We start from the raw sequence: 253,504 nt of genomic DNA, 5'->3' as shown, positions 1-253,504 counted from the left end.
TAGATATGCATGTGCAGATATTTGCTTAGGAAGTCAAATGCCCCACTTAGTTTGCACACAAAATATTTAATTTACTGTCATGTCACCTACTTAAACTGCACCTTCTGGAATTTCAACAGAAAGATTACTGCATTGTACCAAAGCAATGACAGCAGCATCCAGTCCTGGTTTTACATTAAGCCATGCACAGGCACAGGTCTGTCTGCATCATCTTCTCATCCATGGAACTGGCTGTGGCAGTAATTACCTGCAGGGTTATTCAGCACCCTGCAGCTCTGCATGCTTCAGCTAAGGCTATCCACACAGCTTTTTCCTGTCTGTCCTAGGAAGATGGTAGACCATATTTCTGTTACTTACTGAATGGGGATCCTCGTGCTACCTAGATGGGATTACCTATAGCTAACTATTCTCTGTCCCCTCAGGAAAGAAATAAAAAAAAAAAAAAAAAAAAAAGACTGTGATCAGGTTTTTCAGATATGTTATGGATGGTCTGAAAAAGCCCTAAGGTTTTCAGGCCTACAAGAAAATGCTAACAACTAACTTTGAATAAATAATAACTATGAGAAGTTGATCATAGAATTATAGAATATCCTGAGTTGGAAGGGACCCACAAGGATCAGTGAGTGCAACTGTTGACTCCACACAGGACTAACTAAAAATCAGACCATATGACTGAGAGCGTTGTCCAAACACTCCTTGAACTCCGGCAGGCTCGGTGCCATGACCACTGCCCTGGGGAGCCTGTCCCAGTACCAGGCCACCCTCTGGGTGCAGAACCTTTCCCTCACACCCAGCCTGACCCTCCCCTGTCCCAGCTCCATGCCGTTCCCTCGGGTCCTGTCGCTGTCCCCAGAGAGCAGAGCTCAGCGCCTGCCCCTCCGCTCCCCTCGTGAGGGAGCTGCAGGCCGCCATGAGGCCTCCCCTCAGCCTGCTCTGCTCTGGGCTGAACAAACCAAGGGACCTCAGACGCTCCTCATACATCTTCCCCTCCAGACCCTTCACCATCTTTGTGGCCGTCCTTTGGACACTCTCTAATAGTTTTATGTCCTTCTCACACTGTGGCACCCAAAACTGCACACAGCACTCAAGGTTGCACCAGCACAGAGCAGAGCAGGACAATCCCTTCCCTCAACCAGCCATCAATGCTGTGCTTGATGCACATACCCCAGGGTATGGTTGGCCCTGTTGGCTGCCAGGGCACACTGTTCACTGATATCCAACTTGCTGTCAACCAGAACTCTCAGATCTCTTTCTGTGGGGCTGCTCTTCAGCCCCTTGTCCCAGAGGCTGGATGTACAGCCAGGATTGCCTTGTCCCAGGTGGATATGCTTAACACAGTAGAGAACTACTTAGTCACTGCTTTAAATATATGCATTAGATGGTATTTTATTGAACAGGTGAGGAAAAGTGTTTCCAGTTTTTCTTACTAGAAATAAGCCATCAAATTAGCAGAAATCAAAGGCATCCGGGAATTCCTATGCTCACTTTCCCATTTGTATGCCAGAAATAAGAAAAAAAACATGACATTTTTTTTCATACATACTCCTTCCCTGCCTACAACTCTCAACCAAATGATAAGGCATCTTTGTAGCTATATTTTTCTGGGAATGACGACTTAGATATGTCATCCCATCCTTTTTACACATACAGAAATACAAAAACACCGAAATAAATTTAAGAATTTTTCAGGAGTTATAGAATCACAGAATGGCTTGGGTTAGAAGGGACCTTACAGACCATCTCACTCCAACTCCCCCACCATGGCCAGGGGCACCTTCCACTAGACCGGGTTTCTCAAATCCCCATCCAACCTGGTATTGAACACCTTGAGGTATGGGGGGCATCCACAACTTCTCTGGACAAACTATTCCAGTGTCTCACTCCCCTAGAAGAATTTCTTCCTAACATCTAATCTAAATCTCCCCTCTTTTAGTTTAAAACCATTCCCCCTTGTCCTGTCATTATCAGACTGAGCAAAAAGTTGCTCTCCATCTTTTTTGTACGTCCCCTTTAAGTACTGAAAGGCTGCAGTGAGGTCTTCGTCGAGCCTTCTCTTCTTTAGGCTGAACATCCCATGCTCTCTCAGCCTTTCTTCATAAGAGTGATGCTCCAGCCTTCTGATCATCTTCATGGTTCTCCTCTGGACCCGCTCTAACAGGTCCACATCTTTCTTGTGTTGGGAGCCCCAAACCTGGATGCAGTACTCCAGGTGGGACCTCATGAAGACAGAGTAGAAGGGGACAATGACCTCCCTTGACCTGCTTGCCACTTCTCTTTTGATGCAGCCTGGGATGCAGTTGGCCTTCTGGGTTGCAAGTGCACGCTGCTGGCTCATGTCGAGCTTTTCATCCACCAGAACCTCCAAATCCTTCTCCAAGGGCTGCTCTCAATGTGTTCTTCTCCCCGTCTGTACTCGTGTCGAGGACTCCCCGACCCAGGTTCAGCACCTTGTACTTGGACTTATTGAACCTCATTAGGTTCTCATGGTTCCACTTATCTAGCCTGTCCAGATCCCTTTGGATGGCTTCCCTTCTTTCTGTTGTTTCAACTGCACTGCTCATCTTGGTGTCATCTGCAAACTTGCTGAGTGTGCACTCAATTTCATTGCCTATGTTGTTGATAAAGATACTAAACAGCAGCAATCCCAAGACAGACCCCTGAGGGACACCACTCATCACTGGCCTCCACATGGACATAGAGCCATTGACCATCACTCTCTGGGTGCGGCCTTCAAGCCAATTCCTTATACACTATACGGTCCAACCAATCAAATCCATTTGCCTTCAATTTGGAGACCAGGATGTCATGTGGGACTGTGCTGAAGGCCTTACAGAAGTCCAGGTAGATGACATTGGTTGTTCATCCCTTGTCATCTGATGCAGTCATTCCACCATAGAAGGCCACCAGATTGGTCAGGCATGCTTTGCCCTTGGTGAAGCCATGATGGCTGTCTCAGATCACCTCCTTGTCCTGCATGTACCTTGACATTGCATAGTTGTGGCCACGGAATTATGCCATCTTTGTGCGTACATCATCCAATTTACTACAGGACCACTCAGACCTGGTGGTGTATCCTTCCTTCCATACAGGAGTCACTGACTCCACAAGCCACCGAAATGCAGATATCTCAGGTGGGATAAAATAATATAAAAGGCAATAAACATATCAAAAGGCTGCATAAACCTAATATGAATAGCTCAGCTTGGGCCAGCTCCAAAGTACCTCCTTCCAGGAACAGACACCAATTCCCATAGGGCACGACATAGGACACAAAACTAGATCTCTATAACTTTGGGATGAAAGTAAAGGCACAGATGAAGACAAAAAAAAAATTGACCATGACAAAACAGAGTTCATTATGTGAAGCCCTTATAATTCAAGGGTTAGTTAGCAACCTACGTAAGTCAGTTAGCAACCTACGGGTCACAGTCATTGATAGGGAAACTCCAGCTTCCGCCAGTGATTCCCTATCGTAGCAAGAAGAGACGAGGACACAGCTGAGGGAGTCATGGGTTAGGCTTCGTGATTTTGTGCACTGTAGCCTTTAATGGCTAGGGAAAAAAACATGAGGAAACATCCCTCTCTGTTTTGGGGAAATGAAGTGAGGCGTGACAAGGTGGATTTTGGTTCACCCATACTGTAGAGTAGCCCACAGAAATTAGTGGGAGGTAGTGATAAGATTTCCCATATTGTTTTTTTCCAGAACATTAACTAAATAATTAATCTGTTAGCTAATTAAGAATTGCCTCCAGCACAACATGCGTAAAAAAAGCACGCAGTCATGAGAATCAATCCTACCCTGCAGTACTAGGAGAACAGGAGGGTGAGGTAAGAACCTGTTTGTTGCAGTATTTGTTAGCAAATGTCTTCTGCTAACCCTCTTCCCCTTCTGTCTGAATCTCATTTTGCTAAATAATTTTGCTTTATTTTAGCTTCAGAGTCTTGCATTTCAGGGAAAGGCACATTGCTGTAGAACTGCCAGTATAACTTCCCTAATAAAAATATTACTTTGGAAGCATCTATTCTCAAGAGAATGTGGTTTAATTTATACATCAATTACCAGTGTAAATTAATGCTTTACTGTTCATCCTATCTCCAAAGATTTTAAGCGCCAGTGGAGGTTTTCATTCTGAACAAAGATGAAAGACTTCAGAGCAAAGCAGATGAGACAACTTTAAAAAAAAAAAAAAAAAGGCATATCTAATGCCTTGAGTGAAACTTGGTGTAGCTGGTTTGGATTCTCTCATGAATTGTCTCAGTCCACATAGCTGGCAGACCAGGTCAGATAGATAGAAAACAGGGTTTTCTTGTAAAAAAAAAAAAAAGCTTCAGATTTTGAAATCTTGAATTCCAAATCATGATGAAAAGCCAAATAGCTTTTACAAGTGTGAAGTATCATTTTGAATATATTAAACCATTCTGCCTGTTTTTTTGGATCCAGAATATGAAATCTAAGGATGTATCCACATGAATGACTTAGTTCAGGTAGGAAGTGATTTTGAAGCAAACCTCCCAGTCATCTCCACTTACCGTGCTTTCATTCATACCAAAGAGCTGTGAGACAGAGCACACAAATTGCATTGCTTTTGGAAATCAATCTTTTTATTAAATTAAACCAAAAAGTGCGCTCTTAACATGCTCCAACCAGTAGTGAGCACTTAGATCAGACTAGTGCTCATCTGAAGTAAATGTTGGACTATTAAATTTATTATTATTTCATTTTACGTTTGCTACTGCATTGCCACATGACTTGCTACTATTTACTTAGCCTAATAACAGCCACTGACTTTGTTTTTCCAAGCATTTCTAGATTGCTAAAACATGAAAAAGCATATGCATTCATTTTCTGACTAAGTCCCCTACAGACAAGGCCTCACAAACTTCTTAAAATGAAAGATGTGGATAATGCAAGGAAGAAACGGAACAAAAACTGCAAATGCTGCAGGTATTTCTTTGTAGTTATTCAGGAAGAAAATATAAATAAACCTTATTCTTTCTTTAGTCATAGTGCTACCTCATATTGCTTTAAAACGCTAACTAAACCATAGTAAATATGGCAATCTGCTATGCTACTTTATCTAGTTGCTTGCCTTTAGAGTGCATATATAGATTTATAGCAGCAGCTGAAGGAATCTAGTCTTTGAAATAAATCACTGTGTGTGTTTTTTTTTGTTAATGTGAGGTTTAGATAAAGTTGTTCTATGATATTTGTGTTAATTTAATAAAGCTTATCTCATATATTGACAGCTAAAGAGTTTGAAAGCTATTATGATACTTTGCATCAGTATATAGACTTCCTTTTGCGTCAGTATATAGACTTCCTTCCTGTGATTCAGCAACAAGTTGCTAATGTTGTTTTATCAGCACGTTTTGATCTGCACAAGGTGATTTAGCTTTGTGTCACAGATAGCTCTGTGATAACATACCTCCTTGCTTTGCCTTTCACAATCCATCTTGATAGAGACAGGTGGCAGAAGCTGCAAACCAAATTTCTAGTAACAATATGCCAGAATTACATGAAAAAATTTACATACCCGATTGTCTTTGCAAAAGTTCTGTGTATAATTACCATTAACCTGAAATTATTTTGCAAAACAAACTTTTCATATATCAATGTGAAAAGGAGTGAAACGTATTATGTGATATGTGCAACAGTAAACCACAAAATGGTGTTTTATAACCTAACTATAAGAGCTGGTATATATTTCTTGAACCTTGTAGGATGATTAAAACAAAATTTTTACCAATTTCCTAGCATCCATACCCAACACACTGTTTATCAGAATCTTCTAAATTTCCATATACAAGTTAGAGCTAAAATCGAAGTCATATCCATTATGCAGAAGCAGTATCTACAATCAGTGTCCTCTTTTGTATATTTCAAGTTTTTCTTTCAATCGTTTCTTCTTCTCTTGCCCTTACTATATCCTTTCTTCCCTGGTTATGTGTTGATCTTTAGAATCAGAGGTTTGATCTTAAGAAACAGAGGTTTTGAAATGTGCTCACTGTTTGCTTCTTTACTATGTCCACAGCCTGATTTTGTCTCCAATGTTTTTTGCAGGCAAGCCATTGACAAAGGGATTCCAAGCCCGTTCAGGGACAATCTTTTTTCTTTTTTTAAATGTGAATCTTTCAGAACATTTCTGCATTCTGTGGTGGATTTCTCAAGCATTTACTAATAAAATTAATTTCTATCAAAGAAGCCTTATCCTCATATGAACTATGTTTTCTTCTCAGAACAGAACTTACAAGGTACTGTGTACACTTACAATACTGCAGTTATCAAAAAGCATTTTCCAGAGTCTACTGAACAAAGAAACACCGGCATTTGCCATTACAAAAGACAATACCCAAATATATATATGCTTTTAAATTATGATCTTCAGAGAAATAAAGGAAGACTGTTTCATTTTATAGTCTGATTGCTTGAAGTGAAAACTGCCTCAGACACTGTCATGAAGTTCTGAAAATAAAAATGAAATGTATCAGCAAATAATTGCACGGATCATTGGTCACTATTCCACAGAACTCCACCCTTTCTGTGGTGGAAAATTAAAGATTATTCCTTTAAACAGGAAATATTTCAAATGATTTTTTTCTACTTATGTTAACATACCTTGAAATTCAAAATTACACTCAGCTCTAACATCCCTACTTGCCTTCAGCTATTAGCTTCTCCATTTGACAAGGTGACATTTATACTATAGGTATTAAGATTGAGGTTTGAGCTGAGTGCACTTATGAATATATATGCTGTGATGATTCACTTTTCACTCCTGAAAAGCGTAAATTTTTTCCTCTTCAAATGTATTGTCATGGTTTAGTAAATTTTTTGACATATGAATCTACATTTAAAAAAAAAAAGAAAAAGAAAAAAAGAAAGAAAGAAAGAAAGAAAAGTTCTTCACTGGTTTGTTCCATTGGGTTAAAAATGTGGATATCAGCTATAGCATCGTGCTTGATTTAGGAAGCCATACTTATTCTTTGCTATTCATGAAAGTGCCACAGTGGCCATATTAGACCAGTCTCCACTACAATCCTGCATTTAAAACTAGTTCTATACTATTTTGTTCAAAAATAGACTTTTTATATCCATTCTAAGATCTCCAAGGGTTTCAGAAATAAAGAAATGTCACACCTACATTAATATTTCCTAATCAATGGCACAGCCTGAAGTCTGCATAAGAATCTCATTATAAATGAAATATTTGTAAGTATTTTCTAGAAAACAACTAATATAGCAAAGTAGTTAATTTTGCTTTGCAACACACACTGGAGGCAGGCATTCCTTGATTAGAAATCTTTTCAGGTATGCTAACTGAGGTTAGAGACAAGACTTTATTTAATCTAACAGATAGAACGTACAGTCCATAATTATTTGTTCAAGGAATTTTAGTCTATTTCAGTCAATATGAATTTATCTTTATTCATCTAACTTAATTGAAACTGTCAAAGATTTGTATTCTATAGTGTATTAAGAAAGATATAGCTAGACTCAATTTAATTTACCTGGAGACAAATTTTGAGTTTAGTGGAAATTCCTTTTAAGGGATGGAAAAAGCATGGAATTCCTGCCTCTGCCAGCATTTCTTTGTGGACACTCTCAAGCCTCTTGTTTAGTTGCTCTTGTCATGCCTCTGAAAAAATGTGGTGGGGAAAAGGTTTTCAAATGGACCTCAAAGATATTGTACTTCCTAGATTATCCAGAGGGTTTCAAGGAACTGACAACCCATAAATGCACAAGATATAGGCTAACACATAGCACACAACATCATTTAACAACACAAGTCTCCCACTCCACTGAGAAATTCAAGAGATCATGGGTCCTCGTTTGTTCTCAGACTGATCATCTGAGGTGTTTAGCACTGGTTAACAGAAAGCCCCATTTCCTTTACAGACAAATGAGACAGAATCAGAAAAGTGCCTGTTGTTAAGGCTTCAGAATATAAACGTACCTTTACAATTTTGGTGTGCCCATCTAACACCTTCCTTCTTCCTGCTTTATTCATATTTCTCACGCTTTGTTCTCTGTAGCTCAAGATAATCAGCGATCTGTCCCTGTTAGTATTCTTGTTGTATGTAACAACTAGTATTCTGGTTGTTACATAGAAATTATACATAGAAATGGTGATTGAAACTTTGGCTTGAAAATACGTTAACTGGAATGAGGAAAAAAAAAAAGTCTCTATTTTTCCATTGCTAAATTCTCCTAATCTTTGGAATAGGTAAAATACATAGCTCTTGTCACCAGGGGAGAGATTTTTCCTGTTCTTGAAAAGGGGGATCATTTCTTATAATAGCAGGTCTACAGAGCTGGGGCTGGTGGCAAAGGTCCAGTTTCTCTGTCTCTGTTTAGCACTGGTTTTGCAAAAGTCTTACATAGTTAATGGTGGTTTTGTAATAGCAGAGTAAGGCTGGTTTGAGATTTATTGACCAACCCTTTGGGAAGAATTGTTGAAGAAATGCTGGAAAATAAAATCAGTTGTTTGATTTCATTTTTTTTTAAGTTGTCGCAACTCTTCTTAAAGACTTAAGAAACTGTCCACACTATTATTCTTCTAAATGCAAGAATATTTTTCTGCAAGATTAAACTATACGTGGGAACCTCCAGTATCATACACAAACCATGCAATTCCTTGTACCAGTTTCTAAGAATAATTGTATCTGTTATACTTAAGAATACACAGAATAGTACACGCTTGTACTTTCTTCCTTTTTGTGTGCAGAATTGGCAAATACTTGTGGGTCTCCCCTCAGGAAAGAGTTGCTTAAGTGTTTCCATATTTTTAATCCAAAGGGTATAATTTATTTCTGCAATATGATTCCTCTGGAAGAAATGGAAAGCTTAAAGTGAGTGAGAGCTATTCCACAGCTCTTTGACTGGCTGTTAATGCATCCAACTGGGAAAAGAAAAAGAATTTCTCCATCAGGCTGGAGCACAGGAGTTAGCTGGGTCCAGCACATACTCCTGGCTGCCTCGTAGCATTGCAGCAGTGCTCCAGCACCCTGCACCAGGAACAGAAAGCTGCAAGTTCTTACAGTAGCAGGTGAATCTCCAGCACCTCCAAGGGCAACAGGAGATAAAATGAAAGCTTCTTTAAGCCTCCTCCAGTCTGTTTTTATAGCATTACACATTAAGGAAAGTTCAATCTTCCAGTAGCTGCCTGGACCTAGGACAAAGAGAAGAAAAGTTTTAAAATGTCTTGTATTTAACTGAAGTTAATGATAATAACTCACCATGCCACCTGAAAGGCCAATAAAGAACCTTCTGCAACAGTGTGTGTAAGCCTACATAGGCAACTAGAAACTGAGTTAGGATGCCATATGAAATCAGACAGATTTACTAGACTCAAATACTACTTAAGGCAACAAATTTTGAAGAAAATTAAACTAGAGATAGTCTGGGATTTTTCAATAAAACTTTTTCCCAAACAGCATTTTCCAATGAAAAGCTAAAGCTTTTGTAGAATTAATTTGCTCTTAAATAAAATTGACAGTAATGTCTATTGAGGGCCACAACTGAGACACCTGACCTTACCTGCCTCTCCCAGGGCGATGTGAGGGCCTTAAGTGCTGCGCTGGTGTGCTCACATCCTGGCTGAGCAACACAGAAAGCTTTCGGGTTCTGATTCAGGTTCCTGAAGAGCAGAAATGAACGTGAAAGCACAAATGGTTTGTGAGGATGGCAAAAACACAGAAATAAGAAAATGAATGAAAGATGTTCCACAGAATACACTGAATTATCACAGGTTTCAAAGATTTACTGTTGTGAGTACATCACAAAAGCAGCTACAGAGTTTTAGGAAATGTAAAGTAGTGACAGTGGTAAATCTACCAAGAAAAAATCAGTAATTTATTATGAGGTACTGTTAGTATTTTTTTATATCTTCAGTGAACTGTTTATACATTTTGATCTCCTTTCTCTTACGAATGATTTGAAATATATAATACTGAAATGGAGGGAGCCAGCTCCTCATACTACAGGATGTGACTGAGAGTGAACTGCTGAGCTAAGACAGCTTGCAAGGGTGTTATCTGACCCATTCTTGATATCAATTATTCTAAATGTGAAGTTTCAAGTGATTCTGAGCTTTGCAACCAGAATATAAGTTCCATTCTTTCCCGTATTTATGCTGCATACACATTTTCTGTGAATATTGGTACTGTAACTAATGAAGCATGGCAGAGTAGAGCTGGAATTGCTTTTCTTGATGACTTTGATTTACTGTGGAGTTATGTTGGAACTAGGCTGACACACAGTTTGGCTGGTAAGTTTTAATTGTACAAGAGAAAAAGCAACAATCTCTTGCTGATGATGCAAAAATAAGCCGTTACATTTGAATATTTTTAAAGACCTCAAGGATTATGCTGATTAATTACTTGTGAGATTCTGCAGAACAAAATCTGTAAATGCTGGTCTAATAGAAAACAACAACAAACCATTTCCTGTTCTCATTCTAGGAAGGCTTGTATAATGCCTTATATATGCTGAACTTCTTTAATTATAGGGTCACAGATTTTTTTTTTTTGTTGTATACATCAAACAGAATATTCAATTTACATCAGACATGATTCTACCAAAAAGGAGGAAACAAAGTACATCTAACAGAGCTGCTTTTCCACCTGAATTAATATTAGAAGGAAAACTACAAAATATAATTGCAGAAAATAGCAGAGGTAGAAACAAGTAAAGCTGTCAGCCCACCTAGGAACAGTCCCAGAACTAAGTGAGGTCAAGCAGGAGGACTTCAATGGGTTTCACTGCTTTTTGGATCAAGGTTCCTAATTTACTCCTCTTAGCAGTGCGTTTTCACATTTTCTGCTTGACTAGCCATCTTACATTCAGCTGTCTATACTTTGCTTCTCCGTAGATAAAAATTCCAAATGAGGTGACAGCTCAACAATAGCATCTGTTGAAATATTTACTGCCAGATGTGAGAAAAGGTGTTTTTACTTCATTGAAAATTTACGATCCGAAAAAGTCATCTAGTCTAATCTAATCAGTAATCTTTTAGATTTTGAGGCAGGCCACATTGCCTGAAATTCTGCTAATAATCTCTAACCTGATAGGAGATAGGTTTCCCTTTTTCTGGTTTGTGGTTTGAAAGCATTTCATTTACATACACAGGCAGCAAATTCAAAGTCCATTGTAAAACCCCACAGATTCTGGAGGACTTTGTGTAAGGTCTGCTGTAAACTTCCCAACTGTGGCTTCTTTGACATTGTCAGCTGCATTGCAGGGAAGAGAGAAAATGCTTGCTAAAATAGCTACTTCCACCTACTGGCACGTGAAGAATGCTTTTATACAAACTATTTGTGTGTTTTACCTCTCACCCTTTTAGCAAGAATATTTGAAAGACTAAAGCACCTTACTGCAGCATAAAGCTTCCTTTGCATCTTGTCATTGCTTCTACATTCAAGCAGTGCTCTAGATTGTTAATTTCACTCAGAAGCCTTGATTTTAATGTGGCTCACCATTACGTACTTTACGATTTTCTCCTTTAATTTCTCACTACCTTTACTTCAGACTTTCTTTCTATTAAGCAGTCAGTCATTCGCTTTGATTTACCCTACATTCAATATTATAGACTGCAATTTCGGAAGTAAGGTTTTTATGCCAGATGTTCTTCTGGAAAGTGCAGGATGTGATCTGTACATAGTTTGAGAAAGAGTCAGCATTTGGCTAGCTTTCTTAATTTACACTGATTCTTTATTCTGAAAGTGACAATGTAGAAATAACTTCTGAGTAGATCTATTAAAGGATCGTATTGCAAATGGGGAGACAGGAAAACAACCAGAAGCATTGGTGGAAAGGCTAAGTGAAGAAATGTTAAAGTCAGAGTCCTCCAGCCCAGACAAAAATGGGTTCAGAGATGTGCATTCAAGGTGGGAACAGAAGTGCAACATCCCTGGACTCCCAAGCTTTGAGGAATTTGAGTCTCATTCATTCATAGATTTTCCTAATACAAGTTTGTAAGGAGTTTCAAGGCCATTCAAGGTCATGAAATGCATATGTTCAAATACGGCTTTGTATGAGATTTTAAATCTGAAGGAATGGGATGAGGGTAGCCAGACTGCATGTTTTTGAATATTTTTTATTTTCAGTCATACCAGAGCAAGAGAACATCATCGAATAAAAGATTATTGTGATTAACTTCTCACGTGGAGGGAGGAATTACAAAAATAGTCATCTATTTTCTATGACTGGGGGGAGGCTTGCAGGTATATTTTCTGAAATTGCTTTGCATTGATTCAAGGCCACTGTGGAATGAGATGATAACCACTGAGAAATTTAAAACTACTTAAGAGACATAAAGGTATGAATAAAATAAAAGGCCAGTTTCTACAGAGAGATGTTAATACGTTAACTCCTACTCTGATTATCCTCAGTATCTTAATGATGAAAATAAATGAGCTTGGCAAAATATGTTGAAAAAGCTACCTCTGTTCAAGACAAAAAAGTATTGTGGGAAATGACAGAGAATAAGGTAGTTAGGCAAAATGATCACATGTAAAATGCATTATAAACAAGAACAAAATGAAGCATTGCAGACAAAAGGCCCAGTTAGTTGTAACATGTCATGGAAAGAGTTAGGAGTAACTTTTGTGGAATGACGAAAAGGCCGCCTTAATATAAAATTACATTAAAATAAAATGATGTCCATAGATTAGAAATAGATACAAAAAAGCAGGACAAGTGAACTAGTGATGTATTCTAAACTCTGCAGACAGTTCTTAATAATAATTCAGGCAAAAATAAGCAACAAGAAAGTAAGTGAACATTAGGCAGAAAAGGTTGAGGTTGTGCATATCGTCAAAGAAAACATTGAAAGAAGAGGCATCATTTTTCTGGGACAAATGGTTAGTTATAAAGAATGGAAGGGACATCAATTTTTATCTCTAAGAGATAGTCTTTGTTTGTTTGTTTGTTTGTTTTTCCAGGGGACAGCAGTAGTATACCTTGAACAGCTACAACAGGAGCATTGTCATCAGGAAGGAAAAGCTATTTCTCTAGTGAGACTTCCTATCTGTCTCTACAGAAGGCTACTTCTGATTTCATGAGCAGGATACATAGACTTGATTTCCCTGTACAACCCCAGGAATGCAATGAAGTAGGCATAGGCTTCATGGCTTACTGTTGAATTGCTCTTTTTTTATTTTCCAGTCAATTTGCATATTTGCTTTCAAAAGCAGCAACCAATCCATTAATGTTAGACTCTTGCAATGTGTAGCTTTATACATACTTTGACATATAAACATATATGTATTTTTTTTTACATTTGTACATTTACCTATACTTACATGATAATAAGTAATCTCTTGTGTCAGTGAATCTCAATTTATTGTAACTGAAGATGGTACTATGAAATCTTTTTTTGTAAACTTACCAAAAGTCATCTCAAATTCTCTCCTTCAGATAAATGCTACCCAGAACTTCTCACTCGGTCTCTTCCCAACTCCTTAATGAAAGTGGTTCTGGATTTTCATTTCTGTGATGTTTAGAAGCCTTCTAAATTTCAGCTAAGTTCATCAAGGTCTGATTTCTCAATTTACCTAACATTTGCCATTAATATGATATTTCTTCCCCTTCTGCTAGCAGCATGAGCTAATTGAAAGAAAAGTACACAAATCATCATAAACAGCAAGACGAATCTCCACCCCTCTTTTCCTTCTTTTGGTTTTGTTTGGTTTTGTTTTTAACTTTGAAGTGTCTCTTCTCCTGGCAGTTACAATAACCTGGAATTCCAAATGGCTCAATAGAAACACTACTATAGGTGTCATATAGCATAATATTAGACTAACACCTAAGTTAAGATATCAAGGAAGGCCAAACATGTGATGTATTTATGGTTTAGCCATGAAGCCCTTGCCTTGCAGATCAATTTTTATGTGTGGCATCACTAAAATTAATGAGACTGCTAAGAAATACATGTTTAATTTCTGCTTACAAAGACGTGAATTCACTTGGGAATTTTCAGTACCTGTTGGGTACGTAAACAAAACGTATGACTGGAAGATTGATTTATTCTGATAGACTTTGCAAGTACCTTAAAGCTTTCTTAATATGCATGAGTGCTTTCATCTGCAGGATGTGGGTGCATGAGCAAGTGAATCTGCAGACTTTAAGTGTTTATGCTTCATCATCAAGACATGTTGTGTGAAATGATGCTTGCTGCTAGTTCCATCTGTGCTTGTTATTTTACATTGCTGTGCTGTGGCCATTTCTGAATGCAGATTCATATCTGTAAAACATCTGATTGTGTACTTTAACTTAGCAAACATGCTTATTTCTACTGAACAGTATAAAACTGAAGTGAATGAAAAACTAACAGAAAGATTAAAGATTAGTTATAATTACAATCTGCCTTTTATAACAAGCTTTATTTTGACCTGTAAGTCAAGAAATGATGTCCTTTTGTACATGCAAGATCTTCTGTTGTTGCCTAGCAGATATTACAAAACTACACTGTATACTGCCTTTCAAAATATGTAAGGTAAGAAATACACAGAAGGACTAGTGCAACGCTAATAGTGTGATAGGCACAAAACCAGTTTACATTATTTTTAAAGTGCAGTCAAAATAGCAAGAAGTAGTCATTACCACATGCTTGTATCATTTATGCACATTGAATAGCTTTGGAAGTTCAAAGATTCATATGCCAATAACTGCAATCAAATCTTTCTTTGTAAGGCTTGCCACTATAGCATTACCAGAATTACACTAGGCAGCTTATTATCCTCTGGTTTCTTTATAGAAACTGTACTGTTAACAGAAAGGATGATATTGAAGATTTGACTTGTCAAAGGAAAATTGCAGGATGAGAATACTACTTAGCAGAACATCAATAGCATTATGGGAAGACGACTACATTGATCACGTACAGGAAATACACCAGAGTGAATCAGGCAATCTTCAGCACAAACAAGCTGTCTTTATTTTGTATATATCCTCTCATTGTGTGTGAAGTTGGCAAAGTTTCTAATCATATCGGATAAAAATACACCCTTATACTATAAATGCTCTGGAAATAAAGGGGAACACTTATCTGCTCTTCATCAAAGATACTTTGGGATACAACAGCTATTAGGCGATGAGCTGATTAAATACCACAGGTGGAAACATTCTACACATCACCTCAGGATGTACTTTCAAGAGAGAAGGATTTTGTATGTAAGAAAGTACTTTTTCCCTTGTTGCAGCATTCATTTCCTATTTCAAAAGGTATTCTGTTGGGCTAGCTATACCTCTACCTGAATATTTTGGAAAAGACATGCATTGAACCATTTCAAAATTTGATACAACAGTAAAATTTTTATATGGAAAGGATTATTTCAGATTCACCATTGGTAACATCTAATAGATTGCAATAGGTTAATCATAAGCTGGCATTCATAATGATTTGGTGTATTTTTATCCCACTAGTTATATTTCCTATTATAATAAAATCTTTTAAATGGAAGACCCTTGCGGATACACAGTCATCCAATTTAAGTGCTTGCCCTGATTAAGATCATTTCAAAGAGCATACAGATGTATATTAATACAGTATTATTCACTACTTTCCATCCATTTTTTTGTGGTGATTTTAATGTAAAGATTATGAAAGGCTGAATCTTTAAAATCTATACTATCGTAAAAAGTAGTTCAATATCACTTCACCCCTTCATTGGTACACAAATAGAGCTCTACAGAATCTCTATTATGTTTTCCTTGTTGTTCAGGTTATTTTAGTTTACTGTTAATAGTGATTGCATTGTTACTGGGAAATAATGGGAGACTCACTGAAACAAAGGGGTGAGCAGGGGATGGAAACAGCTGAGAAACAAAGAAAGAAAGGAGTATAACAGAAAACCTAAATTCTTCTTCTCTTTTAATAACAGAATAGGATTTCAGCTTGGCAAGTAACGTAGCTCAAGGGAAGTCCCACCACCTGGGACTAAACAGGCCATCTAGAGGTCTGCATACACCTTTGTGCCCCCAGTTCAGTGAAGACATCAGCAACTAGGAGCAAGTTCAGCAGAGGCCATCAGGATGGCCACGGCTTGAGCATGGATGGCCCTGTAAGCAGAGGCTGGGCCTGTGGCGCTTGTCCAGCTGGGGCACCTCACAGCCAGCCCAGGGCCTACAGGCAGCCGGGCCCTTCACAGCCATGCGTAGCAGGGGGTGATGGATAACAGGGATAAGCTGAAATAGGAATGGTTCAGACTACATATGAGGAGAAATGTTTTCAAGACAGGCAGGCAGTGGGAGAGGCTGACGGGGAGGTCATGCAGTCTCCACATTTGAAAGTTTTTCAGTATCTGGCTGGGTAAAGCCCTGAGCAACCTGGTCTGATCTCACAGCTGGCCCTGGGGTGACGAGAGACATAATGACCTCAACAGGGTGCTCTGAGGACTTTCTGTAATGAGGGCAACCTCTAATTATGCTCCAATCATACAGGAGTAAGCTCCTTTAATGGCCCTCAAAAAAAAGAGATGCACAGACTTCACCACACACATAAGATGACCAGACAGTCTTGAGTTATGTCAGCAGGGGCCAGATCCAAAAGATAATTTCTTTACAATTTAAGTACAATGGTGGAACCCCAAAATCTCTTGCTCAGCAGTCATTCAGTGCTGAAACGGCTTTAAATTTGCGTTTTGATTTTGAAGCTAGGCAGAGCAGTGCCTCAGTCCCATGCAAGGGCCACACTAAGAAGAATCAGCACTCAGCTCTTGGTTATCGCAACATCTCTTCCGAATTGAGTCATTTAAAACACGCTAACAAGATCAGGCCATTCACAGTATCTATGGGTTGTGGCTATTTTCCTGTAAAAACATAGCAGCTGTAATAGCACCCACCTTTTTCAACATATGCTGACAAAATTGGAAAACATTTCTCTTGGAAATTTGCCTTAAGTATGAAGTAAGGCTAAAGGCTTTAGACTAGACTTGTTGGGGCAGGGGTAAGAAGAAAAGGAGGAAGAGGAAAGTCTTCAATGTAAAATTAAGAATTCAAGATATTTATTTAATTTAATTGTATTTATTTATTTATTAATCGTTAAGGTTGGAAAAGACCTCCAAGACCATCTGATCCAACCATCCCCCTACCACCAATGTCACCCGCTAAACTATGTCCCTAAGCACCACGTCCAACCTTTCCTTGAACACCCTCAGGGACGGTGACTCCACCACCTCCCTGGGCAACCCGTTCCAATGCCTGACTGCTCTTTCTGAGAAGAAATGTCTCCTCATTTCCAACCTGAACCTCCCCTGGTGCAACTTGAGGCTATTCCCTCCAGTCCTATCACTAGTTACCTGTTGAGAAGAGGCTGACCCCCAGCTCCCCACACCTTCCTTTCAGGTAGTTGCAGAGAGCAATAAGGTCTCCCATTAGCCTCCTCTTCTCCAGACTAAACAACCCCAGCTCCCTCAGCCGCTCCTCACAGGACTCGTGTGCCAGGCCCTTCACCAGCTTTGTAGCCCTTCTCTGGACACGTTCCAGGGCCTCCATGTCCTTCTTGTAGCAAGGGGCCCCAAACTGAACACAGTACTCGAGGTGCGGCCTCACCAGAGCCAAGTACAGGGGGATGATCACCTCCCTGGCCCTGCTGGCCACACTATTCCTGATACAAGCCAAGATGCCGTTGGCCTTCTTGGCTACTTGGGCACACTTCCAGCTCATGTTCAGGCAAGCATTGACCAACACCCCTAGATCTTTTTCCTCTGCACAGTTTTCCAGCCACCTAGTAAATGTAAAATGAATAAACAGCTCTAGGCCACCTCCAGATCAACATCCAAGTGTTACTGGGAATTGCCCAGACTTTGAGTTTGGCTTCCACTGTTGAGCTAGAGCTTGCAAAGAGCAACATTGTGCCATGTGCCCCATCTTTTTCACAGTTTGCATTTTGCAACCAGAATTTTAAAGCTTTTGGGGTCAGCTCAGTATTATAAGGCCTGAGAGACTAAGATGGCCTATTTTCAGGTGTATAAATTAAAATACATCCCCAAAATACTACTTCAAGATAACTTTATAGTTACAAAGTCAAGGAGTTAAAAAATTAGGATGTCTTAGACATTAAGGTTATGTAACCTTAATCAGCCCACTTGTGAACACACTTTAGGATGCTGTCCTTAATTGCATCTGTCCCAGCTGTCTCCATCCCTATTCTCTGATTGTTTTTTTAGTTCCCTTAGGCTTTCCTGTGCTGATTTTTTTGACTTCACTTGTCCAAAAATGCTGTGCCCCCCACATAGCAAAGTGAGTCTCTTCCCTGCTACTCTTCCCCACTCACAGTCCTCTCGTGGGTTGCTTATCCAGTTTTAGGCTCCTATTTTCCTCATGATGGGGAAGCAAAGCATCCATCCCACTTTGCTTGGAGTCAGGGTGGGCAGTAGGAGTTTTCAAAAATGTTTCTCACCACCTAGATTTTCAACATTCTTTCCCGAAGGAAAGAGCTTGTGGACTCTTGTGCACATTAGGTAGTCCTCTGCTCAGATATAGCTGCCTCTCTTTACTTATTTTGACCAAATTCCACAAAGTGGTAGAAGCCTCAAGTGTATCAAGCTTCTACAAGTTTCATAAAAACCCTGACACAGGAGAGAGATCTTCTTAGTGCAGATAAGGTAAAAAGGCTCAGTGCTCATTCAACACTTAGCAGAGGTCAAAGAACCCATCCACAGTAAAAATCCATCACACACAATTTCAACGGCTCTCCGGCTCACAGAGCAGTGTATTAAAACTTGGTCAAAACAACTTATTTTTCTCTTCTCTCATTCTTGGAAGCAAATCCCAGCCTGGAGCAGCCAGTAACTATGGAAAATTTCAGCCCAGATAGCTAAGACTTGGCAAATTCTAAACTCAGAACAGGGACTTAATAATAGGCAGCACTAGTGTTCCACCTCTAATTATCCATTATGTCCCAAGTGAGAAACCACAGAATGTTTCCTTGAGCCATAGGAAAAGTAGTTGCATCCAGACATTCCTAAATGGTTTTGAGCTGAATCCAGTCTAAGGTAGTGTTTACAGATGAGCACTGATTGGAGGAGGATCTGAAAACCATCCACGGTATAGGGATGGAATGTGCTAGCCATAAAGCTGCCAGCAGAAGTCTCTCATCTCCAGCCTAGCAATGACACAAGCACTATTTCTGCTTTAATTGCATATGTTCCTAGGTTGGTTTAGTGCAATAATTATATACGATTGCAACCAAGATTGCAACCAGTAATACTTTACAAAAATAGAGGAGGGACCAATTCCTTTTTCATGGAACGCTGAACTCCCAGTGTTTTTAGTAAAAGCAAGATGACATTGTGGATTTTCCAGAGTCTTATTTGACTGCCCACAACTACAGATAGATCACGGATAGATCTCAAAACCATGGCTTCTCGTATAGTCTGAAAGGTATTACAAGAGTGCAGCTTGATCTGCTTCAGATTTCTGGGTATCACTAAGGCACCAACCTTTTAAAATTTTGTAGGTTGTCTTTTTCCTCCTTTTCATTAAAAGTATTTTCAGAGTTCTTGATGCAAGATTTGTTTGTGCCATACTCTACTAATCTTCTGCACATGTTCTACTAACCAGTGCAATTACATTTCAGTCAGCATCATTTTTGTCCTGGATTGCTGCTGTAACCCGCTTGCTGGAAGACACGTCCTCTTCCTTACAAGACAGGTTGAAATGCTTGTGAGCAGAAGCTATTAATGAGGATAAAAGCAATGTATTCGCACCAGGTCAGTCAGGGGCAAGGAGAGGGGGATGTAAAGGAGACAAGAAGGTGACAGTGAGTAGTAAGAATGGCTGAGCCCTGATGGTAGTTGCTGCAGGGGCAAAGGGCCTATTAAGGAGGGGTGGCTGTGATGCAAGTCTGAGGGAGGTAGAGTGTTCTTCAAGTGAATGGAGAAAAGCTGAAGTACTTCCAGTCGCAGGACACAGGAATGACTGCATTCATCCCCGATCACACAGGTGTCTTAAAAAGATGTTTTCAGTATCAGTGCTTGACCAAGTCCTATAAATTCACAAAAAAGAAGTGCCAGCAGGAGCTAGTGGTTCAACTCCTTGCACCACGGTAGTTTCTAGCATCCCTGGTTCATCCTAACTAGGTGTTTGTTTTTACCTTTTTCAGCAAATCAAAGACCCTCCAGAACTACTTTAGGAGACTAGTTCCATGGTGTCACTGTCATTAAAGTTAATAAATGTTCTCCTGTGCACAACCAAAGCTCCTTTCTTGCCAGTTACACCAGATTTCATTGAATAGGAGGCAAAAAACTGACCACAAATCCTCCTTATAGCAACTTTCTATAAAGCTATTTCCTGAAACTATTGGCTTCTTTTTTCAAGTTCAATTGAATTTAATTCCTTCAAATTTACTTCATGGATTGCTTCTTCAAAGCTATTTATCATTGCCAGTGATCTCCTCAATGCTTCTCCCGATGTCTCTGTGGCTTCCTCCTAGAGGAATAGCCAAAATCTCGCACAGTTCCTTGCAAGCAGACACAATCCACTTTGACTGACATCATGGCCACATGATGGGGACATAGCATATACTCTTTGAGCCCAGATTTGGTTGGGACAGCACTACCTGGGTTCTAGTCTACAGCGGGGTTTCTCTATCAGTACTGGATTGATCCCAGAGTTGAGGAGCTTGTATTCTTACTGGTTGTAAATTATTTTAAAGGATTCTTATGTTTACCTCTAAGGGACAGCTGAGGAAAGAAGAAAATCTATATCCTGTGGCTGTCAGTGAAATCTATCTTCCAGGCTACATCAGGGTGTTTAACTTTGCAAATCCCATTCTTGCTGAGTAGTACATGCCACACCAAGTGATGCTAGCAGGATGGAGATCCTCCTTTTGACCACGTGCAGAACACCTGCTGCTAATGATGTCTCTCTTACAAAACATTGCTGTTTTGTAAAATCTGACTGTGGATTATGTTTGAGACATAAGAGCTCTCATTTTTACATGCATCTAAGAATTTAAAACTGGGTCTAATTAATTAGTTGGATGAGTTTTTAATGCATTCCCGTAGTTCCAAGTGAGACTGGCACACTCTTCATGAGGGATAGCATATCTTGTGCTAATGATTGCTTCATTCCTGCTGTTAAGAACACACTGACTTTAAAACTGGACACAGGCTTAGGAATCAAATTAAATATCTATATCCCCTCATCCACCAGAATACCATAGCTGGAGAGCTGAGCTATCCTATTGCTGAGGGTATGTTTGAATAAAACAGGAGTCCCCACCTCTCTGGTACAGACAGATAACTTTCTGCTTTGTGTTAAACAAAGAAACTTTTCCAAAATGCTAATTAACTATGCATCCATCTTGCTTTTTGCAGACAGTTCAGACTTTGTTCTGGCCATTATGAAAAATATAAACCAAGAGGGCTTTCAAAGAGAATCCTCTAAAGAGGGCTTATTGGTTTGGGCAAAGCAACACGCGTGAACATGTGTTTTGTTTAGAAGAGACTCAGATTCAGCCAGCCCAGGGCACTGCAGTGTGAAATGAGCCTTGTTGGAAAAGACAGAGTGGATCCATCTGTATGTATTAAACCTTTTCCAGATTGAACATATACTTGCTTTCTGTATTTTTCCTGTAGTAGTACCTACTCTGCCAATAATATACTGCAGTGGTTTTCAGACATCAGTCAGTGATCTGCCTCTAAATGCATACCTAGAAAAGTAAACTTCAGCAAATTTCCATTTGCTGTGGAAAGGACCATGTATTATTGCTACAGGCTGGGAAACTGTAAAAGATTTAAATCGCTGTGGTACTGATGAAGATTTAAAGCTGGTTTTGTCAGATTTCCCATTCTTTTCAATTTTCAAAGGGTTCTTTAAATTTTCTCTCCCTTTGACAACCTAAGTTTATTATTCTGTTTCATGTCTCTGACATTCAAAACATGACACACACTTTCATTGTCCCACTCTGCAGTTGGCTTCGAATATTTGTGTATAAACACTGCTTTTTGTCACTGTAGTTCCTATCCTTGAAATAAATAGGGTGCTGTATGAGTATTCAATTTCCTTCATTGGCTTCCTTTGTGCCATCCCAGACACAAGACCTGTAACAGCTTCTTCTGCTGACAGACACCACTGAATTCCAATGGCAAAAGCTGGAATGGTATCAAGTTGGTCTTGCAACATCAGCACTATCGGTTCTCCAATGAACTTCAGGGCTGTCGGGGTTTGGCTGTACAGCAGTCTTGATAATCCTTCCCAGTGAAGACAAAGTGTTTTTAAACCCAGTATTGAAAAATCTGTAGCAAAAAATGTCTATATTTTAACTTAGTCTAAATGAAGAATTATTTTGCTTTAGTCTCAGCCTCTGCAGCCAATGGAAAACTTTATCCCGTTCTTCATTTTAAGATTAGCAAACATCTGATAATCAAAATAAACACACACAACCCCTTTTCTTCACAGCCTATAGAGCTAGACAGGTCTGTAGCTTTTTGTAGTACATCAATGTCCTGTGCTTCTCTGCTCAGCATACATGCCCCAGCAACCCTGACATTACCTCCAAGAAAAACTGATAAACAACCATGCTGGGCAACCAAATCGGCTTTTTACAGAGGACAAAGCATACGTTTCCAACAAAGCGTGTTCTTTGTTGATGCTGCATCACCCATACGCTCTTTGTGCTTGGAGTTTCCAGTGAGTAGAAGCCATGAAATGGTACTGCTTGTTCTGTTGTTTTCTCCTTCTAAATGCATAAATGTGAGATCTATGTTATAAAATCCCTAAATCCAAGGAAGAGATCTACTTCAACCACTTACTTACATCCAAAAGTAATAGCCCTCATGATGCCATCTGCTACACTGCACTTCACCAGCTCAACAGCCAAAGAATAAGATAAGCCTTATAAATTAGGCCTGTTATTAAGAGTGCTTTAACCACTTTTTAAAATGTCATCAGAAAGGCCTAAAAATTAGTTTTTTTTATCCCTTGTCAGTCTGTGCATGACCTCCCATGGATAGAGGAAGGAAGGAAGGAAGGAAGGAAGGAAGGAAGGAAGGAAGGAAGGAAGGAAGGAAGGAAGGAAGGAAGGAGATACCATTCAGATGAGTATACTGTAAAGGTGTAGCTCTGCTAGGTTTGAAAACTGTTTCTTTTTTAAGACTGCAGCATTTATTAATAGCCAGAACAGTTTGGATGAAAACTTTTCGTTTTTTTTTTTTTTTTACTGCTTTTGCACAGAAAGCAAATATTTGCACATTTTATAGAATAAATAGTTTCACACCTAAGACAGCTTTAATATCAAACTTTCAACAAAGTCTACATAAAGGAAAAGGAAACTAAGTAAATGATACTTAGGTACAAACCTATACTAATTTAGTATATATTTTAATAATATTATTTTATGAACATCTTTTGATAAAATGACTCTATAAACAAGTTCATTGAAATCAGATGCAGAATTTGCCTGACAATAGATAAAGGCATGCACACATTCACAAATAGGTATGAACTGAGGTTTTTGAGTGGTTTTTGTTTTATTTTTAACCACAAACTCCTTCTGGTTTCACATTAACTGATTTCATCTTAATTATTGCTTATGTTATCAGGAGAGCCCGTACTATACTGCAAACGGAATCCCTTCCTCATCCTGGCTGCAGCATGATGTGGTAGAAGCACACCATCTTCTGGCAATACAAGATTACTTTTCAAAAGCTTGTAAAATAAAGTCTTTATGACTCACTCAAGAGTCAAAAACACCTCTCAGATAGATCAGGGAAATAATATATCATTTTTTTTTTCCTTATTGAAATATTCTAAATTATTTATTTATTTTTCCATGGTTGACACAGCCCCTACTGAATTCGGCCAGAAGCGGTCCCTCACAAACCCTACGACCCTTTCACTTAGCTCATCAGAGCCTGATGCTGACACTTTCTGCTTTCTGCAACAACAGTGTGAGGCTTTTGGTGACCCCACTAACCTTCCAAAGGAAACCAGCAGGAGATATTTTTAGCTAATCTAAGCTGCCTGTTAGAGAATTAACATTTCTGGTGCCTTAACTACCTTGTGTGTGTGTGTGTGCATTTCTGACATTTTTAACTGTTTTCATCCCCCTAAGAAAATGTACTGATGGAGGGCTACACCACACAAGACTATGCAGAGCTAATCAGAATGATGGAGATACGTTTTCCCTCTAATGTCTTTTAAACGCTCAGGTTGACTTCTAGAGAGAATGAACTCCTTCTCAATTCAGACTCATGCTGCACGTTCCAGTTCACTATAACAACTCGGCTCCCCAATTTACATTTCCAAGGCACGTGCAGGCCTTCACTTCTCTCAACTTTAAATACTTTGTGAGGACTTGTGAGGCACTGCTAGTTCCTTACAGTCTGCTTTTTCAAACTAATGAGTACTAATCAATATACCAAGAAACATACTAGCAACTCTTATTGAGAGATTTGAACAACAATCTCTTCCTCATATTAAATACCTCACATGAAATAATATTTAAGGCCACCACCTTGATATAGGACTTCATTTTTTCTTCCTTTTATGCCATTCTGACAAGTGTATAAATCAGATCCCACCTCAGGATCTTCTAATGCATCTCAAAGCATTTACAGGAACACTCCCATTTCTATCCTCCTTTCTACCATGGGCACACGTTGTATATCCACCATTTCCATTATATAGAAATGACTGACACAACAGGTACACTGGCACATATAATACCTCAGACACTAAATAAAGAATCTGGGGAGAATTCAATTCCAAGCAAGTTTTCAGTATGCTGCAGTCTTGCACACTTCTTCAATAACTGAACAGACTCTGGTCCCACTTACTGCTATTTTTTGGTGGTGGTGTATTTATTTATTTATTTATTTAATGCTTTTTCTTGAATTGAAAAGCATGATAGCAGGAAATGGATACTGCCCCATTTTGCTGATTTTGTGGTCCCTCTCTATCACCTCGTGTGGGAAAGGAATTTGCAGGTGGCTTTGCGCTCTTTCACACATCCCTGAGTTAGAGATAATGAGGAAAACAGCGGCAGAACCAAAAACTTGAGCAAGGTGGAGATAAAGTAAATTGGCTACAGTGTTAAAGATGAGCTTTGGGCAGTGGCCAATTGCTGGCTGGCTCGCGGCGCGTGTCTGAGGGTCTCTAACCAATTGTAAGACAGATTCGGGCGCGTGGACAGCGCGTGGGGCTACGGGGAGAGTATATGTAGTGGTGAACAATGGCAATAAAGGTTCTCCTGTTCACGAGCCATCAGGAGTCCGTGTCGTGCATCCCTTCAACCTCACCCCTTTGCCCTTTTGTTCAGCAACCCCGTCTGTCGCTCCCTCTCAGGGCTGCTGGCTACTCTCTCTCTCCCTGCTCATTCCTAGTTTAAGGCCCTCCTTAGGAGGTCAGCCACCCCATCCTATGGGCAAAAAGGACTTTGCCCCATGTAGTGAGGTGGATCCTATCTCTGCCAAGCAGATGCTGATCCTCAGACTTCACCGTCAACAATTCTGCAGCAAGTTATTGACCTGTCCTATCACTGCCCTCCTCACATCCTATTCCCTCCCCAGCAGGACTGAGGAGAACACCACCTGGCCCCCCCTATGCCCTTGACTACGGCCCCCAGAGCTCTGTAGTCCCTTTTGATACCTCCAGGCTTCTCCTGGCAGTATCATTTGTGCCCACATGCAGTAAGAGCGGGGGAAAATGCGAGCATGTGCAAGACGGTGAGGGTGAGGTTGCAAATAAGTGGGTTTGTGTAACTGTGCGTGTGAGAGCGCACACTCCTGGTTCCTGGATGTGCCAGCAGTTCTGTTTTGCTTGGGTTAGCCACAGGAGCACTTTCCTGCATTGACCCAGTGGCCTTGGCACATTTACTTTATTCTCCTTCGTGGTGGTACAGCACAAGCCTGGCTGTGTATAGGTAAGAACAAGAAGCATATCTGCTGTGTAGGAGTCTCTGCTGTGTAGGAGACATTTCAGCTGGAAATATCTGTAATACCTCATTATCTTTCTATCTATGTTTGTTTTATTTTCTGATACAAGAACACTGCGAAGAGAAATTTGTGCCCCATAGGACAGCAGGGCCTTCAGCTACGCAGCAGTGTATGCAACGTAGAGGGAAAGAGGTTGGTGATGACTAGAGATGGGGCATGGGCTCAGCACTGGAGTCAGACTCACAGAATGGCTGAGGTTGGCAGGGACCTCCATTGGCCACCAGGACCAAGCCCTGCTCAAGCAGGGCCACCCAGAGCCACTTGCCCAGGACCACATCCAGGCGGCTTTTGAAGAACTCCAAGGAGGAGACCCCACAGCCTCTCTGGGCAGCCTGTGCCAGGGCTCCTCACCCGCACAGCACAGAAGTGCTCCTGGTGCTCAGAGGGAGCCTCCTGGGGACCAGTTTGTGCCCAGGGCCTCTGGTCCTGGCACTGGGCACCTCTGACAAGAGCCTGGCTCTGTCCTCTCCGCAGCCTCCCCTCAGGTATTTACAGACCTGGATGAGATCCCCCTGAGCCTCTTCCCCATGCTTTCTGGCATGTAAGCCCCCAGCATTGTTGTTGCTCCCCAAATGCTAGACATTGTATTTCTCTCCATGAAGTGCATAAGGCCATTGAACTACATCAGCCCATTTCTACAGCTGGTCCAGGTCTCCCTGTGTGGCAGTAGGACCCTGGCACATCAGACACTCCTTGGGGATTCCATAATACAGAAGGACACAGGGACTTGGTTTGCTAAAGATTTCTATTTATTACAGATCACCACAAACCACCACCAGCAAGTAGACTGATTAATAAAACAAACATAGATAGAAAGATAATGAGGTATTACGGATATTACCAGAAAGCATTTACATATGTAACACATACTAAAGATATAGCACTAATTAATAGGAGCAGCAATTAGACATAGTTGAAAGGCAATTCTAGGTAGCAAAATCAGTAATAAATTAGCAAAGACACTGGTATTATAGGTTCAACAAACCTATCAATAATAAGCGAATATACTTATTATGGATAGTAAACGTATTAATAACAGCAAGTATACTTATCAAATATACTTATCAAGTAAAATCATACTAAGTATAGTTTTATCATAACTATACTGATTAAGACAATACATAAGTATACTTATATATGCCTATAACCATAAAATGACTAGTACCAAGCCCATCAAAGCGATCTCAGAAGGGGGCCAGTCAACGTCATACTGACTTCAAAGGCTCTCATTTAGAAACTGAACTCAGAGAGACTGATTCCCCCCAGAATTGGACCCAGAAAGGGGACGAAAGTAACAGAGTCTCATTGAAGCTGATCCATGTCACGGGGCTTGGACCATTGCAGAGTTTAGGAGTCAACACTGAAATGTCATAACCTGACATTCCAGCACAGCTTCAGCCTGCTTAAAAAAGTAAACAGGAGGAACATGTGCAGCACATGGAAGTTTCTCAGAGAGAGAACCTCCATTTGGGTGAAAATAAGGCCCTTTTTGCATCATGAAACATAAGAGTGTAGTATACCACCATTTCAGGTAATGAATAGATGGTGGTATTCTTTTTCTTACTCCTGAGACAGCCAATAGATGATGATGATTCTTATTTTCTTTCATTTTCCTTAAACAAAATTTTATTTCTTATGTTGATTTCCACTTTCTCAGGTGGATTCCACCTTTTCTCAGACTAGTTTTCATCTTCTCAGATCATAAGTTGCTCCTCAGTTTCTTGTCTTTACCGATGATATCTTCAGGATGTCTCCAGTTTTCAGGTGTCCAGCTGCACCTCAGGGATGCCACCCACACCCTTCAAAGGTACCTCTGGTTCTCAGCCAAGCTCCCAGGCTGGCAGACATTTTCTCCGGTCAGCGCTCAGCAGCCATTTTGTCAGAACTTTCTCGTGAGAGTCAGGTTACTTCTAAAGCTGCTCCCAACAGGTGTCCTGGCAAGATGGCAGCAGCACAAACCTGCCCCGTGAGGACACTGGGTGGCCGAAGACACTTTCCATGCCAAGCGCCCCTGACTGAACGCAGAAGGGTGGCCCTGGTGTGAAGAGAGTTCAAACCAGTGGGTAAGGCAAGGGGTTAGCACAAATCGGTCCCTTCATGGGGCCGTGCTGCAAACCTGCCCCACAGGAGGCACCCTGTGAAGGCTCCATGAAGTCATGCTCTGCACTCGTGGCCTCGATGGTACAAGATGGGTGCTGGCCGCTGGCAAGAGGCAGCATGGGGAGAGCAGACAGCGCTTCCACCTCCACCTGACGTCTCCATCTCCTCCTCCTCCTCCTCCTGGTGGCCCCATGTGCCAGAAACACCCAGGCTATGCCTTGGACAGCACTGCACCCAGGTAGGGTGGGCAGCAAGAGAGGCTCTGGCACCATGGCTGCAGGGCGAGTGGGAGGCAGAAGCCCTGTGGGGATGCCCGGCAGGGCTGCCACAGGGCCAGGGCAGTGGCTCTATGGCTTCTCCCTGGATCCCAGCTTAGGGCCACAAGGACGTGTTCCCCGTAAGCAAGCACAGCGTGTCTGCCCAACCAGCTGGTCCTTGCAGGGCTGGTGCCTGTGGCCTCGAGGCAACATTTGGGGAGCTGCCAGGTCCCAGGCCATAGCTCACCCAGGCTCCTCCATAGGCTGAAGGAATCTGGACTTGTGTGTGGATCCCACCATCCTCCTCCAGTCACTGCAGATCCCTTGTGATGGGATATACTGCAACACAGCATGAAAGCCTTTCTCCTTTGTATTCCGACCCAGGTGCTCATGTTGGCAGTGTTTATTCCGCTTCTCCACTGGATGCTGGTCCTGAGCCTCCAGAGAATCCAAAGAGTGAGCTGCTAATGTCCTTGGAGATCTGTCTGGACCCTGGCCACAGCTCACGCAGGCCCCTCTGCACCTGGCAGAAGCTGAACTGATATGTAGCTCCCACAGCACTACATGATCCTTGGCCAGTCTCTGCTGTCCCCTTACGTAGAAGCCTCACACTACATGGAAAGAAAAACTCCCTTCTGTATTTGCTTACAGCTCTGACTGCAGCCTCTGCATCTTGGCACTACCGTTTTCCTGAGCTTCTGATCTATCCCCGAGGTAAACAGTCAGTCTTTCCTCACTTTGTAGAGTAAGCCCTGATGTTTGGTCTTGCCTTCATGTGGAATGTACTTTAATAAGTTCTCAGCTCATGCTCAGAGGTGCCAAAACGCCATGCGTGAAAAAGGAGAGTTCAGATGCACCAGTCGCTCCAACCTCGTGTACTGGCTGGCTGCGTTGGCAGTGAGTGGCTGGTTGGGGCTGAGCTTACAGCTTGTGTGAGTTTCTGGGAATCCTCTCCCCCAGCGGCTCCACACATAGATGGTTCTGTGCCGATACATGGAAACCCTCTGCCAGATGCTCATGAGTGGCGAGGCAAAACAAGTGTTGGGCATTAACTGTGTGTTTGAACTGGGTTCCCTGCTATGCAGAGCTGAGGTTCACTGGAGTATTCCACAAGAGTCGTTCTCTTCTGCCTTTGGTTGCAGATGTTGCTGCTGCTGCTGGTCCTAATTCTTCTCAGTGGGATCCAGATTTTGAAGCCTGGAGTGATCACAAGGGTAATTCATGAAACAGTCCCTTCCTTTGAGAGCTGCCAGGTCACACCCAGGAGGTCACCTGGCCCCTGTGCAGCTGCTGCTGCTGAAGTCTACCAAAAGAGGTATTGACAACTTTTTCCAGCAGTTGGATACTGCTCTTCAGCTTTCTGAGCATCCCAGGGGCAAGTTGTCAATTTCCTGAAAGCCTTAAATATTTGTTTTTTGATATTTTCTTCTTCTCAAAAGCTAACTGTTGCCCCTCTACTGCTGTGGGTATCTCCACCTATGCATGAATCCCATATCCTTCCATCACCCCCTTCCACTGCCAGCAGTTCCTCTCTCATGCAGCCTATCACAGCACGGAAGGGAATTTTTCTGCTCAAGATATTGCACTAGGAAGCTGTGCATATCTTGCATTTTGGCAGAAGCCTGCTTACCCTGCCTCTCAGCTTGCTCCCCTCCCTGAGCCTCAGTGGGACTGCAGGGCAAGTAGTTACTCTTCATTCACTTCACAGAATACACATTTAAAGTCCATCTTTTGTTCATGTGGGATAGAAAAGACTGCTTTCTGCTGATGCTCTGCCGTGCATGAGAGCAGTAGGACCTGCTGATGGCTATATGCATGGCTAGTTTTGTACCAGTGTGTGCCCCTAGGAAGCATTTGCAAGAACTCACAAATACACGAGACTGCCTCATTTCCTTCAGGTACTGGTGCTGAGAAAACCTCAGAGCTGCAGATCATAAAGATCCAGAAGAGCACTGTGCAGCTGTGGTGCTGGCTGTCCCAGGGTCCCTGCTCGTTCTGGCAGCTTTGGGCTACCTGGTGAAATGGCTGCTGAAGAAGAGACAAGAGTGCTGTTCCACTCACTCCCTGCCAGGTGTTCAGAAGGGTCCTCTCCATCTGCCAGCCAGATGCACTCAGAGCATGGTGAGGACTTTTCCCCAGGTACATGTAATGCCAATGCAGACTTAGGAGAAGAGGATGCTATTGCCCAAGAAATTGAAGCTCTCAGTAACTGCTTCCATCTACTTCCGAGTATTTCCCTGCAGAGCTGGCTGGGTTATTCCATAGCCCAGCTTTTAATTATAAATGCATCAGGTCTCAATTGGAATTGCCTGGAAAAGCAGAGGCTGAGGGGAGACCTCATCACAGTGTATAGCTTCCTCGCGAGGGGGAGTGGAGGGACAGGTGCTGATCTATTCTCTTTAGGTAGCAAGCGATAGGACTCACAGGAACGGTGTCAAGCTGCGACAGGGGAGGTTCAGGCTGGATATCAGGAAGGGGTTCTTCACCGAGAGGATTGTCGTGCATTGGAACAGGCTCCCCAGGGACGTAGTCACGGCACCAAGCCTGTTGGAGTTCAAGAAGCGTTTGGACTGTGCACTTGGTCACATGGTCTGAATTTTTGTGTAGATCTGTGTGGTGCCAGGAGTTGGACTCGATCCTTATGGGTCCCTTCCAGCTCAGGATATTCTATGATTCAATTTTCTACTCCACTTTGAAGTCTTTGCTCTTTATGTAGTTTATTATCACACTATTAACTCGATTACTGAAAATATGCCACCAAAGAATAGCCATAATTTCATAGCCTCTCATTCATTGAATTGAAATCTTGCCTATATAGTAGTAAGTCCTCTGGAAAAAGTGTGCTCCAAGGAAGATCAGTTACAGGAAAATAAGAAAGATTAAATAGTTTCTGAGTCCTGTTACACGAATAATCCTGTTAATATAGTTCTTTCCAAGTCCAAAGGAGGACTGGAAGTAGGTACTGTTCAACTTCTGCTCCATTCTCTTGATAAGAATCTAGCCATAACAGTAGAGGGCCAAAATGATTAGAAGGTTCACATATCTTGTTGTCCGTAAGTTGTCCATCTTGTTGTCATTGCTCCGTTTTACTCAACAAGGGGACTACTGACTTCCTCAAGGTGTGGTTATTACTCCATCATTGATGAGTTTCAACTGTAGGATCTGAAACGAACCGTAGATTGAAAGAAATGTTAATGCTGCTGGGTTATGGGGCAAAATACTTGACTCCACCCACAAAGAAGCAGGGAGGACAAAGGCAGGTAGGGGAAGCCCGATCACACCCTGCCCCTGCTGTCCCATGTATTCTGTGCCTTGTGTTCAAAGTGTTCCTTCCCCTCAGTGTGGCTGGCAGAGAGGGCAACGCCAGCAGTGCTGATGATGACGACTCTTCCCAATCAATGGATTTCTCTGGAATCACCCCAAAATGATTGCTCCCAGCTTGATAGCTACCATAGGGTTTCCTGGGTCCTGCTGGAATAATTTTAGCAGCAAAGAGGACTAAACCTTCCCCTAGAACTTGTCCTCTAGTTTTGACATTTATGCTGCATCTCTGGCCTGTGGATTGTCTAATGGCATACAGGGTTATGTAACATGTCCCTCAAGGAAATGGGGAAAAGAGTGTCAATGCAGGTAAATTTTTGAGTGGTTTTTGGTGGAAGAAAGGTATTGGTCAAAACACAGTCCCATAAGCTTCTTAGTTCTTTCAGACACTGTAAGAATACTACACTCCCACCACACACGCACCAAGACGGAGTATTCCTACCTGTAAAGCAACTCATGACATGATGCCGAGCTCTGAATCCTCCAGCTTTCCTCCGGCACACTGATTATCGCTTGCTTCAGGGTCTGTACTTTCTTACGGCTGAAATGCTGCCTGCAAATACTCCCATGAATCTAGGTGCATTGACAGGTTCTTTAAGGGGCACAGGGTTATATGTTTCATTTAACAAAAGCCAAGAACCCCAAGGCCTGCATTGTACCATTCTGGGGAGCACTGCTTCCACCAGCACCAGAATCCTGGAAGGCAAACCTGACAGTTCAGGGCTGCCAGTTTTATGCATCATTCCCACAGGAGTTCACCTCCCTCATCACCATATCCTGCCTTGCCTGAGTGTCCTGGCTGTTGCCTCTGCTTACCAGGGATTTGAACAAAGTAAGGACAAAAAAAGGCCACAGACTTGTTTCACCTGAGGGGAAGGATTCGTTAACAAATTGCATACAACTGTAAGTATAGATAATATTAGTACCAAGAGACTGTAGTGGGTAGGAATCCGCAGGCGAATGCACTCCTAACTGGAAGCTGCTCCTTTCTTGCCCTGTCAAACAATCATAATCTGTCAATTACAAAAAGCGAAACAAATGTTTGAAAGATAGTTGTGTTTTTATTTTTCTAAGCTTGTACTTGTGAAACATAATAAATGACCTGATAGAATGACAACTTTGCAAAAGAACAACCCCTCCTCTCCCCAGCATCTGGACAGCAATATATAAATATTTACAATGAAAAAATAGGCGAGGGAAGAGAACGAAGTCAACATTACCCAATTCAGTTTGCTTCTACACATCAGATTTTGAACATCAATTATTTCAATCCCTTCAATCTTAACTGACACTTTCCTTTTATTGTACTGAGGCTTTAACTTCTGTTCTGTGTTAGATCTTCTCTGCAATAGATTTACTCCTGGCTCTGCTTCTATAGCTTTCTGCTGTACAGGAACCACATAATTTACCTATTAGATTTTTTTATTTCAAATTGTAAACCTTGAAAACAAAGAAAAAATTAAATATAAGTCTATGTCTCCAGATACAAAGTTTCTTACACAGTCAAACACATCACAAAACTGAAAATCAGCATAATGAAATGCTGGATAGCTTCTTAACGAGGACATTAGGTCTGTGTCCTGATCTGTTGGCTTTAACAAAAGCTCTTTTCAAATAGAACAATTACATATAGAAAAAATAACCTTCTTATTTTCTTGTTAAAAAAGGAAATGATGCCTTCTAAAACAAAAGAAGTGATTTCCTCAACACAAATATAAGTTAGTGGAGAGAGCTTACAAAGCCTCAAATAAAATTGGCATTTGTTTAAAAGGATGACCTAAGGATGATTCAAAGAGGTTTAATAAGCCCATTTACTCTGATAATTCTATAAACGTTAGTGTAAAAAAAACAACTACTTTTTTGCTCTCTGCTATATAGTGTCACACGATCACATGACTGAAAACATGTTGTCTGCAGAAATGGTGGACACCTATCACGCACGATTTGGTTTTATTATGTCAACACTGATTGCCTTGTCCAACAAGAGGTTCAACATCCTTCGGATACCGAGGTGCAGTCCTTAGCAGTTGTTTCACATGTGTGAGCTCCGTCTGCCTCTAGTGCCCAAAGACATACGAAGCCTTGGTTCTCTTGCTTTATAATGTTCATTGAAGTCCAGTCTAAAGCTAAGAAATCGAAGGCTTTCATCAGAACTGGTTGTCAGCAAGACCAAGAACTGCTGGACGATTCCCTGAATGAGAAAGAAAAATCACAGAATCACAGAATTGTAGAGGTTGGAAGGGACCTCAAGAGATCATCGGGTCCAACCCCCCTGCCAAAGCAGGCTCCTTAGAGCAGGCTGCCCAGGTAGGCGTCCAGACGGGCCTTGAATATCTCCAGAGAAGGAGACTCCACAACCTCCCCGGGCAGCCTGTTCCCGTGCTCCGTCACCCTCACCGTGAAGAAGTTCTTTCCCATGTTGGTGCCGAACTTCCTGTGCTCCATTTTGTGGCCATTGCCCCTTGTCCCGTCCCCACTAACCACTGAAAAGAGGTTGGCCAAATCCCTCTGTCTCCCACACCTCAGGTATTTATACACATTGATGAGATCCCCTCTCAGTCTTCTTTTCTCCAGGCTGAACAGACCCAGGTCTCTCAGCCTTTCTTCATAGGGAAGATGCTCCAGGCCCCGTATCATCTTTGTGGCCCTCTGCTGGGCTCTTTCCAGGAGATCCCTGTCTTTTTTGTACCGGGGAGCCCAGAACCGGACACAGGACTCCAGGTGAGGCCTGACCAGGGCAGAGTAGAGGGGGAGGATCACCTCCCTTGACCTGCTGGCCATGCTCCTTTTAATGCACGCCAGGATCCCATTGGCGCTCTTGGCCACCAGGGCACACTGCTGGCTCATGGAAAAAATAAAAGAGAGAGCTAAGGAAAAAATAGGAAAAAACAGGAGAAAATAAAAGAAGGAAAAAAATAGGAAAAAAACAAGAAAAAAATAAAAGAGACAGCTAAGATGACATCAGTGGTGTGTTTTGCACAGGCATGCCAGGTGGTGTCCAAGCCTGGCAAGGAGGTATGAGGGATGCCAGGAAATGGCAAGCGCAAGAACTTGTACTCAAATTTTAGCAATCAAGTTATGCGGGACTCACTCTTTCTACGAAAAGCCTGTAACTTCACTTTATCTTCAAACTTCTGCCATACACACTTCATACTTTCAAACAGACCACCCTGCTTGCCCAGCTGGGACTCTCCAGTCTGTCCTAAGGCTCCTGGGCTGCAGGGGAGCACCTCTGTGCCCCTGCCCTCAGGGCAGGCCCGTCATTTTTGGGAGACATTCAGGACCCAACCTGTCCAAACAGGCAACCTTATTGTTTTTGTGTTGCAGGTACAATGCGGGCCAGACCAGCATTAAACCACTGCTTGTTTAAAAATACACATCTGATGTATGCTGTGCCTATCAAGTAGCACCCCAGAACAGCAAAGCACCTGCAGAGTAGGGCTAGGCCAGGTATTTGAAGCAGCTTTTACTTGGGACTTACACTCGGGAAGCTGGAGGCACACTTCTAGCCAAGGGGCTGCAGGAGTTCCACAGCACGCAGGAGAGCACACAACTCTGGGGGGACTGGGACAACTCACTTCAAAATCTTATTCCTGATCTCCACTAAATACTAGTGCGAACATGCCTAGAATTAGGCACATCCCATTTACTACCTGATTACTTCCAAAGATGACCAAGGCTGGCCAGGAAGGTCCTGCATGAAAAATCCATGGTAGGGCTGTAGTTCAAGTCTGCTGCAGTCCAAGCTGACAAAAGGTACGTTGCCAACTTGTAGCAGTCCCACTGAGCACATAATCTACCCTCAGCCTACACCTCTTCAGGTATTCGGTTCCATTTCTGCTGGGAGGGAGAACTGCAATATTTGGACATAGGAAGCAAATTCTTCAGATCTGAAGTCCTCATATCAAAGCTCAGGATCTCTACAGCTGTCAACAAAAGCCATCAGTATTTTTAACCAGGGTGTACTGTTCTGTTTTCCTTCAAAATTCCATGTGAACTAACTCTTTTGACAATGCAGCACTTTGTTCAGGACAGCTCTAGCTTGGCAAAGCTATAGTCAATACAGAAATGAATTTGGTGGAAACCATCAGATAGAAGGGCTGGAAAATGCCGTGCACATGCATGTACAGGTGCTAAGCCATGACTACAACTGCTATTAAGAACCTAACTTACTCTTACAAGCTAAAAATGAAAATTTGGGTAACAACCCAGCAAAACTGCTTCAACGTCATTTATTTACCTAGGGAAACAATGCATACTTACATGTTTATTACATTTAAATGTGTGTTTACAGATATTAATTAATAAAGAAGATATAGGAAATATTGACAACAAGAAGACCCTACAGCTTTCAGTCGAACTCAGAATCAACATCATAAAAAAAGGCCTAACTTCAGGTTTGCCAAAGGTGATAAATAATAGTAGTTAATAGTCATATTACACCACATCAAGAATTTCTCATGTGTGAAAGCCAAGAAAAGGGTTAGGGGGAAGGTTCTGGGTTTCAGTTGACCTGGGCTCTAACCCTGAAGGGCTGCTGTGGCACACAGTGCTGTGTCCCCTCTTTCACTGCTTTCTGCAATGCTTTCCCCAAAATCTAACAGCTTATTTTCCTAAGGACACTGCCCATCTCAGTGCCCTTATAATCAAATGATGGGCCCTTAATAAGGGCCCTTTCCACAGTCTTTAACAGCAATGAATTGCAAAGATTGTGAGAGGAAATGGAATGCAGAAGGGATTTTATTTTTTTCAGATTACACCAAAACATTTATTTCCATTACTGGAAGAAGGAGGTACATCATGGGGACTTCATGCAAGCCTCCTCTTTAACAAGAGAATATACACAATCACAAAGCTTGCTGTCTACTGTGGAACAGTGAATGCAGGCATCTAAGTACAAGAGCAAAGAAACGAAAACCTAGATCCACAAACAGCACACATGAGTACAGAAATTACACCTAGTCTGTATTTGAGATTGAGTTCTACCTAACTCATTGTCCATATTAAAAAAAAGAATAGCTAAGGGGTACCTGGTAAAAGTGAGTGAGTATTCGCAGCTGTGAGCACATTTTGGGTATCGAGTCTTGAAATTCTTTCATCCTCTTGTTCTCTTCTTCTTCTTCTGATGCAGTTACACCCCATTTGCCCTACATAAATCAAATGAATAAGAAGTCAAGTGTCACATGACAGCTAACTGGACCCACCTTCTGCCTGGCTGAGCCATCGTGCTCACAAACCAAACACTGCCAAAGAGAGCTAAACGTGGAGCTTCCAATACTGAAACCATCCATCCCCTTGGTGGTTGTACAGCACATGAAAATATTCAAGGTGTGTTACTAACATTCCTCCTTTGGAATGGCAAGGTATAGAAGCTGTGAAGCTGTTCTCATGTTCTTCACAGAAAGACTGCCATTACTACAGAAAACTGAGACGACCAAAGCGAGTGAGTCTCCCACCAGCACTGCACATCCCACGGACTGGCAGTATGGAGGCAGGCATGCAGCTACGGCTTTCTTTGCAAGAATGTTCAGAATATTCAAGATTATACCATTTCCTTCACAGTCCTAAACTTCTTGTCTTCCAAAGACCACTGCAAAAATCTATTTACCTAGAGGTTTTGGGCAAGACAGAAATTAAAAGTGACAGTCAGGGATTACGTTTGAATACACTAGCTACTGATGACGACTTTTATGTTTGTATCGATACATTTTTCACTTCTGTCATAGCTGTAGATGACATCAAAAAACTCCATATTAGATATAAAAGGAGAAATATATCTGCCTCAATTCGTTTTCATGTTTTAGTAATCTCCTTACTGTACCTCAAGCTCACGCTGTTTCTTCCTCTCTTCAAACTGTAACCTCAGCTGCAACTCCTCCAAAGCAGCTCTGTACATTGCATCTTGGGCATTCTGGAGCTCAATGATCTGATCAAAAACAGCTCGAAGCTGGTTGAGAAGTACCTGTGAGGCAATTCAGCAACAAAACAATGAAAGAGCTCTACAGCAAAAGAGTTTTAAGTTACTACCACTCTTGAGAAATATAAATGTAAATTAAAATGTAAATTTTAATTTATTTAAATTAATTTTAAATTTAAATGTAAAATAAATGTTTCTACAGCCAGCTGGAAAGACTGTTTTGCGAAGTTCCAAGTCAGTTGTTGCAGGACAATGCAGCTTCTCAGAACCAAAAGAAACTCACCAATATTGCAACAAGTTTTAAGATCAACATCTATCAGTATGTGCAAGGAATAAGTACACAGGCTACCATAACAAAGTCTAATATGACAGGGAGAAAACCGACTTTTCCCCTTGCTCCTGTACCAAAAGAGAAGAAGGTACTAACCCTAACCCATACGCCAAGATCACAAAGATTACAATTTAATAATGCAAAGGAGAAGACTTACCCTAGAATCACTATCCAGCAAACACCGAGCTATGATCGTGTCCAGGAAAACTTCATGAGCTGCAATGATATGATCTAAGTCCTGAGCTTGCTGGACCTTGTTCCAGAGTTCATCCCACGAACATTCAAGCACCTGGAGCACAATGATTCAGGATTGGGCTGTTTTGATTTGCTAGATGACAAGCTCTTTGAAAGTTAAGACACACAACACATACAGGATATTAAAAGTATTTCATTTTTAAGCAACCAATTGTGTGGATAGAGTATACCTCAAACGTAATGTAATACTGCATTTGATGAATGAAATGGACCATTTCTGATGCCAGAACGTGACACTGATGCAGCACCCCAGAAAGCTCTGTAAAAAATCCAAAGAGATGGCATGTTAAAGACTGCAAGGACAGGCACAGCCATCAAACCAGCCTCGTACTTTTTTCTACCAAATTGAGTACCTCATAAAACAGCCACTAGTCTTGGATTGTAGCAGCAATACTGGCGGGCAACAGATGAGCAAAGAACACTGTACAATTAACTCCTAAAAAACATTAGCCAAAGACGACACCAACTGTACGTTCAGACTGCTGGAAACTTGCAGAGTATCATAAAGTGAAAAAAAACCTTTTCAGTCCCAAGGGACCAAAATACAGTAAATGTTCCATGCTGTCTTTTGGTTGAAAATCTAAGGCCACAGATCTGCAGTTGCTTCTGAGGTCTCTCATACCCCTTGCCATTAGCCTCGTAAGACAGACAGTGTATTTTGTATTACCACACTGAGAACAAAAGAGAGGGTGGTTACAACAAGGGTAGGGAATTTGTGACTCAGGTTGTCCAGGCTCAATTTCCTGATCCACCAGAGACCCACAGATAAGTCACTGCTGGCCTCAGCTGTTAACCTGTAAGACAGAGCACCTCACTCATCCTTCCAGAATCAGGCAGATGTCCAAACAGAGGCATTCACTTCTAAAAAGCTGCCAAAGTAATTTGCCAAGTTACGTGACTGCTACAAAAGGAATTTTACATTTTCATATCTAGGATGTTACAGAACCATCCAATGATCTGAATGACAGCACAACAAGGTACTCCGTTCTTTGTTTCTTATGCCTTTGCAGGAAAACTATCCCTAACATATTTTATTGCATCTGCTTTAAATTGGGTCAATTAAAAGAAGTTCAGAACTGGCTACATAACAGAAATTCTTCAGCGTATCCAAGCTGTAATTTCTTATTCAAATTCCTGATAGGAAAAGTCCAAGCTTGACACTATGGTCTAGAAGAACTCCTTTAAAACATTAAAATCCCTAGCTGTTAAGGTGTTTTGGAAATGGTGAATAAAGCTACCCTAGAAAGTCAATGTTACCTCTTGGTGGCTGAAAAAAAAAAACAACAACACCCTGCAGCTGCTTCTCCTATCACTTACGGTTTTCCATTTACTGCGCTGTGACCAGAAGCACAAGGTACAGTTCTGAAGGAAGAAAGAGAAAATAAAGCAAGTTCTGCTTTTTTTCAAATCGGTGCTGGGGTGGACTCTCCATGTATTGCAGGAAAAAGAAAATAAATCTATCCACAGCTTCCAACTTAGACATGCCAGAGAGTGAGAAAGACTCCTGTCCCTCCAGGCAGAAGGCAGGTCTTTGTTAAACACACTCTCCTTTGTCAGAGGCACATACCCTGAAATAGAATGAAAGGCTTTTTCTGCCAACAATAGCTATAAGATCTTGACTAGCATTTTAAATGCTTGTGTTAATTAAAAGTAGCCAAAACTGAAGGTGACAAGCAACTGAGATGTCATCTCAGAAAGACTAGAGAAGACTGCTCTGTATCAAAGTATACAAAAAGCCTCCCAAAGAGGTCATCTGAGAATTTAGCAAAACTCTAGCAGTAGGAAACAGTTCCTGCCTGAAGACCCTCAAGTGATGAGAATAAAATTTGTTAACTGCACCCTAGTCTCAAAGGGAACAGAAGGAGCGAAAACAATAGACCACTGGCTTTGAGTCAAACAAGCACTTGTTTGGGACAGGGAAATGACAGTAAAGTAATCCTATCTCACAGAAGCAGAAAGGAAACAGAAAGTCATCCCATACAGTCCTAGAGATCAGCCTTTCACACTGGAGCATCTTTATAAGAGCTTATTTACCAGTGACTTCCTGAGGCCAAGGTGTCCACTCCCACCCACCCAGTTTCCAATTATAAAAGCAAATATATTTTTGTAAACACTACTACACCACAAAGAATTGTAAGCCTCAATAGCTACTTATTACCAAAAAAATATGTAACTAGGTCAGAAAAGTCAAGATTGAGCCAGTACAGATGCTCAAAAATAATACTGTATTCTCAGCTGAGAAGGGGGATCAAAAAGTCCTGATCCGTTAAGCATATGCCAAAGTCACTATACACTCAAGAGCTTTTGTGTTTCTGCTCAAACACCTATTTGTCTTATCTTAGCCTCTTCTATTCTTAGCTAAATAAAAGTAAAACAAACAAGTGAAGGTAAAACTGGTAAATTTGGAAGCGTGTATCTATGAAACTCAGTACTTCCAACACAAGGAAAAGGGAGGCACAGGGTACGGATGGAAAGTCATCAAGGAACATGGAGAAAAGGGGATGAAAGAGTAACAACCTTTCCAGAGACATGGGATGTTTCATTTGCCCATCGCTACGAAAACTCATAACCCAGGATTAAGTAAAACAAACAGGAAACCTCCATATCCAATAATGCTATTTCACCATCATCATCATCTGTCATTAAACAGTCAATAACAGCAACAAAATATAAAATTCATCTGTAATAACAGACTTTTCTTTAAATAGTTTTAAAATAACCTACAGCAATCTAAATCCAGTTTACAAGTATGTCATCCACTTAGGCCTCCTACCTGGTATACTTTTCAAAGCTTTGCGTTGCACATGTGTCCTTTCCATATATCAGTAAGAATATACTCCATTCGCTTTGCTCTCCAAAGGAAATTAAATACTCTCAGATAGTGGCTCATGCACTCACGTGTAAACACCTATAAAATGAACAAAAGATGACCATCAGTTTAACAGAGACACCATGTGTTTTGATGGACAAAGAAGATTTTCGCAGTCTTGTCTATTCTGACCCATGCAGTTTATTGGTAAATACTGGTGGAACAAATCCTTGGAAAGTTCAGAGCTCTTCGGAAGACCCTCCTTCAAGATCTGAACCGAGTTACCTAACGTTCAAGTAGGCACAGAGCACTGCTCTGGTCCAGAGCGCCCTTCAACTGTGCCTGCTTACAGCACTGCCATTTTATTTTTTCCATTTTAACACTAAAAGGATTCCCACATTGTCAGTATTTTCACATTACATTCCTAAGAAGACTGAAGAAAAATGAAGTAGAAATGCATTACAGCATATTTGCTTCTCTATAAATTACTCTTCCACATAGGCATCTTTTCTATACTGAAATAAAAGTTGAAGTTTAAAAAAAAAAAAATCCTCAGTACTGCTCTGATGCTTTTGTCAGTTCCATTTCATTGTAGGCTGAGAAAGTACCAATGTATTTACCGTTCTACCAGCATGCCAACTTAAAAAGGCATGAAGAAAATTAGAAGTCCGCATACTAGGAGGCAAACACTTCGTAGGAGGTTTTGAGCACTTCCAATCCCATATGGGAGGAAATGTGATAAAGACAAAACATTTCACTCTTTTCAAACTACACATATACGTGAAAATTCCTTTTGCTGGTCAGACTCACATTTTGATATTAGAATGTCTTTACAGAAGCTAAATACGTTCTGATCAACTGTGTTATTGATTCTATGAACGTATTTGTTTTCTCAGTTGTTCCTATGAACAATACTTATAAAATTTTATTTAGGTAATACAAATAGGTTCTCTCCAAATACATTTTCCAGTTCCCTTCAAATTATCTCGAAGCAGCTGCTACAGCCTAGTGATAATGGAAGAAGAGGAGCACTCCATTTATTAAGTACTTGCTAAAATCTCTGCTGGAACAAATTCATTACTGATTTTCAGTAATTAATGTTTTAAATGTAGCTTTTCAGCACTCAATTTTAGTTTATAAGAACTGAGATTCTGGCTTACTGTTTACATAGTGAGTGCATCCTCGATGACAAAAAAGGGGTCTGTCTATCTGATCTTACACTCCAGAATAAAAAGGATATTTCAACAACAAAATATTTAGCAATCCAGTTCAGTATCTCAGACATGTTCACAACCAGCAGTACACAACATTACCGTTGCTATTGGTCCGTCAACATGATAGTCTAAGCTGAAGACATCCCATCCAGTGTCCCCAGGAGATACCTGTATTAAAAAGATACACTACTTTTAGTGAATAACCAGAGCATGCTAGTGCTCAAGAGGTGCTTATTCTTCTGTTCCCCACAGACCATGAAAAAGCAAACATCCACATTAATATGGGATACAGGAGTTTGTTGCCAAAAGCAGCAGATTAAGCCAAAATAAACCTTGACACAAGGGTGGGATACATCTCACCTAACTGTTGATGTTTGTAAGACAGGAAGAGAAGACTTATTAAGTGAGGTTTACATAATTCAGAGTAAACTTCTATGGAAAAAGAGGGGATGAAATAGTATTTACTACATGCACATATCAAAATTTTGTTTCACGTAGGTGTCTGTGTACACACACACACGCACATACACACTATGTAATTTTACTCAGTAATGTTTCAGGTGAGAGTCACCACGATGCAACTGACCTCCAGAAGTCGAACATCCAATCGTTTGAGAATCTCAGGATTATCAAACTGCGCATTAGTTGCCCTCACTGCTGTTTCAAGAATTCCAGTCAGGTTATGCTGGTATAAGGTTGTAGCTGGTCGTGCAAGCTCAGGCCTGGAAGTTATGAAACAAAAAGTCATAGAAGCATGGAATATTCTGAGTTGGAAGGGACTCACAAGGATCAAGTCCAACTCCTGGGTCTGCACAGGACCACCCAAAAAATCAGACCATGTGTCTGAGAGCATTGTCCAAATACTTCTTGAACTCCGTCAGGCTCGGTGCCATGACCCCTGTCCTGGGGAGCCTGTCCCAGTGCCCAACCACCCTCTGGGTGCAGAACCTTTCCCTAACACCCAGCCTGACCCTCCCCTGTCCCAGCTCCATGCCGTTCCCTCGGGTCCTGTCGCTGTCCCCAGAGAGCAGAGCTCAGCGCCTGCCCCTCCGCTCCCCTGGTGAGGGAGCTGCAGGCCGCCATGAGGCCTCCCCTCAGCCTGCTCTGCTCTGGGCTGAACAAACCAAATTAACCTCATCTGCTCCTCATATATCTTGCTCTCTAGACCCTTCACTGTCTTTATCTTTGTAGCCCTCCTTTGGACACTCTCTAATAGTTTTATGACCTTTTTATATTGTGGTGCCCCAAACTGCACATGCTACTTGAGATGACGCCACATCGGTGCAGAGTAGAGCAGGAAAAAAAAAATGCACTTCCCTCAACTGCCTAGCAGTGCCATGCTGGCACATTACTGAGATACTCTGCAACAGCAATTTGGTACTGACTGCAGCACACAGTGAAACACTTTCCCGAAAATTTCAAAACCTCTCATATTACTGTTTGAGTCTTAACCACAAAGCAAATCAATGATCAAAACATCTCTATTTGTGTGCAGCTATTCACCTGAATATCAGCATGAGGAGTAAATTAATCCTGATTTAATGCCACTCATTTCAAGTTACCAGGGTTGCTAGCATAGCTATTCTGACATTTGAGTTGCATTTGTATCTAAAAGGAGGCAGATTAACTCATTAGCACATCAAACTGATTTTCTTTCACAATTTTGGGATACTTATCCGATAGCCGTCTTATGGGGTTAGAACTGCTGACAAAAAATACAAACCCACCACCTGCACGCAACTTAAACTTTCCAAGGAGCTGCAACATGCAGGTAGCAAGTGCCTCGCAATCCTCTCCCACACCAGTACCAGAAATCCCCTCACTACTTCTACCTCAAACGCAATACTGATTCCACATACCAACCTTGTTCTTCACCCTGTTTTTCACTTAAAAAAGCCTGGTCATGTACAGACAAGTTAATGGAAGCTTTATTACCAAGCCTGCTTTCTAGACTGGGAAAACGCTGTAGAGGACCTTTCTGGTAGACTAAGTTTCATCAGAAGCACCAGCATGTAGAAGCAGCCAGCTGGCAAATACACGCAATGTACTGAAACTGATACTTGTAGGTACACTTGAGTGCTTAAAACAGAAGCTGCTGATGCATCAATTAAATTTTAAAAATGCACTGAGAGGTTCTGACACAATGTTTTAGACCAAACACATCCAAAATATAGAAGCATAACATTCAGAACAATACTAACTCGTGGCATCAAGAGTACCAGAAACTGAACTTTTCTGCTTAAATTTGCTGACAGGAGGAAGCAAAGTGCAAACATCCTTGGGGCTGTCACAAACTCAGTGTAAAACTATGTTACTACAGCTTTTCAAGACACTGCAAAACGGTACTGTATGTACTTCCTACCATAAAGGACAAAATTTCAGTCTCAGGGCCAAAGAAACTCAACCCAGAATAGAAATTAAAAGATGTTTAAGTAAACCATTGAGTAATAAGATAAAAGAAGTTCAAGTAAACCACTGAGTAATAAGATACTTAAGGTGTCCTCTCCTGAGCAAAACAGTTTCTATGCTGATCATGCATATTTGGGAGCATCAGAAATTTGACATAATTACCCTCCTTATTCTCTTACTTGAGCAAGTCCATTAAGTGCCTGATAAAGTCTCCTTGACCAAGTAGTAAGTAGCGTCTCATGGCCTGCATGTGTTCCAGTAAATTGTACTTCTTATTAAGGACATCCAGCAAGTATTTGCTGGTCTCAAAATAAGCTGCATCAATTTTCTCTTGAAACGCATTTTCCAGATCTGTGAACAAATCAGCAGCTAGAAAAAAAAAATCAGAATTAAATTAGTATTTTTTCAAAAAAATGAGGCAAACAAGCTTTGAAATTGAAACATACCAGCAGAGAAATTGCTGTTTATTCTCATCCACTCTATTATACATTAGGCATAACCAAAGTGAAAGCAAGTCTAAAGCAGCCTATAGTTCAACAACACTGCTTTTAATCTGTGTGCAGCCTGTACCTTCCAATATGAACTCATGTTATTTCATCACTTCTACATGGAAAGTGAATTTTCTTTTAGTTTGCTAAAATACTGCAGTTTACAGAATCAAATTATTTGAAAGATATCAAAAAGCGCAGTTAGAGAAAAGTTTTGGTGGAGGCAGATCTGAATTAGAAGTCACTTTTAAGGGCAGGAGAAAAAAGTCTTCAAAGAATCAGTCAAAACATTCAACAGAGAAGTGTTCCTAATGCTTGCATTGTCTGAGGGACAGCAACCTGGTGTTTTCTTCTCCACATATAATGCATAGCAATTTGGAGGCAAACGGACATAGGACAGAGGACATAGCTGTTTAGTAGGGAGTGTATTTCATTCTTTTCTACAACTACAAGCTTGTTAAGAAAGGGATTGCAAAAAGGCTGTTATGAGATAGCAAGAAGAAAAGCACGGCTTCTTCAGGCAAGCTGGAGCAAAACTCCAAATACCGGACTGCCAAGCGGCATACCTTCCGCAGCATTAAAGGATATACTCCCACTTTCAACAGTTTTTAATTCTACAACAATTGCACTAAAAGGTAGAAACTAGAGGTCCAGGAATCAACTGAGTGTAAGACAGTGGGTTGCCTGCTCAAGGATTATTTTCAACCCATACTGCAGACATTAAATATTAGAATCAAGTTTTACATGTTGTTCTGCTAAGATTTAGCCTCAGTTAATAAACTGCTATTAAACCAAGTAAATAAACAATAATTCTAACAAAGAATTCACTGTTTATTGAGGGAGACCTTACAATGTCTGGTTCAATGACTCACTGAGGTTTCCAAACTTTCATTCAATAACCTGTGAAGCTCTCCATAGGACATCAAGTGCAAGCATATGTAAAGAATTCACAGATATACCTGTATATAGCATTGCCGGTGTAGGGAATTTGAGCATAGCAGAGTACTACTTAGTCAGGTGAAACACGTGAAAACTTAGGAGATGCGAGAACTAATACAGACCATAGGCAAGGAATCCCCAAAATACTTTCTCCAGTCATTGACAGCAAACCAGGAGGGACAGATACCTCACCAAAGTCTCTACTCACTCTGGTCAAGGCAGAAGTCTGGTGTGATTTGACAAAGTAACTCTTGTATTGCTCACATAAGGAAGCACGTAACAACACCATACCCATGGCTGGGAGAAAGGGAAAACCGTTAGCTGGTGCAAACACATTTGTCTCGCTGGTACAAATGCACTTGTCTCACTGCTATAGGGCAACTTGGCATTAAGGAAGTCCAGTCAAGTCCAATTTTTTTCCTCTCCCCATCAGCAGATCCTGGCCTCTTAACTGCTGTCTTCAAAAGATGAGTTCAAACGTGGCTGCTTGCACACAAAGTGGTGTCAGCCATTTGATGTGCCTCATGGCTGGCTTTAGAGGAGAAAGGAAGAATTTCCAGAAGGGGAAAGGTAAAAGAGGAGTTTCACAGAGAGATCACAGTAAGCTACAACACCCCAGTGATCTGTTCCTAAAAGTCTTTTCACAAGATACTGAGAGCCTAAGAGACACGGCAAAAGCAGGAACAAGCCAGCCCAAAAGTAGTCATGAGCTAAGTACCTTCAGGCACACAGGCTGGGCCCTGGGCTGGCCCAATGCACAGACAGGGAAAGCCAACCGACAGCAGGCAGTTGCCTCGTTTGTCTATGACAAGCCCCCTGCCTTGAGAGAAGTGACCTAACCACAACCCTTCATCTCAGTCTGGAAAACTCAAGTTTGCCTGCATAGCTGTAACGCATCATCTCTGCGTACATGCACACCAGCACAGGCAATGTACCATCCCTATCTGACATGTAAAAAAGTCGCTTACATCAACAAAAAGAGGCCTAGACACAAGTTTTTAAAGCTGTGTAAATTTATCTCAGGACACACAGTGGAAGAAATGGGTCTGGAAGGAAAAAGGCAAACAGCGCTGACAGACAGGTCTATGAGCTGCTACTGAATGTAGAGGTCTTGGGCAAATCCTCGTTCAGAAGTTCCCAAACTTGAGGTTGGAGTGCCAGCTTTTACTCTGTTCTGCACCTCTGGCTTCCTGTTTTTAACACATGTTCAGATAGCAGCTTTTTTTTTTTTTATACCATTCTTACTTCGGCATCAAAAGAAAACCGAGGAAAGACAAGAAGTTTAAAAACCGTAAGCTCACGAAGTTGAACAAAGGGAAGTGCGGAGTCCTTCACCTGGGGAGGAAGAACCCCAGGCACCAGGACATGCCAGGGGCCACCCAGTCAGAAAGCAACCTGACAGAGAGGGCGTCAGGGTCCTGGTGGACACCAAGTTGAACACGAGCCAGCAAAGCACCACAAAAAAGGCTAATGGTATCCTAGGGTGCATTAGGCAAAGTATTGCTACCAGGTGGAGGGAGGTGATCCCTCCCCTCTCTTCAGCTCTGGTGAAGCCAAACCTGGAAGTACTGTGTGCCCAGTTCTGGGCTCATCATTACAAGGGAGACATGGTCACATTGGAGAGAGTCCAACCAAGGGGCACAAAAACAATGAAGGGATTGGGGCACCTCCCCTAGGTTGAGAGCAGTGGCAATTTTAAGCCTACAGAAGAGAAGGCTCAGGGTGCACCTCAACAACGTCTTTGCACCCACCCCTTCAGGAGGGTGCAAAGATGATGGAGCCAGGCTCTTTTTAATGGTGACCAGTGAAAGGACAAGAGACAACAGACACAAACTGAAACACAGAGGGGCCATTTGATTATCAAGGCAGCCCTTCTTTACTGCGCAGGTAACTGAGGTTGCCCAGATAGGTTGTGGAGTCACGTTCCTTGGAAATCTTCAAAAGCTGCCTGGACATAGTCCTGGGCAGTCTGCTCTGGGTGGGCCTGCTTGAGCAAGAGGTTGAACCAGGTGACCTCCAGAGGTCCTTTCCCACCTCAATCATTCTGATTTTGTGATTCTGCGAGTTAAGATTCCAAAGCAAGTTAAAATTACAGCCAAAACCATGAAATGTTCTGAATTAAAGTGAGAAATAGCACTCAAATTCAGTCTGGCACTCTATCCTTCTGTCATTTTATTATAAGTAATTATCTGAAGAGATGCTCAGTTTATTGTCAGATGGCACAAACAAGGAGGACAGGATGCATTTCCAACATCAACACATTCAGTCAATGTAAGAGAAACATACACAAAAAAAAAATCAGAAAAGCATGGCCATAAACTCTGAGTAAAGCGGTGAAAGTAGTGTTATTCCAATAACGTTTTTGCCTTTTTCAGGAGTGGATGGCAAGATGACTTTTCAAATGCATTTACAGCCCTTGTTCACCTAAGCCTGACCCCTTCTCTGCAATTTAAGAGCAGCTAGTTGACTAGGCAACCACTGCACGTGGTACAAAAAAAAAAACAAAAAACAAAAAAACACAGAAATCTTCTTACAGACATTAATGTGGTTTGAAGAGTTAATATAAAAACTAATCCAAGGATCGCCATAAAGAAAAAGAAAAGAAAGAAAAAAGAAGAACCTCACAAAGCCAAGGTTTTAAGTTAGCTGTGATAAAGTTGTATTTGAGAACAGGAATAACACAAAGTATTATACAAGAGGTCAAAAACTGCAAAGAAGGATGTTCTTAGAAAACTAAGTAAAGAACTAGATTGAAAAATATTTGGCTAATGCATTTAACAAAAGCTGGATATACTAGCAGGACATCATTACACTTCTAGAACCTACTATTCAGTAGCATCAGAAACGATCACAGTCATCTACATCTTAACCATTAGGCTCTCCTCGGTATATAAGTTATAAGGAAGTTAAAGAAGTAAAATATCATTTCACCAGAAGAAACTTTCTTCTCCCTGATGTAGCAGCATCCTAGGCATTACCTTACCTTCTTTGCTAATTTTTTAAACATCTAACACGAGTGCTTTCTATGGGTATTTGCTCTCTTTCATCATAACAATGCTAATTTGACTGTAAAGAATATGCCAAAGATTAACTATAAATGGCATATAAACTCTCAAGCATTAGAATTGAAATTTCTTCTAAGTAACAGGAAATAACCTGAAGAAATTCTGAAATTAAACTGATTTGGTTTAACGTTCAATAACTGGCCACTTCAATTTTAAATAAACTTCAAAAATAATTTTACTAGCCTCCCACATACTCAATTTTCTTTTGGCATATTATAGTGGTAGAATGAATTTACAGCAAGGCTTCTGTCCTGACTGCTTTTACGCTCGTTCTCTTATTTACAACTAATGGATTTTTGATTTTATTTTTTTTAATCACAGAATTAATTCACAGTATTATTATGGAATCATATGATGTGTATTTGACGAAAAGTCTCAATTACCAAATTCTCACAGAGGCACTTGAGAACATCCCTGCTCTCATCCTACCCACCCACCTGAAGTCATTTGAAAGCAGGTTGATCACACCTGGTTTCATTCAGAAACCCAGTATATTAACAACCAACCATCCAGTAAATCTATTAAGAAAAGAAAATTACACATGCTCATCTTCAAACGTGTTCCGTAAAATGCAAGTGTCCATTAAAAAGCTATCTTTTAAACGGGAGGGACTTTTGTACTCCTTTCCCACTATCCAAAATGTCAGCTTATAGTCTAAACCACATATTGTACAGAGTTCAGTTCAAAGGGAAGAAGTTGACCAACACTGATACCCTACCACCTTTTGAAGATTCTGCAGACTTTGCCACAGCAATCATCTTTGTGGATGGAGTTTGATCATGACAAACTTGATGCAAGAAGTTTATGGATTTTCCTATTAGGAGAACCTGAAAATGAGAGATTTTTTTTTTATATTTTAATTTTAATAGTGACTTGCATATAAGATTAAAAGCTAATAAAAAAGCCACCCACGACCAGCAGGACAACAGAGTATTCTGTCACCGTTCTTCAATCCTAGCTTTACAATCCCAACCACGACAACCAAGAACTCCACTGCCAACACAAAACGCTTTGAAACAAACATTTTCGCCTCTCAAGATCTCCTTAAATAAAGATTATTAGTTAGAGAATGGAAAAAATAGTCTTATAGTCTTCCTCAGCAAATTAATTCTATTAACTTTGTTATTCTTAAGATGAATATTTACTGTTAAATTTGGTCTCCATTTTCTTAATAAGAACCTAAATAGCAGCATAGACAAACAAATTATCAGAAAATTAATTTTTGAATACATACCTTTTTTGATTGCTCCATTGTAATAAAAGAAGGGATCATTGATTTCCTCAAAGTGTATTTGTCATGCCATAATCTATCAGTTTTAACTGTAGGATCTGAAGCCACAAAAAACTGCAGATTGAAATAAATATTTAAAAGAGGAAGGTAAACTCTTTCCCCGTTTTCCATTTGTGAACTACGAAAACTGAAAAAATTATTTCTTAGTTTTTCTTCTGACTAGAAAAGCTAAAGTTTTCCTGGAAACTAGCATTCAGATTGGATCTTGACCAATACGAACTCTGAAGAAAAAAGTTGAAAATTGGACTCATATAATTTAATCTCCTCTGTACATTATGAAACCTTGACTACCTCAGGAAAGATGTACTATCCATAAAACATCCACTAGGAAATACAGAAGCACACAGCATATTTCAGGCAATTAGAGTAGGAGAAAAATGTCAGAATATAACTGCAATATGCTTTTATTTTATTCATTCTATTTTCACTCATTCCTCCTTTGGACTTTCTCCTATTTTAGGAGATGCAGAATTGCAGAAAATAACAAGAAATCCTTCAGCAAGTGAGGAATCAAATGCCAAGGTCTCCCAGCTCTACATAAGAAAATACTTGCATATATGTAAGAAACTAAATCTACACAATTAGTTTTATTAAAATGAGTTGTGGAAAAATTCTGTCCTCATCCAGTCAAACAAGACGTCAATTTTTGGGACGAGAACTTTTTCACCCCGTCCAAATACCACTTCAAGCAAGAATGGTCGATTGTTTTTGTTTGAAAATCATCTATGATAAATAGTAGCTTTCAATATACACGCATCCAACAGTGATTTGCAGTATTAAGAACACTCTCAGAGCAAGCATATAAATTTTTAAGCAGACAAAGAGTTGAAAGCTAATGAATGATTTAAAAACAACCAAAACCCCCAACCTCTCAAGTCTGAGGGGTAGCTGGAAAGACAAGTCTACATTTCTACACTTTTACACTTTTTTGGACATAAAGATTCATAGATATTTTATGCAAGTCTGCTCAAGATGAACTTAAAGATCAGCCATGTGTGATATTTGTACTCATTTGAATTTTGATGGACAGTTTCAGAAATCAGACACCACTTTCCACATCCAAGTCAAGTTACACAGATCCTTCTCAGAAGTGGTCAATTCATTTTGAAGATGATTCTTTGGCTTCTTGGAACTAAACAAAATCTCAGTTTAACAAGACTGTACTGATTGGAGATGGGAAAAATAATTGGGAAAGCTTAAAAAGACATAAAAACTCTTTAAAAAGAAAAGGAGTGTTACTAGAAGGCGCTGTTATAGAAGTTACAACAAATACAAGTAGATTTTCTAAAGAAAATCTGCAACCATAAACCTGTTCTATCCCATTTGACAAACTAAAGTTGTTTATGAGGCTGGGGATAACAACAGGTAGTCAAAGCAGAATATTCAGTCTCTTACTTCAGAATAAATTAAGTTTTTATCGGAATACAAGATAAGCATTCTAAATAGTTAAAGAACTCTGTATACATTACTATTGCTACACTAAGCAGGAAAGACGACAAAGATGACACTTTCCTCAGAAGCAAGCATCTACCCTTAGTCCATTATTCTGCCTCTACTAAACAGACCCAGGATATGATTCATCAAAGACAACATAATGCATCTCCACAACGTTTGGACACTACAAAAACAGTGAATCCATGAAGAAGCGTCACATTTTATGTTGTTATTGTATAATATGAGTAATTAATATATGTTTATATCACAGTCTATTTCTCGAGTTCTCCTCTAAGCTTCCCACAGACTCTTCCATAAACCAAATGAAGAGTTGAAATATTTCTTATGTAAGAATTACCTCATGGTATGTATCCTCCAGCTCTCCATCATAAATCCAGCGATAAAGAAAATTCAGTACAGGATGGGATACCAGGCCAAGAATGTGCTGAACCAGAGACCTCATGTAGGGATCTCCTGTTTTAGTATAGGCATGAACTGCTGAAGCTAGTTCACCACCTTTTCTCCCTGTGAGATCATAGGAGAGAGAAACAAAAAATGTATGAAAGAAAAATATATACACTACACTTAAATTCAGCAGCCATCAATTTTAACTAGTCAGATGTCACCTAGGGCTTATTGAATAGTGATTCTAAAATGTAGCAAAAGTAAATTTTTTTTAACATTGACAGGGAATGGTTAGCTTTTAAAGCATGAAACATTAATCTCACTGAAGCATTAAGCCTAGTTTTTTGACACATTATTCTGTCCAGTAAATGGCAGCTTGGAGGAATCCAAAATATACAGTGTCAGATCATCCACAAAGGTGGACTTTATGCTTCTTTTCTTCCCCATCACGCCAATTAGAAGGGCATTAAATGAGCCTCAGTATTTGTTTCCTTCAGTCTTGACTTTCTCAGATGTTCTGTGTGCATCATAAACAAACACATCTTTTCTGCTTCTCAGTAGGTCTCCCCAACAGCTCCCCTTTAGGCAGTATCTCCGGTCATCTTTTAATTAAACGGTAAGAAGCCATCTCCTCCCCCCAAGAAAAAAGAAATAGATCTAGAACTTGTTTTGCTGTTATGCTACACAGCTTAGAAGTTCCTTGCAGCACACGTTATAGCATTCAAAGTTTTCATGAATGTCTTCAAAGTGAAGCCTTCTTTTTTTTTTTTCCTCCCAAAATCGTCAGCAATTCCAATAATCAAGGTAGAACAGGCGATACAAACTTTTTCAGTTAAGACGTACTTTCCAAAGGGCTGTAATCTCCATTTATTTTCAAAGACAGCCAAGCTGATGTACCCTCAGGAAGAAGCATAGCTTATAAGTTGGTTAGTGGCCAAACTTTTGTTCAACTCCAACACCATTCCTTAGGTCTTGCTTGTGGACTGCTAACACAGCCACATGCTATTTGCAGATTTGTGAAGTTTTGTTGTTTCACATAAACCTGCAGAAAAGTTGCAAATCCCTCCTGTATATGGCAACATGCATAGAGGAATACTCATGGCAGTGAAAAGACTGAGCCAGACATTTTGTAGTGTGCTAGTGGGTTTTACCACAGTATAATATTCTCTGAAAGGTAACTAAAATTGAACTGAAAACAGTGTGAAAATCATGTCCCCAGAATTTGAAGAATATCTTATGCATGCCCTAATTAAAAATAAAAAAACAAGTTTAAGCGCATATATACAGCATTGTAATTGATCGGTTTTCTGTTTAAAATGAGAAAAAGAGATACTTCTGAGGATTAGCTACTCAAAATGTGCAAAAACATTAACATCAGTAACATTACTGATATCTATAATTGGCATGCATAACCACTCAAAAGTTAAATAACTTCCCCCAAAATGTCAAATGAACATTAAACAGACCTTGGCAGTGATCAACAAGTGCTGCAAGGGTCTTTAACCTTATTTTAGGATCATACGTCCAGACTAGAAGACGACGAAGTGTTAAACTGCTCTCAAGTCCCAAATTCACGCCCTGATCGTCTTCCAATTGGAGCTGATCGAATTAGAAATAGATAGATATATCAAGGAACAAAACTGGCAAGTACTGAAGCATGAAATGGTGTTTCATACTTTTTGTTCTGACATTAGCTCTTATTAATACACTTGAAATACCCACCATTATATGTTCTTTTATAAAAATCATTGGTCCAAAACCTGAGAGCCACACAGGTGGAAACAGAGAATCAAGTGCAGCTGAAAGGATAGAGATGAGCAGAAGTGTAATAGGACAGACAGAGTGCAAAGACCAAGAAAGTTAAATAAACCAAGGTGTTAGTCACGAAAGGAGAGAAGGGCAAAGGAGAACAGAGATCCTGAAAGACAGCAAACACTAGCCAAAGAGATACTCAGAAAAGAGTAAAGGAAAACATCTGAAGGAAAACACGAAGGATATAGGAGGTACAGTGTTTATTACTGCACAGACAACTTACTTTAGTTCAACATGGTACAAATTCCGTTTCGTGTCTTTCTTGAAAAGCCATCAGAACTTAAATTAGCTATATAGCGAGATTAAGGAATTGCTACCATCAGTACAAACATCTATGGTGAGAAATAACTGTCACGATGCGACTACCACGCATATGAGTCTCACAACACCATGGAAAATACAAATGAAATTCTTGCATCCGAGACGCAGATGTACATCTCGTACAAGCACAGATGGAGCAAGCGGGACAGGAACACAACCTAAGAATATAGAAGCAAGCAGCCCTAAAACAGTCCAAGCAGATAAAGTCTTTGGAAAAAATGATTTATTTCTTCCTGTATGCTACAACCAACTCATTCAACTTCCTGATTTTGCTTCCTAATCTAGCACATATTTTGTCAAATGCGTCAGTTGAATTTACACACATTTGATTTCTGGTTGGCTATGCTCAAGAACATGCACAGCCTCAAAATGCAGAGAATGCTGTCAAATGCAAGCGGAACAAAAGCAGAGATGATCAGAAAAAGCAAGACCCATTTAGTCTAGCAAAACAAAATAATATAACTGCTAATAACATGGGTCTATGTTATTAAAAAAAAAAAGAAAAGAAAACAACTAATCTCGGAAAAAGTTGGAACTTGACAATGATATAAGGCAGATGCAAGCAAGAACTGCCCTTTGTCACTAGGAAAGAGATTATGAAGCAACATCTTCATCATGAATGTGCATTTTTAAAGGGGCTGATAATTTGAAAACAGTCTGCAAGGAAAAGACCTGAAAAGCTTATGGAATAGTACACAGTACACACAAGAAGACTCTTTCAGGGGAAGAAAATGTATGGGGGAAAGCTCTGAAGATGTAAAATAAAGTTAGAGAGAAACAGATAACAGAGAACCCTTTGATGAGATTCTTGTTATGTACTGTGCCCGAACTGCAGCTAACTGAACTCCTAATCTAACAAGCTGTATGGACTCATGAATACAGGAATGCATTATGCACTCAATTCTAAGACACAATCCCCCATCTTGTCAAGGAATCAAAGTGAAAAATTTAGCAAGACAGTGTCTTTCAAAAAAGTAGATTTTTCCATTTTAAAAGAAAGTAGACAAGTCATCAAGCTCACCTCGGGGATAATCTGGCAGAAGTCTTGAAAACACTGACTTGTTTCTTCAAAATTTCTGTCCGATTGATTATGAATGCAAGAAATGCCATGCTCTGTCAGAACACTGGCTAGATGGACTATTGCTTATCTCCAATAATACCAAAAAGAAATGCTGTGCAAAAACATGCAAAGTTGACCCCTCTCTACACTCCATTCCTCTTAGGTGCCCTGCACCCCAGCTGTAGCCTTCTGGGTGTCAGACGATGCACCCTTGATCACCCTTTTTAATGGCAGTTTACAGAGCTGCCTTCAACGCACTTGTATAATCCTCTTTTCAATCCGTGGATACTGCCTTCTGCCACAACACCATAGGGAAATACACTTTGCAAGATGGCCACTCTTGTTTTATACCAACTTCCTGCTCATTTCACAGAGTACAACCTTTCCTCCCATAGCCATTCATCAAATCCCACAACTTCGCATCTGGCTTGTCCTCCATTAGTCTGGAAGTCTCGCCACAGCCCTCCTGAGACTTTTCCTCTTCAAGCAATTCCTCTTCTTCTGCAATTTCACATCTGAAATCCTTCAGAACCCTTGGACAAAGGTCATCTAGTTCAGGTGAGTTATTATCATATAACTTAGGTATTTAGCCTAATGCTTCCGTAAGTGAATTCAACTTAATGAAAACTTGGAGCTTCCTGTAAGCAAGAAAACCCGGCCCATTTATTTCTATATCAAATTCTTCTGTCAATGGCACAGGTAGATAAGTGGGAAGATGTTTGAAAAGGATCACTTGGGTGTGCACATCTCTACATGAAATGACAGCTCCAGTGTGTAGACTGCATAATCTACTATTACCTCTAATTCCTGAAAACACTACCTTATATACTTATATATACTACCTTATAATGGAATGAATATTATATCTGGGACAACTTGATTAAAAGGTTATCTCCCAAAAAGATTCTTCCAGGAAAATTGCAATTCTATAGGGAAAAAGGATAAAAGAGAAAGAAGTAGCACGTTCTGTTCTCTTTGGAAGGTACAGCAAAAGAAACAGAAAAACAGAACAAGCTCCTTCTGAATCCTGGAAATGACACCTCTTGTCATTACATCATGGCATTGCTGAAAAGTAAAGTTTGACAAGATTAAAGTCAATGCAGAAGAACATCAAGGTAGCGTGAGTGATCTAAAATAAGTATGAGCTGAGAGGGAATTTGCTATTAAAAATACAGATAATGATGAAATAAGACAATTAAAGGGAATCTAGAAGATACAGTGAAAGATTTTATTTGGAATGTTTGAGAAAAACAAAAACCCTTTGCACTTCTTTCTGTAACTGGAAAATACCAATGAAACCTCTTCTTTGGTTTGCTTGTGCACACAGCTTTTGCTTTCCCTATCAAACCATCATTAACTTGACTGACAAGTGTTTTTGCCTTCCGTTTTCTCTCCATCCTGCAAAAAACAGGAGTGAGAGGCAGAATGGAATGAGTGCTTGGCTGCTTGCTGTGGTCAGCCTAGCACAAAGGCAAATGTAGTTGGAAGGTAAGTGACAGTAGAACCTTCCTTTCCTTTTTCCCTTACATACATACATCTCCTCCCATCAGACTCCTCTCTCCTTTCAAACAGTTTAGTGGAGCAGGAAGGGTAAAGAGGTCTGAAAGCTGTGTTTTAAACAAGTGAAACATTTTCATGGTCAAAACATTTTGAAAGTTAGAATAAATCAAAGCTACAGCAAGCCAAGAGACCAAACACATTACAGACAGAGCAGGAAATAATTACAAAAAGGTTAACCTGATCATAGCCAGGAAGAAAACATTAAGTACAAATGACAGGCAATCCAAAGTTAGAAATGCTGAAGAACTGCAAGTGAGTAAAAAATGAATAGATGCTTTGAAAAAGCATACAAAAGCCTATGATTTAAGTGATAGGTTCTTTTACTTTGTTCTTTCAAATGGCATTTTAATTAAATGTTGGGTTAATTCTCAGAATAGTTTTTTCTCAATTAGCAATAATGAATTCCTTGAAAGTCTCATAAAAAAAAAAAAGCAAGCACATATCAAAGAAAAAAAAAAAGAGAAAACTGATTTTTATTTTAGAGCTAGCATCTAGATGCACATACCTATACAAATTTGTGGACAAACTGCAGATTATCACCACTGAGTTGGTCTATACAGCACAGAAAAATAATGTAACACTGAAGCATTTTACTCAATCAGCTGAAGGGACAAGGAAAATGTACAACCAGCCTCAGACAAAACAAAAAGTTGAAACTGTCCTTGTTCCTAGCTACTGAACTATGCATTGCTTGAAATACAGAAAGAATGTTTTTCACCCTTCACAAACACCTCATGCTGTTTGGGATTTGAATGATAAAAATATCACGCAATGAAACTGACAAAGTGAAGCAAAAAGGGAACACAGACTTAGAAACACATTATATTTCTTGCTTATGTAGAACATCGTATAACAGTGAATTTCTAAGAAAAAATATTCATTGATAAATATATATATCCAAAGAGTAAGTAATGCACAAGTTACACAGAACTGCATCCACTGTCAATAGCAACTGTTACACATTCTTCCCTTTCCAAAGGTACACCTTTTATGAGTTGCTGTGCTTTACACTGTTTGAATAATAAAGTTTAATAAGAACCTCCTAGTTTACCTGAGAATGCAAAACAGACAGAAGCCGATAATATTCTTTGAGTTCCTGATGTAAGGCTGCACAAAAACTCTGTAGAAAAAAAAAAAAGAAAAAAATCATCAGGAAATATCTTTCTGCTTTCATCTAGAACAGCTCTTATCCCATCATCATACTGTGAAAGTAGTTAGAAGTGTCCTAAAAGGAATTGAGCTAAAAATAACATTTCACCACAAATCTTAGAAAATGCTCCAACATATAAGTGCTATCATTGGGGATGCAGTCCTTTTCCAAGAATATATGCACATTGTCGTGAGACTCGGTCATCATCTCAATAAAGACATTCATAATTACTATAGGGATGTGCAAATCGAAACATTACCCCAAAGAACTTTTTTTGAATAATTATGTAAAAGACATTATGTAATAAAGTAATAGAGTTTCAATTTCAAAAAGGCCTCTAAAAACGGAATGTAAGTCGGGCAGCTATCATTATATGCATAGTACAGACTATATAACATGAACAAGAAAACACAACGGTCATAAAAGGATACTCCCACTAAGTGCTGCTGGATCAAGTAACCTTTTGGCTTTTTACACATTGGCAGCCATGCAATGGGTACTTTTCACTTGACATGCAAGAAATGAGTAATACCAAGAATATCCTAAGAAACCCATAGAACGGGTACTTGGGGCTACTTAAATATATAAAGATTTTTTTTAAAAATAACTCATGACAGAATAATTGTTTAGTAATGCATAGTGTTCTATAGTTTGGGAGACCTGTTTTTTTTGGTTTTGTTCTTAACTTAGCATATAGACTAAAAAAATCCTGCAACATTTTCTCAAATCGAGTAAAAATACAGCTCATTAATTCTGGACAAAGTTGAAAGTTTTTGACTTCAAACACTTTTTTCTTTGTTTGAAGAGTGCTTGTGTGTGCATAAATTCTTCAGAACTTATTTCTCAAACAATTCTCAGATAATTATTTTGACATCTATTTTAACAGATTACAAGCAGAAAAGAGGTACCATTTTCATGAAAGCTTAAAACATCAAGAGCACCCAACCTTTTTTTTTTTTTAAATTGTTTCCCCAGGCCCTTCCCCTCACCCATTTTAAGTAATTTGAAAAAAAAGAAAAAAGAGAAAAAGAAAAACCTCACGCAAACCCAAGAGCTTGAAGTAAAATATTTATTCATTACAGTATGTACAAGCAAGAAATCACTACTACAAGCACAATAAAAAAATACATCTTCTTTCCTGCTAAGACGCCTACCTGATAAGATTCTAAAAAGCCTAGAAAAAAAAATAATTAATCTTGCCATCGTATCCTTGATTGAAGAAAGAAAGTTCCTTTCTTCAATTCAACTTTATCACTTAGAAAGCAATACAAAATTCACTTTATTCCAGAGGATACTGAAGGGCAAAAAGAAATCCCCTCATGTGTGACTGCACTTTTCATTTCTTCTCACTTGCTTCTTCAGTACATTTTTGAACCTGTTAGAGTAGCATTTGTCAAGACAGAGGGCAGAGTAGAGACTCCAAGAAAACGTTCAAATATGCTATGTATGCATCTACACAAAAAGTGAGAACAGTACCACTGACTTCAGTGGTCAAAAGGATTTAAGATCTACCTGTCCATCTACTTTTCAGAGAAGTTCTAGAAGTTAAAATTTACATTCAGTGCCAATTCCTGCATTATGAACTACAGATTTTTGTTTTCTAAAATGCCAAAGAAAACTGGACATTATCCTAGAATTCTGATTTCATCTACAGCAAAAGAGGACTCAGGAAAGAAAAAGAATGCTTGCTCAAGAGAAAAAGTTTAAAATGCCCATTACCTCAACTGGATATTTTTTCTAAATGGGTAAAATGTCAAAATATAAAGCAAGTTATATTTCATTGCTGATTATTATTTTTGGTTTCTGAGGACAACGTAAAACTTCCACACTAAGCAGCAAATGTCAAAGTGCAGTATATTGGTGTCTCTCTACTTCAATAATTGTCTGTTCCTGACATTTTGCCTGGTAAAAAACAATCATCTTATCCTGCCCACATCTTATCCTACACATGGTTTAAACATGTGCTTAGACAAGCACTCATTTAAAGTAGTAACAAAATAATCTTCAGAATGCACAATATATTCTTGTGCACAAATTCTTAATGCACACTGTGCAGCACCTGAAACTGTCAGCTATAAAAGCAATGAAGAGCAGTAACGCGTACTCTTTTTGTCCAGATACTGATAGTAGGAGTAGAAATATTTTATTCGTACAATTACACACTAGAAGTATAATAAATACTTGCCTCAAGCAAAATTAACAGCATCAGGGCTATGCAGATTCAGCTAACTAGCTGCACAGCCTTCTGCTCAGAATCTGAAACCTATATATGATAACTGAGATACTGCACATTTAAATTCACTGAAGAATTAAAGTTCTCTCCTTACTGTAAGCTTGAAGATAAAAGGCAGAGACAGTAAAAATAAGCATAAGCAGGAAGTAACTAGATAAAGAATAAGAAACTTCACCCAGATAGACGGTGGAGAGTGAAGAAAAACGTATATACAGTAACACTACTATATAAACCATGGAAATTAGCATTGGATTACTAGAAAAATAATTTATATGTGACTAAAAGGGTTACTTAGAATAAGAGACAGAAGGGAACAGAATAGAACATTAGAAAAGTAGGAAGCACTACAGTGTCTCTACTGACCTCTTAAGAAAAATTAGATTGAAGGGAGAAGCACTTCAATTTCTTTGCAGGTTAGGTAGGATGTTATGGCTAGAGGCAAGGACAACATTTCTGTCGACTCAGAAGGGATAATATCCAGTTTTACAGAGGAAGCAAGTGAGAGGAAACGGGAATGCCTTAGCAGTAAATGTGGTTTTGGGTATTACAGCAGCTGTGAAGTTACTGTAGACTACAAATCATGATGATGAAACCTATAAAAACAAAATTTGACATTCTTTTGATGCTGTATTCAAAAGAAAGAGCAGCAGATAACAGGGTATTTGCATTTTCATGTAGAGTTAGCGCAGTGTTAACACATGAGCGTAACATTAGCTGACACGACAAGAGCATCTCCTGCAGAGGTCACCTTAACAACTGAAGTAGTGATTAATTAGCTTAGAAATGTCTCCATCCCACTTAACCAATGCTTTTGTTTATAAAAATGCATTATCGCTTCAACAAATACGTGAGATTCAAAAAAAAGGAACCTATGCATGAGACCTTCCTGCTATAAATGAAGCAAGCCCTTCTCAGGACCATCAAGGGCAAATGCCTTTCCCTTGCCTTCAGACCCATACCAACAGTGGCAGTCCATGAAAGGTGTAAATGAAAGGATGAATGATCCAAGCTACAAGTTCTCCAAAGTTTAGCCACCATTCCAGTACTGCATTTTACTCAGCAGTTTCTAAAGGAAACAAGACCAAAATATTGTAGCAAAGTCAGTTTTCTTTAGCTGACCTACCTGACCCACAAGTCCAAACGCACGATCCAAACTCCTCTGGTCTGTGTATTTTCTTATTTTATTATGTAGCCATCCCAACTCTGCGAGTCTACTTGTAGTATCTCTGAGAGATTTGGACAAGCTCACCTACAAAATTAACAGAAGCAACAGCTTGTAAGCTGAAGTCAAATCACACCACGGAAGTTTCCACAGAAGTCTCTCTTTCTCATAAAACAAGACAATTCAGGAAACCATCATATTAACTTCTACAGCAGAGATAGTGCCAAAAAACAGACAAGCCTGTAATTAACATTAAGTTTATACACACAAGCCATGGAAAGAAATCAGCAACAAATATATTACTGGCAACTTTAGGAGTTTCCCTTTTGGGAATCTAAATGTTACAGTATTCACACATTCTTTGTACATTAGGCAGTTATGACAGTAACAGAAAGGTGATTCAGAATCACACTTCATCTTATCCTGATATGCTGAAAATATTAGGTCTCCAGATACAGGTGTCAATGACTGAAGCCAGTAAAAAAAAATAAATAAAATAATTAGTTACTACCACACATAAAACAAATCTTTAATAGAACATAAGCGACCCAATGCCAGACTAGGCATCAGGAACTAAAATTTACAGAATCCGAATTCTAAGTTTAAGTCAGATGCACCAGTAACAGCTTTTACAAGTTGTTTAATCACCAGCATCTCTGAGCTTTTCTAGACTGTTCCTCCTTTTCTTTTACCAAGTATCTCAGTTAACTCTGCAAGCCTGCCTTAGTACCCAGCAGCCTATTTAACTATTACTCTCTTCTCCTGAAACAGCACATTTCTTCCTTCAAACTACCAGCGCATAAGACACTGCTCCTTCTCTTGGTCCTGCCAGGAATATGCCTCTACCCCATTTCATCACATTGCCCAAGAACGCATGTGAATGAGTTTGCAAAATTTTGTTTGACAAATAAAAACAAAGAATATGACTTATCCATTAGGCCAAGAGGCAGAGATTGACTTTTGCCCATAACACGTGGGCCTATCTGATCTTTACAGACAATTTTGACTTGGGGAGCTACTGGAACAGTCCAAATAAAAGCAAGGAAGTGCACTAACAAACCAACTAGAGATCTAGCTCACTCATTTAGCCTTTTACCTAGCAGTACATTCTCCAAGATAAAAATCAGCTACAGCGCAGGATAGCCACAGCAGTGTGGACTTGAACCAGGCAGCAGCACTTCATCGTGAGACCAGAGTTCTGCCCCTGGCCCTCTTGTTTGACTGTACAGACCAGCTTTCACTGCTTGAACAGTTTCTGTAGGATAAATTATGATTTGACACAGATAAAAACACTGTCCACAGTTATAACCAAAGTGATGACATAAGAGCTATTTAGAAATCTACCATTAAGGAGTGCTTGGCAAGCATTAAGCATAATTACACATCCCCGAGAATCAAATGAGGAACAAGCAAAATTGGCTTAGAGCTATTGTATTTGTATTTGTTAGATACAATCTGAAGCTGCTGGCTTATACAGTGCTGAAAGTCACCAGCAGACCTAATAAGAAGGTTGATATTAGAAAATGTTCAAGCAAGAATCAACAGCTTGGCAAGTATGTTACTTTCTGGGGGAAAAAAATAGACTGTAATATTTAAAAAAAATAGAAGACTGTTCCTTTTCTGTGCGCGAACTTGTGCGGCTGTGGGAAAACTATATGCTTTGACTTTTTTTTTTTTTTTGCCTAACATGCAGTCACCACAACTAAAGTAGGTACGCTACTCCTCGTTCATCAGTAAAAGTTCCAGCTGCGGGTCATCAGTCAATCTAGTCTTCACTGTAGCTCAGTACAAGTGCCAACAGAGAAGAAGGATGGAAGACAACTGACTTCACAAAAATAACCCAAAAGACACTAAGTTCTCAAGAAACAGCGCTATTGACCACAAAGTACCTAATAACCAACCTCCCTGTATTAGCATAGTTAGGAGTTTGAAGTGACACAATTTTTCACCTCAAACCAGCCTAGTTGATGTGGAATTTATGCAGAGAAGTAATAAAATCCATTGCAAAATTAGTGATAGCACTTACTATATTTTCTCCACATTCCTCTAGAAAAATCCATGACCCTATCTTTCCTCTGCCATATATAATTTAATTTATATACAGAACTTAATTAACACAGTGCAGGTGTTGAGGAATTACAAACTCTGCAGCATCTGCAGGTGTAGGAGATGACATCCTTAGCAATCCATTTATTAACAAGACTTGAATAAACATAAGGTTTTCATTCCCCTTTCCCCCCCATAAGCAGCCCTAGAAGTCATTATAAAGCTGTGAGGGGAGCAATTACATATTTCACTTTTTGCTATTATTACAGAGAAAAAAAAAAGGCAGTCAGTTCAGATATCATAAGTCTACTGTGCTCTTGAACACGAACTGACCGCAAAGCAGCTCCCAGCTATTTTGGGACTAAGTCATATTGTCATAGTATAAAGTTCTTAATGCAATCAGAAGCACTGTCTTCCCAATCGAACAAGAACATGAAAAGCAATTAGTGAGCTGAAACTGAATTGTGATGCAGTATCCTCTAAATACTGAATAGCAAGAAGATACTAAAGCAAGTAGCACCAGCTGCATGACCTCATCTGATCTCTGGTAAGTTGTAATCAAGTCCGTAGTATCAAGTGGCTAGCATACATGCTATTACTCAGGCTGCTGATTTTTATCCAATAAAAATGTGGTCAAAAACCTGCATCTGCTTGACATTCATTTTTATACACTGATGAAGGCAAATGATGACCAAAATCCTCAAATTAAGCCTTAACTTAGAAGTCTTTGTACTGGCTTAATTCTTGTGGGTCTATCTTGGTAGCTAGAAAAGGTCAGCTTGGGTACTACCTCTGGACAACTTGTAAAATGCGGGTTTCTTTCTGGGACCCAACCCAGACAATTATCTTTAAATTCATATCAGCACATTTACGTTGCTCTTTAAAACAGAAAGACACAAGAACTTGCAGTCCTCAGTGTGATAGCTATAGTTGTTCTCCAGTCTTGCTCCTTCATTCAGAGCAGCTAGGATAAAACAATCAAAACTAATTCCAATGTCCTGATTTTACTGACTTAACATTTTAAAATTCTTCAATTCTAAACTCTGAAATTAGACTTTCCTAGTATAATAATAGACCTGGTATCCATTTGTGTGCCTATTTTTATGCACGTGTATGCACAAAAGTTTGGACTGAGCAATACGCTAACAGCAACAGACATGTTCCTTTCAATCTTTCAGCCACAATACAAAATACTAGAATTCCGTATCTTTGCCTCCAAATGTTAAAGAGAAAGTAGGCAAAAGTACATGTGAACTTCAACCATCTGGGTTTCCCTCTTCATTCTCCAAAAAAGGCAATTCCATTTCATATTGCCCCTGCATTTGTTTGATGGTAACTTTCCTTCATCCTGCTGAAGGCATCAAAGTGTTTGACTGAAAGAAGATAGCTTAACAGTAATTGAAACTACCCTGTTGTTCAAAAAAAAGGGGGGGGCGGGGGGCAGAGCAAGTAATGACTTCAGTTAGTATTTTTATCTACATATTTTTTGTTGCTATTCTGGCCTTACACACCACTCTGCTGACATATGAAATACAAGTCCCCATACAGTACCTTTCCCTCTACTTTATAGCAATTTTCAGAATTGCACATTTTGATGTTTTTGCCATCTATTCCCTGGAAGACATACAAAACATCTCTTACAAGGTTTGCTTCAGTTATTTCAACAGAGCCTAGAAAGAAAAGAAAACAGAATTTAGATTTGTTGGGACAATTAAGTTGGATCACAGATTCAACAAACTATGTAGATGCCTAGCAAAAAAAAAAAAAAAAAAAATAAAACCAGAAAACCTGTACATATAACCTGCAAAGATTTTTTTTTCCTGACATTTAATACAACAAACTGACAGGAAAGCCAGTAATTCCCCGTGCCTGCCTCTACCAATACCTAGAACTGTCTCAGATCTGGTCAGCTAGTGTGACGTGGCGCGCGTTGCGTTTTAACAAACACTTCAGCGAGTTCTTAAACTTGTTATCTTCTCTAATTCAATCACCAGAGCAAGTTCTGAGGCAAGCGTCACAGTAACTTCACCTTTCTTCATCAACACAGTTGAAGCTTTTAGTTTGGACTGACAGAGTAATCTCTTCTACATTCAGCTGGGAGATCATCAGAGTTAATTCAGAACGGAGAACTGCCTGTTTAAAAGCGTTATGCAATGCTGAACACCACTGTTCAGTGTAAAAAGATTAATCAAAATCAGGCTGCCAGCTGCATAACAGCTACAGAGCTGGCAAAGAGAAAAAAGTAAATACAATTTCTGAACCTCTGATTTAGTAAAGCTATTGCAGCATTCACGGAACCACAGAATGTTTTGGGTTGGAAGGGACCTCAAAGCCCACCCAGCTCCACGCCCCTGCCATGGGCAGGGACACCTCCCACCACACCAGGTCGCCCAAAGCCCCATCCAGCCTGGCCTTGAACACCTCCAGGGATGGGGCAGCCACAGCTTCTCTGGGCAGCCTGTGCCAGGGCCTCACCACCCTCTGAGTGAAGACTTTCTTCCCTATATCTAATCTAAACCCACCCTCTTTTAGTTTAAAGCCACTCCACCTTGTCCTATCACTATACTCCCTGACAAAGAGTCCCTCCCCAGTTTTCCTGTAGGCCCCGTTTAGGTACATTCTACTGTCTTGCTCATGTAACTAGTTAGATGTTAGATTACATTTGAGACTTGGGATACTGATTGATTTAAAGGAAATAAAAGATTGAAGAAGATGCCATGCAGGTCCCTGCAACTATTCCCACATGTTCTGGGCTAGATAGCACCATCTACTTTTGTGACTTCATTTACGACACCAAGACTGTAGAGATTTCAACTCTCCAGTTGATAGTAATCCAGAAATTGAGATGCTTCAACATGCTTCTTCCAAATTTGACAGCACTCTTATTCTCATCAGTCTGCCTCCCAGGCAGATCCCAGCATAAAAACAACAAAAAAATAAATTGTATTCCTGTTTTGGCAAAAGCAGTCATCACCTTAAGATGCTCTTTAAAATTCAGATTCCTTTCATAAGTCTAAGATGTACACAAGAGTGGCTAGTTCCTTTTAGGAACTCTTAGTGAGACGGTAGAAGATTTAAGTGCACTCTCCTTCAATTGCTAAATGGTACAGCAATGCTCCAGATTATACTGTCTGTGTAGGTACAGTAATAAAAAAGCTCTAGTTAACAGCAACAAACTTTAAAAGAAAAAAAACACTTGTAGTTAGAAGAATTTTATTCACAGAAATATATCTTCTTGAAAATAGTCTTTCATCTTCTGAGTACAGTTCTACTACTTCAGCAAGTGCCTACATGTAAGAAAACTTGGTCCTTATACCTATTCCACATAGGGATTAGGAGTCATGGCTGGCTAACTCAATGAAAACAAGACCTACTGCTCTTTAGAGCAACTAGTACAGCAAAAATAAGAGGCAAGGCTAGATGTGAAAGAGAGAAAAAGTCTGTCCATCCTCTTGCACATCAACAGTATTGTTAATTAGGTTCTAGTTGCCTAGTGCTGCCCTGAGCCATGCCAGTACAACTCTGTTCTATTTGCATTGTGTACTGTAACCAGTAAAGAATCTAGATGGAGTTTAAAATACATGGTAAGTTCTGCTGGGGCTCACAGATAGAGCGTATTTTAAGCTTATAAGTATCCCTGCATCATTATAGAAGAGTTATTAAAAATACAAAACACCTCATCTTTTTTTTTTAAAGCAGCCAGTAGCAGCAATGGAGGATGATAACATCTGCCATTAGCTCCCTTACTCAGAACAGTCTCCCATTTTTATAGTAAAGGCAGAGTGGGTTGAAACTTCCACAGCAGTTGCTGCAGAGATGATCCGGTAAACAATTCCTCCTTAGTTACGCTTGCGTAAATTCAGAATACATCCTCCAGACATCAGTTTCAAGTTTACAGCTACTTAAAGAAGTAAATGAGTAATATTTATCTATTTTTCTAATTGACAGTAACCTATGGCAATTGCTCTAAATAAAACTACCATAAACAATCTACTAACTAAAAAAAATAAATAGTTTTGAAGGCTCTGTATTCCAATGCACAATTCCAAGTTTTAAAAGACTGAATCACAAATACATGAGTGTATTTCATCATTCTATTCATTGAATTGTTGTTCTGACTTTCTAAAAGCAGTAGCATCTTTTGATCATCACAAGAGTGACTGCTACGTGTAACCACAATCACTTGATTCTGACAAACACTGCAATACAGTCATAATTGTTTAAGTAAACCAAAACACATCAAACCAAACATTGCAAAAACAAATTAACAACCAACTAAAGCAACTGTGGCCAAATACACTACTGTCTTGCATATTTATTTCTATCCTTCTATTGGATACATTTTAGAAAAACTCAAACAATACAACATGCTATAAAACTATTTCAAAAAACATTTAAAAATATTGGTGGTTGTAGAGAAAACAATTCATCTAGAAAGTTAAATTTTGTAGAAAGATAAATTTTACAAATACATCTTTGCTTACCACTTGTATCCCCTTCTCGCCTTGACCTTGGCACACCACGGGAGACAGTATTTGAAAAGCCTTTTGAGGTAGCGCTTTGTAAAGAAGGCTGGCTTGCCGTTAGAGTCCATGCAAGACGCGACCCTAATTGCTGACGGAGGCAGTCTCCAACACCTGGAGCTTGATAGGATTGTCTAAAAGGACAAACGGAAGAAACATCTTGAAAACCTCGACTCTATATCCATCAACTGGTTTGGGGTATGCAAATTATGGAAGATGCCCTAAACTTGAGGGCTTTGTTTATTGAAAAAAGAAACATTAAAAAAGGTGCAGAACATACAAGCCGTTTATTGTTTCATACAAACCTTAACTTCCACCCCCCGCCCCCCCGTAACAAAGAAAGGGGAGAACAAATTTAAACAAATATTATCTCATATCAGAGAATGAGGTACTTAATTCACTGAATTGTATAGATATGCTGAAGTGGATTAAAAGTGAATACAATTGTTCCTATCTCAAACCACAAAATAAAAAAAAATAATTCCTACTTGAATTTGTAGTTACATGCAAGACAGAACTAAAGGTAAGAAGAGAAAAAAAAGTTCACCTTCCTTCTACTCTGTTTAGGATAGTTTGTATCGAGTGCCTGAAGATGTGATGGAGGAGGGAGCATCTAGATAGTTCAATTTCCCTCCCTTTCTAACTTGTCATTCTTCTCACAAAAACAGCTTTAAAAGCAAAAATTTTAAGAGCAGGAATTAACTTCCTGATTATTTCTGTACCATGATGATGAAAACACAGTTGAAAATATTTACAAGTGACTTTTGCCCCTGACAGATCCTCCATCTTCCCCTACCTGAATGTAAACATTTGGAAACGTTCACTTATTCAAAATAATATTAAAAAAAAAAAAGGCACTGAAAGAATGCCACAAAGCTGTGAAAACACAGTTGTAGTGAGAGATAAAACAAGACTACAACACAAACGTTCACGTATAAAGGTGGAGGAATTCCTTTGCCCTCTCACTCACCACACCATAATTCATGGTATGGCCAAGCAGCATCAAACTTACATTATTGTAACTGAGGAGAAGAACACAGCCTGCAGGACAGAGCAACAGCGTTGTGTTTAGCATTTGTAATGCCTCAGCAAGAGCACAACACTGAATTTAGGCTGTTATACCTCAAAAAGAAAGCACATTAAGAAAGAAAAGGGCATGAACATACAGAGGAGTTTACTCCTGCCATGGGCAGGGACTCCTCCCACCACACCAGGTTGCCCAAAGCCCCATCCAGCCTGGCCTTGAACACCTCCAGGGATGGGGCAGCCACAGCTTCTCTGGGCAACCTATGCCAGTGCCTCACCACCCTCTAAGTGAAGAATTTCCTACTAACTTCTCATCTAAATCTCCCCTGTTTTAGTTTAAAGCCATTCCCTCTTGTCCTATCACTACACTCCCTGACAGAGTCCCTCCCCAGCTTTCCTGTAGGCCCCAGGGAGGCTGCGATAAGGTTTCCCTGGAGCCTTCTCTTCTCCAGGCTGAACAACCCCAACCCCCTCAGCCTGTTCTCACAGGAGAGGTGCTCCAGGCCTCTGATCACCTTTGTGGCCCTCCTCTAGACTCGCTCTAATACATCCACGTCCTTCTTGTGCTGGGAGCCCCAGAGCTGAATGCAGCACTCCACGTGGGGTCAAACGCTCACAGAAAGATCTGATTTGGGTTGCCCAGTTCACTGGCTATAGGACTAAGGAGAGAGCAGCGAAGTTGTTATAAGATGGAACAGTTTGAACAGGTCAGACCAAGAATATGTTGGGAACAGCACAGGTTCTGCTGATATTCCTAAGCGGGCAGACAGATGAAATAACCTCGCTGATATACCTGCCTATACTTCATCAGGATCACAGGATGGTGGAGGCTGGAAGGCACTTCTGGAGATCACCAACTCAAACGCCCGCTCAAAGCAGGGTCAACTAGAGGAAGTTGCCTGGGGCCTTGCCCAGGCAGGTTTTGAATGCTTTCAAGACTGGACACTACACAACCTCTCCAGGCAACCCACTCCAGTGTTTCACAACGTGGATTTCCATGACCCACTTCACAGTAAAAGAAGGTTTATGCTTCAGTGGGACTTTCTATGTCACAAGCTCTGCCAGTCTCCTCTTGCCCTTTCCCTGGGCACAACTGAGAAGAGTCAGGCTCAGTCTTCCCTGCTCAGGTACTGACACGTACTGGTTAGATTCCCCAAGCCTTTTCTTCTCCAGCCTGAACAGTCGCAGCTCTCTCAGCGTCCCCTCACGCATCAGATGCTCCAACCCCTTAACTAGTTTTGTGGTCCCTTCTCTGGAGTTGCTGCTGTTTGCTGGCCCAACTCAGGAAAAAACCTTGGTGTCCTCGGAGGCGGTTATCCGCACGGCTGGGCTTGCTGCGCAGTCGGGTGCCAGGAAGGTGGGCACTGGGAACAAGGCAGCAGGTGTCAGCGGGAGCTGGAGGGCTCTGTGCAGTGCGGGGGTCTGCCTCTCGGCCTAGGGAAAGTGGACACTAAGGAGGGAGAAGGTCAGCCACAATCCTCAGGAGCGTAGACAACTGCTGAGTGGGTTGAGTTTTGTGAGGCTTGAAGAGAAAAAGGCTCAGGGGGCTGTGGCTGAGGCTTCCAGGCTAACGGAGGACAAGCCAAATGCAAAGTTGTGGGATTTGATGAATGGTTTTGGGAGGAAAGGATGCGCTCTGTGAAATGAGCAGGAGGTTGGTATAAAACAGAAGAGCAGACATCTTGCAAAGTGTATTTCCCTATGGTGTTGTGGCAGAAGGCAGTATCCACGGATTGAAAAGAGGATTATACAAGTGTGTTGAAGGCAGCTCTGTAAACTGCCATTAAAAAGGGTGAGCAAGGGTGCATTGTCTAACACCCAGAAGGCTACAGCTGGGGTGCAGGGCACCTTAAGGGGAACAGAATGTAGAGACGGGTCAGCTTTACATGTTCTTGCACTGCATTTTTTTTTGCCATTTTTTCCCCCTCATGTGTCAGATTCATAGGGTATGTTCTGCAGCCCTTGGATCATTTTTATGGCCCTCCTTTGGGGCTTTTCTGGTCTGCCCACATCTTTTTTGAACTCTGGGGACTCAAACAGGACACGGTACTCCAGGTGTAGGCTGACAAGCACTGAGCAGTAAAGGAGGATGATCACATCTCTATCTCTGCAAGTAATGACCCTGCAGATGCAGCCCAGGATCTAATTTGCCTTCATTACTGCAGCAGCACACTGCCAACTTATGTTCATCTTGTTGTCCACCAGGACCCTGCTGCTTCCCAGCCACACAGAACCTAGCCTGTACTGAGCTCTTCAGCTGTGTTGTCCCTGGTACAGGACCTTGCATGAGTCTTTATTAAACTTAGTACAATTCTTGCATGCCCCCTCTTCCAGCCTTTTCAGGTGTCTCAGTAAATGACTCTCCCTACTGAGATGTTGTACTGGGTCTGGCTGGGATGGAGTTACCTTTCCCTGCAGCAGCCCACACAGTGCTGTGCTCTGCACATGTAGCTAGAAGAGCACTGGTATCATATCAGTGTTGTGTCTACTGCTGAGCAACGCTGGCACAGCACCAGGACTCCCTCCAACCCCCCCCAGCCAGCAGGCTCAGAGTGGGCAAGAGGCAGGGAGGGGACATCCCTAAAACCAAAGGCATACTCCATACCATGTGTTGTCACACTCAGCAATAAAAGGTGGGAGAGGGGAAGGAGAGGGGGCCTCTCGTTATGAAGCCACCCACCCTTCCCAACAACCGCTATGTGTATTGAGGCCCTGCTTCCTGGGACATGGCCAAGCAACACTCATTGATGGGAAGTAGAGAGTAATTTCTCTTCTCTGTGCTTCTATGCAGCCTTTGCTTAATTTCCCCCCTCCCCCTTCCTTTTTCCTTTAATTAAATTATCCTTATCTCAACACAAGTTGTTTTTTTCCAGTATATTTTCTTCTCAGCCTCTTCTTCTACGGAGGGGGAGTGAGAGAGCAGTTGTGGTGGAGTTCAGCTGCCCAGCTTAGTAAAGCCACCACACGTCTACTTCATCACCCAGTTTAACATCTGCAGACTTGCTGAGTGTGCTTTCAGTCCCATCACCCAGATCACTTACGAAGATGTTGAAAAGCATGGGGCATAGGCATGGTATCTGTCCCTGTGGGATCACAACTTATGACAGGCTGCCAGCCTGAGTAAAAAAACATTGAACACCCCACTCTGAGCAGTTAGCCAATTTCCTAATTACCTCAGACATCCACCCAATCTGTATCTTGGCTGTTAAGAAGAATACTTACCTCCTTCCTTCCCTCTGACACCTTCTCCAATGTTTAGATCAAACCCATGAGCTACTGGGTGCTTTAATGAATCACTTAACTACAGCTTTCTGGCTGTAACTAAAAATGCAAGTTTGGAAGTACGCTGATAACCAGAGAAGGTGAAGGAACCAGTTATAGCTTCATTATTAAAGTGAAATATGATGTGTAAAGTCCAATGTCTGCATTTATGTACCTATGCAAAACCAAAGTCTGATCATAAAGGCACCTGCCATCAGCCTGAGGACAGTGTCTTTAGAACATCTCTGGGTACTTGTTCAAGTCTGGTCACAACTGCACCTTCCAGTAGGCATTATCAACACCAAAATATCAGCTGTGTCACCAAATCATGGACCCTAAGAGGACTATAGATATTAGTAATGGACTAGACTGATGTAAACACAGCAATTTCAGAGTTTAGAATATGCCTGGACATGGCTCTCACTTGCTTGTTTACACGGAAGATTATGCTCTCTGATGAATTGTACATAACGGTTACAAATAAGCAACTAGAAGAGCTTGTACACTTAGCACATTGATTTCAAATCTAGGTTAAACTGTTTGTTGTTGAGTCTTCCTTTTTTTTTTTTTGTGCGTGTACAAGTCAACTCCTCAGGCCAACATCAATAAATCTGTCATTACTCTTACAAACAATGGCATGGTGAGAGAGGTAAATCCTTGGCACAAGGAACTTTGTTCTCCAAAATATTGTTCTTAGGAACATTTGCATGTTAAACAGAAGCTAGAAACAAACCCTGGCAACTCCCATTAGAACATGAGCTATGCCTGTAAGTACGATCAAGTTTGTGTACTGTAACTGTCAAAAAAGCATCGTACGAAGGAAATACAGTGACAAGAAGTCCTAAGGATTTAACTGATTCAATAGAAAGAACAAAACACTGAAAATCTAGATGAAAAGCTGATTTTGTAACAAAATCCCACACAGAAAATTTATTTTGACATCAATCTGTACTGTACCATTTATCACAGGTCAAGAATGCTAAACTGATGCTAAAATCAGTTAAAGGATGCTGACATTGACCTAAATATGGCATGCCTTTATTCTTTTCAATATAAATAGGCCATCATCCCAAGACCTTGGTAGAAAAGGTACTGCTTGGTAGTGTCCTACATTAACAACAATCTCTGCCAATTACAAAGTAGATTTTTTTTTGTTTTTTCTTTCAAGTAAGTAAAAATCATTTGAAAAAGCAATGGGATTGCCATAAAACAACCCAAAGATTAAAAACATATATGTTTCAAGATAGAAGATGGCTTTTTCCTACTCTTTTCATCCTAAGAAGGAAGCAAATAGAAACCCTTGTTTCCAAGGGGAAATCCCTTTCCCTGGGACCCCTAGAAACAGATACTTAAACAGTCTCCAGTTTCCTCTCCAACTAACTGTATGATAGTCATCAAAAGGGGATCAAAGATAGGCTATCCCAGATTACATAAAACTGCAGAGAAGGTGGTGGTGGAGGAAACTAGAAGAGGACAAAAAGCAGATAATCTCTAGTCTTCTCCAAACATATTTATGAACTTAAAAGGCTTAATTTACCCTGGAAGGAGTGACTGTGGAGTTGGTGTTGGCCCATTGAGGGCATACAGGCTGATGCTGCTGATCCCACTGCTCCCCATGCTGCCAGAACTCTGGGCAGATTGAGCATTGCGGTCTTGGTAATTCAGCGGAAGGCTTTGAGGTCTGGCATAGTAATAAGGGGTTGAGTGAGCATCCCGTGGCAATGCTTGAGCAAAAAGCGTGGCATAACTTGATACCTGAAAAGGAAGCGAGTTAGAAAAAGAAGAGTTTTGTGAGTTGTTCTAAGTCATGTCTTAAGTTAACAGTAGCGTAATATTCAAGAATGCAAAAATAACTGAAGACCATGATTATGCTAAGATTTTTTTTTTTGCTAAAATTAAGATGACAAAAGAGCAAGTCCCTTACAGTAAGCAAAAGTCCTTTTAGCAACATCGCTTATTTTTGACTGTGAATTGTCAATAGCAGTAACTCTAAAAGCACTTTGGCTCTAGCAGAGCTGCAACCAGAGAAAGAATTTTCCTCTCCTTACTCCATTTCAAACTCATTAGTACATGAGCAGACATTACACCACCAAGCAGAAAACAAAACCATCTAGCAAAGTCACAGCTCAAGCTACAAGTGATAGACAGCTCAATTTTGCATTCACTTATAAAAAATCACAAACACTTGTGCCAAATGTATTCTTCCTTTTAACCTCACACACAACAACCACACACGATCTGGTTTCTAGAATCGTTTAAGTCTGGACAGTGACTCAATGACACCCAAACTAAGGAACATATGTTCACCTTTTCTCAGAACTAGCCAGTATCTTCTCACTTACCTTATTAGACTGCTTACGGGGATCTTCACTGAGACTAAGCAAGAGGTAGAGTATTGACCATTTATTTTTCAAAATGCCCTTTCAAAAAAAAAAAGAATTTATAAAGACTTACAACCAACTCATTGATCTATAATTTTTATTATCCAGTCTACTAGAATGTGCACATTTAAATTAATTTACCATAAAACTAACACCAGCTTGGAACTGCACTCCTAAATAAACTGGGAGTGTGCAATATAGCCTCTGTAACACTATTTTGAGCTTTCTCTACTACGTTCATGTCATGAACTATCGCATGCTCTGAGATCAGTAAGTACTTAAATTTAAAATTCATTGCTACTAAGAAAAACAATTTTATAGATTTGAACTTTTACCACCATTCCTACACACTTTCACCACTTAAAACATCTTCGACTTGGATCCAACTCTAACCTAAAAGTAAAGAAGCTTTTGGTACAATAGCTAGCAAAGAACTGTCTTTTCTTCCCCTTCCCCTTCACCCTCCTTTTCAGGGAGGCTTCAAAAGTTTGAAGGTGAGAGCAAACTGAGGGTAAATTTTCTGTTACACAGAAAACATCTTTCACATTAATTTTTGTTGTGAAAAAAACGACGTACAAATGACAACTATTTTATTACTGCCCAGCATATTCTATTGTGCTAAATACTTGACTGCTGCTAATCTGTTCTGGATTCTCCATAAAGTTATTTTTCACCTACCTCAGATAAATTTGTCCTCACATCTTCACCTCCTTTTACCCAATTCATTATCATGAATCATGGGCTTCTATACACTAACATTTTTTTCCCCAATCAGTATACCAACACACAGTACTCTTTGATTTATATTAATGTCAGCAGAACCAAAGCCAGCAAACCCTTAACCTTTAACAATAAAAACCTGTGACATAAATTCAGAAGCATGAGGACTGTTTAAGCCCTAGATTAATAAAAAACTTGCAAGGCATTGCCATAAAACAAGAAGAAACAGAAAAGAAAGAGCTGTCCAGAAACAGCTCTATAACATCAAAAGAATGCCTGTGCGCGTTCAGTTTCTTTACACATTTATTACACTACCTGCGAACTGAGCTTTCTGTAGAGTTCTGAAAACAAAGCAGCATCTGCTTCCCTTCTTTGTCGTACAACTGAAAAAAAATACAGATTAAAGAACTGAAACAAGTATAGTAATCACATCATAAATTATATATTGTGGTAAATTGGAAAACATAAGCATAATTATGTTTTCTTGGGTAACTGTTTCACTTTTGTCACTCAGACTTTTGCCTGTTTTCATGTTATCTGCACTCCTGCCCCTGAAAGTTCTTGCAGCAGGAGTGACCTAATACAAGCAACTGTTTCTCTTAGAACAAGAGACATCTTTTAAATTTTTTTTTTTTATTATTTATTATTATTGTTATTTTGAAGTCTAGCTTACCTTTCTGTAGGTTTTGGGAATTAACACAACTGAAAACAGATACGGGTAAGAATGTCATAAAGCAATTTAGAAAACAAAGTGTGATTTACATATTAGGCAATGAAAGAAACAAAAATAGCAATGTTATTTGGTCAAAGCCAAGCAGAACTTCAATGTCACAGAATTTCTATATATTAAGGAAAATAACAGTTTTGATTACAGCCAGTTATATAATAGGAGTCTTTGCTCAGAGCTTTAAGCTTTTAAACTTTAAACTTTTTTTTAAACTTTTTTTTTTTAAACTTTTTTTTTTTTAAACTTTTTTTTTTAAACTTTTTTTTTAAACTTTTTTTTTAAACTTTTTTTTTTAAACTTTTTTTTTTAAACTTTTTTTTAAACTTTTTTTTTAAACTTTTTTTTTAAACTTTTTTTAACTTTTTTTTTAAACTTTTTTTTTAAACTTTTTTTTTTAAACTTTTTTTTTAAACTTTTTTTTAAACTTTTTTTTAAACTTTTTTTTAAAACTTTTTTTAACTTTTTTTTTTAAACTTTTTTTTTTAAACTTTTTTTTTAAACTTTTTTTTTAAACTTTTTTTTTAAACTTTTTTTTTAAACTTTTTTTTTTAAACTTTTTTTTTTAAACTTTTTTTTTTAAACTTTTTTTTAAAACTTTTTTTTTAAAACTTTTTTTTTAAAACTTTTTTTTTAAAACTTTTTTTTTTTTAAACTTTTTTTTTTAAACTTTTTTTTTAAACTTTTTTTTTTAAACTTTTTTTTTTAAACTTTTTTTTTTAAACTTTTTTTTTTAAACTTTTTTTTTTAAACTTTTTTTTTTAAACTTTTTTTTTAAAACTTTTTTTTTTAAACTTTTTTTTTTAAACTTTTTTTTTTAAACTTTTTTTTTTTAAACTTTTTTTTTTAAACTTTTTTTTTTAAACTTTTTTTTTTAAACTTTTTTTTTAAACTTTTTTTTTTAAACTTTTTTTTTAAAACTTTTTTTTTAAACTTTTTTTTTTAAACTTTTTTTTTAAACTTTTTTTTTTAAACTTTTTTTTTTTAAACTTTTTTTTTTAAACTTTTTTTTTTTAAAATTTTTTTTTAAACTTTTTTTTTTAAACTTTTTTTTTTAAACTTTTTTTTTAAAACTTTTTTTTAAACTTTTTTTTAAACTTTTTTTTAAACTTTTTTTTAAACTTTTTTTTAAACTTTTTTTTAAACTTTTTTTTAAACTTTTTTTTTTTTTACTTTTAAGCTTTAAGACGTCTTCAGAAAACCAACTTCATATCAGAAAGTCACATTTAGAAAAAAGGTAAGACAAGATCTAAGGAAACTTTAATAATAAAACAATTGCTGCTTAACATTAGACGTGCTAATTAATACTAAAGGCCACTGCAAAGTACATTTTAACAAGTCACCTACTGCAAAACAACTCCAAAATAAATATAAAGTTAGGGGGATGTATCCAATCATGACCACTAACATCTAACTAGAAGATGAAGTTGGGGAGAAAGAAGATGAGGGAGATAAACCAGCTTCATTGTTCCTTGCCTGTTGAGGGAATAGGCAAAAGCAGAACAAGGGTATATGCTGACGTGCTGCTTAGTACTGGCCAAAACACATAGAAATTCAATGTGCAGAAGTGTTTATTGTAGAATACAGTGTTTCGGAGTTGCATCTGGAGAAACTCCGATGGGCTTATTTGCCTATCAGGAAGTAATGGAAGCTCTGATTTAGCAAAAAAAAACGTGCTTTAAAAGGTTACAAGAGAGCTGAGAAGAGCTGAGAAGCTGCTGAAATCATTATCTGGCTTTTTAAAAGGAATGCCTCACAACCTCATTGGATTCACCAAGTAACACCTGACTAAAAAAGCAGCATAGAGCACAATGTAACATAACCACAATTTAACTTATACTATCACAGTCTAATGCTTTGGCTTTGAGAAGGTGGTTGTAGATAAACTTGTAGAAAAACTGAAGGCAAGAAATATCAGGAAAGTTGTATGAACAATGACTCCATCCATCCCCAGAATGCTCATTCATTAGGTTTCACACAGGTGCTCATGAAGTTAATTATGCCAAACAGTAATATTTTAAGATACACCTCAAAAATATCAGTCTTCCAAACCAAAACTGGAATTTATGAAGTCCAAATAATATTAAAATTAAAGAAGTACAATATTAATTGTTCTTTATTTCTGTGGTGGCTAAGATAGAGAAAATGATTCATACTGCAGCAAAGGAAAATTAAGCTGAGCATTCAGAAGCATCAGAACTGTTAATACAAACAGCCACTCAGGGACGGCAACTAGGGGATTCCTGGAATTTCTATCACAAGCTTTTCAAGGACAGTCATAACAAACAGAACTGTCTGTGAGGCAGAGTGGTCCCATCTTCAGAGGAATAAAATGATTAGATAATTTACTGAAAAACTTCCACACATATCTAAGAAACAAAGATGCACGTACGTTCTTTCTTGATTTTCTCTGCTACAAGAAATTCATCCCGTTCAACGGTGGGAGCAAAGTTGCTTCCAATAACTCTCACTGCATACTGAAACTGCTGGGCTGCATCAGCTGAAAGGAAGAAGAAAAAACCTCTCAGTTAAGCAGACTGCTGAATTTCTATTAAAAGGGAAAGAACAAAACAGTTAAAGACATAAGATTACTTTGCTATGACTGAATTTTGCATAAATGTACCCAGCTTAGATCAGGTACTGCTATATTACGTTCCTTAGACGCACTTCTAACCAGAGGGCAGTGAAGTCCAGTTTACCCGTGAGCAGGTATTTCAAACACACTCACCTATACATACCCTATAAAGAGTAATATACAGAAATTTGTAAATAAACCTTTCCTATTCTGTTCTGACGGAAGAGACACTTAGGTCTGCCTAGTCTAAGAGAGCACTGGCAATCTTGAAGTTGCCCTGCAGCTCTCCACAGCCTGAAGCCCTGCGGGACTGGGCACAAAGTCATGCAATTTGGGTACACATAGGAACAACGCAGCCATGTTCACCAGGTACATTCTCTCATCCAGCACCAAACTGGGTTATCCTACCTGTGGATGTGAACTCAGATGTCTGCAACAGTGGTTTTACCAGTTTGTGCGTTGTTTTCAGATGTGGTTTTTGTTTGTTTTAAAACCAGTTTACATGGTTTTACCACTTCAGGTCAAAGCTAGCTCAGAGATACCTGCATCTTATTCCAATGCATAACCCACAAGCCAGTGATCTCCCTCCACTACTCTTTCATCATGCAAAGGTTCTAATTTTAATCTCGTTGCCAAAAATATTGATGCAAGCATCTCTGCTTTGTGGGAAGATTATTAATCTGGTAACACAGAGATAGGGACAGCTCGGCATTAATGCCCCTACAGCTTAGTCACAATCCCACTTACTGATATGGAAGACAATCAAGCAGTTAACCCTATGGACACGTTGAGTGCCATTTGAAGTGCAAAGTGCTGGATAAGTTTCTAATCTTCATATAGGAGTAGCTATAATAACACAAAGGGAAAACTTTATGAGAAAAGTAAAGCACCTAAGTGTGTAGAAACAAAGAACCACAGAAAGGTTTGGGCTGGAAGAGACCTCAAAGCCCACCCAGTTCCAACCCCCTGCCATGGACAGGGACACCTCCCACCAGCCCAGGCTGCCCAAAGCCCCATCCAGCCTGGCCTTGAACACCTCCAGGGATGGGGCATCCACAGCTTCTCTGGGCAAAGTCTAGCATCAGCTACACATTTCCTGATTTCAGGGAAAAACACTACTCAATTCCGGGTATTAGGTCCGTTTTATATATAAAAACACTGCATGCCAAGGCACGTTCTACTCAGTTAAGCAGTTAACTTACAGAGAAAACTGAAGTGCAAACTAAACTTGGTACAGCAATGGTTCAGCCAAGGAAATAAGAAGGGATGCTGGTTTGGACAAACACTATCAAAAGGAAAAGGGAAATGGAATAGGACAAAGGTCCACTGGAATCAGAGATATTGAAAGACTTCCTAAAGTGGCAGGTAGGGAAACAGGCCCCTAAAAACCATGCTGGGTCAGTTAACTATTTGCACTAAATTATTCCAGACAATAATACGAGTTATTGTATCTTCCGTTAATTCCTCAGTTGTGCCCTCAGGAGCAGCTGGGACAGTTAGGTTTCTCTAGTCATTCTTAGGTATCTTTTCTTAGATATCTTTTGTTATAGTGACTCGATTAGAACTACAATTTAAAAATAAAATTGCTAAAGAGAGTTTCAAGTCAAATGACCTGGATGAACTAAAGTCAGGATAAGGTCCAAGGGTTAATGTCAGAGTACTTGATCATTACAAAATGTGCCTAGATTAAATAATTAAAAAACTGATTATGGACTAAAAAGTGTGAGAGCGAAAAAGATCTCTAGTAAGTTAGGTCAATGTTATAGAAAAACATGAAAAGGAAGCAATTAAAAAAAAAAGAGGTGTCTTAAAAACACACACAAATTCAACCACAGCAAAGCCACAGGCACCTCCCCATAGAGTTTCTCTTCACTAACGAGGCGCATTACTCCGGTTTTCTAAGGAAAACAATGTTTAGGAGTTCATTTCTATACTCATCTCCACCACCCTCTCTTACCACCCTTTAAAAAAAAAAGGAAAACGAAAGCCAAAAATCCCAGAGGTCTCCACGAGGCGACTGGCAGAACCACCACCCAAATAACCTTGCCAGGGGGTCAGAATGCAGCACAAGCTCAGCAGTTCGGCAGTCTCACTGGTCTGTCAGCACAGGTTTAGCAGTGTCAGGTACTGCCTCCTGCCCAGACTGAAGCCAGAGAGCTTGGAGGAACAGAGACGTGTTTGACAAGAGAAATTTTTGATGAGAGAAAGTACAGAAAGGGAATGAAAGAACAAGCTGGCACCACTGCAGCCGAAAAACACTGAGGTTCTACTGAAGAGAAGACCTGAGACAAACTTTCATAACCTTACTGAATCAACTTACTTCCTACACATTTGTAATCTTGCAATATATCATAGTATGTGCATCTTAACAAGTATTTTTATTTTCAAGTCTACTACATATTTTATTATTCAACATCCTGCTGCATCTGGACAATACAGCATTACTCATTCAGCTGCTTCTGCCAACTTCTCAGTATGTTATGATAATTACTAAGTCTAACGCTTAGAGAAAAAAATAGAAATCAGAGCACTCTTATTTTTTTTTTAAACCAGTCAGCAATGCATAATGTTTTTCCTTTGTAAGCAAGGCTGTATGTACTGTTTACTCACTTCTTTTTGTTTCTGAAAAAAATTATCAGTCTTTCAAAAAAGATTTAAGTGCTATGCTTCTTCTCTGATGTTCCCTGTGGTTTTACAGGTTCAGATTAAATTCAAATGAACCAAGATTCATACGAAGAGAAATCAAGTGAGTTTACTATCTGGTACTTCATAATCACCTGATGCAATGATTACAAAATCCAGCAAAGATGCATACAAAGTCTCTAAAGACTCTCTGGAGTCTCATTTCTTCAAGAGACCTGACTCAAGAAGACAGCTAGCTATACATGGCTGCAAGGCTTTTTATTTTTGTTGCTGTTGTATTGTTGTGCACGTGTGCATGAGAAAAAGATATCAGAATACGGACTTACCTTCAAAATAATGGAAGAAAAATCATGGACTTCACTACCTGCCTGTTTTCCAATCTGCCTTTGACACCAGAGTTTAGGATTATCTATGTTTTTCGTTTTCTGTTACAATGGAATATTGATGGCAAGACAGAGACAAAAATTTGTATGCAGGTTTCTAGACAAAAGTCTTGAACATTTAAACCTAAGTTCTCAATCTAATAAAAAACACAATAGGTAATTTATCAACAGTACAAGAAAAAAATCTGCTACTTAATGGGGAGGCTTTGACAACAGTCATAAATGACCTTCTATTTCAACATGAACTATAGCAAGACTACTTAAACACAGAAACCTAGTAGAGTTTTTCCATACTATCATAAGAAGGCATGTGGGAAAGATCTTTAGTTGAAAGACTACAATTCCATCAAAAAAACTCTGAAGATTAAACCTGTTACACTATTAATGGCATGGCCCAAAGTTATCCATGCTACACATACAGATTTGCACTGGAAATGCAACAGCATTGTCATAACAGTGTTGTTTATTATTATTATTTTTACTATGTTTTATTTAGCTTCTCTTGCTTTAGTCATATAGAGTCCAGCTTCTTTTACAAGCAGAACTCCTTGCTAAGGGAGTTTCCTCAGCAGCAAGTTACTTCTTACAAGTCTGTAAAATAACTTCAGTACATGAAGCGATTAAGCACGACTTAATACTGATCTCTGTCAGTAAAAATAAAGAACTGCATCGTGTATAAGTAATAGACGTTTAATTGCTTCCCTCTTCAAAAAGCAGTTGTTGAGACAGCAGACAGGTTTAAGACACACAGGTGTGTGCCTATGTATGTGCACATGCCTCTCCATCAAAAAGTCATTCAATATAAATCTGTTATGGAAGAGCAAGTTCAAGGGATGTGATGCAGGGCGCTGATACAGCTGTTCACAGGGGAAAGGGGGAAACCACACCAAGCAGGACTCATTTTCCAAAGGCCTGATCAAATAATTTGAAGCAGACAAAGACGGACATTACCCCTTCAGTAATATGCATATACACAGAAAATTAATTATACCTGTAGGCAGCCATACAGTTAAACAAAGCAACAGCACTTGCAAATCACAAAAAAAGTTAAAAAGTCTCTCATTTGAGCGGAGCAAGCTATCAATAGCTCAGAGATCCACAGTCCACCCAGCCATTCATACCTTCCTAAAAACAGTGAGGTATAAAAACTGAACTGCTTCCAAAGGCAGATAACATTTTAAAGTCACACAAAGTGCAAGTTTAGCACAGGCAAAAAAATAGAGAAGCAATACATAAGAAGAATTTGGTAGTACGAAAAGAATTGAGTAGTACAAGAAGGTGAAGTTCAAAGGAAAAGTTGAAGAAAAAGTAGAATCACTTGGGCAGCATACTTCCAAGAAGCCAGTATTTCAGACCAAATACTGAAATCCAGCAGGTCTTTTGCTAAGAAGCAGCTTTCAACTTTACCTACAACTCTAGGAAATGGATTGAAATTCACTTCACAGTCTTACACTTTTTTTTTCCAACATAATTGGTTACAGGTCTCTAAGTTTAAAGGGAAAAAAGGCTACAATTGCTGCTTCTGTTTTCAGGACTTGTTTCAAACCATGAAACTATTATGATTGTTAGAGATCAAACACTTGGTTATTTTAACTTGCCTGTAAGTGAAACCTAGAGGACATTTCTGAAAAAAAGAAAGTTCATCTAGACCAGTCAATAATCACTTCCTTAAAACACTTCAGAAATTAGCAAGCTCTCCATTATTTCCTCTTCCAGACAGCTGCCTCTTCCCAAACAACAGCTCTGTTCAAATAGAGATACAGCATTATTGAAAAACAATGACATTAAACCACATGCAATGTTCCATGGGTGGTAATGAATGACTATTGCTGAAAAATACTCAAACACCGTTACTGTAAGCTAACGCATGCTCACAAAAAGCTTTTTTTTTTTTTTAATAGTAGCAGTGTGTTTGCTAAACACCTAATGTGCTACTGTTGCAAAACTAAGCATCAAAGCTGTAAAATTTGAGAACCTGCTCACACATGCTGTGAGCAGCTCCTGATTTCATCAATACAGCAATGCTGCTACGTCTTCTTTACGCATCATAGCTGTATCAAAAGCTTTATGTCAGTACGAATTATCAGGAAAGAAAACAATTATATTAATATAAGATGCCATATACTGATAAGCTAAAATACCAGTCTGAAATGCCAAGCAATGTTATGATTCTATTTCTATTGGCCTTCACCTTTAGAGAAGTTTAAGATAGCTAAATTCATTAAGAGTAATAAAAATATATAAAACGTAAATGAACAAGTAGTCTCTAACGCTAATTTTTACTGAAGCATTTAGAATTTATTTTAAATTAACAGTCCTTTAAGTAACCACACTCCTGTCCTACACACACACACACACTTGTCCTTACTCACAGGAGATGCACAAGATTTGAAGCACAGCACATGAAACACAACCATTCTTTAACTCTGTTAATATCACTGGTTCTTGTTGCATTGTCTGTAAAAAGATGTGAGGAACATCCCAGTGAACTATCAGCAACATGGGTAGATAGTCTGCTTGTAACTTTCCCCTTGCTATGACCTTTCATCTAACTTGTATGTAGTAACAGAAGCAAATGCAAAGTGACAATTAAACCTCCATTTCGTCTTTTGAATAAACTCAGTGTTACTCCCCCCCCCCAAAAAAAAATTAAACTTTTTTTCCAATTCTTCGGAGCTTAAAAGTAAAATAAAAATGTAACAACAAGAAAACCACTGAGATGACAGATTAAATTAAGGCCATAGCAAGGGCCTCTGATAGCAGATTCCTCTCCAAAGATTGAAATACCACTTTCTAGAGCACGCATACCTCCAAACACTAAAGGAGTTTGACATACAAAAATCTTTTTAGGCTTCAAAAACAGGGAGATACAGCTTTAATATTAACAGCAGTATCATTTGATGTACTAAGAGCTTTTAAAACTGACACACTAACTAGTATGGCAGTCTACAAAGTCTGACTGTCTGAGACTTCCAAGAGGTTTCCGAAAGATAGCTAAGAACAAGAAACTCTGTCAGGAGCATTAAATTCATGCTCAGGGAGCAGCATGCAGCCTTGCACAACTGCTGGAGTCCACAGATGAGGAAGAAAGTAAGTCATGGAAGTTACTGCACAGGCAGACAAGTTCTCTGCAAGATCAGGTGTTAGTGTAAAAGTGAGGTGGATAAACTGGATAAACCCAGAAAGGTTGCCCACCAACTCTTAGACACTGTGAGGATGTAAGGAAGAGCGAGGCCAGCAATCCCATCACAGAGCACCGGGGTCCCCGGCTAACTGGGACTGGTGGCTGCAGACAAATGGTGCCACAAAAAGAGAGGGCTTCCAGCCCTCACTTAGGCTATAGCACAGGAACAGAGGTCTTTCAAAACTTTCTTTCGTTCTAACAAAAATATTGACGTATGCTTGTTGTTTGGTTGGTTTTTAGTTCTTCACATACCTCAATAGATCTTGAAACAAGTTTCTCAGACGCAGAAGAGTTTGCCAAAAACAAAAAAAACAGCAACTAGGACTATGCAGCTGATTGATTTTGGAAACGCGGGAAGCCATCTATATAGTGGGTGGTCCCAAAATCAGGGATGGAGAAAGAACGGCTCTACTGCTGGACAGCTCTGCTGTCACAGTGCATCACAGCACAAATTCACTTCAACACAGATCTCAGACAAGTGGGGAATGCAGGACGTCACAGGTAGAAGCAGATCCCCCAGCTGACAATGGGCTCGATCGGATTTGCTGAAGGCTTCAGGCATGGCATTACAGAGTAAGACCACTCTTAACTCACATCAGCTGCAGCACGCTATTACAATACAGACATCATAAACTGAACCCTTCAGCACCTACTGAAGCTATAGCTGCCTTGCTAATGTAATAGCAAACAAGCGCTGAGCAGGATAGTAGCCAAGCAGATGAAGCCTTCTGAAGTACAGAGAAGCACAGCAAGTGTACAGGCAGAAAGATCCATTAGATCAACGAATCACAGCTCCTTTCTATTATTAATCCATATTAATTACTTCAATAACTTGTACTTTACTAGAGCACTTATTCTAGGAAGGTATCAAAAGCTAGCATTTCAAGAAGTTCACAGCAGGATAACCACATAAGTGGTTAAAGATGACTGTGTGGACCTAGCTACAGCTTCTTGTGACTATTTTTAATTTATTACAGTACTTTCTACCAAAAAACTCCACAGAAGTAATTACACATCATAAATCATTTAACAGAGACCAAACTAATCATACTTGTAAAACCTGTTTCAAAAAAAAAAAAAGAAAAAGAGAATGTGTATACAAAGCAGCTTAACTTCATCAGCACCCAAGGATGGGAGAAGTTGCATGCACACCACTAACTGCACGCCAATACCGTACTTCAGACTTGTCCAGTGCTGAAATGAAATCAGTTAAAAGCTTGAAAACCAGTTAGATGTTAGGTAACACAGAAAAAAGCCATACACACCTTTCATGACTGGGATTTCATCCACAAAGACCTCCTGCATTATTGTCTCTATGAACTGTCCGTCAGTAGCTGGGCTGCTGACATGCTAACACGCATGCTACAGCTGACTGTTTCAGGAGAAGCCTCATGTTAAAAGGGTGAGTCTTTAGTGCTCAAGTCCCTTATAACACAAGAATAAAGAGCATGTAAATATGAGCTTCTAATCTGCCACACGCATAAAACTGTGGGCAACAATAAGTGCAGTGGGTAAAGCCTTTTTTTTTTTTTTTTTTTAAAGTTGTTTAAGAAATCCTTCAGTAGGAGCTGAAGGATTCTAATAAGTTCTCGGGTAAGTGAGCAGACAGTGGACTACTGGCTGCACACAGCAGCTTACCACGATTTGGGGCAAAATTTCTCCTTTGTCACACACACCTGAGACATCTTAGTTACATGAGTGGAATCTCACCATACAGGAATAGGTTCAGCACTTATTTTTTAAAAATATCAGAGTTCTCCTCCATGTTTTCACACATCCAGCTGGCACCCTCCAGTCAGGAGACAGGGAGATGTACAGAAACTAAGGCTTGAAAAAGAAGGCTACACGTAAAGTCAGTAGAAGTGGCGCACCTCTCCTCACTACCTGTACCATAACTGATAAACATGGAGTTTTCTAAGCGTAATAAACGTAAGTAAGATACCCAATACCAAGAAACAAGCTTGGATTAAGTTGAAATTCACCCTCAAATTTAAGAAAATCGGATTCAGCATCAGCAATATAGAAATAATGGCCTAAAAGAGGGTTCCAGCACTGCCATAAAGACGATTTATTTATTTTTTAAAGCAGAAATAGCACAATAAATTTGAGATTTATGGTAGTGAAAAAGTTTGAAGCGCTCTTACATATAAGCATACATCAACTGTATTAGGAAATGTTTTCTAGGGAATTTTAAAAGTGAGAAACAGCTTTAAAAGCCAAGCTATAATAGCAGCTTGGAACTGTAGGCCGATGTGAAATATCCTTTAATATACAATTAGACTAGTTACCAAAATACATATGATTACATAAAAGCGCATGAGGTGTTACACAGCTTACAAGCTAAAAGTGATTTGGGGGAGGTAGGGGAAGAGTAGGAGCCACATCCTGAGAAAAACCTCACACCAGAGATTCCTGACACTGAATTCCTACAGACTGACAGTTCTGGAAATGGGATGTTCATGGCTTTGCAGGTGATTTTTTTTTGAAAATGGAAAGGGAAATTAGACTCAGATCTCTAAAAGCATGGGGGGGGGGGGGGGGGTGCGGAGGTAATTTACACCTCATCACTTGTTTTCTACATTTTAAAGATAACTCATTTATAGGCCATGCTTTAGCCAGTTTGAACCAAATTTTGTACAACAGGTCAACACTCAAAGGTATCAACCACTATCATGCAAATACCCAAAGGCAACCTGGAGTGACTTTTCAGAAGGAAAAGAGCGCACGTAAGGCACTTCAGAGCTACTAATAACATGGCAGAAGCCCTCTCCCGCTCAAAAAACGGATACCACGAAAGCTAGGTCATGAATTTCCCCGCCGAGCACTGCCCACAAACAGAGCAACTCAGAAAGGAGCCGGGGCCCCGCTTCTCCTGCGGGGCCACCGCGGCACCGGATCGGCACCGGATCGACACCGGAGCGGCACCGGAGCCCCCCCGGGATGGGGGCGGCGGGCAGCCGTTACCTTCGCTTTTGCCCAGGATGCGGCAGCACAGGCTCTGCAGCAAAACGTTGGGGGATTTTTGGTCCGGAGTCGCCATCGCTGCCGGGGAGGAAGAGGAGGAGGAAGAGGAGGAAGACGGCAGGGAGGCGAAGAGGCGGCCCCCGCCGCCCCGCGCAAGCAGCCGGCAGCGCGCTGGGCCGCTCGCCTACGGCGCCATTTTAACGTAGCCCGCCGAAAGCCGCAGCGGCCGCCGGCCCGCACCCACAGCGCCGCTGCGAGGGGCGGCCCCGCCGCGCCCAGCACGGAGCCGCCACCGCGCCCCCGAGCCCCGGCTCCGCCCCGCCGCCAGGACCCGCCCGCCCGCCCGGCCCCGGGCCCCCCGGCAGGGAAATGGCGGGCGCCGGGCGCGCCCCTCGCTGGGCTTTGGGGGTGGGAGCGGCGTTGTGGGGCCGGCTGGGACAGCCGAGTAGGGTTGTAGGAGAGTGGCAGGCTTAGAGCTCACGGGATGGCTCTTCAAGTCCTCCTGATGCTGGGTTTAGGCTCTTGGGAAGCAAGGTGTAACTCGATGAAGTTAGCAGAACGTCATACCGTGTCAATAAAGGGGGTTGCACCTCCACTAGGTGAAGGGAAGGCTTCAAATCTTAATTTATTTATTATTATTTTTTTGGTGCCAAACACCGAAAGAGCCTCCGTTCAGCTCTCCATGGCTTGCCAAGCATGGGCAGCCCAGTGCCACCACCAGCATTACCTCAGGTGGACATGGTGTCATGGAAGGGGTTGCTCCACCAAGCAGCGAAGACATCTAAGACATTAAGACATCTACTGTTCCCATCTACAAAAACAAACAAACAAACAAACAAAAAAGACTGACAGGAAGTGGTGTTGCTCTACAAAATCTTTAAGTTCTAAGGGAATCCAGTCACTGGCAAATACCCTGTTACTGCTTGTGGATGGGTATTACAAATTCTTTCTGTCAATTTTAGCAGTACTAGTTGTGTCATATTTCTAAAATCTGAAGACATTATAGAGGTGCAAGGTTGTCTCTAAATTGTAGAGGTGTGGATTTGAAGGGTGGATAAGGAATAGGCTGGATGGCTGCAACCAGGGACTTAATGTCAACAACTCAAAGTCCAGGTGGAGACCAGTGAAAAGTGGTGTCCCCTGGGGGTCTGCTGGGACCAGTACTGTTCAATACCTTTATTAATGACAAGGACAGTGGGATAGAGTGCACCCTCAGCAAGCTTGCCGATGACACCAAGCTGAGTGGTGCAGCCGACACACTGGAGGGAAGGGATGCCATCCAGAGGGACCTGGACAGGCTTGAGAGGTGGACCCACATGAACCTCATGCCACTCAACAAGACCAAGTGCAAGTTCCTGCACCTGGGTTGGAGAAATCTCAAACATGAATACAGGCTAGGCGATGAGTTGTAGAATCATAGAATGGCTTGGGTTAGAAGGGACCTTAAAGATCATCTAGTTCCAACCCCCCTGTCATAGGCAGGGATGTCACCCACTAGATCAGATTGGCCAAGGCCCCATCCAGCCTGGCCTTGAACACCTCCAGGGATGGAGCATCGATTGAGAACAGCCCTTCAAAGAAAGACTTGGGAGTGCTGGTGGATGAAAATCTCTACATGAGCCAACAACATGCACTTGTAGCCCAGAAAGCTAACCATATCCTGGGCTGCATCAAAAGAAGTGTAGCCAGCAGGTCGAGGGAGGTGATTTTCCCCCCTATACTCTGCTCTTGTGAGACCCCACCTGGAGTGTGTGTTCAGCTCTGGGGCCCCCAGCACAAGAAGGACATGGATGTATTTGAGCAAGTCCAGAGGAGGGCCACGAGGATGATCAGAGGGCTGGAGCACCTCTCCTATGAAGAGAGGCTGAAGGAGTTGGGCTTGTTCAGCCTGGAGAAGAGAAGACTCCGGGGAGACCTTACAGTGGCCTTCCAGTACTTAATGGGGGCCTACAGGAAAGCTGGGGAGGGACTCTTTGTCAGGGGGTGTAGGGGTAGAACAAGGAGTAATGGCTTTAAACTAAAAGAGGGGGGAGATTTAGATTAGAAGTTAGTAGGAAATTCTTCCCTCAGATGGTGGTGAGGCACTGGCACAGGTTGCCCAGAGAAGCTGTGGATGCCCCATCCCTGGAGGTGTTCAAGGCCAGGCTGGATGGGACTTTGGGCAACCTGGTCTGGTGGGAGGTGTCCCTGCCCATGGCAGCAGGTTGGAATTGGATGGGCTTCCAGCCCAAACCATTCTGTGATTCTCTGATAGGAACATGCTGTTAAAATGGCCTTACTCAAGTGTGTCTGCAAGCACAAGTATGATTACTAATTTAAGCTTTTCAGCTCCAGTAAAACTACATCCTACATTATGCTGCTGAAATAGCGTAACAGCAGTCAATTCTGTTACATTACTGGGAATATACTATTTCATTTCTAGCCTCTTTTTCCTAAGGAATGAGGCTTATATGGCTGTTCTGTGTGTCAGTGCCTCCTCATAACTGCTGGATCTGTTGAGCAACTTCAAACAAAATTAGTAGAGAGAGCTCGTAAATATACTTAATAAAAATGTTATAGAAGTCAGTTGAGTTATAGAAGTCAGCTGAGAGTACTAAGGTCTAAGTTAGTGCCTCCTCAAAATGAAAGGACAGGAGGACTTGGTTCTCCCTATTCTGCTTGCTGCTAGCAAACTGCCCAATTGGTATGCACATCCTGGACAGCAAGCTATAGCTAGCTCTGAGCCAGCTGAAGTACCAGCTACTTCGTGCTGGTTCAACAGATCTGGAAGATGCAGGAACTGAAGATGTACGGGACAGAGAACTCTGGAAATAACATGGGAAGTTGTCAGAAATAAGCAGGAAGGTGCAAGCTGCTGGGAAATACAGAAGACAAGCTACATTAATTCCACTGCTCACAGAGCTCCTTGCTTTTCTTCTTCATGAAAAGAAGCAGCCTGGCAATCCTGCCTTAGCAATGCTAGCTCTGATGAAGCAGTCTGCTAGCATATGCAGGTTGTCATGGCTGTACCAATTCCAGTAAAACTATGGTCACTTCAATCAGCTTAAGATATTCCCCAGCATTTTTATGGACATACAGAATCACGTCTTAATTAGTTTCATTTTTGAAAAGTGAGAAAGAAAAAATATCAACTACTTGTTCTTATTGTACAGCTGTAAGCTCAGTTCACAACAGTGCTTGGCCTCTGAGCACTGCACAATTAAAAAAAAAAAAAAAAAGTAAAGGTAATTACCCTTCAGATTGTTTTAATGCAGAAAATACATCAGTTAGTGTAGCTGAATGCATGCTTTTAAAAGTCTGACAGTGACAAAACAAGGAATTTTATTCATCCACAGAACCTTAAAGAAGGAAGCTTATAAGGGAGATGGTTCTGATAGTTCTGATATAAAGCTACTTAGCTTTGTAACAGAAGAATGTACAGTGAGATCCAGTAGAAGATGGAAGCTGAAGCTTGGCAGACTAAGGCTAGAAAAATCTGTGTTTTAAATTCAGTAGGGATATTTAATCGGTAGAGAAATACATTTAAGGGCATGACACTCTCTCCATATCTTCAGCATTTTAAATCAGCCTTCTGTTACAAACTTAGCAATCAAATACAAATTGATGCAGAAGCTACTGAGTAATTGTTGAGTGTGTGTTACACACAAGATCAGACTAGAGGGCATCACAGCCCTTTTTGGTGTTCATCTGTTTAAATTGAAGCAGCAATGCTAAGAAAATGCTTCTTCTTATAAAAACCCCGAGGGCTAATTGCTCTTGTTTTCTTAACTTCTTTATGGTTATGTCTGCAGGGTGCAATACCTTACATAGCTTTAGCTGTTGGTGGGACACACCAAGACCAGCAGAACATCATGCCGACGCCTCCAGCATTTCACTGTGCCAGACAGACAAATTTTGAGTGTCGTATAACCAATGTCAAGAATTAGAGTAGCTGGAGACAGTGGAGGATGCTACCTGTGCCTTAGCACATGGCAGCCCTGGAGGACCAGCAGCTGGATCCAGCACCAGTTGGCTTCTGTATCTAAGCACATATTTCCACACAGGCAACCCTATAACACCTAGAGCCCTGCTATGCTGCATCTTGCAGTGTTAAAAGGTTCTTAAAGGTGCCTGCAGATCTAACTTTTGAAACACCATAAGTTTATGGGTGAGCTGTTGCGACTCGATTTCAGGTAGATGAAATTTTCCCTGTGCATGAGTAGGGCTCAGATGAAGAGATAATTCGATCCGAACAGTTTAACCATCATCCTAAGCTTATTAGTGATGTGTTGTAGCATATTTGTTGCAACTTTAACAATATCTCAGCCACTTCTCTGTTTTCAAAACTTAAGCTGTTCTGTTGATCGAAGGGCCTGAACTGTGTTCCACAATGCTGTATACCTACACAAAGTCTATTGAATCAACAGGTATATCCAAAAAGAAACCTGTTTTGAAATACTTAAGGGATGTCAGAAGCTTTGATGTATACTATATGAAGGCAAAATTTAGGACATTTAAATTTTTTATTTTGGAACTTTTTTCAGTATTTATAGTAAAACAACATTTTTGACAAATAGTACTAGCTGTCATATTGTGTTTTGCTTCTCAGCACATCTGTCTTTCTTCTCCACTGATAAGTTCAGATCAATCTGGTACTTCACAGCACCACAGGATGGCTGAGGCTGTCAGGGCCCTCTGGAGGCCACCAGGCCCAAAGCCTGCCCCAGCAGGGCCACCCAGCGCAGGCTGCCCAGGCCCATCTCCAGGCGGCTTTGGAAGGCCTCGAAGGAGGAGACCCCACAGCCTCTCTGGGCAGCCTGTGCCGGGGCTCCTCACCCGCACAGCACAGAAGTGCTCCTGGTGCTCAGAGTGAGCCTCCTGGGGGCCAGTTTGTGCCCAGGGCCTCTGACAAGAGCCTGGCTCCGTCCTCTCTGCAGCCTCCCCTCGGGTATTTACAGACATGGATGAGATCCCCCTTAGCCTCCTCTTCTCCAGGCTGGGCAGTCCCAGCTCTCAGCTTCTCCTCACAGGAGAGATGTTGTTAGCCATGAACAGAATTCCTTTCCAAAATGCATATACACAGACGTACACTGAAACTCACTCAATATTAGATGTTATTGATTACATGGGCATTATATATCTTTCTAATGAATAGTATAACTGGAGCCAGCAAATAGGTGTTCCAATAACCTCAAACTACTTGACGTTTTCTAAGTTTCTGTGCTGCCCATAGCATCACAGCCATGCTACGTATATGGAGCTTTAGGAAAAAATCTCATTAAGTCGTCTTCCATCACAAAGTGATTTAGTGACAATGTTTTGCAAGAACACTTCTTTTTTGTCAAAAAAAAAAAAATGCTGTCAAAATATTTTTCAAAATGTGACAAGTATTTCATTTTTAAAAACAGAATAATAATTTTGGAAAGGAGCCTGGGAAATTAAACTCTGTAATAAAGCTGGATTAATATTTCCAAATATATGTTTCATTTGGTGTACAACAGCTTTTCTATAAGAGTTTTGACCATATCTTAGAGCAAAGGCTTTTGATCTTTCTCCCATGGTATTTAGCATAGGTGTGATCTCACCTTGAATACTGTGTGCAGTTCTGGGCTCCACAATTTTAAAAGGTTGTTAAGATACCTGAATGCATCCAGAGGCCAGGGCAACAAAGCTGGTAAAAGGGATGGTAAAACTTCTTTACCATGAGGGTGGTCAAACATGGGGGCAAACAGGCTTCCTAGAGAGGTGGTTAATGCCTGTCCGTCCTGAAGAGACATTAGGATAATGCTCTGAACAGCACGTTTTAACTTGGCGTCTGCCTAGCAGCAGTCTGACAGCAGGACTCGATGATGAAGGTTGAAGGTCCTTCCCAACTGGCACTGCTCTATTCCCAGCCCTAAAGGAAAGAGGAGGGGAAATTATCAAAATAAGATGCTGAATCCAAAGATGCTATCTAGCAGACCAATCAAAAAATATGTACTTATGCATTTGTAATGAGATTAGTTCTATAAATGTGATAATATCATGAGGCAAAAATAACTCATTAAATATAGCATAAGTCAATAACAAAGCTTTACAAAGCACTGCAATACTTTGCAAGCAGGAATGACAGGGTAATTGGAGTTTTTGGATCAATTTTCTCCTTTGTTGTTGTTGCTGTTGAAGCTAATTTTCCTATAAAGCAATAAGGTCAGAGATACTTTTTGTTTTTTATTAACCTTACTTTGTTTACTCTTTTCCCCAGGTGCATGTGTCTCATGCCAGTAGCAGCTCTCATGCCTGTGTGAAAGCCTCAAGGTCAAGGTTTAGATTTTTCCTCCTATCATAGAGGAGAAGAGACAGCAACCAGTTGGGAAAGAAGGAACCGATTCTTCCTATGCTTTTTAAAAAATATTGAAAGTATTCGTAAGTTGATAAGCAAATGACATCTTTTGATTTATTTTAACCAGCTTTATTTATGCAGTTTTCTGACAGCATACTCTTCAAGGGGTCAATCTGAAGGTTTTGCTCTGTAATGCTTTTAAAAAAGTTTATTGATCTTTTTGCTGCCCTCTCAGTGTTCAGAGAGTTTTCCTGATACTCGTTCTTTTTCTTTCTAATGAATTTGTCAGGAAATGATGAAACTAACTATATCTCTAGCTGTGTTAAATGTACAGGGTGAACAATTTCAAAAAATAGATTAAAAAATGTTTTCTTTCAGGCAGGTTTATTTTGACTACAGTGATTAGTCACTTTTTTAACAATACATGCATTTCCAGAAAGAAATTATTGTCAAGGTAACAATAGCTCCTGCAGAACACATCTCGAGGTTCATCTTCCTGCGAACATTGGAAGAAAAACTGCTCTTCACTTCAGTGAACCATTCATGTTCATGAAGCTGATCATCCGTCTTATAAAGCCCATCTCATACCAGGCTGAGCTTTTTTCCACGAGAAACCTTGAAGATCACTGACTTCAGTCACAGTACTAGGAAGAACCTGTGGATGTTTGTAAGGAAAGGTACAAACTAACTTCAGTCCATAGCCTTCTTAAGAGAATAAGGAAAATTCCTATTGTTCCTGCCACATTGTAACCTGATGATTAATATCCTGTGTATCTAAATTAGTGAATATGGTATTTTTCTCTGCTTCCTATACTAAACTATTGAATCACTTTGCTATGGCTGGTTAAAAAGCTACCATACTCTGTTAAGTTAAGAAATGCAATAAATTGGTCCAACAAGGTGAGTTTTAAGGCCTGGATTTACAAAGGGATGCAGGAATACATTCCTTGGCTTAAACATAGCTTAAAACATCGGTGGGTGTCAGACTTGTGTCTTTGTGAATCGAAGCCTAAATCACATGCTCTGGATGCTGAGGTGAGCAGATGATGCTATAAAACGTCAGAGTGCTGCTTGTTACAGCCACCACTGAACAGGCAGCAATAGTGGGGCTACAGATAAAAAGAGCAGCACTGGAACTACAAATTTGCTGATTTTGAAGTGTGTGGTTTAGCAGGAGAACCATGTTTGGTTCCTAACTGCTGAACATTTCCCCTCATGTGGCAGGGCAGTTCTGTAGGTAACTTCCACTGTGTTCTACTGTTCAAAGGTTTCTTAAAGGTACTAATTACTCGTGGATGAGAAACAAATCTTACCACTTTCTTCCTCCTGAAAATCTGAGACAGATAAAAGCATATTCTAGGAGAGTCGGGCTCCCACAGACATAAACACACAGGAGCAGATGCGTGCAGATAGTAACTGGAGCCTCTAAGAATGAGGTTTTTTAACCCTGTTTCGTGGGTTTCCTCCATGTAATTGGATCAGCTTTTAACAGAGAACCTATGTGGACATACCCTGTGTTTCCATTTATAACAATAATCTGATAACACCTTCTATCTCAGAGCATTCGGCTGTGCACAAACAATTTCAGCATTCTTGGAGGCAGACAAGGGTTAGAATCACCATTTCACAGAGAATCAAATGTGGAAATGTGGACAGGCACAGGTGAAGCATTTTGCCCAAGGTTATAAAGGAAATATCTGGCAAGCCCAGAAAACAACTCAGATCTTCTTTTTTTCTTATATTTTAACCACAGACCTATCTTTCCTTCCTACTTAGAATGCTTTCAGTGTTTTTAAATGCTGCAATTATCCTTTGACTGCTTTCTATTTAAAGATGGGGCTATGTACTCGGCACTTCTCAAGAGCACACACCAGCAACAGATGTTTGTTATGAACAGATTGTTCAGGTTTCTTAAACTTGAGGAAAGAAATCATTATTATCTTTCTAATGCCAAAAGCATTCTAAAAGTCAGAAAATCCTCTTCTCCTCAGTATAAGAAAGAACAGTGAACGCTATATTCCAAATAACTGGGAATGATTAGTTTTTCTCATAAAGATTGGGATTCACAGGATTATGATTACAGCTACCATTAGTGCTTTATGAAGGAGAGTATAGTAACAGTGACATAATCTCTGTGTAAAAGTCTTCTAATAATCTTCTTTAGGAAAATCTTTTCTCCCACGAGTTGCTGTTAATTTGAATAAATGAGAGTTGCCTTCAGTTGTTTCCAATTTCTTACAGACCTGAATAGCACGGATTATCATTCTACCTTACACCACGAGAAAATATGTGATCAAATAATCAAACAAAGCAGAGTCCGGTCCAGGACACTATGCAGATTCATTTCATTTCCCAGTTGCTGCCTCTGCTGCACAGAAACAGAACAGAAAACAGACGGAACTGCTGATCGAACAGATAAGATGGGGAGCATTACGCAGAATAAGACCATCACAGCCCACTTGATTGAAAAAAGGAAGGATTTCAACAACTCAACTTGTGTGAGCTAACACTTGAAACATCAATGTTGGATGAAAGTCAGAAATTTTCCTGAACTAACATAATGTGAGGCACCTGCACTCAGTTATGGATGCCTCAGGACTCCAGGTGCCCAGGTATCTTCAGCTAAGAGCAAGGCAGTCATTCTCATCGTGGGAGGACTTCACAGTACCTGAAGCTGTTCGAAAAAAATGGTGTTATTCAAGAAAGCCTGTGGCTGTGTAACTATGGACTACCTTGCATAAGCAAGGCTGGAGTACTGCCACACAGTCAGCCTTGGCTTAGGGTTTTCATTTTCCTTTTGCTGCTGCTAGGTAAGGTTCTGTGTGACAGGGACTTCCGGCAATTCTTTACCAAAGACAACACAACACCATGACTGTGTTTATCTCACCTGTGTTGCAACAGCATTGACTGTTTAAAAGGTTGGGTCGGTATGAAATTAATTATTGTTTGGAAATGGGCAAAGCTGTCCAGAGAAAGCAAACATTTTTAAAACCACCAACTCTCAGCTGGAAATGATGGAAAGGGCAAATAATCAACAAGCTCTGGACTTCTGATGTCTAAAATAGACTTGGTCTTCTACAATGGAATTTAATAAAAGCAGGGGGACATTTGGCTGAAGGATAAGCACAAGCTGTAGAGAGCTGTCCTGGTGAGCCCTCCCGTTTATATTTCTGTACAGGCCAGCTAGTGAGACGGTGCAGCTGAACAACTGTGACGTGAGCCCACAAGAGTGCCAGAGCCAAGAGAAAAATGGGACAAGAAAAACACAAACACGGAGACATGACATTTGGTGAAATGAGCCCCAGGATCTGAATCTAATATTCTCCTGCTGTAAACAGCAGCACACTAAAACCTCGTGTTTGAAAGCTGTTTCTGTGCCATGGCAGCTTATTGGTAAGCTGGATCACAAACCTGTTGCTGCTTCTCAGCACAAACCTGTGAAACTGGTGATGCTCATGTTAGCCTTGCTATAGGGTGGCTGGTGTAGGAACGTAAAAGCGTGTTTATTTGGACTCTCCAGCTGAAGGTAGCCAGTGGTCAGAAAGGAGGAGAGCTGTGGCAAGGCAAACCACATGCTTTGCCCCCAAACCCTCGAGTTGTGCACCTGCAGTAACGGAGGGAGAGGATGCTCGCGTACGTGCGAAAGATGTGGCAGGAAGCCCCGGAGCGCCTTGTAAATTAAAAAATAAATAGATAAATGCAAGAAACGGTTTGAAGCTCATCCCCATTCAAAGCAAGGACGCCAGGTGGCACTAGAGAAGGCAAAGAAAACCCTCCCGCACGGCTGGGCTCTTCTGCCGAAGGCAGGGCACAAACCGAGCGGCGCATCAGGGAGGGCAGCCCTTGTCTCAAGCGGCTGTTGCACACCAGCGAAGATGAAGGGCACGTAGCATCCAGCTAGTAAATGGCCCGCGCGGTTGTAATGCTGATTTTCTGAGTGCGAACTGTATGTCTCACCTGGAGGAAGAGGGCTGCTGGGTTTTGCTTCGCTGTTACGGGGTGCATTAAATGCTTACCGCCCAGCCCTGGTTCCTGCCCGCTGTCTGAGACTGCGGCTGATGGTGCGCACCCCAGAGACAGCCCAGACACCAACCCAACCTCCCGACGGGCACCCCAGGGCACGGGCTCCTCCCCAAGCTTTTCTGCTTCTGCTCAGGCAAGCCACACAGCAGCTTCTTCACTCTCCAGACTCACACATCATCATCTCAGCTGGTAAAAAAAAAAAAAAAAAAAGCACCGTGCAGCAGACAGATGTTTTTCTTTTCTTCCTGCCGCTGTTTATTGAATGCTTCATAACTTTCTAAGAGAGAAGCGAGTTTTCTTGCACCAGAAGTGTAGCTCCTTGAGCTGTTTGGGCCATTCTATTCGTTCACTTAAGAGGGTTTGACTTGAGAGACTGCTGCTGGACTGCACACATGCTCTGCATCTCCCTGGGTTCCTCTCCCCTGAAAGCATTAAATATGGAGCAGGCCCATCTGCCAGTCTGCGCTTTTGCCACATATAAACCAGAGTAACAGGGCTCTGTAGCAGTGGGGGAGGAGAATAGGTTGTGAAAAGAGGATGAGCACAGAAATAAATTTGAAGGATTACAATTTGTTCAGTGTCAAATGACTTGTCAGTGCTTTTTAGGTAGATATCCAAGATTTTGGCTTGTGACAATCAGTGCTGGACAGAAGAGACAATAACATTCACAATTTAAATCTCAAGACGATGTTCAGTTTCAGACACTAATAAAAGGGTTTGCAGAAGTCAGATCTAACTATAGACGATACAAAATTGAGCACCTCCAACATCATTTCCTTAGAAGCCTGATAAAATGACACGCTTCTCAGGCTGTGTTGAGCCCTGGAGTCTATCAAACCATCGTGTCTCAGCCCTATGGGAATCTGCAGAGGGACTGCAGATAATCGATCTTTTCTTCTCTCCTAGATCAACAAATTCCCCAAGTGCATGAGAGGACATGACACTGGCAGGCATGCCAGAGGAAATATGTCAAACCAAAAAAGCGTGATGTCACTTGAGGGTGTGTGAGATGAGGTGTGCAGAGCACCTGCTTTCGCTGCTTTTGTGCATGAGAGCCCGAGGTTGAGATGATGACCTTCAGGACATCCTGCAAGATTCAGCTGCTTACCCGACTCTTTTCTGCAGGTGTGGGGAAGGGTCCTAAGATTTATTGCGTATGTTTTGTTGAAGTTGTTGGTTTTTTGCTGTGTACAGGTCACCTGCAGGATGAGAGGGGTCTATCAAAAGTCAGAATGTATCACTGCTTTCAGATGACAAGCTCCATCTTGTTGGTTAGTTTGTTTTTGCTAAGGGTAAAGATGTAAACCAGAAGCACAGTTAATAAATTTTAAGCTATTATTCCCCAATTTCTTTTAGTCTCATGTCTTTTTGTACATATTTCTTCGAGATATTAATGAAGCTGTGGAGAAATCTTGATAATATATTGGAATAGAATCTGTAGGATACTTCAATTAAAAAAAAAAAAAAGTCCTTACTAATAATAGAACAGAGAAAAAACCAGAGGATTCAGTTGGCTGCTGTTACTTACGTTAATCTGTAAGTATTCAAAAGTGGCCACAAACTCCAGAAAAAAAAAAAAAACATAAACTTTAATACAAATACGGAAATTCTTTAAAAAAAAAAACAACTCACAGAGGAAATGTATTATTGCAGTCAGGAAGCAAAGTATGAAGCTCAGATGATTAACATTATTGCACATATCAGAGAATGGACATCAAGATACAGAGTACAAGAATATTCATCCACTGAAGCTCTTTTGGTAGGGAAGCAATGCACAAATAGTAAAGAAAGTCCTTGATATCACAGCAAGATGATCAGGAGCTTCCAGAGCTCATTGCAGAAAAGCACGGAGAAACAGTAAGCTTCATTAGCTCTACAATATAGAAAAATAACATCAGTTTTGGATAGATATTTTTCACCATTATTCACTCAACCACATCATGCATTTTTGAAGGCACAAGCATATTTAACTGGAACATTTCACACAGAATTAAATGCACATGTCAATTAAACAGTCCTTAAAACATCTTACGTCAGTATAATTGAGATCAATTTTAGGTACAGCTGTCAGCTAAATAAAGGAATCAAAATTATTGACAGGGTTTACTTCATAGCTCATGAAAGTTAATTTTCCATTGACGTCGCTGTCCTCTGTGCATCGCTGCTGTTTTTCTTCTCCAGAATAGGTCTGCTCTGTGCCATCCCTAGTTTTGTAAGATGCCGTCGCAGAGCCTCAGTATTCTTTCCAGTAAACAAATTCCTCCAGCTCAATAACACTTTTCTCTGGGTTTGTTTGATGAGGCTGAGGTCAGGAAACAAAAGGATTTTGTTCTCCCGATACTGGATATTGCATTGCTAGAGTTGCTTTCAACAGTCTAGCCTCTTCTCCAATTTCAAACTTGGATGAAATAAAAACACTCCCGCTGTCATTTGCAGTCGCATTCTCCTCACTGGTATCCTACAACACTTTTCCATGGTAAATATGTTCTTCCCTGATATCAATTTCCAGATGTTTGGGGGGAGTTTTAATAATAAATGAAATAGGATATATCTGGCCTGTAGCAGAGGGGAAACAAAGGATGTGCAGAACTTCAAAGCTCATTTGGTTTTCAGTTGCTTCCTCTCTTTAGTGTAGTGACACACATTTCACGGGAATATATACACCTCAGCTACCTTCTCTACCTTCAGCCCATGCAATTTTAAAGGCACTTTTAGGCTGTTTACTCCCCCTTATCATGGAAATACAATCTTTCAGGAAAGAAGTAGAACAGACAGAGGCGGAAACTATTTAGCCATCTTAACATAATTTGCCCATGTTCAATGGTATCAGAACTCAGACTCTGGGCACGTGCTTCATATAGAGCCCAGACCATGCCACAGAGAGGCCCCAGCATGCACTTGTTATTTTATCTCCCTGTGATATCTGGTTTTAAAAAGGTACTTTTTAAAAATGATGCATGCAGAAGAAATTATTTTCATACCTTGAGTCTTCACCAACAAACTGCCAAATAGGAAAGATGGGGCCAGACTTTCACAACTGTGATGCACAAAATGAAATCTAGAATGGTTTTTAAAGAACATTTTAGCTATATTTTCTACAGGTTTCTTAAAAGACATAGTTTAATGCTAACCTGAAAAAAAAAAAAAAAACCACCACCACAACAACAAACAGTCAAGAGCAACACCACCACCACTTCTACTTTGGTTTAACTTTCTAAACATTTGTGACTAAAGAACGATCACAAAGACCATCTTCTTTTCCCATTACAAATTGACAATGGATTACTGTGCTCTCTCCTGCAAGTAATCATTGATTATATCTTTCTATCAGCTAATTGCAAGCAAATCCTTCCTGAAAATTCTTGCCAGGAATTCCGGCCAGAGAAGCCTCTGTAGCAATAATGCCAGGCTGAGATCTGTGGTAAAAGAATTGTACAAGGCAAAGAATGCATTGTTACCAGGAACTGCATGTAAATTTCCCACTAAATTACACAGAACTAACTGTAAATACAAAAAAAAAAGGAACGAGCAAACAATTCCCTCAGCTTCTTCTTCGGCACTGCTGCTGCATGCGAAGGTAGCAAAGAGTAAAACCGGCCACTGTGCAATGCAATAAATGAATGGTTATGATGACCCATTACCTGCCTTTTCAGAACTTTTAGCAAAGATGCTTTCTCATAGATTTTTCATGACAAAACAGATTCATAATCTTACATTCCCCCACAGACAAGAACTTTCTGGCTGAAAAACCTACCTGGTTTCCGACCGGAGAAGCAGGCAGGAAGAAGAGGAAGATTTTAGTTCCTTTTTATAACATCTTATGCCCACGTGTTAGTCCTGACATCTGCCAAGTAGTTGGAGAATATGTCCTTTTAGACTATCATCAGCTTTTCCACCATGAGATTTATGCTCTATCCCCTTAATCTGAGGTAGTGTTAACCTTTTACACACATCAGTATATAAAAATGGTGAATGGGTTAAAAATAATTTATTTTTTCAGAAGTTTAAATGCACAACAGCAGCCTTTTGTATTTTGAAACCTTTCCTCTGGATTGCATGCTAACCATAGCATAATTATGTCAGCACTCAGCATCGCTAGAAATGTATGTCTCGTGAATTTTTAGATTGCTATGTCGAATAAAGTAGGTGAAATGTTATTCTAAGATCTGAAATGATCATGTTCTGAAGAGCAGTTGTGTGCATGCAAGAGAAAGAGCAAAAAAGCTTACTGGTAACAGACTGATAAAAAGGGCAGAAGGGAACTCTTTTGTTAGATCTTCCCTGTAAAAACAGACATTTTTCTGCATATGTATTATTTTTATTATTTTAATGATTTATATATACTTATTGCATTTCACTAATAGGAAAAGTGGGCAATAATTAGGCCAAAATTTAAAAGACCTTTAACTAGAGGTCACTGACAGACCAGTATTGATGATGACTTGAACATAAGACGGAGCAAGTTTATTTACTGTTCCGAAGAGGTTCTCATCTGCTTTGCATAGATGAGAGCCATCCTTATAAATTCCTTGGCCATTTTCCTGAGAAAGTACAGCTGCTACCATAAAGACTCCAGGTACACGTCACACATTTCTATTTTAACTCTTTGTGGCGCTGGGTCTCTTCCTCATTTTGCTTCACAGCCTACATTTAATCCTGATGCAACTCTGTGGATTTCAGCATAGTTTTTCTCACTTATGCAAAGGATGAAAATTGGTCATTCTGATCAGAATTCTGCTATGGCCTTGTCCTCCTGTAAGAAACAACACTGAATATGTACATGTCCTGGAGTCTGCACTTCCATTCTGGCCTCTACACGTGTTTCTCTTCCACTGAAAACTGCGTCAGAGCCTAGACTGCCAGAGCCTAGGCTGCACTAACCGGCCTTAATGGTCCTGACAAACCTCACCTGGGACCTCCACCCCACACCTCCTTGTTAATGGGGCAAATGGGCTCTCAGGGCTGGGCCTTCAGGCTTAACCTGAACTATTTTGTTGCTGTGCCCATCTCCAGCCATATCTGTGCCTGGTCATAGACTCTGATGATCCAAACCCTGACCCTTGGACTTCCCAGTCTGACCTTGGCCCTGCCCTGTCATCATGGACCTGCCCAGTGAGCAGTGGGCTGTGTTTGATGCTAGTTATCCTCACCAGACCTGCACCTGATCTGTGGGTTGATTTCCTGACCAACTTGCCCCAGCTGAGGGGCAGTGGGATGGGGCCCTTGCTGGTGAGATCCCTACCCTTGCTGGCCTTGCTATCACCTCTGAATCTCTGCCCCTTCAGAAGCAGTTGGCCACTGCTGCTCTGTAGAGTCAGTAGTAGAACAGCACTTGGAGCACCACGGTTACTCCAAGGACAGTGAAAACGTCTGCAAAACTGATTCTGAATTATATGGCTGATTGTATTGGCTGGAAAGTTGTTAGAAAACAAACAACCTTAGGGCATTCAGAAAGACACCTCCATATTCCCCAGCACTATGAAAGCAGCATCACACAATGTCAATCAAATCTAAGATGGCATATTTCTAAGATTCCTACCAATGGATTAGCTGATAAACTACAGTCATGCTTTGTGCTTTGTCAGAGCAAAGAAAAGACAGGGAGAAGTATCATTAGGCTTTAACAGAAAATTAGAAGTGTTTTGAGTAAATCAAGGCATTGTCATAGATGGGCTTTAACTGTAATGAGGTGGCCATGGGAGAAACACTATTGTACAGATATTTTTTCACTGTCACAATGAAGGCTGATAGTGCCAATGGTATAGGCTGTGGGAAGAGAAGGACCTACAGTTCCTTTAGCCAACCCCAATAAATCTGCCTCTGACAGATGATGAATGTCTGATATCTAACTTAAAGACTTAATAAAGTACAGTTTAAAAATGATTGTGTATTTATGGCATACCCTGTTTGCATCTGCAAAGTGACTGAAGTCAAGTAATGACTCAGGCTGCCAACAGAAGAACCTTTGCTTCAGTCTCATTTTGAAACACTTCTGAAAACCGGCAGTAACAGCTAAGATTTCTTATCTCTCAGGGGTATCAGGTATCTATTATTGATGGAAAAGATGAGCTGTGGCAGAACCATCTCTTAATAGGGAAACACTGATCCACATTCCATTCATTCAGAATGAAAATTGCTCATACAAAATGAAAATGGCCTGCTCCAGCTGCTACAAGTCTGAAACTGATGAGAAAGATTCTGCGTGACATTAATTTTGAATGTCTTCCCATGACTTAAGTGACAGGATTTTGAAAGATTTTTATGATTGTATCATAAGAGGAATGCCTTAAGTCGGGGCAATAAAATCTCTATACTTGAAGCTGTTTGATCTGTAAAACAACAATTATGTATCTGACATACAAATATGTAGGTTATAAATTTGTGTGATCATATGCAGCTCAGTGATATAGACCATACACCTTTATGATATATAGGAAAACAAGATATATATTAAGAAGCAGGCTGAAGTGTCAAATATCAATATGTCAACAGCTAAAACATCATGTAAGGCACTAATATTTAGCATGAGAGGTTAAGAGTGTGATCAGGTACTGGAACAGGCTCTCCAGGGAAGTGGTCATGATCCCAAGTGTTTCCTGGTGTTCAAGAAACATTTGGACAACACTCTTAGATATATGGTTTACCTCTCCGTGTGTGGAGTCAGGAGCTGGACTCTGTGATCTTCATGGCTCCCTTCCAACTCAGAATATTCTATGCTTCTATGAATTAAAACACAAGATAAACATTTCCCTTTAAAATACAGTTATAGCAGAGCAAAGATTTTAAAGGCTGCTCTCCGCAGTGTTCTCATTTAAACACTTGAATGGATATTCATATAAAACAAAGTAAAAATGAGTACTCAATTAAAATGTGTGGTCAAATTGTCAACTGTGATTGCATTACTATATAAAATGAATTAGCAGGCTACATTAGTTTCACTGTCTTGGCATAACTTTCACAGTTTTCTAGATTTTTTAGCTGCCACAGATGTCCACTGAGTATTATTCATGCTAGGCAGCTGTGTATCAGCTATAGTCAAAAGGGCAAAAACTTACAAAATTATACTGTGTTAAACAAAAAATAATAAGATTAATTTTGTTGTATTTGCCATTGTGCTGGATTTCAAGTCTTTTTAACAGGTCTGATCAGTTTAAAAAATATATGCAATAAAAGAAAAATAATACCAGCTTTCTCTCATGGATGAGGAATTTAATCATTCTACCTTGTTAAAAACAGTATTCCAAAAAAGGATGTTTGTTTGTCCTTAAAAAAAAAAAAAAAACACAACACAACACAACACACCACTCTCTCAAATGTCAATTTATATGTGGTAGTACAGGGCTGACCTGAAATTGATGAAGAATTATCTTTGATACTAGATAGGAAAGTAATTGCATACTACACAACAATAGACGCAATTATTTCCTTTTCTACTAAATATAATAGCTTTTCAAATATAATCCTTTTTTATATTATTAAAATAAGTTTACCCATCAGAAATGTGGTTGGTTTTAGTCCTGACAATGGCCCAATTTACACATCCCTATAGCAATTATATAAATGCTCCATATAAAAATAGTGATGATTAACATAGCTGATAAAATCAAGATGCCTTGGTCCACGGCTGTATAGCAACACTGTTATGCATATTATAGAGTTTCTACTTGTGAAACCAATTTTAAGACCAATCTCCAGTGATATAAATATCTGTTGACTTCTGAAGGAAATAGAAGAATCAGTGCTGACAGCGTGAATTTACTTTGAAAAACAATTTAACCTGTACTTACCCTGTAGGTTTATACCTCTTTGGGATTTAGCTTCTTCCAAGGTTATGCCAGGGCAAATATGACAGACTTGGTCTTTATCCAGGCAAGCAATCCAGGAAGTAATAGTCTTTACAATTCTTTCTTCTGCAACTGAAGACAGGGAACTTCTTCTTCCCAGTGGTAATTCAAGACAGTATTTCCTCCTCTATAAAAGTCAAACGTCAGCTAGACTTTAGTTGTGAGAGTAGGATGCATTTATGTAAAAGTACAGGAGAGAAAAAAACAGATATGATGGGAGCTTTAAAAGCAATTATTTTCCCTCTCAATAATGAGGGTGTCAATAGATTGCTAAATGTATTTACCAGAGACAAAGACTGTAAGAATCTAAAATGCCCTTAAACTGACAAAGATTAAGTTCCTCGCACAGAAGATGTTGAGACGGGTTGACAAGCACAAAGGATTGGAGGGGCAATTGCATGGGCAATTATTAGCAGCTGATATCACACATTAGCTCTCATGTTGAATGTTACATTTTGGGAAGGGGAGGGTGGAAAGGAGGGAGGAAAACAGTCCTCAGTGGCTAGCTGAAAAAGGAGTGGCAGATCGTCTGAGGAGCATCCTCTCCTGGTACTCTTTTGCTCCTGGGGAGCAAAGAGGTCAGACTCTGCCAGTGTAGGTTGCTCCCCAGGACAACCCGCCACAACCACAGCAGCAGATGTGCAGGGGTGAGCCTGCATTGAGAACAACAGTGTGGGTGCACCAAGGGAAAAGTACTGCCGCACACTCTGTGGGGCAGCGTGGGGGCAGGAGCACAGAGCTGGGAGGGAAAGGCAGGCTGCAGAAGGGCAAAGAGAAGACCCTTAGCAGTGTAAAGGCAAAGGCACCTCAGGCACTGTGCAACACAAGGGAACACAGATCATGTAAAATAACACATTACTGCCAAAATCTCTCTTCACACCTCTGCACGTCCTAAGACTATGAGTGTGAATCTTTTTAGTATCTGTCTTACGTGATACAAGAACTCTTCACAAACCACTCATCCTCACAAACCTCTATCATCCCCTACTGCATTTAACTCAGTTACAGTTAAGTTAAATTCCAAACACAGTCAACTTTCCTAACCAGCAGGACCTTTTTTTTTCTGCTGTTCACCTATGATACAATCAGGACACCACAATACATTGTCTTTTTCATAGACTGAGCAAACTTTACTGAGAGGCATTGATAAAGGATCATCCATCTGCCTCTTCCCACTAAATGTTCCCAGAAGTATCATAAAAGCAATGCAATTCTGTACCCAATTTAAACTTAAGCAATATCCTTGATGCAAACATCATCCACGGTGTTCACAGCAAACATACAGCAAGACTCCCACCCTTTACTTTTTATACTCTGAGTCTTATAGACCTCTTAAATCAGTGACTGCATCTTTCAGTTTAGTAAGCCTTAAAGTATTTTTCTTCCATGATTATTCTATACATTTATTTAATCCTTCTTGAATCACTTTTTGAATCTAATCTTTTGGTTTCTCCATCAGCCTGTGATGACAATTTCCACAGTTAAAATCTACACCTTGTGAAAAGGGATGCTTTTAATGTTGTTTTGAACATTAGGTAATATCATCTGCTGTCAGCTAGGTCTTATATCAGAATCATAGAATCATCTAAATTGGAGAAGACCCTGACCTACCGAGTCCCATCACTAAACCTTGTCCGTTAGTGCCATGTACACACATCTCATAAATAAATACCTCCAGAGATGGCAACTTCACCACTTCCCTGGGCACCCTGTTCCAGTGCTTGACTACCCTCTCTGTGAATACATTCTTCCAAATATCCAATCTAAAATTCCATTTAAATTACATGGGAAGTTGGTTCTAAAATCAAGACACAGAATGACACATGAAATACCCCATGCATGTTTGATTTCAGTTTCCTTTGGCAAGTGAAAAGTACTATCTCTGCCTCACAGTGCTGTTCTAAGAAAAAATACATTCCAGGCAATGATACAAAAAGATAAAATATTGTAGACTATTAAAATACTTCTTTCTACATAAAAGGCACAAATACTTTAGGAAATCAGAGAAATTTCTGGTTTATTTTCTCAGTCTTTGCATATTAAATAAAAGCTTATATAATACAGATTTGGATGTACACTATTGGTTACCATTGATCAATTTTTCCATTAAAAGACTATTCTCAGGCAGCTACCATAGAACCTAATATTTGGTATTCTTGCCTGCCACTGCTAGGAGAGATGAAGCTAGTAGTCCAGCAAATTTCAAAGCATTGTTTAAAGTATCTTTAGTATAATATTCTGTATTAGTGATGGTTAAACCTTTATTTATATCCTTTAGCCCATGGTCTGGAAACAAGTACTCAAGAGGGAGCACTTTTTATCTATTGTTTTCAGCTAAGAATGTTTAATGTGTAAGGTTTACAGATTCAATGGTTTAAGATCTAACTCTGTTAGCAATTAAGTGCTCTTTCCACCCCTGAAACTGCTCTACCTGTAAATCACACAAACAAACAAGCAAAAATAAAAACAACAAAAAAACCCACAGAGGAGTATGATGCAAATGGTTTGCTCATGCAGAGCAAGACTGAAAATCTGGCCAGCTTGGAAGCAACAGCAAGGAAAATATGCCTATTCTGAGCTCCATAACAATTGAGTAGGCAGTTAAAAATTTGGATAGTTTATTACAAAAACAACAACAAATACCTCCCTGTATCTTTCTCTTGGTAGTATACAATTTAAAAGCAAGAATCCTCTAGGCAACTTTCAGACTTAGTCTTCTGATCCCCTCAGGCATCTAGTATCAAAAAAAAACAACAAAAAAAAAACCTTTTGTCCTTTGGTATCCAAAGTTCTTCATATCCCAGTCCTCTTATTCTATGAGTGATTTTGAAGTTGGAGACCTCATCGTCATATGAAAGATGCCAGTCTAATACTCTTCAGAATTTCATTAATGCAATGTTGAATCAGAAACATCATTCAGGTCAGGAAAAAGCTGTCTTGATTTTTTTAATCACTGTGTCTTTTGCATCTTACAACATTCTCATTCATCTGTCTACTCAGGGTCTTCTCAAATTTCCCAATTTCTCCTCAATAAAACCAAAGGTTTTAGGGGCCACTTTGATCTCACTGGCACCTGGCTGAGCATGAAAGAGCAAATGTTTTGGATACTGACTCACATGTCAGCTATTCCAGTATGACATATTAGCCAGTATCAAGCTCACTCTGCCTTTGAAGCAACAGGATTTGAAATTTTTTCAAAGCTGGAGTAGATATGAACTGACAGACTGAAGTCTATCACAGCAGGGCAATGGTTAGGATATAAACGTATTAGACTTCCTCTTCTATGTGCTTAGAGTGTCTGGCCTGACTGGCTTTAAGTATTCCTTCCAGCAGGGCCTTACCCGAATTATTATGCAGAGGTGTGTCTGACTCTCCTGTGTTATGCTAGAACTTTTCTGAGAATAGCCATTCCTAGCCCTGCTTTTTCAATCATTAACCAAGTTACTTTTTCTCAAATTGTATGTGTGAGAGGGCAGAGACCAAGAAAACAAGAGACTCTGGCTCTCACCATTATTAGGCTAATTACAGCTCTGAGCTCCCTGATCCCTGTAGCCTTCGCTGGATCTGGGGTTGGAATCCATTATTTTCCCTCTCTTTGGTCTTCAGGCTGCTATGTCCCATACTCAACCCCAGCTACTTCAGCCTTTCAAACATCTATTCGGTTCCTGCACTTTTCCTCTTCCTGGAAAATAAGACAGCATTACAGCATACTTAACATTTGTAAGTAATGGATCATGGTGGGAAAGGAAGCATGTAAGACAAGAACACATTTTTAATAAAGATTTTGCACAGTTTCGAGTTGTCTTCTTATATGAAGATTCTTCTGGTCTACATCTTTTCTAAATCTTTCAGACCCTCTTCCTGCTCAGACTTCTAAGGCTCTGGGCAAGATAATCAGCTTTCTCAGCACAGAGACCAATTACCTCCCCATCAATGTAGACCAATGGGGCGCTGGAAGAGCTTTAACCCACAACGAAGTCAGTAACTGCATTAGTAGTACTTTTTCTCTTCTTCTTTGTTAAAATGAGGTGTATTTAGTTACGGTATATGACTGTGGTTTTTTTTAGAAGCCTAAGTGCAAACAGACATATAAATTTGATGAAATTTCAAGCAATGATTGCTACCCCAAGTTTCTTGACACTGTCTTCAGTGTCTCTGTCCGATATGACATCAGTTTAAACCCGGTGAACATACAAAATCATGTCCAACTGAGACAGGATAGATGTAGTAAAATCACAACAGTTTAAGCTACAGTTAAATAAAATATTAACGAAAAAGCCTGAGTAGCATGCAGAGCAGTGTAGATACTCTCATTTTGCTGGCAGAACCAGCGTATTTTTGAATTAGTTTCACTAAGCTCCAGTTTGGCTGAACAAGCAGAAATTTCTGAACTGAAATCTGTGATCTAATTTTAGTCAAACATGATTTCAAGCCATATACTTGAAACACAGCCAAAATTTGTGGGTTTGATACGTCTGGACTCATGGATTCAACATGAAGCACTACAAAATAAGTTACCTTGAAAGACAGTCTCGTGATAATCCTTTCTTGAACCTTGTTATGTAGGGTATTAGAGAATAGAGAATATGTGAAAATTGCAGCTATATACTTAGTTTGAGCCTGAAATCTGTAGAAACAGTAGGAGAAAAACTGCATGCAAATATTTCCAGAACAATGCAATCACTGACAGACAAACTAGGATGAGAAGAAATAGGCATATTTTCTAAAGTTGCACAGAAAGGAAAAGAACCAACTGTTCTTTACATTTAGACACTCGCTATGTTCATAAGTAGAACCAACACTTTATAAAACGTATTTCCTCTGGGACATAATTGTCTTTATGATTGCCACGTCTAATCTCTGTAATCTTCTCTGACCTAGAGTTTTTCATAAAGGAAAGGACTTCAAATAAGACAGGAGACAAAAACTTGCCATAATTAAAGTGAGCTCAGAGGCTGAAAAAACGTTTATATTCCTGATCATCCTGTGTTCTTCAGGAAGGCTGAGCACCTCCACTCTCCAGAGAAAAAGACCTTTTCATCTAATTTTATCTCTAGCTCCTATCGCTAGCAAAGTCTTAGTAGTCTCAAGTATGGAAACAGGGTAAAAGCTTGTAAAAAATAAGAAATTTCCTTCTTGTCTCTTAAATGTATGTTGGACTAATCTGACAGCCAATATCATTACACCTGTCTCTTCTCTGTGCTTATCATTACACCTGTCTCTTCTAAACAGGAATAATGCATTCATTCTGGATGAAGCACAGTATCATTTTACAGTGATCTTCCTGAAACAGTGACTTGATGCAGGATTAATAAAATTCCACTTGTATTCCTAAAATAGTGTTATAGAACTGAGTCTTCTTCTTTCTATTGGCCTTAATACATGGCTTCATTTTTAATCTGCATTTGGCCTCTTCTTCCTATCACATCACAGTTGTCACAACTTTAGCATCAGATTTTCTAGCATACAGCATCAATTCTGATGACATCCTATAAATCATATTAGCACAAACAACAATCTAATTTCTGGAAGCTTGAGTCCTTTGAGTAGCCCAGGAATTGTACGGCCTTCTAGATGCCGGGAGACTGTTTTGGCTTTTTAATGTTTCCTTCCATCAGAGATTTACTTTTAATAAGTGATCCTGTAAATCTGGCCAAGTCCTTTAGTTTCCTTGAGCTTTTTTTCCTGGCTGCATAATGCTTCTCAGGAATGCGATCTCAAGCTAAGAGCATCCTAGAAAGTCACTCTATTCCTTTTTCTATTGAGGAGACAGATTTTTTTTATATATAATCCTTTTTCAAAAACAGGATCAAAATGGTATTTTGAAGCATTTCTGGGGTTTCCTTTCTCTTTACCTAACAGTTCAGATGACATGTAATACAGATGATTTTTACTGGCCAGATTTAGGGAAGTTAAGCAATCCTCAGAAATTTGATTTCTCCTGCTCCCCCCCCCCCAGCCTTTTAGTTTATCACTGTAGCCTGGGACGGACTACAACTTTCTTCACATATTAAATGGAAGCTAAGAAATATGCAGCACGTTATTTGACATATTCTGCAGCAGGTACAACTGGAGTCTCCTGCCTTCCCCTTGCCAGGCTGAAACAGATCACAAAAAAGTAATCTCAGCATGATTGACATCAGATTATGACATTATTGATACCTACCTGTCAGAAGCAATACATCTCCAGAGTTTTCAATGCCATATATAAGAGAGGAGAGTGCTATTACGTTACTTTACAGCTATTTGCCCCTTACCATTAAACTTAAACTACGCAAATGAAGTCTACAGGGATGGACCTCCCTGTTTGCAATGAAGTGCTGTGGAATCCCAGCCTATTTCAGTTTTAAGATATAAATGTCAAGGACACAAAAAGTCAAGCATTATAAGTCAGTCACCTCATCAGTCTACATCAGATGTATGAACAATTCACTGAGATCTGAGAGAAAGCCATGCCAAATTTTCCAACTTGGCAGCCTTGGAGCCTGTCAGTTTGGGAAGAATAGCATGTAAGCTTATTGGAAAAGGAAAAGATGTTTTCTCAGAAAGCACTGGTTTTTTACTTTAGTCGTGGAGGAAATTTCAACATGTGTCTTCACGTTTGCTGGCAAAGTTAGCAGGCTATGTAAGAAAAGCCATGTTAGGTTTTGTCAGTAGTGGCTGGAACACCTGGAAACCACATATCGTGCAGGACATTATGCAGAATCATACTGCTGGGTTGCAAAAAGGGGAAAACCGCTGGGCAGAAAGGAAGCACAGTTATGCTTTTCTCAGTAAAAATAGTACCTCAGTAAAAGGGGTAGTAAGTATTATCTATTTTAAGTAATAATGTCTGTGTATTTGGAATAGGAGCCTCTTTAAAAGGATAATAGCAGTAGGGTGGTCTCATACTATCTGTTCTTTTCTATTCTTTGCCCACTAATTAATATAAAAATCCCAAACTAGGTTTTCTAATGCATTTTTATACCATTATTGGCATACACCCCGTACTTCTTCAGGCGTTTGAATATAACTGTAGTTTTATTACTAAATGCGATTTTCTTGCACTATTCGGCAAAGTTATTTTTACAGTATTTTGGTTATGTGATGAACACAGGCATAAACCAATTTGATACTCATATTTGTAGAAGTTTCCAATTTCAATTTCATGCAGGAAAGAAATGCCAAAATATGCTTTCGCTCTAAAATAAAAGGGTTCTTAAAAAAAAATTCCCAGCAGAGTACTTTACTGACTTTTGCTGAAGCCCAGTTACCAGTTCACTTTCTATATAAACACAGCTAAATACGTCCTGCTGATTCCAGCAGATGCACAGCCGTGTAATAAACTTTTGTTTGTTTGCTTTTTAAAATTTTCTGAGTGTAACATAGTATTCCCACAGCCTTCGTTTGCCTGCTGGGTATGATACTGAATAGAAAGTACTACGACTTAACAAATGCTTTTATTATCCAGGCTTTCAGTGCCATTAAGGGCTTGTCTAAAAACTACAGAGCTGTAATAGCGCCAATCCAAAATCTTTTTACACTCACTAGCTTGGGCACTGGCAGCAGTCTAATCGTGATCTCAGACAATATATGCCTCTTCTGGACTAAAATTGGCTTATATGTCCCGTAACTCTAACTCTTAAGGGATATGCAACATAATGTAGTAATACAATTCCAGCTACTACTGTATTCCAATTCCTTTTCAGCAGCAGGTTCTACTTTATGTACATATCTCTCTATATATGCATTGCATCATCACATACGTATGCTGTATGTACATATATGCAATGTATCAGCCACAGGGTTACGCATTATTAGACAGCTGCCATGACTTCGTATCACTGCGTGTGTATATACAGTGACTAGTACTAAAGGGCATTACCGTAATCAAAATGTTAAACAGAAAAAAAAAGGAGTTTGTATGTAAGTGGCTGTGTATACATTTATAATTAATTAGGTCAGGAACTCAGTGATAAAATAAGAAGCTATCAAATATCCATCCCTCCTCTATTCCGTCTTATCTTTAGGTCCCTTCCCCTCATCTGTCTTTTCTCCAGCTAGCAGTTATGCAAATCTTACTCAATTACTTCCATAAGGCTTTGTTTCTGTCTCTAGTGCTATCAGCCTTCACTCCTGAGGCAGCTCCTCAGAAATCCAAGAAGCCTTTCAGATTGATAACATGTGCTGAATGTTACGAGCAAATTAATTTCAGATACACCCATGCCAGTCCACTGACGTCAGTGGGACTATGCAGTAGCAGGCAAAGTCAGGAAGGTAGCCTGAAGGCAACGTATTGCAAAGAAAGAATCCCTGATTCATGACCTCAAAGCATGGAAGCCTTGATAAATCACTTTTCCCACTGCTGGGGTCTTCCCTTGATATCTGGCCTTTACAGTAGCCTGAACCAGCTCTTCTTTCCAAAGCAGGGGGAGGACACAGCAAGAAAGAGTGGAAAAAGCTGACATTTCCCTTACTCCCTCCTCTAAGTAATGTGGAAAATGAAGGCAGAAATTTGAAATGTCTGTAGCACATGCAGTCGCTCTTTGCTCATGAATTTCGCAGTAAAGAGGAGGCAAACTGATCTCTAATTGATCAAATTCAATTTCAATAGTAGTACGATAACGAACAAATCCTCCCACACCCAGTTATAAATCAATATCCATTATACGACTCATCTTGCCAGGATGATTAGTTCTGAAAATGTCACACATTCACATCCACTTCCTGGCTCAAATGAGTCAGGGCAGGCCTGTGCAATTCAGGACAGCACTCATGCTGCATGTGGTTTTGTATCACAACTGTATCTCCATGTATAGGAAATTTCAGCTACATTCCTCTTTCTGTGGCAACGGATCTTTTTCATGGTGGCCTAATTTGAGGTAGTGAACTGCCAGTAAACAATTACTTTAGGAAACGAAAGAAAAAGGCATGCTCAAGAAGGTAGTTTGTGTTATTTCCTTTCACCAGAGGAGCTTAAATCCCTAGTCACAGAGGATACAAATCATGCCACACGTACTGCAACACCTCCAGCTTTTCCAGTAACAGCCAGCTTTATAGTAGAAGCAGTAGAACAAAAACGGGCCAAAGCAACAGTAGCCTTGACTTTTTTAAGATCAGTCAACAGTGAATGACTGCTGCAGGACTGCCCTAGTATCCACAGAAGTCTATTTATAGAGCATCAAGTACAGTTGGTGGCATGTAATCAGAGTATTTAGCATACTAGCAGATACATCCGTCTCAGATGGTCTCTGGTAGTACGATCTACCTCCACTATTAGATTCCTACTATTAAGCATCAGTTCCCTGGAACAATTCCCACTAGGTGTATTTCCTTTGGTCCCACCTGTCTGGACACTGGAAGGTCAAACGCCCTTTTTCAGCAGCCTCTGCCTGGGTCCAGCAGAGACTTTCAGCCACAGAAGGGAGTGGTAACTGTCTGACTTCCTTGCAAAGACAGCCTGTTCCAGCAAACAGGTTAGAGTCCAGTGCAAACACAAAGTCAGAAAAAGCTTTGGTTTGCCTAACAAGACCTTAAGCCCAGTTGCACACAAACGAGCTTCTTCAGAAGTCATCTTAGTCTGCACAGACTTAACGTCTCAGCAGAAACTGGCTCATTGCAGCCCACAGCCTCTCGATAAAATCTTTCCCTTGCCAGGCATTTCACACCATGTAGACATTCCTGAGCAGCTCTCCTTTCTCCCCAGCCATCAGCCAGGTGTGATTCCTGGTTTCAGAATTGACAGCTATTGGAAATATCATGACAAAGCATGAATGTTGTCACCACAGTTTATTAATCCTTTTCTAATTAGCATGGAATACTAACAACCACTACATGAAATAAAGATACAGAAAACCAAAGTTTCAGTGCAAAAAAAGCACACCTACTGTGTGGGGGCAAACTGCTGTCATAATCATACAAAGCTACCTCCTCACTCTCAGCAAGCTACAGAAATTTCCTCTCACTTGTAAATCTGGTGAAGATACTGGGAGATCTCTGGCACCTCCCAGATTTTCCAATGAATACTTCTGTCCATATAGAATACCAGACTCTGTAACAGACTGTCTCTTCTTCCTGCTCCTCTCCAAAGGATTTAAGTGAGTGGAATGTTTTAGGAGAATGTGCAATTCAAACTTCTGTAAATATACAGGATAGAAATATTTTACCAGTCAATAGGCGATATGCTGAGGACGAAGGATAAGGCAATAAAAATGCTAATAAAATTTTTATTTTTGTCTCTTTATGCAACTCTAATTTTTATTTTTCTAAGCCCTTTCGTAAGAATGTAAAGGTTTGTGTTAGTGCATCTGTCAGGACGAATCCTTCGTCTTAAAATTACTGTCTACTTAACTACAACAGTTTATACACAAATGACAAGTAATACACAAATGTACAGTCATACACAAACGATAAGTTGGAGCAAACTTGTAACAAACTTTACTGTAGTTAGAAAAAAAAAAAAAAAGCAATGGCTGTGGCCATTACACATTTCACTGCGAGTGACATGATGGAATTGAATGTTGTCATGGTTGAAAGCTTCGGGGATCTCGTACACTTCGCTGAGCCTGCCTACAAAAGTCTAAGTCTCACCGCGTTCCCTCACAGCAAGATGCCCAGTACACACAACGCTCACCATGCCAAGCCTCTGCAGTGCTCGAGAAGATCAGCCAGACCTAGCTGCAGTAAGGGAAAACATAGCAGCATCTCAAAGAACCACTTCACATAAGCTGCGGCCTTAGCAGCTGGTTTTGATACTTGCTACACACATATGAAAAAGCCGTGCATAGAGCATTAATGTCGAAAGCATCACTAAAAATGCAGAATATTGGTATTTTTGCTCATCTGAAAGAAAACGCTGATGCCTTTTGGACAAAGCAAATGAAAGAGGTGGGCTCTGTGCCACTGTCAGCTAGGATTTACCTACAGAAAAGAAAGAATATGGAATGTGGCCATCCTAATTCCAGTCCCACTGCCTGTGGGGGACCATCAAGAGGCGCAGGGATGAAAAAAGGACCTTTCCCCCAACACCCTCCTCCCGACACCACTCCACCCCTGCTGTATCCGCTCCCCGCCCGTGAGAATGCAGCATCTAATAATAACCAGGAACGAGGGGAAGAGCAGGATGATGCAAAGGTCCGCAGACGACTATGTGGGACAAGTGAGGTCGCCCTAAGACTGCAGTGCTGTGTCCCTTTCTTAGGAATTTGTCCTCCAACCGGTTGTATCTTTCAAACTGGAAAATCTGATGACTGTATCCTGCGTCACTTTTATCTAAGCAAAAAGTTCATTTTTGTAGTGTTTAATATTTCTGGTACTTTATGTATTGATTTGTAACTACTCATGCTTCCTAAATAAACAGTTATAAAACATATTGAACACAGGCAGGAGAAAATGCAGATATTCTTGAGAAACCTGAACCACAGCTTTTTTGAAGCCCAGATTGCTGATACTGCTATATTTAGTGCCTTATTTGGTGGGAAAGGACAAACCACTAAAAATTTCTTCCACCTTCGATTGAGTGCTACATCACAACAAAGGTAATTTTACAGATGACATTAAAGTAGCCAGAAAGTGATATCCTATTTATTTACTCTTCTTTTTGAAGATCAGCTATGTGCTTCTATTGTGAGAAAATACTGTTCAAAAGTATTTCTTAGACTGGAAATATGTTATGATGAATACTAGTTGTCCTCTGGTTATTGTCATGGAATATTACAGGAATTTTCACATGCTTTATAAACAGTAAACTCTTGTTTCTTGATCTTTGGGGGAAAAAAGCCCCAAGATACTTTTTTTCTTTTTTTTTTAAGAATTTGAGAGTTTCACAGTGTAGAACTCATTAAACAGTTAGAACAGACTCATCAGAGCAATGAAAAATGTGAAAAAACTGTATGTAAGGAGGGAAACCAGACCTGTGAGGTGCTACCAAAAATAGAATGAAAAATCAAAACAATATTCTGTCCCTTTAAGAAAGCAAAAATAAAACAGAATACTTTCCTCATCTAGATCCTGATGCTGCACTCAGCTCTACAGTCACAGGAGCCTGACTGTGGGGAGTTCATTGCTGGATCAAGGCACTGAAGTGTAAAATAGAGACATAAGGCAAGACTAACATTAATGCAAATCCAAAGCAAAGAGAACACAAAGTTCACACAGAAGCAAGGACGGAATATTATTCATAATACCTATACATTCCAGCACTTTCCTTTCTCCTGTTTATTCTCTGCTCGTTTGTATCTTTTTTTCCCCTTCTTTGGTTATGCATGGCTGCTGCTAATGAGATTTGTCACAATTCCAAACCAAGTATCTAGGAAGGTACTTGTGTATGGTGCTTGAAAAGGAAAGCAGGTGAGTGAAGAAGGAATTAAATGGAACATCACATTAGTAACCATAGCAGCCAACAGCATCTCATCCCATGAGAAGCTTGCTCTGGTGGAAGCTGTTTTTTTCCTTCTAATGAGTTTACCACACTGTTTCACGGTGATGGGCAAGTCTTCCAAATGGTCCATGTGACTGGACTTTCTACTGTTCTGCATCACTAGAAAGATCTTCCTGAATGCTGTGCCTTTCCTCATGAAAAGGATTACTTTGCAGCAGCCAGGCACTGGATCTCTTGCAAAGATGTATTTGCTCACGGCCAAGATTTCCCTGCGATTCATTAGGTAATATGTATGCAGGTAACACACATGAACAAACCTTGGTTGTAATCGCAAAGAACTGCCTGAGCTGGCAGTGAAATTATTTTAATGAACATCCACTCATTTGATTGTCTGATACTTAGAAGCCAACCTGTGTTCTTTTGGAGGATTTTGTTAAGAAATTGTGTAACAAAGGTCACCTTTGTTAGCAAGGATGTGGGAATTTTATTTTGTCATAATGACAGTGCATTTAGCATTTGAGTATACCAGAAGATATACATCATTGCCAGAGGTTAGGAACAGAGAGATCAAAAAGTATGAAATATTTCTCATTTTCATATGAACTTTCTGGAGAAAAAGCAGATCTAGACAAAGAATGTCACAGAAGAGTGAAGTGACCTTCAATCTCCAGAGCTTAATCCTTTGTCCTTTGGGCCACTCTACTGTTGAATAGGATCATCAGCCCAAGGGTTTGATGCTGGCCATTTTACTTGCTTTGGCTTCACGCTTTTTGTTGCTTCACCTTCAATTTGTCAACTCCCCTGCACAGGTACTGTTCCCTCGAAGTACTACAATAGCCATTAATCACGTTCTTGTCCACATGAAGTACATCTACAATAAACACAAGGAAGGGAGATGTTTTTAAAGTACGACAAATGCTCTTGAAAATGAGTGTTGTTTTCACAAAGAATTCTCAGAAGGACGTGAGAAAATAATATTTGCAATAGATCAATGCACAACATCTGTTCCACGGAGGTAATAATTCCTCTTATTAATAAAAATAAACTAGATCAAATATATGGTGTAGACACAAGAAAGAGAAGAAGTTGTTCCTCTGATCAGCTTTTCAGAAATGTAACAGAGGGAGAGACACAATTAAGATGTGAAATATTTGTAGGGGAAAAGCCAGTAACACTGCAGGATCAGCAATTTCACTCAAAGCATACAGCGGTCGCTCAAGCAGCTGAGCTGCATACGATTAATGGCTTTTCAATTTCAGTTGTTTCTGTCTCCTCACGCTGCTATCACATATGTCCAAGTCAACTCATAGCATTTACAATTTTTTCATGAAGTATTTTCATGAAGTATTTAGCCACTTTGCCCAGGACTACGAGAGGTATGTAGACACTAACATAATAGGAAGCAGCAATCTACACAGATGTTAAACATCTCAACATTGAGACCTCTAGTGCCTCTGGTACCCACTCTATTGTCAATGTATCCTATATCACTGCTGTACCTGTGAAAACCAGGGAACTTTACTGGGGCCTGGCTGCTACATGTTTTAAAATGCTGCCTTCCCACCTTCTGAAGCTGAGGCGGATTAAACCAGAGTTTCAGCATATCACTGCCTCAAGGAAAGAATTCAGGATGAAGTGAGCTGCTGCCGTTGGACCAGTTTCCCAACATTTTCAGTGCAATTATAAACAAGAGTAACAAAATTAGGATTGCAAAGTAGCAGAAAATACAGCTGTAAATTAGAAGAGTAAATATTTTGCACATTAAAATATTCACCTTGGTGTTTAATGCTACTTAATGTTTCAAGCAGAGTGGTACTGATATGATTCGTAAATCAGAAGGGATGGGAGATTCTGTGCTAAGTAGTAAAATCTAGAGCATTTGGTAACTCAGCTGGGCAGGCAGGAGAAGGCTGAGAGGCTAGTAATGGATATAATAGAAATACAAGAAATAATAACTCCCTAAGAACAGGAAAGAAAAGAGAAGAGCAATAGAATAGGAAGCCTGATCTACAGTCAGAAAGGAAGCAAGACATTTAGAAAAGACAGCTAGGTTGTGCAAAGTAGAGATAGCATACAGGTAATTTTAGGGATTTATTTTAAGAAAATAAGAGCGAATTAAATGTGATGGCATATTCAAAGACTATTAGTTTAATAAATTGCTTACAAGTAAAACATTGCATAATGGGCAGAACAGATCCATGATCCATACGATCAAGGCTCCTCTTTTCGCTCAACTGTTAAGTCACAATGTGACCTTCCGTGAGTCACTTCAGGCTAGATCTCGTAAAGGACTCAGGCAACTTAGGCCTGACTTTGGCAGATTTGAGGCACTGAAGTCCAAAAGTATGACCTAAACACTCTGCTCTGTTGCTTACTAACCCTGGAGAAACTTGTCACTCCAAAAAGGGATACACATCTGCTGCTCAGCTCTCCGAACACAGGCAGTTCTGTCAGCAAGGGCACGTTGTGCTTACTTCCAGGGGGCTACCGATGCTCATTTCTGGGCTGTACATTTAGGTTTTCATTTTGGGGAAACGCAGTAAAAAGGCCAACTGATGCAGACTGGGATTTTGCTTCCATATGTGCTCAGGATCCAGCTGTCCTCCTGTTCTGTCTGGTTTTTAACAGCACAGTGTCACAGGTTCAACGGGAAGGACACAATGTCTGAGCTTAGCTTGAGCAGCAGCCTGGAAATGGCAAATGCATACCCGAAGACATGTTCCTTGTCCCCCTGCCCTTGATGGAGGGAGGAAGTGAGAATGGGAGCACTGGTCCCACTTTCACCTTTGAGCACATAACAAAACTGTGCTTCCATGTGGGACCTGCACCTATGAGAGAGTTTCAGGCTCCGAATCCAAGGAAAATGTTCCTTGCAGCCCCATCCTGGTTACCTAAAATGAGGAGACAGCAAGGAGTTCAGAAATATTCCTGTGATTATCATGCTCAACACTGAGCTGGTGTTAACTGTTCATCAAGTGAACTTCTTGCACTGACCTTTAGGAACACACTGTGCAACTACTAACATGGGCTTCTAGGCTAGTCTCCAATGGAAAAAATGTATAGATATTGCAGTTTTTAACTTGTAGGAGTACAGGTCTTTAACCTCATTTTACCCAAATTGCTACCTGATGTAAAAAGGAGATAGAGTAAATTACCAGTTTCTACAAAGGAATGACAATTATGTGGAAAGTGTATTGTGGTATTTGGATTAAAAAAAAAACAAAAAACAAAAAAAAAACCCTGAAAGTGTTAAAAAAAAACTTTACAAAGTGATTTTCTGCATAACTGAAATTTGATTTCACTCAAAATCTAGGTAAGAAGCAATGTCATTAAAAACGATGGACTGATTAAATGGCAAGGTTTGATTAAAAGTGGAATAACTTGTAAAAATATTACAAAATACAAGTATTGTATAGATTCCTGGAAAACGGAAGGGCTAGACAGAAGTATACTAAAAAAAAAAATCCTGTTTCAGTTCAGCACTCTGTATATTTTGATGTTATCACTCTGTGTTTACATATTAGGTTCTTTGGTCATTTTTGCAATTAACTGGTTTCCTAAAGAGTGAGGATACACACATAGATTATATTAATATTTAATTGTTCATGTAAATACTTTCTTGTGATAAGAAAGTATTTTGGTTAACTGATGCAGAATTGCTCATTCTCAGAAAAATTCCTGTTGTTTCACATCTCTTATTTTTTTCCTTTCAGTTTCAGTGATTAATTCCTGAAAGTGAAATGTAAAACCTATGAGACCTACGTTATGGAAGTGTTAGGTCTGTAAATAGGAGCATGAAAAAGACAGGTGCTACAAAACAAATATAAATTATTAGTAGTAACTGAGTTGAAGAAAAACTGGATTTAGACCAACATCACTATAGATTTGGAACAGCAACATTAGCTTGACCACACTGCACTTACTGCACGTTAAATTATACATTTTGCAGTCTAACCAGTAATAAAAAATGCTGAACATATATAATGCATCTAAATTAAAGGTGACCTGGAAAGAATCCGTCATATGCCCTTTTTCTTAGTATTTAAATGATGATCTTAAATAGTGTATTTTTTTTTCCTCCCTACAGAGGTAGACTGTGGCGACCCACACCAAGTGCCTGCTGAAAGATGCGGCTGTTCAGGTCGTATTAAAAGTTATTAAAGTATTCAAAGGTACTCTTTGGTCTAGAAGATTTTACCATGTCTGGAGAAACACTGAATTGTGCCAACACGAAAACCAAAGGAGTAAAAATGCACCAGTTTAGGCCACAACCTGGGTGATAGAGAACAGCCTGCATGGCCGCTGTCAAAGGGAATAAAGTGGTTTTGCTTGCTTTAGCTACAATTAACTTCAGTAATAGTTTGACTTTTACAAAATTAGTAAGTTCCAGTCAATCCTTGAGAAAGTATCTACCTATCTACCTTAAAGTCTTTTACATTAAGCCATAGAGTAATATGCAGTTTTCCTAAGATTACGTACAAAGTTGTAGCAAAGCCGAGCGAGCCCTTTGGTATTCCTAAATCTACGAAGTGCATGAAACCACAGCAGCTGAGGAAAACAAAGGCCCTCACAGGAATTCCTTCAGATATTAAAAATAAAAAAAAAAGGGGGGGGGGCCGATAAAGACACACTCCTGCTTCTCTTTAGACACATTTCTGCCGACTTCTGCCAATCCCTTCACCCACAGCAGCTGCACTCGGCTTATCAGGGCTGCGCCCCGCGGGCTCCGGACCCTGAGGCTCTCCGTTCTCCCCTTCCTTAGGGCCGGGGGGAAGCCCCCAGCCGCCCCGCGCCTCACGGCGGCAGGAGCCCGGGCAGCCCGGGGGGCTCCGGGTGCCATTCCCCAACCAGGGCGGCCGTTAGGGCCGTTACGACGGCTGCAGGCAGAGAGACGACGGAAGACGGGAAGGAGGGAGAGGAATGTGGCCGCGCATGCCCGCCCGCCCCGCATGACGGAGAGCCGGGCTGGGCTGGGCTGCGTTGGCCGCGCCCGAGGGGAGAGGCGCGGGGGCGGCCGCGGCTCGGTGCCCTCCCGCCGGGGCGGGCAGAGCGAGGGGGCGGGAGGCCGGCGAGCCCTCCCCCCGGAGCCGGGCGGCTGCGGGCTCCGCTCGCCTTGCGAGGCGTTGCGGCGGGGCATGAGGGGCCGCGGGGCACCGCGCCGCAGCGGCGGCGGCAGCGGCAGCAGCAGCAGCAGCAGCAGCAGCAGCAGCAGCAGCAGCAGAGACCGGTGCGAGGCTTAGCCCAGGAGCGGCGGTGGTGGCGGCGGCTCCCCGCATGTGGGCAGCGGGGCCAGGCAGGCAGCCCGGCGGCACCAGCGAGCACCCGGCGGCGCCGTGCTGAGCGCCCGGGCAGCGGCGGCCGCCCGCCATGGATTGCAGCCTCCTGCGGACCCTCGTCAGCCGCTACGTGAGTGCCCGCTCCGCGCCGCAGGCACTGGGCTCGGGGTGGGTGTTTCGGGGGGCCCCTGCGGGCGGGGGGTGCCCCTGAGGGGGCGGGGGGTGCCCGCGGGCTCCCCTCAGCCCTCCCCGGCCGCCCCGCGTCGGGGCGAGCCTCGGAGACGTGGTGAGCACGGCGGGTAAAAACTCCCTTTTTTATTTTTATTTGGTCGTATTCTTTGAGTCGAGCTGCGTTTTGTGAAGCTGGCACGGGTGGATGTTGAGAAATAAGCCTGTCCTCTGGGAGATGTGCGTGGTGAAGATCAAACGCGCGAAGCCTGGGGGAAGGAGAGCTGACCTTACTTGGTGGCCGCCGCGTTTTCCCCCACCCAACTCGGTGGTGTTTTGAGAGTGGATCCAGTTGTAGACCGAGGTGTGTGAGTGAGAATCTGGTTTCACTGAACTCCTGACACGATCACAGCCGTGGGGCAGGACGCCGGGAAGCGCAGAGGTCTGTAACGCCATGGTCAGGGTCAGGCAGCAGCAGGGAAACTCCAGCTTCTCCTTGGGGATGCGGAAGAAACAAATGGGAGGCGATAGGAGTGAGAGGTAATAATGCCTGGCTTCTTTCTCTGCCTTGCTTCCCCGGCAGCTCCCGTCACTCCGTATTTCCAAATGCTTACAGCCCTTCCTCCCGTGCAGGAAGTACTGTAAGTCAGGAAACTTTCGTGCTCAGACCGAACAAAAGTGAATACTCTTAGTTTTGTGTATGTCGAGATATGGTCACGTAACACATGCTCTGAAGTCTTCTTTGTGTATGAAAGAAGAAAAATGGTAGAGGTGAAAAGATTATACTGGATCTTTTCACTGTTTAGGGTATTCTGTGAGGTGAGGAGAGAATGGAGAGGTGAGTACTGAAAGCAGTCGTGTGTGTATGTGGATCCTTAGAAAGTAACCCCGGGGGAAGGAAGGAGGAGAAAACTGTAAATACAACGAGAGAAGCAGAAGTCTCTGTGGATATGCAAAGCTCAGGTGAACCGTGCTGAGCTCTGTTTAGAAACAGGCAGGATCGGTTCAGGTGTTGTGATCCCTCAGTGCTGATCTAACTGTAGGATTTAGCTGAAGATTTTCTTGTGTACGTGCCTACATTTGGAGCCTGTACAAACCGTCTGGAAATCACACTGCATTCATTGTGCATAGAGCATACTGTGGTCTGCAAATCTTTTCTGCATAACATTGTTGCTAACCTCTCTTTCAAGCTAAGCATTGAATATGTTTGAAACAGGCTTGAGATTAACTACAGGATTTGTTTTAAAACACAAAGAAGTATGTAAGAAGATAGCATGCTGAAAATAACAAGGCACTTGAGCTTTTAAGTTGCAGACTGTCATCACCCTCCCACACTGCTAATGAAGGTAATTCAGCAGTCTAAAAACTGGACAAAACACTTAGCCCGTGTGAGGAAGCGTTCATATTTCCTAGATCACACTACTTTCTGCTTTGTTTTTATGCCAGTAGGCTATGTCTCGGTGACTGCCTGGCTGTTCCAGGCTGACATGTATATTTTTACCTGTTGCTTCTTGTTCTGCTGCACTTCTATTATCTGGTCAGTTTCTTGGTGTTTTTTTTTTTTTTTTTGACTTTTTCTTCCAAGGTGGGAGCATTTAGGAAAAAGCTGTTGTAAATAAACCTGTTTTCATCATTTCAGTAAGGCCATTAAATCTGGCAAGCTGATAACTGTGTGTGTGGTTTTCTCTTCTTTCTATGGTTCAACTATTTTTGTACAGCTACAGCACTGAAAATGAAAATTAATAGCTTGAGTGCCGTGCCTGAAACTGCCTGCTGTAAATGAGCAGCAGATGCACATGTCAGCGGTGCTGCTCCGTAGTTGTCCACCCAAGCTATATACAAAGCAGATACGCTTCAGAAGTCTGGATGCCCTTGCCTCTTGCCAGGCTGCTTTCCTGTAAGGGAGACCAGGCAGCAGGAGACCAGGGAGGGTGGTACATCCTGAGCATGTGTCCAGGTGAGCTCACGCGTGGGATAAGTAGAAGTTTGTCCAGAGCCGGCTTGGCAGTTGGTGCCCTAGGACTGCAGATGGTCACTCTCCAGGTCGTGCCGGAGGTTTGTCTGCTTGCAGTCTTCCCTGGAGCAGGTGAGCTCAGGCTGGAGATGCTGTCGAGGTAGCTGGGAGCTCTTAGGGCAGCGCCACGTGGTCTCAGGGTAACAAACAGTTGCGTTGCACTGATGGAAGCTTCTCGTGCAACAATCTCTAAGACTTCTGTGTAACGGCTTTTCTTTCTCTTCTGCTGTATGTCACAGGGCATGGAGACCTAAGTGACATACCAGCGCGTCCCGAATGTGCTGGAAGGTTCCCCAACCCCCTCGCCTTGTTGTTGCGCTCAGCGCCCTGAAGCGGTGTGATAGCGCGCATCTCAAAGGCTGCTTGGAAGCGTGGTGATGGCTGGGTGCTGCCACTTCAAGCTGAAGTCAGTTTTCTGCTTAGTGCTTTCCAGTATGTCTGCTGTTCCACCTGCGCTCAGCTGCTTACGTTTGTTGTATCTTCCAGGTGTCGGAACATGCCAGTGATGTGGGTTGGGGCCATATTCAGCACACTCGTCATAACATAGCTTGTATCTCTTCACCAAGAGATGGTGTAGCCTCCTAGGACAGAGGCAGTAATATCTCTTTTACTAATTTCTAAAAAGACATTTTGTTGTTTGGCCTCTTTATGGTCATCCTGTGGATTTCTTCTTTCGCTGTAGGACTTTCCCCGTTCCATGGCTGCGGCCATACGCAATTTTTAGGGCTTCTGGTAAAGAATAACGGGCTGTGCCAAAGGTGTCTGTTTCACTGCAGTGCAGCGGACCGAAAGTTCAGTGTAGTTCTCCAAATGCTTTCTGATCGTTCGGTTTGAAATATAACAATGCACATTTTTAATTGGGTCTGAGATTAGCCTGTGTATTTTGCTGCTTTAAATGGTATCCACTGTACTAGAGGCACCTTTGAATAATGGAGTAGAACATCTTTATATACAGCTTCCACTACATGGAACCACAGAATCACAATAAGCCTTCTGTAATTAAGACAGATTTTGACGACTGCATCGTTTAGATTACCTTCCCAAAGAGGGGAAATACCATTATGAGGTTTGTATAAAAATCCCCATTGGGAGTGGGGGGTATGTTTGATATCGCGTACTCTTTATTAGAACACAACCTCTCTTTCTGGACGTTGCGTTTGCATCAGACAGTGCGCTTCTCTGTCTTACCCTTGGGCTGTTTGGGCGCTCCCCAAAGACGTGCCCTATCCCAGGGAGGGCAGCCTGACGGTCTGAGGAGGCTGAGTTAATGCGCGCTGTCCCGTAAGCATCACACCGAGCCTGCTCTATCGTCAGGGGTGAGAGAGGCTTGTTAGTTAATATTAAAGCAGTAAATTATCTGGGGTGGGGAGGGGGACATCGTAATTAACACCATGTTCATAGAAGATTACCTTCTGTTTATGGTTGGATTATTTGGGATACTCATCAGATAGCATTAAGCAATATATTGTGCCTATGTAACTGCTGTTGCGTTAGCTTTGTCTGGTAATCTTTTTTTTTTTTTTTTTTTTTTGCTGATCTTGAGACTTCTGAAGTTCTTCTTTATAGCTGAGAGATAGCTAACTCTTAAAATAAGTCTTTATACCATTTCTAAAAGGAACGTTATTTTTCCTGAGCTTAATAAAATGTGTGCAGATATCTCGTGTATTCAGATAGCTGTTTATGTCTGAATGTGGATTTGCATATGCCTGAATGTTGTGGATTCGAATGTGCCCGGGCAAGCTGGGAAATGTCACTCTTAGCATATGTTTGTTTGGACACTAGATGGTCACTAAACATCTTGCAGTGGAAGGCAACAGTCTGGTCTGTATTTGTGAGACAGCTGGCCCCTCATCAGTAACTGCTGCTGCCCAGGTTGGTGCCTTTGGATGCCACAATAAATAACTACTGGGTCAAAGGTCCGTATTACTGAACGCTTTTGCCTCTGTTATGTAGTGTATTTAGTAATCCTGCCACTTTATTGCTTCTCTTATTACTTCAGGATTACAAAGCTGGGTGTTAAGTGTCTGTTGCCCGTGCAACTATCTCTAAATGTGTATATCAGCAAATACAGTTTCACTTCGAAAAGGAAAGTGATTTATTACAGCTCGGTCCCCTGGGAAGCTTCTGGTCTGTTCGTTCTGCAGGTATTTTAGAAAAATCTGCTTTTGGGAGGACGGAATAAATGAGTTTACAAATGGCTGCTGTATTTTCTGCTTCTACAGAAGTGGGTCAGCTTTAATCGTAGTTTGAGAAGATGATCGATTAGTCTAACCAGAAAGTTATTTTAGGGGTTTTTAGCGTGTTCACCGCTAAATTTCATGGTAGCCTGTGAGTTTTGGTCACTGATTTAACTGATAATGTTGTTTTTATTGGCAGAAAGATTCTGAAGCTGTTTTCTAATCAATTTCCTAAGTATTTTATATGTAGTCTTGATATAAACAAATATAAATAAATAAACTTCAGGGTTTTTTCATCTGTAGTGTTACCAACCGTTGTATCAACTGCTTTGGCCTGAAAGTTGGAGGAACTACAAGCATCAGTGCTCTGAATTACTCGTCTAAAAAATGGTCCATTTATCAAGCATTTCAGATGACCTACAGTTTCCTGAGCTCAGTTAATACATCTGAGGGCACGCTCTCATTCCACTTCTTGCCTTTCCTCATAGTCACTCAGCTTTTCCTGCTCTTCTGCAGGCTGGTGCCGAATGAGCACTGTCTAGATGTTCCTTAGTTGGGGTGCCTGTTCAAATGAACGCTTTTTTTCTTAGCTGTCACTTACAGTAAGATAAAAGGGCTGTTTTTTTTTGCTTCCAGGAGTATGATTTGACAGAATTTTAAGCTGTTTTAAATGCCATATAAATGTGTTTATATCCTGCCTGTATTCAAACTTTCCTAACTGTACAAAAGATGTTCTCAGTAGGGGCTAGGCATGTGCTTACAAGCCAGTAATCAGTATCTTGCATTTTTTAAGCAGTTGTTTCTATCCCTGGTATGTAACGCACTTTTGATATCTCTTGTGGATGTCAGCGTCACGATGTTTTCTTGAGGCTTCCCATCTCGCCTTTCAGCTTTGCTGTTCGTGGATGCCAGTTGTTCTCGGTGCAGAAGGCTGACAGAATGTGTCTAAACAGCATGGGTAACTCCTGAATTCCTATTTCAATTCCTATTTCCCCCTGGCATCATTGCCTTGTTATTCTCCCATTTGCTGTTTTGCTGGGGAATCGCTCTGTATTGTGTGCTGATCTGATGCTTTTCAGCCCAGCTTTTAAAGAGGGGAAGTTTGAAAGCTTTGCTTCCCTCAGGAGTTAATTCTGCTGAAACGCTGAGTGTGGCTGACGGGATTTGGTGCTTCTGCAAATCCAACTAGCTCTTGCACACTAGTAGTGCCTTTTTGTATATTCTTTATTGTTTTGTAATGTACTCTTCAGATGTTTCACTATAATCTGAGGCAAAACAAGCAAACACCACCCCCCAACCCAAAGGAAAGGGAGAATTGTGTGGACTTCGTTCATCTCCCCCACCCATCAATTAGCTAATTTATACAAGAAAAACATTATTTTTTTTTTGAGACTAAATGAATGAAAATAGGATGCTGTAAAACAGTCTCTGGCTTCTTGCAAGTGAACTATTATAAGCTGGTTGCTATTGACTACAAAATATTGCTCACCTATATGCAACAGATAGTTCTGCAATTTCAACTCTCCAAATGAAATGTTTGCTGCTATCAGAGTTTGTTTCAGTGACTTAAAATAGATCAAGAACTCCTAACCTTGCCATTTTTAGCATCAAAAGTACATGCAGTTTTTCTTCGGTGATGGGAACTGCATAGTCACTTCTGTCTTTTGTCAGTTTTTTTATTGAAATACAGTTTTGCTCTTGTGCCTCTTCTGGGGGACAGCAGAACATCAATACTGAAAGCAGGAAGCCTTTTCAAAATCGTTCTTGGGAATGGAAGAGGGTAAGGTACAGCGTAGCACATTTATAGCTTAAAATCCCTGTTGACTGCTTCTCATTCATTCTTTGCTCCTGTCACGTAACAGTAATTGAAACGAGAAAAGTGGCAAGGTGAAGTGGGGTTTTTCTAATGAGTCAGCCTTTTAAAGCTGGAACACTTAATAAAAAAATAAATAAAACTGGGTTGACAAGTTAAGGGTTCCACAAATATAATAGCTGGCTACTGCTTGCGCTGTCAAGATGGGGATAACAGACTTGTTTAAGCTAACCAGACTTAAATGCAACTGGGAAACACTTGTGTCCCTGAGGTGCTGCAACCTGACCAGCAGTGCCATGCCTCCTCCGTGTCGCGTGCAGCGGTGGCAGGGAGAGGAAACAAAGCAAGCACCCCCACAGAAAGACGGAGCGGACGTTTTGGCACCTGTTACGCAACTGGATTTGATGTTACCGTTTGTTTTTGAACAAGAGGGCCTGCCTCTCATCACTATAAGTCTTTTAGTCAGATTACGTTTTTCCAGAATAATACTTACTCTGTTGGTTTACCATTACACAGTGTAATGTAGTATTTCTATTTGTGTAATTGTCGAGGGACGTTTCAGCTGAAGTTCATCCCGAGCTGAGGCAGAATGACACTGGAATGCTATTATCTTCCCTGCTGTAATTGCCATGGCAACACCTGCAGGTAGACGAGGCAAACCAAGGATCCTTTCTCTGTCACACAGATACCACTTCTGTGTTTCTTCTTCCCTCTCAGTAATGACTCTGAGGCGCTTGTGGCCCAAACGTGCCCGGAGTTGTCATGAAATGTGCTTTGCTAGCTTTTGTCAATTTAACTTTGACTTTAATTTTGTAAGTGTCTATTTTCTGTGATTCTATTTTGAAAATGAATGCCTTCTAGGAGAAGCTGGCAACCTAGCCTGGGTTGTCTTAGGAGATGGATGGGATGAGCCAGGGGCTAGGGAGTTTCTTTGGAACTTCACAGAAGACCATGGGCTACTAAAGCACTTACGTATCTTTTACGAATCTGGATGTTAATTTCACTGATCTTCCTTCAGCTTTCTTTACAACAGGGATGAGAGTATTGCCCAGCTCTTTTACAGAGAGAAGTTTTAAGGGCAGTTTAAAGCTTTGAGGTAAGGAAACACTGTCACAGGAAGAAAACCGGGTGCCAACATGGGCCTGTAATCCTTGTCTTTAGTGTGCCTTTTTCTTTGCTGGTAAGTGTTCTCCACTGCCAAAGGAACTGCATGCGATTTCAGAGAGCACACGTGCACACCTCTACAAGTAAGTGATGGAGGAATACAGGGAGTGTGTGGGGAATAATCAGGGGTAGCAGAAGAGAAAGCAATGTCAACAATTAAGCCAAGTTATGTCTAGTTACTGAGGCATACTGCGAAATTACATTCTGGGGTGCTTATTATGTTATTGTTGTAGCTACTTAAAAGCATGAGAACTGAAGAATTGGGAGGTTTCATAGGGACACCTTTCCATTTATTCTGCTATTCCCCGTAGATTATCTTCTCTCTTTGAAATATGAGACTGGTTAATTTGTTTCTTTCATTAATCATTACTCATCTAGGTACAGGGTGGGATGAGGGGAGAACAGTGTTTTGTTTTCCTGGTGGCACTGACTAATCTCTTTGCTTCAGTCAAAAGAGGATTTCGTCTAACCTATTTAAAATAGAGGATTAAGGACAATTAGGTTCTTCCTCTACATTACTACTAAGATGGGATGTTGTGAAATCCTCTGAAAAGCACATCTGTTGAAGCACCAGTGAAGTTTTGCAAGATTAATGGTAATAATAATCAAAACAGTTATGCAGAAGAAGAAACTTTGTGTGAAGTACGTGTCCAGAAAGAAATGTGGATGGACAGAGGACATGGAAAGGAATTGAGCTATTTACCCAGTAGCTCTTTGTCTCTAATGCCTCTAATTTATGTTGTGAAGTGGATGTGTAGATGAACTGAAATGGATTTCTTGTTATCTGAATTACATTAGCAACTTTCAGTTCATTCTTAACATTTTACGTAGCCCTTCATATCTTTTCAAAGTACTATTAATAAGTTGCTTGCACAAATGAACATTATGATTAAGTACAAACACTAATGGTAATCTGTGCTTGTATACTGATTTTTGTGCCACTCATGATGGTTATGTGGCTTCTCTTGAGGTGGATCTGAGTTGGAAATGGCATTTGATAACTGACATTAGGCTGCTGTACTTGGCAGGAGGTCATTACAAAATAAAACCATGAGAAATACTACCACCGTTGGAAAACATGATGTGCATAAGATGGCATTAATGTAAAGGAAAAATTGTTTTGTGCATTTCAGAGGAGATTTGGTTAAAAGAATGGACATTTGATAAGTGACAAATGACTTTCATGAGGTGTGAATAGTATGCAGCAAAGCTACAAAGAGGATATTGGAATGATGTCACAGAAATTGCTCTTGTGACCTTACACTTAATACTAACGATTGCAGGTAGGTTACTGGTAATCACTGTTTCTTTGGTTTTGTTTTCTCCGGAACAGTAGTTCTGTAGTAGTTTCGATCTACTCTTCTGTTTGAATGATCATAGAATCACAGGATTGTAGGGGTTGGAAGGGACCTCAAGAGATCATCGTGTCCAACCCCCAAATATATGATAATACACTTGAATATATGATAATACACGTGAAGAAGGACGGGCCAGAAAAAGTTGAAGTCTGTTTATTTCATCTTATTTGTGAGGTGACTTGGAGTGGGCTCCTTGGCCCAGGCTGAAATAAAGTGTTTCCTGAGTCAGTGGAGGTTTGGGCTCTAGAGCGCTCCAGCTGACTTCAAGGAAAGTTGTGGTCTTCTGTTAAAATACATCTGATGTCTTTCCTTATGGTTTTGGCTTGATGCTATGCCAGTGCATACCTTCTACCTTCAGATGCTGTTTTAACCCTAGCACCTCTCAGATGAAGTCCTTTCGATAGCCTAAGTAGATCGGCCGGGTATCAAACTTTACTGTCAGGTGAAGGAAAGGGCACATCAGTCAGTGGTAAAGTACAGCAAAGGCAGAGGAAACAGATTGTTGGGAAAGCTGATGTACTACTTATTCTGCTATTTATTTCTTTTTTAAGAGAGAGCAGACTACTTTAAATTTCACTGTTACGAAAGCTCTTATAAGCCAGGCTGCCATTTAATCTTACTATAAAAATATGCCTACGTAGAAACAGCCCTCTTTCATTATGTGAAATATGATAGGTATGAGAGAAGATATTGCAAAGGTAGGCTCAAAGCAAGTGTATTGACCAAGTCATAACTAAAAGAATAATTAACTTTCATGCTGATGCTAGCAGAAATGTAGTATAAATAAGTTCAGGGAGGGCATTTTGCTTTGCTCAGAAAGGCTCCCTATGCTATAAGCAGATTTTGATTGATTAATGTTAATGCTTTTCTTCAGGTTAATGTTCAGCATTTTCTCTGTAAACATAGAATGCACTGAAATGCTATTGCTTCTCATTAGTGTTTGGTGTTTCAGATTAGTTACAGTTCCTTTCTAGCAAGTTATGTGTATCCTTTTTTTGATTTATCAGTGAACTTTTAAGATTGCACATAGTATTTACAAAATCTTTCACATTCCAGCCTCCTGGCCAGCAATGTGAAACTTTTTGGAAAGCTTAACTCTAATAAAAAAAAAAAGCTTCTCTTCATCTAGGTTTAAAGAAGAATCAAAAATTTCTCAGCTAATGAGAATTACAAATGTTGTCAAGCTAATTTAACGTTTGAAAATCTATATGCTGGATTTTAAATATACTGCCCAATTGACAAGAACGTTTAGTGTTTGTAGCCTTTCGTACTGAATTTTCAGCTAATTCCTGGCTACCTTAAACTGGAGCAGTTCTAAGAGTTTGGGATCAGCCTACTCTTCCTTGTTGACTCTAAGCTGTTTGCAGGAATGTATATCTATCTTCTGTACAGTAGATCTGTAGCCACTTAAATACGTGGCTCGTCTTCAGTATCATAGTTGGGAGTTAGGGGTGGAGAGGGCACTAAAGCTGGGATAGAAGAGGACTTTGTTCTTAACACTTCTTCTGAGCACAGCTGCTGAACTCTTTTATTTTACCTTCTAGGACTGAAAAAAACAGGGCTAATAATTTCATAATTTCACCTGCAATGCCGAAGTGTTGTTCATCTGAACGTGTTGAATGTTCCCTACGTGGAGCTGTTGGGTGACCAGGTATACTTGTTGGCCCAGAGGTGTCTCTGTGTTGGCAGCAAGAGGGAAGAAAGGAAATGGGAGAAGCTCTGTCCTTAGCCCAGCACTGCTCAGTCACATTAACATGATGCATAAATACGCTGCCTTGTTGATGCTTCCAGTTCTTGTCTGACATGAGGAGTTTAAGCCTGCATGCTTAGTGGCTGTAATGATGTAGAAATGAAGGGAAAGCTGCTGATGCTGTTGTGGAGCAATGCACATGAACATAGGCAGGTACAGACAGAGCTTTATGAAGGGCAACCTGGGTTGTGGTTTTGCATCTCCTGTCTCTTTCAGCCCAGGAGGTCTCAAATGTGAAGTGCTTGTCTTTTTTTAGGAGGGTTCCAGCCTCTGACTTCTTCCCTAAGAAGTGGAAAGGCCACCACGAGCATTTTGACTTACTGTGTTAATGGTATCTGCTGAAACTTGTTCAAAGAGCTTTTATGTCAGTGTCTGTATAATGTTAGTTAAATATATAAATGACTCGAGGCTAGGCTTCTGCTGGGTGTGTGAAATTAAAATATCAGTATTCCTTTGCCATTTTCCAGTCTAGAACAAACTTTAAGGCATTTAAAACGAAAAGTAATAATGCTTTTACCCGTGCTTTTTTTGTGTGTGTTAAAATTGACAAAAACCAGACAAGGTTTGGTTGAGTCACGGTTGTAGCTGAGTTACGAGGTGAGACGTTTGTGAATGCTTGCAGTGCTTTAAGACTCGTAAGACTGCAGCATTGGCTTTTCAGCTGGTTGCCTTCAGCCCCCAGTCAGAATACTTGGTGCTGCTTGTGAGGGCTTTGGTTGCTGCAGATCAGCAGCTGCTTGGTTATGCAGCTTGGAGTTGACTTTGGTGTTAAGGCAGGAAGCAGTGCCACTGAACTCTTCACCTCCAAATCCACATATGTGCCTTTGAGGCCTCAGGGGAAGAGCGGAGATGTGGGCTTCGGGGCCTCTGGGGAGCTCCCTGCTTGGCGCAGGGTGCCGAGATCTGCCCTGGGGTGGGAAGGCCCCCCTGTTGTGGCCCTGTTCCTGCTGCAGGCAGCCAAGTGTCGCCTCTTCCTTACGGTGGTAAAAGCCCTGGCCTGGACTTCCCAGTTTCTCACAGCATGTAGAAAAGAGCAAATGGGAGCTCTGTACAGAGCTCTTCTGAGCTTTGAAGAGCTGTCAGAAGGAGTTTTGGCAGTGGAGACAGGTTTCACAGAAGTGTAGGGGTTGGAAGGGATCTCAAGAGATCATCGGGTCCAACCCCCCTGCCAAAGCAGGTTCCTTAGAGCAGGCTGCCCAGGTAGGCGTCCAGACGGGCCTTGAATATCTCCAGAGAAGGAGACTCCACAACCTCCCTGGGCAGCCTGTTTACTTGTTCATTTCCCTCCTCTTGTGCATGTGCTGTTGGCTTGTTGAGATATTATAATTTTACTTCACTGAGTGGCAGACCACGGGGCAATGCATATGAGGGTGCGTTTATGAGAAGATCACTTGCTTAGGGTTTGCAGGTGCAGAGCGTGTAGTAGGAGAAAGCTTCACTGTGAGGGAGGGAGTGCTGCCCCGTGCTGGGGTTCTTTAGGTGCTGATTTGAGCTGGGATGTGGCAACGTACCAAGGAGATGACCCGTGAGTCAGGGCTGATTTGGCAAGCTGCTGACATCCGTGAAACACTGGCTTGCCTTGTGGATAGCATCTGGCATCAGAAAAGGAGTAATTGGGAGAGGAGGGATAACACATCATGGGAATGACAAGGAGCTCTATGACTTATGGTATGAGGAGAAGAATTTGGGTACTGCCTACTGGAAGGAGCGTTACTTAAAACCCAACCACCCTCCCCAAATGAACCCTGTGACATGCGGTGTCTGGTAGCACTCGTGTGCCACGTGGCTTGACCTTCCTAAAGCTCTAAGTGCAATCAAAGCGTAATGACTGTGGGGAAAATGGAGCAGCCATTATATGCTTAGCATCTCTTCCCGTGTGCATATGAGAACATGTTTTATTGAAATAGGGATGCTAGCCAGCGCAGGAGTCTTCTGTCAGGACTGTAAAAGCCCTGAGCACCTTCAGCCCTTTCACAGACAGCTGTGGGAGACTGGTAAAAGAAAGCTTTTTGGTTGTGTGAAGGCCAGCCAACATCAGAAACATAAAAATCAAGACTTTTTCCACATGGAGACAGGATGTACCTGATGTCTTTCACTAGGGATATTACAAATTCATTTATTTGTAAACTGAAAATAACTATTTAAACTTTGTGTTTCTAAAACTTTCAGAGGGTGGGAGGGGAGGAAACCATCACAGAATAAGATTCAGGATTTCAGAAGCCCTGTGTGGCTGTATTTCTTATGGGGCCTTTTAGCAGAACGTAGTCAGTTTATCAGTTTACCATCTTACTGATTTGTTCTGGGTTCTTCTTTCAGCGCTGGAGAGCAGCAATGTGGTGTAGGAGCACAGAACTCCTCTGAGGGTCATCCTGCCCAGTCTGCTTGAAGCAGAGCAACTACTGCCAACAGGAGGTTGGATCATTCACTGCTTTGTTTAGTAGACTGTGTGTAGTATGCAGAGAAATAAAACATTTGGTTTTGAAGCATTTTTATGAGTCTGATATAATTTTTAACTTTTTCTATAAAAAGTGACCAGATGGCCTGGAGAGATCCCTTTCAACCTGTGTTATTTTGATTCTAAAATAAATTACGATTAACAAATCAACAGTTCTTAAAGAAGAAAATGTTTTCTTGCCTCTCTTGCAGCCATATCATGTTCTTCTCCGACCAGATGGTACTAAGACATCGTAGCTTAAAACAGGCTCTGTGGATGAAGCTGTGCAAGATCTTAGTGATAACCTACAGACTCAGCAAGTTGTTATTCTGAGCAGTAATTATACTGCGTGGTGTGTTTGTTCATTCATGTTTTAAAGATTGCCATAATAGAGGCTCACAGCAACTTCCCTGTGTACATGAGCTCAGTAAAAACTACCGTAGGCGGAGTTAAGGCTTTAATAGCATTGAACCTGACCAGGTTAAGGTATTTCTCCTGGCTCTTGTTGTTTCAGTTTAAACAAAATCCGGTAACAACCAAAATCGCAGTTGGTGCGTACCCTTTTCCATAAAGAACTTAATTTGGGAGCTGCTGATGCGTAAGCGTGGCCTGAGCGGCTGGAAGAGAAAAAGCTATTGGCCTTAAATTAGTAACAAATGGTGTGAAAATGCCTGTGTCCTTGAGACTTAGGCTTGTTGGTCTCAGCTTTGCTTATGAGGTGGCTGTGTCCCTGTGGCATGCTGGCTGGGGGTGCACGTGCTCTGAAGTTACTGTGGAGCTGTTTTTGGGTTTGGAAACGAGGAGTGTGCGCGGCGTGGGAACGGGAGGAGGAAGTGGGAGGCGACGGCGGGTGAGCACCGGCTGTCCATGTAAAGAGACTTATTTATTCAATCCTATTACCATAAAATATTGGATCAAACCAACAGGCTGTAAGCTGTTCCTGAAAGATTTCTTACTGCGTTAAGAGCCTGACAAGCATCTGGAAAGTTTCTGAGGCCCTAACCGGGATAAAAGATGGCAAAGATCATTTGACTATTTGGAAGGAAACTATGAAAGGAGACTACCTGATCTCAGTATACCTGGCTTATGTTTTCTTAAAGTAGTTTGGGGCATGTGAACACAGTGGATTTCTCTCTCTGTTTTAAAATCTTAGGGAGAAGGAAGGTGAAGGAGTGGAACAGAGGGAGCCCTGGGCAGGAAGAGAAGCCGGAGCACTTGATATATCGTGTGCTTAAGTCATGTGGCGTGGCGTGTCCTTCTGTGGTTTCTGAGCTGGTGGCTGAGGGACAGCGGGCTATAAATACATCTCTGTCCTCTACTTATGTGGTCAGTTGAAGCTGCCTGGGACTCTTACTTAGAGCTGACCACTAAATTGGCAAATTAGGGCAGCGTTCCTGCTTCTGATTGGAGTGGTTTTTTTTAAAAGTGTGAGTAGATTGCCTAAGTGGTTTAAATTGTGGGATGCTCTCTTAAAAGATTTGGGTTCTAAAAGAGGAGCTGGAAGCTTTGTGACAAACTACTCCAGGATGTAGATTCTGCTTCATCTTTTTGAGAATACTTCAGAGGGATTAATTCTCCTCCTGTACTGGGCTCAGCCTTTCCATCCAATTACATTAAACAAGTAAGCTGTTGCTGTTTGCTAATGGAAGTAAAACAAATGTGCTTAAAATTCTGATCTCACCTTGCAAAGCACATGGGCATGCAGTCTGTTTGCAGCAGCCTTTAAAGCACTGATGTTCCTGAAAAGGATTACATTCTGAGGCTGGGCTCTAGAGTTTATACCAGAAAGGATACAACCCTGGGTCTGGATGGTATCACGTGGCTTGCTGAAGCACTGTTTGCTCAGTTTTGCTTCTCCAGGTGGTTCAGGATGTGCTGTTCTCCCGTGCACTGAGTAACCTTCAGGTCTTTAGGCCCAGATGTGTCTTACTCCAGTGCCTCAGTTTCCCTTTAGTGCCAGCTCAGCTATCTTACTATGGTTCCTGTCTCTCCTGAAAAGACTTACTTACAGGCTTCTGCCTGCTCAGGCCTCCTGTTTTATCCTTTCAGTTATCTTCCTTGTGTTTTAGACCTGTAGACTTTCTCTGTAGCTTTTGTCCTAGCTTGTCTATCCTCTCGCAAGCATCCCTGTTGGGCTGTTACAGGAAACAGGGCAGCGAACTCCAAAAGCACTCTCCCAGCCTGGCAGAGAAGTTGCCTCCCTCTTCGCCGGGAGTCTGGAGCTGATCTGGGTCATCTGATCCCCAGCTGACACAAATCAGCTGTTTGTGTGGTGGGTCTTGTGCAGGACGGATAAATTGACCCTCCTTTCCTGGGGGGATCCTGCTGCCTTTGGGGCTTGGAGATTTGCAGCTGACAAAACATGCTGCTGTTACCTTCCTCTGGCTGAGCTGAAGCGCATGACTGAAAGGATTATGCCATGCTCGGTTACTAAATATATTGTTGCCTGACATTTCTCTGCTAAATAGAAAAACACAATGATAGCCGTCTCTTGTAATGGTAGGAGTACCTTCTGTTGGTGGACAACAGTGCCAAAATTTTATTTTAGTACCTTCTCGAGTTATTAGTGCAGGCAGTGGTGCAGCTGTCTTGGCAGGCTGTGCTAGGAAGGAGCGTAGTTCACGATTTCTTGGGCATCTGTCTGATGTATTTGGAAGTGGCAGTTCAGACTGGCAGCAAAAGAGGATTGGAAGCTGGGGTGATGAGCTTACAGCAGCTCAGGGCTACTTCATTCTTCACAGTGCGGAAGTGTGGGTGTTCGCAGCCTCTGCTCTCAGAATGGGGGCTGCTTGCTGTTAGGACAGGGTTTTGCTCTGTCAGAAACCAGGTGCCCTGAAATAGCTGCCTTGACCTCAGGCTGAATGCTTGAAATTTGGCCTGGCACACCTGCTGGAAGGCAAGCTTTGTACCTGGGATAATCATCTGAAAACTCTTCCAACTGGCATTATTTTGATCCCGCTCTGCATTGGAATATTTTTGTTTGTCTAAATCTTGCGCTGATGCTTGGGCTGGGGAGTTCCTAGGGTGCTGGCTGGAGCTGCTTCGCACGTGGCTTGCAGAGGAGTTTGTGGTGCATTATAATGTCCTCTGACAGTTCTGCAATGAATAAGGGGTGGGGGGGAAGGCCTCTTCCTTTGTCCTCTTACTGCAGACTGGCTTGCTAAATTACTGTGTGTGTGACGAGTCCTGCCAGAAACCAGTGATTGTGGTGGCTGTTGCTGGAGTGTAAGATGTGGGTGTTGGTGGGGTAGGTGGCTGTGCTTTCCCATCCTGAGATGTAATGGGATTGTTTAGTCTCTTCATTACGTTTACCTGTTGCGTTGGAATATGGTTATACTACACCTGGTAGGAAAGCAATGTAAAAGCTTGAAGTCATCTAAAGAAATATTGAACATGACATTGAAGTTTTCCTTCTGTGACAGGGAATGGCATACCAAAGACAGCGTGTTACTTCAAGGCCTCCATGTTCTGCATCATCCGTGGGTTGTCATGTGGGCATTACACTCCTTTAGATTTAGATGAGTTAGATTTGGCAGGTTTACGTGTTTGAAGGTAAAAGTGTTTGTGGCAGAGGGGAGGTAGATTTGCTTTTATACATACACGAAGCTGGTAAACTCTTGTGACTTCGAGAATCATGTACACTGATGGCAAGCTGTTAGGGAGAAACAAATGGATTGTCTTCTCGCTTTACTAAAAATGTTGTTCCTCAGTTTTGTTCAGGTAGAGACAAATGTCCATTTTATGGAAAACGACTTGACGCATGTTGACCTCCAAGCAAAGGGATAAGCTATCTTGTGTGGCTGCTGCTTGTCCTGGAAAGAATCAGCAGTGAAAGTTGGGCTGTCAGCTTTATTTGTGTTTCCCAGCTGTTGTCCGCTTGCCAGCGTCTTCTAAGTGTTTTAAATGTAGCTTTCGTATTTTTCTAATGCATAACATTTGTATGCAGTGTTTCTTGTGAAGATGCCAGGACAGCCATATAGTAAATATTTAATAAGAATAGTAAAGATTTCTTGTTCTCTGCGGGCTAAAGTCCTGATCTAAAGGAAATTGCCATTCTAAATTTTTTATGAAGCGCTGCACGTAATGAGACTGAGTTTGTTTGGTTTATGATACATAGATAGCAGGATGATTGGTCTCAGTTTAGTTAAGACATCAATGGTGCAGGTAAGTTTTAAGCAGGGCTTTTTAAAAAACAGCAACTTTAATTCTGTTTTATGACTGAAGGTGCTCTTCATCCAGGATGATAGCTGTAGTACAAGTTGGACACTGGGTATTATCTTCTGTTGCTCCATGTTTCAGCTGACTGAATTTTAGGAGAACTTGCTTTGTAAACCTTTTTCTGAAAAGCACGAATTGTTTGCTTGAAAGTATTAGTAACGGAACTGTCACTTAATTTTTTTATTTTTAAGATGGCAAACACAGCTATCAGCTGACCTTGGAACATGCACTTTGCTCGTGATTTACTAGTGTTTAACGATGATGATTACTGGCATAGCTACAGCTTAAATGGAAAGGGAAAATGCACAATGCATGTGTGGTTGATACTTTGAACATACAGCTGAGCATGGGAAAACACTCTTCCTTGTTCAGCTGCAAAACGAAAGTATGCGGAGTAACGGACTAGGGAAGGAGTGAACAGAAACAGTGAGTTGTATAAGGTAAAGGAGGTAAGGATGTTACAGAAGACAAAACTATGAGTGCCCTCTGTCCTGAGACATAGGAGCTCTCAGCAGAAGCTTGTGGATGTTTAATCAGTTGAGAACCCCTTTCCCATTCCTCACTCTCATTGTTCAGATTCTGTTGCATGGCGTGAAGAGCACTAAGACTGAACAGAAACGTAAAGACCTCTGGGGAAGGTAGGAGCTCACCTACTTCTCACAGCAAGGGGCCAACTGTTTGAGGTGGTAGCTGTCAGCTGAGAATATGCTTCCTTTCAACATCACCATATTCATATGGTTTTTTTTGTTTGTTTTTTTTTTTTTCCCTGCGGACCACAGGTCTTTCTTCACGGATAATAAATTTTTGTTGCAAACCTGAACCTGTGTTAAAGATGGAAACATACTGAGATGGCCCTTCCCCAGTTCAGGGTAAAGAAGGTCTGATGAGAAATCTCTGTAGTTTTTGAGATTGCCTGGCAAATAAATGAGAACTGTACTTCTTAAAGTACAAAGTTCAAATATGTTTTCTTCTATACCTTAGCAATGCAGACTTTATTTATGATACTTTTTTTTTTAATTTTTATTTGCTAGTATTAATTTCCATTCTTGCTTATTATACTCCGAACAAGAGTATAAGTCACATTTTATAGGTTTGAGTGTGTCTGGAGTGTAAGTTCATATTCTCTATAAAATACATGAATATGTCCAGCAACTCTTAAGTGAATTTGGAGATATCTTTTTTTTGCGGACAGGGAAAGACAGATCCCAAGGATGCTCAAGGAATTTAAGCACCATAAAAATGAAGCTTCTGCTTTGTTTCATCTCAGTAGGAATGCAGTATTGTCTTTGCTTTTCTTTAAAATAAACTCATTCTTAAGCCATTAGAGTGCATGTGTATATCTGGCTGTCAGCTTTCCACTTCTGTGCAAGTGAGCTTTCAAAAAAAGTAGTTCTAGGCACAGACATTACGTTGCTCTTGAAGTAATAACCCCTCTGAAAATGCCGATAGTTATTCTACTTTAAGAGCCTGATATTGTTCTATTTTAGGTAGGATAGGAAAATAATCTGTGATTTTTCTGTAACATTTTAGGTTATAAATTAGTCTTAATAAATGTCTGAATAATACGAGTTATTTTTACAACATCATTAAAGCAGTTCTAATGATTTTTTCTTTGAACTGGTCATTAGATTTGGCTTAATCTACTGTAGCTTGCTTCAAAATATGGTGGTGGTGTGGCTTTAAGTGGTGGACACTATTAGATATGAGAAATATGACTGAATCACTCACCTTTGTTATGGTGATAATCCTTCAGAAGATGCATGAAAGCAGTTTTGCCAATGGCACACAGTATCTCTGCCAATTCTTTATTCTGACGGGGGACCAAAATAGAGCCTTGCCACTTAACTTCCTAACAGTTGTTGGGCATACTATATCCTTAATGAAAGATAGAGCAGACGTTTGCGTGTTGTTATTGCTTGACCTGGAAAAAGTTGCAGGGCTTAGTTTTTTGTATTCTGAAACATCTTACTGGGTAGACTCATTTTACAATTTATTTTAAGCTGTCTGTGTTAGGGGGGAGATGAATATTCAACAGTGTATTGTGTGTATATACATATGCACATACATATAAAACTAAATTATTATTATTGTTTTTTGTGGAAGCAAAATGTACGCTTTACATCCCAAGGATATAGATATTAAGAGGAGGAAATTAAATGACTAAAACAGAGGTGCATCACTGTTCCAATTCCCTGTATTTCTCTGAGAGTTGGAGCTTTTTCTGTATCCCTTATTTGAATGCATCAACTCTTGTGCTTCTGAAATAATTTTGCCTTCAGCCAAGTAATGTTTTTTATTTAATGCTACACGCTATGTCTTTAGCTGTTTCGTTAAGTCATCTGCTTTTTCTGCAAATTTCTAACTCACATCTGATTGAATCCAGGGGTTTTCTTGCCACTGTCTGAGCTTCTAAGAAATGCATTTCTTTCCCAGGTTTGATGCTCAAGAGCCTTTTCATAAATGTTTGTAGCTCTCTGCTGTACTTTCTTGTCTGCATTGTCTACAAACTCTTTTAGCACGCTCTAAGTTTACTGCTTTCATGGGAAGGCTCATTACTTCCTTCAGCTTGGAGGAAGATCCTGTGTCTTACGTAGTAGCCATCATGTTCACAACTGCCTTTAAAGCCCATCCACCACTTAGTAAGCTAACAGCAGAGTTGATCCAAGTTCAGCTCTAAATGGTTGGCACTCCCTTTGCCAAGGTGCAAGTGTGAACCTTGAGTAGATGTGTGATTCTTCAGAGTACTAGGAAGAGGTTGATTCTAGAAAATGGGGTGTTGAAACTCCTCTAAGACTGAGACAAAAAAAATCCAGTGGTTTTACTCAGTTTATCAGAGTAACTTCAGAATATTCCCGTATTTTAATGGAGCCTTTTTTTTTTGGATTTCCCCTTTTTTAATGGAGCTTATTTTTTTAGAAGAAAGCTGTTTTAAGAAAAGGCCACTGAAATAAATTACTATTGCTCTGTTCAACTCCTTGAAATAAGGAGGGAGGAAAATACCCAGGTTCAGGTGGCCCCCTGATTAAAACCCATTGCCTAGAGAAAGGGTGGTATAAGCAGATTCTGCCAAAATAGTTAATGATCAGCTAGCTGTTTGCAGTGAAAGCTTAAAAAAAAAAAAAAAAAAAGTTGCCCGTTGAGCAAATGCTTTTGTTGTTGAAAATCCTAGTAGTATTCTTGAATACTTGTGGTTGCTTGCAGTTGCAGGCAGGCATTTGTGTTGTCCTTGAACTTTCTCCCTACTTTCAGTTGTCTAATGTGATAGGTAGGCAATGAACTGCAATTCAATCTGGTGTATGGAGTTAAACTTTTAAAATGCTACACAACACTTGGTTGTTTGTGAGAACATAGCATGTCAACTTTAGCTTCATGCATCTTCTATTTAGAAGGTTTGAAGAATGACAATTGTTGGTGTTGATCTTTAAGCTTAAACTGATTAATTCCAAATTCCACAGGTTGTTTTGATAGGACACATTGAAAGGTACTGCATGAAGAGAAGTCTTTCTGATATCTAGGAATCTGGAAGGTATCACGAGTCAGGAAGCATGAGACCAAGAGTATTGTTTCTCGGCTCGTTTCTGCAGAATTCCCTGAAGACTGTGATTGCAGCAGAGCTATGTTTGAAAAATGCCTCCCTGATGAATGCACTGTAAAGTACGTTTTGTTCTCTTGATTAGCAATATTACTGTATAACCGCAGTGCTAACATTAGACTCATCTATTACTACAGAGATACTGATAAAAGCCTCATCAGTAGAGAAAAGAGTAAGGCAACTGCTTGGATAGTAACAACTATTGCTTATGGTGCCACATTTACAACGTTGACCCAGAGTGATGTGACTCTTGGTCTGATATTGTTGCAGTAGAGATAGAAATGAATGGAGGGGGAAGAAGGTGTGTTGCCTGCGTAAAGTACAGAACATTTTTGAAAGTAAATTTCAGGTTTCCTTTATCTGTCTTCTGGATCTGGTCGTAGTGCATACTGTTAACACCATTTGGGAAAAGGTAAACTTGCTCAAGTGTGGTTAGGTGAACTGTTTGAACTTTATTTTTTTTTTTTTTTTTCATTTATTGGCAGTTACCATCCTTTATTCAGTATTGCACTCGTCAAAAAGTTGGGAGTTTATCTTAGAGGATAAATCCCTTGTGCTGTGTTACGATAATGCATGTAGATGTTACCCTACTTCTGTGTGTCTTGGAAAAATAAGTAAATTGCTTTTTACTATAGAGGTATTTCAGGATGGGCCCCTAATATAATCTCTGTTCATTGTTTGGGTGTGTGTTGGAAGCTTTCATGTTGTAACACATCTTGTGTGCTCCTGTTACATGTTGTGAATAAATATCTTCGTTCTCTCCACTACTGGCAGTTTTTCAATGTCTTCTATGGAACGCCCTTCCCATTATGTGCTCTCCAGCAAAAATACTGTCTCCTGAGGCTTCCTTCCTTCTGACTAGTACTACACACTGTGAGTCTGCTTCAAGGGGAAAGCGTTGCTCTCCTGTCGCCGATCATCTGCTCTGCTGCTGAGAAAGTTGAGCTTGACAGGTGTCTCCTGGTGGCAAGTAAACACCAGCCCTTTATTCACTGAGATTTTTTATTTCAGCATCTGCGTTGTTCTTTAATGTGCTTTAGCTAAGACAAGTCAAAGGCACCAGAAACAAAGGGCTCTCATTGGTTCTGGCATGCAGTTTACAGTTACCAAGAACAAAATTAAATTGGTTTAAGCCCTTAAGTGTAAATGGGAAAATCAAAGATGAAGTATCCTGTGAGGGCATCCAAGTATCTCGAAGCTGAATGGTGGCCTGCCACTGATAGCTCTACATTACCAAGCAAAGCTGGTGAGTTGGGTGACTAAAAGAACAAGCTGTGTTAGACATTTAGTTTGCAATTCTGATGTAGTAGTTTTGTTACGAAAAAAGATCATTTAAGTTTTATTATTTCGGTGGTCTTGCTCTGTGTCAGTTTGTGGACTGAACTATAAAAAGGTAGCTAGCTATTCACCTGCCTGGTCCTCAGGAGGATAAGAGATGATGTATATAATTGCTATCAGGTAGGAATTACAGCTTTAAAAACAAACAACAACAACAACAAAAACCAACTCAAATAACAGTCCCATACTTGTTGAATCTGTTCAGGAATCCTTGTAATTTTAACCTAGGGAGAATAGCCAGGTCACTACTGGGCATGCTTTACGACTTGCCATTTTCCAGTTCTAGTGAATTGATAGATTTGGATGATCCTTTGCAGCAGACGTGAAACCTCTTGTCGTACCAATTTCATTGAAGTGCTTTTTGCTGTTTATTTCATAACCAATGTTGAAGTAGAGTTCTAGACAAGACAAGCAACTTCGCCAAGCAACCAACCTTGTGGCAATGGTGAAAACTAGAATCTAAGTGAATGCTCTCAATAGAGTGGGCTTTCTGTTAAAACTGGTGATGATAGTTCTTAAACAAAAAAGCTCCAAACTCTTGGAAAAAGAAATAATCATGCCTAGAAAATAAAAGATTTTGATTCTGTCCTTCTAGAAACAATGGCTATATACTTGGAGGGAGGAGGGGAACATACTGTAATATGTCATTATTACTATAATAATAAAGCTATTCCAAGCTCTACTTGCTTTCATGCTATTAACAAAATGCTGCCACATTACATTACTTAGTTTCTGATCTGACTGGAATTTTTCACCCTTCAAGGAGGCTGAATTCAGTGATCTGATGCCCACTTCATTATTTCATATACAAAACCAGATGAAGTGACATAGTAGCTGTAGGCTATAAAGCTTTGACATTTCAAGACTATGCAGCAAAAGGCATCGAGAGCCTGACAGCTAGTGAAGTACATCAAAAAGGCCTACCAAATTAAACATTGTGCAACAGTTCAATTTGATCTGTTAATAAACGGAATGCTAGCATTTTGCTGTGTGCTGATAATGTTTTATGGAAGTATCCAGCTTGAATTGTGGTTTCTACATATTTAGATAGAGAGGAGCTAAACTGAATTTGGTTTGAGACTGCAAGTGAGAATTTGGTCGTTCTTACTCTAACTTAGGTATTTGCTAAGAGGCTAAGAAACTATGATGGAAATGGGGAATTGAAAGATAAATCTCAAAGGAGCCAAAATCAAGTAAAAGGTATGTCTCAGGTAAGAAACGAGTCTTTAGGTATCCTCAGGAGCAGTCTAATACTGTTGGAGAGGATGAATTTAGGGTGCTGGGTTGTTGCATGCCGGTGAAGACACTGAAGTGATTAATGAAAAACATTTGGCTGAGAAGGAGCTGTCATAAGGCAATGTTTGAGAAGCAGCGTTGCTGAATGAAGGTGGGCTGAGCTGTTAGATCTCTCAGGAACTTGCAAAGGGCCTGAATGGCTTTTCAGTTAAAAACTACTGGGAAGTGTAGGAGGGGACAGTTAAGGGGCTGGTGAATGAAAAATGCAAAGATTTTTAGTCCTGAGGATTGCAGATGCATTCTATCTGGTGTCAAAAACTGCTGCATAAATAAACAAAATGTAAAAAGTGTGCTAGTTGTATTGTAAACGGCCTTTTCACATTTCTACTAAAAAATGCAGAAGAAAAGTTTCCTTGGGTGTTTCAGGAAATGATGAAAGCCCTGAGGAAAAATATTTTGTCCCTTTATTCTTTCTTGTTGCCTCTTTCCTGAATTTTAATGTTTCAGCAAATGAAGTCCTCAAATGGTGTGCGTAAAAATGGAAAAGCTGCTTAAGAGCGGTCTTGTGCTTTCATCAGAAATGCTGTGTACCTTCGTATAAATAAATAAATAAACAGATATTCCAGCCTATTATTTTAAAATGAGTGTACTGATGCTATAAGCATTTTGAGGAACTCGGTGGAAGGAAGATAATTAATGAGACACAGCCCTATTTGGGTGCAAATAGGTAGGAATTGGGTTACCCAATTGTCCTTAATCATACAGCACTCTCCTACTGAGGCAGCTCATCTGTGAGTAATGTGTGTTACTTGATGGGGATCAAAATATGCCTTAAAAGGAGGCGGAGGGGTATGGTAATGGAGCTGTGCTGTTGACTGACTAATTGGAATGCTGACAGTTTTTTCAAAATGCTTAAAAAAAAAAAAAAGTCGTAGCAGGAAAATGTATTTGCTTTCAAAGGGGAGAAGGAGGAACAAGTCTCAACTTGGCGTAATGTAAAGACAACAGTTCAACCACCATGGATGTTCTTCGGTCCTCTGCCTCAGTGTGCAAAGAGGATATTATAGTCTTAAACAGGGCAGGAAGTCTGGTTTAAGATGCTACTCAACTATCATCTTGCAGATGTGACCTGTATTGTACTATTTGGCGTCCTTGTGTGAACACCACCACCCTGATTTTTTTTGGTGTGAGACTTATCCTGGCCCCCTCTTCCCGAAAATCTAATCAAGTCTTATAGAAACAGCGAAGCTCATTAAGAAGCAGTGAGGAGGTGTAGCTGTGAAGGTAAGAGCCTTGCATATGTCATGAAGACTGGATGAAGACAGCATATTGGAGACTTGGAAGTAACATGTATCAAAAGGAAAAAAAGCTACTGATCATGTAGTGAAGAAAGCTGGTGGTAGTAATCTTTTGAAGAGTAGAACTTGTATCTAAGAGAAGAGGAGGAGGAAGAGAGTAGCAAACTTGAAATTAAAATCATATCTCTTAACACTGGCAGTGGGCAGCATGCTAGGAGGGCTGAAGTCCGTCAAGTGACCGGAGCATGAAGGAGCTCTTGAGCGGTGCTGTTTCAGCAGACAAGCCACGTGAGTTCTTTGCAGTGCTGCTCGCTGTGGAAATTCCCAGACTCGAAGGTACTCTTGCAGGCTGTGGATAAGAGGAACTGTCTTTTAATAGTGAGTCAGTAAAATGAATAGGAGGACATCACGCAGACCAGATGATACTCGCTGAAGTTGTAAAGTGCTTCAGATATAGAAGTGTCATTTTTAATCTGTAGTATGTAATCTGTCACATCAGGCTGTGGAAAGTACAAGTGTGATACTGTATGGGCCTCGGAGGGAAATAGATCTGGGAGTTTGAAGGAAGTAAAGTATAATAAATTCTGCAAACACACAAATATAGTTAAGATTAAAGCTTTTTCTTGCCTTTTTTTTTTTTTTAAGCTGGAACTCGTACCTCATAAAGCAGTTAGAATCTGGAGGGGGGGGTGAAGGGGGAAGTATGGTATAATAGCTGGTATAATGCACGTTGGTTTATTAAAAAAATAAATAAATAGACAAGACCTCCTGCCAAAGGCTTTTAAAGGCAGTCAGCTGTTGTGGGTTAAGAGGAGATGCCTCCTCTTGTATTAATAACTTGCTAAAAGGTGAGAAAATGGCAAGATTATAAATGGTCCATTTCCACAGAGGTATTGCCATTGTAATCTGCAAGGATGTGTGCTCTCAGGAAATCCACGCATCTGGAAAAGGGAGCGAAATATGCTGACATCCAGCTAGTAATACAAAATCGGACAATCAGAATTGATTGTGAGAACAAAAGGAATTCAAAATACAGAGAAAACGAACAATAAATGGCTGGTGGAATTCAGCATTGATAAATGCAAAGTAACACATGCTGAAGGAAGAGGATGAAAACAATTCTGCTTATGTCTGCCATAACAGAGAGCTAGCTGTGATCCTTTGGGAGAAATTGTATAGTAGTTGCGGGTAGTTCTTCAAAAGCATATGTTCTCTGCTCAGTAGCTATCAAAAATGGAAACAATGGCAGGAGCCTTCAGGGATGAAGTAGAAAATGGAACAGAAAACATCATTACTGCGATTCCTTCATGCACTGGATATTATATGTGTATTTGGTCGATACTTCAAACTGTGAGTAAATCTAGTAAGAGTGACTGGGATAATCACTATGGTGTGACTTCCATTTGAGGGAAAGCTAAATAGGATTGAGCGGTGAGAGGAAAGTTTGTGGCTAAAACATAATCAGGAAGGTTTTTTTATTTTCTGGAAAATAGACCTGAATGGTGTGCTTTTCTTTTTTGTAAGTCCCATTGCTTTAATGAAAGGGATGTCAGTCACAGAAATGACTGCATGAGTATGGAAAGATGCGTTGCATAGTGGATTTTATGAAGGTTTCAGAAGATCTTAAAGAAGATTCCCAATCGGTAAAGTTTAAGGATTGATGCTCTAAGAAAATAAAGCACTGCAGAAATACCCAGATTTTCAAGGCTGCTGTGTAAAGTATCAGCAATTGTGTCTATGAATAATTGTTTCCTGTGTAAAACTGAAATGTTTGGTTTATCTATATGTAAGCGTACAACTGTGGGCTAGCTTAGGCATGTGAACTTTGAAACCTGATTAACAGCATTTTTAGTCAAGTATTAGTAACTTACAGCACTCATCTACAACAGGAGAAGCTTTAAAAGCAGCCCAGCTTTAACTTAGACACCTTCCTTCAGGCCTGAAAATGTGAGAGCCTTGGCCACAACCTTCACCTTCGCAAAGGGAAGGATCTTGTTTCTTCTTCAGAGAACCTGTGAGTGTTTCTGGGTCAGGTTGATGGCTAAGCCTTTGCTTTTGTGATGAAGAATGCAGGTGTTACAACTGTGGTTATGGAAAATGTCCGTCAGCTTGAATGATTCATCAAATGGTTGAGCTGAACAGTCTCATCCTTGTAGGTGGTGATGGCTGATGAGCACCTAGCGTAAATTGCAGTCAGGTATTACGAGTAGTAGAAGAAAAAGCTGATCATCTTCTGTAAACTGCCATAAACTCATTTTCGTTTTTAATTTGATGTAAGGAATTGAGTCTGTTAACCCTTTTTTCATTTTCCCCCAAACTGTAGCAGAAATTGACGGTTTTCTGGGTAATACTTTTTTTTTTTTTTTTTTTAACCCCAGTAATATGAGAACATAATAGTAGAGAATTCTTCTCATGTGGATTGGATAGATCTGGAAAACAGTTCAGTTTAAAGCTCTGTATTTTCTGTTTAATGCTGTCTGTACTTATTTAGGTGCCATGCAACTCAATAAATTATAGCCTATGCATTACAGAAAGGTGACAAATAGACCTCCCAATTTTTTATGGCATCCCAAAGAAAAAATGTAAAATAAATTATCTTGTCATGTAAGTAATAGAACAAATGTTACAAGGCACTAAAAAAGTTGGTTCTCAAAACTCTGTCCATCCCAAGATGATTTACTTTAAAGATAAAGTGGTTTGTTAAACTTACCTCCATCTCATGCATATTCAACCTGATGGAAATGATTTTTTCTCAACGTGAGTTGTGTAAGTGTGCACATTAAGCTTAGAAAAGACTAGATCTATAAGTGGGAAGAATGGGAAGCCTGTTAACAGTAAGTAATTCAATAATGAGATACTGTGGGTTTGAAAGTGGTGTGGGGTTAGTCTTTCTCAAACTTATAAAAAAAAAAAAAAGCATCACAGTTCTGATACTGCAAGTATCAGATTTTTTTGGTTTACGCTTGTATCAGTTCTGTATTTTTGTACTGCCCCCACTCCAATGTGGTTTATTCCCTTGCAGATGTCATTTAACTGAGCCCTTCGTCCTTTGTCTGACCTGTTCTTGTCGCATGTGCAAGCTCTTCTGCTCATCATCTTTTCCCAACCTCACCTGGAGTCTGAGGAGGAAGGGCCAAATTCAAAAATAACTTGCAAGGTGAATGTTAACTGTGGGAAAGATGATTTTTTTTTTTTCCGGATAATATGAAAAGCAGTGTATGATGCCCACTGTTCTCAGGATAAGAATAGGTCTTTCTACTGACATGACCTTTATTTGCCTGTATTGTGTGTTTTACTAGAAGCAGTTACTCTCGATAAAAAGACAACCTGAGAACAGTAAGTATAAAAATAGATATTTCCACTGCATCTCTCTCTCTCTCTCTCTCTCTCTCTCTCTTCTCTAATTGATTTAGAATCGAAGGAAAAACATTTTGGAGACTGTCAAGCACAAGGTAAAGCAGCTTGTAAAGCACAAGGCCAGAGTTAGTGAGTAATAAAAAATGTCCCATAGCTGCAGTACATAAACAGCAAAAGCAATACTGACAGTAAGTAAAAACTGATAAATGCCACATTGTAAACCACAGTAGAGAGACAGCTGGAGACAATTGCTGTTATACCTGATGGCTTGGGGTATCTCGCTTCTGTGGTTTCACTGGTACATCTTTTTTTGAGGGGGAGCTGTTTAGGTTGTTGTATATCAGTTTAGCTCATCACCCTTTGCAGAGCATCAAGTTGCGATTATAATAAGTGTTCTTTCTGTAAAAGTGTGGGGAGAAGACACCTCAAATCTTTCAAAATCTTGTTCTTGTCTTTTAGGACCTGTATTCAGGAGAGGAGAGCAGCAGAGAGGACAGCAAAGAATAGGATTGTATTTTGAATTTATGCAACTTTAATGGGCTGAAAACATTGAAGAAGTCTTGTTCTCGATGTTTTCTGCAACTGATTATTTAAAGCAGATGCGCTGAAATAGTTACCCTAATGGAGAAGGATTTTTGAACAGTCATCAGTGAAATGTATGAAAAAATTGAGGTCACTTTTTAGTGCGACAAACTCTAAACTAAGTTTTACGTAATCAGGGATAGTCTGATTTAAAACACGGTGCTATATTTAGAGCTCATCCAACAAACTCAGAGAGGGGAATTGATACAAATTGAGGATTTTGCTTTACAGTGTTAGAAATTGTATCCTAAGAGGACTGCTTCTGAAAGACTTTTTTCTCCCTCAGATGAAAATCTGTGAAAAGAAACTAAAGCAATAGTTGAGTCTTCTGGTATGCTTCAATCTGTTACAACTGAGGATAATCTGCAATTCTATGAAACTAGCTTTTTTCATATGGAATGATTTACATAGCAATAAAATGTAATTATTCAAGCTGGGTTTTTGATTTTGCATTTTTTAATCTTGTTATAATTTCCTGGTCTAGCTTTTTTGAATTAGATGTCTATTTAGTAGTAGAAAAATAAGTTTGCAACTTTTATTTTTTGTTGAACTGAGACAATAGTCATTTTCTTTAATATAGAGATTAGGATTGTTTACCATCTCTAATGTCTGATATACTGAACTTTTTCCGTAAGAATGGGAGGTGACCTAGCTTTCAGATATCTATATATAGCTCTCTAACATTTTTATGTACTCTTCTGAAGATTATCCCATTTTTATCTGCTTCAAGGAAACTCCAGCCGTTTCAAAGTTTACAAAACACTTCCTCTGGTAGTAATCAGGGTTGTTTTTCCAGCTGCTTTGAAAGTTTAGTACTGACCCAGCACTGCTCTTAAACCTTTGAATGTGCAGAATTTCTTAAAGGCTCTCTGTTAGAGGGGAATTAAACTCCAGTTTAAAAGACAGCCTAATCCATACTAGGTCCAGATTTTTTGAATAAAAATGAGGCTTTTCAGTCTTTGCACTGGTTGTGTTTCTTGCGGGAGTGATCTACAAACCGTAGACAAATGTTTCTTGAGTTTAATTTCAAATATTCATTACTAATTTGCTGTCACAACTTAAAATTTTCATGTAGGAAGAAATATTTTAGTTCATGCAAGAATATATGTGGAAGTCAGCTATGACAGGTTTAAGATTGCAGCGGGCTGGAGCAGGTTTGCCTTTAGGGACTGTGACTGAGAAATGATGTGTTTAGATGTAAAACCGTTTGGCTTCATTTGCAGTTTGTGTGGATGCCAGTTTTATCTCTAGGCAAAAAGCTTCATGAAATCAACCCCTGATAATTCATCTTTGTGAGAAATGCCAAACTTTATTGGGTAAAGTAATTATGAATCCTTTTATTTTTGTTTTGTGTGCTAACTGACACTCGACAAAAACATGACCGCTAGATTGCTTCTGTTGTGTTGTTTTTGTGGCTTAGCATTTACACAGTAAATTGCTTAATCCCATTTCCTACTTAAGCATTGTCAAAGCAGTCAGTGCTGTGTGATGTGGGTCACTGCCTAAAATGATATACACGTCTGTATCTGAGCAGAAGAAACACTATGTGAAGTGGTTAAGACTGGTAGCCTTTCTGAAATGTAGATTTTCAATGTTTTTTGCTTTTGTCATGTTTTTTTCCCCTCTCTCCTCCTTACCTTAAGGCATTGGATGCATCAAATAGTTGAGAATTAATCCCAAAATACTTTCTGGTAAAGTCAGGGTTTGGACTATTGCCTTATTTTCAGATCGGAATGAGTCTTGGTGATTCTGTCAGTGTATGTACCTGTATTGTTACTGGGGGAAGTAAGCTCGTGTGACTTCCTGCCCATGCCACTGCAGTAGAAATTATCTGAAGGATTTTGTGCTTCACAGAAGGGTTCTGCTTTCAGAATTAAAAACTGTCTTCTCAAAGCTGCAGTCGTCATTGTTCTCTCACTTAATGTGTGGGAAGAATAAAGCCTTGTATTCTTAAGCTAGCTTCTAGGTCCTCTTTTTAAAATCAATGTATGGAAGCATCAGTGCGAGCAAATTGCAGTATTTGTGGAAGTGCTTATAAAAATAAGCAGTTCCAGCAATGTTGCTATCTCGGTTTACTACTACAAACAAACAAACTTGGAAAAACAACAGATAAGCATTTATAAAATTATGGATTATAAAGTAAAAATCTTATCTATGTATTGTTTGAGCGTCAGTGCCAGTTAGCAATTTGCTAGTAGAGCACATCTGTCTGAAATGGATTTCTGTCAGGAATAGAGTAGTTCCTCTGTTTCGTGTATCACTTTTCGTTTTAAGGTAGCATCATGTTTACTAAGAATTTTAGTTTGGTAACATCTAAATGTGCCATGCTTAGAAGAAATAACGTTTCTCAGAAGACTTCTACTTATTTTTCATTTTTCTCTTTATGACCCCTCCTTTCCTTCGGGAAATTTTTCCTCTTCACTCCAGCCTCTCTTGCTTCTGGCATTCAGCATTGTGGTGCTGTTTCACAGACAATACTGTTGCCTGAAAGGGCTCATGAATTGCATTGAAAATGAGAATACTGGGCCTAGTGATCTTCATCCGCTCAGAGCATGCTTTGGCTTTTGAGATGATTTATATTCCTCAACGTTAATTCTTTCGTCTCTCTCTACACAAAGTGCTTTTGCTCCCATGCCATCCTAAACTACTTTCTTTAAGAATATATTTTGTTGGAACTTGATTTGAGTGTCCATCTGTTGCTCCAGAGGAGCAAAGTTCTTATACCTGATGGCTATCCTGGTGAATCGGCATGTCTGAAAAGTGCTTAACAGTGCTAATAAAGTTAGGCGGCATTTTTAGCTTGTTTTCAGTTGAGTATCAAATAAGCTTTTGTGGCGACTTTTAAAGACAACTTTTATATTTATTGCTATTTCTTTACTGTAAACTTTTTGTATGTTTTTATTGGCTTCCCTTGTCATACACACTGTTATGGTGTTTGGGCTTCTGGGTGTTGCACGTGCATATATATATTCATGGGTGCAGTTAGGATATAGTTTAAAGCCTTATCTTTTTCATTTCATGGCAAGTTCAAGCTCAGTGCAGTCAAACTGACGTTAGATGGTCTTCTGGTGTAAACCTGTACTTCTGGCCCTTTACCCAGTCACTTCCCATGAGCTAGGAGTCATCTGCCTCTTAGTGTTGAATACACTTTACCCAGGGAGCCATGGAGATGCCAAGTAGTAGTACCATTGACAGTGCCGTTCTTGGTAACTGTTAAAAGCTTAGGCAACACTAAAACTTCAGCTGCTGCTGCCTGCAGCCACTAAATAACAAGGGGTTGGTGGCCTGTGAATCAAATGCTGTTAGAGACCAGCTGTTTATTTTGAGCACATCAGTTTTACCTCTCACTTACATGTCGGTAGGCCACTCTTATAGTGGAGGCTTGTGGGAGATTAAATGCATTACTCTTGATATGGCAGCCCCCAAAAAGCTTATCTGTAGGTCTTCTCAAACTTTTACATGGCTTTCCATTAGCCATAGCTTAGCAAGTTCAGACAGGTATGCATGCCATCACTGTTTTGCTCATTTTCTTCACTAGAATAACCTGTTGAATTGAAATTCAGTGACAGTGGCACAAGCAAAATGTTCCCTCCAAGAAGCATAATCACCTTCTGAGGCACAAGAAATTCCTGTGGAATTGCTCTTGCCCTCTCTTTTCTTATCTGTGTCTTGCTGCAACAGCTGCATAGTCAGAAGTGGAGCTTCATCTAGCTGTACTGAGTCTACAATAGTGACTTGATCATACAGATACAAGAACAGAAGTTGCATCATTTGTCTGTGCTGCAAGCTAAGAATGGCCCAACAGGAAACCAGGAGGGAAAGACAGATTGCCTTACGGACTGTGATGGCTGTTCTCAGGGTGCTCCTAGTTGGTCACCTTTTTAACCCTGAAAACGTTGTGTAGAAATCCTGTTGCAAAACTACTGTAATGTAATGTAAGTATAATTACAGGAAGATGTTTGAGACGTCTGACATCATGCATCATCCCCATATAATACTCTCGGGATACTCCCAGTCTCGGGCACTGTTTTCTTGGGCAGGAATCCACTGATACCTTATGGATAGGTTTTTGTTTATGCAAAGAAAACACTTGCACTTGTTTTTAACCCTAGGCTCTTTGTTTCGGTATAATACTGCCACTCATCCAGGAACTTCAAAATCATTTCTATAAAAATTATGTATTTAGCTATGGTGCTACTGATTATAACAAAATACCCTCACTGATAACCAGAGGTCGTTTCAGTAACTTTAGTTGTAGTTCAGCAGCTTGAACTTAAATTCTGCAATCGTGCTGGTCTCCGTGTATTTTCGCATTTTCTCCTCAGTATCCAAAGCTGTTCCATAGCAATTGGTAAAGGCTCCACTTCTTAGTGTTGAGGTGGTTTTGAGAGTGTGAGGTCTGTAACTCTTCTGCTTGGAGGCTACATACACAGCATGCTGGACTTGCGTAATTGAAATGAGCAAAATCTGAGCTGCTTCTCTTTATCTGAGGAGGGAACTAATTCTCAGTGCTGACGTATTGCCAATTCTGACTGCACAAAAGGTATATCCACGAAATACAAACATATAGGTGTAGTCCTCTGTCTAGTCATGTGTTAGCATGTTTGTTAAGGAAGTCTTCTGGAATGGAAGAACATTTCAAGTATAGACTTGAAGAGCAGTTTGGGATGCTAGGTTTGGTATTTTTTCATCGTTTCGTTCTTATTCTGATGTATTTTGTACAACCACACCTTTTTAGACTTCATTTTCCTAGACTCCTAGGTTTCCTAGACTTTTCCTAGGCCAAGGTAGAATCATAGAATCATTCAGGTTGGAAAAGACCTCTAAGATCATCTAGCCCAACCTTTAACAGAGTATTGACAAGTTCACCACTAAACCGTGCCCCTAAGTTCTAAATCTGCATGTTTCTTGAAGATCTCCAGGGATGGTGACTCAACCACTTCCTTGGCAGCCTGCTCCAATGACGCACTACTCTTTCAGTAAAGAAATTTCTCCTAATATCCAACTTAAACCTCCCCTGGTGCAACTGAAGGCCATTTCCCTGCATCTTACCACTTGGTGCTTGGGAGAAGAGACCAACCCCCACCTCCCTACAACCTCCTTCATGGTAATTGTAGAGCGCAATAAGGTCTCCCCTGAGCCTCTTTTTCTCTAGACTAAGCTCCAGCTCCCTCAGCCGCTCCTTACAAGATTTGTTCTCTAGACCCTTCACCAGCTGCACTGCCCTTCTCTGGACTCGCTCGAGCACCTCAATGTCCTTCTTGTAGCGAGGGGCCCAAAACTGAACACAGTACTCGAGGTGCGGCCTCACCAGAGCCGAGTACAAGGGGACAATCACTTCCCTAGACCTGCTGGCCATGCTGCTTCTTATGTAAGCCAGGATGCTGTTGGCCTTCTTGGCCACCTGAGCACACTGCTGGCTCATATTCAGCCGACTGTCAACCAGTACTCCCAGGTCCTTCTCTGCCAGGCAGCTTTCCAACCACTCATCTCCCAGCCTGTAGCGCTGCTTGGGGTTGTTGTGCCCCAGGTGCAGGACCCGGCACTTGGCCTTGTTGAACCTCATAGAGTTGGCCTCAGCCTACCCAGATCCTCCTGCAGAGCCTTCCTACCTCCGAGCAGATCGACACACGCACCTAACTTGGTGTCGTCTGCAAACTTACTGAGGGTGCACTCGATCCTCTTGTCTAAATCAGTGATAAAGATATTGGAGAGAACTGGCCCCAGTACTGAGCCCTGGGGGACACCAGTAGGGACCAGCCTCCTGCTGGATTTAACTCCATTCACCACAACTCTTTGGGCCCAGCCACCCAGCCAGTTTATAATCCAATGAAGCACACACCCAACCCATCCAAGCCTTGGTAGTTTAGGTTCTTCTCATTACAATTATTTAGTTTCATTACAATTAGTTTCTTCTCTAATTATTGACATAATCCAGTTCTATGTCTGTGTTACTGTAAGTTGATGCTATTTGAATAAGGAGGACCAGGGTCAAATATTTCACACATCTCACCCGTGCCTTGTATAATGACATCAGTACAGTACTTTCTCTACAGGCTGCAACTCATCCCCTGTCTCATTCCCAACTAATAAACTGTCAGCTTATAACTGCAATTCTTGCTGTTAGTCATTAGAAGTGCTTCATCTTGTACACTGTACAATTACATTTTATTGCATTTTTTTGCTATAGTTTTCAAGGTTTTCGATCGTAATACTAATCCCAGACTTTTTATTGAAAACCTTCACTTACTGTATCCATGAAAAGTTTGGTTTTACCTAATCAGTGGCTTTGTGGTACTTCATCAAATGCTGAATCAATGTCCAGACAAACCAGACAGATCTGCATCACCCAAGTATTTAAATTCAGGGGAAGAAAAAAGCCTGTGTTGGTCTGGTCTAGTTCCTGTAAGGTAAATCCATACTGCATTTTGTGCTGTCTTCCATTTGCCTCTACCCTTAATTATTCTTTCCTTCAAAACTTGCTGCAGACATTGTTTACCACTGTGGCCTAACACATACCGTTCCCAGCCCAAGAAATTAAGGTGTGACACTTGCCCTTGTTCAGGTACGTGGCAACACCTGGACTTGGTTCATCTGCATATAAAACCGTCTCCCTGACTTGTTTCCTCATACATCACTGCTTTCTGAATTTTGGAGAGGTCATTATCCAGTTTCATTCTAAAGATGAAGTCATCCCACGCATGTGCAAATGCACTCTAAATATTATACTTCTGTCCAGATGAAGTTAGTGTGTGTATATAGAAATATATATATTTTTTACCCCTATATCACAGACCCTCAGCATGGTTGGGAGGGACCTCTGGAGGTTGTCTGCTTCAAGCCACCTGTAGAACCTTGTGCCATCTGTGCTGTTGTAATGGAAGGAACAGGTGCTTTGTATTTGCTGGATGTACGGGTTGAGATGTTGAAACCTGGTAATCACAGATTTGGGAAGGGGATCACAGTTTATTTGTGGGTTTCCTTGGTCATTCTCATGCTAGTAAATAAAGCAGTCTGGGGGATGTCTCTGACCTGAAGAAGTGTCATGGAATAGTTCCCATCCCTACAGCAAAACACCTCCCTGGCAAAAGAGGGTGGACTCCACCATATCATCTGGTGGGGGAATCGTTTTTGTCCTCTGTTATTCCCTACATTGTTCTCAGGCATCTTACAACGTGGTAGCGAGCACAAGCCAGAACTGTGCTGGAAATAAGCTAATTAGTGGTATGGGTAATCCTAATTTCGCCCTAGCTGTTTCGTGTACGGTAGTCGTAGCCTTTGCTTTGCTGGTCGTCCTGCCATGCAGAATGTCTGTCTCCCAGTTTGTTTACTTGCTTGACTTTTTTGCCTGGCATTTTAAGGACCACTGGGCACATGGTTTTATACCACTTAGTCTACCTGGCAGATTGCAGCTTCCAGTCTTTCATTTTAAGGCACTTCTCCACCAAAAAAAAAAAAAAAAAAAATTGATTTGTTGTTCTATTCTGAATTGCATTTGGCTTTGCTGTAATAAAATGCAGGACTATAGGCTGTATTCTTTTTCTTGCTCCTGTTTAGGAGGAAAGATATCAAGCTTGATTTTCTATTTATAAAATTGGTTTAAAAAAGTAGAAAACCCAGAACAGATCATGCAGCACCCCTTATCTTTTTCTGGGGACTGATGCAAAAGCAACACCGTGCTACGTGTCGGTGTGTGGTCCTGCTGCTGGCTGGATCCTGGACCTACCTCAAGCTTCCATTCATTATTAAAACGATATCCTAAACACTGCTTTCTTGTGTTGACCCACTCTCATCTTGAGTGGGAAGATTTTCAAGGTAAAACTGTTCTTATAGTCAGTTTTTTTGGTCTTTTGTGTTAATGTTGTATACCAGCAAAGAACAGGATGAGCCCACTTCTTTGCAAGAACAGGATGAGACTGACTTTGATGGAAACCTTTCTTCAGGATGGATGTGGAAAAATGCTTTCATAGGGGGAAGACAATAGAAGAAAACTTAACTGAAATTAGAAATATAAACAGTGGAAAAGCAGAGGAGGATTTTATTAAAATACTTGTATTTTTTCATAAAAACAAAAAAAAATCTCGTGTGGCTGTCTTGAAAGAATAAAAACGTAGAGCTAAACTTACAAGTAGTGTTTAGAGGTCCTTTCATATGTCCTACAAAAGAAACTTTTTTTGTTCAGCTTGTGTTGTATGCTTTGTTTCCCTTGCCATGCATCTAGGTTATGGCAATTTAAGCTATATTAAATATTGAATAAGTGACGCGTTGCATAAGGGGATGCTTCTTATTGTATTACGTGTGGGTGACTTAACAGCTTATGCTATGGCTTACTTCTCTTTCATGAAAGAGGAACTGTTTTTGTTAATAAAAGCATTTTCTTCTAAAATAATCCTGAACAATTCCCACCACAGCTGCTTAGATTATGTCCGTTTGAACACAATTAGGAATGAAGCTGAATAGGAAACTTGAAACCCTAAATTTCTTTTTAACTTGGCACTGTGTAGCACTTTATAATGTCCTGATTGAAGAGTCTTCCTTTCTGATGTCTAGCAGAAAACCTGCAGCATTTCTGCTTTGTTCTTGCAGATAAATAGATTTACTCATTTTGCAAACATTTGCAATGGATTTATGCATTAATATTAGTAGTTATCTTGTTTGTTTCAACAAGTAGGTCTTATCTGTAACAGCTGGTGCTCTGTTAACTTCTAATCTCTTATTATGCAATTACTTGGAGCACAGAAACTGATGTTTGAAATTTCAAGTGCTTTGCTTTTTCAAGAAAAAAAGAAAGTAGCATAGTCCTGCAACAAAGGTGTTTGTGTTAACTTAAAATGAAGAGGTGGAAAAAGTTTCTGACTTCTATATCAGGCAATGCTTGGGAATATTCTGTATTTTTCTGATGACGTTTGTTCCGGTAAGGAATAAGAATTTGTATTGTCATTGACTGGGTTTATAGTAATTCTCAGTGAAGGATGCTATCAGATTTGATTTTGTCCAGTGGTATATAGATCCCTGGTAGAGATGGAAGTGGTACTGATAAATATGAGGACCTTCAGAGGAGCGAAGTGCTTTATCTGTGCTTGAGGCTGCTCATGTTTGGGGCACTTTGTTTTTTGCTGTTTCTGAGTTTGCATAACAAGCCAAGCACCAGGACCTTTTGGAAGCGTGAAGTGTGTGGCAGGTCTTTATTTTTGGTGTCATGTGGAAAGTTCCCTACCTTTTATCAGCTTCAGCAGTGTTTCTTATCATGCCTAACATGCTGCAGAACCTTCAAAACCTTAAGTCAGAGCAGCAGCTACTGAGTGGAAAGGACTTGTGTGACAGCATCATACTTAAGTGCAACAGTCTGACAACCTGCTGAATTTACGGTTACGTTTTTTGGTAAAATGAATAAAATAAAAATAAATCTGTGGTCAAACAACCTTTCCCGATAGACACTGGGGACTTTGTGGACACTGTCCACTTTTCTGCTGGGGCTTCTCTCCTGTTTGTGCTTGGAGGTTGGACACTGAAGGTCCTCTGACCTTGGAAATTGATCCCCTGGAGCTCTCTAGAGCCTGAGCTAGGGAACCTTTAGATCCTGCTCCAAGGTTTCTTTGCTCAGCATGTATAGGTTTTTTCCTGTTTAATTAGACTTCTCATTTCTCTTTAGCTAGTTGGCTGTTTGGTTTGATACTTTGTATAGCTAAAGAAACCTACAGGATAAGCAGACAGAAGATTTTTAAGTGCTAGACTGTAATGGTTGTTATAGGTACTCTGGTACAAGCTAGATGTGCATGGTTGATTCTTGGCTATGTCTGGTAGTGGGAGGAAAAGCAAAATATGTTTAGCTGAATGTGATAATGCAGTAGGTGATTTTTTTTATTTTTCTAGGGCAAAAAAGGTATCATACGTTTGCCCCAGTCTCAGTAATTACGAATACTCAGAAATAGTACTTGTATTTAAATAACCTGTAGAAAATACCTGAAAACTTACCTTTAGACACTGGTGTAATTCTAAGCAAACTGAAATACCTTTAGTGCTTTTTTCCTCTTCCATTTCTATGTGTTGGAAAGAAGCAGCAATGATGAGCTTGCATGTGGAAGTTCCTCTGTTATCATATCTGGTCTACAAGATGCAGCTGGTACATTTAGTATTGAGTGTCCATCTATGAATGTTTCTAGAGGGCTCAAGAGGGAAAAGTAAAGTGTCGGGGGGGTGATTTTCAAGATGTTCGGAAATGAATGTTGGCTAGTCAGTTGTTTTAGTTTTGGGAGTCTGGTAATAATCTCTTTAAACCCACCTCAAATTATTAATTTTAAATTTGTCTTACTTGCTTCTCTGAAAGTAATTGTAATTGGAGCAACTTGTAAAAGCTGTAATCTGTTATTTTTTCCCTCATTCTCTTTTACCGAAATAATGAAAGTAATGACTTGATGTGTGTTGATTTGCATTACTTTTTGTGACTTGAAGAAAATATGGGCCTACTGTTGGCCTTCTCAGTCATTTATTAATTTTAAGGAATCACCAGCATGATTTCTATTCTTAGTCTGTTCTTGTTCTGTAACCTAGAGAATTTTTGAACAAAGGTGATTGGACAATCCAATAAATTTTATCGTTTGTCTGAATTTAATGTGTTCTTACTGGAGTGGAACTTCTCAAATCAATAGGTTTTAGTGCTACTTTTTTGTTGTTTTTGAAGGAAATGGCACCAACCAATAATGACACGCTAGCAATAAAAGAAGAATAGCCTTTTTGGAGAGATTTCAAAAGAATAAGAGTGTTCTTAGATCTTTTGGTGTGTGATCATTTCAGAGACTGAAACTACTTAAATGATGTTGGAGAGTCCAAAACAGAAAGCTGATTAAATGTTGGCTCTATATATAATGGGAAAGATGTAAGTTTTTGCATGGTGATCGAAGATGCCATCCTCAGTTTAGATGTCTAATACTTTAAAGTGAAATACCATGTTGAAAGACCTTCAAACTTTATTTTAATTTAGGGAGTTCATTAACTTGTGGCAAAAGACAATGGCAATCTAAGAATAGTGTAAATGAGTTTTAGAAGCCCATCAACACAGGTTAAATGCATTTTTTAAAAAAGCAATGAAAACACTGTCCAATTTTCAGTTGACGTAACTGGTTCTGCATAAAGGAAGGGGCTTTCCAGGACTTGTAGCTACTGATTTTTTTCAGGCTTACTGTGAAATGAAGTGATGAAATCAGTGCAATATTTACTATTGGCATCACCTTTTTTTGATGCTGAGAGGGACGACATTGTTTCACGTTCAGTTGCAGTATTAACAGTTTAACTGATTCAGTGGTATAAATCAGTCCACAGTATTTAAAAAGCTCAGGCTCAAAGACACTAATAGAAGTTTGAGATGAATGATGTAGCGATATGGGGCTAGACTGTGTTTTGACTCTTATGTATAATTCCATGCTAATTCAGTTTTAACAGTATATCATTGAACAAATTTTGGTCCCATAGGTGCAAGTCTTATCAGGGGCTAAAAATAAACATTTCAGCTAATTTAAGACTGCCTCGAGAAAGATTTATGATCACTTTTCATGAGCTGCTTTATGACTTCAAATATTGTATGACTCTTGCTCAGCGTAAGTTATTTGAAAAAGGTCACAAATACCTTTTGTTTCTGCTAAGATATCTCATATTTTTCAAATGCATACATATGTTTGTGTACAAGGTGGGAGGGGAAGTTTTATCCCCTACAGCAAGGGAAAATACCCATATCTTTAGAAGCCCAGAACAGCAAAGGCAGTGACCCTTTGCACTGTTAAGGTTGTAGCTGCTACATAACACGCCTTCCACATCACTGCATCCCCAGTGCAGGTTGAAACTTATTGCAGAGGTTGTCTATCCGATTACGTGCTTCACTAGGTGGTATGCGGGACCTTCTCTGTAAGATGACATTCCTATCTCCAGGCCTGTAAACTAAGTTCTAAATTCATGAATATCTCCAGTGCTATATTATTTTTTTTTTTGGTAGAAATTCTTTTCTTGCTTTTACAGCATCTTATGAAGATTTGGCTGATAGTAATCTTTGTCTCACATAGAATTTGCTTTTTCGATGCTTGTTCTGCCTTGTGGTGGTGGCTACTGTGTAGCTCATGGCTGCAGAAGGCTCTTCAGGTGGCTAATGCACTCTAGCAGAGCAGAATTACAGCTCGTGCCAGTGGATTTGTATGGAAGATGCAATTTTCCTGTGTCCACTCTTTCCTTCAGATAAAGATTTTTTTTTTTTAATAATTTGAGTGCATTGGTACACTGGTGTTTGTCACATGAGTGAGGGCATGGCGACTCTCCTGGATGGTAGCATTACTTGTGTGTGACCAACACTGCCAAACTCACCTGAAATCAACTGTAGAGGGGTCAAGGTTGGGATTTCAGCAGGTGCTGGACAGTCACTGCTTTTTGACGTGATCCAGCAGTACCTCCTATGGTGGCCCCAGAGATTCAGAGCTATTCTACCTGTTTCCTGTGTTCATTTGTAGTCTGAGAACAGTCATGTTGTGTTGTATGTTTCAGGCCAGACTTTAGTACATATCCTCTGTCAAACAGGATGGCAGGTGTGTTAATACAGAAAAGATACCAAACTCACTGTTTTTGTCAGATCTTCAAAAATATTTTCTTTTTTTTTTTTTTAACATGAGAAAACTCAATATTGCATGAACCCAATTCCTTCCTCCAGATGCATACACAAAAAGCGAAACCTACATACTCCTGAGTTAAAACCTGACTGCCTAGAAGAAAGCATAGAGATAGTTCTTTATAAGATCAGAGTGTGAGTTCCCCTTTCTGTTTTACTCTGGTTTCTGTCTTACTGTCTAAACACGAACTACATCAACTGCCTACGCACCCCTTTACTTTCAGAGCAGGTGCTCTGGGGTGCTGCTGTGCAGCCATGTCAGTCAGGGGCCCTCCCCTCCTCTTTCCCCACAGCACAATGAGTTTGGCCACCTCTCTACCCCTTCCTTTCTCCCTTTGCTTTCCTTTCCTTTCCTACCATTTTGGGAGCTCTATGTTAAATTAAATTTCGCCTAGTGACGAGCAGAGGCCGTAAATGGAGCCAGTCTCTGTGCCCAGGCCTGTCATGCTCCTGCCTTCTGGAAGGTTCTGTGGGGCCCCTCTGGCAGCCCCAGCTCCCAGCAGGGGTGAGCGGGCGCCATGCCAAGCTTAGGCTGCGTCTTTCTGTCTGCTGAGGGCCAGCAGCCTCTGGAGCTGGGTGCTGAGACAGGATTACCTCATGGCAGATCCCCCTCTGGTCGGGAGGTTAGCATCTCACTTGCTCACCAAAGACTTTAGAACTGTAGGGGCTTTTTCCCTTCTAGTGTTTGTGATAGCTCTTACCTAGAATTACTTCTCTCTGTTGTAAGTACACGAGATAGTACTGGGGAATTAAAAAATCTCATAGATAGCTAAGCTTTTTACTTGTTTCAGGATTCTTCTCAGGGACGTACATTTCTTCTACCTTGACTATGTAGGTCTAACGTCTTCTAACACAACCCTCTACTTGCTGGCGTTTCACTTCTTTCACAGGTCAGTCTTCAACTGAATATGCTTCACAAGTCCCATCATAAATAAATTAGGAAAAAGAATGAAGTTGATGTGATTTCCTTTCTTTAGGCTGGACGGGTTGTAAAACGTAACAGAAAGGGTGTCCAGTGTGTATAGTTTCCTCTTTGAGATACACCAAGACTGGCAAATTCTATGTATTTGTCGTAAGTGATTTACTAAATATTAAATATTTAGGAATACTAGTGCTGTGTTCTATAAAATATTTAGAAATACCGAGACCTTCATCTCAGAGTGGAGATGTCAATAAGGAGGTTGATATTAAATGATTAAAAAGAGGGGAAAATGCTCAATTTCATCTTGAAACTGAAATATTTATTAACAGATGGAGTTGCTTTTGTTTTTTTATCCATGCAGGTTCTAGCTGGCATTACATCTGAGGAAAATCCTTTCCCATCTGTCCAGTTTCATATCTGCACAGATGTATAAATGAGGCATAAAAGGATTTCTAAGTACTTCACTTACCTCCAATAAGAATGTAACATTAAAAATGGAAACACTAGGAGTAAGCAGATTTCTGTACCATTAAGAATGATGCTAGTATGCTATTTCTTCCTTTCTGGTACTTACATTGCAAGACATTTAAGTGTTGGAGAGAACACAATGAAAAGCCAAAAGTGCTGTCTGAGAATTTGGAGGAGGATCTTACACTGATTAAATTGAGAGAAACACAGAAACTAGCATTCTGTTGGGTGTATTATTATCTGAGACTTAAATACCTTATGAGTTAAAATCCATCTTAATAATATTTATTCTTTTTTTTTTTTAAGATGTGATGACCTGTTTCTATGCTGAATATTCATCTATCCAAAGTGTTTTCAATGGTGGAATAGTTTCAGGCTTCAATTGTAAAATATTTTTGTCCTTGACAGTATTTCATTCCACTAAGCCAACAAAGTTTTATTTTTTTCTGCCACCTATTCAGATGTACATTTTCTTTATTCTGTTTCTGTTCTTGATTGTTCGTATGTGAATACGGAGTACTGATACCTGTTGGATGATGCAAGCTCCCCAGAAAGAATTGCTTCATGACTCCTTCTTCCTTATGTCTCAGTTGCGTAATTCACTTCCTTTTTTGCACATGTATGAAAAGAAAATTTCTTCTGATGCGCATCCTATTTCAGCTTCCTGAGCAAATGAAGATGAGTTGTCTGAAATCAATCCTATGAGTTGTTTCTGCTGCAAAATACTTGAAGAAAAAGTAGATAATATGGCCGTAATCTCTGTATGTTTTGACTAGATCTGCAGCAAGCAGCTTCATTAGTTAGACATGAATAACTCTGGAGAAGAAGATATGTTTACTGTTTTTGGTGTGAGTGAAACATTTAGTCATTCCATGAGTAATCAAAATTTAGATATTTTTCTAAAACATCTAATTTTGATACTAAACTTGCAGATTTGTGGCAAAGGGACTTTTTAAGAATAATTACTACTCTAGAAAGCTAAGCAGCTTTCAAAGAAATACTGTAGTTTTTTCAGGGCCTTTAGGCCAGCATGGGTTTTATATATGGGACAGAGCAAGCCTTTCTTACAGCATCTCCCAAGTCTCTCTACTGTGTTGCTACAGATTACATGAAAGCATACAGTTTAGTATTTTGTATTGGTTCTCTAGTAACAGTCCAATGTTAGCATTGTTATGTGCAGGGACAAACCTTTGCATTTATCTAGTGCTAAGATTTCATTTTATAGCTCTGTCATTTATAGTGTGTATATATAAGGGAAGACACAGGCTCTGATGCAGACAATGTAATGTTTGATTTATTCAGGTGTATAGATTTTTTTTTTTTAATCAAGATGTTGACTTATACAAAAGAAATCATGGTTATTCTTCGTTGGTATTTTAAATCTATTTACAAAGGACAGTGAGCCAAGAGGATTCTGTGTATGATGTATGTGTCTGCAGACAGAAATCTGTCCTGTACTTGTGCACTGTACTATAAAGTGTCTTTATAAAACGTTGAGAGGTATAGTCCTCTGGGATGCATAATGATTCTAGGACTTTAACACTTTTTTGGAAAGATTAATGTTAAGGGCAAATATTATCTTGGCATACCTTCTATGCTTTCCTCTTATTCTTTGAATGTAAAAGAAGATTGCTGTGCTTGTGAAGCATTATCTGCTTTATAAGTTTGTCAGTGTCCTCACAAAAACACCCAGGGGTCTTGTCTCTAGAAGTTTGCAGCTGAAGTCAGATTTCTTCCTTCTAGATTTCATCCTCATCATTTTTTTTTTTTAAGTGTTTTTGACTAATTTAATAGGGTTATCAGTAGTGCATCTTGTTAAGAGTTGTAGTTTTTAAGTCAGAACAGTAGCATATTTAACTCGCTTGTGATGGAACTTGCCACATAATATCCTTATTCTTTGCATGTGCCAGAACTTGTCAAACTGGTGTGAAGTGACTTTACCTGCCTTCGAAGGGAAATTCCAGTTGCATCTCCACCAGGCAGCGCTGCCTTGGCTATAGGCACTGGCTCAGCCTGAGTAAAATGTTCCAGTTGCCACCGGATAGCCTCTTACATAAGCACATAATCAACTTATTGTAAGAAACAAAGTAAGTAATTATCTCTTACACAGTCAGAATATTTACTCCATTTGAATTCAACTTATAAGGTATTATTGACCCCTTAGGAACCACATGTACTAGCCAAAAAAAAAAAAAGCAAAAAAGCAGGACGGCTCGTAGCCTCCTGATCTTTCTCTGCACTAGATTTGCAGCAACTAACTAGTTCCAGGGCACGTTTGTTGGATATCGTAACTGATCTTGCTAGCTGTGGCAAGGCCTCAACTGCAGTCATATTCTACAAAGTAAAATAAACATGGAAGTATTTTCTGCTTTCCTTGTTTTTAGTCATAGCTATTTATTTCAGACACAGGTTGACATTTTCTTTGTGCTGTACATGCTAAGAGAATTCAAGTTGGGATCTGTGCATAGAAATCCAGTTTGCTTTTATTAAACGTAGTCATGTTTAATTTTCCAAGGAATTCTTCCAATAGAGTGCTTCCTAAAACAAAAAGGGTGGTTGTTTCTAGAAGGCAAAAGTAAATTAGTTTTTCCCTCTGAAATTGCCTCTTGTTTATGGATTAAATCTTCTTACCTTTAGCAGGGGTGAAGAAAGGGAAGTATTAGGAAGTAGACAGAAATAACTCCAGTAAGACACTGTACTACCAACCAAGGCAGTGCCAAGGATTAGTTTATCTTATTTGTAGTAATTAATACTCCTTGGGCTGTCACCTGAAATTTTATTTTTGGCACTGGAAGTTTGGTGTCTTGCTTCATCTTCTCTGCCTTCAGGGTGGCCGATCCTGCCTGCAGGATGCTTGTTGTGAATTGTGCAGCATGTAGTCAAAACTACTTGGGAACATACAGATTTTACAAAACTGATCGTATAATTTTTGTGCAGAAGCCAAGCATGCCTCTTGCATTCTGATTGCATGTTTGTGATAAGACTGCGGTTAAATATTTGATTATCTTTTTTATTTTTTATTTTTTAAACAGGTACAAAACATTGATTCTGACTTAATTTGGGCTTTGTCTTTGGTTTTCTTTTTTCTTTTTTTTTTTTTTTTTTTTCTTAAGGCCTAAGGTAAGGTGGGACTCAGTACAGAATTGTTATGGCCATGTATTTTCAAAATAAGCATTGTTTGGAATACATGTTACAGTATAGTAACAGTATTTGATGTTCACTTTAGTTTTTATGCTCATTTATTTCCTGGATGTAGGAACATTAAAAAAAAAAAAAAAAAGCATAGCAAGCTAGCTAAAAATTCCTTATTGCCTTTTCTGGCCCGGTTTTGCAGCACCTGAGCATTTGCAATTTTGTTTTCTGTTCCCTGGCCTGGTTCCAGGAATTCCTGGTCAAGAGACAGCCTGGGGGGGCGGGGGGGGGGGAGTGCACACCACTCCTTTCCGGGAATAGGTGAGTTGTATTGAGCAGAGAAACTAAATTTTTAAAAAGCAAATCTGTCTACTGGACTCTTTTCAAAAAGATAACACTAAGAAAGGAAAAAATCTTAAATATTTTCACTGCTGTTTTAATGACTTCATTTCTGAAGTACGTGTGTACATTTTAGGTTCTGTCAAATGTTGCTGAAGGAAAAAGTATATAAAATAGGTTATTTTTCAGTTTTTATGACTGTCTGTTTCAGTTTGTGTGTTCTTTAGTTTGTCACGTACAGCAGATTAAAATGGATAATACTAAAGATGTTGATGGTTTTGATGCTTGTTCAGTTGAAGTAACACTTCTCAAGTATTCTCCTTCTGTTTCAAGCTGAATTGTTTTTTTCCCTAAGATCATCAGTCAGAGAAAATCCATAAGCCTGATGCTCTCAGCTTGGTTCTTTAAGGGCCTGTGGGGCCTGCAACGTCCTCAAGGACGCGTGTGCTTTTTCAGGAGCACTAAAGAAGTACGTTTCCTGCTGGTATGTACTTTGTACTGGGGAGTTACTTATGGCAGGGGTTCCTGGGGGATGGGAGACCTGGATGGGAGTTCCTGGGCTATGGGAGACCGCCAGCCTTCCGTAAGATACTCTTGCCTAAGGTTGGTTTTCTTTGTGCTCTTCTACTGAGAAGATGTGTTTAGTGTTTTTCTTGTTGTTGACTAAGGGAAGCGATGGCAGATGGAAACACTGGCCTCCAAAGTCTGAGAACTACTTCTTTAGGGAGTAGTTCATTAGTTCTTTCCAGATGTGACTTAATGTTGTGGGAAATTTAAAATTATCTGGGGTAAAAAGGGGGAATTTTTTAGATTGCTACAAGCCCCTAGGGAGGTTTTATGGCAAAGAGAACATGTAATCACAAGCTTTTTTTGGAGAGTGATGTATTGTAAGCACTCACCTCCACCCCTCCCACATCAAAGAAATGACAGCAGTAAATCAAAGCCTAGAATAGCTGCTTTCTCCTGTGCTTTATGTAAGCTTTTACTGCTGAATAGAAACCTCAGAAGGTTGCAACATCAAAAGGTTGTTTAACCTTTTCTGCATCACTGAATGGCAGACATGTGGAGGTTGAGATTATACTTATCGTCTCATCCCAGACAAATCTACACAACCTCCTTTGCCTTTATTGTCAAAATCATTGCAGCTCAGAATATATTAATCTCAATGTACAGTACAGTTCTAGACTTGATAGAAAAGTCTTTAAAAATATCTTGGTGTTCCTGCATGAAGGGCACAGAAGAGTTTTGATATATTCAAGTTGAATACAGACGTTTCTTCTTTCATGGATGAATAAAATACAGGAAGCATCAAAAGCTTTCAAAAGCATGTTTCCCATGTTCTTTGATTATATTGACATCAGTCTTATGGTATTATTTAGGAGCTTGCATGCTGAGCTATAGATAAATGCTGCAGTGCGTGACTTGCGTTTTCAAGTGGGAAGTAGCCACGCTTTTTACTAAAATAGTCATTTGTATCTAATAGCCTCTAGGATGGACTTTCCCTTTAAGCTTTGAATTTCTGTCCGTGGTCCAGGACTGTCTGTTGGCTCCAGGACTCGACCTCCGGAGCATGTCTAGTGAAACCTTCCTGCTTGAAGCGGGGTTAGCTAGAGCAGGCTGCTTGGGGCTTTGTCTAGGAGGGTTTTGAGCATCTCCAAGGACGGAGACCCCTCAGCTGCTCTAGGCAACCTGTTCCAGTGTTTGAGTACCCTCATAGGTTTCCTGTATTTCAATTTCTGTCTGTTGTATCTTGACCTTTCACTGAGTTGGTTGTCTTCCTTGGTTGTCTTCACTCTACTCATGAGGTATTCGTACACTCTGATAAGACCTCCTCACCCTTTTTCACTCCAGGCTGAGCAGACCCAGCTTCTCACCTTCCCCTTGTATGTCAGGTGCTCTAGCCCCATATCACCTGTGTGGCTCTGCGCTGGGCTCACTCCATTATTCCCACATCCCATGTTTGGGAGCCCAGCAGCGGATCCAGCTCTCCGGATGTGGCCTTACCAGTGCTGAGTAGAGGGACAGAATCTCCTGTCTCAACATCGTGGCGGTGCTTGTCCTAATGCAGTCCGGGAGGCTGTTGGCCACGTTTGCCCCAGGGGCACGTTGCTGGCTCATGCTCAGTTTGGTGTTTATGAGGACCCCTCACATCTTTTCCTGCAAAGTCGTCTACCAGCAGGTCAGACCCAGCCTGTTATGGAGCATGGGATTTATCATCCCCAACTACAGGACTTTGCATTTCCCTTTGCTGAACGTTGTGATGTTCCTGTGGGCCCATTTCTCTGGCATGTTGAAGTCCCTCTGAACAGCAGCTGAAATATCGGCTGCATCGAGCACCGCTCCCAGTCTTCTACCATCTGTCAGCTTGCTGAGGGTGTGCTCTGTCCCCTCATCCGGTTTAGTTCTTAGCACTTAGTAAAAGTTGGCTCCAGGTTAAAAATTGAGTTCCATTTCCCTGTTGGTCCTATTGTTTAGTGTGTACTCCTTGTCAAAATTAGATATGCAGGTGGTCAGCAGTTCTAAAACTCAGGCCAAGCTTTGATTTTCAAGCAGTTTAGCTTTTCCTTTCTTTCCCACAAATAAGAAAAATTGTGTTTCAAAAGTTCTGTTTCAGTTTCTAAAATCAGAATTTAGGAAGAGTGATAAATGTGTTCATTTTCTTTTCACAATGTAGTAATTTTTTTAGTACCTCAGACTTGGGGGGAAGTATCTTCAGAATGCAAGATGAAAATGTCCTTTGTGAATAAATCAATGTTCTACACCTGCATGCATTAAAAATGAATGCTGCAATTTGGCGTTAAGCTTGGGATTCTCTGGTCTTTATAGCAATTTTTCAGTGTTCGGTAGAATTTTTATTGGCAGCCTTATGTCATCTTGGCTCCACTTCCATACTTTTGTTCAGGACATGGTCATGGACACAGGATTGAGTATACTGGGACTTGGCTTCAGGTGTGTTGGGCATACCATGTTGATCTCGTTATGAATTTCTTGGCTACCATTAATGCTTTTATTAGTATTCTGCTAATAAGCAATAGTCTGTAAGTATGGTTTATCTACTCAGATCAACCAGTCATTGCAAATCAACTTCTAATACCTTGCAGGTCACTAAATCCATGTTGGAGAAGTGTTTTACTTAAGCGTTCCTCACTTTTATTATAGCAGAAGTTCCCTATGTGAGTTATTAACGATCTTTGATTTAAACTTCACCCAGACTGCACTGAACTGTTTAAGTTGTGCAAAACAAAGTCTGTCCTTTATATTCTGTGTCCTGTCTTGATGTCTTGTAATGTTCACTGATCAGTTAGGAATTGGTTTCTCCGATCTAGCTAAGTTCAGTTACTGAACTTCCTTTCCATGGGTTTGACTGTTAAATGACAGGCACTATTTTCTTACAACTCAACTTAGTACTTTTATTAATTTTGTGTTGTAGACTAATCTTTTGAAATTTTGCTGAGAATATATATGGCAAAAAAAAAAAAGCTGGAATATAAAATACTCATTTTGTATGAACATCTAGCTTAAAATAGTAAAAACAGTAGTTTACCTTTTTATAAATATTTGACTGGTTACTGTGGAATTTGGTTCTTGAAATAAATCTTTTGACATTTGTAAACGTAGTAAGTTGTGAAATCTTTATTGTACTTATTGTACATATTGTTCGGTTGCAAATCCTCAAGTCTGTTCTTTGAGAGTAGAAGTAAATGTTTAAAAGCTCGGTGCATCAAAGAAGCTGTCAAGTAATATTTAGTCTTAATGGAATTCACGTTCCTCAAGTGCAGTGAAAACAAAATATTCTAAAAATCTCGTGATTGTTGCTGTCAAAGCTTTTAGCGTATTACAAGTATGTTTATTCATGATCCTGATGTGAACACCCAGAGGTGCTGGATGTTCTCCATGCCATTTTATAAGATACTGATGGAAAAAGAACTTTTTAAAAGCTTTTATCTGAAGTCAGATTTATTATCCTGATCCCTGCTAGTTTTGGAAAATTTGAAAGATCATCATGATTATGCATAGGGATTGAACAGGATATTATTTCATCTGCAACATCTATATGATGGTAGGTGAAACTAATGGCATTGTTTTGCAGTGTTAAAAGAAGTGATGTTTTATATTTTTTTTTTAGTGTGCTACAGTTGTACTGGAGTGCAATTGGATAACTGTGTAAGAGATTGAAGCTTGTTGAAATGCTCAAATAGCTTCAAAAAATGTTTTAGTAACCTTTTTAACCACCTGTATTTAGGGTCCTTTCTGATATCCAAGTACACTGTGTCTCTGTGGTGGTGGTCACCAAACTAAAATTTACCTAACATGGGATTTGGTGCTGGTACCCAGTAAAAAGTAAGGAAATAAAGGAAGGTAGTTTCTAATGCTAAATGGTTAACCATTTGTCCTACTGAATAGCCAAGTTCTTCTTGAGGTATGTTTGTTCAAAATGAAGTTATGCTGGGTTTATGATGCGACTTCTAATAGCTCGCAAAAGCAATTACATGTAAGAGAAAGTGAGGTAAATAATTTGCAGTTTGCACCACAGGGGGATATGGAAAATACAATTGCCCGTGGTAGAAATCTGGCTATTAATATTGTCATTTTGACTAATGCCAAGGTTTCCAGGCTGTTGATAAACATACCAGCAATGCAGGGAAGGTGTCATTTGTGTCTTACCTATTTATTTCTGTGGGTAGTATGTAGGCCAGCAGTCTGGCTCTATTTAGAGGCAGTAAAGTTTGGCACTGGTTTAAACTGAGCAGGATCTTCATTTTAAACTTAGTAAAAGTAGTTTGTGTGTTATGTTTTGACAAAGACTAGGTTCTTCCATACAGGGGTGGAAAACTAGCATGTACTAACTACATTAGCTGTTCCACTTTCTGCAGCATCCATGCAATGCTTTTTCTCTTCCATTTTTCTTTGGAAGTTTGATTCTGATAAGGTTGCACTTCAGATAAGCATACACTGATAAACTGAAATGCAGGTAAATATTCCCCTGAAAGGCCCCTTGTTGTGGTATACTGCAACAAATAATATTTGGGAGAAAAAAAAAAAAAGACAACTTTGCCTTCAGCAACTTAGTTTTTCTGTAAATTCAACTTTGCACACATGGTGCAGACTGTGATAAGAACATTGTGTTTTGGTGTTTGTTCTGGACACATGTAATACTTGAAATGTATATAATTTAATTCATGCTAATGAAATGTTATTTCCAAACTGGTAATAAACTGAATTCTGATAATGATTTAGATAAAACTGCATTCACGAAGCAATCATTAGATGAAATAAACTATGTATTGTCAGCTCTCTTGAATCTCAGAGGTCTAAGGCTTGATTGTCCTTTCTCATAATTAGCCTTTGTGTAGCAAAGAAAACAAGGTGTTGCATAGTAAGTCGTTGTTCGTTAAGTGTTAATACTGAACTGTAATTCAGTGTTTAAGTATAATTAGATATGTATGTCAGGATGTATTGAGATATAAATGAATTTACAATAAGTATTTTGTACTGGAAATTCACCAACAAAATAAGAACTAATGCCCTAGAATATTATAAATGTTACAGTGGATGTAACGACATTTGGATCACCACTATCTCAGTGGCCTGGCAAACCATCATTTTACAAATTGTTAAACTTACTAGAATATATAATGATACCACAAAATAGCCCGCCTCCTCTCTGCCAGTATCAACATTTCACTAGCTGTGTGTTCACTTAGGAATGAAAATCCTTTTTAACAAGAACTGATGAGTCACAACAGTGAGTAGTTACCACTTACCTAGAACTTGTGTTCTAGGTTTAAATGTAGTTGAATGAAGCCTTCTGATACTTGCTAACTAAAAAAAAAAAAAAAAAAAAAAAAAAAAAAGTAACAAAAGTAGATTACTGTAATGTGGATGGGGGGGAAAGCTTCGAAATATCAAGCTAGGTCCCACAGTGCATGAAGCATCCAGTCTCATGGTCTCAAGTGGCAACAACATCTTGAAAGGCTTCCAGGGTGACTGAAAGTTCATGTCTGGTGTACAAGGAAAGAGGAAGCTAATTTTCATAGGGACAAACTTGCTTTATATTTCTCTAGCGGAAATTAATACAGACGTTTCCTGCTTAGCTGCTTTGCCAGTTGACTGCAGAGTACAATAGTTGGCTTTCTTGTTCATAGCTCACCTGCACAATTAGGGAGCTGGCTAGCTTAGATGAGATGCTTTTTGCAGAATTGCAGAAACATTCGCCTGAGTTGGAAGGGACCACAAGGATCATAAAGTCCAACTCGTAAGTCCTAGATATCTCTTATACTGAACGTGTAATAAATAATACTGAAAGATATGGGCTTTCATGTACTTTAACTGGCTTTGCTCTGGAACCCAAGCCAGATATCTGACAACTCTTTTTTTTTTTTATTTAGGTGTAGTCATAGCAAGAGTTTGGCCTGAGGGTCTGCCAAAGCTACCATCATGTTACAGGTAGGATAGGTATTATGTGAAAATGCAGAGTTTCCTCTTGTGGCCGCCTAAAGGAGAGCGGCACTTCCATGAGTGTTTGAACAGAAGACTGGCAAATAAAACTGAATGTCAGGTTCACTATTTGCTCAAGTCCTTGCAGAGGATTTTGGCGCTCTGGCCAGCTCTGATCAAGTCCAAGTGAAGGCTGATGGTAGAGTAACCTACTGCTCTAAATTTAAACCATACTTTAGACTATTTCCCCCTTGAATAACCTGAAGCTCCTCTAAGAACACCAGTTAATGGCTTTTAGTTGCATCTATCTCATCAATATCATCCTAGGGTGCATTAATTTGTGCTTTTGAAAAGGTTTATAGCAGGTATTTTCGCTCAACTTTTTTTCTTATTCATTTAGCGTCTCTATGTAAAAGAAAATAGTTTGTATCTGTTTGTTTTGTTTTCACTCATTGAAAAATAAGTAAAAATCTGCTCCTTTGCCTCTGTCCTCCTGTTTCTTTAGAATCTGTATTTTTCAATTCACTTTCTGACTTAAAATGTTTGATCCCTCTCAAATGTTTCTTGATGAATTACTGAAAATAAAATTATTTCCTGGCAACTATGAGGGTAAAATAACCTGCATTCTGAAGTATCCGTAAATTGTTTTCTTTATCTCTCTTTAAAAGTGTCTTTACAGATACTGAGGTTGGTTGGCAGGGTGTGCAAATCTTAGTGTTCTTTACTTGCCTTGCAAAAAACAAAATTGTTCTTGTTGTTTTGTAGCTTCAGATAGCACCAAAAGAAGCTGCAGAATTTCTGCACAAACCTGAATTTGTTGGCCTGGAGATACTTGGATGTAAAGTTGATTCATAATTAAAGTGCCAAGGCCACCAAGTGTGGTGTGTGTTGTGACACTTTCCTTTCTAGCATCTCTTATCAGCTCTGCTTAGTGTAGTTTGTTTCTCATTTGCCTTTCTAATTGTGAGACACTCTTGAAAGGATTTCCATGTAGCAATTCTTCCTGGCTGGGGCCAGGGAGATGCACAAGGAGGCACAGTGTCTCTTTGCCACTGTATCTTGTTGATATAGGGACAGCAAGGAGCAAAATGTTTCAGACATGTCCACTAATTCACATATTTTATGGATCTAGCTTTTGCCATCATTCCAGTGATTCCTTGAAACCTGAGGATGGCATGTGTGAAAGGAGAAGACTTCTGTCGGACTATCCGTATTGCTTTTGTTGCTACTTTTCTTGGAAACAGGGAAACTCCATTTTATCACAAGCACCACAAATAGCTACATCTAATGGGCCAGCACGTCAACAAAATTTGGAGTTTAAGCTCATCACTTGTGAAAGATCTTAATCTTGCTTGAATAGCTTAGATTAGTTTTTATATATTTGAAACAAAGAATTACTGTAAATTTTAAGAGGAACGCAGACCGCTGTGTTGGGATCTGCGCTGTCATCACATCATCCGTCAAGTATAGATGAGATGGACTTCAGCTAATTGTGACATGCTAAACTGCAGATCAGAAAGAAAAACTGGACTGTCTACTATGCTATATTAAAATATCAGCATGCAAGATGATGTTCTAATACAGTTATCCCCAGATCATGGCACATCTGCAGAGACCTTTTGTTCCGAGTATGGAGCTTAGGAGGAATGGTGTGGAAGTAAATCTACATTAAGTATGTGTCCAGAAAAGGTCATATTTTACAGAAACTTGCATATCTGCTCTCGTGTCAGAACATTTGTTCTAACTAGTGAGTTACCAAAATGTACATGATTCCATCATATTTCTGTACTTCCTCTTTCAAGGTTCAGGCAATGTCACAGCGCTTTATGCAGCCATTTCCCCAACTGCCTGCATGCACAAGAAACCTCGCAGACAACAGTAGGTGTCCGTACTGGAAAGAAGGATCAGAAAAGCAGGATCCAACAAGTGGTATAGGCAGGGCTTGGTCAGAAAATGTACTGGTGGACCTAGTCATTTTGTGTAGTTAAGGTATACCAGACTTTGCTTCTTAAACTGCACTTGCTAAAAAGAAATGCACCAGGAAATATTCTGTAGCAGCAGTACAAAACAACAGATCCCGTGACTGTGACATCTCCCATAGGAAATGTGTTAATTAAATCATGGGATTTTCCAAATGCCACAGAAGGAGTTTTTTGGGGGGATGGGAGTTGTTCTGTGTGTTTTGTTGGTGTTTTTTTTGTGGTTGCCTCTGAAGTGCTTTAGTTCTTCATTAAATTCTTTATTAAATTAGTGGTTTAATGGCATGTGTTCCTATGGCTTACAACTGCATGAAGCAATTCACCTTGTTTATAGTACCTAATATTGAGGCAGTTGTTTTTCAGATTATGAAAGTTTACAGGGAAATTAACCGATAACTATATATTTGAATTACTTTATGTGCTTTTATGTATTTCTATGAAACAGGCGTAAACAATCTTAGCAGCTTTTGAAGTCGCATTTATTCTTCATTCCGAGCTTGCTCCTGCCACTGCCATATGGTGGGCTGAAATAATGTTGTCAACAAAACTTAATTCAAATGCTCCATGTAAGTCTTGGTGTGTTTGCGTAGCATTTAAAATCTTACTAATGTCCTTTAAGTGAACAAGAATTTCACTCTGTATTTCCACAAAGAATTGTATGTATGTTCATGAGATTTTGTGAAGTGTGCAATTTTGCTTCTCCTTTGCTGGCTAGCAATTGGAGGAAATGTAAAGACTTTTCTTTAGAAATAGTCTGCCTTGTAATGTTTAGAGGGATTCAGCTTTTTATGATTTATAGATCAGATCTGCCTTTAAAATGCTGTGGATTTCATCGGGTCTAGGACGGTTGGGTGAAAACTTGCATGCTGCACTGTTGTTTGCACAGGGAGATGGCTGACATTTACCTACAGAGTGGTGCTGGGTGAAGTGTAAAAGAGCAGGTACTTGGGACACTTGAAAATCCAGGCACAGGTGAGTTTGTATGATCTCATGGTTTGGTGATTAGGGTATGATAAGGAAGTCAGTATGCTTCAGAAAATTGAAATGAGTTTTTTTCCACTTCAGAGTTACATCTTTCTGAGATTCTGAAATTGTTTTTTCTCTCCACCAATTGAAAAATTGGAAACTGAAGGCATTTTTGCCATGGAGACCTGTTGTAATGTATCCAGTTAGATGGGAGCAACGTATTCTACATGTGAAAGATTTCTTTGACTGTGTGCCACGATTCATGTAGATTAAATGATAATAGCTTATCAGTATCTGTTATCCTAATACCCTAAAGTGTTGAGCAGCTTTGTTTGGTGTGCAGTTTTAACAATGGTGTTAACTGTTTTATGGAGATCAAATAGTGTCTTGCTGAAGCACCCAGACATTTGCCAAACCTGCCTCCACGAACGCAAAGTATTTGTATGAAAGAACTTTGACTTACAGCCTGGATCCACAAGGTTACAACTGATGTGCAGAACTCATTGCCGGCAAATCTGTACTTACTGTATAGTCTGTTTATGACTCTGAGAAGGCATTTAGCAAAAAAGTAGGAGAGAATGTTGTACAACAAAACATACTTACAGCCTGACCAGCAGAGATTTTTAGCTGAGTTTTCAGCTGTACTTAATGCGTTATTAACTTCTTAGTAGAGTTCATGATTACTTTATTTGGAGAGCAAATATAATTTTGAATCTAAGATTGTTGCTTCCAATTACACCCAAATTAGTAGTTCAAGTGAAGAGTCAGGAAATGTCCTTCAGTGCTCCCATCGATTCCTGAACCATAAGTTAAATCTCTACTAAAAATACTTGGAAGATCTGGAATCTTTCAAGGTCAGTTACCTTCCCAGGATCTACCCACAGTACTGATGACCCTCGTATGCCCAATTTTAGTTAGTGAGCTAAAATGATCTTCAGATGGAAGGAGCTAAAATAAAAAAATGAAGACAACTTAACTGGTTAATCTGCTGGACTCCATAACATTGTTTTTGTTGTTTGTTTGTTTGTTTGTTTGTTTTGTTTTGTTTTTACTGTGAGAAATTTTAGGGGCATTTTCAGGTTAACCTTGTAACAGACCGAACAGCTGCCAGGGTCCTCCTGTCGTCTTCTTATTGTCATTGGTTGAACACTAACCCCTCATCTTTTGAAATAATACACTTTTATTTAAATTTAGGTAAGAATAGCATGAAGATGAATCTTAAGCTAGTCTCAGATTGATGTATATATTTATTTTAAATCAGAGATAAGCTGTGTGAATATTTGGTATTTTCGTGTGAAGTTGTACATGTATTAAGGTATAATCCTGTTAACTGTCTCTCTTCAGCATTGCATAAAGTCTTTTGCTGGTCTTTGCTTTCTGCATTGCTGACCCTGCTTGAAAGAATAAAAGCTAAGTAATGCTTCTTCACTGATGTGCCAATGAAACTTGGTTTCAGTACACTGAGCTTTATACTATTAATAGAAGCAGATAATGCTAAGATTTATTCATGGTTTCTTGCCTATATCCTTAATGGACTTGAGTAAGCTTAAGTAATAGAACTCAAAAAAAAAAAAAAAAAAAAAAGACAAATATAGTTTATTGTACTGGCAGCGGCATCAAATTCCTTTCTTTGAATTACCCTGGTGTCATTCAGTAAATGATCTCATGTGAAGTATCTGAGAAGTAAAAGAATTGTTGGTTCAAAGTGTATGGCATTGTAGGTTAGCATTACCAGACATTAAAATGTTGTGGTTTGATTTCTAAGTGCATGGCATTTGTGACTCAGTGCTGTTCTTTTTCTGCTTTGTGAAAGCGAGTTAGTTTCCTTGTGGTCTTACTGAATACTGCATTTTACTTTTTGTATTGCCCTGGTACCTCACTGAACAATATAGCCTTTCCTCCCTGATAAACTTTGCACTTGAACTGTGAATGTGTTGGAGTTTTTCAGTTTTTGTCAACTTACTGAATTGGGTTAGTAAAGTCCATTTGGTTTTGATTCTCTGTTAACATGTTGGAAAATAAAAATGTTCTGAGTTAGCAGACAGCTAAAATTAAGTTAGATGTGTTGTTGTACTTTGCAGTGAATTTATCACTTCCAAATAAAAACCAGATCCAGTTAAGCTAATAGAAGAGTTTGTCTTGGTTTTCATACACTTGTTTACAGTAAATTCTATTGAATCTTTCTTTAGGGATGCCAATTCTGGGCTGTGACATCAAGCTATTTTATGGGGTGATAACACAATACTCCAGGGGCATGAAACCTTTAAAAATTGACAGTAGTGCAGGAGAATTCTGTTTAAAGAGCTCTGTCTTCTGTGCTTCCTAGCTTGAGAAGTAATTTCTCAGAAGACTGTTTTAACTAAGTCAGGATAAAGATCAGCTTATACTGTGAAATTAAAAAAAATAAATGCTTATTCAAACTAATACCTTCGTCGGGTTGACTTAGATTGTCAGGCTGGGCCTGTGTAGGAGGAAGGAGAAGCTGAAGGATTTATTCTTGATGTTCAAAGATTCATGCATTGAATTCCCATCAGCCCTTTACGCAATCATCTATGAAGTCAGGCACTTAGCTGTATTAGGAGTAATCTTTGTGTTGCTTTGATGTTTGGAATGTCCTTCTTAATGAAAAATTAATCAACACTGTACAATTTGATCTACTGCTTGGGAATATCTCACACTCTTGCATTTCCAGGAGTATTGCTTGGCACAAGAGTCAGTAAATCACTTGTGTGCGCTGTACATTCAAGTGTACCAAAAAGGTAAAAGTGTCATCCAATAAAATGATAAAAGATACTGGATTCCGTTCTTGGCACAGAAGGACAGTGGAATATGGGAACATCTTTACTGCTTTACTTCCTTCTGCGATATTCTGACGTGCTAAAAGAATCCTAGCTCGCCTGCAGGAGTGGTCTGAGCTTTTAGTATGGTGGTCTGCTTGTATTGCGACAAGCCGCATGAGAGATCTGGGAGTTGTTTGGTGGGAAAATTAGTGTACTTTTTTCAGAATAACCCACATTCTAACTTCAGGTCCATGCTGCAAGGATCTGACATGTCAAAGAAATTGTATGTGTGCTCCCGCTGAAATCAGTGATAGTTTAGCACAAGCTGTGACTAGGCCATTGATGTTTCTTAAGAATGGCTGCCATTTTTTCCTTCCTTTAATTTGTATTCATATGTTATTTAAGTGGCTCTTTCAAATGAAGCAAAATAAAAATTCACATATTAAAGGAAATAAGAAAGCAAACTTTTACCTTTGAATTTTTTGTTTAGTTCTGTAACTTCGGCCTTCGATAGCTTCTGAACATAATACCTTTGTTTTCTTTCATAAGCAAGAATTAGTAATTATTTAGGGTTCTTTTTAACTAGTTCTAGTGTAAAGGTGTGGGACATCAGAAGTTCTTGTTGAAGCCTCTTATTTCGCTTACATTTTACTTCTCGACTACTCAGCTATTCTGTGGTTAATAATCTGAGTTCAAATTCAAGCTTTTCTATATATATATATATATATATATATATATATATATAATTTATTTATTTTGCCAAGAAAGCCATTCATGCCACATAAGTAACTTTTAAAAGCATAGCTGCTCCAGGTTTTCAAGGTATTGCAAGATTTCTATACATACATTTAAACAATTTATGTTGAAACTTTGTTCACATATGTGTTGCACTTATGACAGAGGAATAATCACATAGAAGTGAACCAATGAAAGAAATGTTAGGGTGTATATTTTTGGTTAAGTTTGAGATTTAAATTTTATTTTAGACTTAACAGCCACGTCTGTACTAGTAAAGTACATATGTCCAGAGCTATTGGCAGCAAGGCTAACTGGAAAGGAAGAGGCTATATCTACATAATGAAACTCTCATATTGTCAAGAATGATGTGGCTGCATCCTGCTGCTCAGGGCAGTGGCGCTTTGGCTATGCTGACTCCCAGACTGTTCCTGGTAACTGTCTGATGATAGCTTGTTAAGCAGCAGTCAACCTTAGAGACTTGAAACACCAGTGCCCAGGAGGACTTTGGGGCAGTATTTACTGTACTATATAGACAAAGATGTCGTAGATGCAGAGAAGAAGCTTCCATCTCATTTGTAAAGTTGTGAGAACTCATGAGTTGACATAAAGACTATTTAGTAGATAAAGCAAAAACTGCATGGAAGCAAAGCAAAACAAGGAATTAATTTGCTGTTTCCCGTTGGGAGACAAATGTCTAGGCAGGAACATGGGGCTCCATCACATGTAACATTTACTTGGGAACACAAACATCATAACTCTTATCATCCCACCCCCCTCCCCTGTCCTTCTTTTCCCCCAACTTTTATTGCTGAGCACGACGCCATATGGTATGGGATATCCCTTTGGGCCAGTTTGGTTCAGCGGTCTTGGCTGCTGGCAGGGCAGCACGAGAAGCTGGACAGTCCTGGAGTCGGTGTAAGCATTGCCCTGCAACAACTAAAACATTGGTGTGTTATCACTGCTATTTTCATCACAAATCCAGAGCGTAGCCCCATATAAGTGTTAACATTCTTCACAGTAGCTATCCCAGCCAAAACGAGGACATACACTTAATGGATGTATACATATATGCATCATTACAGCATAAAACAGATTTTAATTGTAAATTGGTTACACGTTTAAACATTTAATTTACTCCACACTGGCCTAATGATGATGTTAAAGTAGCTGATGCATGGTATCTCCGTGCAGATCAAAAGATTATGAAATGTATTCTCTACCTGAAGTATTTTTCATATGGTAGATGGGAATTAATAAAACTGTAGACTAAGGGATGAACATTTTACAATCCAAGTCCCTAAAAAAAAAAAAATTGATCCTTTTGTTTTTATGCAAGTGTTTTTCTGCAGTGAGTTGTGCTTTTTTTTTTTTTTGCAGTGACTTGAAAGTTTAAAATTACTAATTAAGATATAGATGGGGGTTTTCACGAACGAATAGGAAGATTTCTCTCATCTACTTTTCTTTACTTGCAGACACAGCTTTCATTAAAGAGCAAGGAATCTGAGCTGACAAGCTGAGTTCTTTCCTGGCAGTCTAAGGTTCCCTAAACTTGCTGTGTGTCTCAGGAAATCATTATTGCTTGTATTTCAGAGAACACAGGGCTTCTTTCTAGAAACAAAGACATTTTATTTCTGCAAATAAAAAAAACATATTATGGCTGGCTAGTGTTAAAAATGAGATTGTACTTGTCGTATAAAAAACATCTCAAGTTTGATTTTTATTAGTGGTAAAATGAGTAGTGACCACTTGGTAAATAACTAATTTGACTGAGAATCTTAAACCATTCTTCTTTGTTCAGTTATAAAACTAAAAAGAATAGCAATTTTCATGGATTCTTTTTTTTTTTTTTTTTTTTGCCTTGGGGAAAGTGGTATTTGGTGCAGTTGATGAATTTGGACGATTGACTTAGATTTGTCTTTTAGTGGTCTTGATTATACAGAGAAATAAGGGGGAAGGTAAGTAAGGGGTCACGTGTTGATGGCTGTGTGTGCACTGATGATTAGACACCTGATTAGTTAATTCAGTCTGTGACTCATCTTACTGCAGAAATACAAAGTGAACTGATGTGACTTTTTTCCCCCCATAGTGTGCTGGAGAAGAGAATTGGGTGGACAGTCGGACTATTTATGTGGGGCATCGTGAACCACCTCCCGGCACTGAAGCATACATTCCACAGAGATTTCCAGATAACAGGATAGTCTCATCAAAGGTATTGTATTGTAGAAGTGTTCTTTAACTCATTTACATAAATCAGCTTCAGTTATGGTACATGTGTGCATTTATTTCCCCCAAGGTTTCCTTCCTATACTTCCTATATATTTCTCCTATACCATGACTGGCAAAGGTAAAATGAGGGTGTCTCAGATTTCTTCCACAAAAACTAATTGCCAGATTGCCTCTGGATGAGTAATTTTATTCCTGTTCATGTTGTTGTTTAATGTTTTATGTAGCAAAGTCTTAGAATGATGCTGTGTTTTTTCACAAAGGAGTGAGCAAGTCATTTTCATTTGGGGTGATGCTGGAGTAAAAAACTTCTTCCCAGGGTATGACCATATCCTTGGTAATCTAGAGCACCACCTCAAAGTACTAGAAATACTATGATCAGAGAAAGTGATCTCCACAATAACAGTGCTGTTCCCTTCAAAAGCTCCGACTGACAGAAACCTTTTGAAATCGATTTTGTTACCCATCTATAAATGAATCATTCCTGGTAGTTATGATGCATTTATGCCCTTTAGAAACCTTCCGGTTGCCCCTCGCTCTAACTAGTTAACTTGCTCCTTCTGCTTCAGCAGTTTTCTGCGAACATCTCAGTTGCCGGTTTATACTGACTGGGTTGCTTTAGCAAAGGTCTGTTCCTCCAGTGGCATAGAAAACTGAATATTTGCAGCTTTCTGTATGGCGAACTCCTCAAGAACTTCATGTTTTTCATGTGCTCAGATCTTTGTCCACCTGCAACCCAGTTATGAAATAGCTCTTTTACCGGGAAAAATTCTGTTTAAACAGCGGCTTAGATCCACAGGATAACTTTAAGAATCTTACTAGACTAGCTTTGTAATCTCAAGGGGCTGAAGGCTCTCATACCTTAGTGGATCTGAACACCTGCCTTCCATTAATGTATGGCAAAGCTGTAATAAAACCTGTACAGTCTCATTTCTTAACATGATTTTTTGTATTTTCTTGCCTTCCTTGACTACAGTTTTTCCTACCTTCTTACTTCATTCAAAGACCCTATGCCTAGACAAACAGCCTAGTGTCTAGGCATCTTTAATTAGATAGACTATTCAAAAGGCAATGAAGTAAAAAAATCTAAGTGGAGTATGACCAAACTAGTACAAGGGGAAATCCTGCGCTCCACGTATCAATTTGTATTACCTCTTAGATTATTGAAGACTAAACACAGTTTTTGCAAATATTTGTACTTGTGTGACACTTTGCGTATTTTTTCGTCTCCTACATGTCATCTGGGATATGCATAAATAAAGCAGTAAGTTATTGTCAACATTTTTGTGAAATATAAAGATTCTACTACATTCTGGAAGATGTCAAACATCTTTTTTGATAGTAAAATTGGAAGATTCAAGTTACCATGCTTTTCAGTATGGTTTGAAGTATGGTTTAGCGTGCAATTCAACTAAGGATCCTTGCCAGCCGTTATTAAATATGTAGGATTTCAGCTATTTATCTATATTTCAGCTATTTATCTATATTTCTCAAACTTCTTGTTTGTTTATTAAAGTTGTTGCACTTTAAATAAATAATCTAAGCCTTCATTGTAAAAGTAAACAGTGGTGATTATTTCAGGAGGGAATAATTTATATAAATCCTTTATAATCTTGTACAGTTCCTTAGACTGCTTAAAGGTCAGCTTTAATGACAGTTGTTTTTATATGAGAACTTGCCTGCACTGTCTCTTTCAAGTAAACTCAATTATTCACGTGTTCCTTCCCAGATGGACTGGGTAAATCACTACCCTGACTTGGCTTGCATTGATTCTGGTTCTGTAAGCCGGCTAGCTCATAACCTTTCACTCTGTCCTTGTCATCCGCTCCCTTAGAAACCTTCCACAGGGGCACCTAATGCAGCTTAATAAACACAGCTTTAAACTTTCTGAAAAATGATGAAACGTACAAAATTATGATGGTAAATACATAGTTGTTAGATTAAAATAAAGATACATGCACACAAGCACTCTGTATAATATTACTTCAACCATGAAGGATATTTTTGTAGTCCTTCATCAGTAAGATAGACAGTAACTTTCAGCTGTGGTTTTATAGGACTTTAATGCTTATACAGGAAAGAAGATGATTGTTCTTCAAGGATGAGGAACTCTGAACTTCCAAGTACAACTTTTGCCAAGTTAAGACAAACCGAGTTTCTAAAAAGGGTAGCTCAAAACCATGAGGAAACCTCATCAATCGTACTGTGTTACTGTAGAATCACAGAATCGTTAAGGTTGGAAAAGACCTCCAAGATCATCTGGTCCAGCCATTGCCCTACTCCCAATGTCACCCACTAAATCTTGTCCCTAAGCACTAGGTCCAAATGTCCTGAATAAATACAGCTGCTTGAAATAACTAGGAAAGGCAAAAGCTCTTCCTTCAAAGGTAAACTTCCTGTTGTCAGCAAGATAATAATTTGATTCCAGTACATAGGGATATTTCTTGTATATTGCAGTGTCACTGTGAAATGTGGTTAATGCTCAGCTTAACGGCATATTCCTGGTGGTGAAAAATTATATCTAAACAGACCTTGGGCAGACAAAAATGCTCTTTTGGTTTGATGTGTTGTAATTCAGTTATGATTTTTAATGATGTATTATAAAAAGGCTGTGCTGAAACAGTAAGAAGCAAAAATTTCTCCTTTGGCTTGTGCATGTAGTTGGCTTATGTTCAAAGTTAGTGATCTTCGTAAGGTGGATTCTTATGTTCTATTTTTTGCTACTTTACCTGCAGGAGCTGTCAGCCTTTAATGTAGCTGTTGTGTGTCCTTGATTGAAGTTATCATAAGATAGTGATGCAGCATGGCCAAATATAAGCTGGTAGAAAAATCCTAATGTTTCAAATGAGGGGGGAAAAAAAGTAATTGAAGTGGCAGGAGCTTATTTGCTTTTTTCATTGAAAAGTTTTCACATTTTGAAAGTACTTACTGATTATTAAAACTGTTTCAAAAAGATAAGTTAAATTTTATAGCAGTAGCAGTTAAAAGAACTTGGTGGAAATCAACCTTTTCTTCCTTCTTCTGAATCAGCATAACATCAAGTTTTTATCATTTTTACTTCTAAAGAGCGACAAATTACAAAATAATTAATATGAAACTTGCTAAAGGTCCACACTTCATACTTCTGTTGTGCTCAGAGTATCCCAGGCAGTAAGGACAGGATATCTTTACATACATAGAAGCATGTGGGTGTGCCAGACCAGTTAATACAATGATGTAAGAATTGCCAACAGCCCATCTAGCACCAGTGGTAGATGCCTAGGGAAGAAAGCAAGGACAAGTAAGCATAGAGTGACACTTGCCCTCAACTGAATCTTAGTATCACAGAAAGGTTTGGGTTGGAAGGGACCTCAAAGCCCACCCAGTTCCACCCCCCTGCCATGGGCAGGGACACCTCCCACCAGACCAGGCTGCCCAAAGCCACACCCAGCCTGGCCTTGAGCACCTCCAGGGATGGGGCATCCACAGCTTCTCTGGGCAGCCTGTGCCGGTGCCTCAGCACTCTGTTAGTATTTGCTGATCTGTGATTTAGCCATTTGTGAGCCAAAAGTGATGACTTTGTATTTAATTGCTTTTAATGAATTTCTAGACTGAATTTCTTCAGTGCATTTTGAACCTACTTGTATTTTCAGAATACATAGTTAATGCACAATTAAACTGTAGAAGTGTTTGCCAAATAAAACTATAAACCTTCATTTTGAAATTCCCACTTCCTCATTTTATATGATGACTACAAGTTCTTGAATCTGAGAACAACCAGTATGCTGTTTATCTTCTTGATTCTGTTAATGGTCTTCTGCCATATTCCTTTCCAGGCTGAATAATTTTGGTCTGTTCAACAATCCTGTATGGAAGCTGGTTTGTGCCTTTGCTCAGATTTGTCTGTACCTTTTCACAAGCAAGCTGTAGAGTTTTAAGATTGAGAAGTGCACAGAGCTTTCAATGTATAGGCTAACTATGGGTTTATACAATGGCATAAGTCTTTCTTTTTTCATTTGTTAGTAATTTGTAACATTCCATTTCCTTTCCCTGACGTTGATGTGGTATTTTCATAGAACTGCTGTGTTTCAGGAATCTCGTTCATTTGTAGACAAAGTAGGTATTTGCAAATTCAATTCTAGCTGAATCAGTGAACTAATAATTGGATAAATACATTTGTATTTCTTGAACAGAGGAGAAGTTGCGTAGAAAACTAAAATCTTGGAGAGAGCAGTGTTAAAGAAGTCCTGTGAGAACATGTTTAATGACAGCTGCTTACTGTTTTCGACAGAGAACCTAAAGGATGAACCACAAGAACTAAAGATATCAGAGATGCCAAGACAGTGAGTGATCCTGAGTGAAGGATCAGACATTCCAGTGTGTCAAACAACTGACAAATTTAAGAATAGTGGGAACTCTGTAGGAGGACTAATTGTTTTTTCTGTACCACTCAGAGATTTACAAAAACTTTGGGTTTGGAAGCTATGTAAACATAACTTTCATTCTTGTTTTGAGTTTGTGGGTAATCAGTCCGTACTATTTTGCCTTGGTGAACCTGTCTAGCTGCAAACTTTTACTGCCATTGTTTCGTACAGTTTTTACAGCTACAAAAGACACTTGGGCCTCTGTCACTTAACTGGAAGCAGTAGAGCTTAAGCCTCCAGAAAGGCAGTGCTGAAAGTAGAGGGATAAGACTAGAAGTGAAATGCAAAATTGATTCTACAGTGGATGCAGAACAGTTACTTGAAGAGCTTGTCCTTGCAAAGAGATTTCATTCAATTTAAATCACTATATGAAATTATGAAATGCAGACTGGTACTATAGCTTTATTTCCTGTGTAGGTTCTTAAAAAGAAGCAATAATGTGAATTCTGGATGGCAAAACAATACTATTACTAACTCCTGCTTTGAAATGCTTTATGACAATGTTCGCTGACCAGAATACTCCCGTGTTTCACAAATCATTTTGTTTCACAAAATGATTTTCACAAAACATTTTGTTTCACAAATCTCTTCTGTTGCTTGCATGCTTCCTTGGGGCTTCTCTTCACATACTGATCCAAACACTGATTTGTATGAGAATCGCCTGAAACAATAATGCTGCATGTTGAGAGTCCTATCAAACTGAAAGCAGAAGCTTAGCTACTTTCAGTGCTAATCTGATTAATTGTGAGTCATCTCGATCTCAGTGACTAATAGATAAATAAAGCTAAGTAACTCTGGCATGTTTCAGAGGATGTTGAAATGTTGCCTTCTTCCAGCAGACATTCATGCTTGCTTCCATGCAGCACTTCCTTCCAGCATCGTGCTATTAAACCACAAAGACTGGAGGCAGTGAGGCTCTAATTTCTCCTTTTTTGCCACAGTTGGAAGAAATCTTAATTCTGAAGCTTATTAAAGTATTAAAATACCTCCTCCCTACAGTGCTACTTAGAACCCCGAAGAGACCCAGGCTGTCCCAGACCTCTCCAAGGTCATACTTCATAACTGTGAGGATTTGTCTGGCCTCTACAGGGACGTGACACAGCAGCTCTAAGTTGAGGAGTTCAAACACAGCCCTGAGCAGTGATATTTGAAATTCAAAAAAGCATCCTAGGCCCACAGTGGGAACTGGCATGGTCATCTGTGTGAAGTGCAAATATTTGTACAGCATGCCTTGTGGGGCAGAGAGGTCTGGTAGACATAAATGCGTGTGGGTAGGTACCGGTGCAGGGAAAGTTTTGTGTGCCTTACAGTGTGGACATAATGATCTGCTCTAAAAGCAGCCACAATGCAGAGCTCCCACCTTGTGCCCTGGCACTCCACCTGCTCGCAGCTGTGCTGGCTGGCACAGAAGGTAGATTTGATGCTGCAAGAGTTAAACAGTCAGGTTTGCCCAGCTGTCCCTAAGGGTGAGTGGGGCAAGAGCTGTCAGCAATAAAGAAGAGTAAATGGTCTCAATCTACAGTCAGTCTCATATGCTTCTAAATGAATCAGCTCACTCTCTGGTGCCAGCTCAGAGGCAGCAGTGCCTGTGATGGGGTGGAGTGCATGATAATACAGTTTTCTTCAGGGAAAACCCCCAGTACCTAGAGAGAACTAAGAAGAGCTGCAAGCTCTTCATGATCCTCTTTAGAATGGGATTTCCAGAATAATGGCTCCCTGCAACCCTCTTGTGTTCCCAGGAGAAGCCATTTGCCTTCCCACTGACTCAGTCCAGGATTAACAGCCATCTTTTATTCTCGACTGGGGCAGAGTTAAGTTTTTCATACAAATATGAAGTCTGCACTTTAGGGGTGGGGTAAGAGGGGTAAGGGAGAAGAAGGAAGAAAACTTAAGGATGGGTGTAATTCTCCGCACTTTATATATGAGGCAGTGAAGCTTGTTTGCCCTCATACACTGTCTCACATCTCTTTTGCTAATGCTCTCTGAGACTTGTGTCTTTAGACAGTCATCCTTACTGTAAGCTTTTTTTTTTTAATTGTAATTGAATAATATTTCAGATGCTGGAGGATGCATTTGTCAGAGGAGTTCCTGAAGATACAGGAACAGGATTCATGTTATCTGATGAATCTGATGAAATTGACTAAATTAACAGAGAGCTATGAAAGATAAAATGCTTGTTTTGTAGTAGGAATATTATTTTTTGTAGTAGGAATTTTTTTTACGTCCTACTTTAATAATAAGTCCTATTTTACGACTAACTGTTTTTAAGGAACCGTATAACAAAATGTTAGTCTATACGTGCTCCTACATTCACTAGTCTGACAGTTAAGAGATCGAATTTATGAATATCATAATGTGTGCACCTCACTGGGCATTAGAGCCTTCCCCTGCATGCTTGCTACCCTTGACCTGAGAGACCCTGAATGCGTGCACACCATTTGAACTAATTTCCCCAAATCAGTTTCATTTTTGCATTCCGAGTATACATGTGACTCTTAGTCACATGCAAAAGCGCTGCATTTAACAGAGTTTACTGTGATTGATGTGATGTAACATGCCCTACATCATGTGGTGTGGAGAAACAAGGGTGTCTCCCTTAATGGAGTCACAAAGAGTGTGCAGATGAAGTACAAGTTTATACTTTCACTAAAATATAGCTAACTACTTTTTGTATATTCATTCAAAGTTGTTTTCTATACATTGCAAAGTGCTTTTCAGAATTCTGTGGATATTACAATTCCATTTTTATCGAGTCTTATGTAAGTATAGATGTCTGAAGAAGGTAGAGAGGTGAGACTGATTTAGCACATCAAATATCATGGATCAGTTCTGCTGTAAACTTCTGATACAGTTATAAAAGCAAGTCTCTTGAGATAAACAGGCCTGGACTCAGTGCTTAGGACTTCAGCTAACTTGATTTTCTTCTTCCACAGTTGTTATAATAGCCTCTGCCAATTCTCTGATCTATTAAACTTCGACAAATTGTTTAAAAAAATAATACTGATATAAATAAAACTAATTTTAAAGAAATTGTCAAACTTTTGATCGGTTCTTTTTATCTATTCTGTTGAAGGAGGATGGCTGTATGTGTGTGTATGTAATATTTATGTAGTTATAAAATATATGCATATATATGCACACATACACGTGTCCAGTTGTTAAACTGGCAGCTTCAGAGTATATCATCTCCAGATAATTGATAGGTACTATAAAAGTCTCTATATTAACAATATTGAAGTTTCTATGATCATGCTTAAGTCTTGTGCACATTTCTGGATTTATTAAAAGAAAGACATTGAAAAAGTTGAAGTAACTGCAAGCATTTATTGTTTAGCTTTTTTCTGTTCTTCCCTGAGTTTATTTTTCCTGAAGGTGGATCTTGTTTTGCAGAAGGATTTAGAATTCAGCACAGCAGGATGTCTGCAAACCAGGACTGAAGCAACACAGGGAAATTTTTGGCAGAATAGTTCTAAGCACCTACAAGAAACAGTGAAAAGTATCTAGTAGTATTGAGGGAGAGGAGCGTCAGAATATGAAATCGGAGCAGGTTAGCAGGGAGACAATGACTATTGGAAAACAAATACAAAAAATACACTGTGAAAAAATGAGATGTTGACAGAATTCAATAATGCAAAATGGAGTGTTTTTTATTTTTTTTTACAGCTCCAGCTTTTTATGTCAAGTAATTACATGAGAAACCTTTACTTAAGAAAGTATTTGTCTCTTAGGATGAAAAGAGAAGCTTGAGATGTGAGCCAAAAATCTGAAATGGAGTTATCAAATGAAAAGATCAAAATGCAATGTTTAAAACTAAATCAGTTCATTGTTATGAGGACCCTGTTTTATATTTTTGAATACATGGGACTGGCTCTAGCAAGGCTGGAAGCCAACAAGGCATTAGTAAAGTGACAGGATAGAAGAGTTAGTAAGATGGGGCAGGTGCCTGTAGCTGGGAATACTGCTGAGATGTGAATAAGGTTAGCAAGCACACAGTTACAGAAATGCATCAGCCCTGCAGGTACTATCACGATAATAAATTGAAAGAAAATCTACTTAAATTATGCTCTTTTGACTTAAGACAGACTGATTTTATGTTCCTTGCTCAGTGCTTGAGATGCATCTATTCATCTTAGAGATGAACACAGCTCTACTACTTGCTGTCTAACATATTATGTCTTGTCTGTGAAATTCATAGGTCCTTTGATCTCTTTTATGCAACTATTAAAAAAATTTACTTAAACCTTCCCCAGCTTAAAAGCTTCGAGGGCGTTACTGTTTGGATACATTTATTTCCTTTAAGCGAATTATAGTTTTATACATACCCTTTTTTCACGATGTTTTTCAGAGCTTACAGAAAGTGTGACTAGAAAATATCAGAGGATATCAGGTGGTATTAGCTCTCTACCTGCACACAATCTGAGATACTAAAAATGAACATACTTAATGTCTTTTCTTCAAAGGCTTTTATTTTGTTCCTGCCTTGGTAGAGTAGAGCAAGTGCCTTGAACACAGTCATGAGATCTTGTTCTGAGCGGCAGCTGCTCTGTAGTTTCTCCTGGGAGTGATTATGGTGGTTAAATGTTAACCATCAATTTGTAGATCCTGGTCTGAGCTACTGGTGTTTGGGGGAGTGAGGAAAGGGAAAGATCTGTCTAGGCATCTTAGTGATCTTTCTTTCTTGCCTAAAATCTTTAAAAAATTGTTACTTCTTCTGTGAAGAATAGACAGAATAAAAGTGTACTTCGTATGTCTGAAATCCAGTATAACGAAGGTTTATACTAAAATTTATGAGGTTCAATGAAAATATAGTTTAAAAACACTGTGTGTTAAAAGGAACATCCATTTCATCCATTTTACATAACATCTCTCAGACCATAAAAATGTGCGCTTGCAGCCCAGAAAGGCAACCACATCCTGGGCTGCATCAACAGAAGTGTTGCCAGCAGCATAAGGGAGGTGATTCTCCCCTTCTGCTTCAGTCTCACAAGATCCTACTGGGAGTGCTGCTTTAAGTTCTGGGGTCCCCAACACAAGAAGGACACAGAGCTCTTGGAGTGAGTTCAGAGGAGAACCATGAGGTTGATCAGAGGGATGGAGCAGCTCCTCCATGAAGACAGGCTAAGAGAGCCGGGGATGTTTAGCCTGGAGAAGAGAAGGCTCCAGGCAAACTTCATTGTGACCTGCCAGTACCTAAAGGGGGCTACAGGAAAGCTGGGGAGGGACTCTTTGTCAGGGAGTGTAGTGATAGGACGAGGGGGAATGGCTTTAAACTAAAAGAGAGTAGGTTTAGATTAAATATGGAAGAAATTCTTCATTGCTGAGGGTGGTGAGGCCCTGGCACAGGCTGCCCAGAGAAGCTGTGGCTGCCCCATCCCTGGAGGTGTTCAAGGCCAGGCTGGATGGGGCTTTGGGCAACCTGGTCTGGTGGGAGGTGTCCCTGCCCATGGCATGGGGAGGTTAGAACTAGATGATCCTTAAGGGTCCCGACCAACCCAAACCTTTCTATGATTTTCTGAAAATGGTCTGCTCCCAGTATGTTCATATTTATTGAGGTAAGAGAGATGGTGAGGAAAGGTGAAGCTGCAGGAAAGAACACTGCTTCACTGGGAAAGCAGTAGATTGAAGTTGGAATATAAGGAAGATCAGATACTTTGGGTAAAGATGAACATTCAAACTTTTTTACAGATTGTTTTAACTAACTTACTTGACTTTCTGGTGTTTTAAATATCTCGTCTCACAAAAATATGCTGCCAGCACATCTTTAGTTAAACACAGTAGCACATTTAAACAGAAAGTTATTGCAAACCAGAAAAATGCAAGCAGTTCTTCACTGAAACCTATTTTTTTCTTTTCTGCAAGCAAAGATTCATAAAGAAAAAAATGCATTAAGATTAGAAAATAGACATAATTTTGTAGTTAATCAAAGATATTGATGAAAATACAGAATTACTATAACCAGTTCATTCTCACATACCGTTATTTACATGATAGAAAGTAACTGAAGATGACACTTCAAAGTACATTTTACGTGGCCCAATGGAGTTTATATTTTTGCAACAGAGAGCTATTAGGTTTAAACTATTTGTCAAACTGTAGTGGCCAGAGGTAACAAAGAAGTGGTTAGGAACCTCTTAAGAACCTCTTCCGAGCCACTAATTTTGTTTAGTTACAGTAGTAATGCTTCTGGGAAGATTTCACGTGATAACCTTCTCTTAAGTTGTTTCACTTCTTAGGATGTTTTCTGAACACTGGAATAGCAAAACTGTGGAGCAAAAGATCTGGCATCATTTCTGCAGTCCAGGGATACATTCTTCTAAGTATAGACTTAGTGTGTTCCCTCTAGATGTGTGTCAAAAACTGTAGTATATCACCAGGCAACAAACCCAACTCTGAATAGGTTCATCTCAAGCCATGATTGACTTAATCCTGTCTTTCTATGACTGGAATTGTAAGTTTAAGTTGTGTTACACTACGTATGATTTTATGCATATCGTTTTCAGAAATTAGAGAAGAAATGTGGTATTTTGATAATGGAGTAATAAGAAAAATTATTCGGATGTCTCTGTTGTGGCTTGCAATCTCTATGCCTACAGTCATCAGAGGTACAAAACCAACCAGTCGGAGCTTTATTGCTGTGGGTAGCCATTGAAGAGTCTGGTGAGATCACCACAGCAGTCGGCTCTAGTGGTGTGCTAACTTACATTTTGTTTGTGTGTCTGTATCACTATCACCACTTCAGCTTCTCACTGATGTATCTCTAAGATTATAAGGAACAGGTTTCCTTGTTGCTGATGCTGCTGTCTGTCACTACCAGGCAGAAAGCGTGTGTGGGACTTCCCTCCTCTGTATTGTCACACATCACAACAGCAGCTTTAAATGATTGGTACTATTGTACAAGGAGAATTCTTAATCGAGTCTAACCAGTTCTTTCTAAAACTCTGCAGCCAAAGCAAGTAGCTGGGGAGTGGGCAGTGTGAATAGCATTCCAGCCCGATGAAGGTATTCTGATTGCAAGAGGAGAGCACTTGACTTCCCAGCTTTTGCATGTACGCTTGCATGGGTTTTGGCTCGCTAACAGGTGATACAATATTTAAACAACTTCTGAAGCAGTGTAAGTGCTTACTTAGGGAATATTTAGAATATATACTGATTTTTGGGACATCATAGAAAAAGAACATTTTGTTCCTATGAGCTACGGATGTGCAGGCTTTAAACCCAAACAAATAAAAGGATTACTCGGGGGTCTGTATTGGGACTGGTATTGTTAAACATCTTTGTTAGCAACATGGACAACAGCATTGATTTAACCATCAGCAGCTTTGTGGATGACACCAAGCTGAGTGATGCAGTTGATGTGACAGAAAGAAAGGATGCCATCCAGAGGGACCTGGACAGGCTTGAGAAGTGGGCCCACGTGAACCTCAGGACATTCAACAAGGCCAAGTGCAAGGTGCTGCACCTGGTTCAGGAAAATTCCTAACATGAGTACAGACTGGGAAATGAATGGGTTGAGAATGGTACTGTAGAGGACTTGTGGGTGTTGGTAAATGAAATACTGAACGCAAGCTGGCAATGTGCGCTTGCAGCCCAGAAAGCAATCGTATCCTGGGCTGAATCAAAAGTAGCGTGGCCAGCAGGGTGAGGGACGTGATTCTCCCACTCTGCTCTGCTCTCACAAGATCCCACCTGGAGTGCTGCATTCAGCTCTGGGGCTCCCAGCATAAAAAGGGCATGGGGCCCAGAGGAGGGCCATGAGGATGATCAGAGGGCTGGAGCACCTCTCCTGTGAGGATATACTGAGAGAGTTGGGGTTGTTCAGCCCAGAGAAGAGAAGGCTCCAGGGAAACCCTACAGTGGTCTTCCAGTATCCAAAGGGGGCTACAGGAAAGAAAGAAGGAGAGGGACTATTTGTCAGGGAGTGTAGTGGTAGCACAAGGAATAATGGGTTTAAACTAAAAGAGGGTAGATCTAGGTTAGATAAATTCTTCCCTCATAGGGTGCTGAGGCACTGGCACAGGTTGCCAGGAGAAGCTGTGGATGCCCCATTCCTGGTGGTGTTCAAGGCCAGGCTGGATGGGGCCGGGGGGGGCTTTGGGTAACCTGGTCTGGTGGGAGGTGTCCCTGTCTATGGCAGGGGGGTGGAACTGGATGGGCTTTAAGGTTCCTTCTAACCCAAACCTTTCTGTGATTCTGCAGTTCTATAATTCTATAGTCTGCGTGGTAGGGGTTTCACATACAAAGAAGGCGTGTTTCTTGGAGATCCTTTTTACCCTGAGATGGAACTGAGGTACTTTCCTTCTAGACCTCTGGTTGTCTTTGCTTTCAGGGCCAAACTCAGAAGATGTATAGCTCATGGCATAATTTGCATAACAGTATGTATCAGTGTAATCTGAGCAAATAATTAGTGAAAGCTTCTTAGCCTGTCTTCTTCAAAACAAAAATTACATTGGAATTGTCATTTTATGATATGTCAAATGAGAATTTGAATAAGATAATAGTGTTACTTTTCTTAATTTTTCATACGTTTTCACTCAGTTCTAGATGACATTCTTCACATGCATTCCAAAAAGCAATGCTCTGATCCAGTTCTTGGAGCTACACAGTGAGCTATATAAGCAAAGTAAGGTTGAACCCCCTGCAGGGCAAGGGAAGGGACTAAATGATGGAATGTCCTTCCTCCCTAACTTCTACGTTTTTTTCCTTTGAAATTTTTGCATTTTCAGTTTGCACTTTTATATACTGTTTCTTATTTTATTAAGCTTTAGGTATCTGTAAGATCATTAGAGAAATATGCAGCCATGTACTCTTATGCAGTGATGTAGTTTATTTTGAGAAGTATGTTTGCATCAAAGTCAAGGAACAGGGGCTGGCAACTTTTATTTAGTACTCAGTTTGCTATGACTTCATAATTAACTCTCAGAGTGCCACGTACCTCCTTAAGTCACACGTATAAAATGGAAATGAATTAAAAACAATGTTAGGAGCTACTAAGATGTTTTTAAAAATCCTTCAATGTCTTCAAATGAGCTGTTCTGTACCTGAATGTCCGGATGAGCATTGTTACTGTTCAAAAACCTTAAGTCCCTAGTAGCAAGATTATCACAATTCACAAAGTCCTACCTGAAGCAAATGGTATGGTTCCAGGAATACATGATTTCAATTAAGATTCCATATCAGTGAACTATTAAATAAAGTAACAAAAATAAGACAATTTTTAGTCTAATTTAATCTTAGATTGTGACTTCTGAATTTGTCTGATTCTTTGAACAAAAGATGTGAATAATATTTCTCTCACAAACAGTGATAATCTGTGCATTTGTTTTCAGTACACATTTTGGAACTTTATACCGAAAAATTTGTTTGAGCAGTTCAGAAGAATAGCTAACTTCTATTTTCTCATCATTTTTCTTGTTCAGGTAAGCTATCCCCATTTTTAAATAAATTTCTGGATTCTTCCTAAAAGACTGAACTGAAAAAGGTTAAAAAATCCAATGTTTTTATGACTAGGGAGGTAAATGGTTGAACTTGGATAGTTTTTTGAATTATTGATATGACAAAAAAGGTTTTATTTCATTCCCAGGTTGTAAATGTGAATCTAACCTAAAGAGAAACTGACACCATCACTGGTTTGATAATTGAATGGCGAGGCATTTCTTGATGAAGTTAAATATAATGAGCGTCATTTTTAAATTTTTATTTTGTAGTAAACAAGCATCCAAACGAGTAAAACCATTGTTATAAATTGTTGATAATAAAATACTATTAGTTATGCTAAAAGTTACATTTTTTTTATAACAGAATCATCCCATGGCAGAAATTTTTCAACTGCACAGTTACCAAGGCCTGTAGAGAAAACAAATTATGGATGCTTATATAATTCTTGCTTAGCATAATACATAAAATATTTGTTTTTGTAATTATTATCTTAAGTTGTTTGCTGCTTTCTCAGTGTCTTTATTCTGAACCATTCACAACACTTAAATGTATTAAACAATAAAAATTGATTAAGTGAAAAGTTCTATCACTTGACACGCTAGACTGCATAGAAAGAAAAACTGTGCAGATTCTCAGAATAACTTAATTTCCTCTGGATTCTACCTCTTTCTTATGTAATTACAGAAGATACAGCTCAGTATTTCAGGACTTACTGCTTGCGTGCCTAAGAACAGCTGTATTGTATAACATGAGAAAACAGCAGTATGCTGATTTCAAATGCCGCTCAGTGGTTTTGCCTCCAAAGCTCCCTAAAATCCTTAAAATTATATTAAAGTACTGTTCTCTATAATTAAAGGTCCTTGGTACTTTGTAACATACTGGTGAAAACATTACCTGAAACATCTTGTTTGAATAATTCACTGCTTACATTCACAAAAATATAACCTGAAGATATTTGTTCCTTTTGTTGCAGTTAATTATTGATACACCTACTAGTCCAGTTACAAGCGGACTTCCACTTTTATTTGTCATCACTGTAACAGCTATCAAACAGGTGAGCAAAAGTAAAACTAAAGATAACTTTTTTATTTGTTTAGCATTTCATTTTAACCCCACCTTTTTGTGTTAGACTGTCTCAGGGAAATGCCTATAGAACTATTGTGATGAACTTTGACAGGAAAATAGTTTTTCTTATGTAGGTAAAGTAGAAGCTTTTGTTACATGATGATGTCTCACTAAGCTCAACTATAAGCTCAACACAAGCTTATAAATTATTTTATAATTCCTTGTGTTCCAAGGAATCATTTACATTCTTGTGTTTACTCAGCACTCTTGTGTGTTTACTTTGACTTTTGTCTATTTCTTAGTAGCTCTCCACATCCTGTTACATTTTTCCACAGTGACTCAAAATGAGTTTAGTAAGAACCAGAAAAAAATTATAAGATAAATCTCCTTTCTTTTACCTTTGAGATTTCTGTAGCCTCTACGGAATGAAGAGATAATAAAAATTATTTTGGCTCAAGTCTTCAGTATATGCTGATGGTAATGTACAGTTGGTAATGATAGCTGCTGTGCTTTCTGCAGATTAGCATTGAAAATATGTTATAGTATTATCTCATTTTTAATGTGAAAATTAATACGTAAAATTGAAGTAATTTTTAGAAATCTGTTATTGCCACATCGAGTATAAAAGATCCTAATAAAAGTTGGTTTGTTGAATTTAAATTGCATAATACAGGTAAGGGATTGTACAGGTTTGTTATTCCATTTTCAAGATAGTACTACCAAAAGGAAAAGATTTAGTTAGTTTTTCACCTGGAACCCAAATGCTGTAGTGTTCCAATTAACAAGAGCCCTTAAATGTAGATGGAATCTTATTGAAATTAGTGGACTCACAGATGAATATAGAATGTTTTAATTCATATGGAGACAGAGTGATCAGATCTATGCATTATCAGAGCTTAGTCTGGGTAAGAATTGAATCAGGAATGAGCATGGTTGCATATCTGTTGATTGAGCTGGACCCAAATTTGTTGACTTTAGCAGTTTCAGGCCAGCTACTGAAGGACAGAGAATACCTTATCCTGCATAAACCTTGCAAGTACAAATTTAACTCATTGAAATTTTTACTATATTTAAATTAGCAAGTGAGTTTATAAGCAGTACATATTGCATTCTTCATTTTCATTTACTTCATTACCATTTCAGTATAGCCACAGAACAGTTTCTAGAACTCTGGGCTTCCAAAGTAATAGTCACAGATATTGGTCTTCAGAGTATTTCTATTATTTGTTTGGCTTTTTGCCTTCAGTCCAATCTAATGATAATTGCTCTTGCATGACAGACATCAGTGTAAGAACTTAGTGGCTCAGTGAATTTCATTGCATGGTTCAATCTTCACTCTGTCAGTGGGCCCAGACAGAAACCATTTTTGCTACATAGCAGCAAGATAAAACCAGCAAATAGGATGTGAATGTGTAAGCAAAATTTGTGCAAGCAGCTTGATGTTCAGCGTCTTTTACTGGGCCACTCAAAGGAATTAATACTCTTGATGGGCACAAGAAAGGTCTATTATTTTGTGCTTCAGTATTAATATTCTGTCTTTTGGGGGAAAAAAGTTTAATGAAGAAGTTGGACATCAAGACAGTGTCTATGTCAGAATGCTCCAAATTTTATCTCAAAACTTCTATATGGGGGTTCTGTATTACCTATCTTTAGTCATGCTCCAGGACTATGATGGCTAAAACCGTAACAAAAATGAGGATGTTGTGGGTTGACCCTGGCCAGCAGACTCTTACTCAATCCCCTCTCCTGTGCGATGGGGAGAAAGAGGAGGAAGGCAAAAAGACACATCAATTGAGTTAATGATGGCTTGATAGGGAAAGCAAAAGCTGTGCACACCAGCAAAGTAAGAAGAGGAATTCATTAACTACTTCCCATCAGCAGGCAGATGTCCAGCCACTTCCTGAAGCACAGGGCCTCATCATGCTTCATGCTTGGGAAGACAAACGCCATCACCACAAATGTCCCCACTTCCTCCTCTTTTCCCTGAGTTTTTCTTTCTGAGCACACCACACTGGTATGGAATATCCCTTTGGTCAGTTGGGGTCTGCTGTTCAGGCAGTGTCAGTTCCCAGCCTCTTGCCCACGCAGAGCCTACTGGCCTTTTGGAGAGGAGGGAGGTTGGATAGAAATCCTCAATGCACTGCAAGCCCTGTTCAGCAATCACCAAAATATTTGGGGTGTAACTAAACTGCTTTAATCCCAAATGCAAAGCACAGCAGCATATGGGCTGCTATGAAGAAAGTTAACTCCATCCCAACCAGACCCACTACAGAGGGTAGTTTTGATTGTCCCTTAGTAGGATACTGACTGCCTTCATTGTCTTCATACTAAATGCAGAATTTTCCTACATTAGTTTTCAAAAAAACCTACAGTGTAGTGTTTTCATTTCTTTACAGTACTAACTATGCGTAGTTGAGTATACTCTATCGTAGGATTCAGCTCTTGATGTGCAGAACTTATGGTAAATGAAAGCCATGGCTAGTAATTTAGGTATACTTTCCTACTCTTACTATTTTAATTGTTGCACTTAAGAGTCTTAACGTAGTTTGACAGTGGTCCATCAAAGCCTGGATTATGACATGCTGTGCATATTACTGCAGTTGTATCTCCCTGAGTCTTTATTTGGACAGCTGGTGTAGACTTTGGGGCCTGCTTGAACAGCTGTACCAGCTTCTGTATTACACTGGAGTTATAAAGACTCTGTGAGTTCCCATATTATCTCTGAGACCATTCAGGGTAGTGATACTCTTGTTCTACACTTGATTTTCATATGTGCCCAAGACAGTTAAATGTAAAAATTTCTATGGAGTACAAGTGGTATTTTCCATCTCTTAACCACTGGGGCCTTTGTCAATTCCGGTCTTTAACCCACTGCAGGACCTTTCAAATGGAAAGTTAAAGATTCTTTGTCCTTCACTTTGACTTTTTTTTATAAAACACAAATTCATAAGATAATTGAGCAATCAAAATAGATCAGTCTGCAAAGTCTCTGCAAACAAAATTCTTCAGTATTAATAAATTGTACGTAGGGTTAAAAAGTTTGACATAAGTGAAAAACAGACAGGAAATATGACCACCTTCAGTCATGGCCTCACTTGATCATCCTTCAATATGGAGTTCCAGTCTTCCAAAATATATTTTCTCCACTTCTGCCTTTTCAGCAGCAACTTCTATAAGTACTTTGCACTTACTCAAGAGTCAATAAAATGTGAACAAAAGACGATCACTTAAAAAACATATTTTTTTCTTTATATTATAGACATCCCTATTTATCAAAATGTCTTCATTAAAATATATAATTTTGTTGATTAATTGTAACCGTGAATGCTCTTTCTCATATGTCCAACATGACCGTATCGCAATTTCATTTGTTCTAGTGAAAATCTTTTCATGTTCCTTATTTTGGTTAATGATATATATATTTTTTTTAATTTTTTGTTGCAAGATAGAGCTGTTCTGTGTCTTTATAGCCAAATGTGCATCACTGCGTCATTCCATTTCACTGTTTTCTAGGGTTATGAAGATTGGCTTCGACATAAAGCTGACAATGCAATGAACCAATGCCCTGTTCATTTCATTCAACATGGTAAACTGGTTAGAAAGCAAAGCCGAAAATTGAGAGTAAGTAACTATGACTTAATAGACTTCAGGAGTCAGGCTTTACATTGCACTTCTAGTTTAAAAAAAATGACACAGGAATGTAGTGTAGAAAATGTATTTATTACCTTTCATGGTGGTCTCCATGAAATAGACCTTCAATAAACTAATTTTTAATTGAATGCCTCTGAGAAAAGTATTTTAAAAAGTTAGAGATGCTTCTGCTTTATCTTTGCTTTAACTCTTCTCTCATAAATATTGCTTTCATTTTCTGTTTTTTTAATGGAATGTTTCATTCAAGATATTTGTCCTTTGTCTTTTCTCCATTTGCGATTCTCTGTGGGTATGCACATTAGTAAGTTATTTAAGCCCAATTATGATAGTCAACCCTATCAATTTGTCCTATTTCTTATAGAGAAAATACAACACATTCAGAATACTTTCTTCATTACCCATTAAATCACAACCTCTTCATTGAGCTTCTGAATGCTTCTGCATTCCTTTCCTGGTGTTTTGAGGGTTATTTTCAGAAATAAATGTGTCTTTTGTGTTTGTTTGTTTGTTTGTTTGTTTCTCTTTCTGATGCTTAGATGCACTTGTCATCCTTATAATCTTTAGAACTCAGCAAATATGATAGATATTTGTTTGGGTTTTCCTTATTTCTCATATCTCTGATAGGAGTATCTTTTTCTGCTCTGCCCTGTTTGGGCATAAATAGCTCTACAGGGCTCACAACCTTTTTGCTTTCCTTTCTGCTTTCCATTCCTTTGAGTGTGATAACTTTTGCCTAGAGCTTCCGGGCAATAAAATAAAGTAAAAAAACATCATGTGCTTCGTATTTCATGTGCATACCTAAACAATTATCCATTCTAGATAAAAATGGTGAAGTACCACATAACTGGAATTTGTATTACCGTGATGAATCCATTGCCTATATTTTCTCAATTTCTCTCCCATTCTTTGCCTTTCGGAGATTGTATTTCAAGGAACTAAAGGATAGCTGAGGCAGGCATAGGAAATACTTGTGTAGAGAGGGTATCTGTTTATGGGTAACAGGGCAAAGTTCTCTGACCTGTATTATGCAAGAAAACAGACTAGATCATATAAAGGCAGATCCTTCAGCCCCTAAAGCCTGTGGACACTTGATTACATGAAGTTAAAAAAAAAATGCTGAAATATGAGGTTTCTTTTTAACTGACACATTAGCAAATGTTGTCAAAAAAGCACCTTTTATATTTTAAGAGGATACCTTTTTGTTAGTATTTCGTTTACTGTTTTTTTTTTCCTGATTCCTGCCTTTTTTTCTACTGCAAATTGTTTAGGTTATTAATTTATGTTTTAATAGGTTGTTATATTATAGATTGCTCCTGGTTTGCAGACTGATTTGTATGCCATAGCTTGATAGATTGATTAGTAAATAATAAGGATCATTCAGCATTATGATGTGTGAAAATCAAAACTAAGAGGACTCCTGTCTTTGAGTTGTATCTGAAAATTCATTTTCCGATGTGTATTTTCAGTCGCAACCTGAAAACCTCCAGGTACAGTCTTTAGAGGTGGTTAAATTTGCAGTAATGTCAGTGTTTTAGCTAGCTGACAATTAAATGAATATTTTCAGTGGTAAAGAGGGCTAGCAAAATCAAACTAATTACAATTTCTTACAATTTGTTCTAGTAGGTGGATTCTCTGTCTTTTAACAGTTTATTCAAGATAATGCCCTAACGGTGTTTTATCTGCTTTTGATAAGTTCTCATTTTGAGTGCTTTATTATAATTTACCATGTTACTGTTTTTAATAACTAATGATTTTGTGGCAAAAAGGCAAGTTCTCTCAGAGACACAACTTAGGAGAGTAAGGCAACTTATGCAGTAGTCAGCCAGGCTCCACTACTCTTCAGGATGAAGGCTCCATATTGTTCAAGCTGGCCCCAGCCAAGAAATTCACTGCCTCTGGTTAGAAACCTACCACTTCACTACCTCATTATGTATCCTCATTTCCCTGGGTCTGCAGATTGAAACGTGAAAAATCATTTAATCAAAGGGAAGTATATGAAGGAATTAATGTCTTCCTATATTTGAACAGCTGAAGACTTCCTTTTTTTTCGTTAAAGTATAGCTTTTTTCCTAGACATGAAGTATGCAATTGTCATAGCATGTCTTTAATTAAACCTTATGCTTATCTACAAGAAGTTAAATCTTTCATCATCATTTTAGCTTTTCAGTACATTTTAGTAAATTGTATCAATGCTGTCATAATTTTATTTTTCCCTGTTGCTATTGCTGATTGCTTTCAAACAATTTTGCTTAACTAGAATTAACTGAACTCTCCCAGACTGCTAGGGCTGTTAGAATTCAGCTGTATCGTGAGGATAATGATTAAGCTGAATCTTATGATAATGAATTATGACATAAAGGTATATCTAGCAAATGTTGAGTTACATGAAAAATTCCAAAAATTACTGTCTTTTAATTGAAACTGATATTCTTAAAACATATACTATATCTTTATCATTTGTACATTTTTTTTATAGTCCTTCGTAAAAGATGAGCTCCAAAAATTTATTGAAGGCTGTTTTTCTCAAAAGGATGTTTTACAGTTATCTTTTGAATTTATAGTTGGTTGGCTGTTCCATGACACTGTTTAACAGACTGTAACATGCTATCTATGTTTGCATTAATGAGAATTAATTTGTGCACCTTTAAATGGATAAAGAATAGGATGGACTTCTAGTGACAAATTCTGCTGAAAATCTATCCTGTTTTCATTGGCAGACTTGGAATTCTTAGTTTTTTCAACTGTCTCTAATTATAACATTCTGAGATGCTTATGCTCGAGCCAATGAGAGTAGCCCACATCTCCAGCTATTTTTGAATAGATGGTTTGTTGTATTTATTCTTAAAGCAAGGATAGTATCTTCCATTTCTGAAATAATGTTACAAAGCTGAAAAAGACAGTACTTGCAAAATGGCTTGAGATCCTGAGAGGAAGGGTAGTACAAGCCTGATTCATTTCACAAGGTGTAATTTGTTTTTTCAGAGATATTTCTGTAGTTCTTTACTCTTGTGGCAACATCCTGGTGTAAAGAAAATCAGTGAATTTTTAAAAATTTGATTTTTTGAATAGGTTTCGAAATCTGAAATTTGGGGTGACACAGGATTGATAAATGTTTTTTCCCCTAGGTTGGAGATATTGTGATGGTAAAAGAAGATGAAACATTCCCATGTGACTTAATATTTCTATCCAGTAGTAGAGGAGATGGAACGTGTTTTGTTACAACAGCTAGTTTGGATGGTGAATCCAGTCATAAGGTAATAAAATGTTCTATATTTTCTTTTTAACACAAAGTTTACATTTTGCTTTTTTTTTTTTTTAACACAGAACATAATGTAACTTAAATGCATATATTTGTGAGCAGATACATTGACTTGTATAATTTTCTGACAGTTGACTAAATTTTTCTCAAAAATTACATTATTTTATGTAAAAAATTATGTATTTTATGTTACATTATTTTATGAAAAGATTCAAAACATCCTTTCAGTACTTAAAGGGGACATAAAAAAATATGGAGAGCAACTTTTTACACTGGCAGATAGTGATATGACAAGGGGAACAGTTTTAAAATAAAAGAGGGGAGGTTTAGATTAGCTATAAGGAAAAAAAAAATTTACTCTGAGAGTTGGTGAGGCACAGGAACAGGTTTTCCACAGAAGTTGTGGATGCCCCATCCCTTGAAGTTGTTCAAGGACAGGTTGGATGGGGATTTGAGCAACCTGGTCTAGTGGGAGGCATCCCTGCCTGTGGCAGGGGGTTGGAACTGGATGATCATTAAAGTCCCTTCCAACCCAAGACATTCTGTGATATTTATTTGCAGTCTTGTCTGTGTTCAGTATAGGCATGCAGATTACAGAGATAATTCACAAATATTTTTGTACTTAAATTTCATGTTTACCTGACTTGTAAGTATATTGCAAGGTACCTGCATATAATGTAGAAAGTTTCCCAATAAGGAACATTTAAAGGTGCATCTCATTTGAAATATTAGCTCTTATGTGAAAGCTAGTAAGTCTGTTTCACACTGAACTATCTGCATATTAATATTTTGTATATCTGTCCTTATTCTTTTTGTTCTTATTTACACCTTTTTATTCATTCCAGACTCACTATGCCGTTCAAGATACAAAGGCATTTCACAGTGAACAAGAAATTGATGCATTACATGCTACCATTGAATGTGAACAACCTCAGCCTGACCTTTATAAGTAAGAAAATAATTCTTACCTCTTTCATTTAAGGTACCCTACCAGTATCATCATTAAAAGATCCTTTCTGCATCTGCATGGTTAGAGGGAGCCCCAGAGTGAGCTTGAAATCCATTTAGTCACCATCCGTTCAGGTAGTTCAGTGGTCTCCTCTAGAGCAGTGGTCTCCAAAGCAACCCCAGGGAGCATGCAAGACGATTCATTGGGGTGCACAAAGGAAATTTCAGAACTTCTACCTAATTTATTTTTTAATCTAAAAAAATAAGAAAGAAATCAAGTATTTAATACTTATATTTAATGTATGTATTGATACTGACACCCTCATTCAGTCTGTATGTCAGAGGGTCCACGGTTTGAGGGTTCTAGGGCAAGAGTAGGTGTTCCATGATGTGGAGAGGTTGACAGGCACCCAAACTCGTTTGTTCACTTTCAGTGTGTTGCGAAGCATGGTGGTTTGTGCATGCCTGGTTAAGTGGTTTTACAGATTATATTGTCTAGTTCTAACTAAACTAACCCTCACAATGTGGACAAGTGCCTTAAAAAGATTCCTGCAAAGAAACTGCAGATTGAAGCTAATACTAATAACACAAGCACAAGAGAACAAGAAAATGGTAGAGCAAACACTTCTACTCTTACTACGAGCTCTTCATTAGCAGTTGGCCAAACAAATTCAAAATTGTGTATTCTATTCACAACTGTGAATTGTGAATACTATTTGAAAGATTGATTTATATCTGCTATTGTTAACAATGAACACCACCCTACATGCATGTTGTGTTTTGACATAATGATTGTATGAAACCATCACAATTATCAAGACAATTAAAATCTAAGCATCCAGAACATGAAGACAAACCTCCACATTTTTTTTCAGTGATGTTTAAAGTCATGCGATACTCAATACTTTACAAAGTGCTTTAGAAAATTTCAGTAAACTTAATAATAAATCTTTAGAAGACTCTCTTGAACTTTCATACTGAATAGTGAAAGATGAAAAGCCACATATCATTGGGGAAACACTTGTTCTTCCTGACGCAGGAAAGATGGCTGAAATAATAGAGAAAACAATATGGCAACAAAATGAAATACATTCCTTTGCCAGCAAATACTGTTGGAAGGTGCATAGGAAACATTGCTAAAGAGCTAAAGAATTAGAATAAATTATGCAGTGTGGGATATTGCTGTACAGATGGCTGAAAGTACAGATGTTTCTAATATTTTGTAGCTTAAGGTATTTCCAGATTCTGTTTCAATAATGGAATACATAAAGAACTACTTTTTTTTGTGAGTTACTATAATAAAGATACACTAGAGAAGATATGTTCTGAACAACAAATGACTTTTTAATAAAAACAATGTCTTATAGAGAAAATGTGCAAGTATAACTACTAGTGGAGCAGATACTTCTGCTGATACAAAAAAGGATCCCAGAGTAAGGTTACAGAGCTGGCACCACCTGTGAAATTCATTCACTGCATCAGTCACAAACAAGCTATTGCAGTCAGGAGGTTGGACCCAGAATTGCACAAAGTGCTACAGGATATCATCAATTTGGTTAATTTTATAAAAACAACACCTTTAAATAGAATCTTTACAATACTTTGTTATGAGCTGGGGTGGGAGTGACCATGAAAATCTTTTGTACCACACAGAAGTAGAGTGATTACCTTTTGGCAAAGCGCTTAACAGAGTTGTCACACTTAGAGATGTTATGCATTTTTCTATTACAAAGGGGCAAGTGTTCTGAATTTGCTAACCTTATCTGTGAAGAAAAGGGTCTCTCAGTAGAAAAAATAAGCATACTTAACGTGTCCCTTAAAAGTAAAAATGATGCTTTACCACTGAGTTAGGGTGCCTGATGCCAACCCTCCTGTGACTGGTGCTGACACAAATGTATATAGGGAATCAGATCATGTTGAATCTTTGCAGACTCCTTGTAGATCTGCTTATGGTGGTAGGGCTCTGTCCAATGCATTGTTCATTAAATCATTCTATATTTTAGAACAACTGTGTGCTTAATTCTACTCAAGGTTACAAGAAAAAATCCTTAATAATCACAAAGTGTTAAACCAAAATTTTCAGAAATAAAGTATATTAAATCATGCAGGTCTCACTAGGAAAATTACTACTAATAAATTTTAGCAAAAAAAGGTTTCTGTACAATTTATAAGATAATCTTTAAAATACTGTTTATTTCATTTTTATCTCATCCTTTTTTAAGTTCTACTTTTGTGTGTTTTATCATGTACACAATGTACTAATACACTAGTACATGTGTATAGTTTATAAGGAAATATAGTGGGGGTGCACGCTCAAAAATTTTTACTGATAGGGGTGCACGATCTGTTAGGTGTGGAGACCACTGCTCTAGGCCACCTCAGCTGGTATTCGTAGGTGAAAACCCAGAGAAACCTGATGCTTACAATAACTTTAGAGAACACTTAGCTGGCTGATGAACAGTTGCCTGGCATTTCGAGAGCTCTCTAACTATTCCAGCAGCCATTGTTGGAATACAGGAGGAAGAAAACCTTTTAAACTTCTTCCTTGCAGGGCTGTAGGGCCTGCTTGGGAGTGCCTTTTAACTGCCTGCCATGAGGGTGGGATGTTTGAGCATTTTAACTGGCCAAATTCAGGCTGACTGCAGGGGCAATGTAGTTGTCCAGCACTGGGTATCAGTGGTGGCCTGGAATTTGACACGTAACAGCATGGTCTTTACCAACCATTTCTCCCGCTTTCTTTGTTTCTCACTCTGCGCCACCAGCAAGTAGGCTGGGGTTGTGCAGGAGGCTGGGAGCAGGCAGGACAGACGACCTGAACTGACCAGAGGGATACTCAGTGCCATATTAATGTCAAGCTCAGCAATATAACAGCAGGCAGGGGGTGGTCTGTGTTGCTTGGAGATGTTTATTTATGGGGGTTGGTGAGCGTTTGCCTTTGCTTTTTTTTTTCCCCTTCACTTAGTAAATTGTTGATATCTTGCTTTTGCTCTTCCAGTTTTCTCTCCTGTGCTGCTGGTAATGAGCAAGCAGTCAGTCAGTGCTTAGTCCGGGGTCTATCCACCACATACAGATAAAATGTACTTAGAAATATTTAGGTGGAAAATTGCCCATTGGCTTTATGCTGTTGATTTATTTTGTTTTGTTCCGTTTTGTTTTGGTTTTAACCCAGGTGTAGGTTTTAAGATTTGTAAAGGATAGTAATTATGTTGTTACTTACCTTAGATAGTTTCAATAATATTTTCTTGTTAATTCTTGCTAATAGGTCTAATTAGATGATTTATTCATAATTTTATACTCTTTCATAGCTTTTTTTATACAGACTTTACACTGACATTCTGTTCTGTTTATTTTTCTATCTATACGTATATCTATGAGCTCGTTTATTTCCTGGATAATCAGAGAACGTTCAATTGAAAGCTGTTGGCTCACTTTAATACATGCTTTCAATAAAATAATCTATTCTCAAGGATACGTTTTAAAGATTTAAAAAGTGAGAGTAATTTGCTTTGTTTTTATATGTGTGTGGTGTATATAGATCTGTATATAAGGAGAATTACCTGTCCTTGTACATTAAAAAAATTGAAATATTGAGAGAGATATACATAGCAATACGCAAATTAGTACTGGTATAAAACTACTTGTATATTTCCCTTGCAGATTTGTTGGTCGAATAAATATTTACCATGATAGTAATGAGCCTACTGCAAGGTAAGGAAAATACAGAGTTTCCCCACATGTAATCACTGTTAGGATTGATTGTTAGGATATCAATAATGAGAATTACTTTTGTTTTTACCAACATTGTGCTGTCTTGTCTTTTGATATAAAGTATTTTTATCTTAAAAGTCTATAGACTGTACTTGTGTATATCATAAATATTTCATCTTTTACCTTAAGCTTTTATTTGGTATGTATTTAGCTTGTAAATGATGTTGAGAGTATTTTGACAGTACTTTGATAATATTGTTGCATTAGCAGGGGGTCTTTGTGTTTGTGTTTCTCTTCTTCTTCCTCTTCTTCTCCTCCTCCTTCTCCTTCTTCCTTTTATTCCTTCTCTTTTTCCTCTTCTTCCTCGTCTTCTTCGGGGAGATTGAACATACCAAACGTTATGTTTAGTTTTACTGAGGGGTGGATTTGTATTTGTACATTTGTCTAAGAAGTCTTAAACGTTGTGTGTGTTCGAGAAGGCAGCATCTAAGGAAATGGAATTTATATGTGGTACAGGAAACGATGATTTGTTATCCTGGGTCTGGCACCTAGAAGGTTCTGCTTCGTGCGCAAATAAGTTTCATCCTGAAGTGAGTGAGGTAGATTCTCCTCATGGAGCAGTCAGTGTAGCCCAGGACATTATTTGTCTGGCAAATGGAGAATAAAAATAAAGCAGTACAAAAGTGTCATGAGTCTTCATGTCTCTTCTGTATAAGATCTTCTGTGTACTAGCAAGGAAAAGACTTTGTGTACCTGATTTTTGTTCAGGTCCTTGCCACAAAGAAGCAAAGCAATAGGAGGGAAAGTTGTCTCACTTGGATTATATCCAAGGCCCCAGCATGTGGGAAGTTAATTCATTCTGGCTAAGTGTTTTCGTAAGCTCAGTGTGTCTGTAGATAGGTGATTTTCTATCTCAGTAAGCAAAGAGGAGGGAAAATTTGGCTGCTGAGCATGTCAGTGATCCCAAAGGAAACGTATCTATGACTGCACTGCAAAGCAGTGAAAGTCTCTTGTCACCATCCAGAGCAGATCATGTCCCTCTCAGCTGTTCTGGGCTGTGTTCTTGCTTGGGGGTCTCTCAGATAAGCAGGTCAGGCAGAGCCCTGGCCTCATGAGCTGTTCCAGGCAGGAGGTATCCTTTCCTGAGGATCCTCCTGTCCTTTCCATGTTGAGTGATACGTCATTTAATAGTAGATTGCTACAGTCTGCTGTGAAAGCTGCCTTTTTTTTTCCTTCTTCTTTCTAAAGAGCACTTTCCTTTTTAATCAAAACAGCAATAGCCTGGTCTGTGTCCAACACTGTGACCAAGAAGAAAATTTGTGGTGTTAAGGCTTGTATTCCTTGGACAGTGCTATTAGTAGAACTGTTGGCATTTTTTACTATATCAGGATACAACATCTTATTACCAAATCATTCACATAACATCACACCACTGGTTTAAATGGAAATAGTAGCAGGTTTTACATCAGAACATCAGAGGTACAGCCCTGGGGTTTTGGTTTTAGAGTTCCCTGATTTTTTATTTTTTTTTATTATTTTTGAACACTTTGAATAACATCCAAAAATACTGAGTTTATTTTTTTTTATTGTTTTTATTTTTCCATTGCTATATAAATAGTCTGGCAGTAGTTTAAAATGTCATCTGTGCAATTCTGCATGTTGTCTGTCTGTAAAGTAGTCCTTGTTTTTGCACTCCTATGATGGATTGTATTACATATGCTCCAAAATGCTATTTTAAACTGCATGGGGATCCTTACAGTAATTCCTACTTCTCAATAAATTATTTTACCTATATTCATCTTTATGCTATGAAGAGTATACAGTAAATTTCAAGCAATACCTTCTATACCATTTATACTTGAAATGAAAGGGCAGAACGTATTGTACTTAATAAGTAACTCTAACATGAACAAAACTATAGTTTATACAAGCCTAAAAAAGACATGAATTAGTGTTTTTTAAAGTAAGTAACTTACAATTAGGATGATGAATCTTTATTTAGGTATCTACATACATGGTTAAAATGAAAGTTACTGTTTTCTCAACATGTTTCAAAATGAAATTGCTAATGCTGGACTTGGACTGTGAGGTTATTAGCTTAATCGTAGGTATCTGTATTTTTTAATATTCACTTAAATGCTTTAAGTACCACCTATTAATTTTTTCACACAACATAAAATTAATTGAGTAATACTACTTTCCTGTCTTAGATGGCTTCCATTAAGGCCTGCTGTCTCTTTCTAAATACTTATATTTTGTAATGTTTGTCTTTTGCAGGCCATTAGGATCCGAAAATCTGCTCCTTAGAGGAGCCACTTTAAAGAATACCGAAAAAATCTTTGGTAAATATTTGTGTTGATTGTTTCAATGAATGCTGAAGTAATAAGCAGACATCAAACAAAGTTACAATTCTAGAGTTGCTACCAAGAATATGATTTCTGTTGAATCACTTGATTTACAACTTTGCAGTAAGGTGTACTGTTTCTAGAATTGCAATAAAGTTAGTATTAATGATGTTCAATGACTATAGAGATTTTGGGGAGGGGTAAAGACAACTTGAATTCTTCCTGTAAATACTTGGGTTTTGAGCAAGCATTGTGAATAAATGCTGTTCCAAACAAGGTAATAAGCTTGATAAAAAATGTTAAATCTGTTTTGCTCACTTGTCAAAACAGACAGATACCCATAAATATGGCTGATGAAAAAAAAAATCCACCTAAACAGTTCCTGACTCAAAATTAGACTTTCCACTAGTCGCTGTATTTTGTTTGTGTGATCTGTCTTCATTCCATGGAAGTGTTTTAATACATTAGTAGAAATAGGAAGCACAATATGAAATACATGTTTTTGACGTTCTTTAAGCAAACCTAGTGGTAGGGGTAGTTGCAGTGTTACAAACAACTCTTTGCTGGTAATGAAAGGGACAAGGGTGCAAATCATCCTCTGTCGTGTACAACTTCCATACTCCACAAAAGGAGATCATAAATAGCAATGAAGTACTCAGCCTGAAACATCAAAATCTTAAAACTTTTTCTCAAAAAAAAAAAAAGCATTAAAAGTATACGTTAATTTAAACTTCCCTCTTTGCTTTTAATTGGTATCTGAAATAGATAACTAATACAATTAATCTGTAGCATTTCTGTAAACTTCAGAGCATGATTTTAAGATCTCAGTTAAATTGTGTATCAGGCAGAGATGTGTAAGTGGCTGTTTCTGGTCTGTGTAATGCATGCAGTGTTTGCCATTACCCCAGTATGATCTGTATCCTAAACTATATTACTTTTATCAGTGTGCAGGGGTGCTGATTTAATATGCGCTTAAAATCCATTTTCTTATTTACAGCTTTTTGTAGTTGTTTTTAATCTTCTGAGAGTTAGTCTCTCAATCTGAATTATTAGCAGGAATTCAGTAATATCAGAAGATCACTCTTTTCATAAAGTATTAGATTTTCCTGAGGAAAGCTAAATCAGTAGCCTTCTCTTATTCTTCTTGGATGCATCCTGTAGTTTAGCCCTTGCTGAATTTTCTTTTACAACATATAATTTAGATTCTAAAATTAAAGCCAAAAAAAGAAACAACTTAAAAACACAAGATGATTTATTCAAAATACAGCTTTGTTTTGGCTTCCGTTCATAGCAGAGAACATGTTAGGAATTGGAGACTGTGGCTCTGGAATGGCATGTAAATTGCCATTCTTAAAATTTCCCCTGAAGAACCAAAATATTAAGCCATTTTTAGTGTTTGAGTATTATCCCAATCTGTACCCTTTTTCTTCAGACCATAGAAACTTAGAGAAATGACAGGGTATAATAATCTAGTGAGTTGTATTGTTATTAAAGTAAGTTATTGTACTGTGCTATCTTTATTAAAACAAATTGTCTAATTTCAGGTGTTGCTATTTACACTGGCATGGAAACTAAGATGGCGTTAAATTACCAGTCAAAATCACAGAAACGATCTGCTGTAGAAAAGTAAAAATTTCGATATTTCTTTTGGGGGTAGAAAACTGCATGTTTGAATAGTGAATAAAAGGGGATATTTTATTTTGCTCAAAGTATGTGATTTATTGGTTTAAAGTAAAAAAAAAAAAAAAAAAAAAGAGGTAAAAGGACTTAAAATTTTCATTTTTTTGTGCTTCATTTTTGATTTATAAAATGAGTCATATAACTCCAGATGAGGTTCTCCATACTTTATTATTATTATATGTTAAAAAGAAACCACCTTAATGCAGTGCTTACTTTTTTAAGATATGAATGTTTGGTGTTCCAGTGGACTTTTCTTTCACTGGTTAGAGTATACCTACTGACATTTTTCCACAGTTGTGTTCTTCGGTATCCTAACATTACTTTACGTTACAATTAAATTGAATTCAGTAGAAATAACTCCTTTCAGTTTGGACCAACTGCAATAACACGAAGCCTATCTGTGGCAAGTTTTCATTGTTTTATCTAAAATCATAAATTCCCTCATCCGTTTGTTTGTTTTTTGCTTTAATAAGTAGAGAGGATTAGATTCTAGTCCTGCTCTACTATTTGAAGTCATCACATCTGAGTAAGGTGTCTAACTTTGTGGAAAAAAAGGATGTCATTGACTTAGGCAATATGTACTGACCAGCTGACAACCCTTCTCTTATATAGTGACTGAGTGATGATGTGTCTGTTTCTGTCGTTACTGGTATATAACCAATAGCTTTTAGTTCATGACCAGCATTAATGTTAACATAATTTTAAATGCAGTGTTCTTGCTCTTTCTTTTTTATATCTGTCTAGAAACAGTAACAGTTGAGCCATTGCAGCTACATTGCAAAATGTTCTAGATGGACTTTATTTCTATAAAAGTACTTTTGCAAGTATTCTTATATAATTATAGCAGTTAACATTTTAAATAGAAAATGGTCCTTGATAATGATTTTCTCCATTAGGAAAACACTGTAGAGAAGTTATTAACATCATACCATTGTTAGATTTGCAGCAAAAGTTAGGCTGAAGAACAAGTATATTTTTTAATAGTCTCTGTATTTTGTACACTGATGGAATTGTCATTTTAATTTTTACTTGATTTTCTTTTAGATCAATGAATGTATTCCTTATTGTATACCTCTGTATTCTCATCAGTAAAGCACTAATAAATACTGTCCTGAAGCATGTCTGGGAGAGTCAAGACTATCGTGATGAGCCATGGTATAATTGGAAAACAGAGCCAGAAAGGAAAAGGAATGTGGTATGGAAATAAAATACCAAAAAAGTTTCACTAAACCCTACATTTATAAGAATCCTACTGAAAAGTATATACAGCCTGCTTGTTTACTGGTCATGAATTGTTACTTTTTCCAGCAGTGGTGATGGTATATTTCTGGAAAGCCTATATATGAATTTTTGCACATAAGTTGTATATCTGAATTTAACTGAAGACTGATTAAGAATTACAAGGTCTTTGTTTTAGTATAAAAACTCCTATGCAAATATGTTTTTTTTTCTGTTTGTTTGTTTTTGGAGATTCCTGCTATTGATGTGAGTTATATCAATAACAAAAGAGCTCAACTCTTGCAAAGAAACATAGGACTGAAAGGAATCACCCAACTAGTGGCAATTATATAACAGACATTTGATCAAAAGAATCTACTGTAGGAATGTCTGTCATAATACCTCTCAGTTTCGTATAGTCCTGTAACCGTTATGAGCACTAGAGACCAGCACAGTTCCCAGTGTCCAGTGTCCTTGTTCATGTAGTTGTTCACCATTCATATGTAGTGACTCTCATTAGTTGCTCTAGAACTTTGCAGCAATAATGTGTAACTGTATTCTCTAACTGTATGTTTGTAAAGAAAAATACAAAATTAAAAAGATATTTCTTTATGCCCAAATAGTTGTGATATAAATCATGAAAGTTTGCATTCTGTGCTGAACTGTGAGATGTGAGTGGTGTTGCTTACTGTTTGAAAACTATTAGAAAAAATAATTTGCAAATCTAAGTAGTCACCTTCCAGTTTTTGATGGTACATGACAAATTAGTTTTTTTGTCTTGTTTCTTTGGCAGTTTCTTCAGGCATTTACAGACTTCCTTGCGTTCATGGTTCTTTTCAACTACATTATTCCTGTATCCATGTATGTCACTGTGGAAATGCAAAAATTTCTTGGTTCTTATTTCCTTACATGGGATGAGGAGATGTTTGATGAAGACACAGGTGAAGGACCACTGGTAAATACATCTGATCTCAATGAAGAGTTGGGACAGGTAAATTTCATCAAATGATACGTTTTTCAACTATTTCTACCATAAAATAAACTTTCCTGATGTATAGTATTTTTTTTTTTATTTAAAAATTCATTGCAACTATATATTTTTGCAGATTTAAATTTTCTTTAGTGGTGATTAATTTAAAAATCAAATTTGATATCTTCTGATTTTCAGAATCAAAAATTCTGATTTCTTGGCTATGTCAGTTGAAGGCAAATTAAAACTTAGAACATCTGAAAACACCTGTGACCTGATGTGCTAAGTGTTGAAACATACAAAACATCTAAATTTGATTTTAATGAGTACTTCCCAGAATCACCTCACTTAAAGCAACTTTAGTCCCTTCCATCAGTTAGAAGTACTACATTACTCATTACATTGGTGTTTCCATTGTTGAAATTCATTTTAGGATTTCATAACATATTTTATATATTGTAGCTAATCTAGAAAATTAGTTCTGTATTAATTTTTCCTACACAAATGCTCTCTTATTAGATCTTTGGCAAATAATATTATTATTGTATATTCAAGCAGGAGCAAATTTATATATCCTCTGAACCATTTGCAGATTCTGAGAACTTAGGCTGGATCATCTCACCAAACTTAAGTTATCCAGAAAGTAGACATATAATCTAAGCTGTCTGGGAATTTTCCACATTCACTGAATAGGTTCACCAGTACACACACCCCTCTTAACCTGGCATAGGTGCCTGCAATATAGATACAAGAAGGCGTCTATATTATAGATACCTATATAGTTGTTGTAAGTAGCTACACTAGATAATTAGCTCTGTCTATCATGGTTAACTGTATTAGTAAAGGATAAACACTTCATGAAGGTAATGATTTCTCTCCGTTGACTATAGAGGGAGATTATATAAGCATCTAAATTCCTTAAAGTAAAAGGAGATGAAAAGACACCTTTTTTGTCTGGCTAGACTAACACCAAATATCCAGACACCAGTTTCATCCAGTCAAATAATTGACTGGCATTCTCCTTTTAAAATATTTTAAAATATTTAAAATACCTAAGAGGATGTATTACTTTATTTTTGTACAGCTGAACTAGTTATTAATCTTTTAGAGAACATTTATATTTATTTGGATAAAAGGTGGTGCAAGCATTTCATTATTATGGGCAGACACTGTCAACACTGCCTCCCATAAAATCTTCACAGACAAGTTCTTGATGTGCAGTCTGGATGAGCAGACAGCGATATGGATTGAAAATTGGCTGAACATCAATGGCTTAGAGGATGGTCATCAGTGGCATGAAGTTTAGCTGGAGGCCAGTAACTAGTGCAGTGCTCCAGTGGTCAGTACTGGGTCCTGTCCTGCTTAACGTCTTCATTAATGATCTGGTTGATGGGACACAATGGGACCCACCCAGGGGAAAGCATCTTTGCAGAAAAGGCCCTGGGGATTCTGGGGGACGCCAAGCTGAACATGAGCCAGCAGTGTACCCTTGTGGCAAAGACAGCCAGTAGCCCCCTGGTCTACCTTAGGAGTGTTGCCAGCAGGTGGAGGAAGGTGGATCCTTCCCCTTTGTACAGCTCTGGTGAGGTCACTTTTCAGTTTTGTTTTTGCTGTTGTTAGCCTTGAATGCTATGGCTCACTGTAAAAGATAAAGTGAATCAAAAATTCAGTATTGAGACAGAAAGAATGCTTTCAAGACAGTAACAATGCACATCTATATGACTATATGTGATAATTACTTGGTGTTCATTTACACTAGAGTAATTGTAGTGGGAAACTCTGACAGTAGCCTGAAGACTGTTCTGAAAGGAACTGGTGCAAATCCAGGCATGTACATTAAGTAATCATCCCTGCCAAATGACGTTTTTATTCATTTTGTTTCTCTGAGTATCTGTTTTGCAGTAAGCAAGACATTAAAAACCAAAAAGGAGCTTGAGAGAAGAGTGAAAGTATGTTAAACGTTATTTTTAAGTGTTGTCTGCTAGGAGAGCTTTACTAGTACTCTTGTATGATAAAATCTTTTAGAGCCCCCATTTCCATGGAAGATGACTTCCAAAATAAATTTTTATCTTCCTTTTCTGAAATAGCTTGCATAAAGATCTTTAAAGGAGGGTGTAGCCCAGTAAAAATTTCATTCATGTTAAGATACCTTGAAAGATCTCTGTTCATATTCTTGCTGTTTTTAATTTGTGTTCATTTGCAGATTGAGTATGTCTTCACAGATAAAACAGGAACATTAACGGAGAACAACATGGAATTTGTAGAATGTTGCATTGAGGGGCATGTTTATATACCACATGTTATCTGCAATGGCCAAATTCTCCATGATTGTACAGGCATTGATATGATAGATTCTTCTCCAGGAGGAAGTGGAAAGGTATGGTGACTCTTTCTAGGTCCTTGTTTTTTACAGTGAAACATGAAAATTGAATTATGCTGATGAAGGGAACTGTAGAAATATAGCATTCTTGAACTTCAGTAACCAAAGGATATACCTGCAGGGAATGTATGACAACACGAACGCTTTCCTTTCATAGTTCAGAGTAAGATTTAGATGCTTAATAGGAAGTTTCCCAACTTACTGAAGCTGTAAAACTGAATTAAATAAAAGCAAGAAACACAGAACTTTCTCCATTTTACATTGGCTTCAATAAGGAAATCAAGGCAGGAAACTCGTAAAGGGGAAAAATGAATGTTCAATGCAAACACTTGCCCAGTCATCACTGAGTGAATATGCGGTAATTGAATGGTTTATAATCAAACTCATTTACTCGTAAAAGTGAATTAATATAGCCACATCTGAAATGTATTACACACAGCATGTATGTGCTTTGGCTTTTTTGCAATGTAAAGCAAATTAAATTAAGTGAAGGTTAAGGAGAATTCACATGTGAGCAGATGAGCATTGTATCAATGGTCAGGATAACCACAGCCAATGGACTATATATTTTAAAATATGTCAACACAGTCTCAGATCATACTTAAGCCATAACCTTCACTGTGGCAAAATAAGGTGTCTTAAAATTCAACAGCCTTACGGTTTTTACCCATCTGAACACGGTCCCAAAGTAGCTGTGTTTTTGTCTTCGAATTAAAATGGCACAGACACAGTTTGTATTGAACAGCATGGAAGATTAAGATTCAGAAACAAAGATACAGTTAGAACACAGCCATTTATCCATGAAATAGAAATCTCTTTCTGGTGTGACTCTCAAACCAGAAACAAGAAATGGCTAAGCTGCTATTGCCAAACTGTCTGAAACGTTATGGAATTTGTTGGCTCCAGCTGCCAGAATGTCCAAACTCCTTTTATTTTATATAGATCTGAGAGGTGTTCAAGCTGCGCAAGAAATTGAAATCTCTAGACACTATTAACACTTGTGCTGCAGATGCTGTGTCCCTCTGTCTGGATTCAGGACTCCTAGAATTGTACCTTGACTAGTATTTAATATAGGTTGTCAAAGTTTAAACAAATTAAAAAAAAAAAAACTTTCACCACATGAATAAATTCAGAGGAGGCAAGAGATGCACATTGGGTTTTTCAGGGCCATCAGCAGCTTGACTTGCATGGCAGTGTTAGTAGTACTAGCAGCTATTAACTAGTTGTGTGACACCACAGGGACAGACTTGGCTCCCCTTAAAGGGCAGGTGACCTATGATACTGCCTGTATGTGATAATAAACAGTAATAATCACTGATATTGCTAGCCTCCAAAAGAAAAAAAGCTTTTATGGAATACTTGAAAGTGATAACAAATAATGACAATAATTTCTTTTATTTATTAGGAGAGAGAGGAGCTATTTTTCCGAGCTCTTTGTCTTTGCCACACTGTTCAAGTAAAAGATGATGACAATGTAGATGGATTGAAGAAAAACCATCTCTCAAGAAGATCTCGTATATATATATCATCATCACCTGATGAAGTTGCTTTAGTTGAGGGAATACAGAGGTATGTATGTAATTAAGCATAGTTACTTTTTAAATCTGGAGATCTAATCACTGAAGTTCAAAGTTGTTCTTAGCAAAAAAATCCTAATAGCAAACACCAAATCATCTATAGCTGATGATTTTCTTAATATGCAGTCATGATTATATTCATAAATCAAATAAAAACAGTTGTGTTTATTTTCTGAAGATAAGCTCAGCTTTAAATCTGTCTGACGTGCTAAACTGGATAATTATATTTTTATTGTGTTCATTCTCTTGATATGTGTTTCATTTTACAGACTTGGTTACACCTATCTAAGCCTGAAGGACAATTACATGGAGATCTTAAATCGGGAAAATAACAGAGAAAAGTGAGTGCTTAAAATACGACAAAATGAGACTGAGGAAAGAAAGTTTTATTGATATGTTTAATAAATCATTCTTTCCCTATACATTAATTTTAAATTAAAAAAGTCACAAATTGTGCATTTTAGTATAAAAATAAATGATCTAATACTTATAATTTTAAACATACACTGTAGTTTTATATTTTTAAGTCTGTTAGTTTGACAGTATGTGAAATAAGAAAAATTAAAATAACAACAAAAGTGTGACATGGTGGTTCTTGACCTAATGTTATAGATCAACAGCTTTAGAAACTATGGGTATTTTTCCTTTGTTATATGGTAAATAGTAATTTTTTAATAAAATGGTATGAGCCCAAAATGGATCACAGTCTGTAGGCATAGGCCAGATCAGATCTATTTTATAAGCAAAATATCTATAGAAATGAATCTTGAAAAGATTAGGAATAACGATACTTAGGTTTGTGCTGTAAAAAGCAGGGTTCTCTTAGGCAAAAGAAGAGAGAGAGAGAGAGTAAATGGTTAATGTATATAAACTGATGAATGATATAAAAACAGCACAGCGGGAGTTTCTGTTCATTTTTCTTCCTAGAAAACAAGGGAACGTGGGATCAAGTCAAATCAGAAAAACAATGCCAATTATAATAGTGGCAAGAATAAGTATTTTTTTTCATTTGATTAACTTGTCAGTTGACACTTGAGGAGGAGTCATGAAATTACATTGGCACATTTAGGAATAGTCAGAATTTGAAGAATATTAAATAAAGACTTCTGTGTAAACATCTCTGTATTTCATGTCCTGTGGCTATGCCTAGGTATTATAGGCAAGGATTTAGTTACTCTTTAGGCAGTATAGTGCTCTACAACAAGGTTTCTAGTCTTCTGCTAAAATAAATTATATTGATTGTTTTCAGGAACTAGATGTTGAAGAACATCACAGAACATCACGCATTCAGATTCTGTTTCAAGTAATTAGCAGATGAGCCCCCACCTCTACATTTGCTATTTGTAATGTGCTATTTTATTCTGTAGTGGTTTCATGTTCCACAGTATTCAATATAACCTTTCATGTTAGGAGTCATACTTTATTCCATATGCTTAAAGCTTTAATACCCAGTTTAGGTATCTGAAAAAAAAACAGAGTTGTTTAAAAAATATATTCTATTTCTTTTTCAGGTTTGAATTATTAGAGGTTTTGAGTTTTGATTCTGTGAGACGGAGAATGAGTGTAATTGTTAAATCTTCAACAGGTAGGACTACCACATGCTCTTTCCTGTTAGGTGTTTTTATTTCACTTAAATTTATTTCAGGTTTATCAGGTCTGTGTGCCTTTCATTAAAAAAGGGGAATGGGTATCAGCATGTGTGCAAATGTTATAAAACTGTTGGAAGAAACCTATTTGAAAGGTTTCTTAATTTGGGTACAAATATATCTGACTGTTTTGAATTCCATGCTGTCTCTTCTAGGTGATATATTTCTGTTTTGTAAGGGAGCAGATTCTTCCATATTTCCTAGAGTTAAAGAAGGCAAAATTGACCAAATACGATCCAGAGTTGAACGCAATGCAGTGGTAAGATTCCAGCGGGTATTAAACTTCTACTGAGTTGTTCATGTGATATCAAAGATTTTAAGTGTCCTGACCTCCTGATTGATACTGTAACAGATTTGTCTTCCCAGGCACAGAAATTATTCTATACCAACGAGCACGCAGGTTGTATGCCTAGCAGTTTGTGTTACTCCCTGATCTGAATTTTTCCTCCATCTCATCTTCCAAGTAGCAGTTCTGGTGAGATGGGAATGCATTAGGTATTCATTGATGTATGTTGTAGGTTTTACTACACAAAACAGTTGTCAGGTAATTGGAAGTGAAGGAGGCAAATGAAACTGAAAGAAGTGTTCATGCGTCATATCGATCCAATGTCTGTCGAGAGAAATCCAGCTGTTTCTTCATCCTAGATAATTGGGTATAGGACTTACTTCTACATACAGAAACTTCTGAGAGAAAATACAGTCAGACATTTGGCATCTGTCCTTATCAATAGCAAGAGTCCTGAAACTTTCTGAATTCTTGCTCTTCTTGCATTTGTACTAAGTAACTATACAAAGACCTACTGGAATAATGTTTATGAAGATAAAGCGCCAGGTAAATGGTGTTGTGAGAGGCAATATATTTGAGATAGAAAAACATTCTTTCTGTGTTGTAACAGCTTTTTTTTTTTTCCCTTATGTGGTCTATGCACTCCTTTTCTTATTCATCACCAAATCAAAAGTTTGATCCAGCCTGAAACACCCACAACTGAATTCTAGTTTTCACTTGATTGAAATGACACAGTTGGATTTTCACTTTGAACACTCAGTGTGATGTGTTGTCTCTGTCCTTGTCCCTATATCTGCTGCAACACAGCATCAACAGACTGACTCTACAGAGCTACTATTTATATCATTATTATTTCTTCTGACTCATCCTGCCTAATTATAAAGATAGGGAAGGAAAGCTTTAGCGTGACCTTCTTTTCCCTGGTAATCCCATGCATATAGTTGTGTGGCTGATCTGTTTCTCTTCTGGAGGACTGAAGTTTGTCCCTCAGGTTGTAACTGCTTCCAGGGCAGCACAGAATCAAGTTGACCCCTATTTTCTAGTCTATATTATACTATATTCACTTTACTATAAAAATGAGCAGTGGGGCTCTTCATGTAAACAGTAAAATCATTCAATTTTTTCAAATATTACAGTGTAAACAGCAAGAAGTCTAAGAAGAGTTGTATGGGTTGCATATTGTTTCTTTTGATTACATTCTTTAGGAGGGACTGCGAACGCTGTGTGTTGCATATAAAAAGCTCACAGCCGAAGAATATAGCAATGCACAGAAGCTGCTTCAAAATGCAAAGTTGGCCCTCCAGGACCGGGAAAAGAAATTGGCAGAAGCGTATGAGAAGATAGAAAGAGATTTTATTTTACTTGGTGCTACAGCTGTTGAAGATCGGTTAGTATGTTTCTTAGACTGTGCTTAGGGATGTTTAGGACATTTGCTCCAGTGTTTATAAACAAGGAAATGTCTGCTAGTGGAAGTAGTTAATGGCTCTCTTGTAACTGTTTTTCTGGATTAGAGATAAGTCCATTTATTTGAATGAATTCCATATCTCTAGTTTACTTAAGTTACTCATGGTAATTTTATAAAACAGTAATTTAATAACAATACGTACAAAAATCAGTATAGTCAAGCAATGTACATGCATTATACCTTATTGAGCAAACTGTAGGGAAATGTTTTGGAAGAAATAACTATGAAATGGGTATTGAGGAAATAAAGGAAGGATCTATGTTATGTCTTAAATTTAAAAACTGTGTATTAAAACTGGGAGGTGACTTTAATAACTCTTCAGTACTTCATTATTTGATGTCATTAGCTGAAAGCACTAAAAATGTTTTAAGTGAAGTACTTATCTGGGGAATAAAGCATCTTGTCCTTTAGGCTATATAAGTGAAAGGTGAAACTTTGAGCACTTTGAAAGTGTCAAAATAAATCATTCATAATGTACTACTCCCCTAAGCATTTTTAGATTTACACCTTGGGGAAAATTCTTAGATCTAATCTTAGAACTAATTTTATTGAATTTTTTTATTTGGTTATGAAAAGCTTTCAAAAAGAACCTCTGAATTTCTCATTTCAAAGCAAACTATTGTCTGTTGTCAATTGACTTCCACAGGCTACAAGAAAAAGCTGCTGACACTATTGAAGCGCTCCAGAAAGCTGGAATTAAAGTTTGGGTTCTGACGGGAGACAAAATGGAGACTGCTGCAGCTACTTGCTATGCTTGCAAACTCTTCCGGAGAAACACACAAATACTTGAGCTAACGACAAAGAAAATTGAGGAACAGAGTTTACACGATGTGCTTTTTGATCTAAGCAGAACCGTCCTAAGACACAGTGACAGCCTAACCAGGGATAGTTTGTCAGGGTAAGGAAAAAGTTGAATTTTCAAGCTAGGAATGGACTTCTGTGCATTTCATAAATAATTAAACGATTGACTGAATAACTTAAGACCACCAATATAATGTTTGTGTTATCATAGTGTGAATTATTATATGGCAATTATGTATAAGTTTGCTCCATATAGGTTTAAATTTTTACAGTTGTGGTTGTCTCTCCATCTCATTACTCGTACTGCTTGAACTGTTAAAGAAAAGTCACAGCTGATTTTAATTATGTATCTTTCCACTTCAACAATACTGATTCTTGGCAAAAGCAATAGTAAAGTAAAATACTGTTTCAAGCTTCTAAAAGGGAAGCAGACATGATTTATTTCTGTAATCAGAGTCAGTATATGACGCGACTTTCTTGATAAGACCAAGTCCTAAGGGAGCTATGCTGTGTCTCTCTACTGTGCCATTTCTAGGGAAGATTATCATGTATTTACAGACAGGTGACAGGCAACAGCATAGTACCACATCTTCTGGTGTGCATAAAAATAGTTCAAGTACCCTAAATAGAAAGGTAGATTATACAGAAAACACTGACTTACGTGTTTTTTGAATGTCAGAAGAAGGATAGGAATCGTGTGCAGAAATGATTTCCTTGAAACATAACAGGGAATAGGATAGAAAAATGGCATTAAAAAGCAAGACCACTGGTATAATATGAATGCCTCATACTGGTAGTAAGTTAGGCTACTTACTTGAAGCTTAGTAGCTGACACACATTACGTAGTCCTTTAGGTAAGCTCTTTTTATACCCTGTAAAAAACTAGGAATTAGACTGAAAAAGATATTTATCATCTTAAGATGTTGTTGTTGGTCTTTCAGATGTAATGATGTGTATTCGCTTTGTGTTTCTTTTTAATGTGGAATCAGCTAGTATGTACATTTTATATGCATTTACAATAAATTTATAGTAAAGGAACAACAAGGAATACAAAAAGTATTTGTGATACTTTAAGAGAGATATTGTAAAACTCTTAGCCTTATGGCTTGAAACTCAGGGCTGGAGCATCTGTCTTAGCTCTCCTTATACTTAAATCTCATTGGTCTAATCAATAATATTTGCATATTCAGTTTAATATATCTCTTAAACTTCATATTTAAAAAATAACTTACTAATTGTCTCTGTATCATCTGTTCCACTTTCAGCTTACATTCCGCAGTTCTTTCAGCTTATGTTTAAACATGTTTCTTACCTTCTTGTGCAATACCAATTTTCTAGACATTAAGACTCATCAGAATTTCTTGTGTTTGGCTGCAGAGTTGGGAAATATGCAAAGATATTAATATCAAGATTTTGCCTGAATGTTCAAATTCAAGCTCAAAAGTTTTCACTATGATATGGCCAATGGCCAATGATCAGTACATTGCCTAGACTTCATAACGATAAATTTTTGGTAGATTTTATACTTTTTTATACTAATGTTTTAGTTATACTAATGGTATTTTGTTATACTAATGGTGTTTTGTTGTACTAATGGTGTTGTCCTATCTGTGCCAATGGTAACAAATTGCTGAAAAGTATCTGTAAACTATTTTAAAATATAGTTTGCAGTACTTTACTTTATTTGTCAAAAATAGCTTCTATTAGGAAGGATGGAGATGCTTAAAACAGGTTAAAAAACATTAATAAATGCAGTGATTTTCATTGGTCATGGTGAAACCATGTTTGTTGAAAACCCACACACAGTAGTGTTACCTTGGAACACTGAAACTAGGACACAAATAAACCTGACTTTATGTTTATACAGCACTCGCTGCTGAGCTAGAGCCTGAGGCTACTGAGTAATTTAGGCAAATGGAAGGGAGCAGTGAAATAACTAGTTGGGATGCTACAGAAAACTGCTCTTGCAGCGTGGCACTCAGCATAGAGCATCTCCCCTTGTTGTTCAGCATATTTTTTATTGTGCTAAACTGTGCTTCGTGCAACCATGGCTACACTTCTAGCAATGCACACATTAGCTATTTGAAAGCTTCCCCAGGTATATTTGTATGAGACTTAGTCATTGTACTAAATGCAAAGTGTACCTACTGTAAATGCAGACAGTAGCCTTATCTCTCCAGGCCAACAAGTCTCTTTTAAGTGTTGCCTTCAAAGCATGGTTTAAACACGGTTTAAAATCCTTAAATGTAGGCCCCTGAAAAACAATGTTATGTTCCTCATCAAAATAGATTTTGGGGTACCAAAGGATTTCTTTTTAACTTTTTTTTCCCCCTATATTATGGAATGTTCTACAACTCAGTTTACCTCACAGCATTTCTTGGAGCCCTTTCAGGCCACTGCAAGACCATTTCATATACGCTCATGCTCAGTGTTCAAGTCAGTGAGTTATCAGATTGCTGTGTTCAAACTGTTGAAGCAGTGAATGCATTCAACTTAAGCTAGAATTTTAAAATGTCATACATAGAAATCCTATACAATGAATTTCCTTTTGAAGTGTATTAATGATGCAATATTCTCTACTCACTATTTTTTTCATTAATTAATTTTCACAGAAGACCTATTGCCAACATTAAAATATGACTGAGAATTTTATAGTGACTCTTAGTTTATATTTTATCCCTGAACAGGCTTTCAACTGATATGCAAGATTATGGTTTAATTATTGATGGAGCGGCATTATCATTAATAATGAAACCAAGACAAGATGGGAGCTCAGCTAACTACAGAGAGCTCTTTCTTGAAATTTGCAGGAACTGCAGTGCGGTGTTATGCTGTCGAATGGCACCTCTACAAAAAGCACAGGTTTGTATTTCTTTTCTGAAGTAGCATATGTACGTAAATATTGGAAGTTAATATTCTGTATGACTTACGATATCTTAAAATGTTAACATTCACTTTTGTATCTTCTAAAATGGAAAAAGCAAAAAGAAACCAAACAAAATGAGTAGGGCTAATTTTTACTAGCAAGCAATTTAGATAATGGTATGCTAAAATGGCACCCAGCTGTGCACCTGAATTTGACTTATGTACATATTGTGCAAATTTTATGGTTGGTACATGCTGATAAATGAACATATTTAATGAATGGAACTAATTGCTTCCTTTTTAATCTAACAAGCTTTGAATTGTCAACTATCTGTTGATATTACAAGAACCTGGATTATTTATTATTATGGAGTGATATTTAATCTTTAGTTTTAATATAAGTAGGAAGTCAAGTTAGAAGAATCCAGATAGAAAAACGTGTGCATTACGTAATTTTTAAGTACTTGTTGACTGTTGTATACTAGTTTATATCAAATAAAATTTATTTTTTGTTAGTAGCGAAATTTTTTAATACAGAGAGTCTCCTATGATCTTAATGTGTAGTAGTTAGACTGGGCAATACTGTTTTTGTGTTCATCATTTGTAATTAATTGTACACTCATACAAAATAACCAAGCCATCATAGATGAATTTTTAACACTAGTTCTTTTCCAGATTGTAAAATTGATTAAGTTATCAAAGGAGCACCCTATCACATTAGCAATTGGTGATGGAGCAAATGATGTCAGTATGATTCTAGAAGCACATGTTGGTATAGGTAAGTGTGCTTTTTAGAGTATCAATTAAAATGAAATAACAAAAACAATTACTTCTTTAAAGTAGGTGGTCTCAATCAGATTCTGCATTTTATAGACAACTTTTAGTGCATTTACTTCAGGAATTTTATGAGGTAGAGTTGTGATCTGCTACTAGATCAATGTCATTGCATTATTTTATAGTTTTTCTAATATTTGTGTCTTTTAAATAGTCCTTCCATTATTAAACAGCTTCATCCTTTTTTTTTTTTTTTTTAAGGAATCATTGGCAAAGAAGGTCGTCAAGCAGCAAGAAACAGTGACTATGCAATACCTAAATTTAAACATTTGAAAAAAATGTTGCTTGTTCATGGGCATTTCTATTATGTTAGAATATCTGAACTTGTGCAATACTTCTTTTATAAGGTAGGAGAATGCTTCTTATAATTATGTGAATCTCAAAAATTCACGTGATAATATCTAACTATATGTAGACAATGGTACCAAAAAGCTGTAATTCCATTAAGGGATTTTGTTGACTTCCAGATGCAGAGTTGAAATGGGATTATTGTTGTTAACCAGATCATGAAGTGGAATATCTTTTATATAAGTGCATTCTGTAATCAATGCTATGGTTAAAAATGAAATTTGCCTTTTCTCTCTTAAAAACTCCAGCACTGACTTCATTAACTTCTGTTTTTTTTTCTACAGTGGCCTTTTAAATCAAATTGCAAGTAGTATTTGAGAATTTAGCAGAACTTAATTTATGTTAGTTTCTAAATTCATCGGGTTAGTGTGGGTGAAGAAAGTTTATAATGTGCTTTCCCTTTTTTAAATAGTTTTATTACATCTAAATGTTGGGATCCAATCAAAGTTCTTTCAGTAAGCAATGGAAGATTATAGAAAGGAAGTTTCAGAGGATAATTCAAGCTCAGTGTTTGATTGAATCTATAGTTAGGAAGGGATGAAGTTTGGGTCACAGCTAGAAACATCTTAAAAATTACTTTGCTGGGAACTCTGCTAAGCAGAATATGAACATCCTTGCTTATCACAAGTTGTGTCCTACTGTGGATTGCATCTTGTTTTGCCTTGCCTTAACTGAACTGTGTTCCTGCATAGCAAATTCATTGCCTTTGAATTTTGAAACTGTAGTCCTGTAAGTTTTCTTTCAAAATATTTTAAGTATTTTTTACCAGTATTACTGAAAGATGGTGTTGATATTTAATGAATGCAACTCTTTCTACTCTTTCTGCATTGTTTACTGTTACTAGTGTTATAAAACTGTAATATGCATAGCTATACTGTTATATAGCATATGCATTTGTGCTTAAATTTCACTTGATAACTGTGTCACTTTATCTTTCAGAATGTCTGCTTCATTTTTCCTCAGTTTTTGTATCAGTTCTTCTGTGGGTTTTCACAACAGGTTAGTGTTTTTGGTTTTTTAACCTCACTGCCGAATTTTCTCTGTCATTTTTTAAACAAATGGAGCCTTTGACACTGTGCCTATTCAGCCGATAAAATTTCTAGGTTAGTTTACACATTTTAAAAAGAAGAGTATTACTTCTGATTCATATGATTTTTAGTGGCAATTTAAGTTACAGAAATTAATTTGATGAATTATCCTAAAAGCAATGTTCTTTCAAAGTAAAAAAATAACAGAAACACAAAAACAGCAAGTCAAAGTGAAATCTCTGTGGAACATGTAGGGTCCATTAGGTTTAAACTTACCAATCACAGACAGAGGCAATCCTGAAAGATAAGTATTTGAACTAGCAGTTCATTTTTTAGAATTCAGAATGTAAAAGAAAGAACAGAGTCATCTTTTCTGGGGTGTACACGTATGAACTACTAATTTGGGACAAATAGCGTCATTCAGTGAGTTGAAAAGAAAAAAATAAATGCATAAAAATAGGGAAAAAGGGAACTGTTGTTCACCAGAAGAGTACCATCTTTTAGGAGAGAAAACAGTATTTTCCCTTATAAATAAGTTTTTCTGAAGAAATTGACTCATTCATTTTAAATCAAGTGTAATGCAGTGGATTGTTTTAAAATTAAAACTAGCTGATTTAATTCTTTTCCATCTACAGCCTTTATATGATACTGCGTATCTAACACTGTACAATATCAGCTTCACTTCCCTTCCTATCCTCTTGTACAGTCTAATGGAACAACATGTCAGTGCAGACACACTCAAGAGAGAGCCTTCCTTATACAGGTAAAATTAATGCATTAGACCCCAAAGCTTGACTATTCAATTGTGGAATCTGTCTCTGTTATAACCAAAGTCCTCAGGATTTTTGTACCACAAGGTACAATACAACATCAGATACACTGCAGCAGAAGGGTTGAAGACCACATGCACTGTATATAAACTATTGTAGGTGCATGTTTTTAACATGTATATTTATATACTGCAAGCCACACCATTCATAATGTTACTGAGAGCATAATAGAAATTACTATTCTACAAATCAAAATGTGATTTATTTTAATACTGTTTATTTCCTCCAACCATGGGGAATAGAATAATAGATTTTTTTTAAAAGAAATCATACTATATACATGTTTTATTGTGAAAGAAACAAAGACTGAGAGTTAAAGTGTTTTATAATTTTTTTTATTTTGTGGAATATTCTGTTCCAACATTGTCCTCTACATATTGCTTACTCACTACTGGGCATTAAAACTGTGACTGGTTTAGATTCTTAGCCACTTGAAACACAGTTCCCTGCGTGTAATAAACTGCATGTAACCATCTAAATTAGGAACAGTGTCCAATTTTTTTATTCTTGTAGCAGCAAAACCAGTACATTTTAGAGAGTGGTAACACTAGATAACCAAAGAGCAAACATTTCTGTAGAGGGCTAAAAGCTGCCTAACCAGTAATCAGTGCATAGATACTGTTTAGCTATGAAATGGAAGAGGAACACAGGATACTACTGTCAAAACCAACCCCAACCTCCCCATTCTTTCCTATATTTTAAATGTTTTCAGTTTAGAAATGGTGATTCAGAAGATTTTTCATTTTCTTTTTTGAAATTTTAACAGAGGCTATTTGGTCAAAAACACTGCCTTTTTGATATCTAACAGTTTATCGCCAAGCTGTTTTAGGCAATAGTGCAGTTGTTCTAAGCCACGTAAGGTTACAGTTAGCCACATACGGTTTTGCACCATATATTACTAATTTACTGGGATAGCATACAGTGAGAAATGACGTAATCTGGTCATCAGACAGTTTTTAAACTACACGTTTAAAAACCATTGGTTCATAGTAAGTATTTCTAGCTACTATGCGAGATTTCTGTAATTCAGGGTTTTCATTTAATTGTGTGCTGATTTACTCTGTTGTGTTTTATGGTAAATAGCAAGTTGATATATATTCTTTCTGTGTGCCAGAACTAAACTTGTACTATTTAAATTTTTTCTGTAATAAGAACACATACGGCAGTGAATAGTTCTATTTTTGACTAATCCATGTTTTTATTTGTGGGAAAACATTTAAGAAATGCAATTTGACCTAAAGGTTCAACTCAGTTGCAAAATCCTTGTTTTCCATGTTCCACATAAAATTAGTATTTTGCTTTGTTGTAATGCTCTGTGTAAAAGTATCCCGTGGGAAACAAAGCAAAGTCTCCAGAGACCTCTAGTGTTTTTATTTACAGTCCACACTAGATTGTCATGTGCACAGCAGGTACTGTAAAAATATACTTTCTGTAAAAGAAAATGAAAAAGAAATGTGTGCAGACCAGGAGAATTTACCATACAGTTGGAATAAGAAGTACTGCAGACAACAGTTAAAAGGGTTCAGTATGAATTAAATTAAAAAAAAAAAAAAAAGAGATATTCAGGAAGGATTTTGATGAGGAGTTATCATGGAGAAATGTGGCAGTTTCACATGAGATTTCTTAATTGTATTTCCTTCAAAAACAATTTGACATTGTTTGTCTAAGTTTTTTTTTAACATGCTATTATGAATGCATATATCTTTTTTTACCCAGAGATGTTGCCAAGAATGCTTTGTTGCGCTGGCGTGCGTTTATTTATTGGACATTCCTAGGAGTGTTTGATGCTGTGGTATTTTTCTTCGGTGCCTATTTCTTGTTTGACAACACAATTGTGACCAGCAATGGACAGGTTAGTGTTGGACTTAGTCAGTATCGATCAAAGGTAATCTTTTAATGTCAAGTGTGTTCTGTCATCATGAATATTTCATGAGTTATGATGAGATAGATGGGTTATCTGTTTAGTAAAATCTGAATTATTTAATAGGAATACCATATATCAGTAAACAGGCGTAGAACTAGATACAACTTAGGAGAAATATGTATCGTAAAGTCCAAGAATTCCTTCAGAATTTACATAGTAACCTTTCTGTCCGATGCTTAATGTTCATCTGATGAATATCTGATTAACATATCAAAAGAGTCTTGGTAGAACAGTTATGAATTATCATAAAAAACTTAAATATGACAAGTTTTTTTTTAATATTTTAATTAATTATTACATACGGCAGCTGAAAATAATCTCTCTTTACTTGCTTTGCAATCACAATGCAAATTTTAAGAACCTTTTGCATTTTATTTATTTTACCCATTGATATGTTGGTCTATTTTATTTGTGTGCTTTTTTTTCCTTTTGCTACTTGCTTCTCTTCCTATACTCAGCTAATGACAGCCAACACTCACATGGTAAGACTACTGTGGATTTGTCATGATACGCATTTCTTTCACTGTTCTTTAATTAAACTGCTAATTAAAGAGCAGTTTAGTTATTTCCTATAACTCTTTTACAATAGCACTTAAACCTATAAATAGAAATGCTCTTTATTGCTACTTTAAATGTTTTTAAAATACAAAGAACTTATATAGAGTACAACGTATACTAAGGTATATGAAGTATAATAAAGAACCAAGAACTTTCAAAAATAAAAGACCTTTTGCTTCCTTGCACTTTGGTATTTTGTTCTATACTTTTCTGGAACCTACGTTTTGTTGCTAACTCTGCTATAGAAATTTTACTGCGGTTTATGCTATAAAATATTTGAACTGTTTTAGAAAAAAACTCAAAGTGAGAGAGAAAATAAACTGCACAATTTTGTTGTCTATGTATAAAATATACATTTGCTAGAAAAGCAATATTCAAATATCAAAAAATGCCACCTTTGTGACATCTATCAGTGAAATGAACCTTTAGTGTGTGAGAGAACATTTGTTAAGGACGATAGCTTTTCTAAGGACTGAACGACTGTCTGTTAGACATAACTGTACCCTGCAGCACTTCTTTTTCTGATACCATTATGTTCTATTAGTTTTTCAAAACTCTACATCAGCTCGTATTTCTAGTCCTGGAAGTCGGTCTTCACATATCTGTACAAAATTTTGTAAGTGGTTTGTACTGCAAGTATTCTGTGTTCCATTTTGAAATTTTAGTCTATTTCTGTTGCATGTATTAAATCTAGTTCTTGTTGAAGCTCTAAATTAGCACTAATGCCTAATTCCAAATTTTGAATGTGTATGTCTAGAACTAGACACCCATGTTAATATTTGATGGTAAAATATATTGCTTGATAAGACATTCTGACTCCTGAGTGTCAGAGTGAGTTAGAAAATTCGATACCTTTCAGCATGCATGCTTGCGTGTATGAAGTGTACAGATTTACAGTTGCAGTTTTAGATTTAAAAGCTTGAAAATTTTAGTGTCCAGGACTAGAGATAAGTATGTGAGTTCATACATACATGAATGCTAGTGGGTGTCGATGGTTATTTCCAAGTGTTTAAATTATGGTTGTGTCTGGAAAAAGGCAGTACAGGATTTGAGGGTTTGAAAGGTTTACCACAACAATGCATTATTATGGAACAGGCAAAGCCAGAAAGCAGAAAAGGGAATAAAAGGGCTAAAGATAACACTAATACCTTAAAGATAATTCAAGTTAGGTTCCAAATTGTTAAAATGGGTGCTGAAGCAAAAATTTGAAAATTGTCATTCCCTCCAGAAGTGAACTAATTGCCATTTTTGCAAACCTAGTAAAAAGTCAATGTCTTTTATTTGAATTGCTCCCTGTATCACACTAAAATTTGCCTACCGTTCACGTTGCTTCCAAACACAATCCCTCAGGATGTTTCTCAGTATTTAAAAATCTGTTTGAAAGTGTTTGCAGTCTGTAGAGTCATGTTGCTAGAATACTGAATAGTGTGTTTTCAATCACTGAAATTTACTTCATAAATGCCTACCTGAATCATTTCCTGGTAGACAAAACTAAGATGCCAAAGATTTCTCTCTTATCAGTTGTTACTAATTTGTGACAATGCTTTTTGTATGAAGTTCCACTTTGGATATGACATCATTGTTGGTGTTGTAAAACCATGTAGTCAGAGACCAACTACATAAGGAAGGTAAGAAGAAACAAAGGCACCACAGAAGTGATTGCAGACTGTAAAAGTCATCACAGTTTACTCATAGAGTAATATGTCCTGTGTGACTTTTTCATTTCAACATTTGATACAGATGGTTTTAAATATAATTATTAGGATGGGTTCAGAGATAGATAGGAAAAACTAAGTCAAAAGGATTAACGGAAGGGGAAAAAAACAACAGGAGGGAAGAGAGGTGAGAAGAATGATGAATGGGAACATGGAAGATAAAACAAATACAGTTGCAGAAGGAGGGGGAAAGTCTTGGGAAGGCTGGGAGCAGAGCACATAAAAATATTTGTTAATAAACTACATGTTAATAAACAAACATAAAAGAATGATTCACAGCCTGAAGATGTGAACAGTATCTTGAGAGATTCATTGCCGAAAATTCCATCGGGTTTTTTAACTCTCTTCATCTCATATTGCTCTGCTTATATTTTCTCTATGCCAAATTAGCAGACTCTTGGTGTCTGACAGCAGTCCCTGTGCTATGACCTCATTTTCTGAGCCAAAAACATGGGTAGGTGAAGTGTTAGGTTGCAGCTTAATGCCTCCTATCTGGCCTGATAGAACAAGGAAGGCTTTTTCATTTTTTTTTTCTAATCTCGCAGCTTTTACTGAAAATACAGACATATCTGTTCAATGTGCAGAAACTTAGATGCTAGGCTCTTCAAGAGATGCCAGATTCAGCATGAGAGTATTGTAAAGTCTAACTGCCAGAAGAAATTGAGTAAATGTTGGCATAATTTCAAGTTCCTGAAACAGATTCCTTCCCGGTATTAACCACTGATTTTTGTAGGGCACATAAAATAATGTAGCATGGACACGACCCTACTAAAAGATTGTATTATATATCTAAGTAAAACTCAGATCAAAATACTGAAGGTTTTCTGCACTTCATCATGTGCTCTGTACACTTGGTCTCATACTGAGTAATTTTAAAGTAATGAAATGATTACTCAGAATAATGAATATTTCAGTCAGTTGTTAGTTTGGTTTTTTAAATAATTTTCTGTTCCTGCTTGATCAAATTATCTCAGGCAGGTTACCTACAGGTTTCTGTCCTGTGGATGGCTTTGATCTCCGTTCAAAGTTTTTCCGAAGGCAGGACATTTGTATGATTGCTTGCCCATGTGGATCCCTTGTCATCTAGCACTGAGCTTGTGTATGTAGGTGGGAAGGGACCCCAGAGGCGATGCCATTCAGCTCCCTACTTTGCGCAGGGTTAGTTAAAATCAAGTTCTTAAAGGTCTTGTCCAGTCCTTTTAAATTTTGAATATCCCTGAGGATGGAGATTCCATAACCTTCCTGGGCAACCTGTTCCAATGTTTTTCCACCTTCACGGTGAAAACATTTCTCTTAATAACTAAGCAGAATTTTTCTTGTTGCTGAAGAGATCTGCTATGTCTCCTCCTGGTACTTTGCATCTCTGAGAAGAGCCTTGTTATGTCTTGTCTGTATCCAACCATCAGACAGTTAAAGATAGCAACAAGATTCCTTAAGGGGTTGAGAAAGCCTGTTTCCCTCGTCCTCATTCATCATGTGCTCCAGCTCTTTTATCATCTTGGTTGCTCTCCACTGGACTTGCTGCAGTATGTCACGGTCTTTCTTATCTTCAGTTCAAAATGAATGCAGTTCTTCAGATGTGGTCTGACGAGTCCTGAATAGACAGGAAGAATCGCTTCCCTTTACCTGCTGGCAGCTGCCTAGCCAATAGTTTATAGAGGTCAGCCTCTACCGCTGTAGGGGCACACTTGGCTCTTGTTCAACTTGCTCACCCCCACTAAGACTCCTCGGTCCTTTTCTGTAAAGTTGCCTTCTAGCCAGTTGATCTCAGCCTGCGGTGGTTCATGGGATTAATCTGTTCCAGGTGCAGGGTCTTGCTTTTGCGTTTGCTGAACTGTTTGAGATTAGTCAGCCCATTTCAACAAATAATAGAGGTTTGTCTGAATAGCATCCCTGCTTTCAGGTGAATCAGCTGCTTCTCCTCCATTTGGTGGGCTTTTTCCAGTTCTCTGGTCCCTCCCATGATCACCAGGATTTTTCATGGCAGTCTTGCAATCACATGGACCAGCTTTTTCAGCACACTTCAGCAAATCCCATACAGCACTGTGAAATATGAAGTGTGTATACATACACAAGGGCAAGAAACCAGAACAATTTGTACTGTATAGATCATACAAGAATTCAGTGTTGTGTTAAGTGTCAGTTCCTGGTACAAAGCAATACATAGATTTAAGAGGTTTATTCTGGACAACTCATGAAGTAGTGGAAGATGTAACCTATTATAACTGTCTTGAACCATTTTTCATAGATGTTTGGAAACTGGACCTTTGGAACACTGGTGTTTACTGTGCTTGTATTCACAGTTACATTAAAGGTAAGGTATTCTATGTTTTATCCATTGAAACTTTCTTAGAGCTTGTTTTCTCATTGCAGCTTATTAATACCAGTTTCTCTCTACAACCATACACTGGAAGGTATTAGTTTACATAGAGTTTTTGCTATCTGTGCCTTTTTAACTGTGCTCAAAATTAAAAACAAAAACATCTTTTTTTCAGCTAATTCAGTGCAGAATCCTTACCTTTTTTCAAAAGGTGTCATTTTCGTTTGACTTCTACCAAGTATTCTGTTGCTTCTAGATAGTAATAACACCATATACTGTATTGTTCTTTTCAGCTTGCACTAGATACACACTATTGGACGTGGATAAATCACTTCATGATCTGGGGATCACTACTATTCTACATTGTCTTTTCTCTGCTCTGGGGAGGAATTATTTGGTATGAACCCTAATATAAATTGCATTGCAATGTTATTTCAGAAGCATAAACCTGTTACACATTTCATGTTGTTTTCCACACAGAATTCAATTTAGCTTTTATATATTGCAGAACTCCTAATAGCAGTCACATTTTAAACACACCAGTAACGGTAATTACAGAATGCTCAGCTACTCTTTCACTGAAAAGCTTCTAAAAATGTTGTTAGAGTATGAGGACAATATCTGACCTCAGACTGCCATTAAACCTATCTCAGTGGTATCAGTTAAAAGTAGTCGAGTTATTGGTTCAAGTAGCTGAGGCTGTCTCTCTGAGGCCAAATGTCACCAAGCCAAGTAGGCCAAGTCTGTGTTGCTTGGGGCTAGCCACCCACAGTGTGGGTTTGTCTTGGAGGGAACGAGCTGTAGTGGCCTAAACTAGAGCAAGGGAGTAGAACCAACACTGAGGTCATGTGGATTATCAGGAGCCATACGTTTGAGCTCATTAATTACCAAGTTGTTTAGAAAGTAGATTCAGGTATTTGTTCTACTGTTGATAAGCTTTTTAAGAAATAATATAACTCTTGTCCATAGCTGATTGAAAATGTTAAAGTTTGGTGAGTTTTTTTCTATCTTAAAAATTCTGTGTACTTGAAACTGAAATTTTGGGGAAGGAGATTGAGTTGAAACATAGGTTCAGGTACTTACTGTCCCTGATTGCCATCAGGAAGTTGAATTTGCATTTCTCACCTATAGAGAGGGCCCAGTTACAAGGTTATATTTTTTAATCTGTTCTACTGGAATTGTTCAACTTCATATATACAAGTAAACGTTTTGAGTGATCTGGAGGAAGGTTTTGTATTTCAGTGCGTCCTTTCCAAATGAGTAACTTGTCCAACTTTTTTTTGGCAGTAAAACCAGAGCTCAGTTGCATCATTATCAGAATGAAAACGATTTGTAGAAGAGATAGTAGCAGACTTTCCCTGCTAACGTTTTCCAGCCAGTCTTGCTAGGTATTAGGGATGTTGCTATTTACATCCAACAATGTGGTTCAACTTGTTTACCTTTTTGTAATGCAAGGACTTCTATGAAATTTTGGGAACTAGCAGAAAACTGCCCTGCTGGTAGGAGGGATTTATACTGCAGTATTTCTACAAACTGACCAGTCAAGAACTGTGTTCTCAGTAAACATGCCTCTGGTTTCCATTATTGTACAGTGATGGAATTTTAATGGCCATACAACTGCCATGAAGATGCAGGGAAACATGGAAGTGAGGGCGTTGAACATGGGGGCAGATAAAAACATGGTGAATAGGTCAGAGAGCTTAACATGAGACCATCAGAGATGTTTGAGGGTGCTTGAGGTATGAGAGAGGTGAAGAAAGGTGTGGTCTACAAGACTCATTCAGAGGATATATACAAAAGAGTGCATGACAGAAAAAATAGGAGGGAATGGATGGGAATGGAAGAAGAAAGATGGAAAATATCTGCAGCATGATGAGGAGTAATTGGAAGTGTATAAACAGGATAGGAATGTACCTTAGTTTATCTTTGTTAGGGAGAGGCAGCTTGGGTTGGAGGAGAGCCTGATACTACCTACACCCTGGCAGACAAGAGGAAAACAGTTCTCTCCAGTCAGTGAATGTTTAGATGTCCTTTTGGGAAAACTGGCAGGGATGAATTCCCACAAACTGGGAAGTTGAACCTTCAGTATTTCATCAGTGTCGTAATTTTTTCATTTAACATTGTCAGTTTTTTTCTTGTGTATTGGAGTGTAACTTGTGTTTAATCTTTTTCCTACCAGGCCTTTTCTCAATTATCAGAGGATGTATTATGTGTTCATGCAAATGCTATCTAGTGGTCCTGCGTGGCTGGGTATAATTCTGCTCATAACTGTCAGCCTTCTTCCAGATGTTCTCAAGAAGGTCTTATGCAGACAGTTGTGGCCTACAGCAACAGAAAGAATCCAGGTAAAATATTTTTCATTGTAGAGGTAATTATTTGTATCGCAGATCATAGAATCATAGAATAGCTTGGGTTGGAAGGGACCTTAAAAATCATCTAGTTCCACCCCCCGCCATAGGCAGGGATACCTCCCACTAGATCAGGTTGCCCAGGGTCTCATTCAACCTGGTTTTGAACACTTCGAGGGATGGGGCATCCACAGCTTCTCTGGGCAACCTGTTCCAGTGCCTCCCCACCCTCTGAGTGAAGAATTTCTTCCTAACCTCTAATCTAAATCTCCCCTCTTTTAGTTTAAAACCATTTCCTCTTGTTCTATCATTACCTTTAATAATTAGCCCTCTCTCAAGTTTAGAGACAAGACACAGGGCTTCCCCATCTGTGATGTATGTCACTGGTTGTATACCAGTCACTTCTTTCACCAACCGGTATGGTGAAATAAGCTGCTTGTTATTTATATGGTGGTATATACCTGAACCCTGGGGTGACCCCTGTACCCCTGTACCAGCAGCCACTGGGAAATCAACTGATAAGGCTGGTAGGAGACAGCTATATGGCTCAATGTGATTCCTGGTTTGAGGAAATAAGAAGGGTATAAGGAGGTTGGGGTCTCCTTGAGGGTAGGTAGGAGGCAGTTAAATCAGCCTGGACAGCAGTTGTTCCTGCTGTCATGGAGTAGTATTCAGGGGTACTGCCTGCACCCCTGAGTTGAAGTAATTTTTATAGCGGGCAAATATATTTTACTTCCTTAAGTAATCTCTAATACAGATGTTTTAGCATTTACCATGCAAGCTGAGCATAGTTATCTAAAATGGAAAAACAGCGAAGATAAGCTAAGCTCAAAATTGGTAGGAAAGGAGCATGTCATTTTGTTGAAGTCCCCTTAAATCTAGGGTTGACACAAGCAATTGTAGTTCTGTACCAAGGGACTCTACAACTGCATGTGCATTTATTGTTGAATAAACTTTAATTCACACACTTAAAATAAATGTGATAAATATTTCCAAATGTGATAAATATTACTACCAAGTACGTTGGTGAGGAATATGTAGTGAACTCATGCTAACATTCATGTTTCGTGATCTGTGGAATATAACACTATCTTAGCAAACTAATACTGATGCTGTGCCTGTTTAAAAAAACAGCATGTATTAAAACTTAAATTAAGTTTTTAACTTTAAAATTAAATGCCTCACTTCAGAACAAAAAAGAATACAGAATAGCAGGAAAAAAAGGCAGATCAACCTTTAGCATTTTTCTGTTTCAATATCTTTAATAGATGTCTCTGTCATATGTGCTACTTGTGCAAGTTGATCTTGGTGTAGGTTCTGCATGCTTAATTTAAGTCTAGGGAGAGAATGAGGGTGGGTTAATGCAAACACCTAGCCCCAGATGAAGGAATTTCACCAACATTATATGTTAGAGCTGGAAAAGGAATCAATTTTAAGGCAGACTTTGGGCTTAACACTAGCAATATTGATTTTGTAATATTTAATAGAATCTTTGACTTTTAACCAGATATATCCCTTGTGTTTCTTCTTATCTCCCTTTATTTCTGTCTGTCTTCCAATCCGCTTTGTCTAAATAACTACTGCCTTGCTTTAAACATAAATGATGTGCACGATTACTTCCTACAATCTTCTGGGGAAATCAGACTAAACATCAGTGCCTTTCTGTTGAGCAGTCCACCATCTTTATGCTTTCTCAGACTTCAAGCAGTCTAAGTTTCTAATGGAACAAAAGGTGACTTTTTTTCTGCCTTTCTGCATGCTTGGCCATTTCATTCAAAAGACAGTAAAAAGTTTATCATCAGAAGTTATTTACTGTATTCATTATCTCCATTTCTGACTCACACCAACTATACTTTAAAAAATACTTTTTAATTCCGATTTTTCCACCTTCTGTTTATTTATCTCAAAGATTGTATGAGTCATTGTCACAATCTGTCACTATCACTAACATTTTTTTCACTGATTTTTACTGAAATTTACAAAGTCTTGCTGCCTCAAGAATCTAGGATTCTTAGGCCCCATTTTAATCATTTGTGTATCTGTAGGTGAATGCATGTTGTGCTTGCATTATAAATCTCTAAGCGGAATAGTTGCCACACAAAGCGTGATAATTCTGATAATGCTGATGTTCTATCTTGATACAGAAAATACGGTGCTGGAAGCTATTTAAGCAATCTTTGGAATATATTAATATATCTGCTCTGCTGAAAATGCAACTTCTTTACACTAAGTTGTTTCTAGCATGCATTTTCAAATCAAGCTTTTCTTCTATTCCATTTTTTGAAATTCTATACTTCTTTCTAAAAATAAAATAGCTCAAGATCCAGAAATATATGACAATTTAATATAGTAGAAGAAAAGCTGGTAAATCTTGGCTTTACTGTGGTCTACAAGAAAGCTCCTTTTGACTTAATACTAGGAGACTCTTGGTTTCCATTACAGTTTTTATATACTTATCTTTTAAATGATTAAGATAAAAAAAAAAAAAAGACTTTTCTTTCTTTGTTCAAAAATGTGTAGTCAATAAAAATACTGTAATTGTTTAAGTCAGAGGGAAAATACACAAAGGTGTTTTCACTATTGCAAGTTCTAAATAAAATTGGCTTTTAAGAGCCTTAGGATTGGTTTGAAGTAAGCTTGTAACTGTTTTTAAACTTAGTGCATTCCTATAAACTATATAATCTTCTTTATAATAAAGAGCTTCTGGAACAGTTGGCAAGATTAACGTAGGGCTAGACATCACCTCCCAGGTTACTAAACTAGTTCTGCTCAGGCAATCAGATCGCAGAAAGCCTTTGAAGTAATTCTTAACACTTCTAACTTTTTCAATTATCTGGAGTCACTCCAGAGTGGGGTCAGTGATTGTTTACCATGATTATCATTCAGAGGTTTTTAATCATTCCAGATCTAGTTCTGTGGTTTTTGAAAGATCCTTTCATATATACACATGTATGCATTCACATATACATATGTGTGTATACGCATACACATATGTACATATATGCATGTGTGTATATATGTATGTATACACACAAGCTGTCGTCTTTCTTGTGCTAAAACGTTAATTCTGCAAAAGCTTTGGAGGAATCGGTTGTCTTTTGTTAATTTAGGTCAAAACCTGCTCATGTCTGTCTCATGCTTAGTCCCGGTGACTATTTGGCTCAATGAAACAAGCTGAATTTTGTGTTTTAACTGGAAATTACGCAGCTGTAAGGTTTCTTTCATCCTTAACTTTCAGTAAGCATTAAGGCTTTTTTAATATTCAGCTTACATTAATTGATAATATTTCATTTTTCTTTATCCCTCTCTAATAAATTGAGAAGCTTGGCCACTTCATATAAAAAAATATAAATTCACTTTAAATGATTCTCTTTGCATTTTTTTAATTGTCACTTTGATTGGCAATGTTTCAGTAATCCCAGATACTCTTTAGCTGAAACACCAGGTGTTTTGATTATGAGCTGTAAATAACTTCTATGTTTTTATCCCTTTTTAAGAAATATGTTCCTTTTTCTTTTCGCTTCTGATTTTTTTTTACTTCACTTTCACTTCAGTCACAAGATCAGCCCATGAGCCTCGGTATGGCATCTCTACCCTTTGCTGCTCCCACAGCGGTGCTTTTGCCTGGGGAAGCCTCTCTGGGGACTCATCATTCTTCTGTTCCTCAATGGGCTTAGCTGCTGTTAAACAACTGCACAGGCCTCTTAGAAACCTATTGGACCAGCCAACTGCTGCCTTTGTCATGCGTTGGGCTCCTCTTCTGTGGAAAATAAAGAAATGCGTCCTGCTGTTTCAATATCTGAATCCCATAGAAATGGGTCCTGCTGTTGCAATATTTGAATCTCGTAGAAGTTACCTTAATAACTCTCCTGCCCTCTTTCACCATGTAGCAATGACTAAGTTGTAAGTCAGCCTTTATCAGCACTGGCACCATCACCTTCTCGTGTAGCACTCCCTTCAGTGCCCCTCTTGTTCTGGGGGGCAGAGAAGCAGGACATCCACTCCTTAATTTGGAGTACCTGGACTGGCTAGGGGAGAGAAGACCTTAAGGAAACCCTGGACCAGCGTGGCTGCCACATGCCCTGCAGGGCACTGGTCCAGCTACGCCACTGTCACATCATCGTATCCAGGAGAGCTCCTTCATTCAGTGCAGGTTATTGTCAGCAGGGAGGACAACAGCGCATGGTACTTAGTCATGGTACAGTTTAAATGCTTTTGAGAGTAATTAAGCGTTTTTAAGAGTTTGAAATGGAATTAAAACATTCTCAGTGTGTCTCAAAGGGTTAACCTCAGGAGCAAGAAATAGAAACCTTGTTTTACTCTGATAACCTTTCCTTTTTAGATCCATCAGAAAATCTGTCACTTCACAGGACCTTGCTACAGTAGTTATATATGTACCAAATGGTACAATTCATTCACATTTCTCTCCTGTATTCAGCAAGAGTCTCACTGTTTTTCCTCATCCTTGCAGAAGACTATGAGACATAGAACAGCCCTAAATGCACTGGTGAACAGCGATGGGCCACTTCTTGAAGGAACTCTTTCAGCTTCCGAGACATAATTAGATCAAAGCTAGGTAACAGTACTGTACGTGTTGCCAGTTTGGATTGATTTCTATCTGTGCTATTTACAAATCAACTGTTTCCTCCAGAGTTTTTGATGTAATTTATCAATATGATACAAAATCATTACGTTTTACTTGGAGAGCCTAGTTTTTGCAAAAGATGTTCCACATGACAGGTAAGCTCTTTTTGTCTCAGACACCCATGTAAGGCAGCACAACGTGTCTGCATGAATCAATACACCCATATTAAAATCCTATTCATACATTGTGTTATGTATAGGTGTTGCCTAACATCTGTTTTGTAAGAACTGCAGTTATTATTGCAGAGCGTACTCACATTATGCTGTGGTGTAGAATACACAAAGTCAGAAGTAAATCTCACATTAGCAGTTTGTCTGTCATCTCTTGTGTTTTTGGATACACATATAGAACAAATGCGGACAGTAAAACAGGAAGATAACCATACAAGAGGAAGTGAGTTACTTGTGAGTAGGACCCTAAGTCAGGCATGGCAGATTGAAATATCTTGCCTTGGAACCCAACATTTTATGTGTAGAAAAAATACCATTTTATTTTTAGAAACACAGTAACTAAAATGTTTCATTTTATAGCGGGAACAATAGGAAAAATAAGTTATACGGTGTATGACTACTCCCTCTGACATTTCCAAAATAAAGTCTGCTGATCTGTTACCCAATTACCTATTTTTTTATGTACTAATGTAGGTATTTGATCTATTTGTGTGTTTAGAAGAATTGAGGCCTCACTGCTAGTGAGTATTTCCGTGCAGTTCGCTGACTCTCTTCCAAGAGTGACTGCCATTAGTAAGCTTTCTACATGCTCTTGGTTATGTAAGAGTAGCATTTCAAGCCTTTGATTGGCATTGAAAGTAGGCAAACTTCCTTAAACTACATTATTAATATTTATTTCGGGATTTTCTCCCTTCTGCTACCGTGTTAATGTTAACAGGAAAAGAGGGAAGGCAGTGATTAAGAGTGGAATATTATCTAGTTTATATAGTATTCATGGAGAGAGTGATTGATAACACGGGTCTGAATCATGCTTAGAATACATTATTATCTTAAATATTGTCACATAACCTCCATATCCCTATCCTTGGAAATTTTACATAACATTTAATGAGGACACTAGATAAACTCACTGGGGACAGTGCTGTGCTGATTATTTTTTAAGTCTGTTCACACACTCCAGCTTCTTGTCATGTAACCCTGCTATTAGCATAGTCCTGAGTATTTCCTGAGCTGAGGTGCCAATTCTGCCAGTGTGGGGTGATCGTGTGGTACAGATAAATTTGAATGGACAATTAGACCAAGTTATCAGACCAGGTGCTGTGATGTGTGCTATAAATTGTCTACGTGTACCTAATGCTACATGTAAACCTAAGCAAGTCCAAAATCTGATATTACTTAGAAGTACAAAACAAGTGAATGGATCTTTTGGAACATTCCTGTATTAGCACTAACCACCTGTAAAGATTTCCCTCTCTTTGGAAATACAGGACAAAGTATTGAACCTTTTCTGTCTTGAAATTCCCCCTAACAATTCCTGACTAAAAAAAGTTCTGAGATAAAAAGATGTACCAAAAGAGACTGCAGAAGGAAATATAAACCTGATTTAAAAAAAAAAAAGTCAACATGGAAGCAGTCCTCTCTGTCATCATCTGTTCTTTGGAGAGCCCGTTGTCAGGTTTAGAGATTATATGTAAAATTATGCCTAGTTCTTCAGGTCTTAATATAAAACTAATCGTGCTGAAAGAGGGATTTTACCTTGACATGAATCAAATAGCCAAAGTGGTGAAAGGCATTAATATACCAAGGACATAAAGAACGCAAGTTTAGACTTAGCTCTGAAGTCATCTATTTACTGTGTATTTGGCTTTTTTTCCTTCACAGAATGCATCAAGGCACTGCCGGGACCACATCTCGGAATTCACACCTCTTGCCTGTCTGAAAAGCCCAAGATATAGGAGCAATGACTGCAGCAGTTCCCCAGCAAGAAGGTCTAATTCTCATTCTAAAAAAATGATGTTTACGCACTGGAGGGGCATTGATTATTCAGTACTTCCATCTGTCTTTGGCTATTCAAATAAGCATTGTCGTTCCAGTGCAGGCTACCACTACAGTGGGTCAGGTTTGGAAACATCTGTATGACAGAACACCAACTCAAGCCTTTAAAAACTATACCTTTGTTTATTTCTTTTTTCAGGAAACAAATATGTCACATATTAAACTATACGTGGCTTTTGCTGTCTGAGGTAATGTTCAGACAAACAGGATCAAGAGCTGGAAGTACGAAACCTTCCAGGCCGATAGGCCTCTTTTTATGTTTTGAACTACTGGAGCAATGAACAATCTGCACAGTCTGGTACTGTGAGACTGGTAGCACTAAAATTTCTCTTCATCCTGTGTCAAGACTTTTGAGCATTTATTGCTTCTGTCATCTTTAGTCATTTTCTTTGTTACTTGAAGTGTATAGTTTCAGTCAGTGACCTACATTTTGAGATCAACAGTTTTAATTTTCAGCCAGAAGCGATGACCTCAGTTATCTCCAATGAAAGTCTCCTAAAGCATATTTAGTAAGTGCTGTTTCTGATTTTCCTCTGTCCTTTTTCTTTCTTTGCTCTTTCTATAGAACAAACTGGTGTTTCCTCTGTGCAAATCTGCTTTCAAGAAACACTCTCTAATGTTCACTTCCTTGTAAGTGGCCAAATCAGGGCTATGTATGGTTTGCAGTTAGTTTTCCCCTGTAGAAAGATAGGCATAACAATCCTTGTGTACCTTATGTGCACGCTATATGAAGTCAAGTTGGCTGTTCAATAGGTAGATATCAGTGTTTCTATCTACTCAAAAACTGAATGTAAGGATTTTGCCTCAAATGTCCTTGTGAATTCATCAGAGATGCAGGTAACCAGTATTCCCACTTTTTAACTCTCTGTAACTTTGAAGTATGCATAGTAGAAAATATTATATATTGAGCTTTTTTGTCTTTTTTTTCTTAAAAAAGGCTATTTTTCCAAATAAGCATATTTTACTATCTGGATTCATCCTTTTAATTTTCAGTTGTTTTTAATCTTTTTTTTTTTTAATTATGTGGGTAAATACAAGCTGATTGGTTCAGTAGATACATTACAAAGCATGTAGTACCCAGCCGTTACCTTTTGCAAGCAAACCAGTAGGTGGCACACGGCTATTACTAACAGTTGGAACACAATTATGATAGAATTTAGTTGAACTGCAAAGATTCTGTTTGAAATACTTCCAAGTGTGACAGCCAACTTGTACCTGTTTTCTCTGCTACATATATGTTACCTTGCACTAATTCAACTGTTAGCTGTGTTCTCGTCTTGTTTCTTTAGTCCAGTGTTTTATTTTGGGGTGCAAAACTACCTGAAGGAGTAATCTGATTTCAATCTAGTTTAGCCTGATGTTTATAACCAGTTAATAACCACAGTCATTAAATACTTCTGGGAGGATGTTAGCTAAAAATTCATTGCAATGTGAAAACGAAATATGTGGAGTCAGGGCTGCAGCCTTTATTGGAAGACTTGACCAATATCTTGTTAGTTGTCTGTTTAATGGACAAGGCTGGTGGAGAAAAAACATTTCCCCTTTTTGCATTTAAAAAAGAAAAAGTTGAGACAAAATAATTTACTTGACAATTTACTTTTTAATAAAAGATCAATCAACTTACTAGGAAGTATTCCTCACAATATTCCAAGTGACTTTCCAGTTCAACAATGAAATATTGAAAATGCCCTGGGACAAACAGAGATTGTAAAGTGAGTTGTGAAATTTTCATTATACCAAAGATAGGGGAAGAGGACTTAAAAAGGCTAATGGTGAGCACCACAAATGAAGGTATCTTTAACATTTAACATGTAGCACTTTTAAGTTTCAAAGAATGTCCTCATTGCAGAAACATTTTGAAATACATACATATGTATGTGGGTGTGGGTGTGTGTACATATATACGCCATTGCATACTTGAATGTTGGTCAGTTCAAACCGTCCCCTACATAAAACACTGGTGTATATATTTTAAAAAAAAAGTTAATATGGGTATAAATTTTATACCAGTAGCAGTGACAAATTTCTTGTGTGTAGTTAACAAATTATTTGTAATGTATTTTTTAGAAATCTTAAAATTGCCTTTGCACTGAAATATTTTTCATACTGTAGCTATTTATAAATCTGTTTTACGCATACATTTGTTAACACACCATTTCTATTTTTTTTAAGTATATGTTTTGAAGGCTTTTTTTATACTTATGAGTTTGGGCCACTTAAATTTAGCTTAGAGTGGAGTTGTGGCTGAATGTTAAAATTCTAATGAATGTTAAATTAGAAATATAGGTCTGTTGCTCTGTCAATGTCACCTAAACTATTCATGTTTTGCTGGGATTTGTGATTGCAGCAAGTAGAGTGATATACTTTCTGTGCTGTGCTATTACTGCTAGCTTTTCTATTCTATAAAGCCTCCTGCTTTTTTACTTACTGAGTTCCATCTTTTAGCCTTAAATAAGGAGATTTTTGCTTGATGCTTTCGAAAATGCTGCATTCCTGTTCTGCCTACTAACAAAGCAGTTCATTGCAAACTTCATGTAGACCAGCACTTAGAAATTATCGTCAATGTTATTCAGGCCAAAACACCTACATAAGTGCTTGGGAAAATTTAGTCGACCATGTTCATTTTTTGGAGGAGGAAGAATGCTTGAATTTAAGTGGAAGTTTCTGCTTTGATTTAGCAATACTTTTACCTTTAAAAGTTGGTACTGTTCGTTAAAATAGAACGTTCAATGGAAAATACAAATGACATCAACTCGGTTTCACTTGCTATGTTTTTGCTTCAGTCCCTGTTACTCTTGCCATGCAAACCTAGTCCACTGCAGCAGGTGGTAACTTGGAGTTTCGCTGTAAATGGATCGTAAAATTCAGAGATGAAAAAGTAGAAGTTAGATCAAAATGAATTAGAATGTTTTATTATGGATGGGGCACTGAGAGGAGACAGATTTTTATATATTATAAGAATTAAGGGGGAAAAGTATAAAAATCTATATAACTTCCTAACTCGCCTTGTTTAAATTGTTGCAGCTTTAACAGCGTAATGTCTCCATAACTGCTTCTATAAATGTCTTGAAACTGGTAAGCGCTAACCAAATGTATGTGAAGACTTAGAAAGTATTTCAAGCTTCTCAGCCACTGAAGTCCATATATTTTCTGCAGTGGCTTGTGGCAAAAGACATGGATCTTTTTAATTTTACAATGTACAATAATTGTTTGTTCAGCCACTTAATATAAAAGCTTACAGTTTACTTTCTTGCTTGCATTAGCCTGTCTTGTCCCAACTGGCTTGCAAATATAAAAGTTAAAAATAGCTTAATTGAGCCAACTGCACTACTTTTCTTTTTGGAAGCCAGTGGGATCATTGTGCTCATGCTACTGTCTCTGTTAAAAAAAAAAGCTTTAATGGAAATTTGTGAAAGTATTATGAAAGTGAAAAAGTATGTGATTCTACTTTGCAGAATAATCTAAAAATCAGTTTATATAGCTTTAATTTTTTACCTTATGAAAATTCACAGAATTTTAATATGCGTTGTCTCTGACAAATTCTGTGCTATGTACACGCTGCATTTTAAATGTCCTTTCATGATCTAATGTAAAGTAGAATCTGCGAAAGTGCTGTATGGGGGCTGGGGGGTAGTTTTCTGTGCATTAAACATTTAAGATGTCTGTAGTCATCAGCACCAAATACTGACACTTGTTTTTAATTGTACAATTATAGGTGCATTTATTTGAAAATAAATCAGCCTTCAAATCTAATGTTTAGATTATCCTATACCACTTCATTTATTTGCTTTGAAGAGTCAGTGTGTGAATACATTACTGTAAAGTTTCTTTTCAGTGCTATTTTTAACTTTAATTTCTGTAGATAACCAAATATAACTTGTTTATATTCAGTCACATTTTGGATCCTTATGTAGAATATATAAGCAGGAGACATGGATCTGCTTGCAATAAATATAAACATTCAAGACTGGTTTAAGTTTGCTCACGAGTAATTAAAACAATTCAAGTATGAATATGAAATGATTTCATATTAGTCTGTAATAAAATGTAAGTAGAGAACAGAAAATGGATTGAGTGTCTGACTCTGTTATTGAATATGCTTGTAGTCGCATTTATTTTCAGAGACTACCCATAGCCTGTCAGAGAAGACCAGAAGATGAACGGTGTGAGGGGGGTGTTGCAAAGCTAGCACAACTCAGTACCAGGAGACTACTACCAGGTACCAGGTACTACTCAGTCTAGGAGAGCTTTGCTCCTGCCACATAGATTGGGTAGGTGCTGAAGCTCTTTACAAACTAAGCTAGTAGGCTACGCATGAGGAGATCTTTATTTCCTTACAGTTCTGCTGTCCTGGGTGCCCTGAGCTAGTTCACCTTTCTCTTGCAATGTTGGCAGTTTAAAGAAACAGAATTAAAGGCAAAAACAATCTGCTTTGCCATCCGAGTTGGTAGCGGTGTTCTTACAAAATAGACTGACTGCACAGAAAACATAATTTTCTTTTGGTTGGTGGTACAGTATGATGGGAGAGTGCCTGTACTTTCAAAACCATTACAGATTATGCCAGCAAATGTATTCGTGCAGTCAGACAGAAGCTATCCTAGAGTGCTTCTACAAAGCGGTTCAGAGCACTGGGTTAGGTGCCTCTCTCTTTCTTGGTGCTTAGGCACATTGTTTGTATATTGCTTTCTCAGTTCCCATAATAAAGATTTTAGAGTAATGATTTTGCACATATATGAACTTTTTATCAAACAATATGCAAGCATATTTACCCATCTCCCTTCTGTTCATCAAGAAATTTTGTTGTTTTTTTTTCTACTGAGTGAGCTTCTAGGTAAGGTAGTTTGAGGGAGAAAGGTAAATATGGAAGATGTTTTTTCCCGTTCTTCATGTAATGAAGAAAAAATCTACAAATTGCCATTAGATAAATAGTAAATGGAAAAGAATGTGATGCGTATGGATTTCAGGAGGAACACAGTAGAAAGAGGAACAAATTACCTTGAAAGTAGCCAGCTTTCTATTTTGCATATAAAAATGTATAATTGTTTAAAGGAAAAAGAACAGAAAGGGATTTCTGAACAGTATTAATTCTAAATTGAATACCATATGTTTTCCTTTAGCTCTTTAAATGATGCACTTTTAGTAAGTTACATTGTAAATTACTTTAAAACTGTTTCTTCTGTTCTACAATGAGCCTACAATTTTTCCTGCAATATATGCAATACTGCTCAATAAAATGTTTGAAGAGGTTGATTTTGATATGAAGTGAAATAGGTTGGAGACAGACTGAAATTTCATGGTTTTGCTTTATGAATATGCTTTATGAATATTCTGATTTCCTCAGCTGGTGCTCAACAGGAAGTTAAAAATAATTTTTGAGCGTTCTAATACAGCCTTGTTGTTTTGTGTTTCCATTACGTATACTTACAGGTCCTTTCATTTTAATTTCATTCAAATGCTAAAGCAAAAACCATGTCCATTCATAGGTTCCATTTGCACTGTGAAATGGTAAGATAGGGATAAGAACAAAAACAGCCATTAACCCCTTTCTTTGTACAGAACAGTTTATAAGTTGCCTAATGTCCCCCACATATGTTTGGATGTGTTTTATCTGAAAATTACAGTATTTCAGTTCTTTTTTTTAACTGATGAGTCTGCAGTAAAGTAATAGTGGTGACTTTTAATAATTTAAGTCTTTATTTTTCAGTTAAAGGAGACAAATAGGACTAGTATTAAATTTTCAACCACCCAAAGGTTTGTTGTTGTTTTCTATTATTTATTTCAGTTAAGAAACCTCCTGGTGCGTTAAGCTTTTAAAAATATTTAGGATGCAGTGTCCTTTTAGGTTCACAGGCTCACTGTTCAGATTATACCAGGAAGAGCTGTTAGCATCCAGTTTCCATACTTAATGGGTGAAAAACAGAATATGCTTCTTGTTCCTAATGAGGGAAGCAATGCTAGTTGTTGTTCAAAAAGCACATCAACACTCACCTTGAGATTATAAATGTACTTTGTAAAGATGCTTGACACTGAAATGTTAATGTCAAAACCACTGCCAGATCTGAAAGCTAATGTGATCTAGCAATTCAATAAATACTGAGCTTTAGAAAAGAAGGAAAAAAAGTCCTGGATTCATTTAACAGCATCAAGTGCTATGCTGACTTTCATTTCAGAAAATGCTTCCAACCCAGTAGCAGGAATATTCTTCCAGGAATTGTTGAGCAGCTTGCCTCTAAGGTGATTATAAATTGCATAGCTAGAGAGAGTTGTCAGTATTAATTAGGTTGAATTCTAACTGTATTCCCAGCTATGAATAGGGATTGTGTTCTCTTATTCTGATAAAATTAGAGCTCAGAAAGAGAAACTTTGTCTTGTCAGGGACTTCAGGCACAAGACCAAAGCTTAACCCTGAT

The 253,504-nt window shown here is 39.0% G+C and overlaps 2 protein-coding genes and 1 long non-coding RNA gene across 9 annotated transcripts; 2 read left to right on the top strand and 1 right to left on the bottom strand.

Moving 5' to 3' along the window:
* Window positions 1-32,660: 32,660 nt before the first annotated feature.
* On the bottom strand, window positions 32,661-88,174 carry TUBGCP3 (tubulin gamma complex associated protein 3). The gene is given in 22 exon segments (XM_040560902.1): window positions 32,661-33,810; window positions 36,650-36,766; window positions 37,441-37,581; window positions 38,025-38,156; window positions 38,293-38,415; window positions 40,905-41,030; window positions 42,245-42,313; window positions 42,732-42,867; window positions 44,734-44,923; window positions 49,765-49,873; window positions 50,281-50,391; window positions 52,130-52,296; window positions 53,643-53,775; window positions 57,981-58,049; window positions 61,436-61,561; window positions 65,072-65,190; window positions 68,005-68,177; window positions 73,868-74,085; window positions 74,673-74,750; window positions 75,747-75,814; window positions 78,548-78,655; window positions 87,905-88,174. Coding segments are annotated over 22 exon segments (2,748 nt in total). The 5' UTR covers window positions 87,981-88,174; the 3' UTR covers window positions 32,661-33,651.
* A 35,326-nt stretch (window positions 88,175-123,500) lies between these two features.
* On the top strand, window positions 123,501-251,160 carry ATP11A (ATPase phospholipid transporting 11A). 6 transcript variants are annotated; one of them, XM_040560434.1, is made up of 32 exons: window positions 165,396-165,474; window positions 168,152-168,328; window positions 175,911-175,968; window positions 176,102-176,159; window positions 184,700-184,822; window positions 198,566-198,655; window positions 199,648-199,728; window positions 203,253-203,360; window positions 206,516-206,644; window positions 207,495-207,598; window positions 211,255-211,305; window positions 213,583-213,647; window positions 215,195-215,276; window positions 216,375-216,525; window positions 217,342-217,539; window positions 219,722-219,895; window positions 221,304-221,467; window positions 221,745-221,816; window positions 222,987-223,060; window positions 223,277-223,380; window positions 224,613-224,794; window positions 225,519-225,770; window positions 228,361-228,535; window positions 229,214-229,316; window positions 229,574-229,719; window positions 230,660-230,719; window positions 231,384-231,511; window positions 233,295-233,430; window positions 238,024-238,089; window positions 238,389-238,492; window positions 240,275-240,440; window positions 246,921-251,160. In XM_040560434.1, exons 4-32 carry the CDS (start codon window positions 176,151-176,153, stop codon window positions 247,176-247,178), a joined length of 3,555 nt encoding a protein of 1,184 aa, XP_040416368.1. In that variant the 5' UTR covers window positions 165,396-165,474; window positions 168,152-168,328; window positions 175,911-175,968; window positions 176,102-176,150; the 3' UTR covers window positions 247,179-251,160. The 6 variants fall into 6 exon arrangements, with proteins under 6 accessions (XP_040416276.1, XP_040416528.1, XP_040416451.1 ...); XM_040560594.1 differs by lacking the exons at window positions 168,152-168,328; window positions 175,911-175,968; window positions 176,102-176,159 and adding an exon at window positions 244,915-245,030 and having other exon boundaries at window positions 164,941-165,474; window positions 246,921-247,055; XM_040560517.1 differs by lacking the exons at window positions 168,152-168,328; window positions 175,911-175,968; window positions 176,102-176,159 and adding an exon at window positions 244,915-245,019 and having other exon boundaries at window positions 164,941-165,474; window positions 246,921-247,048.
* LOC121071896 lies at window positions 123,926-136,636 on the top strand. Of its 2 annotated transcripts, XR_005820854.1 has the most exons (5): window positions 123,926-130,594; window positions 130,897-130,974; window positions 132,176-132,325; window positions 133,945-134,051; window positions 136,467-136,636. It is a non-coding gene; the product is annotated as an uncharacterized LOC121071896 (long non-coding RNA). The 2 variants fall into 2 exon arrangements; XR_005820848.1 differs by having other exon boundaries at window positions 123,931-130,974.
* Window positions 251,161-253,504: the final 2,344 nt, after the last annotated feature.

This window comes from Cygnus olor, chromosome 1, assembly GCF_009769625.2.
Source record: "Cygnus olor isolate bCygOlo1 chromosome 1, bCygOlo1.pri.v2, whole genome shotgun sequence".
NCBI classification, from domain to species: domain Eukaryota; kingdom Metazoa; phylum Chordata; class Aves; order Anseriformes; family Anatidae; genus Cygnus; species Cygnus olor.
This window is presented reverse-complemented; position numbering and strand designations above follow the sequence as displayed.

Coding starts and splice junctions, on each gene's coding strand:
- ATP11A (XM_040560253.1), top strand. CDS start 165,370: ATGCCAAGCTTAGGCTGCGTCTTTCTGTCTGCTGAGGGCCAGCAGCCT. Junction 165,475..184,699: donor GATCCCCCTCTGGTCGGGAG/GTTAGCATCTCA, acceptor TTCCCCCCATAG/TGTGCTGGAGAAGAGAATTG. Junction 216,526..217,341: donor CAGAAAGGAAAAGGAATGTG/GTATGGAAATAA, acceptor TTTCTTTGGCAG/TTTCTTCAGGCATTTACAGA.